The sequence below is a fragment of the Mobula birostris genome, chromosome 26 (assembly GCF_030028105.1).
Source record: "Mobula birostris isolate sMobBir1 chromosome 26, sMobBir1.hap1, whole genome shotgun sequence".
Lineage (NCBI taxonomy): Eukaryota > Metazoa > Chordata > Chondrichthyes > Myliobatiformes > Myliobatidae > Mobula > Mobula birostris.
The window spans coordinates 8,785,442-9,030,720 of NC_092395.1; the positions used below are offsets into that span (position 1 = coordinate 8,785,442).

The window sequence follows — 245,279 nt, forward strand, 5'->3', positions numbered from 1 at the left end:
CTTTAGGTTGTTCTGCACAAGGACTCCCAACTCCCTTTTCCATCTTCGATTTTTGGATTTTCTCCCCGTTTAGAAAATAGTCCGCACATTTATTTCTATGACCAAAGTGCATGACCGTGCATTTTCCAACACTGTATTTCATTTGCCACTTTCTTGCCCATTCTCCTAATCAGTCTAAGTCCTCCTGCAACCTACCCTTTTCCTCAACACTACCTGCCCCTCCACCCATCCTCGTATCATCTGCAAACTTGGCAACAGAGCCATCTATTCCATCATCTAAATCATTTATATACAGCATAAAAAGAAGTGGTCCCAACACCGACCCCTGCAGAACACCACTAGTCACTGGCAGACAACCAGAAAAGGATCCTTTTATTCTCACTCGCTGCCTCCTACCAATGCTCTAGCCATGTTAGTAACTTTCCTGTAATACCATGGGCTCTTAAATTGGTAAGCAGCCTCATATGTGGCACCTTGTCAAAGGCCTTCTGAAAGTCCAAATATATAACATCCACTACATCCCCTTTATCTATCCTATTTGTATTCTCCTCAAAGAATTCCAACAAATTCGTTAGGCAAGGATTTCCCTTAAAGAAACCATGCTGACTTTGTGCTGTCTTGTCCTGTGTCACCAAGTACTCCATAACCTCATCCTTAACAGTTGACTCCAACATCTTCCCAACCACTAAGGTCAGGCTAACTGATCTATAATTTCCTTTCTGCTGCCTTCCTCCTTTCTTAAAGATTGGAGTGACATTTATAATTTTCCTGTCCTCTGGCACCATGTCAGAGTCCAATGATTTTTGAAAGATCATTATTAATGCCTCCACAATCTCTACCACTACCACTATCAGAACCCTAGGGTGCTGTTCATGTAGTCCAGGTGACTTATGTGCTCTTAGGTCTTTGACCTTTTTGAGCACCTATCCCTCGTAATAGTAACTGGACTCTCTTCTCTTCCATCACACCCTTCAACATCTGGCATGCTGCTCGTGTCTTCCACAGACTGATGCAAAATACTCATTTAGATCATCTGCCATCACTCTGTCCCAGTTATTATTTCTCCTGCCTCATTTCCTAGCCATCCTATATCCTCTCTCATCTCTCTTTTATTTTTTACATACTTGAAAAAAAGCTTTCACTATCCACTTTAATATTGTTTGCTAGCTTGCTTTCATATGTCATCTTTTCCCTCTAATGATTCTTTTATTTGCCCTCTGTAGGTTTTTAAAAGCTTCCCAATCCTCTGTCTTCCTGCTAATTTTTGTTTTGTTGTATGCTCTCTCTTTTGCTTTTACATTCGCTTTGATTTCCCTTGTCAGTCATGGTTGTACTATTTTGTCATTTGAGTATTTCTTCATTTTTGGAATACGTCTATCCTGCACCTTCCTCATTTTCCCCAGAAACTCACGCCATTGCAGCTCTGCTGTCATCCCTGCCAGCACCTCCTTCCAATTTACTTTGGTCAACTCCTCTCTCATACCCCTGTAATTTCTTTTACTCCACTGAAATACTGCTACCTCAGACTTTACTTTCACTCTATCAAATTTCAAGTTGAGCTCAATCATATTGTGATCACTGCCTCCTCAAGGTTCTGTTACCTTAAGCTCCCTAATTACCCCTGACTCACCCAATCCAGTATATCCGATCCCCTAGTAGGCTCAATGACAAACTGCTCTAAAGAGCTATCTTGTAGGCATTAAACAAACTCACTCTCTTAAGATCCATTACCAACCTAATTTTTCCAATCAACCTGTATGTTGAACTCTCCCATGACTATCATAACATTGTCAAGTCAAGTCAAATCAAGTCACTTTTTATTGTCATTTCAACCATAACTGCTGGTACAGTACACAGTAAAAACGAGACAAGGTTTTTTTCAGGACCATGGTGCTACATGAAACAATACAAAAACTACATTGCTCTTTTGACATGCCTTTTCTATTTTCTGCTGTAATCTGTGGTCCACATCTGAGCTACTGTTAGGAGGCTTGTATATAACTGCCATCAGGGTCCTTTTACCCTTGCAGTTTCTTAACTCAACCCAGAAGGATTCAACATCTTCCAATCCTATGTCAAATCTTTCTGCTGATCTGATGCCATTCTTTACCAGCAGAGCCATGCCATCCCCTCTGCCTACTTTCCTATCCCTCCAATACAATATATAACCTTGGATATTCAGCTCCCAACTACAACCATCCTTCAGCCACGATTCAGTGACGGCCACAACATCATACTCAACAATCTGTAAAGGTGCAACAAGATCATCCACCTTATTTTTTATACTCCGTGCATTGAGATATAAAACTTTGAGTACTTTATTTGCTACCAAACAGATTGATGGACAGATGGGAGGGATCATTGACAATGCTAAGGACACTGCATACGCAGTGCTCCTGATAAATATCTCGATGGTTGGAAGAAAGACCCTGATATCTTTCTCAGCTATCTTCATAATCTTCTGTAGGGTCTTGCAGTCAGGCGCCTTACAATTCCTGTACCAAACAGTGATGCAGCTGGTCAGGACACTTCTGGTGGTGCTCCTGTAAAAATTGGTTAGAGTAGTTGGGAGGGGGGAGCTTCACTAGCCTCAAACACCTCAGGAAGCGAAGACACTACCGTGCTTTCTTGACCAAAGAGGTGGTGTCAAGGGACCAGGTGAGATTGTCCATTGTGTGCATTCCCAGAAACTGGGTGCTCCTTACTCTCTCCACAGAGGAGCTGTTTATGTGTAGTGAGGATTGGTCAGCCTGCACCTTCCTGAAGTCCACAGTCACCTCTTTTTATCCTGTGCACATGGAGACTGAAGTTGTTGTGCACCATGCTAACTCCTCTCTGTATGCCATCTCTTCGTCATTGTTGATGAAGCTACCCACTGTTGGTTCATCAGAGAACTTGATTCAGTTTGAACAGAAGCTAACACTAGTCATCAGCAGCTGTAGTATATGGAGCTATTTCTTTTAGACCAATACACCTCCCACCCTTTCTGCAGACACGCTGTTGTCTCTCTCTCTCTCTCTCTCACTGCAATGTGAATACAATAGTTAAAGCTATCTCCCACGTGCGTACTTTTATTTATTATATATGTAATTGTGCACAGACACAGCAATTTGGCGGCGAGGATGGAGTCCTGACTGTCAGAAAATATCACAAGCTGCACCCGCCGGCAGTTACGGGACGGAACAGGGAGAGTCAAACAGCACAGACGCTAACAAGGCAACCCATGAGTAACAGTGAAAGGTGCCCTGAATTTAAAATAAAAATAACATGGCGGTGGCTTCAGTCAGGAAAGTTGACGAATTTGGTAGCGTTAATGAAGGCTGAGAGTCGTATATCGAGAGGATTAGACTGTATTGTAACGCAAACAATGTGGAGGAGCAAAAGAGAGCCCCTGCACATATTGGCTTAATGGGTGATTGCATGTATAGTCTCTTATGCAATTTAGTAATCCTGCAAAGCCAGCAAGCAAGATCACTTGGGCCCTAAACTGCTGATAATAGCTGAGAGATTTAGATTTTACAAAATAAACCAGTCAAAAGATGAAAGCCTTTCTGAGTACATTGCAGGACTGTGCAAACTTTCCCAGTACTGTGACTTTAGAGATGGACGTTCTGATGCATTAAGAGATAGAATTGTACGTGACATGCATAGTCATGGCACTCAAACGAGGCCACTGGCAGAAAGAGATCTAACCTTAGAACAGGCATTGACCATTGCAATATCATTAGAGACTGCAGCATAGGATGCAGCAGAACTACAGAAAATGAGGTTAGAATGTGAAATGCACAAAATGTCCCTGAATGGTGCAAAAAGTCAAAAATGTTATCGATGTGGCAAATCCTCCCATGATGCAAATGACTGTTGGTTCAGAGGAAAAGTCTGCAGAAAGTGTCACAGACAAGGTCACATAGAGAAAATGTGCAAGGCAGACAAAAGGCACAACCAAGTGAAAAGTTTCAAACACAAAAGAAGCAAATGCATAAAGCTACCGAATGTAAAACAGAATCAGACAACATAGAGTCTGACAAAGGTGAGCTGTCATGTCTAGAACTGCATAGTATAATTGCAGCTGATCACAAAATCATCTGGATCACAATAGATATGTTCAGTTCAAAACTGAAAATGGAGTTGGATGCAGGGTTAGTTTTGACCATAATTCCAAAGGCTGACTACAATAGTTTGTTTTCTAGTATACCATTAGAGAAGACCTCAGTGGTGCTAAAGACTTATACAGGTGAAAAAGTGACTCCCAAATGCAAACTGAAAGTAAATATGACATATGGAGGCCAAACACAGCAGTTAGAGATTTATGCAAAGTGGAGGACCAACTCTTTTTGGATGTGAATGAATGAGAAAAATCCAACTAGACTGGCACTCAGTCAAAGCCCTCAGTGTGGCATCAACAGGCAACAGCTGCCCAAGTGGCAGCACTAACCAGAGGCTGTCACAGCTGCTTAATGCTAATCAAAAAGTATTTGAGAAGGAAACAGATAATCAGATCGATGACTCAGCCGAAAGCTGTTCAGAATACCAAAAGGTTCAAAATGTAACCCTACAGGCACCATTACACCCAGAGGATTGGCCGTCTTCACCATGGCAAAGGGTACAGTTTGACTTTGCTGGGCCATTCATGGACTCCATGTTTCTGACTGCTGTGGATGCTCATTTGAAGTGGCTGGAAGTCATACCAATGAAGTCAGCCATCTCAGCAAAGACTGTGTCTCCATTCTCAGAACTATCTTCACCATAAATAGCTTACCAGAACAGATTGTGAGTGATAACAGACCACAATACACGTCAGAAGAATTCCAACTGTTCATGAAGGAAAATGGCATCAGATATTTCAGGTCACCTCCTCACCACCCAGCAACAAATGGGTTAGCTGAAAAGTTTATCCAAACCTTCAAGAAGTCAAGTAAAACAATGGACAAGGAGGACATTTCTCTACAGCACAAGGTGGACAGCTTCCCTTTTGTGTATCGGAACTCTGTTCTTGCAATGACAAATCAAACACCTGTGATGCTATTCGTGAACAGGAATCTGAGATCTTGCATAGACCTCCTGAAACCAGATCTACAGAGAGAAGTGCAGAATAAACAGTTCAGCCAGTTGCCAAGTGAATCAGCAAGGGGCTTCGAGGTTGGACAGGAAATCCTAACGCATGATTTTACCAAGAAGACAAGTGGACACCCGGTAGGATAGCGACAAGAACTGAACCACTGACGTACCACAGTGGATGTTGGAGATCAGACATGGAGACGACATGTGGGCCAGATACTGGATGCTCAACCAAAGAACACACCTGGGTTGACTGCATTAAACAAGACAGGCACAGTACAGTCACCGGACTTAACTCTCAGTGATGATATCACTAACAGTAAAGTGACACCGGAAACCAAGAAACTTATTTTAGACAAGACACCTGCCAAACCTGATGCCTTCCCACAGGTCCAGAGGCGCTATACTGAAAGAAACAGAGCGCCACCCAGAAGACTGAATCCTTAGAACAGTGGTTAGTTATGGACTGTTATTGTGAAAGCATGTTTATTCAGAATATGGGTTTATGAAAGGGAAATTGAATGTTTTGTAAATACACAGTTTTATGTTGTCTTAATCTAAAAGGGGAGGAAGTGTGATGTATGGATCTATTTCTTTTAGAGCAATGACTCCCCTCCTTAGCACTACATATCGATCTTCTGTTTGCACATGTTCTCTCTCTCTCTCTGCCTCTCACCTCTCTCCCCTCCCCCTCCCCCTCCTCCCTCCTCACTCTTCACCCCCTCCCCCCACGTGCATGCTTTTATTTAATATATATGTAGTTGTACACAGACACAACAGCAGCAGGTTCCTGCTTAAATCTCTGCTCCTGTTAATTACAGTTCAATACATGTACGTTTGGGTAGTGTGTAGTGGGTAGTGGCTACATATGTCACTACTACAGGACGTGATGACCCTGCCTCACACGAGTCCCGGGCTCAGCTGACTCCGGCGGACAGTACCCGGTATGGGTCCCTATCCAGGGTTACGGATCCCACTGCCTTGTGGGTATCTTCGGGAGAAGAGAAGGCTAAGGAGTAAACCCTACACAAATCCGGAGTGGAGCCCCTAAGGTGGTTGGATGACATATCACGTCACCTCCCGGCAGCTCCTGCAGCCAAGCTGATGCCAAATGTACTGCTTCGCATTCCTTTGGGCCACATCCGTGAGGCCGAGAGGGGGATCTTGATGTCTGGGCAGCCCAGGATCTCCATGTTCATCGCCCAGGTCTGCGCTGCAGATGCTGGGCACATCCATTGTCTACTTAGACAGATGGAGCCATTAAGTAACGTGTATGTGCAGCTGAGAAATGAAATTGGTTTATTACGGTCACATGCACTGAGATAATGTCCTTTACACCAGAATCTGTACAGATGAAGTTCAAAGTAAGTTTATTATCAAAGTACATGTATGTCATCATATATACAACCCTGAGATTTGTTTGCTTGTACAAATATTCAGCAAATCTATAGAATGGTAATTACAACAGGATCAATGAAAGGTCAACAGAGTGCAGAAGACAACAAACTGTGCAGATAACGAGAACATGAGATAAACAGACTTCGGTTGCTGGAACATTTCAATGATGGGGCAAGTGAGTGTAATTATCCCCTTTTATTCAAGAGCCTGATGATTGAGGGGTAGTAACTGTTCTTGATCCCGGTGGTGCGAGTTCTGAGGATCCTGTACCTTCTACCTGATGGCAGCAGTGAGAAGAGAGCCTGGTCTGGGTGAGGGGGATCTCCAATGATGGATGCTGCTTTCCTGCAACAGAGTTTCAGGTAGATGAGATCAAAGGTTGGGAGGGCTTTACCAGTGATGGACTGGGCCGTATCCACTACCTATTGTAGGATTTTCTGTTCAAAGGCACTGGTGTTCCCATACCAGGGTGTGAGGCAGCCCGCCCATATACTCACCACTGAACGCCTATAGAAGTTTGTCAAAGTTTTGGATGTCATGCAGAATCCCCACAGACTCTGAAGGAAGTAGACTCTGAAATTGCACTTATTTTATTTTGATTTAATTGAGATACAGCGTGGAATATGTCCCCCTTGCCCTTTGAGCCACGCTGCACAGCAAACCCTGCTTTAATCCTCGCCAAATCACGGGGCAATTTACAATAACCAATTAACCTACTCACTGATACGTCCTTGGACTGTGAGAGGCAACTGGAGCACCCAGAGGAAACCTATGTGGTCACAGGGAGAACGTACAAACTCCTTACAGACAGCAGCAGGAAATAAATTTAAAATTAATAGATTTTTTTTTGTTTGCAATTGTACCCAGAATCAAATCTCTAATCGCCTGAGACTTTAGGAACATTGTAAAATTACCTCTTCCTGATATAGTTGTTTTTGCAAAGAAATGATAAAACATTTGAGGGGAATTTACAATTCTGTGCTAGGTTCTAGATGTGATCACTAAGAATATTGTACACATTCTGTAGCCAATTGCATCAAAAACAAAAATCCCCAGTTTTTCAATCTTAAATATATGCAAAGATTCTTGGAAGCTGTCAGGCGTTTGGCCAAATTATCTGTTATGAATCAGTCTCCCAAACATTTAATCCAGAAAATAAAGGCTCTTAAAGGAGTAAGCACATGGATACAAGGAAGGTACAGGGATTTGGACATGGTGTAGGTAGGAGGGGATTAGTGTTTAGGTGGTTCAGCACAACTATGTGGGCCGATTGGCCTGTTCCTATGCTGTACTATGTTAAACCCCAATGTCAGAGAAAAAAAAAAACAAATTGTATAAACAATAAAAGGAAGCAAATAGCGTAAAGGAAGGTTAGCTCTTAAACAGGGAAGCAAGAAAATGACAAATGGCATAAGCTATATAGACATTGTCTGTTTCTGGATCTCGATAGGAAAAAATATAACACACAATACCTGTAAGTTGTCAGAAATTAGGAAATGTTGGTGTATGGTGGAACCTCAATGTGTTCGTCCAGAGAAAGGTAGAAAATATAAATAGGCATTTTTCCTCTTTGGCTTTGCTCAATATGAGCATGAGGTGATCACCCATGAAAAAATTCCCACTTACTCCCTAAGTCTTTTGATCCCTTCAGCTTAAGAAATCAGAATCAGTCCTCATAGAGAGATCAGAAGTGAAAGAGTGAGTAATTTCAAGTTCCCGAGCATCAATATCTCTGAAGATCTATATATCGAAGCAGCTACAGAGAAGTAATGAAGCAGCGATATTTCATTAGGAACTTGAGGCGATTTGCTTTGTCACCAAAGACACACGCAAATTTTTCCAGATGTTCTGTGGAGGGCATTCTAACTGGCTGCATTGCTGTCTGGTATTGAGGTTGGTGGGGGCTACTGCACAGGAGCAAAACAAGCTGCAGGGAGTTGTAAACTCAGTCATTTCCATCATGGGCACTAACCTCTGAAGTATCCAGGACATCTTCAAGAAGCGATGCCTCAAAAAGGTGGTGTCCATCGTTAAGGACCCCGATCACCCAGGATGCTTTGTTCTCATTCCTGTCATCAGGGAGGAGGCACAGAAGCCCGAAGACACACACTCAACCATTCAGGAACAGCTTCTTCCCATCTGCCATCAGGTTTCTGAATGGACAATGAACCCATGAACACTACTTCACTATAACACGAGGAAAATCTGCAGATGCTGGAATTTCAAGCAACACACACAAAAAATGCTGGTGAATGCAACAGGCCAGGCAGCATCTATAGGAAGAGGTACAGTCGACGTTTCGGGCTGAGACCCTTTGTCAGGACTATCTGAAAGAAGAGCTAGTAAGAGATTTGAAAGTGGGAGGGGAAGGGGGAGATCTGAAATGATAGGAGAAGACAGGAGGGGGAGGGATGGAGCTCACTATATTTTTATTTCTAATTTTCCACTACTTATGAGAACATGAGATAATGGTTGGGGAACCAGGACTATCTGGCAAGAAATTGGCTCCTGGAACAAATCGTAAATGGACGAGACTGGAGAACTTGGAATTAATGGAATGCTACTTTAACAGCAACCCATGTGAAAGAGGATGCATTAAGATGCTATCACATCTTGAATTGGAAGTCATACAATCACGATGCACCACAGCAACATCACCGCAGAACCAAGCCAATTGGGAAATACAAGTTCAAACCCCGCCTCCACATCTCACAGATGGTGCAAAGATTATAGCATCACCTTGTACACGTTCGAACCTCACCTTCAGGCATATCAACGCTGGCTGCTAGAGTCAGAGAGAAGATCATGGCTAAACTGGTGACTGTCAATCAACGAACTAGGCTCTCCAGACTTGGTGATAAAATTCCATCAGACAGCAAGCTAGAAGCAGCCAGTGAAGCACTACTCCCAATTGCAATCTCTAACATAACGGAAGACCTATAACCTGATATACGCATCAGCAGCGCAGTCCTAGAAATGCTGAGCTACAAAATGAAATATGGTGGAGAGTACTGTTATAACACCACGCCCCCCCCCCCCGAGATGACGACAGTCGGAAGCTAAGACGGAAACCACAAGAGCAGAGGTCAGCAGTGTGACTGAGTGGCAGAAAGGCGTGAGGACCAAAAACTCATCTCGGCTACTAAGGAAGTACAGATGTATGTCCATAGCCGAAGCCCTGGAAACTTCCAAGCAATATCTAACAGCTCTGGCTCCCAGACTACAGAGATGCACTAATGACGCAGAGGCCAAGGGAACTCTTCTCTAAAGAACCAGGGAAAGTACTTGCACAGCTCCAGACTAACAACATACCAGTACATGAACCAACCAAAACAGCAACTGAGGAGTACTGGAAGAATATATGGGAGAAAGCAGCATCACATAACACCAATGTCCAATGGCTGAAAGACCTACAAGCAAGCCTCTGTAATCTTCCAGAGGAAGAACCTGTCACCATCACAGTGGTAGATGTCCAGCAAGTATGAACTGGACATCACCAGGGTCTGACATGATCCACAGCTATGGCTGAAGAAACTAACAGCATTACCTACACGGCTGGCAGCTCAAATGAACCAGCTGCTTGAAGCAGCCTCCCACCCTGACAGGCTAACTCAAGGAAAGAAAATACTCATACTGAAAGATCCTCACAAAGAAGTGACACCATCAAACTACGGCCTATAACGTGCCTGTCAACAATATGGAAGCTTCTATCAGGCATCATAACCACCAAGCTGAAGGAACATGTGTGTAAATTCTTGAGCCCTGCTCAGTAATGGAACCAGGGGCTCCAAGCACCAACTATGGGTAGACAAATCAGTCATGCGAGACTGCAAGACCAGGCAACCAACCTAAGCAGAACCTGGATCGACTGTCAGAAAGCACACGACTCAATGCCCTACACATGGATCCTGGAATGCTTGTCTCTGTACAAGGTTAACAAGACACTAAGGACCTTTATCAAGAACTCAATGGGCCATTGAAGAACAATGCTAGAAGTTAACTCAAAGCCAATAGCACAAGTGACCATCAGATGTGGAACATACCAGGAAGATGCACTATCCCCACAGATGTTCTGAATAGGTTTGAACCCCCTCAGCCAGATCATCTCGAAGAGTGGATATGGGTACAGGTTCAAGAACGGAGTGACCATCAGCCACCTCCTGTACATGGATGACATCAAGCTGTTTGCCGGAAATGAAAGAGACATTGACTCACTAATCCACCTGACAAGGGTGTACAGCAGAGACATCAGGGTGTCATTTGGACCGGAAAAAGTACAGGTGGGTGGTAGTGAAAAGAGGCAAACTCATCAAGACTGAAGGAGTCAAGCTACCTGAAGGCCACATACCAGATGTACAGGACAGCTACAAATACCTGGGGATCCTGCAGGTGCAGGGAAGCCACGATGAGGACACAAGGAAGGCTGCAACATCCAAGTACCTGCAAAGAGCGAGACAGGGTCTAAAAAGCCAGCTGAATGAGAAGAACAAGATCAGAGCCATCAACATGTTCGCGCTTCCAGTCATCAGGTACCCAGCCACAATATTGTGCTGGCCAAGGAGCGAACTGGAAGCCACTGACATCAAGAACCAGAAACTATTAACAATGCATGCAGGATTCCATCCAAGGTCTAACGTCGAGCGACCGTACACCTGCCGGAATAAAGGAGAACGGGGATTTGGAAATGTCAGGGCCACAGTCCTAGAAGATATGTAAAATATCCATGAGTATGTCAGGAAGACAGCCCCTAAAGATGACCTGCCAGAAGAATACCTCAGACAGCAGGCAGGGGACATGGAAATGGCAGTGAGTGAAGCAGAGCCAGAGGACCAGAAGCCATGGCAGAACAGGCCTCTGCACGGGACGTCCCATCACCAGATATCAGAGATGGCTGACATAAGGAAGTCCTACCAATGGCTGGAAATGGCAGGGCTGAGGGACAGCACAGAGACGCTGTTCATGGCTGCTCAAGAACAGGTGCTGAGCACAACAGCAATAGAAGCTGAATCCACTGAAGCTATCCAGCACATAGTAACAGGGTGCAAGGTGCAGGCAGGGACTGCATACACTGAATGGCAGAACCACGTTGCAGGAATTGCGCACAAGAACATCTGCCCTGAGTATGGATTGGACTCCCCCAGGACCAAATGGGAAACACCCGAGAAGATAGATGAGAATGACAGAGCTAAGATCCTGTGGGACTTCCAGATACAGGTTGATAAGCAGCTACTCGCCAGCGAGCCACTCATCATAGTACTGGACAATGAACCAAAGCAAGCCATAGTAATAGATGTGGCAATCCCGAATGACAGTAACATCAGGAAGAAAGTATATGAGAAGCTGGAGAAATTCCAGGGCTTGAAAGAGCAGATAGAAAGAATGTGATCGTTAAAGCCAGAGTAATCCCAGTGGTGATAGAAGCACTTGGGGCTGTGATACCTGGACTGGGAGAGTGGCTCCAACCAATCCTGGGAACAACATCTGGGATCTCGGTCCAGAAGAGTGCATTACTAGGAACAGCAAGGATACTGCACCGAACCATCAACCTCCCAGGCCTTTGGTAGAGGACCTGAGACTGAGGGTAAATACACATATATGCTACCCATAAGGGGTAAGAAGTTTTAAAAAATAATATATATATTTACTGTAATGCGTGTTTTTTTTCTATTATGTATTGCATTGTACTGCTGCCATAAGGACAACAAATTTCACGACATACGCTAGTGATATCAAACCTGACTTTGATTCAGAGGTTTAATATAACTGGCATATGTCATTAAATTTGTCTTGCGGCAGCAGCACATTGTAACACATAATAATAAAAAGTACACAATTTCAATAAGAAGTGTATATAAAAAATTAAATTAATTACGTAGTGCAAAAAGAGTGGGAAAATTGGTGAGGTCATGTTCATGGGTTCTGATAATGCAGGGGAAGAAACTGTTCCTGAAATGTTGAGTGTGTGTCTTCAGGCTCCTGTACCTCCTTGATGGTACCAATGAGAAGAGGTGACAGTGCTCCTTAATGATGGATGCCGCCTTTCTGAGTTATCGTCTTTTGAAGGTGAGCTGGATGTTGGCAGAGTTTACAACTTTCTGCAGCTTTTTCTGATCCTGTGCAGTGCTTCCCCCCTGCAAAACCAGAGGGTGATGCAACCAGTTAGAATGCTGTCCATGGTACAGCTGTGGAAACTTGCGTGTGTGTTTGGTGACATACCAAGTCCCTTCAAACTCCTAATGAAGTATAGCCGCTGTTGTGTCTTCTTTGTAATTGCATTAATATATTGTGCCCAGGATTGATCCTCAGAGAGGTTGACACCCAGGAACTTGAAACTGCTCACTCTTTCCACTTTTGGTACATTGACTTCCATCTTGACTATAATGATGTGCTTTCCAGTGCCTTCAAGACCTTCAAATCTTGGGCGTCCATACCTTCCTCTACAACTGGATCCTTGACTTCCTTATTGGGAGACCACAGTCAGTGAAGGTTGGAAATAACATTACACTGTGACGACAAACCAAGTTATCAGAAGATTGATGATGATGAGAGAGATAAGGGAGACAAATGGAGAAACGTTCAAAATGTTAATGAGAGAGGAGAGAGAGATAACGAAAAGAGACACCAGTCCTAGTATTGACAGACCGGTTGCTTTGAACCTGAACTGTTTGAAGTTTGATGGACAGGCGACACCCCAGCAGGGGGATAAAAAGAACAGGTTCGCTAAGGCAAGACACACACCACGAGATCACGAGATAATGAGACCCTGGAAGAGCGGTGTGCCCCCACAAGTTGGTGGTAGTTTGGAGGTCTGGTCGCGAGACCGACCATAGACGCACAGGGTGAAAAGGTACGATCGGCGGGAACCTGTTGTGTGTGTCCGCCCTTGCCTGGGTGCCGGGTTAACCGTGGATGAACGGTCGTATCCGGAACGGAGGGGTCACAGTCGGTGACCACGGAAGACATAAAAGGCTTCGCCCGAAAGCTAACTGCGAAGAACAAAGGTCTGTCTGAATCAGATTTGCATATTATCTCTCTCTCTCTCTCCAACGGCACAACAGCGATTACTGCGAACTGTACTAAGCTGAACTGAACCCTGCGTCACTTGAGACTGATCATTTTACCCCTAGACTGCAATAGAGCTTGATTGATTCCTATTACCCTAGTTCTGTGTACGTGTGTTTTATCATTGCTAACCTGTTGCATTTATATCCGTACGATTAGAGTACTGTGTTACTTATTTCTTTAATAAAACCTTATTAGTTTCTGTTAACCAGTCTCCAACTAAGTGGTCCATTTCTGCTGGTTTGGCAACCCAGTTACGGGGTACATAACAACACCCTCACTAACAATCAACACTGGTTCACCTCAAGGATACGTGCTCAGCTCGCTGTTCTACTCTCTCTACATCCATGACTGTGCAGCTAGGTAGGTACAGCTCAAATGCTATCTATAAATTTGCATTTGATACAACTGTTGGTGACATGGTGGCATAAAGGCATACAGATCAGCTGTTTGAGTGGTGTAGCAGCAGGTAACCTTGCACTCAACATCAGTAAGAGTAAGTTCTGTTTCAATATTTTTATTAATTTCCACATAGAAGAATACAGAGTACATGAGGATATATATTATGAATCAAAAAAAAAGATAGAATAGTACTGAATACATTATATTTAAGTCACACTTACAATCGCAGTACCCCATATTCATAATCAAACACATAAATTAAATTAAATTGTAATATTGAAATGTGATAGTGCTATTATAGAGAAATCTAACCCCCTACCAAGTTCGAAGCTGTTTGGTAAAGAAAGACAGAAAAAAAATCCTTATCACGTAGTGATTTTTGTTATTAGCCAACATCTGTACTTTCAACACCAATCAAAGATTTTGAAAATAGTTCAGAAATGGTCCCCACAATGTTCAAAAATCTTGATTAAAATCAGAAATCGAACAACGGATCTTCTCTAAATTTAAGCATGACATAACGTCGCGTAACCATTGAGCGTGAGTAGGCAGAGCGACATCCTTCCATTTAAGCAACACTGCCCTCCTAGCTATAAGAGAAATAAAAGTTCAAAGTAAATTTATTATCAAAGTACATATACCATATAAAATCCTGAGATTCATATCTTGCAGGCATACTTAATTATCCCAATAACCGTAATAGAATCAATGAAATACTACACCAACAAGGTGGACAACCTGTATGCAATAGACAACAAAGTGTGCAAATTCAAAAAGAAAGAAAAAATAATAAATAAAGAAGTAGTAAATATCGCAAACGTGAGATGAAAAGTCGAAGAGTCCTTGAAAGTGACCAAAGACTATAGGTAATTTCTACCATGGAGAGCGTTCTAACTGGTTACATCACTGTCTGGTACGGAGGATCTGAAAGGGACTTGGTATGTCGCCAAACGCACACTTGTAAATTTCTACAGATGTACCATGGAGAGCATTCTAACTGGTTGCATCACCGTCTGATATGGGGAGGGGGGCACTGCGCAAGGATCTGAAAAAGCTGCAGAAGGTTGCAAACTCAGCCACCTCCATCTTGGGCACAAGCCTGCCCAACATTGAAGACACCTTCAAAAGCCGATTCCTCAAACATATGGCATCCATCATTAAGGGCCCCCATCATTGCCCTCTTTTTGCACGACTTACTTAATTTAATTTTTTATATATATTCCTTAATGTAATGTATAGTTTTTTAATGTATTGCAATGTACTGCTGCTGCAAAACAACAAATTTCATGACTTATGCTGGTGATATTAAACCTGATTCTGATTCTTCAGAGTCTAATGCAGGGTAGATTCACAGGATTAATTCTTGGGATCGGAGGGCTGTCCTCTGAAAGGAGATTGGCTGATACTCACTCGATTAAAATGAAAAGGGATCCGATTAAAACACACAAGGTTTTAAGAGAGTTTAGTGGAATGGATGCCAAGGAGCTGTTTTTCTGTAGCAGGGGGACTCTATAATTGGGGAATATGCTGTAGTTTAAATGTATAAACTCAGTCATCCATCACCGGGACAATAAAAGTAGAAAGCTTTGTTGAGATAATACAGACCTTTTATAAGACCATTCTTGTACAATAAAATGGGTTGTAGACCTGACAACCTGTTACAAAACTCTGAACAGATCTCTTGTATGAATTCTTGATCTCGCAATCCACCTTTCTGTGGCACCTGTCTGTATGAATGGCATGCAAAGTACCATTTGCATCTGTGTAGCTTTGGCTTTCATATCTAATTGCCTTTGAGTCAGGCCGTTGTAAATCACTAGATTGATTTCTGGAAGGAGGAGTTGTTCATGGGAAAAGAAGTGAGTAAGCTAGATATATATTTGGAAGGATGAACAGTGATCTCATTAAGATGTATATGATTATGGGAAACATCTGCCAGATTTTGTTAAGTAGCTGTTTTCTCACATTGCAGAATTTGGAATCAGCAAGCATAGAGCCAGTATGAGAACCTGGCAATTTCAAGTTGAGTGAAGATTGTTTAATGTCATTTCCAGTACATATGTGCAAAGGAGAATAAAATAATTATTACTCCAGATCTGATGCAGCACAAAAAAACACAAGATAAAGAACACCATATTAAAAAGCAAACACAATAAATATAAATATATGATAGCTTGTATACATTGATTGTATGTCTGTAAATGTGTGGCTAAGCACAGCTCCAATGCCATTTTCAAGTTTGCTGATGACACCAGTGCTGTGGGCTGAATCAAAGGTGGTGATGAATCAGCACTTAGGATGGAGATTGAAAATCCGTCTGAGTGGTGCCATAGCAACAATCTCTTACTCAAGTGCAAGACCAAGGAGCTGACTGTTAACTTCAAGAGAAAGAAACTAAAGGTCTATGAGCCAATCCTCATCGGAAGATCAGAAATGGAGAGGGACAGTAATTTAAAATTCCTCGGTGTTATAATTTCAGAGGACCTGTCCTGGGCTGTGCTTGTAAATGCAACTACAAAGAAAGCGTGGCGCCACCTCTACTTCCTTAGGAATTTGTGAAGACTCATCATGACATTTAAAACTCTGACAAACTTCTATAGGTGAATAGTGGAGAGTATATTGACTGAGTATATTGCCCATGCGCGGACAATCCTACAAAACTTAATGGATACAGCCCAGTCCAACACAGATAAAGCCCTCCCCACCATTGAGCACATTGTCAAATGAAAGCAGCATCCAACATCAAGGACCCCAACCACCCAGGACATGCTTTCCTCTTGCTGTTGCCATCAGGAAGGAGGTACAGGAGCCTTAGGACTCACAATTATTGCCGGTCATCCATCAGGCTCCTGAACCAAAGGGCATAACTTCATTCCACTTCACCTGCCCCATCATTAAAATGTTCCCACACCCTATGGATCTCACTTTCAAGGACTCTTCGTCTATTGTTCTCAATAATTATTTTATTTTATTTTATTTATTTGTTTGTTTGTTTGTTTATTTATTTGTTTGTGTTTGGACAGTTTGTTGTATCTTGCACACTGGTTAAACGCCCAAACTGATGCGGTCTTTCATCGATTCTGTTATGGTTGTTACTCTATTATGGATTTATTGAGTATGCCCACAAGAAATTGAATCTCAGGGTTGTATATGGAGACCTATATGTACTTTGATAATAAATTTACTTTGAACTTTGATAAAGTGACGCTAGGCACAGGAGTGTCTGTACATAAGGTGACTCTGATAGGAAATGATCAAGTAATGGTGGTTGGGGATGTGGAGGGGTGGATTAGTGGGTGGAGGTGTTGATCAGCATCACTGGTTGGGGAATGTAGCTGTTTTTGAGTCTGGTGGCCCTGGCGTGGATGCTATGTAGCCTCCTCCCTGAAGGAAGGGTGGGTTTCCCCCAGGTGCTCCAATATCCTCCCACATTCCAAAGACATAAGAGTTAGGGTTAGTAAGTGATGGGCATGCTATGTTGGCACTGGAAGCATGGCGACACTTGCAGGCTGCTCCCAGCGCCTCCTCGGACTGTGTTGATCGCCAACGCAAAATGATGCCCTCCTCTGTACATTTCAATGTACATGCGACAAATGCAGCGAATCTCTTTATAGCCAGTCACAGAAACAGCTTTGACAGGAGAGCAAGCTGGCGCGGGAGGGGCGATCACTAGCTGGCCTCACTGACTCGGCCACTGGCCGGGTTACCCCGCACAGCATTGCCAGCCCTGCTCGGCTCGATCCAGCCCCCCAGATGACGTGGCTCTGGGGCGGAGAGGGTGAAAAGGCACTCAGGAATTCTCCGTTCCCACCCAGCATGAGATGCCTGCAACCCTGTAGCAAGCAGTAAATCCATTCCACCTATCTCCCTAAAGCTCATTCATCAGCCAGGCATTTGTGACCTGGGAAGGGCCTGTGGTGAATACTGATAACAGTAAGTGATCAGAAAGTTTAAGGCAGCAGTTAACATTACTATATTTGGCTTGAATTAGACTGAAGTGAAACAGATGGCAGAAAAACTACTATTGCAGCTTTAGCTGGAAATCATATCCATAGGGTAACAGGAAGGAAGCAGTTTTGTCCAACAGTGTTTCATCCGACTTCAAAGAACAGGGCTGCATAAATTCCAAGAATAACATTGTCAGAACAATCAGTTAATTAGCTGATTAGATGGGTGGATGACAAGAAACAAGATTGAAAATAAAGCCTTGCCCTCTATTAATGCTGCGAGGTGTTTTTAACTGTTCTCGCATTTCTGTAACACTCCAAGTGTCTCAGCTGCGTTAAAATCAAATTGCCAACCTCTTGGTTAAAGGAAACCGAAATCAAACTAAAGGTGCTAGAAATCTGAAACAAAAAAAATATCGTGGGGACGCTCAGCAGGTCAGCTAACATCTGCGGAAGGAGCTAGCATTTACAGTTTGTGGTTCATATGACCTTGTATACGTCCTGTGTTTACAATGTTGAGGTAAATGGGGTTATTATGACACATTAATCTGTGATCATTAAAACCTGATATTTACTTTTCATTGATACCCACCCTCCTATATTTATCAGGTCTCATGCTATCCATTCGAAGTAGGCTGCCGTGGGTTTATTGCGTTCACTCTCCTGAAGTAGCTGCGTGACCTTGGCTTCACTAGAAGAGAGATCAAGTCAACCAGCAGGGCTGTAGCTGAGGCAGCAGAGAAAGAATCAGCATGGGTGTGGACCAAGTATGTCCAGAGGGGCAGGTAGTCAGACGGTGTATACATCTTTTGCAAACCCTTCAGTAGTTGCATAGACACCTGAAGAGCAAACTATCTGTTGGATGGAAGTGACCAACAACTCTGATAGAGGCAGATGCCAAGTTTTTAAGTTCACCAGTGGGAGATGGTGCTTTAGCACTGCTGGCCCACCACCTCGAGGGAGTCTTGATCATAAGCGGGCTGAAACTCCTGAAGACAGGTGGCAGATCAGCTGATGATCCGACTGGTGATAGTACAGGACGGTTAACATCTTGGTCCACGTGTATTCTGTGACTCTAGGCCAAATGCAGAAGGCTAAATGTCCAGTCCTGGGAGTCAGTAATAAAGCTTCAATGACAATTGGACATCTTGTTTATAAATGTCTCTAATATTCAATGACATTTTAAAAAACTGTTATATTTGCAGTAACCACTTGAAAAAGTGAAAACTAATTTCCAATTAACAATTTAACACTAAAACTGTAACATAATTATAAAAATTGAAATAGTGTAATATGAGAGAAAATTAAATAGCATAACAGCCTAGGTTCTCTTTTACATTCCTTCCTTGTTTTCTAAGCTAAGGTGCATCTTAGGACTTTGACCTTGGACAATTTACCATCCTTTTTCTTAAGCTGATGGAGTTTTATTATAGAATCTGCAGATTCTATTTGCCAATGTAAGTTTTATTTGCAGGTGTGATCTGGGGCTCTTTTCAACAAATTTATTTTGTTCTCTTCCTGAACTATAACATCAAGTGTAAATTCTAGTGGCACTTGTTAGTCTATTTAAGTTTTAGATAATACTTGCAGTTGCAGAAGTATCTTGATGCAAAGTACACCACACCCAAAATAGAATAGCAAAAGTACATCAACATGCAATTGCAAAATGCTTTAGCTAATAATTATGCAGAGCATATAACAGCTGCCTCAGTGGACTATAACGTGATTCAGTTCTCAGCTTAAAAATAGTGAAGATGGGTTTCACGGATCTGCCAAAGTTGTTTAAGAAGTTGAGACAGGTATCAGTATTGTTCAGGAGTTCACAACCTGGGGTCCAAGGACCACTTGCTTAATGGTATTGGTCCATTGCATAAGAAAGGTTGGGAACCCCTGGTATATTTCAAGCTGAATGTAAAGCATTTTGCTTTAGACTTAACAACCTAAAACCCTTTAAAACACATTGATGTTCCTAATGGACAATGTCCAGACTCTGTTGTCAGCTTGTAATTGTCCCTACATTTCTCTTCAAGCAAAAGTCGGACCTCTGGCCCCTTGAGCCAGTTCTGTCATTCAATCAAGAATCAAGTATCACATACTGAATTCTGGAGGAACTCAGCAGGTCAGGCAGCGTCTGTGGAGGGGAATAAACAGTGAACGTTTCAGGCTGAGACCCTTCATCAGGACCTGAGTCCCAGGGTGATTCACCTTGGTATGAAGAATAGAAAAATCCAGTAACACTTTGGAACATGGAAAGCAAATGGAGTACAAGAGTTGAAATATCCTGATAGACAAATCATTAAAAACAATATTATATGTATGGAATACTTAAAAAATTCAAATGAGGCACTGGAAACTGCGTATTTCTAGAGGTCTAGAACTTAAAAGCAGTAATACGCAGAGCTCTGATTTCCATATTGTAAAATAATTACTGAACATTGATACTTAGGAGAAAATATAACCAAGACTTTTAGGGACGGTCACTATGGGAATATAGCTCTTGTGAAAGGTCGGACTGGTAACTTATTTTTGTAAAGTAAAGAGGGATCCAAAGTGTCTGATCAAATCTTGAACATCTGTGACAAGATCTTGACTCCTATAATATAGTACCCAGCCATTATTTTAAAGCTCACTGCCAAGTAGATGGGCAGGTAGATTTATGAAAAAAAAATGGTGCTTGATAAATCAACTAGATTTTATTGAGGAAGCAAGCAGTAGAGGAGACTGGGGAGAAATATTGTATTTGGACTTCCAGGCGGCTTTTGAAAAGGTCCCACACGAGAATAGCATGCACATTAAAGCGTGTGGATTTAGCAATAATGAAGTGATGTGGACAGAGAAACAAAGAATAAGAATATTTAATTTATTTTTCCTCTAGAGATGCAGTGTGGAATGGGCCCTTCCGGCCAAACAAGCCAGGCCCCCTAGCAATCCAGCTATTTAACATTAATCTAATCACAGATATTGGATGGAGACATTGGATGGCCCACAGGTATTGGATGGAGACATGAAAGTAAAGTTGTTTAAATAAAAGAAAAACAAATCCTTGTTGTTTGGGTGTTAGCAGAGGATGGTTTCCAATTATAGGATCCCACTAGCATTTGATGAAAGAAAGCCTTTCGAAAGCTGGAAAATGAAGCTGGAACTGGAGAAGAAGAGGCAAGACCTTGGCTGTTGCTTTGTTGCTTTTGGGAAGAAGGAGAGAGACTGCGATGGGAATTTCGGTGGAAGGCTTGAACAAAGATGACTGTATGAAAACACTAATGAATACACTTGACCCTGTTCTTTTGAAGGAAGGAAAGGAACGGATATATGAGGCATATTCAGACTTTGACAAAATTTGCAGAAGCAATTCTAAAAACACTGCTGATTATATTATTGATTTTAAATAAAAGTACATTCACATCTGTAAATACAAAATGGAACTTCCTGACACTATGTTAGTTTTGAAATTGTTGTATACTGTGTGTCTAGGCATAAAGGGCAGACAGCCGGAGTTAACTGAATGCATCAAACTTACGTTTGCATCTATGAAATCAGCACTGAAGAAGGTTATTGGGGGAGAAGGCCACTAGTACACAGTCAGAATTAATTTGAGTCAGGAATCTGCATATTTCACAGAGCAGAAACAAGAGTGTAGCAAGAATAAATCCCAGAGGGACCAGACAAGGGTACCATTACCTAGCACAAATCCAATATACAAGTATGGTAGGAGATCGAAATGTGCGGCATATCAAAGTATCTACCACTGGGCAAGAAACTGCTGGCACAGAACCAAACAAGTTAGGCTAACTGAAGGAAATAACAAATCTGAAGGTGTAGAAGAGTGCCATATCACCTTATTTGTGAAGGAATCACTTACCACTGCAGAGACATCTGAGGCAGAGATTTTGATCACAGAATCTCTAGGATCTGCTGTTATTGACACAGCAAGCACACGCACGGTTTGTGGAGAAAAATGGCTTGAAAGCTATGTAAGTGAACTAAACCGGAATGAAAGGCAGAAATTGGTGACCGCAGATACACATAGTAACAAAGCCTCCAAATTTGGAGATGGAAAATTATACATTCCACCAAAAGAGTGAAAATTCCCACAAAAATAGGGCAAACAAAACGTTACACTGAAAGGAGGTGGTACCGGTGAACAGTCCATTACTCGTGAGTAAGACTTCCCTAAAGAAAGCAGGAGCAGCACTGGATGTGGAGAATGACTAAGCAATGACGTTTCAACAGCCTGTGTCTCTTGAGCTCACCAACTCTAGATATTACTGTGTGAACATTCTAGGTAAAGATATTACTGAGAACCAATGTGGGAATGAAGTACTAACTGTCACACAAAACGTGACCATAGATGAGAAATGTGAAGTTTGCGCAAACCTCACAAGCAGTTTGGACACACTTCAATTGATAGACTTCAGAAACTGCTCAGGAGTTCAGGAAACAAAGATGCAGATTATTTTTCCATCCTAAAGCAGATAACCGACAGCTATGAAGTGTGACAAAAGTTTGGAAAGTCCAAGCCCAAGCCTGTGTTTGGTCTGCCACTAGCATCTGAATACAATGGAACAGTAGCCGTAGACCTACACGAACCAGAGCAAGGAGTGGGGTATCTCCACATCATTGATGATTCCACACGTTTCAATGCTGGTAGCATTGTGAATACAAAGAGACCCTCAGAGATAGTAAAAAAACTTAATTCATTCCTGGATAAGTGTGCATGGTCCATCTCGGAAAATATTCAGTGATAATGGTGGTGATGTTAATAATGATGAATTCAGAGGTACGGCAGAGAAATTTAACATTGAAACAAAGACAACAGCAGCATACAGTATTGGACTTCTGGAGTGAAGCAAACAAACATTTACGGAAATAATGCTGAAGGTATAGAAAAGCAGTGACTGTGATTGCAACAGCCCTGAACTGGACCCTTATGGCGATGAATACCATAGAACATAGAACATAGAATAGTACAGCACAGTACAGGCCCTTTGGCCCACATTGTTGTGCTAACCCTCAAACCCTACCTCCCATATAACACCCCACCTTAAATTCCTCCATATAGCTGTCTAGTAGTCTCTTAAATTTCACTAGTGTATCTGCCTCCACCACTGACTCAGGCAGTGTATTCCATGCACCAACCACTCTCTGAGTAAAAAAACCTTCCTCTAATATCCCCCTTGAATTTCCCACCCCTTACCTTAAAGTCATGTCCCCTTGTATTGAGCAGTGGTGCCCTGGGGAAGAGGCGCCGGCTATCCACTCTATCTATTCCTCTTAATATCTTGTACACCTCTATCATGTCTCCTCTCATCCTCCTTCTCTCCAAAGAGTAAAGCCCTAGCTCCCTTAATCTCGGTAAATCTCCTCTGTACCCTTTCCAATGCTTCCACATCCTTCCTACAGTGAGGTGACCAGAACTGGACACAGTACTCCAAATGTGGTCTAACCAGAGTTTCATAGAGCTGCATCATTACATCGCGACTCTTAAACTCTATCCCTCAACTTATGAAAGCTAACACCCCATAAGCTTTCTTAACTACCCTGTCTACCTGTGAGGCAACTTTCAGGGATCTGTGGACTTGTACCCCCAGATCCCTCTGCTCCTCCACACTACCAAGTATCCTGCCATTTACTTTGTACTCTGCCTTGGAATTTGTCCTTCCAAAGTATACCACCTCACACTTCTCCGGGTTGAACTCCATCTGCCACTTCTCAGCCCACTTCTGCAAGCTATCAATGTCTCTCTGCAATCTTTGACAATCCTCTACACAATCTACAACACCACTAACCTTTGTGTCATCTGCAAACTTGCCAACCCTCCCTTCTACCCCCACATCCAGGTCATTAATAAAAATCACGAGAAATAGAGGTCCCAGAACAGATCCTTGTGGGACACCACTAGTCACAATCCTCCAATCTGAATGTACTCCCTCCACCACCACCCTCTGCCTTCTGCAGGCAAGCCAATTCTGAATCCACCTGGCCAAACTTCCCTGAATAAGCCTACCCTGTGGAACCTTGTCAAATGCCTTACTAAAATCCATATAGATCACATCCACTACACTACCCTCATCTATATGCCTGGTCACCTCCTCAAAGAACTCTATCAGGCTTGTTAGACACGATCTGCCCTTCACAAAGCCATGCTGACTGTCCCTGATCAGACCATGATTCTCTAAATGCCCATAGATCCTATCTCTAAGAATCTTTTCCAACAGCTTTCCCACCACAGACATAAGGCTCACTGGTCTATAATTACCCGGACTATCCCTACTACCTTTTTTGAACAAGGGAACAACATTCGCCTCCCTCCAATCCTCCGGTGCCATTCCCGTAGACAACAAGGACATAAAGATTCTAGCCACAGGCTCAGTAATCTCTTCCCTCGCCTCATGGAGCAGCCTGGGGAATATTCCGTCAGGCCCCGGGGACTTATCCATCCTAAAGTATTTTAACAACAACAACACCTCCTCTCCCTTAATATCAACATACTCCAGAACATCAACCTCACTCATATTGTCCTCACCATCATCAAGTTCCCTCTCATTGGTGAATACCGAAGAGAAGTATTCTTTGAGGACCTCACTCACTTCCACAGCCTCCAGGCACATCTTCCCACCTTTATCTCTAATCAGTCCTACCTTCACTCCTGTCATCCTTTTGTTCTTCACATAATTGAAGAATGCCTTGGGGTTTTCCTTTAACCTACTCGCCAAGGCCTTCTCATGCCCCCTTCTTGCTCTTCTCAGCCCCTTCTTAAACTCCTTTCTTGCTACCCTATAGTATTCCTCAATAGACGCATCTGATCCTTGCTTCCTAAACCTCATGTATGCTGCCTTCTTCCACTTGACAAGATTTTCCACCTCACTTGTCACCCATGGTTCCTTCACCCTACCATTCTTTATCTTCCTCACCGGGACAAATTTATCCCTTACATCCCGCAAGAGATCTCTAAACATCGACCACATGTCCATAGTACATTTCCCTGCAAAAACATCATCCCAATTCACACCCGCAAGTTCTAGCCTTATAGCCTCATAATTTGCCCTTCCCCAATTAAAAATTTTCCTGTCCTCTCTGATTCTATCATTTTCCATGATAATGCTGAAGGCCAAGGAGCGGTGGTCACTGTCCCCCAGATGCTCACCCACTGAGAGATCTGTGACCTGACCTGGTTCGTTACCTAATACTAGACCTAGTATGGCATTTCCCCTGGTCGGCCTGTCAACATACTGTGACAGGAATCCGTCCCGGACACACTTAACAAACTCTGCCCCATCCAAACCCTTGGAACTAATCAGGTGCCAATCAATATTAGGAAAGTTAAAGTCACCCATGATAACAACCCTGTTATTTTCGCACCTTTCCAAAATCTGCCTCCCAATCTGCTCCTCGGTATCTCTGCTGCTACCAGAGAGTCTATAGAATACTCCCAATAGAGTGACTGCTCCCTTCCTGTTCGTGACTTCCACCCATACTGACTCAAAAGAGGATCCTGCTACATTACCCACCCTTTCTGTAGCTGTAATACTATCCCTGACCAGTAATGCCACCCCTCCTCCCCTTTTCCCCCCTCTCTATCCTTTTTAAAGCACTGAAATCCAGGAGTATTGAGAATCCATTCCTGCCCTGATGCCAGCCAAGTCTCTGTAATGGCCACTACATCATAATTCCATGTATGTATCCAAGCTCTCAGTTCATCACCTTTGTTCCTGATGCTTCTTGCATTGAGGTACACACATTTCAGCCCTTCTACCTTACTGTCTTTACACCGTTTAATCTGCTTCTCTTTCCTCAAAGCCTCTCTATATGTTAGATCTGGCTTTACTCCAGGCACTTCTTTCACTGCTCTATCGCTCTGGGCCCCATCCCCCTTGCAAATTAGTTTAAACCCTCCCAAACCATGCTAGCAAACCTACCTGCAAGGATATTGCTTCCCCTCGAGTTCAGGTGCAACCCATCCAATCTGTACAGGTCTCACCTTCCCCAGAAGAGATCCCAATGATCTAAAAATCTAAAACCCTGCTCCCTGCACCAACTCCTCAGCCACTCATTCAACTGCCATCTCCTCCAATTCTTACCATCACTGTCACGTAGCACTGGCAGCAATCCTGAGAATGCCACCCTTGAGGTCCTGTTCTTCAGCCTTCTGCCTAGTTCCTGAAACTCACACTTCAGGACCTCATCCCTCTTCCTGCCTATGTCGTTGGTCCCTACATGTATCACGACTTCTGGTTGCTTTCCCTCTCATACCAGGATGTCGTACACCCGGTCAGAGACATCCCGGACCCTGGCACCCGGGAGGCAACAAACCATGCGGGTGTCCTTCTCACGTCCACAAAATCTGCTGTCTGCTCCCCTGACTATAGAGTTTCCAATGACGGCACCTCTCCTCTTCTCCGTCCCACCCTTCTTCACCACAGGGTCAGACTCAGTGCCGGAGGCCCTGCCACCGTGGCTCACACCTGGTCAGTTGTTCCCACCAACTGTAGTCATAGTCTTAGTCATAGTCATAGTCATAGTCATACTTTATTGATCCCGGGGGAAATTGGTTTTCGTTACAGTTGAACCATGAATAATAAATAGTAATAAAACCATAAATAGTTAAATAGTAATATGTAAATTATGCCACGAAATTATGAAATAAGTCCAGGACCAGTCTATTGGCTCAGGGTGTCTGACCCTCCAAGGGAGGAGTTGTAAAGTTTGATGGCCACAGGCAGGAATGACTTCCTATGACGCTCTGTGTTGCATCTTGGTGGAATGAGTCTCTGGCTGAATGTACTCCTGTGCCCAACCAGTACATTATGTAGTGGATGGGAGACATTGGCCAAGATGGCACGCAACTTGGACAGCATCCTCTTTTCAGACACCACCGTCAGAGAATCCAGTTCTATCCCCACAACATCACTGGCCTTAGGAATGAGTTTGTTGATTCTGTTGGTGTCTGCTATGCTCATCCTGCTGCCCCAGCACACAACAGCGAACATTATAGCACTGGCCACCACAGACTCATAGAACATCCTCAGCATCGTCCGGCAGATGTTAAAGGACCTCAGTCTCCTCAGGAAATAGAGATGGCTCTGACCCTTCTTGTAGACAGCCTAGTGTTCTTTGACCAGTCCAGTTTATTGTCAATTCGTATACCCAGGTGTTTGTAATCCTCCACCATGTCCACACTGACCCCCTGGATGGAAACAGGGGTCACCGATACCTTAGCTCTCCTCAGGTCTACCACCAGCTCCTTAGTCTTTTTCACATTAAGCTGCAGATAATTCTGCTCACACCATGTGACAAAGTTTCCTACCGTAGCCCTGTATTCAGCCTCATCTCCCTTGCTGATGCATCCAACTATGGCAGAGTCATCCAAAAACTTCTGAAGATGACAAGACTCTGTGCAGTAGTGGAAGTCTGAGGTGTAAATGGTGAAGAGAAAGGGAGACAAGAGAGTCCCCTGTGGAGCCCCAGTGCTGCTGATCACTCTGTCGGACACACAGTGTTGCAAGCACACGTACTGTGGTCTGCCAGTCAGGTAATCAAGAATCCATGATACCAGGGAAGCATCCACCTGCATCGCTGTCAGCTTCTCCCCCAGCAGAGCAGGGCGGATGGTGTTGAACGCACTGGAGAAGTCAAAAAACATGACCCTCACAGTGCTCGCTGGCTTGTCCAGGTGGGCGTAGACATGGTTCAGCAGGTAGACGATGGCATCCTCAACTCCTAGTTGGGGCTGGTAGGCGAACTGAACGTGATCTAAGTGTGGCCTGACCATAGGCCGGAGCAGCTCCAGAACAAGTCTCTCCAGGGTCTTCATGATGTGGGAGGCCAATGCCACCGGTCTGTAGTCATGGAGGCCGCTGGGGCGCGGCCTCTTTGGCACAGGGACGAGGCAGGACGTCTTCCACAGTACAGGAACCCTCCGGAGCCTCAGGCTCAGGTTGAATACATGGCGAAGTACTCCACATAGCTGAGGGGCACAGGCTTTGAGCAGCCTGGTACTGACACCATCCGGTCCTGCAGCCTTGCTTGGGTTGAGACGTTTCAGCTGTCTTCTCACCTGTTCAGCTGTGAAGCCCACCGTGGTGGTTTCGTTTGGGGAAGGGGTATAGTCGTGAGAGCAGGGTGGGGGACTGTGAGGAGGGGTAGGAGGGGAGAGTGGAATATGTGTTAGTTGGGGGCCGACAACAGATGGCTCATGTGGGTGGGGGGGGGATGGGCAGGGGCCACAATGTCAAATCTGTTAAAGAACAGGGTAAGTTCGTTGGCCCTGTCCACACTGCCTTCAGCTCCTCTGTTGCTAGTTTGCCGGAACCCAGTGATGGTCCTCATCCCCCTCCAGACCTCTCTCATGTTTGCACTCAAGCTTCCTCCTGTACCTGACTTTAGCCTCCCTGATCCTGGCTTTCAGGTCCCTCTGTATTGCCCTCAGCTCCTCCCTATTTCCATCTCTAAACGCCCTCTTTTTAGCTATGGAAAAAATCCAGGACGGTAAACTTATTATTCAGGGGAATGGCTACAGGGGTGCTCTGCATTACCTGTCTACTCTCCTTCGCTTTCCCCCCTCTGACTGTCACCCAACGACCTACTTCTGGCAGCCTCGGTGTGACTACCTCCCTGTTGCTCTCATCTATGACTGCCTCATTCTCCCTTATGAGTCGAAGATCATCCAGCTGCTGCTCCAGATTCCCTACATGGTCTTCCAGATCGCTCAGCCGCATGCACTTCTGGCAGATGTGACTCAGCAGGAGACGGGCGTTCCCCCAAGACTGCCACATCTCACATGAGAGGCACATCACCGTCTCGGGAAGCATTGTAAAAACTAACTGGGAACAAGCTTGTCCTCCGCCTCTTCTCGTCGAAGCCTCTCAAGTCAAAGCCTCAAAGCTCCACTCCTTCCCTGGCCCACTCACTCACTACACAATGTACATGGCTGTAGCTCGTTTCAATTGGTGTTCAGCCAGAATCCAAAGCTTCCCTCTGTGCTGGTTGACAGGCCACCTGCTCTAGAGGGTACGACAAGGAGTGACTGGGTCAGGAAACATATTTCAGCACTGCATGCATCAAGGAAGTCTTTCACTGAAGCAGAATGTTCAGAGAGAATTCGAAGAGCACGGAGGGCACAGGTCCATCCTACAAATGAGAAATTTGGTGCAGGGGACAAAGTGTATTACAAAAGAGTGGACTGTTCAGAATGGAAAGATCCTGGTGTTGTCATTGGTCAGGATGGAGTTGTGGTATTCATGAGACATGGAGGTACACGTGTGAGAGTGCATCATTCAGACTACGTAAAGCACAAACTTAAGACCATCAGATCTCCATGGAGAATGACACAAAAATGAAAAGTACTTATCTGGTACACTGTAACATAGCACAGACAGGGATGAGGAGATTGCAGCTAAGGACCCAACAGACTTGCTTAACAGTGGCACAGACAGTGCGGAAGAAAGTGAAGCTGAGTACTCAACAGACTTGCCTGAACAGAAATTATCACAAGAGCAAGGACAACATGGAAGTTTCAGTCCTTAAACAGGACGAACTGTGAGATTTGTAGACCAAAATGCTGGTATCTCATAAAAAGCTGAAGTCTTAGAATGAGCAGTCAAAGCCACTGAGAGAAACAAAAGTTGGTACAACTTGAATTACCTAAAACCAGTCATGGTTGCTCCTACTGTAGGGTTAATCAATATGTCGTATTGAACCAAGTATAGATCAGGCTGGATCATCTGAGAAATATCAAGATAAAGATGTCCTAGTAACTAATGAGGTGTCATTTGAATCTGCAAACCAGGTTGAAATAATTGAGTGTTTGAGGAAGCCAGAGACACTGGCTCCCAAAAGACAGTGTCTACAAGATGGGTGTGCACCCTGAAAAAAATCCCAACAGGAATTATACCAAAAGCACATCTGGTGGATAAAGGTTTTGAGGAACTGAACATAGGAGAGTTTGGAAAAGACTCGCCAACATGTACATCAGAGTCTCTCTGACTACTTCTCTCAGTGATATGTCAAAAGCATGGACATAAAATCAACATTCATACAGGGAATGGAGCTGTCACGTGACATTTACATTACACCCCCACCTGTAGCCAGAAGCGAAGAAACACTGTGGAAACTCAAAAAGTGTGTGCGTGGTCCAGCAGGTGCATCGCTCTGCTGGTACAAAAAGGTAAAGGAAATAATGTTGAAAACAGGTGAAGAGATGTCATATGTGAATCCAGCTGTTTTTTTACTGGCAAGATTCAGGATATCATGTAACTGGAGTACTTGCCTGTCAGGTAGATGACTTCCAATGGGGAAGCTCACAAAACTTTGCCACAACAGTTATCCCTCAGCTAAAGTCAGCCTTTCAGATTGGGTGCAAGGAACATGACAGATTCTGCTACGTAGGGATAGACATCCCTGCTGTTGATGGAACAGCAACAAAGCTACATCAGGAATCTTCAGACTATCTGCATGGAATCCTCACGTACCTTCAAGTACGACACTACTTTAACCAGAGTTGTAGATTTACAGACTTAACAACAGCAGAATTAGAATTTTTCAAGATTCTGAAATCGGCTTACAGCTCAATACTAAGTAAATCAATCTCTTGATTATATAATGCCCTCTCTCATGCCAAAAATGAAAACACATTGTATATCAAAGAGAAGTGGGAAAAAGAAGCGGGGTTGGTACTTTCAGAGGAGGCTTGGGGGAAAATGTATAGATTTCAGTGGTCTTCAATTAACTCTTTGGTTTGGAGAGAACGTTGCTGGAAAAATATTATAAGATACTTCAAGACCCCATACCAGGAAAAATATAAAGACACAAACGTGGCGTGTTGGAGAAGGTGTGGCTTCAAGGAGGCAAATCATTCCATATTTTTTGGCATTCCCCTAAATTAAGTTTATATTGGAAAGGTATTCACAGAACATTAGTTAAGGTATTTAAGACTCAGATACCTATGAACTTGGAGACTCTCTATTTGGGGCATGTATTGTTTTTGGAACAGAAGAAAGATATAAAGCTGCTGCAGGCCCTTTTAGCGGCAAGTAAGAAATCAATCACCAGAAAGTGGCTAAATCCAACATCACCTACATTAGAAGACTGGCATGAAATTATTTTGGAAATATTTAAAATGGAAAAGATGACTTACTCTCTGAGAATTCAAAAAGAAAAATTTTATCAAATTTGGAATAAATGGATTGAATTTATAACCCCAATGAGAGCAGACTTTAGATGACTCTCCTAAAGGTTCATACTGCTTTCCTCATCAACATAGTAATAGTGTTAACATAAGCTCCCTTGGTTCAAATGTTCACTGTTTTATTTCTGGAAAATGTGGAATTAATACAAGTAAAGAATAAGATTTGGGAAAACATGATAAAATGATGTAAGTAAGTACACAGGGATTGGATAAGTATATCTGTGGGTAGGAGCAAACATGAACGTGTACTTGTGAAAGTATAAATATATATAGATTTATACATATATAAAAAATGGAAAAGGTTTTATATGTAAAAAAGTTTGTGTAATACTTGCGAATACCTTATCCAATTAGAAATAAAACTAAAAAAAAGAAAACTAAGACGCTTCTAGAACAGGGTGTTAACCCTGCTTCATACATACACGGAATTCTGTAGATGCTGGAAATCTTGAAGTACACACACAAAGTTGGGTGTGTACCAAATTGTTCTAGCTTCTTCCCCTTTGCTTTCCAATCCTGATGAAACATCTCGGTTCAAAATGTTAACTGTTTATTCTTCTCTATAGAACACTGCCTCATTATTCTTTTCTTGCACTATTTATTTATTTTGTCATTTAAAGTAACTTTGTCTTTGCACGGTACTGCTGGTGCATAAATATATTTCGGACTCTATAGAGTTTCACAGTCTGAGTCAGAGCGCCCTCAGGTGGATGAACACTTGAAGGACCATTACTTAGTCTTTCCAGTAGGTAGGCTGGGGAGAGGAAGAGCAACTAGGGCTCGGATATTGGTTGCTGGTACAGAAGGAGTAAGAAATTATCGGGAATCTTTGAATACGTATACACTTTTCCCCAGGAGGAAAGGGGAAAAAAGCAGAAGTATTTACTAACTGATACTGTGGAGGATGTTAGCGTCTGCCCATTGAAGCTTGAGAATATTTTGGGAAGAATAAATATTATGTGGGAAATGTAAACTAATATTTGCAACAGGAAAGCAAATTATCTCATGAGAGATTTCTGAAGTTCTTCACAAATTGATGATCAATATATTCTTGTGAATATATAGTACTTGAACAGATGGGACAGCTTAGTTTCTTGAGACTGTTCCAACATTTATGATTGTGAACAGCACAATTTACTTGCCTTTACTCTTGATCCCTTCATACTTTTGGTTAACAATAATCTATCAGACTCCTATCAGTAATAATTAGCATGTCATTAACAGAAGAGTTCCACACTGCTCTGGCCTTCTCCTTGCAGAAGTGTTTCCTGATTTCACCTCTGAAAGACCCGGCTGTTATTTTTAGACATGAGAAAATCAACAGATGCTGGAAATCCAAAGCAACACACACAAAATGTTGGAGGAACTCAACAGGTCAGGCAGCATCGATGGAAATGAATAAACTGTCAGCGTTTTGGGCCAAGACCCTTCTTCAGAACTGGAAAGGAAGGGGGAAAAATGCCAGAATAGGGAGGGGATGGAGGCTAGCTAAAAGGTGGTAGGTGAAGCCAGCTGGGTAGGAAAGGTAAAGGGCTGGAGAAGAAATCTGACAGAGGAGAGAGAACCATCAGAGAACAGGGAGGAGGAGGGGATCCAGAGGGAGGTGATAGGCAGGTAAGGAGAGACAAAAAGCCAGAGTGGGGAATAGAAGATCATCGGACTGGAAGGGAAAAAGAAACTATTGAAAGGAGACATCGATACTTATGCCATCAGGTTGCAGGCTACCCTGAGGGAATATAATTTAAGAATGGATGGATGATCTTTGGAATGTAAGACAGGTCAGAAACACAAATTAGAGAACAGCTAATGCCGGAGTGATAGTGCCATTGGTTGTTCCTAATTAAAAATAATTTGTAAAGAGCATTATTTAAATTAAATCACTTTAAAGTTGTTTTGATATGTTAGTGAATATTCAACATTCTAAAGTGAAGTGTTTTATTTTTGCTTATTTATTCGGTTTTCTATCCCTGAGCATCATTGACAAGGCCACCATTTCGTTGCTCGTGCCTAAATGTCAGTGAAGGTGCTGACAAACCATCTTTTAGAACTACAGCAGATTGTGTGATGAATACGTGTGCAGTGCCATTAGGTAGGGTGCTTCAGCATTTTAAAATAAAGTTAATACAAGATTTTGAATATATTCCCAAAGCGGGATAGTAATTAATGTTCTCGATATTTATTGCTTATTCATTTTTCTTTTTGTATTTGCAGAGTTCATTGATCTTTGCATGTATGTTTGATCACCAGGTTGGTGTGGTCTTTGCTTTCTTCCATTATGGTATTATTCTATTAAGTCAAGTTTATTGTCATTTTGACCATAAACTGCTGGTACAGTACACAGTAAAAACGAAACAATGTTCCTCCAGGACCCTGGTGCTACAGGAAACAACTCAAAACTACACTAGACCATGTGAGACAGCACAAGGCTACACTAGACTACGTAAAACAAACATAAAAACTACACTAGACTACAGACCTGCACAGGACTATATAAAGTGCACCAAACAGTGCAGGGCAGTATAATAATTAATAAACAAGACAATAGGCACAGCAGAGGACAAATTACAATATAATAATAAATGATGTAGATGTCAGTCTAGACTCTGGGTATTGAGGAGTCTGATGGCTTGGGGGAAGAAACTGTTACACAGTCTGGTCGTGAGAGCCCGAATGCTTTGGTACCTTTTGCCAGATGGCAGGAGGGAGAAGAGTTTGTCTGAGGGGTGCGTGGGGTCCTTCATAATGCTGTTAGATTTGCGGATGCAGCGTGTGGTGTAAATGTCTGTAATGGCGGAAGGAGAGACCCCAATGATCTTCTCAGCTGACCTCACTATCCGCTGCAGGGTCTTGCAGTCCGAGATGGTGCAATTCCCGAACCAGGCAGTGATGCAGCTGCTCAGGATGCTCTCGATACATCCTCTGTAGAATGTGGTGAGGATGGGGGGTGGGAAATGGACTTTTCTCAGCCTTCACAGAAAATAGAGACGCTGCTGGGCTTTCTTTGCTATGGAGCTGGTGTTGAGGGATCAGGTGAGATTCTCCGCCAGGTGAACACCAAAAAATTTGGTGCTCTTAACGATCACTATGTTGGAGCCATCGATGTTCAGCAGAGAGCGGTCGTTCCGTGTCCTCCTGAAGTCAACAACCATCTCTTTTGTTTTGTTCACATTCAGAGACAGGTTGTTGGCTCTACACCAGTCCGTTAGCTGCTGCACCTCCTCTCTGTATGCTGACTCGTTGTTCTTGCTGATGAGTCCCACTACGGAATTATGGATTATGGATTTACTGAGTACACCTGCAAGAAAATGAATCTCGGGGTTGAATATCGTGACATCAACGTACTTTGGTGATAAATTTACTTTGAACTTTGATCTTCTTAATCTCATCACTGCTACTGGGGCAGTGGTAACCAGCAGCATCTCCGCAGTGTCGTCTCCCTGGGCCTGTCTTTCTAGTCCAGCTGTAGCCCATCTATACATCTTCGAGGTGAAGATCCTTCCACCCCAGGGTGAGGTCCTATCACCATCGAGCTAGCCTTCTTCCCCTCCCTTCCCTCCCCCCTCACTTTTTATTCTGGCCTCCTAACCCTTCCTTTCCAGTCCTCCGCGATGGTCATCTCCATGGCGCTGAGGCTGAAGACTGCGCTGGCTGCTGTGCTCCATGTCCACTAATGTGATGAACTGCTAAGCGAGGCTTTGGGCCCACTCTGGGGTTCAGATCTGAGGATTCAATTTTGGTTCAGGGTGCCGTTGTCGTTCACTTCAATAGTTTGCATGTTTTGTACTTTTTTTTCCAAATTGGGTCCTTTCAGGTTTCTTGCAGATCTCAAGGTTGTATAATTTACATATTCTGTGATAATAAGTGAATCTTGAATAAAAGGCTAAAGAGATGCTGGATACTATTTGATGACCCGCCACTCCACGTATCCCAATGACCTCTTCATACAGCAACCTCTCCACCACATTTTCCTGTTATTTCCACATTTATCTGTAAACAAGCCATCCTCCTCCCTGATAAATGTCTGAGCCAAACCACCAAATTGGCATTAGGGCTTTTCCTCATCATCTGAAATTGAAATCAATCTTGCTAATTAAAAAAAAATCCAGAAAGAAATAGTGCACAATTGTATTTATTGTTGATAATTTACACAAGAAAATACCATTTCACAGAAATGGAACATAAATTAGTGCAGGTTCAACAGAATTGCTGCATCCTTTATAAACTTATAATATAAACTCTTAAATCAAACAGAGCCCCATTATGAATGATTGCATTAACATTTGAAAATACTGTAAAATTGGAATAAAACACAAATATAACAGAAGCAATGTTCATGCTGTTTACTGTTTTCCAAAGGCATTGTTAACTGTCAAGATTCTGAAGTAGGTGCTTTCCCAGGTTCTTTTTGGTGGCTACTGCGAAGCGGGTTTCTTCCCCTGCTCTCCTCACCCACAAGCAAACTTGCAACCCTTAGCTGACCCAGCACTCCAGACTAGCCAAAGGCAGATAACCCACAGCACATCACTGGAGTATTACAAACTGTTAGAATTTTGTAGAATACTAGGTTTAGATATCATTGTGCTAAAGCATAATCAAATTAATTAAGTTTATTCTATTTAAGTTCCATTTTAAAATGCGAGAGATTCTGTAGATGCTAGAAATCTTGAGCATCACACACAAAATGCTGCGGAACTCGGCAAGTCAGGCAGCATTTGTGAAAGGGACCACGAGTCTTAGCTCAAAACATGAACTTTTTAAAAAATGTTTCTTGCCCCTCTGGGCATCTAGGACCAGATATAGAATTGGAATGACTGGATAAAATGGGCTTATGTTTGGATTAAGAGTGTTAGGGCAATGATTTTAGTTAGTGAAATAAATACAAGTTCATTCTTCATGTACCTATACCTTCATTTTCAAAAAAAAGTGCATGCCCTACAGAACTATCTTGATGCTGGAAGTGGGATATCATGCTCATTATTTCTGAATGTAGAATTTATTTGTATTATGTTTTTAGTCTTGACCTCCAATCTTTCCTTTCTAATCACGGGTTAAAATCAGGATTTATTATTGGACTGAGGAAAAAATTATGAATAAAGTACTGTGACAATATTAGGTTGTTAGACCCAGTGAGATTAAGTATTGTGATCAGGTTTTTTTTAAAAAAGGGAAATTTCTGTTAATATATAACTTTTAACAGAGTTTATATTTATAAACTTGACTAGATCACAAGTTAGCTTGTGTTGTATTTTCCCCCCAACACAATGAAGTTTATGCTGAGACCCACTGAAAAATCATCTTCAGTATTATCTATTGTTCCTGCTTCATTTGTCCTTGCGAGGACCTAAAATGAGCACGTCAACATTTCATACCTTCTAGATGTGTGAATTTACTTCTCACTTCATTCCAATCACTCTTAATTACCAAATACCACAAAGCGTGGCTCCATTTTGTGCTAACAGTGAAACTTGAAATGCAGTCAATTTGTAATAGGTAATCTGTATGGCAGATGACAAATTATGAAAGTTGTTAGTGGAGTGCAAGTCATCATAAAGGTGCCAGGAGACCTTTCTCTTTGAATTAAACCCGTTGCATAGTTCCATATATTTCATACATTTCTAAATTTCAGAAGCTGCAGTAAGCTGTAAAGTTCCAAGTGAGAATGTTATGTAAATAGTAATATAATGTAATATAGATCATAGGGCATAATAGAATACACTCAAAGCAGCAAGATGAGCTGGAATTTCTTCACTAATTGATAAATATTTAGAGGCCTCTAACCCTGATAACCAAAACTGAGTATAAAGGTTTAGTTTAATAGATTTTTAAAAACTTAAGGATTTCATGGTTGCAGTGTTTGAGTAGGAGAGAAATTTGGATATCAACTGTAAATTTATTAAAGGACAGAACAGGTTGAGGATTTTAAAAACAATTTTAAAAAGTTTAAAACCCAAATTTGTTTCTTTCTGAAATCTGATGTATTGAACAAATTTGTACAATGTATATAAACTTGACGTGCAGCGAATGTTGAGGAAAGTTTAGTTTCTCGTTTGTAATTTGGTCGCATATATTTGCTTCTATTGTTCACAGCATTTTTAAAAAATATTTCTTTCATTCTAGTTTCAGGTTGAGTATTGCATATATGACAGTCAGAATTCAATCACTTCAGAATTGAATTAAACTACACTTGCAATTCCCACTGCAGCAAGCAGTTAACCAGGACTATTCTGCAGTCATTTATTTTCATCTTCACAATAAACTTGGGTAAACATATCTAAATTCAAATATACAGCTTAACTTCTATCTTCTACAGCACGGAGACCAAATCCCCAACAGCATTAACTTTGCATAGTTAATGTTTCCTTGTCCATGTAAACATTTCTCACGGTGGGAAACTTTCAAGATCTCCCTCCTCAAAAGTTCAAGGATTCCCCATGACGTCGTTTGCTGGTGCGCATCAGAAATTGGTCACGTAGCCTCAGACGTAGTTTCAGATCACCTCAAGCAGATGTGAAACTCACTTATTTTCCTTGAACCATCGAGTGCCACTTGCCTTAAAATAGTAGACTATTCTTACAAATGGCTCTATGTAATAAGTACAGCACCATTTAAAAAAAAAGTTATAATGTCCACTGGTCATGCAATTGAAGGGCAAGGGTGCAAATCCACATCTTTAGGAGGCTTGGTCCAACTTTATGTTCTTTTGTACCTGCACAAAGCAGAGGTAAATAATAATGATTAGTTAGAGGGTATTCACTAATAGAACTCAAATTTTGACAGAAGTATAATCAGTAAGTTTGCAAAATATACAAAATCAGGAAGTATTGACAATGAAGCTTATTGTAGATTACAAAACCTTGTTACCCCTTTGCTTCTCCTCACCTGCCTGTCATCTCAATCTGGTGCCCCTCTTCCTTCCCTTTCTCCTTTGATCCGCTGTCCTTCTATCAGATTCCTTCTTCAATCTTTTACCTTTTCTACCAATCACCTTCCAGCTTCTTGCTTCTTACCACCTCCCCCTCCCCCCATCTACCTTCCCCCTCGCCCATCACCTTCCAGCTTGTACTCCTTCCACGCCCCTCACCTCTTTACTCTAGCTTCCTCCCCCACCCTTTCCAGTCCTGAAGAAAGGGTCTTGGCCCAAAACGTTGGCTCTTTATTCTTCTCCATAGATGCTAACTGACCTGCCAAGTTCCTCCAGCATTTTGTGTGTGATACAAGATGATCTTGATCAGTTAGGGAAGTGGATGAAGGAGTGGTAAATAGACTTCAGTACAGCTAAGCACCAGGCAGCGCATTTTGGGAAGTCAAGCCAGCATAGAACTTGCACTACGAATGCAGGCCACTAGGGAGCACAATGGTGTGGAAGGACTTATGGGTGCAAATGTACAGTTCATTGGAAGTGACACCACAGGTAAGGACTCAGCACACGGGCTTTCATCTGTCAGGGCATTGAGTATAGGAGTTGGCACGTTTTGTCGCGGTTATACAAGCCACTGGTGAAGCCCCACTTGGAGTACTGTGTTTAGTTTTGCTTGCCCTGTTATAGGAAGGATGTAGTTAGACTGGAAAGAGTGCAGAAAAGATTTGAGGATGTTACCAGGACCAGAGAACCTGTTTTATAGGGAAAGGTAGCCCATGTCAGGTCTTTATTTCTTAGAACGTAGGAGAATGAGGGGCGATCTTGCAGAAATATTTAAGGTTATGAGACACTTAGATGATGTGGGTGATAAGCCTTTTCTCTAGGGGAAATTAGTGGGCCTAGATTTAGGGCACGGGTACCAACCTTTTTTAAAATGCCATTGACCAATACCATTAAGCAAGGGGTCTGTGGACTCCCAATTGGGAACCCCTGATTTAGGGCAAGAGGGATATATTTTAAAGGGATCTGAGGGACAACGAACAGCCAGAAGTGGTTGAAATAAGTACAGTATCATTTAAACAGCACTTGACTCACAGATACATGGGCAGAACATGAAAAATGGTACTAACTGGATAGGCACCATGGTCAGCACGGACCGGTTAGATTTAAAGTTCTGTATCATGCTATATTTCTCATAACTCAATGAAAATTGCATTTGATTCTGTAAGATATCTACCATTTAACACCTGTTAAAGAAACATAATTTAATATGTTCAAAATTAATACATTAAGTAGAACTTTTCATAAGCTACTCCATTAGGGAGTGCATGGATGCTTATCAATATCTTTAACTTTTTATTCCCATTTATCATATCTACTTGGTTTCTTCTTTTATTAGCTCTCTCATCCTTAACCTTAAGATAGAATGAAGTTCAGACAGAATACGGATCTGCACACTGATTTTGTGTCCATTGTTGTAATGTTTATCTACAGCTAAGTTTCATTCTTGGGTCAAAAGTTGTAACTACCTCCGAGTCAGAATTATGGAGCAGACAACTTTTTCACAAAGCATGGATATTTGCTGAAATCTTAAAATGATTAAAAAGATAAATGGTGCAAAATAAAGATGATAATGAGTTACATCTACACAATTGTTCAAAGCAGAATCATTAGCTGAAATTAAGAAAAGTAATGCAGATATGAAAAGGCTAAACTTTAAATTAAAACAACTGGGAATGCTTGTTATCTAAATAATTAATAACAAAAACACAAGAGATTCTGTAGATGCTGGAGGAACTCAGCAGGTCAGGCAGCATCTATGGAAAAGAGTAAACAGTCGATGTTTCAGGCCTAGGCATTCTCCAGTTCACCAGTTACTCTTTTCCATAGACGCTACCTGACCTGCTGAGTTGCTCCAGCATTTTGTGTGTGTATCTAAATGATTGTTTTGAGGCTGTAAATTGCTCAGGCAGAAGATGAAATGGTCTTCCTCAGTTTTCCTTTGAGCTTCATTGCAATGGTTCCCAACCTGGGGTCCATGGATCCCTTGCTTTATGGTATTGGTCCAGGTATAAAAAAAAGTTGGGAACCCCTGGTGTAAGAGGAGGATAAAAAACTTTGGAATATGATCAAAAGAAAAGTCACAGTCAAAGCTTGCAAACAGAATGGAGGTATTCCTCAGAACATTTACCCAACCCGTGTTTGGTCCCTAAAGCAGACAAGACAATATCATGAACAAACACTGGCAGCGTTGTAGAGACAGCAAGGAAGATTACACCAGGATATAGATTAGCTGAGCAGAGCATTGGTAGATGGAACTTAATTCTAACAAGTGCAAGGTCATGCATTTTGGGAAGTCATATAGGAATAGGTCATGTACAGTAAAAGGAATGTTGATGAACAGAGAGGAGCCTTCTGCTCCAATTCTATTTTCCCTGAAAGTGGCAACAGGTCAAGAGTGTTGAAGGTTTATGGCATGCTAGATTGCAGGCTTTATGAGGCATTGATCAGACTACACTTGGAGTATTGAGAGTGGTTTTGGGCCAATTAACTAAGAAAACCTATGCTGGCATTGGAGAGGGTCCAGAGGAGGTTCACAAGAATTATTCCAGGAATGAAAGTGTTAATGCACGAGAAGTGTTTGATGGCTCTGGGCCAGTACTTGATGGAGTTTAGAAGATCAGGGGGAATCTCACTGTAACCTATTGAATATTGAAAGGCCAAGATAGAGTGAATGTGGAGAAGACGTTTCCTATAGTGGGTGAGTCTAGGACTAGAGGGCACAGCCTCAGAATAGAGGAACGTCCATTCAGAACAGAGATGAGGAGGAATGTCTTTAACCAGAGGGTGGAAAATGTGTGGAATTCATTGCCAAGGATTGGTGAGGAGGTCAAGTCATTGTGTATATTTAAAGTGGAGGTTGATAGGTTCTTGATTACCCGGGGTGTCAAAGGTCACAGGGAGAAGAGAGGAAAATGGGGTTGAGAAGGATAATAATTCAGCCATGATGGAACAGCAGAGGAGTCTCAATGGACTGAATGGCCTAATTCTGTTCTTCAGTCTAGCTTTCATAGGTAAAGGTACAAACTGTAAGAGTTAAGGTGTGGTGTTGAAACTTTACAAAACTATGGTTAAGTGGTACTTGGAGTATTAAGTACTATTCCAGGATATGATTGTGCTGGGAAGAGTGCAGAGAACCTTTTCCAGAATATTGCCTGGATTGGAAGACATTGGTTGGGGGGGGGGGGGGGGGAGTTGAGAGGTGATCTGTTAGAAATAAGATTGAGAATAATAGATAGTAAACATCTTTTCCTCATGTAGAGGCATCAAAAACATGAGGGCATAGATTTAAGGTGAGGGGGGAGAAAGAGCTTTCAAGGGAAGCAGAGGGGTTTGTTTTGCCCAGACATTGGTTGATACGTAGTCAACAAAATGGTGTTCAGAATACTGAAGTCCGTCCACTAATTGGCTTCCTGAATACTCTTTGAAGTGATTAGTCAAATTCATTTGCTCTTTTTTTCCTAAATAAGACAAACCGTCCACAGAGCTGACAGCAAAAATATTTCCTTGTCTATAGACAACTTCTATGCACAAGTATTTTCACTTAATTCAGCTTTAAGCAGTTGTACCTTTGCACCAAAAAATTTTAATTCAATAGAAGCAATAGAAATCCTTCAAAATCCAATGCTAATATTGCATCTATTCAGTAATAATGCCTTGGACAGTTTCAGCTTCTCAAGTATCTAACCTTAACATAGCTAACCTTAACCAATAGGTACATTCAGACACATTTTATGTTGCCGCACAAGCTGTGTGCTACATTCTACTATAAAATTCATTACTATATCACCAATGAACTGGTGGGAAGATGGCGGCGCGACGCAGCTCACAGCGGCCACTCCGATGGTGATGTCTGTTATTTGTCAAGTAGGGTGCCGTGCACAATCCTGATTTGATGGAGATGGACGTGAGAGCACAGAGGAACATCTGGTGAAACTTCTGAAATGCCTTCTTCACTGCTGCTGCTACTGTGTGGTCCAGAATCTCCGGAGAAGGCCCCAAGTCCTCGGCTTTGCTTGTTGTTCAGCGGCCGGGGCGGGGTCGAAGTGCTCGGCAGAGGATGGTGCTCGGAGAGGCTGTGTCGGAGGGGCTGGTCGGAGGCTCGAAGTTTTCCGACGGACTTAGAGTCCGCTGCGGTCGGGTGCTTCCAATGGTGCTGCATCGGCAAGTTGGCGGTGCTTGGAGGTTCATGGCGGGTAGAGTTTCTCCCTTCTGCCGATTGCGTGAGATGATGAGGCTATCGGGACTTAGAGACTTTTTTTAAACCGTGCCCATGGTCTGCTCTTTATCAAATTGCTGAATTGCTTTGCAGTGTTGTAACTATATGTTATAATTATGTGGTTTTGTCAGTTTAGTCTTGGTTTGTCCTGTGTTTTCTTGTGATATCATTCTGGAGGAACGTTGCATCATTTTTTAATGTATGCATTTCTAAATGACAATAAACGAAAACTGAACTGAAACTGAACTGAACTGAGTTTCCACGTTACACGTCTAGCTTCATTCAGTAATAGAGGAAGAACTTCTAACCTTGTCATCTTCTGCATTTACTTGCTTTGTGTATGAATTTCTGGCCAGGCTCCCATGGACATCAGTTGCTCCTCAAGGGCTACAATTCTTAGGCCGATGTACCCTGAAGAAATCAGCAACAGTAGCACCCTGAAAAAGGAAGCAAAGGATTGACATTAAAACTCAGATTCCTGCAAACATTCGAATCATTTATTGAACTTTATATAACTAAATCACTTTTACAGGTGTTATTCTCCATGCAAACACAGAACAGCATATTCTATAATGATGGTCATAATGATTACCTCCATGTAATGTTAGAAAACATTTGAGACATTTTTGGTTGAGACAGATACACTAACAATTTCAATATTTGTCAGAAGAACATGGATAGGGTTTTAGTGTGCTTATGTACTAATCACTGGTAAATGGGGCGAGCTTGAACAGTACCATGAACTGGCGTGCGCGAGTTGGGCCAAAAGGCTAGTTTCCATGCTGAACCATGTACAAATGCATCGTTCACTGAAAGTGACACCATAGGTCGAGACTCAGCACACTGGCTTTCATCTGTCAGGGCACTGAGTATTAGAGATGGCACATTATTTTGCAGTTATACAAGCTGTTGGTGAAGTCGCACTTAGAGTGCTGTGTTCAGTTTTGTTTGCCCTGTTATGGTAAGGATGTGGTTAAACTGGAAAGAGTACAGAAAAGATTTGAGGACATTACCAGAACCAGAGAGCCTGAGTTATAGGGAAAGGTTGCCCAAGTCAGGTCTTTATTGCTTAGAACATAGGAGAATGAAGGGAGATCTTGCAGAAATATTTAAGGTTATGAGACGCTTAGATGAGGTGGTTGGCAAGTCTTTTCTCTAGGGGGAACTAGTGGGCATAGACATTGGGCGAGAGGGATAGAGAGAGGTATAGATTTAAAAGGAAGCTGAGGGACAATGAGCTGACAGAAGTAGTAGTTCAGGCAAGTACAATATCATTTAAACAGCACTTGGGTAGGTACATGGAAGGCAATAAATAAACACAAGGGTAATTGTCCCACTGCTCGCATACTGATGCTCTAACCATTGTTACTACACTGTCAGTGGTCAAGGACCATAAAACAGGTCCCTCAGAGTAGTACACCAGATTAGCAGGCAAGGAAGAAAATGCCTTTCCACCCTCCATTTGGTCTTTCTTTTGGGATAGAAATTGCAATTCTGTTTAGAAGCCCAAATCAGGACTTGGGCTGACTGGACACTTTATTAGCTACAAGAGTGGAGCCTGGTGTAGTCTCCTGCTGCTCTCACCCATCCAGTTCAAGGTTCGACCTGTTGTGCGTTCAGAGATGATCTCCTGCACACCACTGTTGTAATGCATGGTTATTTGAGTTACTGTCGCCTTCCTGTCAGGTTGACCCAATCTGGACATTCTCCTCTGACCTCTCTCATTAACAAGGCTTTTTTGCCCATAAAGCTACCACTCACTGGATTTTTTTTTTTTGTTTTTCCACCATTCTGTAAACTCTAGAGACTGTTAAGCATGAAAATCCCGGGAGATCAGCAGCTTCTGAAATACTTAAACCACCCCACCTGGCACCAACAAACATTCTACAGTCAAAGTCACTTAGATCATATTTCTTCCCTATTGTGATATTTGGTCTGAACAACATCTGAACCTCTTGACCATGTCTGCATGCTTTTATCCATTGAGTTGCTGCCACATGATTAATTGATTATATATTTGTATTAACAAGCAAGAGTACAGGTCTACTTAATACAATGGCTACCGAGTGTATAGTCAATAGGATTTGTATCTCGAAGGTCCCACAACCATAAGTAGGTAGTATGTTGGCTTCCTGGCAAAAAGCTGCTGTGAATCTGGGCATTGGCTAGTTTTGGGTAGTTAGCCCGCAGTTTGTGGTAGGAGGGATACATTCTACTGAAATACCGTATTTTGGTAATATTCTGAGAGTTTTTTTTTTAAATCAAAAATGTTGTAGGATCTCTTAACCAAAGCTAAAGTACAGCTAGGGATTTGTGTGAAATACATACAGAAGGATGTAGATGATGATGAGTGTATTAAAAGCAGTCGATTCATGAAAAGCAGCAAAGGATTTCATTTTCTTTGTCACTCTGGTAAACCAGGAGTTGCCTGTAAGAGGGCAGATGAAAGCACCATTAAATTTTCTTAGAGAAGCAATTTTTTTTTTGCAAAACAAGTTTTCATTGGAAACAGGGTTTTAATTTGAAGTAAACTCGCATGAATTGTCCAGTTTTCCCATACATCCAAAGCTTAAAAGTCAATTTATTATCAATATATGTCACCATACGCTACTGAGATTTCTTGCAGGCACTCACAGTAGAACCAAGAAATACAGAATTATAGAATTAATGAAAAACTACACACAAAGACTGACAAACAACCAATGTGCAAAAGAAGAAACTGTGTAAATACAACTGAGTTAGTAATAATAAACAAACAATATTGAGGACATGATTTCTAGAGTCCTTGAACGTGAGTCCATAGGCTCTGAAATCAGCTTGGCATTGAAGTGAATCAAATTATCCACGCAGGTTCAGGAATCTGATGAATGAAGGGTAATAACTGTTCCTGAACCTGGTAATGTGGGACCCAAGGCTTCTGTACCTCCTTCCTGATGGCAGCAGTGAGAAGAGAGGATGGCCTGCATGGTGGGGGGGGGGGGGGGGGGGTCGGGCGGGGTCCTCTCAATGATGGATGCTGCGTTCTCGAGGCAGCGTTCCTTGTGGACGTGCTCAATGGCAGGGAGCAGTGCATTGTCCATCCTTGAGAAGGCAACGGACAGCCAATCGCAATACTGCCTAATATCTCATGGCAGAGAGCCACTATTTCAACTTATGCTAAACCAAATCCCAGACTATAAATGTAGATTTGTATTCCGGATTGGTAAAAGTGCAACTCAATTAAAACAAGAAAAGAAAATTCTAGAAGTACTCAGGAAAACAGAGCGAGTTTTGGACATCGACACAATAAACTTTCACCTGACCTTTCACTAGTTCTCATAAAAGTCATAAACCTGGAACATGGGTCCCTGCACTTGGTTGGAGACAAAGGAAAAGATGTTTAAGACAACTTACACGGGAAGGAAAGAACCAGAGGTGTTTCAGGAATGCTCCAAAATAGAACGAGCAGTTCTGCAGCTTAATAATTAGAATCAGGTTGGCCTGGTGACCGAACATTTTAGATTCCCATTTCCATTCTGATTTTTTTTATTTCAAAATATACTTTATTCAAAAATAAATATATACAATAAACCATTCAATAACTTTTCATCCCTTACATACGTTTCCATTATAGTCAGTCCATATCCGTATTTATAGCCACCCACGTGGCACTCCAGTAGTTCAGCTTACCACATCATTGTTGAGGGGTATACTCCCCGCCCACCGACCCCTCCCACTCCCACGGGTGGAGAAACCTATACTGTGGTCCTTCCCCACCGGGCCCTTGCGGTGTCTGCACCAAGTTTCAGTGCGTCCCTCAGCACGTACTCCTGCAGCCGAGAGTGTGCCAGTCGGCAGCATTCTCCCACGGACATCTCCATGTGCTGGTAGATCATCAAGTTTCAGGCCGACCAAAGAGCGTCTTTCACCGAGTTGATGATCTGCCAGCAGCACCGGATGTTGGTCTCCGTGCGCGTCCCCGGGAACAGCCCGTAGATCAGAGAGTCCTCTGTTACGCAGCTGATGGGGATGAAACGTGACACTAGCCCGTCCATCCTTCCCCACACCCTCTTTGCGAACTGACAGTGTGCAAAGAGGTGGGTCACAGACTCCTCCTCACTGCAGTCCTCCCGTGGTCAGTGGGGTGCGGAGACGACGTTCCGGGCGTACAGGAGGGCTCTGACTGGGAGGGCCCCTCTCACCGCCAGCCAGGCGAGGTCTTGGTGCCTGTTGGTGAGATCTGGCGATGAGGCATTTTGCCAGATGAACTGGACAGTCTGCTCAGGAAACCACCCCACTGTGTCCATCACGTCCTTCTCCTGCAGTGCCTGCAGGACACTACGTGCCGACCACTGCCTGATGGCCCTGTGGTCAAAGGCGTTCTCCTGGAAGAACCTTGCTACGTAGGACAGGTATGCCGGCAACAACCAGCTGACTGGGGCGTTGCGCGGGAGTGGGGCCAGACCCATCCTTCGTAGCCAGGGCGACAGGTAGAACCTGGGTACATAGTGGTACTTGGTGCCCACATACCTGGGCTCTACACACAACCTGATGCAGCCACATACGAAGCTGGCCATCAGGGTGAGGGCAACATTGGGGACATTCTTGCGCCCATTGTCCAGGGACTTGTGCGACGGTCCGTCTCACCCGCTCCACCTTGGATCCCCAGACGAATCTGAAGACAGCCCGGGTGATTTCCGAGCTGCAGGAGCAGGGGACGGGCCACACCTGCGCCAAGTACAGCAGCCCTGAGAGCACCTCACACCTGATGACCAGGTTCTTGCCCGTTATCGACAGGGAGCGCTCTCCCCACAGTCCCAGTTTCTGTTTCACCTTGGCAGTCCGCTCCTGCCAGTTCTTGTTGCACGCCTCAGCCCCTCCGAACCAGATCCCCAACACCTTCACATGGTCAGACCTGATGGTGAAGGGGACGCTGGATCGGTCGGGCCAGTTGCCGAAGAGCATGGCTTCGCTCTTCGTGCGGTTGACCCTGGCCCCCGACGCTAGCTTGAACTGTTCGCAGGTGCCAATCAACCTGCGAACTGACCTCGGATCAGAGCAGAAGACAGTGACGTCATCCATGTACAGGGAGGTTTTCACTTGGGTCCCTCCACTGCCTGGCAGCGTCACCCCTCTTATGCCCTCATCCCTCCTGATGGCTTCCGCAAAGGGTTCTATGCAGCAGACAAGCAAGACAGGGGGAGAGGGGACAGCCCTGCCTGACTCCAGACCTGATGGGGAAGCTGTCTGTTTTCCACCCGTTGACCTGGACTGCACTACGGATGTCTGTGTAGAGCAGTCTAATCCAATTCCGGATTCCCTCCCCAAATCCCATTTTGGACAGCACGTCCGCCATGTACGTGTGCGATATCCTGTCGAAGGCTTTCTCCTGGTCCAAGCTGACCAGGCAGGCGTCCACCCCACTGTCCTGCACGTAGGCGATGGTGTCCCTCAGCAGCGCGAGGCTGTCTGAGATCTTCCTGCCCGGTACAGCACAGGTTTGGTCCGGGTGGATCACCTGTCCCAGAGCAGACTTGACCCTGTTGGCGATAGCCTTGGACAGGATCTTGTAGTCCACATTCAGGAGAGAGATGGGTCTCCAATTTCTAATGTCCTCCCTTTCCCCCTTCTGCTTGTAGATGAGGGTTATGATGCCCTTCCTCATGGACTCAGACATGCTGCCGGCCAGAAGCATAGCGTTGTACACTTCCAGCAAGTCTGGGCCCATCCAGTTCCACAGAGCCGAGTACAACTCAGCTGGTAAGCCGTCGCTTCCGGGAGTCTTACATCAGTCCATGACCTCCTCTTGTACCAAGACAGCCCACCTCAGGGCGGAGAAGCAACGCCTTATATTCTCTCTAGGTACCCTCCAACCTGATGACATGAATATTGATTTCTTCTTCTAATGAACAAATTCCCCTTCCCCACCTCCATTCCTCATCTGACCTTTTACTACTTGTCACCTGCCTATGATTTACCACTGGGTCCCCTCCTCCTTCCCTTTCTTCTATTGTCCTCTCTTATCAGATCCTTTCTCCTCCACCCACCAGGCTTTGCCAATCACCTTCCAGCTAGCCTCTTCCCCTCCCCCCCTTTATTCAGGTATCTCCCCCCTTCCTTCTGTCCTGAAGAAGGGTGTCGGCATAAAACATCAACTGTTCACTCTTTTCCATAGACACTGCCTGACCTGCTGAGTTCCCCCAGCATTTTGTGTGTGCGTTGCTCAGAATCAGTTTTTTTTTAAAAATCACTGACAACCGTCATGAAATTTCTTGTTTTGCAGTAGTACACTGAAACATCAAATTCACAGAATTTGAAGGGCACTACTGTACTGTTAGCATGACACCATCGCAGCTCAAGGCTGTCGGAGTTCGGAGTCCAGTTCTGGCACCGTCTGTAAGGAGTTTATATGCTCTCTCTGTGATCACGTGGGTTTCCTCCAGGTGCCCCAGTTTCCTCCCACAGTCCCAAGACGCATGGGTTAGTAGGCTAGTTGGTCGTTGTAAACTGTCCTGGGGTTAAGTGGGTGGGCTGTTGGGGAGCGCAGCTCATTAGGCCGGAAAGGCCTGCTCCACGCTGTGCCCCTACCAATAAATACATTGCAGGGCCTGAGCGCCAGCCGGGTCTGACAGTGAATGTCCAAACCAATTGTTTTCCATACCCATCCGCTATTATTTAGTGAAACATTTGCACTAAATGACGGAGCGGACAAAGGGAATAAGAATAATGATTTTCATTGGCACTAGGGCACAGAGAGGTGGAAGCTAGGCTATAATTGAGCATCTTTCTGTATGATTAACAAGTGAGCATCCCACTTTGCTGCCGTTATGTCAGGTGATGCAGTAAATAACCTTTACCATTGCTGTGCAAAGTTTCTTCAATGGGTCGATCTCTCTGTCCTTGGTTCTCATTACAAAGAGCCTTATTTCTGGATACACCAGCAGAATCTGCACAAAGCCACAGGAAGAAAGACTATGTCGTCAGGGAATAATGTGCAAAAGACCCAGATTATTCTAAATGGAGCTAGTGATTACACAGCAAGTTTGGCAGCATCCATAAAGGAAGTACAAAACTTTCAAGACCAGGAACTTACGAAGGAACAGAAGGCAAAGAGAAATACAAACACATCAGAAGGACTCAATATTCAAAGGTGAACGGGATGGCTTAGAAGGCCGTTGTTCATTAAGGCTGTCATAGAGGAGGGGCAGGGAGGTAGTGGGGATATGCTCCCACCACCTACAAAATGTTCCCAATAGCATGCGTCTCAAATAGCCTCTGACAACCAAGTCTAGCTACTGGCCCTCACGTGTGGCTTAGCAACTAAGCCCAGTGGGATAGTTTCTACTGACAGGAGAAGATGCAAAGGCAGGTTACTGGTGCCGTAGAACTCTGATCTCAATTCTCCGCTGTCTTGTGGCCATCGCCGCTCGCGGGGAAGGCTTCACAAGTAAACCAAGGAACAGTCCAGAGCTGGAGTCCCTCAGGCAGTCCAAAGTTGAGTTCTATGCTGGCTGGCAACCGCTGCGACGCTGCTGGTGTCAAACAAACAGTCTCCGCTGTTCCTGTGGGTTCATCGGCCGACAGGCGGGAGGGAGCCGGCTTCGAGGGCAACAGGTTGCTCCCTATATCATACTGGCTTGCACGTAGGTAGACAGCTATGATACACAATCCACGATCAACCCCAACCAACGGACCCCTCAAGGGTTGCCATGGGTTTGTTAAACAAATGGTCCAGTGGTGACACACACACACACAGAGTTTTAATAAGTTTTGTCTTCAAAATCATACTGATGAAGTGGCAGCCAAACATCCTGAGTGCAATTAAACTATACACTCAAAGGCCGCTTTATTAGGTACTTCCTGTATTTAATAAAGTGGCTGCTGAGTATGTTCATGGTCTTCTGCTGCTGTAGCCCGTCCACTTCAGGGTGCGACGTGTTGTGCGTTCAGAGGTGCTCTTCTGCACACCGCTGTTGTAACACGTGGTTATGGTGCTACTGTCGCCTTCCTGACAGCTTGAACCAGTCTGGCCATTCTCCCCTGACCTCTCTCATCTACAAGTCATTTTCTACCACAGAACTACCACTCACTAGATGTAAACAAAAGTGATTCTGCAGATGCTGGAAATGCAGAGTAATACACCCAAAATGCTAGAAAAACTCAGCAGGTCAGGCAGCATCTACAGAAAGGAATAAACAGATGACATTTCAGGCAGAGGCCCTTCACCAGGAGCTCATGCACAACAGCCTCTAGAGCAGGAGTCCCCAACCTGGGCTCCACGCACCCCTTGGTTAATAGTAGGTGTCTACGGCATAAAAAAGGGGGTTGGGAATCACTGCTCAGGTTTACTATAAAACAAAATCTTCCAGAGACCAGCAGTTCTGTGGACAAAAACACCCTGTGCCAGACCAGTTCAAACTGACAGGAAGACACCAGTAACATGCTTTACAACAGTGATGTGCAGAAGAGCATCTCTGAATGCACAACATATCGAACCTTGAAGTGGACGGGCTACAGCAGCAGAAGACCACAGATATACCCTCAGTGGCCACTTTACTGGGTTAGAAGTACCGACTAAAGAGGTCACTGTGTGGAGCTGCACTGGGAGCAAATACCACGGACATTAATACAACTTCCGAGCCAGAACAGGCATTCTGTGACAATAGCATCAAATGTTTGGTCCCTACATTATAAATAGATTTTAGTGCTGCTTACTCGCAGTGGGCATTGGCTGTACTGAATCTTGAATGTAGTCAACAGTGTCCAGTTCTTGGCTATCGTCTTCGAGGCTAGATTGATTCAGTTCCTTTTGGGTGGAAAGACAAAAACAAACATTTCTTATTGTTAACTGGAATCCATTATTCAAATGTAGATAAAACCTCAGTTTACAGATAATCTTGAATAACAGTTGCAAGACTGCAAAGGATTAAGACACAGCAACATCATGCCGCAATATCACTGAAAAATTACTTGGGTATAAACTCACTGAGTATATTTAAAGCAGTGATCGATAAGTTTTTGATTCATAGGGGCACTAAAAAGTTAAGGGGGGGAGGGGGAGGATGGCAGTGAGAGGGATAATTAATTAGCCACAATGGAATGGCAGAAAAGACTCAATAGGCCAAATGGCTTAATTCTGATCATATGTATTAGCTAACATCTTTTTGTCTTTTATTTTCATGTTTTTTTAATTTCAAAATTCAAAGTAAATTTATTAAAGTATGTATGCATCACTACACAAAACTCTGAGATTCATTTTTTGTGAGGATACTCAATAAATCCATAGAATAATAATCAATGAAAGACCGCATCTACTTGGCCATTCAACCAGGGTGTAAAAGACCACTAACTCTGCAAATACAAAAATAACTAAGGAACAAACAAACAATGAATATTGAGAGCCTGGGATGAAGAGTCCTTGAAAGTCAGTGGGAACATTTCAATGACAGGGCAAGCGAAGTTGAGTGAAGTTATCTCCTTTGGTTCAGGAGCTTGATGGTTGAGGGGTGATAACTGTTCCTGAACCTAGTGGTGCGGGTCCGGAGGCTCCTGTACCTCCTTCCTGATGGCAGCAGCGAGGAGAAAGCACGGCCTGTGTGGTGGAGGTCCCTGATGATGGATGCTGCTTTCCTGCGACAGCATTTCGTGCAGATGTGCTCAGTTGTGGGGAGGGCTTTATCTGGGCTATATCCATTACTTTTGTAGGATTTTCTGTTCGAGGGTATTGGTGTTCCCATACCAGGCTGTGATGCAAGCTGTCAATATACTCTCCACCACACATCTATAGAAGTTTGTCAGAATTTTAGATGTTGTGCCGAATCTTTGCAAACTCCTGAAGAATGCAGTCGCTGCCGTGTTTTTTTCGTAATGGCGCTTACTGGTCCCCTGAAATTATAACACCAAGGAATTTAAAGCTACTGCCCCTCTGATGCAGACTGGCTGATGGACCTCCGGTTTCCTTCTCCTGATATCAATACTCAGCTCCTTGTTTGCACTTTACTCCATTGTAGAGCACTTTGAATTACATCACCCATTTGAAAAATGCTCCATAAATAAGTTATTATTCTTATTTATTACAGTCTCACATTACACTAAATTGTTGTAGATATTCTCACCTGTAATATTTTAGTTTCCGCCTCATAACTGTTTTCAGGTGTAAAAGCCTGAGGGCTCGTTGAGGAACTTGCATTCTGAAAAGATAGTAGCACAAATGTATAAATACAAGATCAGTTTTAGTTTGCATTATGGTACATGATGCAAACACGGATTTGGATCAGTTTGTTGTCATGTACACCAGGATGCCATGGAATTCCTTACTCGTGTGAAGCTCAGTAACAGTGAACTTGGTAATAACAAACAGTGACAAGTGCAAAAGAACAGAATGTGCAAATCTTCTTGTGTGTTGGAAACCATTTTTTAAGTGATACATTTTATAACATTTGTACATTTTAACAACGTGCATTTTTCACAGTACATCCCCACTCACTGGCAGAAAGCGGTAGAGCAGCTAAGTTTATCATTGGCTAAGTATTAGCACATTCACCCACGTGATGTAATTGCTTTAATTATGTACCCTACTAATTCATTCCTATCTGAGGAATTTTCTTTATCGTATTCATAAAAGTGATGGGTTTTTCAAAAGCCCCACCTTTTATTCCATTGTCTTACACCCCTAAGCATTTATTCCCCTCTTATTATAAATTCTCAGCTCTTCATTTAGTTTACTGACAAATTGTATAAATTGAAATTTTGGAATTAAGACTGTTCACCATTCTTGACTCCCAGAAGAACCCTGAGGATCAGAAATTGAACAGAGATCCAACATGTGCAATCTAACATGCTGGAAACAGAAGTAACAGAATAACCGAGGGGGCTAGAATTAGGAGTCAGAGAACAGAACTCTTGTATGATGGCATTCTCTCCGGGTGCTCCTGTTTCCTCCCACATTCCAAAGACAATTAATAGGTTAACTGGACAAATGGGTGTAATTTGGCAATTCGGATTCACTGGGTCAGAAGGGACTAAATAAATCTCTGACAGCACCTCCTGGAAGGGGGATGAGGAAGAGGTAATTATGCCACTTTTCTCCAATAGCAAAACATTTTTAAAATAAATACCAAATGGAAATTTACCTCCAGATTCAGGCAAACTGACTTCAGAACTTTAAAAGTCAAATCCCTCGATCTCAGTGCTCCAAATAAATGCTAAGGGAAAGAAAAATCAAAATACAGTTAGATCTCTGTAAACCATTGTTGCAATCCCAAATCATAAATGATTAAATAAAACCAAACTATGATACAATTAATAATCACAGATTTATATAAAGCCTTATGCAAATGCCTTGTATCATCAAAACCTCACAAAAGTAGTTGATGGGAGATATCTTCTATGCCACCACATGACACATACCCATGTTTCCAGTGTTGACACTGCTCGTAGCCAACAACAGCCTCATCCTCTGGCTACCACTGACTATAGACCACAGAGTACCCAACGGGTTAGCAAGGGTGTTGCTTATTGTGTGTGACTGTCGGCAATGTGTCTTTAAGCCTTGACCCTGCAGTAATGTTGTCTCGTTTGACTGCATTCATGAGTATTCACATCTGGTCAAATGACAATTAAACTTGAATTGAACTGAAGTGTTTCTGCAAGCTCCCAACTCAAAATGAATATGAAGTCAAACATTTGTTTAAAAATGTCCAGTGTCAGTGAACGTTTCACAAGAATGACCCAGCAATGAAAGGCTTAAAGTATGAAGGGTTTTCGATGGCTTTGGGCTTGTATTCAATGGACTAAAGGAAAATGAGAGGGGGGAAATCTCATTAAAACTGACTGAAAAGTCTGCTTAGACTGGACATGGACTGGATCTGGGACACAGCCTCCGAATAAAGGGATGTCCCTTTAACACTGAGATGAGGAGGAATTTCTTTAGCTAGAAGAAATTCATTGCCACAGAGGCTGCAAAAGCTAACGTATTAGGCATATTTAAGGCAGGAATTAATAGGTTCTTAATCTGTAAGGAGATTAAGGATTATGGGGAAAATGGGATTGAAAAATATATATTTTTAAATCATCTATGATTAAATCACGAACAGACTTGATAGGCCAAAATGGTCTCATTATGCTCTAATATCTTATGAAGATCTGTAAACAAGTGGGACAGGTAGCAGAGCTGCTGCCTCACAGTGCCAGAGACCCAGGTGTAATCCCATCCTCTGGTGTTGTCTACGAGGAGTTTGATACCTGCGTCTCTTCTCACATCCCACGGACAAGCAGGTTAGTCGGTTAAATAACCACTGCAAATTGCCCCTCGTGTGTAGGTGAGTGGTAGAATCTGGAGGAGTCGATAAGAATGTGACAAGAGTAAAAAGTATGGGTTTAATATAAGCTTAGTGTTAGAGGATGATTAATGGTCAGTGTAAATTTAGTAACATATACAAAATGCTGGAGGAACTCAGCAGGTCAGGTAGCATCTATAGAAAAGAGTAAGCAGTCAATGTTTCTTCATCAGGACTGGATGAATGGTCTCAGCCCAAAATGTCGACTGTTTACTCTTTTCCAGAGATGCTGCCTGACCTGCTGAGCTCCCCCAGCATTACATAGGTGTGCGTGTTGCACTGGACTAGCTTCCACGCCGTTTCATTCTATGACTAACACCAACAGCTTCAGCAAGTGGTGAGCCTATGGACAGTGTCTCATCAGTCAGTACACCATCTACTCTGGAGGGTCCCATTCTGCATTCAGGACCCAAGCACCCAGCAGAAGACCATTTCAGTGGGGCCCCAGGAACACGTGCGGGAAGATTACAATTAACAAAAGGTTTAGGCTATTGTGACAATGGCCTTAACAGGATATAAGCTTTATAAAGAGATGCTTCCAGTATACAAGACTGGCTTTTGTTGTACCAAAGCACAATTAAACTCAAAAACCACTTTGGTCAAAACCGATACAGTGCCATGTTAGCATAGCAGTTATCAGCTTGGAGTGTTCTGGAGTTCCGAGTTCAATTCCTTCGTCCTCTGCATGAGGTTTGTACGTTAATCCCGGGATCACATGGGTTTGCTCCAGGTGCTCCGATATCCTTCCAGAGTCCAAAGGCACACTGGTTAACATAGACATAGACATCTACAGCACATTACAGGCCCTTCGGCCCACAATGTTGTGCCGACCATGTAAGATTGGTAGGTTAATTGTCCTGTGATTAGTCTGGAGTCACTGGGTGACCCGGCTCATTGGGCTGGAAGGGCTTGTTCCGCGCTGTCTCTCTAAGTAAAATGACTAAACTCAAAAAACCATTTCACTCAAAACATATTCTAGGGAAAACTTGCCTTCTCTCCTTCTGACGTTTTGATACAAAGGGCACTGGGAACAAGGAAGGCTATGTTCTGCTTCTTCAACACAACCACATCAGTGACTGGAACAACAAGCTGGACAGAAAGACAAATTAAAAGTTAGATGATGCCTCCTCTGCTCCTTAACCCATTCACATCATGCCCAGTCAATTCTTCTTTTACATCCCATCTGAAACCACATACAAAATCCAGGGTGTCTAAGGTTTTTCCAGAGTACTGTATATGTACTGTGTTTCGTACCTTGGCCCCAGGGGAACTCTGTTTTGTTCAGGTGTATACACGAGTATGGCTGAACAACAGTTACACTTCAACTTGATATTTCAGATATCCAGCATTTGCAGACTTTTACTATCTTTTATACTAATTACATAAATACAATTGCAGTAATAACTTTCACTTTTCTCAAATAAATTAGGTGCTATTGAAACCCCAAGACACCTCTCAAAACCCATGAAGAGTATTTTGAATAATCACCCTTTGTTACAAGATATTTGCCATTATTTTGGATACTTTACTTGAAGCCACTGCCTCTCAAAGGCCAACCCTACGTCCCAGCCGTGAGAGGTGGAAATCAGTAAGGCCAGCTAACAAAGGCTCTGGTGAAGCTGTAGTGGTCAATCCCCTGTACTGTGGGTGCAATGGACTGCAGAAGCATTGATGAACTCCAACCAGGCCATGGATTTCAGAGGACATTGGAGATGGGAGATTATCAATGGCTTATGCTTCACTGGGAGCTATGTATTTGAAGCCACAATAGAATGAAATAAGGCTTCTAAAAAACAAACATACCTTGATTTCCTTTAAAATGCTGCTGTAGAAACAAATATAATTGTCTGTCACATACATCTTGCCATGGTATGGAACTTCCTTATGCAAGGCACATTTGAACCCTATTAGGAAACACAAAACCTAATTACTTAACTGATTAAAAAGACCTTCAAAATCTATGATACAAAATTCATAAGCTCTAATTTCAGATCTTAGAATGCTATTAAAATTCAGGTGAAATTAGAATCCATTCTATTACAAATAGTTGTGCAGTTATTTTTTCCCCTCCAGCACAAGTGATCTTTACTGAAAACAGCTACACCCAGTGGCCACTTTATTAGGTACACTTGTTGGTCAATGCAAGTATCTAATCAGCCAATCGTGTGGCAGCAACTCAATGCATTAAAGCATGCAGACATGGTCACGAGGCTCAGTTGGTGTTCAGACCAAACATCAGAATGGGGAAGAAAGGTGATCCAGGTGACTTTGACCATGGAATGATTGCTGGTGCCTGACGGGGTAGTTTGAGTATCTCAGAAACTGCTGACCTCTTGAGATTTTCATGCACAAAGGTTTCCAGAGTTTACAAAGAACAGTGTGAAAAACAAAACAAGTATCCAGTGAGCGGCAGTTCTGTGGGCAAAAATGCCCTGTGAATGAGAGAGGTCGGAGTAGAATGGCCAAATTGGCTCAAGCTGACAGGAAAGCAACAATAACTCAAGTAACCATGTGTTACAACAGTGGTGCGCAGAAGAGCATCTTTGAACGCACAACATGTCAGAACTTGAAGTGATGGGCTGCAGCAGCCGAAGACCATACTGGGTTCCACTCTTATATATAATAAAGTAGCCGCTGAATATCTGACACAACAGCGACACATTGCCACGTAAGACTAGAAAACTCCAGCCTTTATATACAAAAACTTACTGTCAATCACATTCTCAGATTCAGGAAGGTCTTTAAACAGTTTGTGGAATGTGGCATTGGACTTGCTAATCTGCGGGAGAAAGAAGAGTCAAAGTTTGTGAATGGAAACATTTTTTACATGGATCAAAAGAGAGAAAAGTTCAACACTTTTGGAAGTTTGCCATCCTTATGCACAGTACTTCTAAACGACAAATAAAAAATCCACGTTGAAACATTCAGGAAAGGTCAAGTGAGCTAGAGCTTGTCTTTGGAATGAAGGAAGATGAAGACCTCACAGAAGTGTGTAAGAGGCAAACACACATTATGTATATGGGGACTGGTGAGTCCTGGGCTGGACGTCCTGCTCACTTAAGGAAGGTGGAGTGTCTCTCTCATAGCCTCTCCTTTCCAGATGCAGTGATCACCACAGGACCACTGCTTGGCCATGTAGGAGATCACTTGCCTATGGCCTCTCCTATGCTACTGTGCCCATAGCACGGGGTCCCTATTCTCACAGAGTCTGCTACATCATGGTGCGGCCAAGTGTCCAACAGTATAATTGGGTGGGCAGGCTGGGTGGCAGCCAGCCTAGGAGAAGGACAACTCCGATCCCAAACCCAGGTAGATGGGATCCATTAGCCATGCCAGGCAGTCTGTCTAGGAGAAGGAAAACCCCAATACTTAACCTACAGCCTTGCGGTCACTCAGTTGTCACAGGTCACGGTGCCATTGTGGAACATCCCCTAGCCTAAAGGATGGGGATCAGTCTGCGCACACCAATCCTCACTATAAACCTACACAGTGCAGGCGGGAAGAAATAAACTGTACAACCACTCAGAACCCTTCAGCTCACTGCAGTTTCAGCATTCGGACTTGGAGATGCCAGAAACATCCAGGAATGGACACGAAATGATTTCACTACTTCAACTGGTTGGGAACTACAACGGATTTGAAGGTATCCAAGTGGGGATTGGCAATACATTTCCAAGGGGGAGAACCATCTTCAGAATGACTGTAGTAGTTTAAGGTGGCTTATCTCCCCAGAAGCAAGTAGGGATGTTGTCCTTGACAGTAATACAACCAGAAAACTCTGCCATTTGCCACTAAGATCCTGACTTATTTAGTTTCATTGTTCAAACAAGGTGATTTAGACTGGAAAACTCATTTAGCAATTTTTGTCTATAAATAATGAAAGGCACCTTTTATTATTCTGGGTATTTGACAACACTAATGTAATTGTAACTTGGGTAGTACTTCATTGATAATTTGTTTAATAAATTGCAGTTTGTAAAGTGGTTTAATATGAATTAATTCCTTACAGAAGTAGAGGAGGTTACCTTTCGTCCAAGGTTTGACTCCTCTTCATTTTTTACATCAGAAATGTCAATGGTCGATACCCTGAATAAGGCAACAAGTACACTGTATTAGCAACCAGTCTTGTATGGCTTGGTTAAACTCCAAATAAGGATAATGCATGGCATTCGCGCACATTCATCTAAAATCTTTGGATGTGCCCAGCCAACCTCGGGAGGAGCACTGTACAGAGGGATCTAGTTATTCTGTATTATGGAACATACACAAAATGCTGAATGAACACAGCAGGTCAGGCAGCATCTACAGAAAGGAATAACCAGTCAATATTTCAGGTCAAGACCTTTCTTCAGGACCGGAAAGGAAGGGGGAAGACACCAGAATAAAGAAGGTGAAGAGGGAAGGAGGAGAGCTAGAAGGTGATAGGTGAAGCCAGGTGGGTAGAAAAGATAAAGGGCTGGAGAAGAAGGATTTTGATAGAGAGGAGAGTGGACTATAGGAGAAAGGGAAGGAGGAGATGACCCAGGGGAAATGATAGGCAGGTGAGAAGAGGTAAAAGGCCAGAGTGGGCAATAGAATAAGAGGGGAGGGGTTAAGAAAATATTTTTAACGCAAGGAGAAATTGACATTTATGCAATCAGGTTGGAGGCTACCCCAACAGAATAGAAGGTGTTGTTCCTTCACCAATGGTGGCCTCAACATGACACAAGAGGAGGCCACAGACTGTCATGTCAGAACGGAAATGGGAATTGAAATTAAAGTCGCAAACACGAGGAAATCTGCAGATGCTGGAATTTCAAGCAACACACAAAAAAGTTGCTGGTGAATGCAGCAGGCCAGGCAGCATCTCTAGGAAGAGGTACAGTCGATGTTTCAGGCCGAGACCCTTTGTCTATCTCTTCTTTCAGTTAGTCCAGCAACTTTTGTGTGTTGATTGGAATTAAAATGTTGGGCCACCAGGAAGTTCCCCTTTTGGCGGATGGAGTGCAGGTACTCGACAAAGCTGTCCACCAACTTATGACGGGTGTTACCAATGTAGAGGAGGCTGTATTGGGTGCACCGGACACGATAAATGGCCCCAGCAGATTCACAGGTGAAAACAAAAGGTGGCAGACTTATGCAGCAAGTGGCCAGGATGGTATGGTGGCCTTTATTGTAAGACAGTTAAGAGTTTAGAAATGCAGAAGTTGGGAGTGTTGGCATTTATTGTAAGAGAGACTTTAGAAATGGAGAAGTTTTCGTATTATTGTACATAACACAAGAAAGGGCCATATCAAGAGCGCTGTGCACAATTTTGGTCCTTTTTTTTCCAGAGAAATTATCCTGGCACTAGAGGCTGTCCAAAAAAAAAAACAAACACATTTGCTAGGCCAAATCCTGCGGAGAGTTGTCCTAGACGTAGTCTTTGATTTGTAAGAAGTGAAGGGTGATCTGGATGAAACATGTAATAAATACAGGAAGTGTGGCAGGGTTGGACTGCTCCCACTCATGAAACATAGTTATAAGATTAGAGAGGGTGATCATTTTAAACCAAAATGTTTTGGAATTTCTCACAGAGGGTGGCTAATCTCTGGAATTCCCTATCCTAGGGGGTCAGAAAGACTAAATCTTTGAGGGCATTTAGAGAGAAAAAAATGGTAACTTTTTGAAAGATCAGAAAACTTGGGAAACTGGCTGTTAAGAAGAGATGAGGCATAGAGTGCAATTGATCACATCAAATTGAGGGGCAGGCTTATGTGGCTGAGTGGCCAAACCATACTTTTATAATTTCTTATAAAATTGATTTTGTCTTTAAGCAAGAATTGACAAGATTAAGAACCAAATCTTTGCATCTCAACATTAACATTATTGTACAGAATTTGTTATGCTTTGTCACCAAACAAATTTTGTAATCAAATTATGTTGTGGAAATAACATTTTGTTCAGATGTATTTGGACTGAGGCAAGTTTCTAAAGCGTTCTTTTCTAACCCTTTCATGCATATCGAACCATGGAATCAGAGCATTCTAACAGATACTTGGGCCAAATCTGCAATAGACACTGTCTGACCTGACAGTGTAGATTGGGAGAAAATATCAATATAACAGGTCAGAACGTGGGCAACTATGCTATTCACGGTTGTTTATTGTCATTTCCTGTACAAAAGTGATAAGCAGAACAAAATAATTGAAAGGGCAACAGGTGTCTGATCTCTTATGTTGGAGAATGCAACACATAGATAATCTGATGAAAGTCCATTGTCCTGAAACAGTAACTGCTTTTCTCACAGACACTGCCTGACTTGATGAGTATTTCCGGCATTTACTGTTTCAATTCAGTCCTTTATTAGCCAGTTATGCTCTTATCAGTCGACCACTATTTTTTTTAAAAAGCAGATACAAACTTACTCCCTTCCAGCCTGTTCCACCATTATAAAGCTCATGGCTGATTTGACTCCACTCCCATCTTTCTGGTTAACTTTTGAGCTCCTCGCTTATCAAGAAGCAATCAACCCCACCTTAAAGAAATTGGTCACGCACATCGAACCATACAGTGATATGTATTGCTTGTGTCAACAGCCAACGCAGCCCAAAGAGGTGCTGAGAACAGTCCATATGCATCACTACGCTTCTGGCGCCAACACAGCATGCCTACAACTTACTAACCGTAACCCATATGTCTTTTGGAGTGTGACGCCCCGGAGTAAACCCACATGGACACAGGGAGAACGTACAAATTCCTCACAAACAGTGATGAGAACTGAACCCCAAACTTCCAATTACTGGTGCCACAAAGTCTCACACTAACTGCTGTGGTACCGTGTTACCCGTAACATTCAAAGTGTCACACTAACTGCTGTGGTACCGTGTTACCCGTAACATTCAAAGTGTCACACTAACTGCTGTGGTACCGTGTTACCCGTAACATTCAAAGTGTCACACTAACTGCTGTGGTACCGTGTTACCCGTAACATTCAAAGTGTCACACTAACTGCTGTGGTACCGTGTTACCCGTAACATTCAAAGTGTCACACTAACTGCTGTGGTACCGTGTTACCCGTAACATTCAAAGTGTCACACTAACTGCTGTGGTACCGTGTTACCCGTAACATTCAAAGTGTCACACTAACTGCTGTGGTACCGTGTTACCCGTAACATTCAAAGACTTTGCTTCCACTACCCTTCGAGGAAGGGCATTCTAAACACTTGAGAAAGATTGCATCCCACCTTGTTCTCAGAATCAGGTTTACTATCACTGAGATATGCTGTGAAATATGTTGTTTTACAGCAGCAGTACAATGCAATACATAATTAAAAATCTATAAACTACAATAAATATATTAACTTTTTATATTAGATAAGTAGTGGAAAAAGAGAGCAAAGAAAACAGTGAGGTAGTCATGGGTTCAATGCCTGTTCAGAAACCTGATGACAGAGGGGAAGAAGCTGTTCCTAAAACGTTGAGTTTATGTCTTCAGGCTCCTGCACCTCCTCGTTGATGGTAGCAGTGAAAAGAAGGAATGTCCTGGGTGATGAGCGTCCCTCATGATGGATGTCCCATTTAGAGGCATCGCCTTTTGAAGATGTCCTCGATAGGAAGACCAGTGTACATGGAGCTAGGTGAGCTTGCAACTTTCTGCACCTTTTCCAATCCTGTGCACCGGCCCCTTCATACCAGACAGTGATGAAACCAATTAGAACACTCCCCATGTTACACCTGTAGAAACTTGTGACGTACCAAATCTCAGGCTCGCGATGAACTATAGCCACTGTTGTGCCTCCTTTATAACTGCATCAATATGTTGGGCCCAGAAAAGATCTTCAGAGATGTTGACACTCGGGAACTTGAAACTGCTCACCCTTTCCACTGTCAATCCCTGAGAGAGAAAACTGGTGTGTGTTCCCTCGACTCCCAGAGGGTGAATCTGTTTCCCACATCAGCCCCATTAACACCCTTTAGGATCTTATGACTCAATCAAATCTCCTTGCTCTCTTCTAAGCTCTAATGGAAGGAAGACTGGGATATCCAACTTTTCCTTACAAGACTAATACCTGGAACGAACGAGTTGTTTTATGTTACCAAAGACTCAAAGCAAGTTTCTACAGATGTACTGCGCAGAGCACCGTGACTGGTTGCACCACCACATGGTATGGAGACACCAGTGCACAGGATCAGAAGAAGCTGCAGAAGATCGCAAACTCAGCCAGTTCCATCATGGACACCGAGGATATCTTCAATAGTCAATGCCTCAGTAAGGCACCATCCATCACTAAGGATTATCCAGGACATTGGGGTGTATGGGGTGTCAGGGAGGGGTAGCACCTCTGGTGGGGGAACATGTCACGTCCTTTTCAAGGCAGTTAGTCCACCTTTGGTCCCCACCTGGCACTCAGCTCTCACCTGTGGCTCCCTGTAGCTGTTTGCATGTGACAGCGGCCACACTCTGGGCAACGGCTTCCACAAGCCGGCTAAATCAGGTGAGGGTAGCCGACGGGTCTCAAACCCTCGGTGAGATAGCGAGTTGTCTATCCCAGTATGTGAAGACAGACTCCGGCGGATTGAGCAGATGAGACCAACGGAAGGTCCAACGGTCAAGAAGGCGGTCTCTGCAAGCGTCGTGGAACATGTAGAGCAGGACAAGACACAGAAGACGTCCTGGTCATCCACTGCACCTAGTCCCATCTCCAGCCGTCTAGACTCTATCTTGCCACTGGATCCAGATGGGAATTGGGAAGAGAGAGTGAGGCTGACGCTGCGCAACTCTCTCTCACTTAAATCCAAATCACACGCTAGTCTCGACACCATCATAATGGTGTCAAGGTCCTCATCGACGTCGATGACGGACGACCAAAATCCAGGACATGCCCTCCTCTCATTACTATCATCAGGGAGGATATACAGGACACTCACTCAATATTTAGGAACAGCTTCTTCCCCTTCACCATCAGCTTTCTGAATGGACAATGAACCCATGAACACTACCTCACATTTTGCACTAACTTTTGTAAAATATAATTTTCTATTGCAACTTATAGTATTTTTTTTTAAATGTATTGTACAGTACTGCTACTGCAAAACAACAAACTTCATGACTTACATCAGTGATAATGAACTTTATTCTGTTGCTGGTCAATCACTCTGATACTCTTTCCCCACATCCCTGTAAAGATTTCCTTTTCAAATAGATTTCCCTAGTTTTGTTTTGAAAGAAACTAAACCACAGCTCATTTAGTCAGTATATTCAAAATCATGAATTGTTCAACTGTGTTAGCTCCATTGATCATTACTGTAATATATTTGTAGTATTACTTTTACAACTAGCTGGTAGAATTTATTGGGATGCACAAGCCAGTTCATGAATCAATTTCTACTCCATTTTTATTGCAGAAGGATTCAAGATTGTTTAATGTTACTGGCATGCAAACAAAGTCACTGGAGAGACGCAGCAGGTAGATATGAAGTAGTCTCTTTATTTGACAAGATGATACACAGCAGGCATCATATTGAGACCCTTTTGGAAGAAGAGCCCTGCTTGACCCAACACTACATATTTTATGTGCTCAAGATCAAAATGACAATTCCATATTTACAATACATCCACAAGGCTTCCTTTGAACTACACAGAACCTTCACATTTCCCTCCGCACCCACACTACAAACACACAAATTAATTTTAAATCAGCATTGTCTGGTCTTTCAGTTAATGGTAATTCATGGCTCTTAGGAACCCACTGTTCAGAGCTGCATTTTAAATTTAATCTACGGTCCATATTCAGATCAGAAGACTGGTGGCTGAAGTTAGTTGCTGAACTTATTTGCTGTATGTGCTAACCCCCAAAACACCCAAACAATATTATTTCCTGTACCCTCAAGTGTAAAGGAGAACAAAATAATTGTTACTCTAGATCCAATGCAGCACAAAAAAAACACAATAAGATAAACAGCACAATATCGGGTGGTATGGTAGCATAGTTGTGAGCACAATGCTTTACAGTACCAGTGACCCGGGTTCAATTCCCACCCGCTGCCTGTAAGGAGTTCGTATGGTCTCCCTGTGGCCGCGTGGGTTTCCTCTGGGTGCTCCAGTTTTCTACCACTGGTTTGGAGGTTAACAGGTCATTGAAAATAGTCCTGTAGTTAGACTAGGGTTAAATAGGGTGCTGCTGGGTGGCTCAAAAGGCTGAAAGGTCCTATTCCGTGCTGTATCTCAATAAAATAAAAATAAAATAATAACAATAAACAATGAAACACAATAAAGATAAATACATAAGACGGCTTATACACATAGATTGATTGTCTGTCCATAAAGTGAATAGAAATAATGAAGTTCGTCCAAAAAGGTCCTCAAATCAGAACATTACAATCTTAAATACAAATTATTAGTTCTACTTTTCTTATAGAAGTTCATAAAACATACCTCAGTTGGTGTAATTTATCTTTTTGTTGGGCCTCAAGCGTCATGGGGTCATTTTCCAAGCTGGAGGCAGGTGTCAGCGTTTGTGACTTCTTTCTGTTCTTTTTAGGTTTTTCAGCCATCAGCCCAATCTCACTGGGACAGCTAGCCCAAAATAAGAATAAAGACCTTCAGAATAGATCAACAAATGTAGGCCGACACCACAAAATTACTAACCTTATGCTTTTCTTATAGAAGTTCATAAAACATACCTCAGTTGGTGTAATTTATCTTTTTGTTGGGCCTCAAGCATCGTGGAGTCATTTTCCAAGCTGGAGGCAGGTGTCAGCGTTTGCGACTTCTTTCTGTTCTTTTTAGGTTTTTCAGCCATCAACCCAATCTCACTGGGACAGCTAGCCCAAAATAAGAATAAAGACCTTCAGAATAGATCAATAAATGTAGGCCGATACTACAGAATTACTAACCTTACTGCAATTTGTGGCTGGTTTCAAAAAGCAGGTTCCGAGTGGAAACGAGAAAACTAATGGTGCTTCATTAACTGAAGAATAATATTTACTAATTTGGAATAATTTAATTTTAAGTCTGGCTCTGCCCCGACAAGCTGCCTTTCTGATTTATTGCTTAAAGTAAATCAAGAGGCAAAAGCCACTGAGAATAAATGCTGGCTGCTTAAGTTTAAAATTCGTTCATGGAAGGTAAGCATTCCAGGCCGAGCCAGCATTTAGTTGCCCAATCCTAGATGACCTTAAATTGTGAACTTCCGTCTTGAACTATTCAGTCCTTGAGACTTGAATACACCCACCAAGCTGTTAGATATTCCTCTAATACTGAAGGAAACTGCACCATTATTCAAGCACAAATAGTATATATAATTTTAAATGGTTCATGGTGAATGAATCGACCTTTGTTGTAATACATTCCGGACACAATAACGAAACAACTTTTTCCCAGCAATACGAATGTCGTAAAAGTTTATAACAGGCTGTAAAATCACAGTTGTCCAAAACTCTGAAAGAGACTGTTTAAGTGCACATTTTCTGCACTTTATAACGGATGGAAGGTAAGATTAGAGACAGTGCTGGAAGAAATCAGCAAGTCAGGTAGTAACTGTGGATTGATGTTTCATAAAATAAAGAATACAGGCCCTTCGGCCCACATTGTTGTCCTGGCCTTTTAGCTCACTGCAAGATCAACCTCACCCTTCCTCTGACATAGCCCAAACTCTCCATTTTTCTTCCATCCACATGCCTAGCTAAGATTCTCTTAAATGCCTCTAATGCAGCTACATCTATCACCACTTCTGGCCTTGTGCTCCAGGCCCTTACCACTCTCAAAATTACCTACCTGGCATCTGTCCTAAAGTCACCTTTCTTTTCAAGTCTTTTTATTGTTATATTATACAGAAAAAATAACATGAGTACATTGAAGTAACAACACTTACAATGTCTCAAAAAAGACATTATCTTAAAGACTGCAAAAAAAATTTTGTGATAACAAAAGAAACTACTAAGCAGGAAAGTGAGAAAAAAACCCCATTAGGTGTACAACCCCAGAGTCATGCATCATACAAAAAGCTTCTAAAAATAAACATCAAACTGCCAGCAAGAAAAGAAAATCTACTAAAAAATTTACAATTAGATTGTGGAAAAATTATATCAATTAGCTCAAATGATAATAACGAGCAAATGAGCCCCATCTTTTCTCAAAATCAAATAAAGGTTCAAAGGTTCGACTTCTAATTTTCTCCAAACTAAGACATAGCATCACTTGAGAGAACCATTGTGACAAAGTGGGAGCCGATGTATCCTTCCACTTCAACAAAATGGCCCTCCTAGCTATCAATGTAACAAATGCAATAACATGTTGGTCACTAAAGTCACCTTACACTTCCTCCATTCTCCTTAAAAGAAAAGTATCCTCTGGTATTACCCACTGCTACCCTGGGAAAAAGGCACTGGCTGTCCAATCTATTTTTGCCTGTCATAATCGTACACACTCTATCAGGTCACCTCTCATCTACCTTCACTGCAAAGAGAAAAGCCCGAGCTCACATAACAGCCAGCACGGGACCCACCAATAGACAATCCCTTAGGAGAGTATCATACTCAACTCGGGTGATTACACTACTGCCAATACTCAGAGGCTATAGTCATACCTGACCTACAACAGCTGGTCGATTTATTTAAAAACGCACACCCATCGCACCCAATTGAATCACCCCCCAGGGCATAAGTGACCTCCTGCAGCAGAGTTGGAGGAGCTCAGTGGGTTGGGCAGTAGCAATGGAAAGAGCCCAGATGAAGGGCTCCCTAGTTACTAGCTGACCCACTGAGTTCCTCCATTGCTTTGTGTCTTACTCCAGACTCCAGCACCCGTAGCCTGCTGGGTCTCTACCTGCTGAGCACCTTACACGCACGCCTCCTTCTCATACCAACAGCACCGCCTCTGCTCACTCACCCATTTATGCTGTATTCCAAGAGGAACACCGTCCCTGGGGATAGCGTGAACGCAACGAAGTTATCAGAAAGTTCGTAGGCTCCTGTCACCCTACTCCAACTTGGAAGAACAACAACAAAGATACCATCTACCAGCAACCAACCCGTGAAGTATTTTGGCAGAGAGCTCCCTCCTCCTACCAAACTAGTATTCAGTGGATCACTGCAATCTGAACCACATTCCAGCCGAGTCCCACGGGGCTAATCCCAGCACACAAGCATTATCCGAGTCCCACGGGGCTAATCCCAGCACACCACAATCATTATCCGAGTCCCACGGGGCTAATCCCAGCACACCACAAGCATTATCCGAGTCCCACGGGGCTAATCCCAGCACACTACAAGCACTATCCGAGTCCCATGGGGGCTAATCCCAGCACACCACAAGCACTATCCGAGTCCCACAGGGCTAATCCCAGCACACCACAAGCATTATCCGAGTCCCACGGGGCTAATCCCAGCACACCACAAGCATTATCCGAGTCCCACGGGGCTAATCCCAGCACACCACAAGCATTATCCGAGAAGGTCCCACGGGGCTAATCCCAGCACACCACAAGCATTATCTGAGAAGGTCCCATGGTCTGCTCTGCTCAGCCAGGTCTCACTTTACATGTGTTAAGAGAGCCACAGAGCCTCGTCACCAAAGTTCAGAACGTGTTACGCAGCAGCCACTCTAACTTTACCATAATTGTTTTATTACTGCTAGCACATTAGAGTGCAGAAACCTTCATTTTTTATTTAGAGATACAGTGTGGAATACGCCATTCCTGCCAACAAGTTCCGATTTAACTCTAGCCTAATCACAGAATAATTTACTATGACCAAGTGACCTACTAACCAGTGCATCTTTGGACTGTGGGAGGAAACTGGGGCACCTGGAGGAAACCCACACATTCCACTGGGTGAACGTACAGACTCCATACAGAATACGCCTGGATTGAAACTGAAGGTGGTATTACCCGCAGGATACTGAGTGTTGAGTAAACGGATTCTGTTCCGCGATGCCGCATGGCAGACACGCAACACCTTAAAAGGTGAGTCTGTGGTCAGCAGCAGTATGAAACAGCTTACAACTGTGGTGAATTCATTCGGTTGCATTACTCAAAATAACGCACTTCGAAACAGGCACGTGCATTAAATCAACATACAAAATAATCCGGCAAACAGACATTCTTCAATGCATGTGGAATAATGTGCTCAAACAGCGTAATTCTGAGCTGAAAATGTGCATATACGAGGTACACTTCAGTGCTCCAAAGGGACTTGCACTGCCTAAGTGACATGGTGAAACGAGACCCTCTATTGGTCAGGGTCAACCATGGATGCTGCACTGTCTAGATACACAAGCTGGGGCAGTACGATATGGAGAGCAAGCTGTCGCCCGTACAGCAGGCTCCCCGTCTCCATGCAGCTGATAAACAACAGTGACCGATAAAGTTTCACACCAGCAGCCTCGCAGAATTTGCCAGTCAGCATTGAACTCAACGTAGGACTGCCTTTGGGACTCCAGCTCCAGATTTTTACCCTCAGGGTTTACTCCCAAAGCCTTCCCCAAGTGTGAGTATAGCTGCAAGTCAGAAGCAGTTTGAGAGCAGAGTTTTCCTTCTCCTCAATAAGCTGCCAGCCATGCCCGAGAAGCCCATCCGCCTGAAGTGACCGGTTTTAAGGCACCAGTAATCCACCTTTGCCCCTTCGCTGGTTCTGCCGGGTTTAGTAGCTAAGCCACACATGAAGGACAGGAGCCGGACTTGGTTGTCAGAGGCTATTTGAGATGCATGCCACTGGGAGCATTTAATAGGTAGTGGGAGCTTGTCCTCACTACCTCCCCTGGCTATGAGAACCTACGGGCCCCTGTGGTTTAACCCATGGAACAAACCCACTGGCAGTGCATACTAAACTTAGTTACAATCATCCACGTAGCACAGAGAACGTCTGCATCACTGTCCTTTTCTTCAGTGCAAGATGGTTTATTTATTTAGAGATGTCATAGTCATATTCATAGTCATACTTTATTGATCCCAAGAGAAATTGGTTGCACTATAAATAATTAGTAATAGAAACAAAAATAGTTAAATAGTAATATGTAAATTATGCCAGTAATGTGGCCCAGTAAGAGGCCCTTCCAGCACAGTGACCCCGCATGACCCAATTACACCCACGTGACCAAATAACCCACTAACCCGCACGTCTTTGGAACGTGGGAGGAAGCTGGAGCACCCGGAGGAAACCCACATAGTCATGAGGTGAGTACACAGCCTTCTCACCAACAGTGACGGGAATCGAACCCCTGGTCACTGGCACTGTGATAGCATTACACTCACCACCACACCTTGCTCATCTTGTCGTGCTACAGATAACAAAAGCTTGGTGATTTTTTTTTTAAAATAAAAGGCTGGTGCTGAAGTAAGACAGTGCAGTATTACTCTCCAATTACTTATCTTTATTCCTAATTAACTTTATTTACAAGAATACACTGCAATGCCTTTTCATTCTTTACATTCATAGTCAATGCTTTCCGTACTGTTCTATTGCACACTGTGGTGAACCATATATATGTATTATGTACATGTTGTAACTGGGTTACCTGTCTGGACACGCCCCTCTGCTGACTGCCCCTGTGGCTCCTCCCACAGATCTCTGAATAAAGATGATTGCGCCATTGCTCCTCCTCCTCAGTCCAGGGGCAGGTACTCAGCATGGTGGAGATCACGTTTTACTGTGAATAAAAGCCTTTCAGTATTTACTCTACTTCCAGTCTTTTGGAGTTATTGATGGTGCATCAGACTCCTCAGTAGCTCTGCTGCCACTTATGTGTACTGGGGTGGTGTACTGTTACAGTAATAATCGAGGGGCTCCCTCCCTGGTAGAGGGACCCTTTGTAGGGAAGGAACTCATTGTGACCCTTCCCCAATGAGCCCTTGCGGTGACTGCAGCAAGCTCCAATACGCCTGTCAGCACGCAGCGCTCCTCTCCAGTCTGCAACGTTCCTCCCCGACAGGCAGACCAAGGTCTGCCTTTTCGCCGAGTTGATGGTCTGCCAGCAACCATGGATGCCCGCCTCCGTGTCGGTCTCTGGGAACAGCCTGCGGATCAAAGAGTCCCCTGTCACGTGGCTCCTCAGATACTTCCCATCACACAGTAGGAAGCGACCGAGCCCTTCAGATCCACAGTAGCTTAAACACATCAAATCCAGTTCCATTCCCTCCAACTTCTCACACACACAATTTCTGATCCTTTGTCACTTATTTGTACTATTTACAGTATCTCAAAACATTCAAATACAGGAGCTGATATTCAGAATGATGTGATCACCGTCTTTGAGTTGGCTACAGCTTCAGACAGCTCCCCACTTCCAGCAAAGGGAATGCAAATTGGAAAAACTTAAAAGGTCTTGTTACTGTTCCATCACGTTAGAAACAGCTGCAATTAAGTCCAGCAAATCAGTGTTGTGTTGCATTGGTCAGTAAATCACGAGACAATGACACCATCCTCCACTACTGATAACAAATCACTTGAGAGTTTACGCTTGCAGAGAACACTAGCTCAATCCCAACTACCTTAGTTCACCTTATCACTTCCTCCTTCCCTTTCTTCCATGATCACCTCTCCTCTCCTATCAGATTCCTTCTCCTCCAGCCCTTTACCTTTTCCATTCATCTCCTCCCAGCTTCTTACTTCATCCATCCTTCCCGACTCACCTGGTTTCACCTATCACTTGTCAGCTTGCCCTCCTTCCTCCCCCCGCCCCACCTTATTCAGGCATATTCTCCCTTCCTTTCTAATCATGATGAAGGGTCTCAGCCCAAAATGCCAACTGTTTATTCCTTTCAGTAGAACCTGCCTGGGTTCCTTATGGTTGTTATAGCCGGCGGGGGGGGGGAAGGGGGGTTTGGTACGGGGATAAGCTCCAACTACCTACTAAATGGTAGTGGGGGCAGTGATGTGCATCTCAAACAGCCTCTGACAACCAGGTCCAGCTCCTGGCATTCACGTGTGGCTTAGCTACTAAACCCGACAGAACTGTTTCTACTGAAGAGATAAGGGGCAGAGGCTGGGGTCTTAAAAGCAGATGTTTTGGGTATTTGGGGTTTGTCAGCCATGGCTGGCAGCTCATCTAGGAGAAGGAAAATTCTGATCACAAGCCTCAGCTGCCTTGTGGCTATACCCACTCACGGGGAAGGCTTCAGGAGTAAACCCAGCAGAAAAAATCTGGAGCTGGGTTCAACACTGACTGGCAACTCCTGCGACACCGCTGGTGCCAAACTGTACCGGTCTCTGCTGCTCCTTAGGATTCAGCAGCTGTGTGGAGAGGAGGTGCCTGCTGCACGGGCAACAGCTTGCTCTCCGTATCGTACCACCCTGGCTTGTGTATCACACAGACAGCTGGGCCGCAGCATCCGCGGTCGACCCTGACCAACGGAGCGCCTCAGATGCTGCCTGATCCGCTGAGTTCTTCCAGCATTTTGTGCATGTTGCTGAGAGTTTTTAGAATTTTTTTTTTTTTTTTTTTATGTTCAGCGCAGAAGAGTCCTTCACAGCCCAACGAACCGCGCTGCCCAGCAACCAACCTGTTTAATCCTAGCGTTATCACGGCAATTTGCAACTAACCCATGAACCGGTAAGTTTTTGGAATGTGGGAGGAAACTGAAGCACCCAGAGGAAATCCATGCGCCCATGGGAAGCACGTACAAACTTCTTACAGACGGTCAGAATTGAACTGCAAACTCCAACGCCCCGAGCTAGAATATGCTAACCACTACGCTACCGTAGCTTTAAGAAATCAACAATCTGCTGAAAGAAAGGAATTGTCGATGCTTTAAATCACACTTGTATTTACTAATTGTTTCATTAAATTGCCACTATTTCCCCTTCCCCTTGCAGATGAACTGCAGCAGCTTACTTGCTGAAGGCTTGCTTTTGGCTTCAGGCGGTTAACAGCTATCTACAGAGGTGTAAATTTAACATCGCCACTCAATGCAAAAATCAAACAACAAAAATGCTGGGGGGGGGGGACCTCAGCAGGTCAAATCTCATCTGTGGAGGGAAATGGTCAGCCAACATTTCAGGTCAAGACCCTTCGTCTAAACTGAAAAACAGAGGGAAGTCAGTCAGCATAAAGGGGTGAGGGAAAGAGGTGGCAAGCAACGTGGGAGGTGGGTGGCGGGGCTCGAAGGGAAAATGAGGTGATAGGCGGATGGAGGAGGAAGAGTTAAGGTAGTGACAGAGGCTGGGATAAACTGCAGAACAGGTTTATCAGAAATATGTCTGGTTTCGAATCTATGGGTTACAAACAATGGTTGGACAAACTTCAATTGTTTTCTCTTGAGTGAGAGAGGCTGAGTGATGCCCTGGTAGAAGTATATAAAATTATGAGACACAGCAAGGGTATATTGTTATTTTTCTTGTCACTCAATTTGCCTATGCCTGTTTGTATTCTTATACAATCACCTAATTGTTCAGTGAATTTTCCAGTACTGTAATTATAGTACTATTGCTTCAGTATGGCTATTCTATAAGTTCATTGTTATCACTGGAATGTTCTTTTTATACAAGTTGGAGCTAGTTATTTTTAGTCAAGGTGACCATGATTACTTTGATCTCTGCTTTCCAGTGTTTCGTGACCCTGCTCATTGACTGTTTGTCCCACTCCCAAAGAGGAGGTGATGTAGCAGCATCCACGCCAAGACCACCAGACACAAAAAAACAGTTACTTTCCCCAAGTAGTAAGGCTGATCAACACCTCCACCCCTCCACACCCCAACCACCACTACCTTATCATTCAGTCAGCCACTCCTGTACTGAGCATCACTCTATGGACACGCAATCGAGCTATCTTATGTATTTATATTTATTGTTTTATATTATTATCATTATTGTGTTCTTATCTTACTGAGTTTTTTTTTGTGCTACATCAGATCTGGAGTAACATTTAGTTCATTCTCAACACTGTACTGGAAATGACATTTTATACTCTTCAATCATCAGGAGACAACAGTCAGTGTAGGTTGGAAATAACATCTTCTCCTCACTGACAATCAACACCAGCGTACCTCAGGGATAAGTACTTACCCTGCTGCTCTACTCTCTCTACACCCATGACTGTGTGGCTAGGCACAACTCAAATACCACTTAATGACACAACCGTTGTTGGCAGAATCTCAGATGGAGAGGTGAACAGGGTTGAGACAGATCAGACAGTTGAGTAACAACCTTGCACTCAGCGTCAGTAAGACCAAGGAATTTATTGCCGACATCAGGAAGGGGAAAATAAATTCGAGGGAACACATACCAGTCCTCATCAAGGCATCAGCAATGGAAAGGGTGAGTAGTTTCAGGTTCCTGGGCATCAACACCTCTGGAGATCTATCCTGGGCCCAACATATTGATGCATTGATGAAGGAGACACGCCAGCAGGCTGTAATTCATTTGGAGTTTGAGGTTTGGTACATCAACAAAGGCTCCAGCAAATTTCTACAGATGAGAGTATTCTAACTGGTTGCATCACCATCTGGTATGGAGGCACGAATGCACAGAAATGGAAAAAGCTACGAAGGGTTGTAAAATCAGCCAGCTCCATCATGGGTACTCGCCTCCCAACCATCAAGAGCATCTTCGAAAGGTGATGCTTCAAAAAGGACCCCCATCACTCAGGACATGCTCCCTTCTTATTATTACCATCAGGGAAGAGATACAGGAGCCTGAAGACACACACTCAACGTTTTAATAACTGCTTCTTCCCCTCTACCATGAATTGACAATGAACCAGCCCATGAACACCATCTCACTATTTTTGCTCTAATGTTTAACATATATTTCTTATTGTAATTCATAGTAGTTATTATGTACTAACGGCCACACGACTGACGTTTGTTAAAAACTGTTCGTCAAAGCTTCCTGTCCCAATTAAGCAGCATAATATCCCAAATAAACAAAGAAATCCCGGTCATTTTCTCAATTAGTTTTCATTCTTTAAGAATTGTCCCAAATAAGAAGCTGCCCCAATTAGCCAACCGCCCAATTAACCAGAATCCACTGTATTGCCACAATCCTTTGGCTAATTGGGACAGTTGCTTCACTGGACCAAAATGTACTGATCTCAAAATGCCCCAATTGACCGGAATCCACTGTATGGCCTTTTAGACTTTGTCACTCACCTTACAACTCAATGAAACACTGAGAATAGTCAGTGTTTGCAATGAGGGAACGCCACAGCCAACTCAAGCACAGGGCAAAGTGCAAGGTGAAAACAATATAAAGTATTGACTAAGACTTAAGTATTGGCTGGAACACCAAGTTTGAATTAGTTTATTTTGAAGAGTAACACCAATAAGAAAAAAGAATGCAAATTAGGGAAGTAGAAACCAGACTGCAAACAGTCATCTTGCATTCCACGGTATTAGACCCTGACCCCGATCTGCCAAGGACTGTTCATTAGCCTCCGCACATTAAACAAAGTCACGCACAGGCATTCTCCACTAAGGGAGTCTACCCAGCACCTGGATTAGGCCTTGTGGAGATCAGTAAGTGGTGAAGGGGGCAGGAAGCCCCTCAGAATATGTAGACCCCAGTCCCACCAATAGACAACCCCTTAGGAGAACATCATTCTCAACTTGAGTGATCACACAACTACTAGCCAAACTGCAATCACTACACATTTCCCTGTCATTTGCAGAGCACTATGCAAATCTGCAGATACACGCTTGTGACTTTGGATCAGTGATCACCTACAATAATCTCTGATGTTCTCCCCCCACCCCACCCATCATTTACCTGGGGGGCAAGGCCAACTGTGCAACCAGAATTGTGGGAGAAGAACCAACAATGAACTTCTGACTACACCCAAATTCCTGATCTAAAGGTCAAGGTTGTTTGGAAGGCCCCAATAAATACTTCAGATTTCTAAAATTATTTGCCAATCAACAGATTTCCAATCACCAAGCATAACTTTTTAAAACTTTCAATATGTAACACAGTTTATTATACTTTAATACAGACCATTCCCAGGTAACAAATAGATTCAATTTTTTAAATCAATATTTCCAAGTTTGCCCATACTCAGAAAATAAAAGTTTGAAGATATTACGAAATGGTAGCCATACACCTTCTGGGCATGGGGCTAGCAACCCCATCCTGTAAAAATCCAGTGCCAATGGAAGCTCCAAAGACCTCATCCCTGGCAGCGAAGAGATCTTAGAAGATGTGCTCCACCTGGGGACAACTTGAAAGACTGGCGCAGGGCAGAGGACTCTGGCGAGCTGAAGAGTGGTGGTCTTAAGAGGAAGAAGAACCATACCTTCACAATATTGTAATGAAAGGCAACAAGCCTTTCTTCCTTGTTACAATACAAAATCCTTCCTTGGATCACAGGATAAGGGGGTTACAATTCTATTAGATCTATCTTTGACAGGAAGCATCCAGAACACAACATTTTTTTTTAATGAAAAACATCTCAAAATTCAGGTAAACAAGTTTTACCTTAGAAGCTCCAGCAGTTGAACTCTCTTCCCAAGTGACTTCATAAGCATTCTTGCTGAAGGAAGACTATCCTTTACAATAGGTACCAAGTCAGTTAGAATGATTCTGAATCGGCGCAGAGTGAGTTGTGTTCTACCAATCCACCAGGGAAGAGTATTTAAGCAAGTTCCTGTCCCAAGTCAAGCAACATCAATCAGCTTTTAGTCAGCCCAATCAGGTTTGAGCTGAACTATACTCTTCTTCCTGTCTGAAAACTGGCCTGACAGGATTCTGTTTGAAATAAATACTCAGCAAATAACTCCTTGCTGAAATTATGAGAGGCAATACACAAGAACTTCTGAAGCTAGTACATGGAATTAATTTTGTGTTCCATTCCAGCCATTTTCTTATTTACTTCAACAAAAAGAAATGTCACTTACAATAAATAACCCTCAAGGGAAAAATACATTAGTACAAAATAACACACACAAAAAATGCTGAAGGAACTCAGCAGGGGCTCCTTAAGGTTGTTACAACTACATGTGGTAATGGAGGTAAACTTCCACTACATATTAAATGCTCCCAATGGCATGCACCTCTGACAACCAAGTCCAGCTCCTGGCCTTCACATGTGGTTTAGCTACTAAGCCTGGTGGAACAGTTCCTTCTGAAAGAAGATGGGCAAAGACAGGTTACTGGCACCTTAAAACAGTCACATCAGGCAAACAGGACTCGTCAGCTGTGGTTAACAACCCTGTTGTTAACCCTCCGCTGCTTTGCAGCTATATCCACTCGTGGGGAAGGCTTTGGGAGTAAACCCAAAGGAAAAATCTGAAGCTGGTGTTCCTCAGGCAGTCCTACATTGAATTCAACGCTGACTGGCAACTCCTGCATCACCACTGGTGCCAGACAGTACCAGTCTCTGCCGTTCCTTTGTTGTCATCAAGCTGCATGAAGAGGGGAAGCCTGCTACATGGGCAACAGCTTGCTCTCCATATCATACCACGCTGGTTTGCATATCACATATTCAGCTAGGACACAATATCCACCGTCAGCCATTACCAACAGAGGGCCTCGTAACTCAGAAGTTCAAGGTTTCAGGATGAGACCCTTCATCAGGACTTCGACTGCCTACTAAATAAATTACATTTCAGGCTCTTTTTAGTCAGGTTCTGCCAAAAAAAAAAAAGACTACAAGGCATAGGACCAGAATTAGGCCATTTGGCTCATCGTGTCTGCTCTGCTTAATTCTGTGGAAAGGCACCTCCCAATAAGTAAATGAAATTGGAGAAGTACAGCCATTCCTAAATTTATGAAAGGGGTGGCATTTTGTTTATTGAAACTTCATAATTCAAAAAGGTGGGGCAGAATGGATTTAAAACCCTGTGCAGGGTGCAGTGAGGGGCACTCATTATAGTTGGAAAAAAAATCTACGAGGCAAGCAGTGAAGGGCTTTGTGTGTTAATCAAAGGAGATCCTGTTCTGAGAGGTCTCAGCCTGAGAAGTGACGGTTTGTTCCTTTCCACAGATGCTCCCTGACCTGCTGAGTTCTTCCAACATTTTGCGTGTGTTGCTTTAGATTTCCAGCATCTGTAGATTTTCTCATCCTATAACAATTGTTCTTTACAAGATTAGTAAGGGATCTCCTCCATTACACTTGTCTGGTAGGTCACTGGTTTCTAGCAGAACTATCTGGAAAAATTCAAATTAAACAACTGGAACATTAAAACACCATCTTTTCCCATCCATTGAATTACAGTATTGGCTATTGACTTTATGTACAACAAATGGGATCAATCACCACTCGAATGAAATTTGCCTAGTATTGCAGAGAGGCTACTAAAAGAAACCAAAGTCAGACCAAATCAACACACACACACACACAATGCTGGAGGAACTCAGCAGGTCAGGTAGCATCTGTGGAAATGAATAAACAATCAAAGCTTCAGGCCAAGACCCTTCATCAGGACTAGAAAGGAAGGGGAAAAAGATGCCAGAATAAAAATGTCTATGGGGGAGGTGGGAAAGGAGGATAGTTAGAAGGTGATAGGTGAAGCCAGATGGGTGAAAAAGGCAAAGGACTAGAGATGAAGAAATCCAATACAAGAGGAGAGTGGACCATATGAGAAAGGGAAGGAGGAGTGGACCCGGGGGAGGTAAATAGGCAGGTGAGAAGAGGTAAGAGGCCACAGTGGGGAATAGAGGAGGAGAGGGGAGAGGGATCTTTTTTAAAAACCGGAAGGAGAAATCAATATTCATGCCATCAGGTTGGAGGCTACCTTAATATGTTGCTCCTCCGCTCTGAGGGTGGCCTCTGCATGGCACAAGAGGCGGCCATGGACCAACATGGCGGAACATGTCAGAACAGGATCAAATGACACTTTCCCACCGGTTATTAGATTGTGGCTAATCCACAGCTCAACTCCATTCCTCCTCCTTTCATCAACTTGGGGCACATTTAAAACAGGCAATCTCCCTCCAAAATCTTGCTACTGCCCAATTGGTTTCATCTCAAAGTGATGGAAGCAGTAATCTGGTGAGCTGCCAAATGGTATTTTCCCCAGCACTAATCTACCAGCTGATGCTCAGTTTGGGTTTTCTCAATTGGCTCCAGACTTCACCACAGCCTTGGTTCAGACATGGGACCAATCAGCCAAACTCCAAGAGAAAGGGGAGAACATTCTAATTCAGGGATTCCCAACCTGGGGTCCACGTACCCCTCAGTTAATGGTAGGGGTCCAGGGCATATAAAACGTTGGGAACCCATTCTAACTGGTTGCATCACCGTCCGGTACAGAGGGGCCACTGCACAGGTTTGCAAACTCAGTGACAAGCACCAACCTCTCCAACCTAGAGGCCATCTTCAAAAGGCAATGCCTCAAAAAAGTGGCATCCATCATTAAAGATCCCCACCACCCTGGACATGTCCTCTTCTCGTTGCTACCATCAAGGTGGAAGTACAGGAGCCTGAAGAAACACACTCAATGTTTTGGGAACAGCTTCTTCTGCTTCACCATCAGATTTTTAAAAATGGACAATGAACCTACCTCACTAATTTTTTTGCTCTCTTTTTGCAATTAATTTAATACTTTTATATACATTTCTTATTGTAGTTTATAGTATATTTTATGTATTGCATTGTAACGCTGCTGCTAGACAACAAAACTTCACGATATGTGCCAGTGACATTAAAGATAATTCTGGTTCCGAGTGAATGATCTTGATGCCCAGGCAGTATTGATCCACAAAAAGCACTGAGGAACATTGGTAATTGAAAAGGGAACACACTTCACTGACTGCCTCAACCTGTTTCACAACTCCGATCACAATAGCTACTTACATCCTATTTCTTATTTTCAAAATCTCCCTTCACACCCTTGTCTAACAACTGAACATTTTGTAATCACTAACTCACGCGCCACCTTAGATCATTATTGAGGGGAGAATTCTGGAAGCACACACTTGGGTACATGTAAAGGAGTTCTCCCTCATAGAACATAGCACAGTGGCCCTTCATCCCACAATGTTGTGCCGACCTTTTTAACCTATCCTAATGCTTCCCTCCCATGTAGCTCTCTATTTTTCTTTCATTCATGTGCCCAAGAGTCTCTCAATTGTTCAGAATCAGATTTAATATCAGTGGCATCTGTCGTGAAACTTGCTAACCATGCAGCAGCAGCACAATGCAATACATGATAATATAGAGAAATAAAGTACATCAATTAAAGTCCTGACGAAGGGTCTCGGCCCGAAACGTCGACTGTACCTCTTCCTAGAGATGCTGCCTGGCCTGCTGCGTTCACCAGCAACTTTGATGTGTGTTGCATCAATTAAAGTATATAGATCGATACTTTATTGATCCCAAAAGAAATTACAGTGTCAGTAGCATTACAAGTGCACAGATATAAATATTAGAAGAGAAGGAAGAATAAAAAATAAGTTGCCACAAGCAGTCTAACAGGAGGGGTCACCACATCCCTGGCTATAGGTTGACTCACTGTAGAGCCTAATGGCCGAGGGTAAGAATGACCTCATATGGCGCTCTTTGGAGCAGCACAGTTGTCTTAATCTATTATTAAAAATGCTCCTCTGTTCAGCCAAGGTGGCAAGCAGAGGGTGAGAAACATTGTCCAGAATTGCCAGGATTTTCCATAAGGGTCCTTTGTTCCACCACAGCCCCCAGTGTGTCCAGTTTGACTCTTATAACAGAGCCAGCCTCTCTAATCAGTTTATTGAGCCTGTTGGCATCACCCAGGTTGATGCCATTGGCCCAACACACCACCGCATAGAAGATTGTATTGTTGACACAGACTGGTAGAACATGTGAAGGAGAGGCCTGCATACTCCAGAGGACCTCAGTCTCCTCAGTAAGTAGAGGCGACTCTGGCCCTTCTTGTACACAGCCTCTGGCTTTTAATATACATACACATATATTAAATAGTTAAATTAAAAATAGTGCAAAAACATAAATAATAAAAGCAAGGAAGAGTTCATGGGTTCAATGTCCATTTTGGAATCGGATAGCAGAGGGGAAGAAGCTGTTCCTGAATCGCAGAGAATCCGCCTTTAGGCTTCTGTGCCTCCTTCCTGATGGTAACAATGGGAAGAGGGCATGTCCAGGATGATGGGGGGTTCTTAATAATGTATGCCACCTTTCTGAGGCACCGCTCCTTGAAGATGTCTTGGACATTAGAGTCTAGAACCCAGGGAGGAGCTGACCAATTTTACAACTTTCTGTAGCTTTTTTCAAGATTGTTCCTAAAGTATCCACCTCAAACATTACCCCTGGCAGTGCATCCTATGTACTTACCACTCCCTGTGTAAAAAAAAACCTACCTCTGACATAACCCCAGCCCCCACCCCCATACTTAGCTCTGATCACCTTAAAATTTTGCCTTCTCATTTTAGCTATTTCCGCCTTAGGAAAAAGGCAGTTCTGTCCACATGATCTAAGCCTCTTGTATAGCTTTGTCAAGTCACCTCTCATGCTCTTTCGCACCAAAGAGAAAGGCTCTAGCTCACTCAACCTATCTTCATAAAGCATGCTCTCTAATCCAGGCAGCATCCTGGTAAACCTCTTTCTAAATCTTCTACATCCTTCCTAAAACAAGGCTACAATGTTGCTATTGGTTGTTATTACTGGGGGTTGATAATGGGGATGAACTCCCATTACCTATTAAATGCCTCCAAATGACATGCACATCAAACAGCCTCTGACTACAAGTCCGGCTAACACACACAGAATGCTGGAGGACTCAGCAGGCCAGGCAGAAGTCCGGCTCCTGGCCTTCAAGTGTGACTTAGCTACTAAGCCCAGATGAACCATTTCTATTGAGAGGAGAAGGGGCAAAGGCGGGCAAATTGGCACCTTAAAACGAGTCACTTCTGGCAGTTGGGGCTTAGCTGAGCACCTCATCTGGAAGTAAAACTCTGATCTCAAACATCTGCTGCCTTGTGCCTATACCCACTCATGGGGGAATGATTTGGGAGTAAACCCCAAGGGAGAAATCCAGAGCTGGAGTCCCTATGGTGGTCCTACGATGAGCTTGATGCTGGTTGGCACCGTCTGCACCACTACTGGTGCCAAGCCTCTGCCATTTCTTTGGGTTCATCAACTGCATGGAGAGGAGGGGTTTGCTACATGGCACCAGCTCGGTCTCCACACTGTACTGTCCAGGCTTGCGTATCTAGACAGCTAGGACACTACAGCCATGGGCAACCCTGACCAACAGAGACCTCAGAATGCTGCTCTTAAACAGCCTTGCTCCAGAATTCTACAAATCCCTTTAGTTAACTTTCTCAATAAAGTCAATTTAATTCAATCCTATCAAATCCTTTAATGCTCCTTTGCGTCTCTAGTAGAAAATTCATTTCATCTTTTTTTTAAATTTTATTTTTATTTGGATAAGAATTTCACAAATATCATGTACTTTTTTCACACATACAACCTTTTCCATTTTTTTATATGTATAAAACTACAATTATTTATACATTCTTAAGTACACATTGAGATGATATAAAAGGAAAATAAACATTTAAATAGATAATTATGTACTGTGGTAAATCTAACCTATTAGGCTAAGTAATGGAATTAGTTGTTACGAAAAATGGTGATAATAGTTTCCATAAAACCCTTCTGGACCATTTCCACTGGTCCAATGTGTTGTATATAAGCCTATGTATCAACCATTGTAGGTGTTTATATCCTAATTTGTTCATGCTTGCTCCTGCCCACAGACATAATTATCCAATCCCTATGTACTTATTTACTTAATTTTTTCATTTTTTTTTATCCCTTTCCCAAATCTTTCCCTTTACTTGTGTTAATTCTCTATTTTCCAAAAGAAAACAAAAAAAACAAACATTTAGACTAGGGGTGCTTACGTTAGCAATATTACTGTGTTGATGAGAAGAGCAGTATAAATCATTAGGAGAGTCATCTAAAGTCTGCTCGCATTGGGGTTATATATTCAATCCATTTATTCCAGATTTGATAAAATTTTTCTTTGAGTTCTCAGGGAGTAAGTCAACTTTTCCATTTTAAATATTTCCAAGATAATTTCGTACCAATCTTCTAATGTAGGTGGTATTGGATTTAGCCATTTCCTAGTGATTGATTTCTTACTTGCCGCTAAGAGGGCCTGCAGCAACTTTATATCTTCCTTCTGTTCAAGAAACAATACATGCCCCAAATAGAGCGTCTCAAAGTTCAGAGGTATCTGGGACCTAAGTACCTTAACTAATGTTCTATGAATACCTTCCCAATATAGACTTAATTTAGGGCAATCCCAAAAAATATGAAAATGATTTGCCTCCTTAGAGCCACACCTTCTCCAACACATCACATTTGTATCTTTATATTTTTCCTGATATGGGGTCTTGAAGTACCTTATAACGTTTTTCCAACAATGTTCTCTCCAAGTCAAAGAATTAGTCGAGGACCATTGAAAGCTGCAGATTTTCCCCCAAGCCTCCTCTGAAAGTACCAACCCCGCTTCTTTCTCCCACTTCTCTTTAATATACAGTGTATTTACATTTTTAGCATGGGAGAGTGCATTATATAATCGAGAAACTGATTTACTAGGTATTGAACTGCAAGCCGAATTCAGAATCTTGAAAAATTCTAATTCTACTGTTGATAGGTCTGTATATCTACAACTCTGGTTAACATAGTTTCATACTTGAAGGTACCTAAAAAAGTCATTATGTTCTAGTCCATGTTTGTCCTGCAGGATTTGGAAACTTTGTAATACTCTTTTATCTATAAATGAGAGGTAGATTGTAAGACCTATCTTTATCCATAGCTCAAATCTTTTATCTCCTCTGTTGGGAAGGAATTCGGTATCATATGCACACCATCTAAAGAGTTTTAACATGTTATTAATTTCACATGACTTAACCACCTTCTGCCATACTTTTAACATAAGATTTATCCAAGCGATTTTAAATTTTTCCAACTGGGCCATCAATCCTTTGTCAGCTATTGAGGCCTGAAGAGGAAAACTGTCAACTAATCCAAATTCTATTTCCTTCCATCTAGCCTTATATTCCCTATTACACCAATATAACAGAGGGGTTATCTGTGAGGCATAAAAATAATTTCTCAGGCAAGGAAGAACCATACCTCCTCCTTCCTTCCCTAACTGTAAGGTGTTATATCGAATTCTAGGTTTCTTTCCTTGCCAAATGAAGCGGGAAATCCATTTGTCCCATTCCCTGAATTGATTATCATCCACCTCCACCGGTAAAGTACGGAAAAGATACAATAACTGAGGAAGAATATTCATTTTTATAGTATTTATCCTTGAATTTAAACTTAAAAAGGGGATAAGATTCCATCTATGCATATCTGCTTTTATCTCTGAGATTAATGGCCCATAATTTACCTGTGACAGTGTTGAAAGATCCTTCGGCAGGGTTATTCCTAAATATTTTAATGATTTAGCTTCCCACTTAAGATCATATGTATCCTGCAATTTTTTGGATGGTGTATAATTTAGGGACATAACCTGCGTTTTCTTTACATTTATTTTATAACCTGATATTTTCCCAAAGTCATCCAACAGTGTAAACAATCCTATAAATGATTTTTCTGGTTCTCTCAGATAGACCAAAACATCATCTGCGAATAACGCCACTTTCTGTTCAATCCCTGTCACCTTGATACCTTTTATGATTTCGCTCTGTCTTATTAGTTAGGCAAGCGGTTCAATATATAGCGCAAAAAGGAGAGGAGAAATTGGGCATCTCTGTCTAGTGCCTCTCTCTAAGATGAAGGAGTCAGAGAGGTCCCCATTTATCTTAATTCGGGCTGTAGGGCTGTCATATAGAGTCTGAATTACTTTAATAAGCTTTTCTTGAAAGCCAAATCTTCCTAACACTCTGTATAGGAATGCCCAACTAACTGAATCAAAAGCTTTCTCAGCGTCCAATCCTACTACCATTGTCTCTGTCTCGTTCTTATTAACCTGTTCTAATATGTGCAGAGTTCTCCTTATGTTGTCCTGTGTTTGTCTTTGTTGAATAAATCCAGTCTGGTCTAAGTGGATTAGGCCAGGTAAAAGCTTTTCCAATCTGCGCGCTAATATAGATGTAAGTAGTTTGTAATCTAAATTAAGAACACTAATTGGCCGATAATTGCCACATTCTAGTTTATCTTTACCCTCTTTAGGAATAACTGAAATAATCGCTTCTCTCCAGGAAGGTGGAGTTTCTCCTCTCTGCAAGATCCAATTAAAGGTGTTATGTAGTAATGGGGCTAACTGTGTCTTCAGGTACTTGTACCACTCTGAGGTAAACCCATCAGAACCCGGGGACTTTCCAGCCTTTAACCTAGAGATGGCCACGTTCAGTTCTTTGACAGTTACTGGTTCTAATAAACTTTCATTTTGTAAATCTGTAAATTTAGGTAGATCTAAAAAATTCAATACACTGTCTATATAGGGCTCATTGGGGGCCCGGGGTTGGGAGTACAGCTCTCGATAATATGTTTCAAAACTCTCTTGAATTTTCCCTATTGTACTCTCCACAAGCCTTGTCTTTGGATTCTTTATTTTATGAATTGTATTGTCCGCTTGTTGTTTTCGTAATTTATATGCTAATAATCTAGCTGATTTACCTCCTACTTCATAATTCTTTTGTCTCAGGTAAAGAAAATTTCTTTGAGTTTCCAACGTATAAATATCGTCAATTTCACTTTGCAATTTCCTAATTTCCTGTTTTCGATTTGAATTACTTTTGTTGCTATCTACAACTTGAAGTTGTTTTAATTTTCCTTGAAGGTCTGCTAATTTTTGTGCATTGATTTTTTTCATGTGAGTGGTAATGGAAATAGTTTTCCCTCTCAGTACAGCTTTCAATGTATCCCATAAGATCACTGGTGATGTTTCTCCCGTGTCATTAAGGTCTAGATATTCTTTGATTTCTCCCCTTAATCTCTCCATTACTTTCGGGTTATTGAGTATATGTGAGTTTAGCCTCCATAGTGTTTTCCTCATTTTCCTTTCCAGGATTAGAGACATAGAGACTGGGCTATGATCCGGCAGATCAATTGTTGCAATATTACAGTTTTTTATCCTGAGTCTATCTGTATTAAAGATAAAGAAATAGTCTATCCTTGAATAGGCTGAATGAGGGAAAGAGTAATATGTATAATCTTTACTAGTAGGGTGTAATTCCCTCCAGACATCTATAATTCCCAACTCCTCCATCAATGAATTCACTTTCCGAGTCAGAGGTTTATTCTGAGTAACTATTCTTGAAGAATCTAATATAGGATTTTATCTAATATTAAAATCCCCTCCACAAATTACTACCCCTTGAGAACTGACCATTAGGTCAAAAATGTGTCTATAAAATGACCATTCACAACCTGGAGGAGCATAAACATTCAGCAATGTTATTTCTGTACCTTATATTCTTCCTGTGATTTTTACGAATCGTCCTTCTTTGTCTCTAGTCTCTGAAATATGTTCATAATTAAGAGTACTTGATATTAAAGTAGCTACCCCTCTTTTGTGACTCAATTTATATGATGAATAAAATACATGCTTAAAGCCCATTCTTTTTAATTTTCCATGTTCAGATTGGCTCATATGTGTTTCCTGGAGGAAAGCTATTTGTGCCCTCTCTTTTTTCAATTTAGACATAATCTTATTTCTTTTAATTGGATTCAAAACCCCATTAACATTATAGGAAATTATTTTTACCAATTCAGTTTGCATTTTTCTCTAGTAGAAAAAAACACTCTCCTTTTCTAACCAAACAGTAAGCAATCCCTTCTCAACAGTAAACCAAGACATATAACCACACCCTAGACATTTTTGAACGTGTAACATTTGAAAATTTTTCCCGACTTCCCACAGTGAGGCCTGAGCACCGACCCGCCTCAGTTCAGAGGGATAACCTCTATCTTCACCCTGTGTTAGAGGGCCCTCAGCAGTTTGAATAATCATAGAGAATTTTCTCCTATTTATGTCTCGACCATATTGCTATCATTCAAGTTATTCCGCCTAGTTCATTTTCAGTTACCAGTTTTCATTTTACCTTTAAGTCCGATTTACTCTTTTCAGTCATTTCTCTTAATTAATCTGTGTTCTCTGTACATTCACGTCTGAATATTTGCAGCTTTTCCTTGTAGTTTGACACTCTGGTTCGAGTGGAGCGTCCTCGCCCCATTAACTGCCACGACTTCTGCCGAATTCTCTCCAGTAGCGACTCCGGTTGGGTGATAACTTTAATAGGTAGTCCCCGGTCCGCCAGGTCCAATGTTGCCTCCTCCACCATAGCGTAAGTTTTTGTCCCTTCGTCGTAAAAGACTCTCAGCCGAGCTGGATACAGGGTCTGGAATCTGATGTTGTTTTCCTTCAGGACTCTCCATGTTTCCGTATATTCCTTCCGTCTGGCAAGAATCCCTGGTGCGTAGTCGTGGTCTAAACTGATTTTACAGTTGTTCCACATGAAACCTTTCTTTTGCCATGCCCTTTTAAGCACCTCTTCCTTCGTTCTGTAACTGAGAAATCTGACCAGAATCGATCTGGGCTGGGTGCCTGCTGGAGGCTGTGGTGCCAACGCGCAGTGAGCTCTTTCTATCTGTAGATCTTTTGTGGCCGGTATATCAAGATTCTCTCTAAGTAGCTTCTCCACGAAGGGAATCATCAATCCGGGTTTACATTCAGTTCCTTCGGGAACTCCGTAAATCCTCACATTTTCCCTTCTCGAGCGGCCTTCTTGATCTATTAGTTTCCACTGGAGCTGGTCTTGCAGCTTCAGCATTTCTGCTATCACCTCCTCTGCGTTTTGTAGCTTCTCTTCAATTCCAACAATCCTCGCTTCGGCTTCATCTATCCGCGAGTTAGTTTTTACTATTTCTCCTTTAATATCTTCCAGCTGTTTGCTGTTATCTTGTCGGAACTCGCGAATCTCTCCGAGAATCAAGGACAGAGTCACCGATTCCCCCTCATTATCTCCGTCCTGGCTTGCCGTGGGGGAGCTAGGCCCGTCGCCTTGCTGCGTCTCTTTATGCTTATCAGCCTTCGGAGCGGACTTTTTAATCTTGTTCTTAGACATCATCCTTGCCCCTTTTATTAATATAGTTATGCAATATTAAGTATTTGTCTAAATTCGATTATGGGGCAGTTTACCTTCTTTTTTGTCGAGAGACCTTTTCCTTATGCCGCCATTCCCTTGATGACCCGGAAGTCCGAAAATTCATTTCATCTTTAACAATAAAAGGGGGTAAAAGTTCTGGACCGGACTATCTTGAATACTCAGATACCACATTCTTCCTTTGTGGCCAACCAGTTTTCAAACAAGAGAGGGTGGTAACACTTCTGATTCGACCCCCACGATCCCTCAAAATCTATTTAACTTCTGGTTTGCCATTGACAGCAAGGCCAAAGTATGATGAACCTGCTCTTCTACAATGCATTTCACAGCACAGGGTGGTATTGATAAGCAATTTCCACTGGCCAGTATTGTTGTGCGTGAAGTGAGAAAGCCAAATGTCAAGTTCTCTCCTTCCTGCACACTGATCTAATCCGTAAGACCGTAAGACATAGGAGCAGAATTAGGCCATTCAGCCCATTGAGTCTGTTCACCTTTCAATCACGGCTGATTTATTATCCCTCTCAACCCCATTCTCCTGCTTCACCCCGCAACCTCTGACATCCTAATTAATCAATAATCTTATCAATCCCTGCTTTAAATATACCCAATGACCTGCCTCCACAGCAATCGGAGGCAATGAATTCCACAGATTCAACACACTCTGGTTAAAATAAAACTCATCTCTGTTCTAAAGGGACGTCCTTCTATTCTGGCGACAAGGAGGTGTACAGAAGTGAGATAGATCAGGTGGTTGAGTGGCGTCACGGCAACTACTTTGCACTCAACGTCATTAAGACCAAGGAATTGATTGTGGAGATCAGGAAGAGGAAGATGGGAGAGCACACTCCAGTCTGCATCGAGGGATCAGCAGTGGGAAGGGGCGAACAGGTTCACGTTCCTGGGGCCAACTCCTGAACAGCTATCCTGGGCCCAACATACTGATGCAATTACAAAGAAGGCACAAGAGCTGCTATATTTCATTAGGAGTTTGGAGTTAATTTGGTATGTTACCAAACACTCCTAGCAAATTTCTACAGATGTGTGTGGAGAATACTCGAACTGGTGGCATCACCAGCTGGTATGGAGAGGGGGAGTCACTGCGCAAGATCGGAAAAAGCTGCAGAAAGTTGTAAACTCAGTCAGCTCCATCACGGGCACCAGCGTCCCAGCATCAAGGACATCTTCAAAAGGCGATGCCTCAAAAAAAGCCGGTATTCACCATGACAGGTGCTTTTATCTTTGCTGCCATCAAGGAGGAGCTTGAAGACCCAACTCTACGTTTTAGGGACAGCTTCTTTCTCTCCACCATCAATGAACCCATATATACTCACTCACTATTTTTGCACAACATTTTTTATATACACACACCCATATTGCATATATATTATATATACAGACACACATATATACACAATCTCTCATAACTATAGTTAGATTCTAAATTATATTTTTAGAAAATGTACTACACTGCACTGCTGTCACAAAACAACAAATTTCACAACATGTCAGTGATATCACACCCAATTCTGATTCTGCAGCTGTGCCCTCTGGTCCTAGACTCCCCCTACTACAGGGAACATCCTTTCCACATAGAGTCTACCCAGGCCTTTCAATGTTCGAAACCTCTCAATTCTTCTAAACTCCAGCGAGTACAGGTCCGGAGCCTTTAACCCTTTCATTCCCAGGATGATTCCATTAACTTTCTCTGGATCCTCTCCAACACCAGCACATCTTTTCTTAAGGGGCCTAAAACTGCTCAATAAATCTGAACACTAAATATACAACAGCACCAAATCCCACTCAACACCAACCAAGAAAGGGGCAATAAACTGGCAATGGGCCCACAGCACCAGCTTTAGGAGCCGTTATTACCCTTCAAACATCAGGTCCCTGAACCAGCGTGGATAACTTCACTCACCTCAACTCTGAACTGATGTGCGACAACACAACCTATGGACTCACTTTCAAGGTCTCTACCACTCGTGTTCTCAGTATTATTTATTTAATTTTTAATCATTTTGTTTTCTATTTGCATAGCTTGTCTTCTTTTCTAAATTGCTTGTCTGTCAATCTTCGCAGTTTTTCATTGATTCTATTGTATTCTTTGTTCTACTGTGAATCCCTACAAGAAAATGCATCTCGGGGCAGAATATGGCGACATAAACGTACTTGAATAACAGATTTATTTTGAACTTTGATACACAGTGGAACAGAGAGCAGATTTAACAGCATGAACATACAGGCAACGTATTCAAATCACAAACAAGAGAAAATCTGCAGATGCTGGAAGTCCAAGCAACTCACACAAAATGCTGGAGGAACTCAGCAGGCCAGGCAGCATCTATAGAAAAAAGTACAGTCGCACGTTTCGGGCCGAAACCCTTCCGCAGGACTAGCAAGCTATCTTTGTATATTTATATTTGTTACTTTTATTACTGTGGTTTTTTTGTTTGCCTTGCATCAGATCAGGAGTAACAATTATTTCGTTCTCCTTTACACTTTTGTACTGGAGAAACTGTTCCCATTCAACTGCGTGGGTGCGCGACTGCGCAGCAACAGAAATGCTCCTGCGCACACAGCCCTTGCTGCTGCACTGCTGGAGATTTCCTTTATATGATGTTTTATTGAAGTGCCTCACAGTTTCCAGGACGTGTAAACATTTCCCGCTCAGAGCAACGGTAGGTGTGTGCAGCTGTAAAAAAAGAGGGAACATTGCCTGGAAATGCCACTAAACCGTCGTGAATCTTGGACGAAGCTATAAAAGACATTGTGGTACTTTGACTTTTTAGTAGGGGCCACAATCACTGAACAAAGGAAACACTTTCTAAATTAGACAGCATTACAAAGTTTGCCAAAGTTGTGGATCCCATGCACACCTGCACATGTGGGCTGGCAGTTTGTTAATTAGTGACAGTAGCATTTTATAGCTGTGCTTACTCAATCAGCAAGACTTAATAGCTGTTGCCTGGAAGTAGTGTGGGGGAAGAGGAGCAAGGGTCTGTTTACATATGCTGTAGATTTCTTGACAAAGACAGCAATGGTTATGGGAGTATGTCATTAAGAGGATCAAACATGATCCACTGCAGAGCAGGCTGTAAATAGGCTGAATAGCCAAATCCTACTGCAAGTTGAGTACTCCTTATCCAAAATGCTCGGGGCCGGAAGAGTTTCAGATTTCCAAAGGTTCAAAGCTTCATTTATTATCAAAGCATATATCCATATACAACTCTGAAATTTGTCTTCTCCAGATAGCCACGAAACAAAGAAAGAATGTGAAAGTCACTCAGAGAAACACCAAACCCACTCCCCCCATACAAAAAAAAGACAGCATCCCAATCATTAAACCCCCGCCACAAAACCCCTCTCCCCCAACACACAAAACAGAAGAACATCGACACCCCCAAAAAAAACCCCACCCCTGCACAAAGAAAACTAACAGAACATCAACCCTCAAATATCCTCCGCTCACACAACAAAACAGAAAAGGAACAGGCAAAAAAAAACACAATATATAATGAGATAGCTTGGGATCCCCATCATTCCAAACTCTGAATTTATGTGCTACTGGTAACCACTCTGTCTTACACTTGTTCATCAGACATATGTACTTAAAGAGTAAAAAAAATTACTTGTTAATATAATGAAAATATAATAAGTGCAGGGCAAAAGCAACATTGGGAGAATACCTGAATCAACTATTGAACAATAAACAACTGTAGGCTTTCAGTCTCCACCTGCTACGCCAACTCTTGATGAAAAGATTACAGTACATTATTTTTATTAACTTTTTTTTAAAGGTTTTATGTAAGGTATAAAAACAGACTTGTTGTGGTGTTGGATTTTTAAGATCAGGCGACGATCTTGGCAATCTCATCAATAAATTTCTCTGCTGCTTTGTGATCAGCAGATACTTTATCACCACAAATCTTTAAAAAAAAGTTAATGTCGTGCCTTTTCTTAAATTTCTGTAACCAGTCTGCTGAATATTCACAATTACCTTCAATTTTCAGTCTGTTGTGATATATCTTTGCTTGTTTCATGATCAGCATACCGTTAAGGGGCACATGCTCACTCCGATACTGACGGATCCACTCTTTCAATACACGATCGAGATCGTCATCTTTCCACTTTGTGCAGTGGTTTTCTGTTTTTCATTAACTTCTGTTCGTTACACATGTGAGGTCACTTCTCAGAACTGTCTTTTCAACCCCATGTGGAATTTTCCATTTGTGACATCACGTCAGCACTCCAAAAAAAAATTTGGATTTCGGAGGTTTGCCAATTTTGGATTTTTTGGATAAGGGGTACTATATCAATGGGACTAGGCTGCTTAAATGGTTTGGCATAGACTGGATGGGCCAAAGGGCTTGTTTCTGTGCTACTGTTTTCCATGACTATGTACCCAACCTGAATTACTTTTTAAATAATCAGCTAATGTGATCTCTACTTTCTTAGAGTACTAAAATTCTCCCCTATCCTATCCTCTGTTTTGGATTAGTTTACTGTCATACACACCAGGATACAATGAAATTCCTTGCTGGCATAAAGCTCACATTGTCAGCCGGTGGTGTAGTGGCATCTGCACCGGACTTCGAGGCAAGTGGTCCTGGGTTCGAATCTTTGCACGTTTTCCAACCATTGAGTGTTAAGCTAGCAACTCAGCCTCGTTAAGAACCAAGAAATGCTAAAGAAACGACAAGGTTGCCTCCTGATGCACCACACCGCACGGAGAAGAACAACAAAAATAAAGTTCACAGAGTTAGATTAACTTTATTTAAAGCATAGAGTGAAATGCTTCAAATCAGCGAGGACTGTGCTGGGTAGCTCACAAGTGTTAATAGAACATAGAATGGTACAGCACAGTCCAGGCCTTTCGGCCCACACTGTTGTGCTGACCCTCAAACCCTGCCTCCCATATAACCCCAAACCCGCCACACTTCCGGCACCAACACCGCATGCCCACAATTTACTAGCCCTAACCCCAATGCCTTTGGATTGTGGAGGACACTGGAGCACCCAAGGCAACCCACATGGTCAAGGGACAAAAATACAAACTCCTTACCGACAATGGCAGTAACTGAACAGATTGGTGAGTGCTATAAAGCAAATACACGAACTGTTACATAGCTGTGCTGTCTGTAAAGGGTATACGTGGTAAAAATGCAAACTGGATTAAAAATAAACAACAATAGAGCGACAAACTCTAAAATAATGGATTGGAATCTCAAGGTAGCATACATCTACATACTTTTATAAGAAATTTACTTTAAACTTTGGTGCAAAGCACGGTTGTACATACTGAGGTAAAATGAAGTATTACCGTGACAACAGCAGAAGAGGTAGAAGTTCTGGAACATTGTAGCACCATCGGTATGGGGGTATGAAAGAGGGGACTAGCTCAGAAGTCAGACAGCAGTGGGGAAGAAGCTTGAGTTTTTCCATGTATTGGAAAGCTCTGATCTCAAGCCTCCGCTGACTTGCGGCTGCTCCCACTCATGGAGGAGGCTTTGGGAGTAAACCCGGGGGGAAAATCCGGAGATGGAGTCTCTAAGACAGTCCTACATGGAGTTCAACGCTGACTGACAACTCCTGCAACACCACTGGCACCAAACTGTATCAGTTTATGCCATTCCTTTGGATTCATCAGCGTGTCAAGAGGGGGGAGTCTGCTGCATGGGCAACAGCTTGGTCTCCATATTGTACTATCTGGGTTTGCGCATCACATAGAAAGCTGGAATGCAGCATCCATAGTTGACAGTGACCGACGGGGGGTGGGGGGCCCCTCAGCCAAACTGTCTTCAGCATCAGCCATTTCAAGACTGATGCCCAGCTGTGGCAATTTTCATTACTGAAGGGTACAGGGGCTATTCACCTCCCTCCTTATCCCAGCCACTTGCTACTACAAGACTCCTGTCACCATTCCAACAATGAATGGTTTGGATAACAAGCGGTAACTGCGAGCAGCCATTATAATCTAACCAGGCCAATTAGGTATGAGTACTGTCTGTCATCAGGAAGATAAAATTAGGACAGCGTCTAAAGACAGCATCTAAAGAGGCAGCTAACCCAATCACGCTGTGCGAGTTTCATTATTAATCCTTTCCAGATTTGAATACAGGGACTCCCTGATTTACAACAATCCGACTTTACACAAATTCTCCCAAACTCTGCTGTCAGCTGTAGTGCTCTAGCAAATTTCTGCAGGTGTACCGCTGAGTGCATTATGACTGGTCGCATCACCGTCTGGTATGGAGATGCCTACGCACTGGATTGGGAAAAAAACACTGCAGAGAGTTGCAAACCCAGCCAGACCCCACCATGGGCACTGGCTTCTCCACGATTGAGGACATCCTCAAAGAGTGATGTTCCAACAGAGCATCCATCATCTCACCACCCAGGACATGCCTCTTCTCATTGCTCACGATAAGGAGACCGACAGCAGCCTGAAGACACACACTCAACATTTAGGAACAGAGTCTTACTTTATACTTTATTGTCGCCAAACAATTGATACTAGAACGTACAGTCATCACAGCAATATTTGATTCTGCGCTTCCCGCTCCCTGGAGTACAAATCGATAGTAAATATTAAAAATTTTAATTATAAATCATAAATAGAAAATGGAAAGTAAGATAGTACAAAAAAACCGAGAGGCAGGTCCGGATATTTGGAGGGTACGGCCCAGATCCAGGTCAGGATCCGTTCAGCAGTCTTATCACAGTTGGAAAGAAGCTGTTCCCAAATCTGGCCGTACGAGTCTTCAAGCTCCTGAGCCTTCTCCCGGAGGGAAGAGGGACGAAAAGTGTGTTGGCTGGGTGGGTCGTGTCCTTGATTATCCTGGCAGCACTGCTCCGACAGCATGCGGTGTAAAGTGAGTCCAAGGCCGGAAGGTTGGTCTGTGTGATGTGCTGCGCCGTGTTCATGATCTTCTGCAGCTTCTTCCAGTCTTGGACAGGACAACTTCCATACCAGGTTGTGATGCACCCTAGAGTCTTCCCCTCTGCTGTTAGGTTTTTAACTGGTCCATGAACACTACCACACTATTTTGCTTTCTTTTAAACACTGTTTATATTTTTTATATATATATTTCTTATTTAACTTTTTTTTTTAAAAACCTTGCTGCTACCTCAAAAGAACAAATTTAACGACATATGTCAGTGATAATAAACGAGATCTGAATCAGAAGCTCTTCTCCAGAACTGCTGCTCTGGAAAGAAACGCTGCTGTTCTGCTTTCAGCCTGTTTGGGTTATTGTTGAAGATAAGGGACGATGTGGAGTGTGTGCCAACCAATTAGCAGGAGGGACAGTAAGGTTGAGCTTGAGGTTTTCCTTTGTTCGAGAGAAGACGCTGGGGAGAACCAGTCGTAGCATGCAATCCCGTGGGAGACCCGTTCGTTCCAGATGGATTGCGAGCGACGTCCAGAAGGTGGTGTGTGCTTTCACGTTAACCAGGGACCCAATGCGCAAGTGACCGAGAAGTTCAAGATGAGCTCCAACTTGTGCACATTTGATTGTTTAATTAGAATGGGCCCTTTTCTTTTTGTTATTCTTTACTAACCCTTTAGTTAAAATTCACAAATATAATTCTTTTAATCCTATGAGATGTGCTGTCTGTTATTTCGTGGCATTAATTTGTAACAGGGTAGCAAATGACACAGCAGCCACACAAACCGAGGTCTGGGGTGGGTCGAGCACACCTCAATCTCACGAGTTTGGCAGGGCCGGAGATCGTCTTCCCTAGATTTATGCAGCCAAGGAAACCGGGGTGGTTTCATATATATTTCTTATTTAACTCTTTTTTAAAAAAAACCTTGCTGCTACCACAAAAGAACAAATTTCATGACATAAGTCAGTGAAAAAAACGCGATCTGAATCAGAAGCTCTTCTCCAGAACACAATGCAGAGATCACCCATAGAACAAGAGTGCTTTCCCCAATCCCCCCTTGCAGTAAGATCAAATATTGCAAACCCCAAACCACCTCTCATTCGCACACAACTGTTACTGAACCGCCATACATTTTCTAGCCAGTCTGCTCCTGTCAGACAAACATTTGTCACCGTTCACTCGCTGGTACAACCCCATCAGCTACACTGACCATTCCCAGGCTAGTCTTTGCAAAAACAGCCACTAAGGACCGTCATGGTCAAAGGTTTCACATTACCATTCACAATTTGTCTTGTGTGTAGTTTTACAATTCTGCGGGAAAACTGCTCATGTCCAAGTTCGAAAAGAAACCATGTGCAGGAAGGAGAACAAAATTAGAATCAAATTTATGATCACTGACTTAGATTAATTTAAATTTGTTGTGTTAGTAATACAGTGCAAAAGCAAAATTACTATAAACAAATAGGGTCTCAGCCCAAAAGGACAACTGTTTATTCCCTTCCAAATGTGTTGCCTGACCTGCCGAGTTTCTCCAGCATTTCGTGTGTGTGTTGCTCTGGCTGTCCAGCACCTGCAGAACCTTTTGTTTGTATAAATTATGAATATAGTTCAAAGCAACAGAGATAGTGAGGCAGTGTTCGGGGGTCTGTGAGCCCTCCACACATCTGATGGTGAAGGGGAAGCAGCTCTTCATGCGTCGTTCAGTAGGTTCAGACTCCCGTACCTCCTCCCTAGCCTGGATGCTGAGGGTCCTTAATAAAGGATACCGAGGGACTGGGAGTGGTGGGGTGGGGGTGAGGGGGATGAGGGTAAGAGGGGAACCACAAGTAGAAACTATATCGGTCTTACACTGGCATTGTCAAGATCCTAACATGGGAGACATGTTGATGGCTTTTCCACTATTGATGCAACACGGGTCTGGTTTCTCTGTGGGGTGAAGGAGAACCATCTGGAGACATTAACTGCTTTTCTTCCCCCACACATGCTGCCTGACCTCAAGACGTTACTGATTTTAGATTTCCAATATCTTCAGTGATTAACATTTTGGAGATGCATTCATGTTTTGAGCAGGACTGCAGTGTCGGACAGTGTTAAATGATTGAAGCAAAGAAATTGAAAAGGTTTTAAATTTTTTTTAAAAATTGAGCAGTAATTAGCTGGAATACATATGAAAAAGACTCAGTTACCCTCTGGAATAATTCACGTTGAAAATACAAGGGTTTCAATTCAGCTGGACTGACATAGAGGTGGAAATGAAAATTGAAACTTCAGGAAAGAAGATGGTGGTACCTCCTGTATCTAATAAAGTGGCCACTGAGTGTGTTTGTGGGGTTCTGCTGCCTGCAGCCCATCCATCTCAGATCCCGACATGTGCATTTAAGGATGCTCTTTTGCACACCACTGTTGTTACACGTGGTTGAGTGACTGTTGCCTTCCTGTCAGCTTGAACTAGTCTGGCCATTCTCCTCTAACCACTCTCATTAACAAGGCGCTTTCACCCGGAGAACTGCCACTCATTGGATTTTTTTGGTTTTATGCACGATTCTCTGTAAACTCTAGAGGCTGTTGTACGTAAAAAAAATCTCAAAGAGATCAGCAATTTCTGAGATACTCAGCCACCCCATCTGGCACCAAACAATAGACCTCATGCAGGAAAATGGGATTACAGGCCATCAACAGAAAAAATGAACAGGTTCTTTTTATTCATGTCTGGAAGCCAACTTTGTCTACTAGTTGAAAGTATAAAGAACATGTAATATGACCTTTCACAGTACAGTCGGCCCTCCTTATCCGCGAAGGATTGGTTCCGGGACCCCTCACAGATACCAAAAAAATGCGGATGCTCAAGTCCCTTATTCAACCTGTCTAAATGCGGTGGACCTTCGGACCCTGCAGAACCCCGGATCTTATTTAACCGGTCTCAGTGTGGAGGACATTAGGACCCAGCGGCGGAGCTCTGAATCCGCAGTGTTTCTGTTCACAAAAATAATCACGATCATGATTTAAGATAAAGTGGAAATAATAGTGATCAGAAGGAGGTGAAATGCCATCGGTCATTGGAAAAGCGTTAGGCTACAGTCGGTCAACGATCGGAACAATTTTAAAGGATAAAGTGAGAAAAGCCCTGCCCCAATTAAAGCTACGATTATTACTAAGCAACGCAGTGGTTTAATTATTGGGTTTTGGGTTTTTGATCCTCCACATCAACCCGGCACAGATGGACAGCGTGCTCGGGAGCAGTCTGTCACTGAATCGAACTCAGGAATCTCCGTTCCCAAGCCCGGCGTAAAAACATACGTTTCTTAAGTGTTTTATTTGCATAGAAAAGGTAAAATATATACTAAGACAAACGTTTGACCAACTGACGCTAAATAATACCGGATGTACTTGTTCCGACTTGCTTAGTAAGAGAACTTCCAGTTTCTTTTTGATCCTGATTCACGATAACCTATGCACATCCTCCCATATACTTTAAATCATCTTTAGATTAATTATAATACCTAATACAATATAAATGCTATGTAAAATAGTTGTTATACTGTGTTGTTTAGGGAATAACGACAAGAAAAGTAAGTCTGTACATGTTCGAACAAGAAGTGCTGGAAGAGCACTTCCGGGTTTTCTCGATTCGCGTTGGTGAATTCGCGCATGCGGAACTTGCGGATAAGGAGGGCCAACTGTACTGTAATGAACAGTGTCTAAAGCACACAAGACTGACAAGAAACAATAATTACTAAAAGTGGGGTTAACACTAGTTCTGCTACTCATTAGGAAAATTGTGTTTAAGTTCATTTTAATAATAGTACGGAAGGTTTGAGGCATCCATTAGATGGAAAGTACCGAAGTACGTATGCAGTCAGTTTGTCCTAGTAATATACTGGCATCCATCCAACTTTGGGTTGAGGAGTCCCAGGTTCAAATCCAGCCAGCTCCTTGTACGAGCTCCACCTGTGCTGGGTTGAGCATCAAACTAGCAACTCAGCTTTGTAAAACAGACGAACACTGAAAGAAACAGCAAAGTTGCTGCCTGATGCACAGGAGGATTTAAAATTAAGTGTATGCGGTATACAACTCTGAGATTTATCTTCCCACAGATAGCCACGAAACACCATGGAACCCGTTCAAAGAAAATATCAAACACCCAACCCGCGATAAAGAGAACCAATCGCAGAAACAGCAAAAAAAGCAAGCGAATCGCATACAGAATATGAAACATCAAACCACAGATTCCTCGAAACAGTCTAGGAATGCTCAGTTTAGTTCAGTTCAATTCAGTGCTGTGTCGTTTGTTGACTGCAGGGCACAAAGCCAGTCAGCCCTGATCAACATCGCAATAAGAAAAGGAGTAATCAGAAACCCATAACATGAAATGCAAAGTCCTCTTAAAAACAATCAATCAACAAGCCACACCAATCAGATCTTGCCTAAGATTCAAGACTCCGGCACCAATGAGTGAGAGGGAGGGAGAGACCGGTCACAAGCAGGCAGAGGGCATTGACCCTTATTGATTTCAATCTTGTTTGACACCTTAATCAGCGAGAAAGGGAATTGATCATGAGCTTGTGCCCCATCTTCAGGCCACACACTCAGTTCCAAACCTCACCGAACACCATTGGATACAGCAAAGTGCCAGATTGCTCAAAAAAAAAGACACACACACCATCAAAACTTAAATCACACGTTCTAGTCGCACACAGCTTCGTAGTAGAATCACTTTGAAAGTAGTAAAAGTAGTAGTTTCATGAACTGTCTGAAGGACGTCGCCACGAATACCCTCTCTTCTCACGGAAACTTAAACTTCAAAATTATTATCAAAGTACGTATATCATCATATACAACCCTGAGATTCATTTTCTTGTAGGCACTTACAGTAGAATAAAATACAATAGAATCAATGAAAAATGACACAAACACAGACTATCAATGTGCAACAGTAGACAAATCATGCAAGTACAAATAAGTTAATTAATAAATCTGAGAACACAAGTTGTAGAGTCCTCGAAAGTGAGTCCGTAGGTTGTGGAATCAGTTCAGTGTTAAGGTGAGTGAAGTTATCCATGCTGGTTGAAGGGTAATATCTGTTGCTGAACCTGGTGGTGTGGGACCTGAGGTTCCTGTACCTCCTGCCTGATGGCAGTAATGAGAAGTGAGCATGGCCTGGGTGGCAGGGTCCTTGGTGATTGATGCTGACACATTTCCTCTCTCTACTGGTTCTAATGAAGGAAATTTGACACAAAATGTAAACACTGTTTCTCCCTCCACATATGCTACCAGACGCATGCAAAAGGCTTATGTATTTATGAAGTTATAGAATCATGGAGCACTACAGGACAGGAGCAGACCCCTCGACCCATCTAGTCCATGCCTAGCCCCATTGAGTCACACCTGGAACATAGCCGGCCATATCCTTCCCATTTCCATTTTGTTTCTTTTCTCCATTTCAGATTTCCAGCAAATGCAGTTTCTTCCCCCCCGCCCAAGGATTTTCCAAACAAACACAATTGCAAGCCTCAGATTTCCTGTGTTTTGGGTCATCTCAATTGAATCCCCCCCACTTCTAAGCAGGCAAGCAAGGAAAATTTGGGATAAGGTTGAGTAACAAAAACTTTGTTCTAGCTTCAAGTTCTTGTAGATTTCGGGTAATCACATAATAAAATCACAACAAAATGACCAGGCGTCACACACTTACACACATCTTGCACCGATGCTGCAAAAGGATTGGAAGAGAGGATTTAAAATGTAAAAAGGCAAGTTTCCTGAAAAAGAGAATTGCTAATCTAAAATGCTTTAGATTCCATTCATCCACACCCACCATCTGTAATCTTTTCCATCCTGGTCTTTGAAATTAAATCAGGCATAGCCTTTGCTCCCTGAAACAGAAACAACAGAAAAAATACAAGCAGTTCAGCTACCATGCAACCTATCATTTGGCAAAAAGAAGCAAAAGGCTTATGTTTTTATGGAGTTATAGAACCACAGCGCAGAAACAGGCCTTTCAGCCCATCTAGTCTGTGCCTAGTCTCGTTGATCTAGAACTGGACCAGAGCCATCCATTCCCTTCCCATCTATGTACTTATCGAAGCTTCTTTTAAATGCTGCAATCCAACCCTCATCCACCACATCTGCTGGCGGCTTGTTCCACACTCTCGCCACCCACTGTGTGAAGAAGTTTCCCTTCAGGTTCTCCTTAAATATCACACCTTTCACCCTTCACCTATGACCAACCTCGATTTTCTGTATCCCAAAACTTTCTATTCCCTCCAAAAGGCAAAGAGCAACTCATTTCCACAAGTAAAGACATTCTTGGTACACTTTTGTCAAGCTTTGCTGGTGAGCACACATAGAAAGTAGTCCTTGACATGTTTATGCATTCCTTTCTTATTTTTGTGACATCTGGCACCAGTTGAGGATAATCTTCCCGTTATAATTTGGACTGTAGCTCAAGTAACCTTAAACTCAGTGTCCATTACAGAAACCTCAATATCTATTCATTGAGATAGAGTGCAGAATAAGCCCTTCGAGCCACGCCACCCAGCGATCCCTGGATTTAACCCTAGCCTAATCACTGGACAATTTACAATGACCAATTAACCTACCAACTGGCAAGTCTTTGGACTGTGGGAGGAAACCAGAGTACCCGGAGGAAACCCACACAGTCATGGGGAGAACATACAAACTCCTTGCAGACAGAGGTGGGAATGAACCCAGGCCACTAGTACTGCAAGGCTTTGTGCTAACCACCACACTACAGTACCACCCTTCAGATATCAGAGGACATTCGATCCTTTCCAAGCAACAAACCGGGCCACATAAACTTTAAGGTGAGATTACCAGGACAGATAATTCAGACCAAAAGGTTGGTCATTATAGGAGGCAAATGGAAGCTTTGGAGAGGAAGTAGAGGAGATTTACCAGGATGCTGTCTGGTCTAGAGGGCACATCTTATAAAGATTAGATTAGATTATGAGAACACTCAGTCCTCGTTTATTGTCATATAGAAATGCATACATGCATTAAGAAATGATACAACGTTCCTCCAGAGTGATATCACAGAAAACAGGACAAACCAAAGACTGACACTGACAGAACCACATAATTATAACATATAGTTACAGTAGTGCAAAACAATACCATAATTTGATAAAGAACAGACTATGGGCATGGTAAAAAAAAGTCTCAAAGTCCCGAGTTCCTGATAGCAGGCGGCAAAAGGGAGAAACTCCCTGCCATAAACCTCCAAGGCACCGACAATTGCCAATGCATTGGAAGCACCCAACCACAGCCGACACTGAGTCCGTCTATCCGAAAACTTCGAGCCTCCGACCAGCCCCTCCGATACAGCCTCCCGAGCGCCATCCTCTGCTGAGCGCCTTCGACCTCGCCCAGCCGCCAAAACAAGCAAAGCCGAGGATTTGGGGCCTTCTCGTCCAGAGATTCAGGACCACACAGTAACAGCAGCAGCGAAGCGGGCATCTCAGAAGATTCTCCAAATGTTCCTCCATACTCTTGCGTCTGTCTCCATCAAATCAGAATTGTGCACGGTCCCCTACTTGACAAATAACAGACATCACCACCGAAGTGGCCGCGTGCGCTGCGTCGCGCCGCCATCTTCTCCTCCTCCTCAGTCATACAAGATAGGTTGAGCGAGCTAGGACATTTCTCTTTGGAGACGAGGATAGGAGATGACTTGATAGAGGTGTACTATACAAGAGGCACAGATCAAGTGGATAGCCAGAGACTTTCCCCTCCCACTAGGATGGAAATGGCTAATACAAGGGGGCATGATTTTAAGGTGACTGGAGGAAAGTATGGGGGAGTTCGTCACAGGCAAGTTCTTCACACAGGGAGTGGTGGGTGTGTGGAACACACTGCCATGGGTGATGGTAGAGGCAAAAAACATTAGGGGCATTTAAGAAACTCTTAGCTAGGTATACAGATGATAGAAAAATGGAAGGCTATGTAGGAAGGGAGGGTTAGATTGATGTTAGAGTAGATTAAAGGGTTGATTTCAGAGAAGGAATGTACAATGTCCTAACAGGCTAATTTCATTTAACAAACACAGACATGTTGTAAAATTTGGTGGGATTTAAACTTGGGAATAAAAGGCAAGAGGAGTATGATTACCCAGAACTCTTGTGTTTACTATTCTGAATAACTGTTTAACATAATTAGGTGCCATGGTAGCAAAGTGGATGGCATGGTGCTATTACGGGTCGGGACATTGGATTCCAGAGTTCAGTCCCGGCGTCCTCTGTGAGAAGTTTGTGCTGTGGGCACGTGGATTTCCTCCGGGTGCTCCAGTTTCCAAAGACGTACCAGTTAGTAGGTTAATTGGTCATAGTAAATTATCCTGTGAATAGGCTAGGGTTAAATAGGTGGGTCGCTAGGCGGTGCCACTCGTTCGGTTGGAGGGGCCTGTTCCGTGCTGTCTCTCTAAATAAATAGACAAAAAGTACATTTTTTTGGGTGGGGTGACTGGCGCACATGAGAAGATGTAGATCAGCCATGAATGATGGGAGCAGGTTTGAGGAGGCGGCTCCTAACTTCCTGTTCTCGTGATGCTCTGAGTAATGGTGTTGCAATCATGCCTCAAATTTCCACTCTTGTAGGCTCATGCCTAGAGACACACCCCATCCACAACGTGGCTGTGGAACAAAAGAACCTCTGCCAAAAGGATAAAAATAAGAGTCATACGGGAAGGTAAAAAAAATGTACTCCAGATTATAAAAAGTTATATTTCATAACTTTGTACCCGCTAGATATGACTCACAAGAAGTGGCAACTCTTTTCTTAAAACTTGATTTCATTCTTTTAAAATTTTCCATATAGATTACATTTCCACTAATCTGTGTGGAAAATATTCCAGATGACTTTTGCAATATCTGTGTTAACAAATATAACATTTCCCCATTACAAGCTCCCTAAATTCATTAGACAAATAGGAGCGGCACATCATACCAATAACAAACGATTCACTGAAAGCAAAATTAGCAATTGACAAGTGACATCAGGGACAAATCTTCCTATGCTTCAAAAATTGCATTTCTGTATTGACAGTGTCCATAGAACACAAGACACAGGAGCAAAGTCAAGTATAAAAGAACACAAATAGTGCAAATAAAACACAAATAATACTGAGAACAAGCTGTAGAGTCCTGGGATAACTTCACCCATCTCAAACCTAAGCTGACTTCAGATTCACACTGAAGCATTTGACACCTCATGTTCTCGGTATTTATTATCACTGTATTTGCATGATTTGTCTTTTTTGCACATTGGTTAGTTGTCAGTGTTTGTTATTTATAGTTTTTCATGAAGTCTATTGTACTTCATTTTCCTGTAAACGCTTGCAAGAAAATGAATCTCAGAGTAGTTTATGGCGACATGTACATTGCCTTGAAAAAGTATTCCACCTCCACAACTATTTTCCCATTTTACTGTTCTCATTTCTAAATTTAAAATATGTTGAGGATTTAACGAGCTAATCTACAAAACATTGTGCAACATGTCAAATCAAAAGGAAAATTCCAAATCCTGTCAAGAATTTACTAAAAACTTAAAACGAAAATTGTGAGGGGCTGAAAAAGTATTCATCCCTGATGTTAATTACTATGCTATTTGTCCCTCAGGTACAACACAGTATGTTATTTTACCAACTCACCCAATTTGTTGAAGTAGAAAATTGGTGGATCACCTGTTTTCAATTAATAAGAATAAATGACCCCTCTCTCTGCAAGGTCCAGCAGTTCAATAAATTTTCAACAGACCAAACCAAAATGAAGATGAAAAAGCATTCAGGACAAGTCAGGGAAATGATAATAGAGAAGGGGACGGATACAGGGTCATCTCAAAGACAATGAACATACTTTGGAGCTCAGTGTAGTCCATTCTGACCAAGTGAAAAAACTATGAAACCACAGCCACCCCTCTAAACTTAGTCTCTGGAGAAGAACGGCACTTCTAAGAGAGGCTACTGTGATGGCAACTGTGAGTGAGCTGCAGAAGTTATTGGCTGCAACTGGAGATGAAGTTCTTGGCTCCCTAATCTCCAAGACCTTGCACAAAAAGGTATTTGTGGAAGAGCAGCAAGGAAGAAGCACCAGCTAAAGAAAAAAAAAGCATATCCTCGCCTGGAAACGTTTCGCAAAGCACCACTTTAGAAGGTACTGTAAAGATGGGGAAGAAGGTCTTGTGGTCGGATGAGACTAAAGTGGAATTTTTTGGCCTCAACACTAAGGGGCATGTGTGGCGTAAATCGAATACTGTGCAACAGTCAGGTAACACCATCCCGACTGTAAAGTATGATGGAGGTATCATGCTATGGAGATGCTTTTCAAATTTGGTCAGGAATGATGAGAAGATGAATGCTGCTAAATTCAGAGAGATCCTGGCTAAAAACCAGGAGGAAGTTAGTCTTTCAGCAGCACAACGACCAAAAGCACACTCCCAGAACAACCTGTACTTGCTTCAAATGTAAAAAAAAAGTGCCCTTGAGTGGCCCGGAGTCCTGACCTTAACCCAATCGAACATCGCTAGCAAGACCTCAAGACTGCTAATCCACCGCTGCTCTCCACCTAAACGGGCACAGCTTGAACAATCCTGTAAGAAGGAATGGGTAAATCTTGCTCCATCACCTTGTTCAAAGCTAATAGAGACTTATCCAAAAAGACCGCTGGCTGTAAGAGCTGGGAGAGGTGGTTCAACGAAGTACTGAGCAAAGGGGGATGAATACTTATGACCTGCTGACATCTCAATTTTTGTATTTTTAGTTTTTCATGCTTTACAAGTTTCCCTGTTTTTGGGGCTGTACTGTGGGGGGGAAAAAGGTGAATGTGATTCACAAATAAAAATTCAGTTAAATTAATCTAAATCCCTTGTCATAATACTCATTTATGTGAACAGAGGGGCTGAATACTTTATCAAGGCACTTTGATAACTTACTTTGACTGTGACATTGAGCGGAGGTGGAATCATAAGCTTATTTCTCCAGTGAGCTCACTATATATTGTCTCTGGTTGGAGAGCATTCACAGACGTTCCTTCACAAGAGCCGGCCTGCTGACCACCGTTTGTGTGTGCATTTTCTGTTAACGTTAGATGATTAAAACGAACTGCGTAAGCAGTTACATGTACCCTCGGTGGCCACTTTATTAGGAACACCTGCTCATTAATGCAAATATCTAATCAGCCAATCCTATGGCAGCAACGCAATGCTTAAAACCGAACGACATTGTCAAGGGGTTCAGTTGTTGTTCAGCCTGAATATCAGAATGGGGAAGAACTGCGATCCAGGCAGCTTTGACCGTGGAATGATCGTTGGTGTCAGATGGGGTGGTTTGAGTATCTCAGAAACTGCTGATCTCTAGAGTTTACAGAGAATGGTGTGAAAAACAAAAAAAAACAAATTCAGCGAACAGCAGTTCTGTGGGTGAAAATGCCTTGTTAATTGAAAAGGTCTGAAGAGAATGGCCAGACTGGTTCAAGCTGACAGGAAGGTGACAGTAACTCAATTAGCCACAAATTACAGTAGTGTGCAGAACAACACCTCTGAATGTGCAATACATCAAACCTTGAAGTGGACGGGCTACAGAAGACCACGGACATATACAAATATTAGGGTACCTAATAAAGTGGTCAGAGTGCACATACATCTCCTCCACATAATTGTGAGAGAGAACTAAGGCAAGTGACTATAGATGTTAGAATTGAAATTCCTGCAAGAAAATGAATCTCAGATGACACATAAGTACTTTGACAATAAATTTACTTTGAGTTTTGAAAGTGAGTGTGGAATCAGTTCAGAATTGTGATGAACTAGGTCACGTTTCATTACAGAAAAAGAAAAGCTAAGCAGTTGTAAATGCAGTCCCCTCTCTCTGTCTCCTCGCTACTACTATCGGGCAGGAGGTGCAAGGGTCTTGGGTCCCACGCCACAAGGTTCGGGAGCAGCTGATCACCCTGCAGCCATCGGGCTCCTGGACCAGCTTCACTTGCCTCAGCGCTGAAGTGACTCAGCAGTCTGTAGACTCACCTTCAGGGAATCTGCATCTCGTCTTCTCTGTACTATTTGTTTATTTTTTTAAAAATTATTTGCACAGTTTGTCCTCTTTCGCACATTGGATGTTGATCGGTCTTTGTTGTGCGTGGTTTCCCGCGGATTCATCACCCAGGACATGCCGTGTTCCCGTTGCCCCCGTCAGGAACAAGGTACAGAAGCCTGAAGGCACACACTCAGCGATTCAGAAACAGCTCCTTCCCGTCCGCTATCAGATTTCTGGGTGGATCTCACTACTTTGCTTTTGTTTCTGATTTTGCACTACTTCATTTGGCCATTTGATGTGAAAATGCTTACTGTAATTCACATTATTTTTTGATCGTTGTGTGTTGCATGTACTGCTGCCAAATAGACGGCAAAGTACACAACATATGCCAGTGGTATTAAACCCGATTCCAATCTCTTTATTTTCCTGTAGGTCTCTACAAGGAAATGAATCCCAAGGATGTATATGGTGCACATACTTCAATAATAAGTTTAGTTTGCACCTTTGAATTAAAACAGCACAATTATTAAACCATATTCAAGACACTACATTTGGCATAAGATGCAAACTTGCATCATTAGTACAGGTCTTTGAATTATTGACACAACAGCACAATCATCAACCTCATTCTGGAAGACTGTTTTGATCTTAATGATGTGCACTAAAGCATAACCCGTGGTCTGGCATTGAAATGTCTGTGAGATGAATAGTTTAAATGCATTCAACAACTAAATAGCATTTTCAGTTTCATTTCCAAGAGTAAGGATTAGGAAAATGCTATGAACACACACCCTCTTTCTCTTTGAATGCAACCTGTTGATCAAGAACCAATTTCTCTGATCTGTTACTTTGAAAGGTCCAGAGTGGACATGAAGAGGATGTTTCCTGTAGAGGGGGAGTCTAGTATTCTGAGGCTGTGCTCTCCAGTCCAAGGATGTCCCTTTAGAACAGAGATCAGGAGGCATTTCTTTAGCCAGAGGTGGCGACTCTATGGAATTCATTGCCACAGACAGTTACTGGAGGCCAAATCACTGGGTATATTTAAAGCAGAGGTTGATAGATTCTTGATTAGTCAGGGCATCAAAGGTTACGGGGAGAAGGCAGGAGAATGGGGTTGAGAGGGATAATAAATCAGTCACAATAGGATGGTGGAACAGACTCAATGGGCCGAATGGTCTGGTTCTTCTATATGGATGAAGGCAAGGCAGTGGCTGTTGTCTGCATGGACTTTAGCAAGACATTTGACAAGGTCCCGCTTGGAAGGCTGGTCAAGGAAGTTCAGTCGCCCGGTATTCAGGATGAGTAGTATGTTGGATTAGGCATTGGCTTTGTGGAAGAAGCCAGAGAGTGATAGTAGACGGTGGTCTCTCTGACTGGAGGCCTGTAACCAATGGTGTGCCGCAGGGATAAGAACTGGGGGTGTAGTGGACAGCAAGGAAGGCTATCATGGCTTGCAGAAGGATCTGCATCAGCTGGGAAAAAAGGCAGAAAAATGCACTTTGATAGAATGAACCAAGGTAGGTCTTACACAGTGAACGGTAGGGCACTGAGGAGTGTGGTAGAACAAAGAGATCTGGGAATACAGGTTCATAATTCGTTGAAAGTGGTGTCACAGGTCGTTAGGGTTGTAAAGAAAGTTTTTGGCACACTGGCCTTCATAAATCAAAGTATTGAGTTCATGAGTTGTGATGTTAAGTTGAAATTGTACAAGACGTTGGTGAGGCCTAATTTGGAGTATCGTGTGCAGTTCCAGTCATCTACTTACAGGAGAGATGTAAATAAGACTGAAAGAGTACAGAGAAAATTTACAAGGATGTTGCCAGGTCTGGAGGACCTGAGTTATAAGGAAAATTTAAATAGGTTAGGACTGCATTCTTTAGAAGGTAGAAGATTGAGAGGAGAGTTGATAGAGGTATACAAAATTATGAGGGGTATAGATAGGGTAAATGCAAGCAGGCTTTTTCCACTAAGGTTGGGTGGGACTAGGACTGGAGGTCATGGATTAAGGGTGAAAGGTGAAAAGTTTAAGGGGAACATGAGCGGAATCTTCTTCACTCAGAGGGTCGTGAGAATGCGGAACGAGCTGCCAGCACAAGTGTTGCATGCAAGCTCAATTTCAACCTTTAAGAAAAGTTTGGATAGGTACATGGATAGTAGGGGTATGGAGGGCTATGGTCCCAGTGCAGGTCAATGGGAGTGGGCAATTTAAATACTTTCAACATGGACTTGATGAGCTGAAGGGCCTGTTTCTGTTCTGTATTTCTCTCTGACTCTATGTCTTATGGTTAACTGAGATGCTTGGTTTATCCCAGATATTGCTGAGATTGTTTATCTTCGGGTACAATGTGACGTGCTGGGAATCAGATTGAACTGAGCCTTCATTGATGCAACCTTACCCAATGCATGAGTAATATCAAGTTTGTTTCGTAAGACTGACTAATTGCTCACAACTTAAAATACGTGTGACGAAATGCATTAGTCCATTATTATATTTCACAGGTCCAATTACTAGTAGTGTGCTAAATCTGTTTTGAAACCACATGAGTCTATGATTCTGCAATTGAGTTTTATACACAGCTGAAACATACAACAGTAGTTCAAAGTAAAAAGTTATGATCAAAGTACATGTATGTCACTATAGACAACCCTAAGCTTCATTTTCTTGTTGGAATACTCAATAAATCCAGAAACAGAATTAATGAACAACCACACCATCTTGGGAATTTAACCAGAGTGCGAAAGACAACAAACAGAAAATATTAAAAAAATAAAATAGTCCCATCATTTTTGTAAACACCAGTAATAACATGGGAGGGAGAGCACAGTATAACCATATCGTGGGCAGGAATTGACACATTTTGGTCTACCATCTACGTACATCCAGACTCCGTTCATCTAGGCCAGGTATCAGATGTAGATTTCAAACAGCAGCCAATGCGATGACTTCAACTTCACACGTCACCCAAGATGAGAATAGAATTTCCAAATTATCTTGCTGGCTTAGAAATCACGAAAGAGTGGGACATTATCTTGCCAGTTCATATGACGACTGAACTCTACACCAAGTTGTTCTCAATGCATTTTACCCCAGCACGAGTGTGGACTTGCTCTCCACCACACCTGCCACAATGTTTGGGAAGATAAATGTATTCCGTGTTCTCCTAGACTCTTCTGCTGCTAAGAGAATCAAAGCCCAAGGTATTGTAGTAACACCTCCTACGTTATCCAATATCCCCTAAGAGAACCAGACTTATTATTACTGACATATGTTTTGAAATCTGTGGCAACAGTACAGTGCATCTTCATGTTCTGAGTCATATGATGGAAGCAATCATGACCTCATGACCATGATTGCTCTTGGTAAATTTTTCCTACAGGAGTGACTTGCCATTGCCTTCTTCTGGGCAGTGTCTTTCCAAGGCGGGTGACCCCAGCCATTATCAATACTCTTCAGAGAGTGTCTGCCTGGCGTCAGTGGTCACACAACCAGGACTTGTGATATGCACCAGCTGCTCATACGACCATCCATCACCTGCTCCCACCCAGGGCTTCACGTGACCCTGATCAGGGGGGGGCTAAGTGGATGCTACACCTTGCTCGAGGGTGACTTGCAGGCTAGTGGAGGGAAGGAGTGCCTTAGGCCTCCTTTAGTAGAGACACATCTCCACCCTGTCACCCAAAGTACAGTGCGATACATTAAAAATTACCATTAAAATAATAAGAGGAATAGTGAAGTAGCATTCATGATTCATTGACCAATCAGAAAATCTGATGGTGGAGCAGAAGACGCTGGTTCTAAAATGTCCAGTGTGCATCTTCAGACTCCTGTACCTCCTCTCTGACGGTAGCAACAAGAAGAGAGAATGCCCTAGATGCCAAAGGTCCTTGATGACCGATGCTGCCTTCTTGAGGAATCATCTTTTGAAGATGTCCTCTGTGGTGGGAAAGTCCTGTTCCCTACAGAATATGACTAAAGTTGGATATCCTGTGTGCTATTCTCACTAAATACACTTCCTTCATATCCAATCAAAACCTTTCCATTTCAAACATCCCTTTGAAAATCAAAATCTTTACGAATGATAATCAGTAAAAGAGGGATAGTGGCTCTTAAGCTGATCAGAAGCAGGTTAGAAATTAATAACAACATTGGAGAGTGGACTAAAAATTGATAGGTCAACTCCACACAAGGCAGAATGATTTTAAAAATATATACCAAAAACTGATCTGGATTCTGTGGAAGATGCAAAGATTTATAGAATATTAATGGGAAGTGCACAGTCAATAGGTGTTTTTAAAAAAAAAAAGTGTGAAGCAATTCTAGCTTTTAAAAGACGTAAAAAAAAACAATAAACTAGTAATGATGAACTAATGCCCTACACTAAAGGAATTGCAGTTGGGATAAATGGGAAGGTTTTAAAGGCAGTACAGATTTATGAGGTTGCTACCATAGAAGAAATGCAAGTTTGTCTATAGGTATATTCACTTAAGAGTAATATCCAAGTGGATAGGATTCAACTATTTAATGTTGTGAAAGAATTAGATGGGACTAATTAGAGTTTATTCAATATCATTAAAGAAGATTAAATACACAGTTCACAGAGTTGTACAGCCCACAAACAGGCCCTTCTGCTCAATTTACCTATACTGACCAAGTTGTCTTAAGCTGATCAAAAAGAAGCTAAAAATTAATAACACTAGAGAAAGGACTAAACACTGATAGGTCAACTCCACACAAGGCAAAATGTTCTTAAAATATACCAAGGACATTGCTTGGCCCTTAACTTTTCCCATCCACGTACTTGTCCAGAGGAAGGGATTAGAATGTGGGAGGCAACGGGGTAAACGTGCAAACTCTACAGCGAGTGCCCCAGGTTGGGTTCCAACGCTGGTCTCTGGAGCTGTGAGGCTGCTGCTTACAGAAGCAGTGAAGAACGCACAGGCTCTGATGTTACAAAAATTACTCTCAATGTTGGCAGTTAAGGCAGAAACACTCTCAATGGATGGAAGTGTTAGAAAAAGGAATAACGGAGGTATTCATAGAGAACTGAAGTCATTGTGATCAGACAGTGCCAAATGTTTCTCTACCAACATCTCTATGTACTTAAAGATTTAGGTAATACTGGTTTATGTTAGAGGCACAAGATATCTGGTGGCGGGGGGGGGGGAGAGAGAGGTGGTGTGGGGGGGAGAGAGGTGGGGGGGAGAGAGGTGGCGGGGGAGAGAGGTGGCGGGGGAGAGGTGGCGGGGGAGAGAGAGACACAAAATGCTGGAGGAACTCAGCTCAGGCAGTTTGTAGGAAAAGAATTCAGAGTCGCCACTTCCGGCTGAGACCCTTCATCAAGACTGGAAAGGAAGGGAACAGAAGACAGTTTAAGGTTGGGGGAGTGGAGGAGTATCAGCTGGTGGGGTGGGGGGGGGAGATGAAGTAAGAAGCTGGGAGATAACAAGTAGAAGAGGAAAGGGCTCTAGAAAAAGGAAGCAGTTTAGAAACACTTCAAATGGATGAAGGTATTAAGGAGAAAGTAATAATAGGGAACTATTCATAGAAAGTGGTAAGTGTTTCTATATTAACATGTCCACGTTATTTCTAGCTTGTCCTCCTTCCCCTCCTATCTTCTCATTCTAGCATCTTTTCCTTTCCTTTCCAGTCCCAAAGAAGGGTCTTGGCCTGAAACATTAACTGTTTATTTCTCTCCATAGATGCTGCCCGATCTGCTGAGTTCCTCCAACATTTTGTGTGTGTTGTGCTCACACACTTAAAAGTTGCTTACATGTACACCTGTGCCTTATTAGGCTGGAAAAAAAAATCCATTTAATAGAAACTCTGTCCTGTTACCAAGTTTCAAAAAGTTCAAAGTAAATTTATTATCAAAGTACACATATGTCACCATGCACAAGCCTGGGATTCATTTTCACACGCAGACAAGAGTTTGCCTAATCCAGAAAGCATCAGCCAAATATGGAATTCACAAGTGACTGTTCAGTCTGAAGGTTCATTTGCTGAGTGAGACACGCATAGAGTCAGCAGATGTGACACCCAAAGATTAAAAAGATGGTAGGATATATTGAGAAAGTTGTTTAGACAGAGCCAGACAGAACATAAAAACAAGGACCATGAAGAAACGCAATTTTAGTTTTTGCTGATGTTGATGGCTTCCTCAGTTCACAGCTCTACCTTTTAAAGGGGACACAAAAGTGATTTACTACAAATGAGGAGTTTTTGGTTGTCAGAGACTGATATAGCTCAAAACAAAGCATTTGGAGCTGCTCATATTAAACAGGAGATTCTGCAGATACTGGAGATCCAGAGCAACACATGGAAAATGCTGGAAGAACTCAGCAGGTCAGGCAGCATCCATGGAGGGGAATAAACAGTTGATGTTTCAAGTCTCGGGGATTAAACAGTCAACATTTCAGGCGAACATCAGGACTGATAAGGGAAAGATGCCAAGATAAAGTGCAGGGAGTGGAAGGGTTACAGGCTAGAAGGTGATAGGTGTTGTGTATTTAATATTTCAGAAATATTTGAGTCATCTTGTAAATATGGTGCAGATTAAGCATTGTTTAAATAATTCACTACAGGTTTTTGTGTTTAAATACACGAAATGCATAAGTCATCATGCTAGCACGTGATACGTGCACGCCCCACTTAGAATAAAAAACAAACAGACTCAGGATAGAAGGACGCCCTTTCAAAACAGATGTGGAGAAATTTCTTTAGCCAAAAGGGTGGTGAATTCGTGGAATTTGTTGACACATGCCGCTGTGGAGGCCAGGTCGTTGGGTGTATTTAGGGCAGAGGTTAATAGGTTCTTGATTGGACATAGCAGCAAAGATGACAGGGAGAAGACCAGGAACTGGGATTGAGGAGGAGATACAAAAAAAAAAAAGGATCAGCCATGATTTTTATGGCAGAGCAGACTTGATGGGCCAGGTGGCCCAATTCTGCTCCTGTGTCTCATGGTCTCACACCTCTCGACTCTCGGTTCCCTTTGAATTAGTTCAATGTTTAGGAGTTACAAAACAAAGCAATGGTGAAGCCATGGGAGGGGAAGGTAGGTGGGTGGAGGAAGAGAGGATGATAGGTAGAAGAGGCAACGAGCTAAAGGAGGAATCTAATAGACAGCAGACCATGGAGAAAGAGAAGGAGGAGACGGGTAAATAAGGAGAAGAGAAGAGGTGAGATGGGAGCTGGATTGGGGAATGGAAGATGAGAATTTAACAGGTCTGTTGGGGGTGTTTGAGATGATAAGTATTCCCTGTGGCAAAAAGGTCACTCATCACTGGACATGACAACTTAACTCATTTGAAATGTTTAAAATAGCCTCTTGCTTAAAATAGTAAATGTGATCTGAAATACACTGAACCTGTAGTGAAGGCTTTCCTGAATAACAACACTCAAAGGAGAACTGGAGGACTGAGGGAAAGGGAGCAAGACACCGACCTATTGACAGCGCTGGGATGTGTGGCAGCACTTTACGGGTTGCCTCAGCACATCCTTGTCTGTTAACACAAACAACGCGTTTCGCTGTGCAAGTGATAAACACATTAATGAATCTGAATCCATCAAAGTCCCAAAACAAGCGCAATAGCCAAAGTATCCTCCACGTTTGGAGTCTGTGAAATTTAAGCAGCCACAAGTTTATTAGTTTTAGAATACTTTTCAGAGGGTCATCACCTTGGCATGGTGGAGAGGCTGGCGAGTTCCTGAGATCCAGGAACGACACCACTTGAAGCTGAGCTTCTGGCCAGGTCAGCGAGGACAGATTGGAGGTTTCAGACAAAAGACCCTGATTTTGATCCAACCAAGAGCTCAATGATGGAGCTGGCAGATGATGACGGACACATCACAATGGCAGTGAAGGGTTCCCGGTCACCTTGCAGTCCACGTCACTGGACCCTGACCCGATCTGTCAAGGACCATGCGGTGGCTGCTCGTGCATCAGGCTCCTTGCACTAAACGAAGTCACACACAGGCATTCTCCCTTAAGGGGATAACCCCTCAGGACACCATATCGACGAGCGACTGCACTACCTCCAGTTTAAAATAAATACTTAAATGAAAATGACAGCCGATTATCGAGGGCTTCGTTGAGTGCTTTACCAGCGGGCTGCTCGAGGTTTGTTGGGGAAATGCACATGTAGATGATGCACTTTGTCACAGAGCTAGTTCATGCAAGGCAGTTTCAACTAGAGCACCTAATGACATTGTAATTCGTTAATATTTCAATTTGTCAGCACTGTCTGCTCAAAATTTATTGAGATACAGTGTGGAATGGGCCCTTCTGGTCCTTTGAGCTACGACACCCAGCAATCCCCCAATTTAACCCTGGCCTAATCACGGGACAGTTTAAATGACCAATTAACCTACCGTCCAGTACATCGTTGGACTGTGGGAGCACCCAGAGTAAACCCACACAGTCACAGGTGAACGAACAAACCTCTTACAGGCAGTGGCAGGAATTGAACTCAGGTCACTGGTACCGTAAAGTGTTATGCCACGGTGAACTGTAACTATTAGTGTTCAGAGAAAGTTTTAAAATCAGGTTACTATAATTACAACAGCAATAATGATACACTGTGGTTTACCTACACAAAACAGCTGTACCAGATCATGCTAGATGATTATTACAGATAAGAGGAAAATGAAAATTATTTTTTCCCAACAAGAAAAAAAATCAGGTTCAGCAACATGCAAGTGGTGCAAAATACCAAATATGCTCACCGCATACCATGGTGGCCCAACCTTGATAAAATATGCATTAATTGCCGTGTTTTCATAAATGAAGTTTACCTGGAAGATGTGAGTTAATGAATACAGTAAAACGAATGTTATATTAACAAAAGTAACGCACGCAACATGCTGGAGGAACTCAGCAGGTCAGGCCGCGTCCACGGAGGGAAAAAAACAGTCAACGTGTCAGGCTGAGGCCCTTCATCGGGCCTGGAAAGAAAGGAGGAAGAAGCCAGAACAAGAAGGTTTGCAGGGAGATGGGGGGGGGGGGGTGAGGGAAAGGAGCACAAGGTAATGGGTGAAGTCAGGTGAGGGGGAAGGTAGGTGGGTGGGTGATAAAGTAAAGAAACTGGGAGATAATAGGTGGAAAAGGTAAAGGGCTGAAGGTGGAGAGATCCAATAGGTGAGGAGTGAGGACCATGGGAAAAAAGGGAAGGAGGGGATGGGGGCTGGGGGAGATAGGCAGGTGAGAAGGGGTAAGAGGGGATCCAGAATTGGGACTGGAAAAAAGAGAGGGAGAAAGGGAAGAAGTTACCGGAAGTTAGAGAAATCAATGTTCTGCCCATGACTGAAAGAAACTGCAGAGAATTGTGGACATATCATGGACACCAGCCTCCCAAACATACATTGTTTATACAAACAACACACAGAGTTGCTGGTGAACGCAGCAGGCCAGGCAGCATCTTTAGGAAGAGGTACAGTCGACGTTTCGGGCCGAGACCCTTCGTCAGGATTAACTGAAAGAAGAGATAGTAAGAGATTTGAAAGTGGGAGGGGGAGGGGGAGATCCAAAATGATAGGAGATGACAGGAGGGGGAGGGATGGAGCCGAGAGCTGGACAGGTGATTGGCAAAGGGGATATGAGAGGATCATGGGACAGGAGGCCCAGGGAGAAGGGAAAGGGGGAGGGGGGGAAACCCAAAGGATGGGCAAGGGGTATAGTCAGAGGGACAGAGGGAAAAAAAGGAGAGGGGGGAGGGGGAGGGGGAGGGGGAGGGGGAGGGGGAGGGGGAGGGGGAGGGGGAGGGGGAGGGGGAGGGGGAGGGGGAGGGGGAGGGGGAGGGGGAGGGGGAATGTGTGTATATAAATAAATAACGGATGGGGTACGAGGGGGAGGTGGGGCATTAGCGGAAGTTAGAGAAGTCAATGCTCATGCCATCAGGCTGGAGGCTACCCAGTCGGAATATAAGGTGTTGTTTCTCCAACCTGAGTGTGGCTTCATCTTTACAGTAGAGGAGGCCGTGGATAGACATATCAGAATGGGAATGGGGCAGCCATACATTGTCTATAGTTCTCACTGTCTCAGTAAAGCAGCCAACATAATCAAAGACCCCAGCCACCCCAGATATTCTCTTCTCCACGCAATCAGGCAGAAGACACAAAGGTCTGAAAACATGTACCACTAGGCTCAATGACAGCTTCTTTCCCGTTGCACCAAGACTATTGAACAGCTCCCTAGTACAACAAGATGAACTGAGTCTCGATTTACCTCGTTGTGATCTTGCACCTTACTTCTCTGCATCCATCACACTTTAATCTGCCTTCTGTTATTGTTTTACTATCTGAATGTACTGTGTAATGATCCCATCTGTATGAGCAGTATAGAAGAGAAGCGTTTCACTGTGCATTGGTAGGTGACAATAGTAAACCAATTCCAATCTGCTTCTTGAAGGCTTTTATCAAGGTAGAGTACCCAACAATCAGAATCAGGTTTAATATCACTGACATACGTCATGAAATTTGTTGTTTTTCTGTAGTAGCACAGTGCAATAGATAACACTTAAAAAAACTAAATTACAATCAGAAATATATTTTAAAAAGCTAAATGTGTAGTGCAAAAAGAAAGCAGAACAAAATATTGAGGTAATGTTCATGGGTTCACTGTCCATTCGGAAATCTGACAGTGGAGGGGAACATGCTGTTCCTAAGTCGTTGAGTGCACGCCTTCAGGCTCCTGTACCTCGTCCCTGATGGTAGCAATAAGAACAAGGCATGACCTGGGTGAGGTGTGGCCTTACTGAGGCATCGCCTTTTGAAGGTGGGAATGGAGGTACAAATTCTGCTACCTGTGAAGTACTGAAGATAAAACACATTCTGTGACGTGTAGACAGTCCAAGTTGAGTTACCTTCAAAGTAAAACCATGCCTGTCTTACCTAGGGACAATACTTGTGAATCACATGGTGGGACTTTATTAGATCCACTTTACTAGGTACACCTGAACACCTGCTTGTTAATGCAAATATCTAATCAGCCAATCATGTGACAGTAACTCAATGCATAAAAGCATGCAGACATGGTCAAGAGGTTCAGTTGTTCAGACCAAATATCAGAAAGGGGACGAAATTGATCTGAGTGACTTTGATCATGGAATGATTATTGGTGCCAGACAGGGTGGTTTGAGTATCTCAGAGACTGCTGATCTCCTGGGACTTTCAAGCCCAATCTCTAAAGTTTACAGAGGATGTTGCAAAAAAAATAGACAAAACATCTAGTGAGCATCAGTTTTGTAGGTGAAAATGCCTTGTTAATGAGAGAGGTCAGAGGAGAATGGCCTGACTGGTTTAAACTGACAGGAAAGCGACAGTAACTCAAATAGCCACATGTTACAACAGTGAGGTGGAGAAAACCATCTCTGAACACACAACACATCGAAACTTGAAGTGGATGGGCTACAGCAGCAGAAGACCATGAACATGCCCTCAGTGGCCACTTTATTAGGTACAGGAGGTAGCTATAAAGTGGCCAAAGTGTATATTTAAGGGATCAATCCACTAACTTTTCCTCTTATACCAAGGATAACAATTTGTATTGCAAAATGTTTGAAAATAGACTGCTGAAGTTGTTTCAGAATTACGAAATCCACAGGATGCAACAGTTAAATTAGAGGCATCAGGCAGTACGCTGAAATAAATGTGAACTTTGAACCAGTTACCTTCAAAGGATTACAAGCATCTAATTTTAAAGCAATGACTTACTAAACTGTAAACAACTTGGAACAGAGGGCAAGTGTGGGAGAAATTCTAAAGCACGACTACAGTTGAAGATGAACAAGATACTGCAAGTTCAAAACTGGACAACTGGCTTCTGTAGACTGTGGTGGAGAGTATATTGCCTGGTTGCATCACAGTCTGGTATGGAAACAACAATGCCCCTGAATGGAAAAACCAATAAAAACTAGTGTACATGTCCAGTCCATCACCAGTAAAGCCCTCCCCACCACTGACTACATCTACATGGAGTCCTGTCGCAGGAAAGAAGCATCCCTCATCAAGAACCCCATCAATCCAGGCCATGCTCTCTTCTCACTGCTGCCAACAGGAAGGTAGTACAGGAGTCTTGGGACCTATGTCACCAGGTTCAGGAACAGTAATTACCCCTCAAATATCAGGCTCTTAAACCAGAGGGGATAACTTCACTCACCCCATCACTGAACTGATCCCACACTGATGGACTCACTTTCAAGGACTCTTCATCTCACGCTCTCTATACTTATTGCTTATTTATTGTCATTTAGTTTCTTTTCCCCCTTCTTATATTTGTACAGTTTGTCTTTTGAACATTGGTACGCCTTTGTTGTGTGTGTTTTTTTTCCCCATTAACTTGATTGTGTTCCTTTCATTTGCTGTGAATGCCGGCAAGAAAATGAATCTCATGATCGTACATGGTCATTGAACTTTGAAATAATGTAATCAAAGGCAATGGATAATCAAATCTTTGTTGTATATCACTTTTCTTAGTATATTAGAGTCCAAATTACCAGCACCAATGAAACATTGCAACAATTCTGCCAAGAAATGCATTCTATAGAAGATCTGAGGGGTGGGAAGAGGGGGCATTTAAAGAGTGTAAGAGATCACGTCTGTCTGGTCAAATTACCTCACTTACTAGTGTGTACGTGCACACACACACACACACACAGCACTGAAGGAACTCAGCAGGTCAGGCAGCATTTATGGAACTGAATAAAGAGTTGACATTTCAGGCTGAGACTCGTCTTCAGGATTGGAAAGGAAGGGGGAAGATACCAGGAAAAAAAGTTTTGGGAGGGAGGAGGGGAAGGGGGATAGCTAGAAGGTGATAGGTGAAGTCAGGTGGGTGGGAAAGTTAAAGGGCTGGAGAGGAAGGAATGTGACAGGGGCCTCCCCAATGCCTCTGATCTTTCACCTCTGATCTTGAGCCCCTGCCCTCTTGTTTTTAGCACCGCTTCCCTGGGAAAAAGATTGCGCTCACACCCCTCGTGATCTTGTCAGCATCATCAGATCACCCCCTCGATCTCCAGGGAATACAGTCCTATTCTGAGCAACATTTCCTTGTAACTCAGGCCCCTCAAGTTCAAATTTTAAAGTACAAGTACACATATGTCACCAAATACAACCCTGAGATTCGTCTTACTACGAGCATACTCAGTAAATCCAAGAAACCCACACAGCCACAGGAAATGTCCAAACTCCTTACAGACAGCAGTGGAGAATGACACCCAATCCCCAATCAGCGGCACTGTAAAGCGTTGCGCTAACCACTGCGCTGTCGCACTGCCCATCTGTTACAGGAAATGTCCATAGCATGTTATAGGGAAAATATCATCCGTTCCTCTAACAGGGAGTGCGCAAAATGGTAAGTGCAGCCTCACCGATGTCTTACAGTTCCTTCTTAACCTTATATTCAGTGCTCTGACTGACGAGGACTCGTTGCTTTCAAACTAGCCCCTTACAACTTGTATATACACAAGTCTAACCAACCAATCTTACCTTTCTGCCATGTATTCTTCTCCAAGGAACCAAGATCAGGGACTTGCTTAGGAGTGTACAGCACACCAAATGAGCGCTGACTGTGTGTTTGGGAGGCGCAGAACAGTTTTACTGTTATCAAATTGCACAGAAGCTCAAAAGTCGAATCTTATCTCAGCAATTGAAAACAGTCCAATGATCAGTAAAAGCAATCCGCCAAGAGGCTCACTCCAAGGTCAAATACTCAGTGATCATTACATCATGGATCTCACAACTTCTTACTAACGCTAGACTGTCTCTGTACTACATCACAAAGAGACCACCACAGAACAGCACAGGCCTTTCAGCCCACAATGCTGTGCCAACCCTTTAAACTACTCAAACCATCCCCTCCCACACAGCCCTCCATTTGTTTTTCATCCGCGTGCTTCTCTAAGAGTCTCTGAAATGCCCCTGATGGAACTACATCTACCACCCACCCCCACCCACCGGCAGGGCAGTCCACTTACCTACCACTCACTGTATAAACAAAAAAAATCTACCTTCAACATCCCCTCCTATCCTTTCCTCCAAATATCTTTAAAATCATGGCCCATTGTATTAGCTATTTCCACCTGGAAAATGTCTGTCTGTCCACTCAAAGTAATTTTATTATCAAAGTACATATATGTCACCATGTACTACTGAGATTTGTTTTATTGCAGGCATACACAGTAAATACAAACACAACAGAATCAATGAAAGATGGCACCCAACAGGGCAGACAACAACCAATTGGAAAAAACTTCAAAAAAATATTAATAATGAATAAATATCAAAAATATGAGCTGTAGAGTCCTTAAAAGTGAGTCCGTAAGTTGTGGGAACAGCTCAGTGATGTGGTGAGTTAAGTTATCCCCTCCGGTTCAAGAGCCTGATGGCTGAGAGGTAATAACTGTTCCCAAACCTCGTGGTGTGAGACCTGAGGCTTTTGTACCTGGTAGAAGTGAGAAGAGAGTATGGCCTGTGTGTTGGGGGTCCCTGATGATGGATGCTCCTTTCTTGTGACATCATTCCATCTAGATGTGCTCAAAGGTGGGGAGGGCTTTAACTGGTCACATCCATTACTTTCTGAGGGATTTTCCAGTCAAGGGCATTGATGCAACCGGCCTCCACCACACATCTATAGAAGTTCGTCGAAGTTTCAGATGTCATGCTGTCTACGTCATTGTACTTACGTGCTGGGATCAGGACAGATCCCGTGAAATGATAACACCGAGGAATTTAAAGTTGCTGACTCTCTCCACCTCTGATCCCCCAATGAGGTCTGGCTCATAGACCTCCAATTTCCTCCTCCTTAAGTCAATAATTAACTTCTTGGTCTTTCTGACATTGAGAGGTGGTTGTCCAATGCCTCGTATCATCTTGTACCCCTCTATCAAGTCACCTTGCATCCGCCTTCACTCCAAAGAGAAAAACACTAGCTCACTCAACCCATCCTCATAAGGCATGCTCTACACCCTTCCTGCAAACCTTCTCAACACCCTCTCTAAACTTTCCACGTCCTTCCTGTAATGAGGACCCAATTTATCAATAGAAACTGAACCGTAATGAATAAGACATCAGAATTGTGGCATAGATCGAGTGGGAAGCCAGAGTCTTTACCCCCAGGGCAGAAATGGCCAATATGGAAGGGGCATAACTTTAAGGCGTTTGGAAGAACGAATCAGGGAACATCAGAGGCAAGTTTTGTTTTTACATAGGCAGAGAGTGATAGGTGCCTGGAACACGATGCCAGGATGGCAGTACAGGCACATCACTGGCAGATACACTAGGGGCATTTAAAAGAACTTAAAAACTTAAATAGCCACATGGATGAAAGAAAAGTTGAGGGGTATGTGGGGAAGAAGGGTTAGATTGTCTTATGGACAGTTTAACCTCCGAGGTCAAAGGAGCACAATTGGGCCCTGTAGCTCATCAAATCTGCTCTGCTATTTGATACTGGCTGATTTATTTTCCCTCCCAACCCCATCCTCCTGCCCTCTCCCCGTAACGTTTGACACTCCTACTAATCAAGAACCTATCAACCTCCACTTTAAATAACCAAATTCCACACATTCACCACCTTCTGGCTAAAGAAATTCCTCCTCATCTCTGTTCAGAAGGGACATCGTCGTACAGTATTCTGGGCCAGCACAATATCATGAGTAAAAGGATCCTCCTTTAGTAAAGACACTGAAATTAAGGACAGAAAATACTTTTTTCATTTGAATATACAGCCAATGGAACAGTAAATATAATTACAGTTTTTTTTAAAGTTTTAATTATGTACTTTCTCATATTCAACATTTAAACTGACTGTTGATATCAGACAGTTACAAATATGAAGGGATACGTGGCAGCATGAATCAATTCTGTGCTGTGGGACAGAGATAAGCATGTGATATTTTAGACTTTACATTTCCAAATGCTAATAAAAGGTGTTCAGGAACAGTTATTATCTTGCAACCAACAGGCCCTTGAACCAGATAACTTCACTCACCCTATCACTGAACTGTTCCCACAATCTATGGACTGATTTTCAAGGAATCTTTAATATTGATTTCTTTATTATTTTATTTTCTGTATTTGCACAGTTTTTTGTCTTTCACACATTGGTTGTTTGTCCTGTTGAGTGCGGTCTTCCATTGATTTTATTGCGTCTCATGGACTTACTGTGCATGCCTGCAAGAAAATTAATCCCAGGGTTGTACATAATGTGTACTTTGATAATAAATTTGCGTTGAACTTTGTTAAAATGAGGGAAGTGTTGAGCAGGACAAGGAAACAATCCATCATCTCTCTCCTAGAACTAGCACATTGATGCTCTCATGAAGAAGGCATGCCAGCGGCCAACCAAGTTAGGAGTTGGAGAAGGTAGACGCAGAGAATTTTGTTGAGATCCATACATCTATAGAAACCATGAAGGTGGTGTGCTGGAGTTTTCCCAGCGAGGAAGACCACTGGCATTCCTTCATGATTTATATCGATTTACAGTGCAGAGCATTCTGACTGGTTACATCACTCCCCAGCATGGAGACTCCAGTGCTCAGAATTGTCAGAGGGTCATAGACTAAGCCAGTCCCACCACAGGCACAACCCTTTCCACCATCAAGGGCATCTTCAAGAAGGCCGCACCCATCACCAAGAACGCCTCACCTTCCAGCACATGCCCTCTTCTTGCTACCACCATGGAGAACGATGTACAACAGCCAAAGAATCACATTCAAATATTCAGGAACAACTTCCCTTTCGCCATTGGATTCCTTAATACCCCGTGAACACCACCTCATTATTCCTGAGGAGGTGCAGCAGAAGTCCCTTCCTCAGCCCCTGCAGGGAGCGGCAAGGCTGCTGCCAGGGGGTGGGGGGAGGGGTGGAAAAAGAAGCGGAGCCTCGGCTACCCTCCTCACCAGCATTCCCAGCCACTTTGTCAGGCACCTCTGCTCCAGCCGCCACAAACGGAACTTCCCAGTGGCCAAACATTTTAATACCAATTCCCATTCCGACAAATCAGCTTGTGGCTTCCTCTTGTGCCAAGATGAGGCCTCCTTTTAGGGTGGAGGAGCAATACCCATTTTTCCTTCCGGTAAAAATATTTCTCTCCCCCTTCCCCTCAATTACCCACTCTGGACTTTTACCTCTTCTCACCTGCCTATCACCTCCCCGGGTCGTCTCCTCCTTCCAGTCTCCTCTCCTATCTGATTCCTTCCTCTCCAGTCCTTTACCTTTCCCTTCCTGACCTGGCTTCACCTATCACCTAGTTACCCTCATTCCCCTCCCCTCACCCTTTTATTCTGGTGTCTTCCCCCTTCCTTTCCAGTCCTAAAGAAGGGTTTCAGTTCAAAATGTCAACTGTTTATTCACTTCCATAGATGCTGCCTGACCTGCGTTATTCCTTTTTGCACTGCACGATCTAGTTTTATGATTTATGGTAATTTTATGCCTTTGCAGTGCTATCGCAAAACTACATATTTCGTACAAGTCCGTGATGACAAATCTGATTCTGGCATGTTATGAGATAATGATGGAACAACCTGAAGCACAGATTTCCCAGCTCATTCAACTTAAGTTAAGAAAATGGATGCTAGAAAACTAAAAAAAACAAAAATTTCCTCTCAAAATTTTAAGTGTTTGACATCAAGGCCACTAATCTGCAGTGCAGATCGCCTGGTAGGAAGATAATGACATTATTTCACAAATGATGCTTATTGCTAACCAACTGGTTCATCGCTGAAAACAATTAACTGCCCTTATCCAGACTGAATCAGAATCAGGTTTATTATCACCGGCATGTGACTGGGCTAAACATAATTATGATTCCACACCAACACAGGTCCCATCTGACCTCGGCTGACTAAAAGCCACTGGGTCGCATCAAACCACTACACAGACAATCATCTTCCATTCACAAGGAAACACACCACCATCTTCTCTGAGAACAGGCAAAAGCATAGCATACCCACATCCCATGATCTGGTTACTTATAAAAGAGAGGAATCATATTTACTGATGGCTTTTCCTATAATAATCAGTTGTAAATATTCCTCAAATCGAAAAAAAAATTGAAAGGGGTGAATGCTTTCACTATTCAGCTAAAGGATATCAACCTGAAACATTAACCATTTCTCCTATACGTGCTTCCTGACCTAAATAGATCGATTTGGTTTATTTGTCAGATGCACATCAACATATATGTGACATGTAGGATGTGTCAATGGCTGACACAGTTTGAGGACGTCCCAAATGCTGCCATGTTTCTGGCGACAACATAGCATGCCCACAGCTAGCCCTTCTTTGGACTTTGGGAGGAAACCAGAGCACTCGGTGGAAACACATGCGGTCACAGGCAAAACATATAAAATCCAACCTCCTTACAGACAGTGGCAGGAATTGAACCCTGATCTTCCAATTCCTGGGGGTGCAAGGCATTATGTTAATTGCTATGCTACTGTTCCCCCCCCCCACCACTCTTTTAATTGCATTGTTTTCTCTTTCTGAAGTCTTGCTGTTTTCTTAGTAAAACATCTCAGTTAAAATAAAATGATTTTTAATAAAACTGGTTCAGACCGCATCTAGAGTATTCTGAGCAGTTTTGGGCCCTGATCAAAAAGACGTGCTGGCTTTGGAGAGGGTCCAGAGGTGGTTCACAAGAATGATTTCAGGAAGGGAAATTAATTCACAAGGAGCATTTGATAGCTCCAAGCTTGCACTTGCTGGAGTTCAGAGGAATAAGGCGCAGAGATCTCATTGAAACCTATTGAATATTGAAAGGCCTGGACAGAGTGGATGTGAAGAGGTTGTTTCCTATAGTGGGGGAGTCTAGGACCAGAAGGAACCACCTCAGAATAGAGGGGTGAACCTATAGAATAGAGATGAGGAGGGATTTCTTCATTCAGAGGGTAGTGAATCTGTGGAACTCAATGCCACATATCAAAAGCGGAGGTTAGCAGGTCTTGCTTAGTCAGGGTGTAAAAGGTTAAGGGAAGAAGCCAAGAGAAAGAGGTTCAGAGGAAAAACAAATCAGCCACGATGGAATGGCGCAACAGACTCGACAGGCCAAATGGCCTAATTCTGCTCCTGTGAGAAAGCAGCCCAGGTTCTGCATTTATATTCCTCTGAACAGGCTATCTTCCCCAGTCTGTCAAACGTTGTCACTGTGTTAACAATCCCGTCTGTATCTGGCTATACAAAACTGCAGACGTTCTCAGTGCTGCTCAGTAGGCCTCACTCACCACAAACCATCTTTCTTAGCAAAGCAACTTCAGATTTTTTTCCAAAACTAAATATAGCGTCATTAGCGTATGCCTTATGCTTCTTCCTCACTCAATACCGTGACAATTGCACTTTTAATTTTTTATTCCTCGTTTCCCAAAGGCTGGGAATTTTTAGTTTAAACTGAGGTCCAAAGGCCTTGCTCCAGAACAGTCAAACTGGACTTAAATCATATATCACTAACAAAAGCTATGTCTCATTATTTTGTGGTGGTCAGAGTCCAACTCCAAGAATAGAACACTGTTCAAATAGAACAGCTGTTATTAGATGACTTAATACTAAAAAAAATCAATCCTTATTCATAACAATCTACACTCAGTGCTCATGTAACTATGTACACCTGTATACCTGCTCATTAATGCAAATATCTAATCAGCCAATAATGGGGCAGCAACTCAATGCACAAAAGCATGCAGACATGGTCAAGACCAAATATCAGAATGGGGAAGAAATGTGATCCCTGTAACTGATCTTCAGGGATTTTCATGCACAATGGTCCCTAAAGTTGAGAGTGAATGGTGTGAAAAACAAACCAAAAAAAATCAAGTGGCAATTCGGTTGGCGAAAATGCCTTGTTAATGAGAAGTTCGGGAGAATGACCAGATTGGTTCAAGCTGACAGGAAGGCAACAGCGACTCGCGTAACCACATGTTACAACAGAGGTGTGCAGAAGAGCATCTCTGAATGCACAACACGTCGAACCTTGAAGAGGATGGGCTACAGCAGCAGAAGACCACAGACGTACACTCAGTGGCCACTTTATTAGGTGCAGAGGTATTTAGTAAAGTGGTCACTGAGCGTAAAGACAAAAAGTTGAGGAGTATACCAGATGGCTCTCAAGCCTGATCTGTCATTGGCTAATCCGATCTGACCTTTGGCCTCATCACCTTCCTTTCCGTTCCCTAAACCCTCAACCGTCTTATAGACCAAACGTGTGCACGCTGTACTTCCACTGACTAGCTTTGCTAGATATTTGGAAACACACAGCATTCATATTTATTTTTATTATAAAAGCACCACTGGGTCATAGCCTTAGGTCCCACACCACCAAGTTCAGGAAAAGTACAACCATCAGGCTCCTGAACCGGAGTGGATAACTTCACTCACCTCAACAGCGAACTGATTCCACAACCTACCGAAGGATCTCGGACCGAAGCGTCGACTGTACTTTTTTCCATAGATACTGCCTGGCCTGCTGTGTTCCTCCAGCATTTTTTGTGTGTTCCACAACCTGTAGACTCATTTTCAAGGACGCTACAACTCATGTTCTCAGTGTTATTTATTATTAAGTGTATTTGTACAGTCTGTCTTTTGCACATTGGATGTTTGTCTTTGTGTGTAATCTTTAATTGATCCTATAGTTTTTTTGTTCTGTGAATGCCTGCAAGAAAATGAATCTCAGGGTTGTATATGGTGACATTTACGTACTTTGATAATAAAATTTACATTGAACTTTGAATTGAACGAATGCAATGTGTAAAATCATCTGAAACAGAAATTTTGTGTAACCACAAAGGTTTTATATGCCTTCTGGATTTAGAGATGGTGTTACATGCATTTGTTCAGCCCACTGCGCTTTCCCCGACTCTTTGAACATACCCACCAATCCAAATTGCTCGGAACCTATTTTGGTCCGCAAGCACTTCAATTCTCCGAATCCACTGATATCTACCTACTTTTGGGGCAATTAGTACCGACGTCATTAGAACACAGCAGAAAACCAGGTCAGCGAAAGGAAAGCCAAACCACCTCAGGGAGAGTGTGCAAATATACCACAGACAACAATTGTGGTCAGAACCAAACTGGGTCACTCGAGCTGTACAGCAGCGCCAAGAAACTGCTGCCATCTATTTTGTCCAAGAAGCATCTTAAACAGCTCAAATAATAAACAGTTCAATTCGTCATTTTGTACTGCCACATTGCTGGTCTACAAGGCAACACGTGAAATTCTCGAACTTTTTACTAAATGGCAAATGTCTCATGTGGAGAGTGAACATATACCCGATAGCCACTTTACTTGGTACACCTGCACATCTACTCGTTAATGTAAATATCTAATCAGCCAATCAGGTGGCAGCAACTCAATGCACACAAGCATGGCGACATGGTCAAGAGGTTCAGTTGTTGTTCACACCAAATATCAGAATGGGGAAGAAATGAGATCTAAGTGACTTTGACTGTGGAATGATTGTAGGAAACTGAAATCCTGGAATTTGACATGATGTTGGCTGAGTCTCAGATGGTGAGGGGGTGTAAAGAGATACAGTCAATGGCCACTTTATTATGTACACTTATACACCTGCTCGCTAATGCAAATATCTAACCAGCCAATCCTGTGGCAGAAATTCAATGCATAAAAGCTTGCAGACATGGTCAAGACCAAATATCAGAATGGGGAAGAAATGTGACCCAAGTGATTGTTGATGCCAGACGGGGGAGGCGGTTAGTTTCTCATCGTCTCAAATGACACTTGATAACAGCTTCTTCTTTCAGTCAAAACCAAGCTTAATAGTCATCTAAAGGTTTCAGACGAGTCCAACGCCGCTTAGGAAAAAAAAACACTAAAACAAGTGGAGGAATTTCCGGTCAACAGCATCTTGGCCGCATTCTGCACTTGCAGTTGTACAGTTCAGACAAGGGAAATTCGATAGATTAAGCCATGACTAATCACAGGGTAAAGGCTTTTCTTGCACAAATCCCGTTACAGCAAAGTCAGAACAAGCCCATCAACAGAAACCAATGCAGGTGCCTGACAGCTGGTCAAATCCCTCTCCCAGCTTAGCCAGCTGTCAAAGCAAAAATCCAGGCAATTAGGAGAAGTCAATTTGGTATCATGAAAAGGTAATTATATTTGCAAAATGTAATAGTGTTTGAAGTAGAAACACTATGGATAACAAGAAACTGAAAGATTATAGCATGCCTAGAGAAGACATGAATGGTCCCAAGCCAGGCTGCAAAAGGAGGTGAGTTGGACACAGGGCTAGCGACCCCAACCCATAAAAAGCCAGAAACACCAATGGAGGCTCTAAAGACCTCCGTCCTGAGAGAGGAAGGATCGTTGCATGGATGTATTAAGTTGCGTGGTGAATGTAGAAGCCACAGGGACGATCAACCTACGACCCAGGACAGAGGATTCTGGCGAGCTGCGGTTGGTGGTCTATGCCCCAGTAGCGGTGATGGAACCAAGAAGATAGAAGATGCCACATAGTGGTAGTGAAAAGTAACAGTGTGGAATGTAGTACGTTTACATGGATAAAAATGGGACATTTTACGTTGGCAACTGAAATTCAAAAGTTCAAAGTAAAATTATCACAATACATATATGTCACCTTATAATCACCCTGAGATTCTTTTTCTTCAAAACATTTTTATTATGAAAGTACATATATCACCATATACAATCCATTTTCTTGCAGGCAATTCACAACAAATACAAACAGAAGCAATAAAAAAAAACACATACAAGATGGACAAACAACCAATGTGCAAAAGACAACAAACTGTGCAAATATAAAAAAAAGTAATAATAAAAAAGCAATAAATATCGAGAACATGAGATAGAGTCCTTGACAGTGAGTCAACAGGTTGCGGGAACAGTTCAGTGTTGTTGCGAGTGAAGTTGAGTGAAGTTATCCCCTTTGGTTCAAGAGCCTGATGGCTGAAGATTAATAACGGTTCCTGAACCCTGTAACAAGTGGTACGCCATAGGGATCAGGGCTGGGGTCTCACTCTTCTATAATTTAAGTAAGCGTCTTGGCATCATTGCTATATTTGCTAATGACACAGAGTAGGTAGGAAAGCAAGCTACAAGTAGGATGGAAGGTGCTTGCAGACGGGTTACATGAGTGGGCACGTATCTACCAGTGGCACATAATGTGACAAACTGTGTAATTCACAGAAATCCCAAAGGGAAGTAGAGATAGAAAAGGAAGCAAGGTCTCTAGTGGAGGATTAACTAGAAAGGTTAACTCTCCAGATGTTCTGGCAGAAGTGATCATATTAAATGAGGAGATGACAAACACACTCTATTCAGAATGCAATTTCCCAATAGGAATTGCCAAATACGAGATGATAAACTTGATGAAAAGGAAATATTTAATATTAAAGCATTATAAACAGAAGATTGTTCAATCCCTCCTCTTTAAAAAAAAACAAACCAGGTTTCAGCCACTTAACTCTTCTACCAATCCCCTCACAGGTTCTGACATCATCCCTCGTGCCCCCTCCCACCCACCTTCCCCTTTCACCTGGTCACACCCACCACCTATCAACCTGTACTCCTTCCCTACTTCCATTTTCTGAATTCTTCCTCCTTCCTTTCCAGTCCTGATAAAAGGTTTGGAAAAACATCTGTCCTTGAAATTTAAGTCCAATGATGACAGTCAATCATTTTAACAGGGCCATAGAAAAATAAAGCACAAAAACAGGTCCTTTGACCCGTCCAGTCTGTACTGAACCAGTTAAAACTGTTTACTCCCATCGACCTGCGCCTATCCAAATTGTAGTGTCTACGGTCAATGTTTCATTTAGTTGTAGACGTGTATGGTTGAACGACAACTGAACATTGAACTTGTGTCTCCACTGCCATTACGTTAGCTGCCTGCCTTGCAAGTGGACGGAAGCAATGTGTGTATGCTTCAATTACACAGGCTGCTCGTGTTAAGTGTTAAGTGCATCGCAACTTATCAAACTATGTACATGTCACCACACGCTACCTGTCACAAGCATTTACAGAAAAATAAAATAGAATTTATGAAAAACTATGCAGTAAACAAAGACTAACAAACAACCAATGGGCAAAAGATAACAAATTGTGCAACTCAACATTTAAATAATATTGAGAAGACGAGTTGTAGAGTCTTTGAAAGTGAGTGGATAGGGGTTGTGAAATCAGATCAAGTGTCAAAGTGAGTGAATTTATCCACGCTGGCTCAGGAGCCTAACGTGGTGAACTGGTGGGGGGTGGGGAGGGGCCCAAGGCTCCCTGTACCCAAGAGCAATCCCATCAGTCTTGCTTTCCCACTTATTTCCTTGCAATTCCCCTCTCTCTCAGATGCCCATCGAGATTCTCCTGCTGCCTCCGTACACTGGAAGCAAGTGCACAGTGATCCTACCAACAGCATGTCTGTGCAATGTGGGACGGAACCACAGGAGCCGAGGGAAGCCTATGCATTCAGGAGAATGTACAAAATTCCACAAGTCGCTAGAGGGAACCGAGCCAAGTATGCACAGGATTGGACAGGAGTCACCAGAGCTACAAGGCAGAACTGCCTGTTACATCACTCTGACACCCACTAAGGGAAAGTGATCCATCAGGAAGTTTTCATGTGTGGCACCTGCTTACGTATGACTTAACCTACACACTGAACTAAGACATGATTACACAAATGTTCCTGATACAGTTTTGTTAAGGCAATGGAAGGGAAACAATCTGTAGTCTTAGGAAGGAGAAAATGTTGCTTAAACAGACAATACCAACAGCAACATTAAAGATTTATAAACACAAGAGATTCCAGATTTCCTACATTTGCAGAGCAACACACAATAAAATGCTGGAGGAATTCAGCAGGACATACACCATCTATGGAAAGGAATAAACAGTCGATGTTTTGCGCCAAGACCCTTCATCAGGACTATGATGAATTTACTGATCTCAGCCCCAAATGTCGACTTCTCCATCCCTTTCCATAGATGCTGCCTGACCTGCTGAGTTCCTCCAGCATCTCATGTGAGTTCCTCATAATCTTAGTAAGGGTGGCATTTTCCCAAGGGAAATTTTTTGACCAGTTTAGCAGTGAAAAGCCATGGTTAGTCCTAATGGGACTAACCCATTATATTCTGATCAGCAAGATACCACTTATGAACACAACATCAAAAAACACAACTTCTTGTTGAATGCAAATGTAAAAATCACAAAATAGAATAGGATTTACACTTTCATTCATATTACACAAGGGGTAGAGAGAATGCATGTCATTCAAACAAAAAAAATCTCACATTAAAGACATGATGGAGCTGGCTGAATTTACAACCTTCGCAGCTTTTTCCGAGGGGCCACTGCACAGCAATGGAAAAGGCTGCAGAAAGTTGTAAACTCAGCCAGCTCCAACGTGGCCACTAGCCTCACCAGCACTGAGAGCATCTCTAAATGGCAAAGCCTCAAAAAAAGGCAGTACCCATTGTTAAGTACCTCCACCACCCAGGACGTACTCTCTTCTCATTGCTCCCACCAAGAGATAGGGGAGCCTGAGTACACAGGAACAGCATCTTCCCCTCTGCCATCAGATTCCCGAATGGACAATGAATTATTGAACACTACCTCACTAATTTTCCCCTTTCTTTGTGCATTTTTATATAGGCATCCGTTAGTCTTATGAGACCATGGATTTGCGCTTTGGAAGGTTTCCAGGGCATAGGCCTGGGCAAGGTTGTATGGAAGACCAGCAGTTGCCCATGCTGCAAGTCTCCCCTCTCCACGTCACTGATGTTGTCCAAGGGAAGGGCATTAGGACCCATACAGCTTGGCACCAGTGTCGTCGCAGAGCAACGTGTGATTAAGTGCCTTGCTCAAGGACACAACACGCTACCTCAGCCAAGGCTCGAACTAGCGACCTTCAAATCACTAGATGAATGCCTTAACCACTTGGCCACTCGCCAACACTTGTGCACTACTTGTTTAAAAAAAAAAAAATATATATATATATATATACACACACGTACATACACATATACATACACACAACCAGATTGTAATTGTGTTTTTTTATTATGCATTACAATGTAATTCTGCTCTGAAAGAACAAATTTCACAATATATACCAGTGATATTAAATCAGATTCTGATTCTGTTTAAAACTAACTCAAAAAGCACTAGGACAGGTAAGTGGGTAGAAAAAGTTTATGGGCCAAACATAGGAGGCAAATGGGACTCATTAACAGGATCAGTGGACCAGATGAGCCGCAGAACCTGCTTCTGTGATGAATCCTAGATCCATTTCAAATTCAGATATAAAAATTCTAGGGAAAAAAAAATCAACATTACAAACAAATGCTGAACAAGTTAACTGGCTTCAGGCTCCTGTACCTCATCTCTGGTGGTGGTAGTGAGAAGATGGCATGTCCCAGATGATGAGGGTCCTCGGGCAGCGCATACACTTGTTTGGAGCTCTATGCCTTACAGTTTGGCCCTCTTCTCATCACTACCATCTGGTAGGAGGTACAGCAGCCTGAAGACACACACTCAATATTTTAGGAACAGCCTCTTCCCCTCTGCCACCGGATTTCTGAATGAACAATGAACACTGCTTCACTATTTTGTTCTCTTTTTATATTCCTTGTTGTAACTTATAGTAATCGTTATGTTTTGCAACACAAACTAATAAATTTCATGACCTACATCAGTGATAATAAACTCAAACCTGATTGGTCCAAACTGTTAACCAGCATGAGCATGCCATTTTGGCAGTCGGCATAGCAACCCACTGAACAACATACATAGCTCGGTGTTTGAAGAGTCAAAACTTCCCACCTTGTTATGTTGGTGTGAAAGGAAAATTCAGAGCGATGTCGGATACATAAAACAGTTTTAACCATTAAGCGATCTTGGCTACCGTGAGGGATGGACTGTGATTTGTGTGAAATCAATAATTCATGGAAAGGATTCAGAAAGCACATGAGTCAGCTGCTCTCACAAGTCTGTCATTATAATACATTACGTGCGTTTAGGCTGATGCACCATCAAAACAAACTCTGCCATGGATGGCCCCAAGCCAGGCTGCAAACGGAGCACATTTGGGCATGTGGCTAACAACCCCATCCTGTAAAAGCCCAGAGCTATGGATACACCAACAGAAACTCCAAATATCTCATCCATGAAGACGTATGAAGTCATGCGGTAAAAGTGGAAGCCACAGGACTGAAGACTGTTGGCAGCCTATGCCCCAGTAGGATTGTTGGGCTTAAGACGACGACCATCAAAACAGGTACAGAAACTTTGCTGGGAAAAAAAATTCAGGGCAATTTCGGATGTAAATCTCAAGTCTCTTCAAAGAATCCACCATCTACGTCATGCCCTCTTCTCACTGCTGCCATCAGAACGGAGCTACAGGAGCCACAAGACCCACACCACCAGGTTCAGGAACAGTTATTACCCTTCAACCATCAGGTTCGTGAACCAGAGTGGATAACTTTGCTCAGCACAACACTAAACTGATTCCACAACCTATGAACCCACTTTCAAGGACTCTACAACTCCTGTTCTCGATATTATTTATTACTTATTTATCAATTATTACTTTGTTTTTCCTTCTAGTATTTGAACAATTTGTCTTTTGCACATTGGTTGCTTGTCTGCCTGCGTGTGTAGGTTTTCACTGATTCCGCCATGTTTCTTTGTATTTTTTTTGCGAACACCCACAAGTAAACAAATCTCAGGGTTGTATATGGAGACATATACTGTATGTACTTTGATAATAAATTTACTATAAACTTTGTTCTATTAACAGAAGATAACTGGAACATTTTGATCAATACGCACGTCAGCAGACATTATACTCAATGCAAGTCAAGTAGTATTAATAAATTCAATATCTGGGTGAGCCTGTGTGCCCTCAGGTAGTTAACAGCAACTCACTTAGTTGGTTTAGTTGTTGCAGCTCAATGAAAATAAAAATTTTTTTTGTGACTTCTGCTGGTTTTGCCAAATCCTTCAACGTTCCCCTTAGCGGGTTCATTTTCCCCGAAGCTTGGTGCATTTTTCTTGCTAATTAATGTCAACCAGCTAAAGAGGTTATGAGTCACAAATGATATGAAGTCACTTATTGAAGGCTTAGAAAGATTATTCTTTATACAAAGTAACACACACACACACACACACACACACACACACACACACACACAGGACCTGAGCAGGGCAGGCAGCACCTATGGAGAGGAATAAAGAGTCGACATTTCGGGCTGAGAACCTTCATCAGAAAAGCATTTTGTGCACGTCATTCTGGATTTCCAGCATCTGCAGAATCTTGTGTGTTTAATACCTCTACATGCTTGGGATAACAGCACATTTGGAAAGCGGTGATAACAGCACATTTGGAAAGCGGTGAAATGATCGGACAAAGTCAGCATGGATTTGTGAAAGGAAAATCCTGTCTGACGAATCTCATAGAATTTTTTGAGGATGTAACTAGTAGAGTGGATAGGGGAGAACCAGTGGATGTGGTATATTTGGATTTTCAGAAGGCTTTTGACAAGGTCCCACACAGGAGATTAGTGTGCAAACTTAAAGCACACGGTATTGGGGGTAAGGTACTGGTGTGGGTGGAGAGTTGGTTAGCAGACAGGAAGCAAAGAGTGGGAATAAACGGGACCCTTTCAGAATGGCAGGCGGTGACTAGTGGGGTACCGCAAGGCTCAGTGCTGGGACCCCAGTTGTTTACAATATATATTAATGACTTGGATGAGGGAATTAAATGCAGCATCTCCAAGTTTGCGAATGACACAAAGCTGGGTGGCAGTGTTAGCTGTGAGGAGGATGCTAAGAGGATGCAGGCTGACTTGGATAGGTTGGGTGAGTGGGCAAATTCATGGCAGATGCAATTTAATGTGAATAAATGTGAAGTTATCCACTTTGGTGGCAAAAATAGGAAAACAGATTATTATCTGAATGGTGGCCAATTAGGAAAAGGGGAGGTGCAACGAGACCTGGGTATCATTATACACCAGTCATTGAAAGTGGGCATGCAGGTACAGCAGGCGGTGAAAAAGGCGAATGGTATGCTGGCATTTATAGTGAGAGGATTCAAGTACAGGAGCAGGGAGGTACTACTGCAGTTGTACAAGGCCTTGGTGAGACCACACCTGGAGTATTGCGTGCAGTTTTGGTCCCCTAATCTGAGGAAAGACATCCTTGCCATAGAGGGAGTACAAAGAAGGTTCACCAGATTGATTCCTGGGATGGCAGGACTTTCATATGAAGAAAGACTGGATGAACTGGGCTTGTACTCGTTGGAATTTAGAAGATTGAGGGGGGGATCTGATTGAAACGTATAAGATCCTAAAGGGATTGGACAGGCTAGATGCAGGAAGATTGTTCCCGATGTTGGGGAAGTCCAGAACGAGGGGTCACAGTTTGAGGATAAAGGGGAAGCCTTTTAGGACTGAGATTAGGAAAAACTTCTTCACACAGAGAGTGGTGAATCTGTGGAATTCTCTGCCACAGGAAACAGTTGAGGCCAGTTCATTGGCTATATTTAAGAGGGAGTTAGATATGGCCCTTGTGGCTACGGGGGTCGGGGGGTATGGAGGGAAGGCTGGGGCGGGGTTCTGAGTTGGATGATCAGCCATGATCATAATAAATGGCGGTGCAGGCTCGAAGGACCGAATGGCCTACTCCTGCACCTATTTTCTATGTTTCTATAACACACAGAAATCAACTAATGGGTTCAATACCGCTCAAGGCCAAAGCACATGCCTAAGGCAACGAACAATAAAAATATAACCTTTACACATTACACCAAAACAAGTTTCAAAAGAACCTCTCAATTATTCTATCATTAAGGACCCCATTACCCAGGACATGCCCTCTTCTCATTCCTACCTTCAGGAAGGAGGTACAGGAGCCTGAAGACACACACTCAACATTTTAGCAACAGCTTCTTCCCCTCTGCCATCTGATTTCAAATTGGACATTGAACCCATGTACGATACTTCAAAATGCTGGTGGAACACAGCAGACCAGACAGCATCCATAGGAAGAAGCACAGTAGACGTTTTGGGCCAAGACCCTTCGTCAAGTCTAACTGTAAGAAGAGATAGTAAGAGATTTGAAAGTGGGAGGGGGAGGGGGAGATCCAAAATAATAGGAGAAGACAGGAGGGGGAAGGATAGAGCTAAGGGCTAGAAAGTACCTATATACCTCCATCCCCCACCAGGAAGGTCTCAAAGCTCTCCGCTTCTTTTTGGATTTCAGACCTAACCAGTTCTTCTCTACCACCACTCTCCTCTGTCTAGCGGAATTAGTCCTTACTCTTAATAATTTCTCCTTTGGCTCCTCCCACTTCCTCCAAACCAAAGGTGTAGCCATGGGCACCCATATGGGTTCCAGCTATGCCTGCCTTTATGTTGGCTTTGTGGAACAGTCCATGTTCTAAGCCTATACTGGTATCCGTTCCCCCACTTTTCCTTCACTACATCGACGACTGCATTGGCGCTGCTTTCCACATGCATGCTGAGCTCGTTGACTTCATTAACTTTGCCTCCAACTTTCACCCTTCCCTCAAATTTACCTGGTCCATTTCCGACACCTCCCTCGTCTTTCTTGATCTTTCTGTCTCTACCTCTGGAGACAGCTTATCTACTGATGTCTACTATAAGCCTACAGACTCTCACAGCTACCTGGATTATTCCTCTTCCGACCCTGTCTCTTGCAAAAATGCTACCTCCTTCTCACAATTCCTCTGCCTCCACCACATCTGCTCTCAGGATGAGGCCTTTCATTCCCGGACGAAGGAGATGTCCTCATTTTTAAAGAAAGGGGCTTCCCTTCCTCCACCATCAACTCTGCCCTCAAAAGCATCTCTCCCATTTCACGCGCATCTGCTCTCACCCCATCCTCCTGCCACCCCACTAGGAATAGGATTCCCCTTGTCCTCACCTACCACCCCACCAGCCTCCGGATCCAACATATAATTCTCCATATCTTCCGCCACCTCCAATGGGATCCCACCACCAAGCACGTCTTTCCCTTCCGCCCTCTCTCTGCTTTCCACAGGGATCGCTCCCTACGCGACTCCCTTGTCCATTCGTTCCCCCCCAATCCCTTCCCACCGATCTCCCTCCTGGCACTTATCCTTGTAAGCGGAACAAGTGCCTCACATGCCTTTACACTTCCTCCCTCACTACCATTCAGGGCCCCAGACTGTCCTTCCAGGTGAGGTGACACTTCCACCTGTGAGTCGGCTGGGGTGATATACTGCGTCCGGTGCTCCCAGTGTGGCCTTCTATATATTGGTGAGACCTGACGCAGACTGGGAGACCGTTTCGCTGAACACCTACGCTCTGTCCGCCAGAGAAAACAGGATCTCCCAGTGGCCACACATTTTAATTCCACATCCCATTCCCATTCTGATATGTCTATCCACGGCCTCCTCTACTGTAAAGATGAAGCCACATTCAGGTTGGAGAAACAACACCTTATATTCAGTCTGGGTAGCCTCCAACCTGATGGCATGAACATTGACTTCTCTAATTTCCGCTAATACCCAACCTCCCCCTCTTACCCCATCTGTTATTTATTTATTTATATACACACATTCTTTCTCTCTCTCTCCTTTTTCTCCCTCTGTCCCTCTGACTATACCCCTTGCCCATCCTCTGGGTTTTTTCCCCCCCCATCCCCCTTTTCTTTCGCCCTGGGCCTCCTGTGCCATGATCCTCTCGTATCCCTTTTGCCAATCACCTGTCCAGCTCTCGGCTCCATCCCTCCCCCTCCTGTCTTCTCCTATCATTTTGGATCTCCCCCTCCCCCTCTCAAATCTCTTACTAGCTCTTCCTTCAGTTAGTCCTGACGAAGGGTCTCAGCCCGAAACGTCGACTGTACCTCTTCCTAGAGATGCTGACTGGCCTGCTGCGTTCACCAGCAAATTTGATGTGTGTTGCTTTTATTTGGGGAGTTTGGTCCCCTGGCGTGGATGCTACATAGCCTGATGCGAGTGTGACAAACAGTCCATGAATAGGGTGGGGGCGGGACCCTCAGTGATGTTAGTTGCCTTTTTCTGACACCTTTCCAGATACAAGCCCTCGATGGCAGGCGAGCTGAGCTGGTGATGAGTACCCTTTCTCTGCACCACAGAGCAAGCTTCCATCCCAAGCGGTGAACAGCTTGATAGGGTGCTCTCGAATGCACATCCATCAAATGACGCACGTCTGGACGTGCATAGCCCAGCTGTCCTCAGAAAACAGAAGTGTTGGTGAGCTTTCTCGGTTGTGTGGAACGTGACGTTATTCGACTTCTTATAGCATTTTATTATGTATTACAAGGCAATGCTGCAAGCAACAAATTTCACAACATATGCCAGTAAATTTGATTCTGATTAAAATTTATTGGACTGATCCCAACTACCAAAGAAAAAACACCCTGGCTCTAATCTAATATTTTTGGCACGCAACATCTTGTCTTATCAAAGGGTGTGTCATTAGCAATTTACGATGTACCCTAAAAGCTGTACACATCCACTCTCACAAGACACGTTGATAGGAGACTTTCAGCCTTGATAGTCTGGAAGTGAACAAGGTCAAGGTTAGCAGCCAATTGCCAAAATCTCCGCCTTGAGATGAGTGATAAATTAATGATTGTCACACAGCAGAGGCTCACTGCTGCCTACTAATCCACACTAATCCTGTCTGCCTGCATTGTCCATAACCTTCTCCCTTCTGCTCCCCTCTTATCCCTTCACTTCACCTCACCTGCCCATCACCTCCCCCCCCTCAATGCCTGTCCTCCCTTCCTCTGTCCCACAGTCCACTGTCCTCTCCTATCAGATTGCTTCGAGGCCTTTACCACTTCCCCCTATCACCTCCCAGCTTCTCACTTCAACCCCCTCCCTTCCCCCCCCTCATCCGGCTTCACATAACACCTTCCAGCTCGTAGTCCTTCTCCTCCACCCCCCCCCCCCCCAATCCTAATTCTGGCTTCTCCCACCTTCACTATGAGGGGTCTCGGCCCGAAATGTCGAATCTTTCCTTTGTACAGAAGCTGCTTGACCTGCCGGGCTCCTTCAGCATTTTATGTGGGTGTTACACAACCTCCTAACCTTGTCAGTTCTAGTCCAGAATCTTCTGAAATGCAGTGAGACCTTCTGCCTCCAACTCCTCAGACAGTGTATTGGAGACTCCAATCACCCTCTTCAAGGAAAAAAAACTCTTCATTCAAAACCAAGCCCTAACGTATCTAGTATTAATAGAAAGATATGCTTGCCACAACCCTTGCCCACCTTTCAGAATCCAGTGTATTCTGGGTATTTGGGCCATTGGCTAATTGGGGCAGCCATTTATTTGAGACAACTCTGAAAAAACTGAGACAAAATAGGTGTCAATCTCAACATTTATTTGGGATTCTCGTAATTTATTTGGGATGCTACGCCACTTAATTTGGGTGGTGGGGTGGAGATACGCCTCTACCACAGGAGGTTAAAGGCACTCCTTCCCTCCGCTAGCCTCAGACAAGGTGTAACACCTGTTAAGGCCCCCCCCCATCTGATCAGGGCCATGTGACGCCATGGGAGGTGATGGATGGCCGTATGAGCAGCTGGTGCATACCACAAGTCCTGGTTATGCGACCACTGACGCCAGGCAGACAGCTGCTGAAGAATATTGACAATGGCTGGGGTCACTCGTCTTGTAAAGACACTGTTCAGAAGGCGGCAATGGCAAAGCACTTCTGTAGAAAAAATTTGTCAAGAACAATCATGTTCATGGAAAGACCATGATCACCCACGTCATACGACACATCACATAACAAATAGAACCATAGAACATTACAGCACAGAAACAGGCCTTTTGACCCTTCTTGGCTGTGCCGAACCATTTTTCTGCCTAGTCCCACTGACTTGTACCTGGACCATATCCCTCCATACACCTCCCATCCATGTACCTGTCCAAGTTTTTCTTAAATGTTAAAAGTGAGCCCGCATTTACCACTTCATCTGGCAGCTCATTCCACACTCCCACCACTCTCTGTGTGAAGAAGCCCCACCCAATGTTCCCTTTAAACTTTTCCCCCTTCACCCTTAACCCATGTCCTCTGGCTTTTTTTCTCCCCTAGCCTCAGTGGAAAAAGCCTGCTTGCATTCACTCTATCTATACCCATCATAATTTTATATACCTCTATCAAATCTCCCCTCATTCTTCTACGCTCCAGGGAATAAAGTCCTAACCTATTCAACCTTTCTCTGTAACTGAGTTTCTCAAGTCCCAGCAACATCCTTGTAAACCTTCTCTGCACTCTTTCAACCTTATTAATATCCTTCCTGTAATTTGGTGACCAAAACTGAACACAATACTCCAAATTCGGCCTCACCAATGCCTTATACAACCTCATCATAACATTCCAGCTCTTACACTCAATACTTTGATTTATAAAGGCCAATGCACCAAAAGCTCTCTTTACGACCCTATCTATCTGTGACGCCACTTTCAGGGAATTTTGTATCTGTATTCCCAGATCCCTCCGTTCTACTGCACTCCTCAGTGTCTTACCATTTACCTTTTATGTTCTACCTTGGTTTGTCCTTCCAAAGTGCAATACCTCACACTTGTCTGTATTAAACTCCATCTGCCATTTTTTCAGACCATTTTTCCAGCTGGTCCGAGTCCCCCTGCAAGCTTTGAAAACCTTCCTCACTGTCCACTACACCTCCAATCTTTGTATCATCAGCAAATTTGCTGATCCAATTTACCACATTATCATCCAGATCATTGATATAGATGACAAATAACAATGGACCCAGCACTGATCCCTGTGGCACACCACTAGTCACAGGCCTCCATTCAGAGAAGCAATCCTCCACTACCACTCTCTGGCTTCTTCCATTGAGCCAATGTCTAATCCAATGTACTACCTCTCTATGTATACCTAGCAACTGAATCTCCCTAACTAACCTCCCATGCGGGACCTTGTCAAAGGCCTTACTGAAGTCCATGTAGACAACATCCACTGCCTTTCCTTCATCCACTTTCCTGGTAACCTCCTCGAAAAACTCTAATAGATTAGTTAAACATGATCTATCACGCACAAAGCCATGTTGACTCTCCCTAGTAAGTCCCTGTTTATCCAAATACTTGTAGATCCTATCTCTCAGTATTCCTTCCAATAATTTACCTACTACCGACGTCAAACTTACTGGCCTATAATTTCCCAGATTACTTTTAGATCCTTTTTTTAAACAATGGAACAACATAAGCTATCCTCCAATCCTCTGGCACCTCACCCGTAGATATCTGCCAGGGCCCCTGCAATTTCAACACTAGTCTCCTTCAAGGTCCGAGGGAATACTGTCAGGTCCTGGGGATTTATCTACTCTGATTTGCCTCAAGATAGCAAGCACCTCCTCCTCCTCAATCTGTATAGGTTCCATGATTCTACTTGTTTACCTTATTTCCATTGATACCATGCCAGTTTCCTTAGTAAATACAGATGCAAAAAACCCATTTAAGATCTCCCCCATTTCATTTGGTTCCATACATAGCCGACTACTCTGATCTTCGAGAGGACCAATTTTATCCCTTACTATCCTTTTGCTCTTAATATACCTGTAGAAGCTCTTTGGATTATCCTTCACCTTGACTGCGAGAGCAACCTCATGTCTTCTTTTAGCCCTCCTGATTTCTTTCTCAAGTTTTTTTTTTGCACTTTTTATACTCCTTAAGCACCTTATTTGCTCCCTGTTTCCTATACATGTCATACATCTCTCTCTTCTTCTTTATCAGAGTTGCAATATCCCTTGAGAACCAAGGTTCCTTATTCTTATTCACTTTGCCTTTAATCCTGACAGGAACATACAAACTCTGCACTCTCAAAATTTCTCCTTTGAAGGCCTCCCACTTACCAATCACATCTTTGCCAGAGAACAACCTGTCCCAATCCACGCTTTTTAGATCCTTTCTCACTTCTTCAAATTTGGCCTTTTTCCAGTTTAGAACCTCAACCCGAGGACCAGATCTAACTTTATCCATGATCAAGTTGAAACTAATGGTGTTATGATCACTGGAACCAAAGTGTTCCTCTACACACACTTCCATCACCTGTCCTAACTCAGTTCCTAATAGGAGATCCAATATTACATCCTCTCTAGTTGGTACCTCTATATATTGATTTAGAAAACTTTCCTGAACACATTTTACAAACTCTAACCCATCTAGACCTTTAACAGTATGGGAATCTCAATCAATAAGTGGAAAATTAAAACCCCCTACTATCACAACTTCATGTTTCCTGCGTAAACACGAGGAATTCTGCAGATGCTGGAAATTCAAGCAACACACATCAAAGTTGCCGGTGAACGCAGCAGGCCAGGCAGCATCTCTAGGAAGAGGTACAGTTGACGTTTCGGGCCGAGACCCTTCGTCAGGACTAACTGAAGGAAGAGCTAGTAAGAGATTTGAAAGTGGGAGGGGGAGGGGGAGATCCAAAATGATAGGAGAAGACAGGAGGGGGAGGGATGGAGCCAAGAGCTGGGCAGGTGATTGGCAAAGGGGATATGAGAGGATCATGGGACAGGAGGCCCAGGGAGAAGGAAAGGGGGGGGGGGGAACCCAGAGGATGGGCAAGGGGTATAGTCAGAGGGAAAAAGAGAGAGAGAGAGAGAGACAGAGAGACAGAGAATGTGTGTATATAAATAAATAACGGATGGGGTACGGGGGGAGGTGGGGCATTAGCGGAAGTTAGAGAAGTCAATGTTCATGCCATCAGGTTGGAGGCTACCCAGACGGAATATAAGGTGTTGTTCCTCCAACCTGAGTGTGGGTTCATCTTTACATTAGAGGAGGCTGTGGTTATGTTTCCTGCAGTTGTCTGCTATCTCTCTGCAGATTTGCTCCTCCAATTCTCGCTGACTATTGGGTGGTCTACAATACAACCCCATTAATGTGGTCATACTTCTCTTGTTTCTCAGTTCCACCCCTATGGCCTCAGTAGACAAGTCCTCTAATCTGTCCTGCCTGAGCACTGCTGTAATATTTTCCCTGACTAGCAATGCAACCCGCACCCGCCCCCCACCCTTCATTCCTCTGTCTCTACCACGTATGAAACATCGGAACCCTGGAATATTAAGCTGCCAGTCCTGCCCCTCCCGCAACCAAGAATGAATGAACAATCCTGCTTAACTGGAACAGGAGATCGTTGCCAGTTTCTAACTAGCGTCAGCTGCGTGCACTCGTGTGGCCATTATTATTTATGCAAAAGACATACAAAGGTTGGGGGTGAGTGAGTTCAAATTAAAACACAATTTTCAGTCATCTATAATATACACAATTCCCTAAGGGGGCCCACCGTTCCCAGAAATCCCTCACTGACCCATAATTATTGCATGCTCCCTCTCCAAAGACACCCAGGCACGAATGCAGCCCCAGAAGAGGGGCAGCAAGTTGACTCGGGCAGAGCCCTTGATTGCTCACTGCCTGGAACCTGCGGATGGCCCAAGAGCAGGCGTACCAGGAAATTTCCCGCCCCTCCCCCCCCCCCCCACCCCCGTCCTCCACCCTTTACTAGGTGCCCATAAACCAGGAGCGTGAAGCTGACGCATAGCCAAAACTTGAGGAGCAGCCCCTTCAGATATTCAAAGAGGGGCTTCAAAGTCTTGTACTCCATGGAGACATGGTACACTGTCTACCCCCATCCACAGAAAGAGCACGCAGACAGGTTATCCGTGGACCTGCTCAGGTATTGCCCCGTGCAACACCCTCCACCCCAGGAGGGAGAACCCCTTGTGTAGTTATTAGACACTACACCATGCTTAGAGTGAACAGTTTTTAAATAGCGTCAGTTACATATGCTCGTGTTAGGTTATTCATTTGGGCCAACGGACACCAAATTAGAAAGCAGCGATTTTTGGCACTACTTCATGCAGAAAGGCAATGAAGGCAGTCCATCATCTACACCAGATGTCTGCAGTGATAATGTTCATTTACAGTCAGTCAGAAGAACACAGCAGAGTACACCGGATGAATTCATCTGCCAATAACTATTGGGAACCAATACTCAGTGGCAGTGTTCTAATTTGTTCTGCATTTTATTTAAATACATATATCATTACCCAATTAAACAGCAGTTTGTCTTATTTAAACCCATTTAACCATTTCCATGAAACTTTGGATAATTGGGATAGCCATTTAATTGGGCAAACTGTACTGGTTCCAATGTGTCCCAGTTAACCAGAATCCACTGCAATGAGATACAACCATCCTTCCACTGGAACATTGACATAAGACAGTATAACACATTTCAGCCCAACATGTCAGTACCATCTACAATGTTAATCTAAACTAATCCCATCTGTGTGCACACAATCCATATCCCTCCACGAGCACACCATAAGATATAGCAGCAGAACTAGGCCACTGGTCCATCTAGTCTACGCCACCATTTCATCACGGCTGTTCCATTTCCCCTCTCAACCCCAATCTCCCGCTTTCTTCCCATTTCCCTCATGCAAGAATATATCAACCTCTGCCTTTGATATATTTTATACTTTATTGTCGCCAAACAATTGATACTAGAACGTACAATCATCACAGCGATATTTGACTCTGCGCTTCCCGCTCCCTGGAGTACAAATCGATTGTAAATATTAAAAAATTAAATTATAAATCATAAATAGAAAATAGAAAATGGAAAGTAAGGTAGTGCAAAAAAACCGAGAGGCAGGTCCGGATGTTTGGAGGGTACGGCCCAGATCCGGGTCAGGATCCGTTCAGCAGTCTTATCACAGTTGGAAAGAAGCTGTTCCCAAATCTGGCCGTACGAGTCTTCAAGCTCCTGAGCCTTCTCCCAGAGGGAAGAGGGACGAAAAGTGTGTTGGCTGGGTGGGTCGTGTCCTTGATTATCCTGGCAGCACTGCTCCGACAGCGTGCGGTGTGAGTCCAAGGACAAAAGATTGGTTTGTGTGATGTGCTGCGCCGTGTTCACAATCTTCTGCAGTTTCTTCCGGTCTTGGACAGGACAACTTCCATACCCAATGGCTTGGCCTCCACAGACGCCTGTGGCAACAAATTCCACAGATTCACCACTCACAGGCTAACAAAATTCCTCCTCGTCTCCATTCTAAAAGGAAGCACCTCTATTCTGAGGCTGTGTCTTCTGGTCTTAGATTCTCCCATCCTCTCCGCATACACTCTATCGAGGCTCTTCAACATTCAAAGAATTCCCTCTTCATTCTTCTGAATTCCAGTGAGCAGAGGCCCAGAATCATCATGTGACATACTGTGCATGTGTCTTAACCATCACTATCATATCTCCCCTGGCAGTATGTTTGAGGCTCATACCACTGTGTCATTTGCATCAAGTCAAATCAGCAAGGACTGCTCTAGGCAGGTTGATCATGTCACCACACTTCTGGCACCATCACTGCATGCCCACAACTCACTAACAACTAACTGTGCGTCTTTGGACTGTGGGAGGAAACCCACTTGGTCATTGGGGGGACAGTGACCACCGCTCCCTGGCCTTTATAATTATCATGGAAAAGGATAGAATCAAAGAGGACAGGAAAAATTTTAATTGGGGAAAGGCAAATTATGAGGCTATAAGGCTAGAACTTGCGGGTGTGAATTGGGATGATGTTTTTGCAAGGAATTGTACTATGGACATGTGGTTGATCTTTAGAGATCTCTTGTAAGGGATAAATTTGTCCCGGTGAGGAAGATAAAGAATGGTAGGGTGAAGGAACCATGGGTGACAAGTGAGGTGGAAAATCTAGTCAGGAGGAAGAAGGCAGCATACATGAGGTTTAGGAAGCAAGGATTAGCTGGGTCTATTGAGGAATATAGGGAAGCAAGAAAGGAGCTTAAGAAGGGGCTGAGAAGAGCAAGAAGAGGGCATGAGAAGGCCTTGGTGAGTAGGGTAAAGGAAAACCCCAAGGCATTCTTCAATTATGTGAAGAAAAAAAGGATGACAGGAGTGAAGGTAGGACCGATTAGAGATAAAGGTGGGAAGATGTGCCTGGAGGCTGTGGAAGTGAGCAAGGTCCTCAATGAATACTTCTCTTCGGTATTCACCAATGAGAGGGAACTTGATGATGGTGAGGACAATATGAGTGAGGTTGATGTTCTGGAGCATGCTGATGTTAAGGGAGAGGAGGTGTTGGAGTTGTTAAAATACATTAGGACAGGTAAGTCCCCGGGGCCTGACGGAATATTCCCCAGGCTGCTCCACGAGGCAAGAGAAGAGATTGCTGAGCCTCTGGCTAGGATCTCTATGTCCTTGTTGTCCACTGGAATGGTACCGGAGGATTGGAGGGAGGCGAATGTTGTTCCCTTGTTCAAAAAAGGTAGTAGGGATAGTTCGGTTAATTATAGACCAGTGAGCCTTACGTCTGTGGTGGGAAAGCTGTTGGAAAAGATTCTTAGAGATAGGATCTATAGGTATTTAGAGAATCATGGTCTGATCAGGGACAGTCAGCATGGCTTTGTGAAGGGCAGATCGTGTCTAACAAGCCTGATAGAGTTCTTTGAGGAGGTGACCAGGCATATAGATGAGGGTAGTGCAGTGGATGTGATCTATATGGATTTGAGTAAGGCATTTGACAAGGTTCCACACGGTAGGCTTATTCAGAAAGTTAGAAGGCATGGAATCCAGGGAAGTTTGGCCAGGTGGATTCAGAATTGGCTTGCCTGCAGAAGGCAGAGGGTGGTGGTGGAGGGAGTACATTCAGATTGGAGGATTGTGACTAGTGGTGTCCCACAAGGATCTGTTCTGGGACTTCTACTTTTCGTGATTTTTATTAACGACCTGGATGTGGGGGTAGAAGGGTGGGTTGGCAAGTTTGCAGACGACACAAAGGTTGGTGGTGTTGTAGATAGTGTAGAGGACTGTCAAAGATTGCAGAGAGACATTGATAGGATGCAGAAGTGGGCTGAGAAGTGGCAGAAGGAGTTCAACCCAGAGAAGTGTGAGGTGGTACACTTTGGAAGGACAAACTCCAAGGCAGAGTACAAAGTAAATGGCAGGATTCTTGGTAGTGTGGAGGAGCAGAGGGATCTCGGGGTACATGTCCACAGATCCCTGAAAGTTGCCTCACAGGTGGATAGGGTAGTTAAGAAAGCTTATGGGGTGTTAGCTTTCATAAGTTGAGGGATAGAGTTTAAGAGTCGCGATGTAATGATGCAGCTCTATAAAACTCTGGTTAGGCCACACTTGGAGTACTGTGTCCAGTTCTGGTCACTTCACTATAGGAAGGATGTGGAAGCATTGGAAAGGATACAGAGGAGATTTACCAGGATGCTGCCTGGTTTAGAAAGTATGCATTATGATCAGAGATTAAGGGAGCTAGGGCTTTACTCTTTGGAGAGGAGGAGGATGAGAGGAGACATGATAGAGGTGTACAAGATAATAAGAGGAATAGATAGAGTGGATCGCCAGCGGCTCTTCCCCAGGGCACCGCTGCTCAATACAAGAGGACATGGCTTTAAGGTAAGGGGTGGGAAGTTCAAGGGGGATATTAGAGGAAGGTTTTTTACTCAGAGAGTGGTTGGTGCGTGGAATGCACTGCCTGAGTCAGTGGTGGAGGCAGATACACTCGTGAAGTTTAAGAGACTACTAGACAGGTATATGGAGGAATCTAAGGTGGGGGCTTATATGGGAGGCAGGGTTTGAGGGTCGGCACAACATTGTGGGCCGAAGGGCCTGTACTGTGCTGTACTATTCTATGTTCTTCTATGTTCTATCGGAAGAATATACAAACTCCTTAAGGACAGCAGTGAGATTCGAACTCCAAACAATTTTACAGCTGGCACTGTAATGCATGTCACTAAACGCTATATCATACTAGACATTAAAAGAACAGTTTATCACCAGAGCAAAAAAAAATAAACAGCTGAAAAGAAAATCACTGCTGACTCCCCCCAGCCTAGCAATCACCCATTCACCAAATTGCTGTCAGGGAGACGCTACAAGTCCATCACCATCAGGACTACACGTCATCTGCAAAGCTTCTTTCCTGTAGCTATCCAGCTTCTCAACAAAACTCACTCACGTGTAGTATCCTACCTGTCCCTGCACAACATTCGTTAAAATGGTCTTTCTTGCTCTCCTTGTTCTGTTGATAATTAATCTGTTCACAATTCATATTTAAATTTGATTATTGGCATTGGTGCACATGACCTTTCTGCTAATTGTTGACTGCCTGTGGCCACAGGCACTATTGTCTTGTAAACTGCTGGGTGCTATTATGTTCCCTGTTCCGGTATTGTCCTGCATTTTATGCAAGGTACCAAACCGCAATCAATTCTGGTACATTTCACATACTGGCAATAAAGTGATTCTGAAATAAAATATCAAACACCCACGTGTATGCACTTTGTTCCAAGCTGCTATGAAAGCTGTTTTTTTTTAAAATGGTAAATTAAATAGACCAGGCAACTTTCCCCAATTTGTCTTTTTTTTCCATATTGGTGCTTCAGTCTTTATTTATGTATGGTTTTTCCATAAATTTTATTGTATTTGTTATTTTCCTCTAAGGAGTTTGTACATTCCTCTCCATGAACGTTCGGGTTTTCTCCGGATGCTTTGGTTTCCTCCCACATTCCAAAGACGTACCAGCTAGCGGGTTGATTGGTCATTGTAAATTGTTCTGTGATTAGGCTAAGGTTAAATAAGTAGATTGCTGGCTGGTGTTGTTCTTTGGCTTGGAAAGGCCTGTCCTATGCAGCATCTCTAAATAAATAAATAGAAGGAATCTCGAGGTAGTATATGGTAACATGTACATACTTCGGTAATCTTCTCCCAGGATCGTCACCTTGTCGTGGCAGAGAGTTTTGAGAGTTCCTGAGAGGATGCTGTCTGGAGCTTAGCTCCTGGTGGGGTCACCCATGGCGGTAAGGTCAAGGGGGAGGGTCAAGGCAAAGAGCGATCCAACCGAGAACTCAATGCTGGAGCTGGCTGAAGATGATGATGACATCACAACGGCAGTGAAGGGTCCCCAGTCGTCTTGCATTCCATGCGACTGGACCCTGACCCCGATCTGTCAAGGACTGTGTGGTGGCTGCCCGTCCATCAGACTCCCCACATTAAGCAAAGTCACGCCTACACATTCTCAGTAAGGGAATCCACCCTTCCAGAATACGTGAATGCCAGATCGGCCTCTACAGCTATCTAAAGTCCCACCAATAGGAGAACTCAAGTGACTGCTCTACTACTACTTTGATAATAAATTTACTTTGACTCTGTGTCGTCCTGAAGCTCCTCGTCATGGTCAACTGAAATTGGTGTTGCCACCAATGAGAACATAAGGAATTAGTAGCTTGGTCAAATGTTCCCCCAGGCTTGATCTGCCCATTCAATTAGATCACGGTGGATCAGCTCACTGGCTTCAACTCCTGACCAATCATCAATGATGAAATAATGGTTGTGGATTGCTTTAGGTAAAAGGGCAATGTTCTCATTTCATTCCGATTTAGCAATGACATCACATGAAATGCAAGTATTTAGGAAGGGTGTGCCCACTGGTACAAAACAACTCAATGAAATTTCGTAAGAGCTACATTGAATAACACACACATACAGAAGTGGGAAGAGGGGAAAATAGAGCACATGCTGGAAGCTGATAGGTGAGGCCAGGTGAGAGGGAAGGTAGGTGGGTGGGTGGGGAGGGGAGGGGAGATGAACTGAGAAACTGGGAGGTGATAAGTGGGAGAGGTGAAGGGTTGAAGAAGGAACCTGATTGGCGAGGAGAGTGGACCACTGGAGAAAGAGGAGGAGTATGCCCACCAGGGGGAGGTGATAGGCAGAAGTAACTCAGGACAGACAGAGCACAATACCACCATTGTACAAGTCAACATTTCAGATCCTACCTAAGAGGGCATTTGATAACAAGACCATATAACCACAGGAGGACAATTAGACAATTCAGCCTATTGGGTCTGCTCCACCATTTCATCACGAGATTTATTATTCCTCTTAACCCCATTCTCCTGCCTTAATCCCATAACATTTGACACCCTTACTAATCAAAAACCCATCAGCCTCCGCGTCAAATACACCCAACAATCAGGCTTCCACAGAAGTCCGCAGCAACAAACTCAACAGATCCACCACCCTCCAGCCAAAAGAATCCCTCTACATCCTTGCCCCAAAGAGATGCCCCTCTACTCCGAGGCTGTGCCCTCCAGTCCCAGACACCCCACCACAGGAAACATCCTCTCCTGCTACAACAGAGCTATGTTGGACCTAGCTATAGATTTATTCTCAAAGAATTAGCATAAAGAAAAAAATATTACACACTTACTCTACTTGTATCTTGTCTCATTATGATATTCTAGAGTCAGGGGTTCCTAACCTTGGGTCCACGGACCCCTCTATTAATGGTAGAGGTCCAGAGCATAAAGAGGGTTGGGAACTCCTACTCTAGATATTATTGGTAAAATCCTTGCCCATTTCCAGGATGACACCCACAGGACTCCTCTACCCTCTACAATCACAACTGTGTGGCTAGGCACTGTTCAATCACCAAGTAGAAATTCACCAGCGACACCGTAGTCATTGGCAGGACCTCACATGGCAATGGGGCGGAGTACAGGAGTGAGACTGATAACTTGACTGAGTGGTATCGCAACAACCACCTCAAACTCAACATCAGCAAAACAAAGGAGTTGACTGTGGACTTCAGGAAGGGGAAGGAGGAAGAAGGAAGAACACACACCAGTCCCTACTGAGGGGTTAGAGTGCAAAGGGTGAGCAACTTTAAGCTCATGAACGTCGATACCTCAGAGAATCTATCCTGGTCCAAACACATCAAGACAATCACGAAGAAGCTACGCCAGCAGCCCTACCTCATTAGGAGTTCGATGAGGTTGGTAAGTTACTAAAGACTCCCGGAAAATACTGCGGAGATCACTCTGACAAGTTACATTACCACTTAGTACGGAGGCTCCAGTGTGCAGGATTATGCAGGGTTCCGGACTGCTTTAAAGTTCCATTTCCCAAGTAAGACAAGATCACAGGACCTAATGATTATAGGACAGTCACTCTGACTTCAGCAGTTATGAAAACCTTTGAATGTCTGAGGTTTATCCTATCTTAAGTCCATTCCTGATCCTATTCTTGATCTGCGATTTTGCTTATTGAGCAAATCACTCAGTGGAAGATGCAGTTAATTTGTGCCTTCATTACATTCAACATTTGGACTCCCCCAGCACCTACAGTATGTGAGGATCTTATTTGTCGATTTTAGCTCCGGGACAATGGTGTTGAAAGCAGACTTGTCCAAAGCAAGCTCACCCAGCTACCCTACAGTATTCCTCAGTGGATTATGAACTTCCTGACCATAAGGAAGCAGTATGTAATACTGGGCTCCTACTTATCTAATCCAATGTCTGTAAGCACAGGCTCTTCCCAGGGCTGTGTTCTTTCACCCCCTCATGTTCTCACTTTATACAAATGTGTGTACCTCCACAGGCAAATCCATTAAAATCCTGAAGTTCGCAGGTGACACGACTCTAGTTGGTCTCATCTCTAATAACGATGTGACCTGCTATCAAAGAAGAGGTACAGGAGCCGGAAGGTACACACACAACATTTTAGGAACAGTTTCTTCCCCTCCACAGTCAGATTTGTGAATGAGCCATGAACACTTCCTCTTCTGCACAACACATTTATTTTTGTAGATTATAGTAATTCCAGTCTTGCATTGTACTGCTGCCACAGAAGAAAAAAAAAATCAGGACATACTAGGATAATTAACAGAATCCTGATGAAATGGGGATTCCTCCATTTAAAATTTAGGTTTTAAAAAGTAACTTCGGTTACTTCAAAGCTGAGAGCAAAACACAACTGGATGAGAATTCAAAAGATACCTAGATGTCATGAAGCACAAGATAACAGATAATTAGATGCTACAAGTCAATGAAAAAAGTTCATAAGTATTGGGAAATGTCAAGTTAAAAGAGGAATGCTGCAAGAGAGGTTGGAGGATCTAGGAGCCATGAGGGGAGATCTCCCGGGGGGATTTATTTATTTATTCGCATACAGTGTAACAGGCCCCTCGAGCCACACCGCTCAGTAACCCCGATTTAATCCTAGCCTAACCATAGGACAATTTACAATGCCCAATTAACCTACCAACCAGTAAGTCTTTGGATTGTGGGAGAGAACAGAACCCCAGAGGAAACCCATGCAGTTACGGGGAGAATGTACAAACTCCTTACAGGCACCAGGAGGGAACTGAACCCTTTCACTGGAACTGTGAAGCATTGTGCTAACCACTGGGCCACCGTGACATGAATTAGTCAAAGGAATGGCGAAACTGAGTTTCGAGCAGATTCTTTTGGGCAGGTACCGAATGTAGCAAGCTGGGAGTAGGATCACAGGGCACTGTTCTGATTCACTTTTATTCCCTTCGGGCAACACAGAAGGTATTTAGGAGATGCAGAATAAATGATCACATAAGTAATTAAACAAAAAGGGAAAAGTTCTAAAGAAACTTGGGCAGTAGTTTAGACTCAATAGAGTTCAATCACAGAGGTCCAGAGAAAGTTCACAAGAATGTTCTCTGGGATGAAAGGATTAATTACGAGGAGAACTCTCTAGGGTTTAGAAGAATGAGGGGAGATCTCTTTGAATATTCCAAGGCCTAGATTGACTGGATGTGGAGAGGATATTTCCAATCATGAGGGAACCTAGGACCAGAGGGAACAGCCCCAGAATACAAGTGCATCCCTTCTGAACAGAGATGGGGAGGAATTTCTTTAGCCAGGGGGTGGTGAATCTGTGGAATTCATTGCCACAGACCGCTGAGGAAGTGGAGATTAATAAATTCCTGACTGGTAAAGCTGTCAAAGGTTACAGCGGAAAGGCAGGAGAAGGAGGTTGAGGGGGGTAATAAATTGCCCATGATGGAATGCAGGCAAGACTTGATGGGCCGAATGGCTTAACTCTGCTCCCATCTCTTATGGGCTAAAGAAATTTCCACAGATGCTGGAAATATAAAACAGACATGCTGGTATATAGTCAGCAGGTCAGGCAGCGGTAGGTGGGGGGGGGTGGAGAAAGGGAACCTTAATGTGCTCAGTCTGTTTCTCTCCTGTCCATACTGTCTGACATGCCAATCCTAGAGACCAATCTCAGCCCAAAACGTCGCCTATCCATTCATTTCCACGGATGCTGCCCGACCTTCACCCTCCCGTATTTGTGTGTACTGCTCCGATTTCCAGCATCTGCAAACTTTCTCGTGTATATTCTGTTTTAAGGACTAGCAGTTTCACATGGGAGACTTAGAGCGGAGTTTTCCCTCAACATTTTCCATTCTTGTTGAAGGAAAAATATTTACAAAGCGCAATTTCTCCCTAGCGTTCTGTTGCGGTCTTGAACAAATTCACAATACAGGGAGAACAAAGCATACAACTCACACACTTTGGGTGAACTATTCAACCCCGTTAGCTGCTGACGGATTCTCCAAGTCCTTTGCCTGGTGACATTAGAAACTAAATTACAGTTTCTGAGCCCGCAGAGCATCACGGTGTCACTGGCAAATCTTACTCTTAAAAAAAAGAAACGTGCTTACAGAGTTTCCATGAAAGAGCAAAGAAACCAAACTTTTTTCTCTCTCAATCTTACCTCCGGTACATGAAGTAACGTTTCATGTTAACTTTTCTGTTCCTCTCGGCAACCAGCCGTGACTGTCCTCCAGTTCCTCGGTCTCCTCACTTTCCAACAGCTGCTCGCCACTCGCGGACGCCCGGGAGCTTTTATGTGGAAGGGAAGTTTCGCTAAGTTTGACCAATGAGTGAGGAGGAAATAACTCACTTCAAACCCAGGTCGCCGCTCTCCGGTTGCGCCCCTTTACGGGATTTAGGATAACTTTATAACGGCACCCGCGCTAAAACTCCAGTCCATTGAGTCGTTCGGGCGCGATTTCATGTTCTCTGCCAAGTATGCGTCTGCAGGAAATTTTAATTAAAGCAGAAAATACTGTAAATATTCTAGTGAGCGTCTGTGACAAAACACTGAAGCTGGGGTGACATTTCAAATACCCAGTAGGTCGGGCAGCATCTAAAGGGGGGGGGGGGGAATCAATCACTGAGGTGCAAACATCAAGTTTTGCTGATTCCAAACACTTGGCTTTCTATTTCAGATTTCAGCCATCGGCAATATTTCTCTTTTTTTAAAGTTACAAGTTAAGGGCCTGCCTTTAATGTTTGTAGTTTTTTTTCCCCCGGGATTTGGGGCTCCACTTGCTGACTTTAATGCAGGTTTTTCCATTCGGAGGTCGATGGCAAACTTCGGCCTAGAGTGGGATGGATCCCACGTGGTATCTACTTCTCCCTCTCCTTCCCCCCAAAAAATATCTTCTCCCTGCCACCATCAGGAAGGAGATACGGGAGCATAAGGTCCTCCCTGTTGTTTTTTTGACTAAGTGTTTTGATTGGATTGATTCTATTATTTTATTTTTTATTTGGTATAATAAAAGACCAAGGATTAGTAAATGTCACTTACAAAAGCTGAAAAAGTAAGGAGGTCTTGCTTTGCCTAATTTAAGAATAGATTATTGGGCTGACAATGTGCGATACATGTCCCTTTGGTTATATTGGGTTGATAAAAATGATCAGCCAATGGAACTGAAAGCTGTGAAACAGTTTTATTTAACCTCATTATTGGGAGTTGCTTTACCTATACAATTAGTTAAAGTTGCTAATTTAAACCTATACCCTGTGATTAAGCATTCTTTACAAATTTAGCACCAGTTCTGCAATTTTTTTAATCTTAAAAATTTTAAACTTTGTAGTTTAATTTATCAAAATTATTTTTTTAAGCCTTCTTTGAGTGATCCAATTTTTTTACTTCGGAAAAATAAAGATATTAATTCTTTTTTGGATGTATTTAAAGAAGATAGATTGATGTCTTTTGAACAATTAGTTGATAAATACTCTCTTTCATACTCACACTGTTTTACAATACCTTCAAGTTAGACATTTCTTACAAAAATATTTAAGTAATTTTCCTTACATATTGGAGGCTGACCTGTTAGATACTATTATGAGTATGAACCCTTCGACGAAGGGTTCCACTAGAAGAATTTATAATTTATTATTACAATAGGATAAGCGTGCCTTATTTAAGGTTAAACAGGATTGGGAAAAGGAACTCAATTTGACTTTTATGACAGAGGATTGGACGCGGATTCTGAAGCTGGTTAATTCTTCTTCGATCTGTGCTAGTCATTCACTGATTCAATTTAAAATTGTACATCATTACCATTTGACAAAGGAGAGACTCTCTAAAATATTTCCTAATGTTGATAGTTATTGTGATAGATGTAAAACTGAGACAGCTACACTGACACCTATGTTTTGGTCTTGTTCTATATACTGGAACAGTTCTGGAAGTCAGTTTTTTCAACAATTTCTAAAGCACTTAAAATTAATCTACATCCTAACAAATTAACTGTGCTTTTAGGAGTAATTCCTCAAAATATCCGTGGTATTTCTGTGTCTGACCAACATGTTATTGCATTTGTTACATTGATAGCTAGGAGGGCCATTTTGTTGAAGTGGAAGGATGCATCAGCTCCCACTTTGTCACAATGGTTCTCTCAAGTAATGCTATGTCTTAGTTTGGAGAAAATTAGAAGTCAAACCTTTGAACCTTTATTTGATTTTGAGAAAAGATGGGGCTCATTTGCTCGTTATTATCATTTGAGCTAATTGATAAAATTTCTCCACGATCTAATTGTAAATTTTTTGGTACATTTTTCTTTCTTGCTGGCAGTTTGATGTTTATTTTTAGAAGCTTTTTGTATGACGCATGGCTCCGGGGTTGTACACCTAATGGGGTTTTTTATTATCACAAAATTTTTCAATCTTTAAGATAATGTTTTTTTCCTTGAGACATTGTAAGTGTTGTTACTTCGATGTACTCATGTTTTTTTTTGGAATAATAATAAAAAGATTTGAAAAGAAAGAAAGAAAGGTCCCACAGCACCAGATTCAGGAACAGCTATTACCCCTCAGCCATCAGGATCCTGAACCAGTGTGGATAACTTCACTCACCTCAACTCTGAACTGATTCCACAACCTACAGACTCACTTTCAAGGACTCTACAACAACTCATGTTCTCGATTTCAATTAATTAATTTCATTTGTTTTTCATTTTGTATTTGCACAATCTGTCTGTCTTTTGCACATTTGTTTGTCTGTCTGAGTGCGTTTTTTCATTGATTCCATAGTGTTCCTTTGTATCTACTGTGAACGCTCACAGGGTTTTATATGGTGATATGTATATACTTTGATAATAAATTTAGATTGAATTTTTGAACTTTACCTTGTCAATTACTTGTGACCAGGGCTTAAGTGTTGACATAGACAGAAATCACTACACGCTCACTAATTCACTCTCATTAATTCTGAATCATTGACTCCACCAAATCATCGTCTGTCTCTTGTTTCTCTGTGATTCCATGCTAAATACTTGGAAAGGACAAATGTGATTTTTATCTCCCTCATCTTGGTAGGAAGCTACTGACCAAATGGAATTAGTATAGACTGTACGATGAGCACGAGGGGCCACGGACTCTGTTTCTGTTCAGCACCTTCTTATGGTCAGAGTGTTAACAGACCTTTTGACCTGTCTAGTCCATGCCAAGCCAATCTTCTGCCTAGTCCCATTTACCTGAACATGGGCCGTATCCCCCCAAATCCGTCCCATCAATGTATCTATCCAAACTTCTCCTAATTGTTACAATTGAACCCAGGACTAATACTTCTGCCGGCAGCTCTCTCTGTTCTTGCGCCACCCTCTGAGTGGAAGAGGTCCCCCCTCAGATACCCCTCAAATATCTTACCTTTCACTTCTAGTTCTAGTTCTAGTGAAGGGGGAAATCTGAATGCATTCACCCAATCTACACCCCTTATCATTTTGTATACCCCTAGAAGGTCTCCCCCCATTTTCCTACACTCCTAACCTTTTTAACCTTTCCCTACAATACAGGTACTCAAGTCTCAACAACTTCCCTTTTGCCAATCAACTGTCCAGCTCTTGGCTCCATCCCTCCCCCTCCTGTCTTCTCCTGTCATTTCGGATCTCCTCCTCCCCCTCCCACTTTCAAATCTCTTACTAGCTCTTCTTTCAGTTAGTCCTGACGAAGGGTCTCGGCCTGAAACATTGACTGTACCTCTTCCTAGAGATGCTGCCTGGCCTGCTGCATTCACCAGCAACTTTTATGTGTGTAACTTCCTTAAAAATTTTGTTTGCACTCTTTCAGGCTTATTGACGTCATTCCTGTAGGTAGGTGACCAGGACTGCACACAATGCTCCAAATTTGGCCTCAACAACATCTTATACAACTTCGGCATAACATCCCCAACACTAGTGCTTTAATGCCCTGGATTCCTGAAGTTGATTGGGGCATTTATAGAACTTACAACAGTGCAGCACCTGAACCAAACACAGTGCCAGTCTAAACTAATCCCATCTACCTGCCTTTAGTCTGTATCCCTCCATTCCCTGCCTGCTTAGACCGTAAGGATGTAATGTTGAGGCTTTATAAAGCAATAGTGAGAACTCACTTGGAGTATTGCGAGCAGTTTAGATTAGATTATGAGGACACGCAGTCCTCTTTTATTGTCATTTAGTAATGCATGCATTAAGAAATGATACAATGTTTTTCCAGAATGATATCACGGAAACACATGACAAACTGACTTAAAAACTAACAAAAACCACATAATTATAACATATAGTTACAACAGTGCAAAACAATACCATAATTTGATAAGGACAGACCATGGCACGGTAAAAATCTCAAAAGTCTGTCGAAAGTCCCATCATCTCACGCAGACGGTGAACCTCCAGCGCCGCCAACTTGCTGATGCAGCATCCTGGAAGCGTCCGACTCCGAGTCTGTCCGAAAACTCCGAGCCTCCGACCACCTCTTCGACACCGAGCACCATCTCTGCTGAGCGTTTCGACCCCGGCCCCGGCCCTGGCCCCGGCAACAGGCAATAGGCAAAGCCGAGGATTTGGGACCTTCGTCTCCGGAGATTCTCGATCGCGCAGTAGCAGCGGCAGCGAAGCAGACATTTCAGAAGTTACTCCAGGTGTTCCTCCGTGCCTCTCACGGCTGTCCCCATCAAATCCAGATTGTGCACGGCCCCCAGTTACACATAATCAATATCATTCGGAACGGCTGCGTGGGTTTGGGCCCCTTATCTAAGAAAGGACGTGCTGACATTGGAGAGAGTTCAAAGGAGGTTCACTAAAATGATTCCAGGATTGAAAGGCTTGTCACTGGAATTCAGAAGAATGAGGGATGACCTCACTGAAACCTACTATATGTTGAACTAGGTAATGATCGGAATCTAGGAGAAATCCATAGAAAGGGTGCAGAGGAGATTTGCGAGGCTGTTGCCTGGATTGGGGAGCATGCCTTATGAGAATAGGTTGAGTGAACTCGGCTTTTTCTCCTTGGAGCGACGGAGGATGAGAGGTGACCTGACAGAGGTGTATAAGATAATGAGAGGCATTGATCGTGTGGATAGTCAGAGGCTTTTCCCCAGGGCTGAAGTGGCTGGCACGCAAGGGCATAGTTTTAAGATGCTTGGAAGCAGACACAGAGAAGATGTCAGGGGTAAGTTTTTTACACAGAGAGTGGTGAGTGTGTGGAATGGGCTGCCGGTGACAGTGGTGGAGGCGGAAATGATAGGTTCTTTTAAGAGACTTTTGGATGGCCACGTGGAGCTTAGAAAAATAGAGGGCTATGGGTAAAGCCTTGGTAGTTCTAAGGTAGGACATGTTCGGCACAGCTTTGTGGGCCGAAGGGCCTGTATTGTGCTGTAGGTTTATCTATGTTTCTGTGAAAGGCCTCGATAGAGTGGATGTGGATTTGTTTCCTATGGTGGGGGAGTCTAGGACTAGAGGGCACAGCCTCAGAATAGAGGAGCATCCTTTGAGAACTGAGATGAGGAGGAATTTCTTTAGCCAGAGAGTGGTGAATCTGTGGAATTTGTTGCCACAGGCAGCTAGTAAGGCCAAGTCATTGGGTATATTTCAGGCAGAGGTTGATAGGTTCTTGATTAGTCAGGGTGTGAAGGGATACAGGGAGAAGGCAGGAGATTGGGGCTGAGAGGGAAAATGAGCCAGGCCATGGTGAAATAGCAGAGCAGACTTGCTGGGCCACATGGTTTAATTCTGCTCACATATCTTATGGTCTTAAACATTATTATCGTATCTGCTTATAACACTTCCTCTGCCCCGTGTGTTCCAGGCACCTCTGTGTAAAAAGAACTTGCCTCATACATTTCCTTTAAATTTTCTGCCCTCACCTTAAACCTCTTCTTTCCAAGAAAAAAACTCCATCTGTCCTGTTTACACCTCCCACCGCAGCACACAATAAAACACAGCAATGACTTTGCCTAGCAACTGTTCTTTAGAGAGAGTGCAGGGGAGATTAACCAGGATGTTGCCTTAATTGCAATGCACGTCTTCTAAGGAAAGGTTGAGTGAGCTAGGGCTTCTCTTTCTGGAATGAAGGAGGATGAGGGGTAACTTGATGGGGATGTCACCATCATCATTATGTGCCGTGTCGTATAACGTGGATCATCATGGTCTCATGACCATGATTGCTCTGGACAAATTTTTCTTCAGAAGTAGTTTGCCATTCCCTGCTTCTGGGCAGTGACTTTACAAGACGGGTGACCCCAGCCATTATCAATACTCTTCAGAGGTCGTCTGCCTGGCGTCAGTGGTCACATCACCAGGGCTTGTGATATCCACCACCTGCTCCCATGGCTTCACATGACCCTGATCAGGTTGGTGGGACCCAGCAGATGTCACAGTTTACCCAAGGGTGACCTGCAGTCTATCGGAGGGAAAGAGTGCCATATACCCCCCTTGGCAGAGACATATCTCCACCCCAGCACCCAGGAGGTGTACAAGAGGATAAGAGGCATTTATTAAGTAGACAACCAGTGCCTTTTACCTGGAGCAGAACTGGTTAATACAAGCAGGCATAATTCTGGAGGAAAGTACAGGGGGGATGTCAGAGAGACGTTTTTTTACAGAGTGGTGGGTGCTTTGAATGCCCTGCCTGGGACGACAGTAGAGGCAGATACATTAGGAACGTTTAAGAAACTCTTAGAATGTATGAAAGAAAAATGGAGGCTAAGTAAAAGGGTAGCTCTAGACTAATATTGGAGTTGGTGAAAAGTCAGCAAAACACTGTGGGCTGAAGGGCCTGTACTGTGCCGTACCATTCTATGATCTCCTTCTTTAATTAACAACTCAAAACTTCACTATGTCGTTTCAAAGACTTGTTAACTCTTTAGTTTCACAGCTCTTTTAGTTGGACAACTCCAGATTATTTTCACAAACTTCCAAAACCTACTAGCTGTATTCAGCTGTTCTTCTCCTGATGAACCTGGACAGGCTTGATCTTGGCAAGTTCTCCTCTCTGCCCCTGTCCAAGGTCTTCTTCAGTTGGCTGATCTTTGGAGTTATTGCTTCTGATGATCTCATAAAACAACATTTTATACATTTCCTTGCATACCTTCCAAGCATTTACTTTTACTCTTTATTGCAATTTAGAGTGGTGTAATCACAATCCTCATCTGAGTCGATGTTTCCTTGACTTCTGCAGATTCTGAGTGTGAAGTCCTGTGAGTACTTCAGCTATGTGCTTCTTTCATTATCAGAATGAATGTTCGTGGGTTGTTTTCGTAATATATCGAATTGTCCTTTAGATTTAGGACAAGAGATGAGGACAAATTGCTTTTCCCAGAGAACAGAGAACCTGTGGAATTCTCTGCCCAGGGGCTTCCTTATTAGATATATTTTAAGACACAGTTAGATAGATCTTTGCATCGCAGGGGAATTAAGGGTTAGGGGGAAGAGGCAGGGTAGGTGAAGCTGAGTCAAAGTTCAAAGTAAATTTATTACTTAAATATGTATATGTCACCATAAGCTAATTTGGCATTCATTTCCCTGCAGATTATTTACAGGAAAATAAAGAAATACAATAGAACCTATAAAAAAATGACTATATACAAAGACAGACAAGCAAGCAATCTGCAAAAGGTAAATAGTACAAATAATAGAAAAGTCAATAAATAAATAAAACTGAGAACATGAGTTGTAGAGTCCTTGAAGGTGCCAAGTTCACAGACAAATCTTATTGAATGGTGGAGCAAGCTTGACGGGCCAGGTGGCCTGTGCTTATGTTATGTTCTTTCCGTGATGTGTCAAGTTCCCAAACATTTGCCAGTCTTGTCCCGCTCATAGTGGGATGTTTACAATGGGATAGTTCACAGGGCTGTCTCAGCTATAGTCTCAATTCATACTGACTAGATATACACAGAAAAGTGCCGGAAAAGAGCCAGTAACATAATCCACCCAGCTCATGGATTGTTCGTCCCACTCCCATCAGAGAGGAAGCTACGTAGCATCCGCATCAGGACCATTAGACTCAAAAACAGTTACCTTCCCAAAGCAGTAAGGCTAATCAACTCCTCCACCCACTAACCCACCCCATCATACCCCCCAACTCCAGGGAATACAGCCCAAGAGTTGCCAGAGGCTCTTCATACGGTAACCCTTTCATTCCTGGAATCATTCTCGTGAATCTTCTCTGAACCCTCTCCAATGTCAGTGTATTCGTTCTACAATATGGAGCCCAAAACTGCACACAATACTCCAAGTGTGGTCTCACGAGTGCCTTATAGAGCCTCAATATCACATCCCTGCTCTCATATTCTACACCTCTAGAAATGAATGCCAACATTGTATTCGCCTTCTTCACAACCGACTCAACCTGGAGGGTAACCTTCAGCATATCCTGCACAAGGACTCCCAAGTCCCTTTGCATCTCTGCATTTTGAATTCTCTCCCCATCTAAATAATAGTCTGCTGATTTATTTCTTCCACCAAAGTGCATGACCATACACTTTCCAACATTGTATTTAATTTGCCACTTCTTTGCCCAGTCCCCTAAACTATCTAAGTCTCTCTACAGGCTGTCTGATTCCTCAACACTACCCGCTCCTCCACCTATCTTTGTATCATCGGCAAATTTAGCCACAAATCCATTAATACCATAGTCAAGTCATTGACATACATCGTAAAAACCAGCAGTCCCAACACCGATCCACTGGTAACCAGCAGCCAGCCAGAATAGGATCCCTTTATTCCCACTCTCTGTTTTCTGCCGACCAGCCAATGCTCCACCCATGCTAGTAACTTTCCTGTAATTCCATGGGCTCTTATCTTGCTAAGCAGCTTAATGAGCGGCACCTTGTCAAAGTCCTTCTGAAAATCCAGGTACACCATGTCTACTGCATCTCCTTTGTCCACCCTGCTTGTAATTTCCTCAAAGAGTTGCAGTAGGTTAGTCAGGCAGGATTTTCCTTTCAGGAAACCATGCTTAACGTATGTCGTGGTTTGATGGTTCTGGGCCTGTACTCACTGGAGTTTAGAGAAATGAGGGGGGGATTTCATTGAAACCTATCAAATATTGAAAGGTCTAGATAGAGTGGACATGGAGAGGCTGTTTCCTATGGTAGGGGAGTCTAGGACCAGAGGGCACAGCATCAGAATAGAGCGACATCAGTTTATAACAGAGATGAGGAGGTATTTCTTCAGCTAGAGAATGGTGAATCTATGGAATTCATTGCCTTAGACTGCTATGGAGGCCAAATCTTTAGATAAGTTTAAAGTAGAGGCTGATAGTTAGGGCATCAAATGTTACAGGGAGAATGGCCCAAATGGGCTAATTCTGCTCCTATGTCTTATTGTCTTAACAACTGATTATTACAAGCATACACCATCTGCCAGGTAAGAGAGACGTGAAATGGTAAAACGTCAAACCATTGCTTATGATGTGTTACAGCATGTCTGATCAAAAGTTTAATGGAATTTTGCTGACACCCCTGTGCTGAAGGTGAGCAAGATCAGGAAATCGCTAAGCTTGCCCGGTCACGTATAACCTTTATACAGCCTTTTTCATCACCAAGTCAAGTCAAATCAAGTGAAGTTTATTGTCATTTAACTACATACATGTATATAATGTATATAGAAAAGAGACAAAGGTTTCTTTGAACCAGGGCATAAAGCACAAAACACACATAACACATGATAATTTTTTAAAATAAGGATAAAATCTACAGATGAATCACACATAAATAACAAATTAAATTGCTGAAGTATCTTTTCTTGACTGCATGCACGCAAGCTGAGTCAGGAGTTAGTGTGCTTATATTCCGCCGACTTCAAGTTCAAAATTAGTTTTGTGGGTAGACATACCCTGGGTGTAAATGCTTTAGCACTTAGCTTCATGTAGCCGCAGCACAGTACAAACTAATTACATAAACTTAAATTAACAAATTATACACAACACAATAAAGAAAAAAATAACAGAAAGACTTTAGTGCAAGATGCAGGAAATATAGTCCGAGGAAGAGTTAGGATTTTTCATAGTGGTTCAAAAACTCGATGAAACCTATTCAATTTTGAAAGGCCTAGGTAGACTGGATGTTTACTTTGGTGGAGGAGTCTAGGATCAGAGGGCACAGCCTCAGAACAGAGGGACATCCATTTAGAATGAAGATGAGGAGGATTTTTCTTTTAGCTGGAGGGTGCTGAATCTTGGATCTTATTGTCACAGGTGGCTGTGGAGACCAAATCTATATTTAAGGCAGAGTTTGATAGGTTCTTGATTAGTCAGGGCGTGAAGAGTTATGGGGAGGAGGCAAGAGAACGGGATTGAGAGGGAAATGGATCAGCCATGATGAAATGGTGGAGCAGACTCAATGGGAGAAATGGCCTAATTCTGCTCTTATGCCTAATGGTCTTATATGGGGGAAGCAGCTGTTGTTGAACCTTGAGGTGTGGGTCTTCAGGCTCCTGTCCTCTCTTGTCAGATGGCAGCAAAGAGAAGAGGGCTTCCTGAGACATTGCCTCTTGCAGATGTCCTTGATGGTATCCATGAAAGAACTGTTGGGTCCACCACTCTCAGTCGCCTCTTGCATTCCTGTAAATTGAACTTTCCATATTGGATTGTGATGCAATCAGTTAGAATGCTGTATAATTGTACAACTGTAGAAATTGGTTAGATACTGTGACAACATGAAAGAATCTTCTTCAACCTCAAAGGCAGTAGAGACACAGGCAGATCTTCATGGTTGCATCTAAACATTGAGCCTAGAATGGATCATCAGAAACGTTACCACTCCTTTTCCACCACAGACCTTTCAATGAGGACTGGACCAACACCTACACAGTTCCCCACGCTCTGCCCAATTTCACCCAACACCACCTTCACAATGAAAATTAACCAATTTAGCCTCTTTCTTTCAAAAGATCCAAATATTGAAGCAAAGGCTTTACAAAGTTTCAGCTATCATTCAGAAAACATCCACAAATCATAAAACAGTATTTCACCTTTCTTTTTAAAGGATGTTGTGACCTTTTTTCCAAGAACAAAATTGAAAAATCAGGGAACTGCAATGTGACGCTGTACACAAACATTCTTCAAGAGTTAGTGGAATCACCTGCATTTGGGAGGAGGCACAGAAACATAGTGATCAGAGCATCACATAACAGTGCCAGCTATACAATCATAAGACATAGGAGCAGAATTAGGCCATCTAGCCCATCGAGTCTCTCTTCCATCACACACTACAACATCAGGCATACTGCTAGTGTCTTCCACAGCGAAGACTGATGGAAAATACTCATTTAGTTCATCAGCCATCTCCTTGTCCCCCATTATTATTTCTCCTGCCTCATTTTCTAGCGGTCCTATGTCCACTCTCACTTCTCTTTTATTTTTAACATACTTGAAAAAACTTTTACTATCCACTTTGATATTATTTGCTAGCTTGCTTTCATATTTCATCTTTTCTCTTCTAATGATTTTTTAAGTTGCTCTCTGTAGGTTTTTAAAAACATCCTAATCCTCTATCTTCCTGCAACACACATCAAAGTTGCTGGTGAACACAGCAGGCCAGGCTGCATCTCTAGGAAGAGGTACAGTCGACGTTTCGGGCCAAGACCCTTCGTCAGGATTAACTGAAGGAAGAGCTAGTAAGAGATTTGAAAGTGGGAGGGGGAGGGGGAGATCCAAAATGATAGGAGAAGACAGGAGGGGGAGGGATGGAGCCAAGAGCTGGACAGGTGATTGGCAAAAGGGATATGACAGGATCATGGGACAGGAGGTCCAGGGAGAAGGAAAAGGGGGAGGGGGGGAAAAACCCAGAGGATGGGCAAAGGGTATAGTGAGAGGGACAGAGGGAGAAAAAGGAGAGTGAGAGAAAAAAATCTGTGTATATAAATAAATAACGGATGGGGTACGAGGGGGAGGTGGGGCATTAGCGGAAGTTAGAGAAGTCGATGTTCATGCCATCAGGTTGGAGGCTACCAGACGGAATATAAAGTGTTGTTCCTCCAACCTGAGTGTGGCTTCATCTTTACAGTAGAGGAGGCTGTGGATAGACATATCAGAATGGGAATGGGATGTGGAATTAAAATGTGTGGCCACTGGGAGATCCTGCTTTCTCTGGCAGACAGAGTGTAGGTGTTCAGCAAAATGATCTCCCAGTCTGTGTCGGGTCGCGCTAATATATAGAAGGCCACATCGGGAGCACCGGATGCAGTATATCACCCCAGCCGACTCACAGGTGAAGTGTCGCCTCACCTGGAAGGACTGTCTGGGGCCCTGAATGGTGGTAAGGGAGGAAGTGTAAGGGCATGTGTAGCACTTGTTCCGCTTACAAGGATAAGTGCCAGGAGGGAGATCGGTGGGAAGGGATTGGGGGGGAACAAATGGACAAGGGAGTCGTGTAGGGAGCGATCCCTGCGAAAAGCAGAGAGAGGGGGGAGGGAAAGATGTGCTTAGTGGTGGGATCCCATTGGAGGTGGCGGAAGTTACGGGGAATAATATGTTGGACCCGGAGGCTGGTGGGGTGGTAGGTGAGGACCAGAGGAACCCTATTCCTAGTGGGGTGAGGGGAGGCTGGAGTGAGAGCAGATGTGCGTGAAATGGGAGAGATGCGTTTGAGAACAGAGTTGATGGTGGAGGAAGGGAAGCCTCTTTCTTTAAAAAAGGAGGACACCTCCCTCGTCCTGGAATGAAAAGCCTCATCCTGAGAGCAGATGCGGCAGAGACAGAGGAATTGCGAGAAGGGGATGGCATTTTGGCAAGAGACAGGGTGAGAAGAGGAATAGTCCAGATAGCTGTGAGAGTCAGTAGGCTTATAGTAGACATCAGTAGATAAGCTGTCTCCAGAGACATCAGTAGATATCTTCCTATCTTCCCACTAATTTTTGCTTTGTTGTATGCCTTTTCTTTTGTTTTAACAATAGCTTTGACTTCCCTCGTCAGCCACAGTTGTTATTTTACCATTTGAGTATTTCTTCATTTTTGGAATAGACATGTCCTGCACCTTCCTCATTTTTCCCAGAAACACACGCCATTGCTGCTCTGCTGACATCCCTGCCAGCAGCTCTTTCCAATTTACTTTGGCCAACTTCTCTCCCATACCTCTGTAATTTCCCTTGCTCCACTGAAATACTGCTACATCATTCATGACTTTCTCCCTATCAAATTTCAAGTTGAACTCAATCATACTGTGATCACTGGTTCCTAAGGGTTCTTTTACCTAAGATCGGGGTTCGGTTCCCACTGGTGTCTGTAAGGACACTGCACACTCTCCTCTGGCACGTCTGACACAATGAGGGAATGTCAATGGAATAAACTAAACTGCTGATTGGAAGATGTGTTCCAGGCAGAGCACTGATAAACAGTGGGTCTATTGTCTTGTTTAATTCTGAAGAAAGTAGAGTTTGGGTTCAAGAGCAGCAAGGTAATGTAGACCTATAAAACCCCGGTTAGACCACACTTGGAATATGGTGTCTAGTTCTGGTCACCTCATTATAGGAAGGATATGGAAGCTTTGTAGAGGACACAGAGGAGATTTACCAGGATGCTTCCTGCACCCATGCAGAGCTCGTCAATTTCATCGACTTTACTTCAAACTTCTACCCAGCCCTCAAATTCACTTGGTCTATCTTGGACACTTCTCTCCCCTTTCTCGATGTCTAGGTCTCCATCTCTGGAGACAGACTGTCCACTGACATCTTCTACAAGCCCACGGACTCTCATAACTACCTCGACTATACCTCTTCCCACCCCGCCACATGCAAAAATGCCATTCCCTATTCCCAGTTCCTCTGTCTCCACTGCATCTGCTCCCAGGATGAGGCTTTCCGTTCCAGGACATCTCAAATGTCCGCTTTCTTTAAGGATCGTGGTTTCCCTTCTGCCGTCATCAATGATGCCCTCACCCACATCTCCTCCATTTCCCGCACTTTGGCCCTCACCCCATCCTCCCACGACCACAACAGGGACAGAGTTCCCCTTGTCCTCACCTACCACCCCACCAGCCTGCGGATCCAGCACATCATCCTCCGCAACTTCCACCACCTTCAACCGGACCCCACCACTAAGCACATCTTTCCCTCTCCATCCCTCTCCGCTTTCCGCAGGGATCGGTCCCTCCGCGACTCCCTTATCCGCACGTCCATCCCCACGGATCTCCCACCTGGCACTTATCCCTGTAAGCGTAAGTGCTACACCTGTCCCTACACCTCCTCTCTTGCCACCATTCAGGGCCCCAAACAGTCCTTCCAGGTGAGGCGACACTTCACTTGTGAGTCTGTTGGGGTCATCTATTGCATCCGGTGCTCCCGGTGCGGCCTCCTCTACATCGGTGAAACCCAACGCAGATTGGGGGACCACTTCATCGAGCACCTCCGCTCTGTCCGCCATAGCAGACAGGATCTCCCGGTTGCCACCCACTTCAACTCTGCTTCCCATTCCCATTCAGATATGTCCATACATGGCCTCCTCTACTGCCATGATGAGGCTAAACTCAGGTTGGAGGAGCAACACCTCATATACCGTCTGGGTAGTCTCCAGCCCCTTGGTATGAACATAGAATTCTCCAACTTCCGGTAATGCCCTACCCCTCCCTTCCCCCATCCCAGTTTCACTCTGCCCCCTCCCCCAGCTGCCTATCACCTCCCTCATGACTCCGCCTCCTACTACCCATTGTGTTTTCCCCTATTCCTTCTTCACCTTTCCTGCCCATCACCTCCCTGCTTCCCCTCCCCACCCCTTTATCTTTCCCCTTACTGGTTTTTCACCTGATACCTACCAGCCTTCTCCTTCCCACCCTCCCCCCACCTTCTTTATAGGGCCTCTGCCCCTTTCCTCTTCAGTCCTGACGAAGGGTTCCGGCTGGAAACATTGACTGATCGTTTCCACGGATTCTGCCCGACCTGCTGAGTTTCTCCAGTGTGTTGTGAGTGTTGCTTTGACCCCAGCATCTGCAGAGTATTTTGTGCTTATGATAAGAGGCATAGATTGAGTGGACAACTAAACACTGCTTCCCAAGGTGAAAATGGCTAATATAAGGGGCAAAGCTTTAAGACGATTGGAGGAAAGCATAGGGAGCAGTATGTCAGAGGCAGGCCTTTACACAGAGAGTGGCAGTTGCATGCAACATCCTTGCTAGAGGAGGTGGTAGAGGCAGAATCATTGGAGACATTTCAGAGACTCTTAGATAGACATGTGGATGATAGAGAAATGGAGGGGTTATGTAAGATGGAAGGGTCCGATTGATCGTAGAATAGGCTAAAAGGTCAGAACAACATTGTGGGCCCAAGGGCCCATACTGTGCTGTAATGTTCTACACTCGGCGTAAACAGAAGCAACCATTCAGACAGCAAATCTGTAGAGAAAGGATCTGGTCAATGCTTTGGGTCAGGAACCCTTTCCGAGAACAGGGTCAACTTGTTTCCCAGTCCTCGGAACTGCGCTGAGAGCAGAGTTCCTCAAGCATTTTCTCTTCTTTTGTTTCAGATGCCGACATCAGCAGCATTTTGTTTTCTAAGAATGAAGAAATACTGGTTTATAAAGGGTCACACAGGATACAGTCGGGTGACAGAAACACATGTTTGTAGTTACCTTAGCACCACCTCTCTCTTCCACAACATTGAGGTAAATTCAATCCTCCATTTCAAGCTGTGTATACCAAGCTTTAGGTCAATGATTGTCGATTAGGAGATGATCGTCGATTTCAGACGGTCTCAGCCTGAGCACACACCCTTCAGCATCAGCGGCTCCACAGTGGAGAGTGGAAAACATCAAGTTCCTTGGGGTGCAGATCTCAGACAATCTCACCTGGTCCAGGAACACCACTGGGATTGTGAAACGGGCCCAGCAGAGATTGCACTTTCTGAGGAAGCTTAAACAAGCATCACTCCCCACTAACATCTTAACTACATTCTACAGAGGCGTGGTTGAGAGTGTGCTGACCTTTTGCATCACAACCTGGTACCCCAGCTGCAGTGCTGTCAACAAAAAAGCCTTGCAGAGGGTGGTTAGGGGAGCAGAGAAGGTCATTGGGGTCTCCCTGCCTTCTGTCCAAGACCTCTTTCAGAGTCGATGCCTCCAGAAGACACGGTACATCATTAAAGACCCCTCACACCCTCTCCATGAACTGTTTGTTCTTCTGCCATCAGGCAAACGTTACAGGAGCATCAAAACTAAAACCACAAGGCTACTAAACAGCTTCCTCCCACAGGCAGTCAGACTGCTAAATAGCTGCTCCACCTGACTCTGCTTTGGACACTTTTAACTTGCACTGGACACTTATAACTTGATTTTAACTGACATGTGGCTGTTGTGTTTTAATATTTATTGTTATGTTTATTATTTAGTGTTGCGTTTGTTATGTTACGATTGCACTACCCCTGAGAAACGCTGTCTCATTCTGCCCTGCAGAGCTGATGTATGGTTAGAATGACAATAAAGTTTTTTGAATCTTTGAAGCTTGAATCTTGAATTTTCCTGTATCTACGTTTCAGGGTCGCCACTCAGCTAAAACGTTGTGTACTCTCTCTGACCCCTCCAAGATATTCGCGCACACACTGAGCAGAAGATACAGGGAATTTATTACACTGTTCCAATAGTATCGTAATTGCTGGGTGGCTGTTGGTGTGACCCTGGCGAAGTCAACAACTACCGAAAGACTTAAAATATTATGCAAAGCAAAGTAAGATTTAAACTTTGTATACTTGAAGGCCCTCCATTGGTCAAGGTCAACCATGGATGTTGTGTCCCAGCTGTCTACGCTGTTGGTGCAGCGCCGTCCGTCGATACGCAGGCCGGGGCAGTACGGTACGGAGAGCAAGCTGCTGCCCATGCGGCAGACTCCCTCCTCTCCACACAGCTGATGAATCCAAAGGAACGGCAGGGACTGATACAGTTTAACACCAGCCACCTTGCAGGAGTTGCCAGTCAGTTGTGGAACTGCCTTAGGGACTCCAGCTCCAAAAACTTTGTATAAACTAACATAATAACACAAGGTAGTGCAGCCTCCCAGAGCTTCAGGTTCAATCCTGACCATAAGACATCAGAGCACAAGACCATAAGACGCAGAAGCAGAATTAGGAGGGATCAACCACTTCAAGCCCCACAGATTTCTTCACGAGAACAGAGCTTTCAATACTAGTTGTAGACAGCTGTCAATTAAAGTTTGAAATTACAGATGTGTAGTGAATCAATATCTTTATAATCCATTCCGCCAGGTATCTGAGCCCGGTACAAACTTCATAAGACCACAGACACAGGAGCAGAATTAGGACATTTGGCCCATCAAATCTGCTCCCACACTCCTTCCTGGCTGATTTATTATACCTCTCACCAACCCCATTCTCTTGACTTCTCCCTGTAACCCTTGACACCCCGACTAATTAAGAAACGATCAACCTCTACTTTAAATATACCAATGACTTGGCCTTCTCAGCCGTCTCTGGCAATGAATTCCACAGACTCACCGCCGTCTGGCTGAAGAAATTTCTCCTCATCTTTGTTCCACAGCCTGTGGCCAGCAGCCTGGAGATAGTTTGTGCTCCGTGACCACGTGGGTTTCTTCTCAAATCAATCCCAAACACATACTTGAGGATTGTCTGGTTACTGCTATAGCTTGCTGACAGGGAATTTCAAATTGAGCTAATTGTCTTGTTCAGAAATACGGTGAGGCTTGGGAACAAGAAGAACCTGCATTCAGCAGTGCCACGGACAATCAGCAAAGTTCAAAACAAGTTTGTTATCAAAGTCCATGTAGGTCACCATATTCGACACTGAGATTCATTTTCTCGCTGGCAGACTCAATAAATCCAATAACCCTGACAGAATCAATGAAAGATCGCACCAGCAGGCCAGACAACCAGAGTGCACAAGACAACGAACTCTGCAAATGCAAAAAAAGTAAGAAAAAAAATAATAATCTTAAAGGGAAATTACACATTGGAGTGAGGGTAATTCAGAAGAGGTATATTGAGAAGTTTTGTACGTAACCCACAGAATGTTGCTGTGATTCACCGGTACCACCTTGCCCTAAGCAAGTGGGAGACAATAGATTACATAGAACATTACAGCACCAACTGGCCCTTCAACCCACAATATTGTCCAAACCTTTTAACCTGCACTAAGATCAATCGAACCCTTCCCTCCCACATAGCCCTCCATTTTGCTTTCAACTATGTACCTATATAGTCTCTTAAATGTCCTTGGTGTTTAGGGCAGCAATGAAGCTCCTCCATCTCTGGCAGTGTTCAGGGCTTCCTTCATTGTGTCAGTTAGCTTCCTCTCAGTTTTCACTACTGTCTGTCATGCAAGTCCCGGGTGGAGACTCAGGAACACAGTCACACTCAGATGTAGAAGGATTCTTCATTGCTGTTTCCATAACAGTCTTGTTTTACCAGCCAGGGTGGTTAGCTCTCAGCTAAACCCCAAACCTGGAGGACAGATGGACCATTCTTAGTCTGGCCTCTACCGTTTGACCGGTTTGGCATGGTGGATTCTACCAAGAGCCAAAGCATAAAGCTCTGACTACGGCCAACAAAGCTCTCTGGGTCGGTCACTGAGGCATGCAAGCCTCCAAACCATGACAAGGTTGTGGTCCTCTTACAGCAATCCAGACAGCATCATGGGACATCTCTTCTGCACCCTCTCTAAACCTTCCAGACTTTCTCTCTAATGAGGTGACCAGAGCTGAGCACAATACTCCCAGTGTGATCTAACCTGGGTTTAAATGAGTTATCTCTTGCCCTCCTTTACTCCAAAGGGAAAAGCCTTGTTCCTGTACTGTCCTGTTTTGCCTCCTATTGCAGAAGCTTGAAGATTGCTCTTTCAATATGGAACAAGCAAACAGTGCCATCAACAGCAACACCCAGAGAGATGGCAAAACCATTTCTTTTACTACTTCTTTCAAATATGATTCTACTACTAAGCTGCCTGTGATTGGAACCTGTGATATACGTCTTGAAGGTGTGTTTTTGGGCCGATTGGCGATCTAGCGCTTTGCTGTCTCCAAGGGTGTTCGGTGAGGTTTGGTGCAGAGTGTGCGGCCTGGAAATGGGGCACGAGCCCATGATCAACTCTGGTTATCTCTGGTCTTGCCAATTAAGGTGTCGAGCAAGATCGAAATCAGCGAGGACGACAGTAGAAGGCGAGCGTGCGTCCAGCAGTGTCTGCCTGCATTTGAGAGGTCCCTCTCCCTCTGTCTCACTCACTGCTGCTGGAAGGCGGCGCAGGTGTCTCCGGTCTTGTGCAAAGTTTGATCGGCACAGCTTCTGCTTTGGACTCAACAGCTTATGTTCTATGTTTCTGGTTATTCCTGTTTTTAAATTGCTATTTTCTGTGACTTTGATCAGGGTGGACTGGCTCTGCAGTCAACAGTTAACAAATGACACAGCACTAGACTGAACTGAACTGAACGGTCCTAGACTGTTTCAAGGACTCTGTGGTTAGATGTTTTGTATTCTGTGTGTTTTTCACTCATTTTTTCGCATTTGTGCGATGCTCTTTTTTTTTGCACGTTGTGTGTTTGATGTTTTCTTTGAAGGGGTTCTATGGCGTTACTTTGTTTCGTGGCTGTCAGTGGGAAGTTGAATCTCAGGGTTATATACTGTGTATAGACTTTCATAATGAATGTACTTTGAATCTTTGATTTCGAAAAGATGTTCCGAATAAAGAGTACACACAAAGCAACATTGCATTTGGATCCAATTGACAATGGAAGATTAGTGATTTTTTAATGAAGAAAAGCAAAACAAATAAATGGAATGACTTGCAAAGAACCTGTGGGGGAAAAAACACAGATAAAATAATCAAGATATATGGCATGTGAATGATAGAAAAATGGAGGGCTATGTGGGAGGGAAGGATTAGATTGATGTTAGAGTAGGTTGAGGTTAGCACAATACAGCCAATAGGCCTGTACTGTTCAGTAATGTTTTACATTTTCTGGCCACTCTATTGGGTACCCCATCCTAATAAAAATGGCCACTGGGCGTATGCATATGATCTTCTGCTGCTGTAGCCCATCCACTCCAAGATTCAACATGTTGTGCGTTCAGACATGCTCTTCTGCACACCACTGTTGTAACGTGTGGTTATTTGAGTTACTGTTGCATTCCTGTCAGCTTGAACCAATCTGCCCATTCTCCTCTGACCTCTCTCCTTAACAAGGCATTTTCACCCACAGAACTGCCGCTCACTGGATGTTTTTTTTTGTTTTGCACCATTCTCTGTAAGCTCGAAAGACAGTTGTGCGTGAAAATCCCAGGAGATCAGCAGCTTCTGAGATACTCAAACCACCCCACCTGGCACCAACAATCATTCCACAGTCAAAGTCACTTAGATTCACATTTCTTCCCCATTCTGATGTTTGGTCTGAACAACAGCTGGCCCTCTTGGCCATGTCTGCATGCTTTTACACATTGAGTTGCTGCCAACTGATTGGCTGATTAGATATTTGTACTAACAAGCAGGTGCGCAGGTCTACCCAAGAAAGTGGCCAACGAGTGCATGTTCTAGAAATAGGCTATTCAACCCATCGTATTCATGCTGAGCTATTTGGGTTACTTTCACTTGTCAGTTTCCAATCAGCAGCCTTGTAAGTGATAATCCTTTGACCGCTAATTTAGGGTGTGGATTTCCAACTGTGCATCTTTTCAGTCCCCAGCAGAAGGCAGGCATAGGACTGAGGATGTGAATGGCTAGGTGCCCACCAAAATAAAGGAGAATGAAAGAAATTCCACTGAAAACTGAAAGCAACAGGCGAAATACTGATAACCCTGTTGACTTTTTCTGATACGGAGAACCCAACCCAGTCATCCAGTCATTCGGGGAAAAGCTGCACCCATCCTGTATTACCTGCTTCCACTGTGAGGATTGTTCCAAGACTGTTTTCTTATCCCTGCCCTTCCAGAATTGGCAGATTATCAAACCATGGTCAATTGGGCTTCACTGATCACATCTAATAACTTGCCAAATCATTTGACAGAGGTGGATTGATGTTGACATTTCACAACTATTTACACTACTTTAAAGGTCAACACTTGTAAAAAGAACACAAGAAGAAGTGCCTGTTAACTGCAGCATTTCACAGACACGTACAGCTGGCAAGACGCCAACTGCATCGTGGAATTCATCCTCCTTTACACGTATTTCAAATTAATGAGATAAGTAGTAACTGTCCTGCAACATGCAGTGCTGAGGCCGTATAAGGCATTGGTGGACTGCACCAGGCATCATGAGCAGCTGTGGGCCCCTCATCTAAGAAAGAGTGTGCTGGTATTGGAGAGAGTCCAGATGCCAGGAATGAAATGGATATGTATGAGGAGGACTTGAGCCTATACTCCCTGGAGTTTAGCAGAACGAGTGGGGGATCTCATTGAAACCTATCAAATATGGAAAAGCCCAGGTACAGTGGACGTGGAGCGGATGCTTCTTATAGTGGGGGAGTCTAGGACCAGAATAGAGGGACATCCCTTTAGAAAAAGAGAAGGCAGAATTTCTTTAGCCAGGGGGTGGTGAATCTATGGAATTCACTGCCTTAGATGGCTGTGGAGGCCAATTCATTGGGTACATTTAAAAGAGGTTGGTAAGTTCTTGATTAATGAAGATGTCAAAGGATACAGGGAGAAGACAAAAGGGATAGTAATTCTGCCATGATGGAATGGTGGAGCAGACTCAATGGGCCAAATGGCCTAATTCTGCTCCCATGTACAGTATTATGATCCAAGGACAGGACATGTACTAAATAGGACCACTTGGCAAAAATATTTTGGACTACTCGGACTATAGACTCCTTTCTCAATCTTATAGTTTTTATATTCTGTGTTTTTTCGTCCGCTCTTCTCGTTTCTCTTGTGCGGGGAGAGATTTTGGGGGGGGGGGGGGAGGGTCCAATGTGCCTGCTCCGTTTTGTCTGTGTTTTTGTGTGGGAGGAGGGATTTTGAGGGGGGTGTCCATGTGCCTTCCTGGAATTCCCTTCCTGGGAAGCAGGCATAAACATTTGTGTCTAACAAGATATCAACTGAGCAAAATCTTCAAAACTTAAAGTTCAAAGTAAAATTTATCAGAGTACTTAGATGTCAACACATACAATCCTGAAATTCCTTTTCTGCAGGCATACATAACAGATCTATAGAACAGTAACTGTAAACTGTGCAAATACAGATATAAATAAATTGCAGTAAATAATAAGCATGAAATAACAATATAACAGTCCTTAAATGAGTGTAGCTATCCCCTTTTGTTCAGGGGCCTGATGGTTAAAGGATAGTAACAGTTCTTGTGTTTCTCTCTCCGCTCCCCATTTTAAATTTCCCCTATTCCTTCTTCACCTTTCCTGCCTATCCCCTCCCTGCTCCCCCTCCCCTTTATCTTTCCCCTTACTGGCTTTTCACCTGGAACCTACCAGTCTTCTCCTTCCCACCCTCCCCCCACCTTCTTTATAGGGCCTCTGCCCCTTCCCTCTACAGTCCTGATGAAGGGTTCCAGCCCGAAACGTCGACTGATCGTTTCCACGGATGCTGCCCGACCTGCTGAGTTCCTCCAGCGTGTTGTGAGTGTTGCTTTGATCCCAGCATCTGCAGGGTATTTTGTGTTTACATTTTAAATCTACTCCTCATCTTCTTTTCTCCAGTCCTGCCAAGGGTCTCGGCCCGAAACATCGACTGCCCTTTTCTCCCCCCATCCCCCCCATAGATGCTGCCTGGCCTGCTGAGTTCCTCCAGTATTTTGTGTGAACTCTTCTTGAATTCGGTGGTGCGAGTCCTGAGGCATCTGTACCTTCCACCCGATGGCAGCAGCCAGAAAAGAGAGGTGAGGATCTTTGATGACGGATGCTGCTTTTCCACGGCAACGTTTCATGTCGACATACTCAATAGTTGAGAGGGTGTCCACTCTGAATTTCATCTGATCTATATTTACTGCTCCCACCACGCTTGTAATCCACTGTGCTTTTAATGCAATCCAAATGCTCATTCAGATGCTTTTTAATGTCTGTTATGTCCTTAATATTTCAGTAATCTTGAATATATATTGTTCAATTAAACATTCTTGTTTATTTAAATAATTCACTATGGGTTATATGTATAAATACATGAATTCCATATGTTATCACACTATCACGATACGTGCACACCTCACTTAAAGTAAACACGAAGTTAGACTCACATCTCTTACCTCCTTGTTTTTCTTCTAATTAGTTCAATGATTAAAGTTACTAAACATAACATTTGCTACATGAATATACATGGGATATAGATCTAGTGAAAAGAATATGCACTCGGTGGCCACTTTATTAGGTACAGGAGTGGAAACTGCTGTGGTCTTCTGCTGCTGTAGCCCGTCCACTTCAAGGTTCAATGTGTTGTGTGTTCAGAGATGCTCTTCTGCGCACCACTGTTGTAATGCCTGGTTATTTGAGTTACTGTCGCCTTCCTGTCAGCTTGACCCGGTCTGGCCATTCTCCTCTGACCTCTCTCATTAACAAGGCGTTTTCACCCACAGAACTGCCACTCACTGGATGTTTTTCATAGTGTTCTCCAGCAACTGCTGTGCATGAAAATCCCAGGATTTCAGCAGTTTCCAACAATCATTCCATGGTCAAAGTCACTTAACTCACATTTCTTCCCCATTCTGATGTTTGGTTTGAACAAAAACTGATCCTCTTCTCTCTCTGTATCTTGTTTTACGGCGGCTGGCATCCAGTTTAATGGTGCATTACCGCCCTGATCCTCTTCATTATGTCTGCATGCTTTTATGCATTGAGTTGCTGCCACAAGATTAGCTGATTAGATATTTGCATTAATGAGCAGGTGTTCCTAATAAAGTGGCCACTGAGTGTATCAAATTGCTTTTGTAATTTATGGGATATTTTATGGATTGCACTCTATTGCTGCTGCAAAACAGCAAATTTACGACATCAGTGATGATTTCTGCACCACAAATTGTCCTTTCAAAATTCATCCTCAATGATTTCAACCTGACCATATTGTACAGCCTCTAAAACATCTGTACCTCTTCCTAGAGATGCTGCCTGGCCTGCTGCGTTCACCAGCAACTTTGATGTGTGTTGTTTGAATTTCCAGCATCTGCAGAATTCCTGTTGTTTGTGTCTCTAAAACATCTTGTCATGTACAATATCAGATGCAGGACGAGATTCTACCAATCCTATCCTTTCCTTGGACGATATCAATAAGCAAAGCTCCTTTCGACTGACAGTGACAGTAAAGTCTTGCTATGTGCCAATTCACATTTTAGACCGATTTATATAGTTCAGGCAATAAACCGTGCGCGTAGTGTAGAATGGAAGCTGGAAAGAGCATTTGATGTTGATTCATTTAAGACAGGGATTCCCAATATTTTTTTATGCTATGGACCCTACCATTAGCCGAGTGGTCCATGGACCCCAGGTTGAGAACTCCTGTTTTAAATGGTGATGCCATGTTTTACAGAGGGATATTATCTGTTTAGTGTGGAACAAATTTGGATTTCATCTGAGCACCGTTTAAACTTCACAGGGGGTGTACTGGTGTACCAAGCAGCACTGAGTGTAACGTACTTAGACCAATTTGGGCTCATTTTACTTGCTCAGTGCTGTCAGTTTTAAATGTGGTTTGTTAACTTTGGATCAGTTAAAAGTGTTCTTTAAATCAACTACATAATCATCCCGGAACCTTGAGCAATTTGATTCCAGGTTGCTGCTTTAAGACAAGGGTGGGGAGGACGAGTTGGATGCAAAGGACATCAGTGTGAACGGAGGGGGTGGTTAATGCGGAGAATCGAATAGCATCAGGGTCCTGCCAAGCTGGTCAGTGTTTGAGGACAGGTGGTGTCTTGGGGGAAGGAATGGATTAGTCCCCCTGCTGAAGATTCATACCTTTTACATTTTCCACTCTGGTTAAAAGAAAATCAGCGTGAATAGATCACAATAGATCAGGAGGGAGGAGGAGATGGCGGCGCGACGCAGCGTGCGCGGCCGTTCCGAATTGATATCGATATGTGTAGCTAGGGGTTGCCGTGCACAATCCGGATTTGATGGGGACAGCTGTGAAGCGCAGAGGAACATCTGGAGAAACTTCTGAAATGCCCGCTTCGCTGCCGCTGGTACTGCGCGATCGAGAATCTCCAGAGACGAAGGCCCCAAATCCTCGGCTTTGCGTATCGCCTGTTGCCGGGGTCGGGGTCGAAACGCTCGGCAGAGATGGTGCTCGGTGCTCGGTGTCAGGAAGTGGTCGGAGGCTCGGGGTTTTCGGACGGACTCGGAGTCGGACTGTGGTCGGATGCTTCCAGGATGCTGCATCGGCAAGTTGGCGGCGCTGGAGGTTCACTGTCTGCGTGAGATGATGGGACTTTCGAGAGACTCTGAGACTTTTACTGTGCCATGGTCTGTTCTTATCAAATTACGGTATTGCTTTGCACTGTTGTAACTATATGTTATAACTATGTGGTTTTTGTTAGTTTTTAAGTCGGTTTGTCATGTGTTTTTCATGATATCATTCTGAAAAAACATTTTTATCATTTCTTAATGCATGCATTATTAAATGACAATAAAAGGGGACTGCGTGTCCTCATAATCATATTTGACAGACCACTCACTCAAAAATTAAATGTGTTCTGCAAAAGGACGACCAGCAGCATCTTCACGACGACGCAAAGGTACAGTAGATACAAGTGGATGTGGAGAGGATGTTTCCTATTATGTGGGAAACTAGAACCAGAGGGTGTAACTGCAGAATACAAGGCCGTCCACTTTGTGGGAAGAAAACATAGCGCCCGGAGAAAATCCAAGCGTTGCCGGGGAGGATGCAGAGGACACTGGGATTGAACTCCACACCCTGAACCGTGATAGCGTCGTGGTAACCGCTACACTACCACAGGCTCGTCTGTGGCTGTAGACCACACGCTTCATGGTTCGACGTGTTGTGCGTTCAGAGACGCTCTTCTGCACACCACTCTTGTAACGTGTGGTTATTTGAGTTACCGTTGCCTTCCTGTCAGCTTGAACCAGTCTGGCCATTCTCCTCTAACCTCTCCCATTTACAGTTTTCAACCACAGAACTGCCATTCACTCGATATGTTTCATTTATCGCACCATTCTATAAAATCTAGAGACTGTTGTGGGTGAAAATCCCAGGAGATCAGCATCTTCAGAGATACTCAAATTACTCTGATAACCAGCAATCATTCCATGGTCAAAGTCACTTCAATCACACTTGGTCTGAACAAGAACTAAATCTCATCGTTTTATGCACTGAATTGTTGTCACACGACTGGCTGATTAGATATCTGCATTAACAAAGTGCACTTAATAAAGTGACAATTCCTATTAATTTTTATTTAATTTTGGAGAATTCTACCCCATGTGATTGTTTAGTGAATGTTCCATTCTGTAGTTAATGCAAATCTGTCCATTTATTAGAGTTCAGCAATCTAAATATATTTTAAAGTCAACGCATATCCATGTTAATCACATTACCAGTATAAGACAATTTACAAAATGTGTTCTTGGTCCGGGAATATAGCAGACATGTACTCACCCCGAAGAAAGACCCACATAAAGGAGCATTAAAAACCAAAATCCATTATACAACAGAAGCCAAGAATTTTATCATAAAGTTTGATCACATTTGACAGAGCTCCTGCTTAAACTGTTTTACAATGTGCAGCTTTTAAAGGACTTCTCCCCCCCCACCACATAAACACTTTACACCATTTCAGCGCACATTATCTAAACAAAATAAGTTTACTGTTCTTCCTCCCGCCCCCCCCCCCCCAGGTGACTGACCTGTTTAGTAACCAAAGAGTGAACCTATGGTCCACCTCAGAAATATTTAAAGTGTTGTAAAGAGACAGCAGCTCCAGACCACATTTCAACAGAAGTTGTGCAAAGTAAATTGTAGTTACCCTGCTGACTACAGGTCTGAAATTAGCATGTGCATCTGCTCGTGCACCTGCTCCATTCTAAAGACACACTAGGTGTTTTACAGGAAAGGGTTAATCTAAGCAAATTCCAAACCAATGTGAACTATTTGCCTCAACTTGTGGGTCAGAAAGTGCAAAGGGCATTAAAATATCCCCAAATGGTCATTTCAATCATCATTATCACTCCAAATTGTGCAGTTATATCAAGAAAGTGTGATCATATATAAAAACAACAGTTCAAGTATTCAGATTGTCTGCATTCAAAGCAATCACCAGCACACTTGGACTATGGGTCATTAAAGAATTTCACAGGCGACCCATGGGAGGTAGATGCTGATCAGCTCTAGAGCTAAAATATTACTGGCCCAAAGCCATGAACTTCAGAAATATTGAGATGCACCTTGCATCCGTTCCCTTTCTCATTCCCAGATCAGGCCATCAGTTTATTGTTCTATAGTCAACAGAGTCCACTTCCCTCTTATTGGTGGGAGATTCGATCAATCCAGCATCACAACCTACGTTTTCAGACAAAAAAGGGCACAGGTTAACAAATAAATCAAGACCGTGACACTTACATTTCCAATTTTAAACTTAGAAGTAGACCGTGGTATTTTGTACTTCAGGCACTTGAGTTTGATAAAGTACAAGAAATAAGTGATCTATAAATTACTTATCAGCAGAATCTTTGTGATGCCTAGAACAGGAGTGAGATCAATCAGCTGGTCGGGCTGTTCCACAACAACAACCACCATGGAACTCAGCATCAGTAAGACCGAGGAAATGATTGTGGGCTGCAAGAAAGGGAAGTCAGGAAAAGACACACCAGTCCTCACCTGGGGCTGTTGATACTGGAATTTGATGAGGAAAGAAGGTGAAGAGTTGAACCAAATAAGGGAGTTGACGAGGGCAGGGGTGTGAAGTGGAATAAGCAGGTGTGGGCCATGCAGATATGGAGTAGATTGGCAATGGGAAAGGAACAGGGGCAATTTGAAAAGAAGCGGGTGTACAAGAAGACTTGAGTAGATATGAGGACAGATTAACCAAAATTGGAGAACTCAAAGTTAATGCTGTTGGGACGTCGACTCCCCAGGCAGAATACTCAACATTTGGTAGGATTACCACAAGCTTGTCGAAAACGCTGAACGCACAAATCCTGGAAATACTCGCATCTCAGGACTTTCTGTTTCTAGTTTTGATTTCCTGCCTCTGTAGCACTGTGTCAGTTTAGCATCCGATACTTAACCATACAATTTGCAAAGGCGCTTCCAGGAACTTGGAAAGTAATTGTGTTCTTGTAAGCAAGGTGATTGAATTTCATGCCAAAGTGTCCATGTAAACTGCTGCAATAAGCCATCGATAAAATAAGACTTTTCAGAATACCCTGTAAGTTAGATTTAACATTGTGCTCAATTTACAATGATGGAATAAATTATGCAGATTTTAATATACTGTTAAAACACAGTTTATGTGCATTTATTTGAGTACTTTCTGTATAAATCTTGCCATGATGAAATTACATTAAATAGTACATAAAAGTTTTTAAAGACTGACATTTATAAACTTTGTTCTTTGAATATTTTACAAGTATAGCATATTAATGAATACTTAGTAATTATTTAAAATTTGTGTATTGTTACATAATACACAATATTTCCCACATTAAAATATACAATATTGTAGATTTGAGAAAAATATACTGCTTGAGATTAAGTTTATTCACACAGGAATTAATAATAGATTTTTACTTTACTTGTGCATAGTTCAATCACTGAGATTTAGCTTTCCTTCACAAAAAATATTTAGCAGCATTTTATATATATTCATTTAACTTTAATTTTTTACAAGACTACAACCATTTAGCTTAATAACTCAGCTTTGGGCAATTTGCAATGGAACTGAAATGACAACTGTACACTTATGCCGAAAACAAAATGGTCGTGCTTAAATAATAAAACAGAAAAGCTGAGGGCATGCAATGATTTGAGTAAAAGTGACAAAGTTAATGAAACCCAAAGGCAGCCATTTTGATGTTAAGGGTGAATGTGGAGAGGATATTTCCCTCCTTGAGGAGAAAATAGGACTAGGAGCCATAGTTTTAAAGGCATTGCCCATTTAAGACAAACGAAGCAAAAATTTATAGTCATAGAAAAGTACAGCACTGAAACAGGCCCTTCAGCCCATCTCAGCCATGCTATTTAAACTGCTTACTCTCATCGACCTACACACCCGTACCATAGCCCTTCATAACCTTACCATCCACGTACCTATCCAAACTTTGCTTAAATGTCAAAATTGAGCTTGCATGCACCACTTGCACTGGCAGCTCGTTCCACACTCTTGCACCCTCTGAGTGAAGAAGCTCCCCCTCGTGCTTAAACTTTTCACCTTTCATCCTTGACCTATGGCCTCTAGTTGTAGTCCCACCCACCCTCAGTGGAAAACTACTTCTCCTCTCCTATCAGGTTTCCACTCTCCTCTCCGATCTGATTGCTCCTTCTACAGCCCCTTACCTCTTCCAACAAATCCCCTCCCAGCTTCTCACTTCATCCCCTTCCCCAAGCACCTACCTTCCTGCTCACCTGGTCTCACCTATCCCCCTGCCAGCTTGTGCTCCCTTCCTTCCCCCACCTACTTATTCTGGCTTCTGTACCCTTCCTTTCCAGTCCTGATGGAGGGGCTTGGCCTGAAACACCGAATGTCTAGCCCTCTCCATAGATGCTGCCCGGCTTGCTGAGTTTGTGTGCGTTGCTCAGGATTTCCAGCACCTGCAGAATCTCGTGTTTATGAGGTATAATTTTCTTTTCTCAGAAAGGGTTAAGAATCTTTACAACTCTTCATCAAAGGGCGGTGGAAACAGGATCTTTGAATGATTTTTTAAAACGCCAGAGGTAGATTTGGGGTGGGGAATGGAAGGAATGGCTGCTGGTGGTGGACAGGAATGTGGAGTTGAAGTTAGAAATCAGATCGATCAATCACATGTGAAGCACGAATCTTACTGAATAGCAGAACTGGCTTATTCTTGCTCATTGCATCCCACACAAAAAAAAATTATTGCTTAACAAGACAGCTCATTATTAAAATGGCCACCTTTGGAAATTTTTAGAAGCATCTAAAGGATAACTTAAAAGAAACATAAAAAAATGCATATTAACAAGTATTAGTGTCGCATGTCATTCCCATTACAAACAGCACATCAGATTAATCAAGGTACAAATACAGATTGTTTTTGTTTTTACAGTTTATGTTAGCTTATAGAAAATCATTTATACAGTTATATTTACCTCAGATTAAGTGAATTGCAAAGGCAAATTCAGGGATCATGTTGTATTCTGAACAACTTGACTAAGGATGAGGAGGAGAGGATTTGTATTTACTTATAGAATAATTCATGACCTTGGGCATCTCAAAATGTTTCACAGACCATCATGGTTTTGTTGCTATGAAACAGAACTTCAGCAGCCATCTTGGATACAACCAGTTTAGATCCCACAAATTCTGAAACTAAATGGGTAAATAATCAGTTTCCCTTCCCACCAGACTTTTTTTTTTGAATCATTAACATTCCACAGGAGAAATCCTGCTCTTGGAGCAAGATGTTGGGTAACTACTGTTCAATTCAGATAGCAGAATACTTCAGTTGTCCAGAAGAAAATTCAGGTAAAAGACCAGCAAGTTATGGAGATCTATTTCCCTGGATGTTCAATCCAGCTTGAGTAACTACTGTGGATTAGACTGTGCAGTTCACGTTATGATGTGGCTCCCTTTTTTGTTGTGACTGTGCGACGGCGACCTGGAGATAACGAATGACACAGTGCTAGACTGAACTGAGCTGAATGTGCCTAGAGTCTTCTGATGTGTTTGTGGATTAGTGTTTTATATTCTGTGTTTTTCCACTCGTTTTATTTTTGCTGATTGTGTAATTTGGGCTTTTTTTTTGCATGTTGGAGAGGGGTTGATATTCATCTTTGAATGTGTTCCATGGCTGTCTGTGGGAAGACGAATCTGAGGGTTGTATACCGCATGCACATTTTGAAACTATTGGTGTTCTGCTGATCTCTCAGATACAAATCTTCTCAAGCTGCTGGTTTTAGTCTGCTACATTCAAGGTCACATCAGCGTTTTAGTCCACAAGAATGATAAGAGGTACGGGAAAAGAGCCAGGGAGGTAAAGCGGGGTCCAAGCCCCCGTGGTCTGACTGCACCACAGTGCAGGCTCAAAGGCCTATCCCTGCTTCTGTTTTACCAATGTCCTCCCTCAACATCTGTCCACTGAACTTCGCTATGGACGGTTCCAAACCCGGGTGCTAGAGGAGGACGGTGGGGCACAGGACTAGCAGCCCGATCCCATAAAAAACCCAGAGCTACAGGTACGCCAACAGAGGCTCCAAAGACCTCATCTCTGGGAGAGGAAGAATCTTTGTTTAGGAGACGAATGAAGTCGTGTGGTGAAGGTGGAAGCCACAGGGCCGATCAACCTTCTTTCAGCCCAGGACAGAGGACTGTCGGCAGTCTAGGCCCCAGTAGGGACGATGGACCCAAGAATAATCTGTTGACTTTCTCCTTGCTCTCTGCACACTCATGATGCCCTTTGGCTGTGAAGCATTTTGAGAAACCCAAGCAGATAGAAAACCAATTCTATTTTAAATTTGACCCATGAGCTGATACTGACACCAAGGTTAGGTCCCTGTTACAATTTAATATTTTTATCTTTAAGTTTAAAAATGCATTTAGTTTAGCAAGTTAAAGACATTAAAGTAGATGTGCCTTTTAGGTTCATCTGTTGCACTTGTACTTCTCTGTTTAGTGAATTCATGTTATATAGAGGATTGAAATCTACTACAAATCTACGAGCTGTCAATCCGATTCTGGCTTTGAACACAATTATCTTCTTGCCCTGAAATACAGATAATGGGAAGAGTTTTGGTATCTAGCGACAGTTCAGTAGAAACTGTTCCAATTACAAACGCAGTTAAATGGAGACCCACTCCATCTGCCCGTACCCCAGACACTCCTCCCACAGGCTGACCTCCCAACCCCCCCCAACTTGATTCTGCGCTCCGCCTTCCTTTCCCAAATTCCACCTTGGAGGCGTCCACCCAACACCTCCCAGCTACGGATGCCGTTTCTGCTCTCCCTTCCTGCATCTGCACCACGGCTTGTGCGATACTGTTACCGCTCAGGGCGTTCCGGAGTCTGGAGTTCAATTCCGGCGCGGTCTGTACGGGGTTTGCATGTTCTCCTTGTGACCGTGTGGGTTTCCTCCGGGTGCTCCGGTTTCCTCCCACGGTCCAAAGACGTACCGGTTAGCAGGTTAATTGGTCCTGTGACTCGGCGGGGGTTAAAACGGGTCGCTGGACAGCGCGGCTCGAGGGACCGGGAGGGCCGATTCCGCGCTGTATCTCAATAAATAAATAAATTGTTTTATACTGGCGATCGATTTCCCCTCTTTCAGTCCAGATCAAGGGTCTCGACCAGAAACGTTAACTATCCAGGAGATGCTAACCCACTGCGTTTGTCCAGTGTTGCGTCCGTTGCTTTAGAGCAGGGTTCCCAAACTTGGGCCCACGGCTCATTAAACCCTTAATAGCTACTGTTAAGGGTTCATGACATTAAAAAAAGGTTAAGAAACCCCTGCCGTAGAGAGCCAAGTGTCATTCAGTGACAAACAGGGCAATAAAAGTAACTCAGCCAGTGACTTGATCCAAAACCAACAGCTTTGCAGAGGAGAAAGCTACTTTCGTGGTGGAAAAGAAACATTCCCCGTTGGACAACCAAGGATTGAAAGCTGGTCATCAGGACAGAACAGCAGCAATGGGGTTCTGTTACACTGCACATGCAAGACCATAAAATAGGAGCAGAATTAGGCCACTCGGCCTGCCGAGTCTGTTCTGCCGTTCCATCATGACTGATTTATTTTCCGTCTCAATACCATCCTCCTGCCTTCTCCCCATACCTCTGGTACCCTCACTAAACAAGAACCTATCAACCTCTGCTTTAAATACGTCCAAAGACTTGGCCTCCACAGCCACCTGTAGCAATTTCTGGCTAAAGACATTTCTCCTCATCTCTGTTCTAAATGGACCTCTCTCTATTCTGAGGTTGTGCCCTCTTGTGCTAGACTCTCCCACCATAGAAAACATCCTCTCCACATCCACTCTACCTAGGCCTTTCAATACTCAATAAGTTTTAATGAGATTCCCCCCACCCCCCATCATTCTTCTAAACTCCAGTGAGTACAGTCCCTAAGCCATCACACACTCCTCAGAATCATCCCTTACATTGCAGGGATCAATCTCGTGAACCTCCCTTGGACCCTCTCCAATGCCAGCACATCCTTTCTCAGAGAAGAGGCCGGAAACTGCTTACCATACTCCGAATGTGGTCCGACCAATATCTTATGAAGAAGTCACGGGGAGAACGTACAAACTCTTTACAGACAGCGACAGGAATTTAACCCTGGTCGTTGGTGTTGTAAACTAATGTGCTAACCACTACACTACCCTGCCACCCAAAGAATGGGATTCTCATCTCTGCAAGCAAACCTAGTCTTTCAAATTGCATGCCATCAATTTACCAACTAAAGGGATGTCCTTCTATTCTGAGGCTGTGCTCTCTTGTTTTAGACTCTCACACTATTGGAAACATCTTCTCCACATCCAATCTATCGAGGGCTTCAAATGTCCGGTAAGTATCAATGAGATCCCCCCCCACCCCCACCCATTCTTCTAAATCTAGTGAGTGCAGGCCCAGAGACATTAAACACTCCTCAAAAATTAACCTGTTCATTCCTGGGATCATGCTCTTAAACCTTCTCTGGATTCTCTCCAACACAAGGACAACCATTCTTAGATAAGAGACCCAAACTGCCCACAATATTCCGAGTGTGGTCTGACTGATGCCTTACAAAGTCTCAGCATTACATCTAGTCCTCTCGAAATGAATGCTATGGATTTGCCTACCTTATCACCAACTCAACCTGTAAGGTAACCTCTATGTAATCCTGCACTAGGACTCCCAAGACCCTCTGCACCTCTGATTTCTAATTCACCATTTAGAAAACAGTCTACACACAAAGTAAATACTATTTGTGGTAACACCCTTGTGAAGATTTATATTATCAAGATCCTGTAATAAAACAGATGAGGTCATCAGGTTGCTACTCACAGTTCCTGATCTTAATTGGCCAGATTCGAGTGGCTCCCAATAAAATGAGCGCCACACAGCTGATGAAGCCGGTCACTAACACCATGACTAAGTGATAGAATGGGCCACACTGTTCACAGCAGCTCTGTGTCCTAGAAGGGCAAAAAAAAAATAAAATCCTCAAATATTGATCAAATGCAAATCACAAAGGTGTCAGATAAAGATTAAGATTAGCTTTATTTGTCACACGTACATGGAAACATGCAGTAAGATGTGGTGTTTGTGTCAATGGCCATTAAAGACGAATGCGAGCTGGGGCAGCCAGCAAGAGTCGGCGCAGTTCTGACACTAACAGAGCCTGTTCAGAAATTAATAATGACAAGATGCACATCCTACGCACAAGTGATTGTGTGGGCACTGGCCTCTGTCGGTCAGGGCTGACCACGATGTTGCACCCTAGCTGCCTAGATACAGAAGCCAGGGCAGTACGATATGGAGAGAAAGCTGCTGCCCATGTCTCAGGCTCCCCCTCTCCACAAATCTGATGAATCCAAAGGAACGGCAGAGACTGATACAGTTTGGCACCAGCAGTGTTAAATTCAATGGAGAACTGCTTTAGGGACTCCAGCTCCAGATTTTTCCCTCAGGAGCTTACTCCCGAAGCCTTCCTTGTGAGTGGGTATAGCCGCAAGGTTTGACATCAAAGATTTCTTTCTCCTAGATGAGCTGCAAACCATGGCTGAATCAAGCCCCACCTGACCAAAGCGACTGGTTTTAAGGTGCCAGTAACCTGCCTTGGCCCCTTCTCCTGTCAGTAGAAACAGCTCCTTGAGGTTTTTAAAGCCAAGGGTGCTAGTGGGGATAAGCCCCACGGTCTATTAAACACTCCCAATGGCATGCACCTTAAATAGTCTCTGACAACCAAGTCCAGCTCCTGGCCTTCACATGTGGCTTAGCTGCAGGTGCTGGAATTCTTAAGCAACATGCGCAGAAAATGCCAGAGGAACTCCGCCAAGTCAGAAAGTATCTAACCGGTACGTCTTTGGACTGTGGGAGGAAACTGGAGCACCCGGAGGAAACCCACGCGGTCACGGGGAGAACTTACAAACTCCTTACAGAGAGCAATGCAGTAAAGCGTTACGCTAACCATGGCACTTTCACGCCACATTATCTGCCTCTGGATCCCAGCTCGCTGCCCAGGGGCATGGTTCCACTACTAAAGACACAGCCTCAGAGTCCAGTATCACTGACTCCATCCTGTCTCTTAGTCTGCACATTCTCTCTGACCTCTTGGCTTCCTTCCCCCTCTGCATTCCACAAATGTACTGCTTGGTAGGTTAAATACCCGTTTTAAATTGCCCATCCAGGGTGTAAGGGAATAGAGGAAGCTGGCGGAGAGTGATGCACATATGGGCTGTAGGATTGGTGGCAATGGGTGATTGATGACCAGCATTAATTTAGTGGGCTGAAGGGCCTGATTCTGTGTTAAATATCACTGACTGAGAACCTGGGCTTCAGGTGGAGACAGAAAAGTATGATTGTTCTGTTACCTTTCACTTTCCCAACGCCCAACAGAATTCTGACAAATTTCCATTTCCAAATAAAATTGATCCCACAATTGCTCCTTCCCTCCAGGAGAGAATTCCCAAACATACTCCGTTCTGGAGTGTACACTGGCCCGGGATGACTGTGAGCCTTGCCATGTGCTATGGTACAGGTGTTCATGGAACGTGCTCTCCTATACAGTACCATGGTGGTGGGGCGCCATCTACTGGACATGCAGAACAACCAACGGCAACATCAAAGTACACACAACCCTGAGATTCATTTTCTTGTAGCATTCACGGTAAATACAAAGACAATAGAGCCAATGAAAGACCTCACAGAAGACAAACGACAATGTACACAAGACAACAAACTGTGCAAATAAAAAGAAAAAAAAATTTAAAAAGTCAATAATCATGAATAAACAAGCAATAAATATCAAGAACTTGAGATGACGAGTCGTTGAAAGTGAGTCCACAGGTTGTTGGAACAGTTCAGTGAAGGGGTGAGTGAAGTTATCCCCACTGGTTCAGGGGCCTGATGTTTGAGGGGTACTAACTGTTTCTGAACCCGATGCTGAGAGTCCTGAGGCTCCTGTACCTTCTTCCTGATGGCAGCAGCGAGAAGAGAGCCTGGCCTGGGTGGTGGGGGTCCCTGATGATGGATGCTGCTTTCCTGCAACAGTGTTCCTTGTAGATGTGCTCAGTGGCAGGGAGGGCTTTGACCATGATGTACTAGAGCAACACACAGACACACACACGCACACACGCGCACACACGCACACACACGCACGCACGCATGCAGGAGGAACTCAGCAGGTCAGATGCACCAGGAATGTTTACCCACATTCTTCATTCATGCTCACTTTCCTCTACATTCCAAGAATGCAGCTGAAGACTGTGAGATCCACTTTAACATCAGAGAGTCAGCAATACAGCACAGAAACAAGCCCTCAGCCCAACTCATCCTGCTGAAAGGTTCCTATCGAGCAGTCCCATCGCCTTTGTCCGAACTGCTCCTATCCATGAACCTGTTTAAATATCTCCTAAATGTTGTAATCGGACCCACCTCTTCTTCTGGCAGCTCGCTCCACATACCCAGCACCTTATGTAGAAAAACTTGCCTCTCACTCCACTTTAAACCTTTTTTCCCCACTTTACAATGCCAGCAACCTGGGTTCGATTCCCACCACCGTTGGTAAGAAGACAGTACATTCTCCCCACAACTGTGTAGGTTTCCTCCGGGTGCTAGGGTTTCCCCCCGCAGTCCACAGACATATGGGCTAGGGTTAGTGAATTCTGGGCTACGCTGGTGCCGGAAGCATGGTGGCACTTGCGGGCTGCCTCCCAGCACAACTCTCGGACTGTTTTGGTCGTTGACGCATTTCCCTGTAAGTACCGCCAACAAATAAAGAGCTAATCTTTAATTCCCGAAACGCAAGTGCAAACTTACTTGCAAGGATGAAGGCTCTGAATAATGAGCACACCAAGTCCATTGGCTACTTTATCGGTGAAACTCATGGATCCATAGACAAAGGCCCCACTTTGCTGCAAGAGGAAACACAGAGACGAGTCACTGCTGAGGTCCCCGCCAGAGAACATCAAGAGCTGCACGGATGTGTGAAGCCATTACGCCCATCACCTCAGGGAGAGGGAAGTCCCCCTAGTGGTCATCAGGCTGTATTACTGGAGAGACAAGATGGAAACAAACTTGGAACCACAGGAGGTCATCAGTGCCAAACCTCGTTCTGCGTGTCCCTTCAGGGGGAATTTCCTCAGCCACAGCGTGGCAAATCTGTGGAATCCCTTGCCACGGATGGCTGCGGAGGCCAAGTTATTGAGTATACTTAAAGCAGAGGTTGATAAGTTCTTGATTAGTCAGGGTGTCACAGGTTACGGGGAAAAGGCAGGAGAATGAGGTTGAGAGGGATAATAAATCAGCCATGATGGAATGCCTGAGCAGACTCAATAGACTGAATGGCCTAACTCTGTTCTTATATTGGATGATCTATGCTCCACCACCATTACACCACTATCACGGGAGAACATACAAACTCCTTGCAGACAGAGGCAGAATTGAACTCAGGTCACTGACACAGTAATAGCTCTCCACTGAGGTATCTACCTTGCCACCTCAAGTTCTTTCTTGGCATACCTGTGGAAGGAGACAGATTCCCCACTCATTATGCGTCAAGTTTGTGTTACCAGATACGGGAAAATCGAGGCCTGTTTGACATTGGTGGTACCAGCAGTATTGTGGAGATACTTGGAGGAAGAGAGGAGGAAGGTGTGGTGGGGAGGGTGGAAATGGAACTTGGCTCTGCAAGGCATATTACAGTATCTTGGATCTCCGCTCTTTCGACAAACTGTTGGCCAAGTACAACAAACCAACAGCCAAGGATGTAGTGAAGATGCTGGTCTCCAAGTTCAAGTTTTCAAATGTTCAAAGTACATTTATTAAAAGTAAAGGCATCCATTAATCTTGCAAGACCATGGACCTGCGCCTGGAAAGTCTTTACTCTCCAGGGCGCAGGTCTGGGCAAGGTTGTATGGAAGGCCAGCAGTTGCCCATGCTGCAAGTCTCCCCTCTCCACGACACCGATGTTGTCCAAGGGAAGGGCATTAGGACCCATACAGCTTGACACCAGTGTCGTCGCAGAGCAATGCGTGATTAAGTGCCTTGCTCAAGGACACAGCACGTTCTCTCAGCTGGGACTCGAACTCACGACCTTCAGGTCGCTAGTCCAATGCCTTAACCACTTGGCCATGTGCCCACACATTTATTATCGAAGTATGTATGCACCCTGACATTAGTCTTCCCCACAGACAGCCACAAAACAAAGAAAACCATGGAACCCGTTCAAAGAAAATTATCAACAACCCCTCCCCCCACCATGCACAAAAGACAACAGAAAGGAGTCCAGGCATATTCATTTCAGCTCAGTGCTCGTCATCTGCAGACCACCCTGATTGAAAAATTGCCCAAAATAGTGAGTAGTGAAAACTCAATCCTCATTCTGGTGGCTGTGTTTGAAGCTTATTTCGTTTGCAGTGGGTTACAGCTGCTGGTTTCTACAGGGCAGAGCTTTCAGGGGAGAAGATGATCCACACTACAGATAACTTTACTCCCATGCCCCCTGCCACGGCATTTCTTCTCCCCCACCCCCCCCCACAGGTCATCACTCTCCACACAGATTTCACCAGGCATCCCAATTCCTTACAGTGTGTTCTCCTATCAGATCAGCCGTCATGGAGAGGGAAGTCACCAAAATGGTGGCAGAGCCACAGCCAAGGAGGACGGCGGCCCCGAATACACTACTCTTGATCCGGAAAAACCAGACCCAATAAGCGAACGCCAAGATCATCACCAGCCCCACAAAGTAGGTCATCTAGAAGAGAGAGATACAGGTAAATGATAAATTGAGAGAGGAGATGTCAACAAAATTAACGTATTGTTCTTTCTACAATTAAATTGCATTTGTTTTCCTGATAAGTATCTGCATGAAAATGAATGTCAAGGTAGCATATATTGCCATATATCTACTTTAACAGTAAGTTTACCTTGAAATTCAACAAGCGAGCGTGGGGGGGGGAGGGGGAAGAAGGGGGAAGGGAGGGGAAGAGGGTGGGTGGGGAGACAAATTAACTCTCTGTTCCAGCATCTGCTCTCCGCATTGTTGAGATAATTAACTGCTTTTCTGAACAATTGTGAGGCAGCAGTTTTGTTTTAAGCTCACAGGCACACTGGAAATTTCTACTGCGCAGCGCAACACACTAGCTGTGAAAGTAGAAGCCGCAGCCACATTGGTCTTGCTAACACTGAATGTAATTTTCTCTTCAACCTCAAACGTCAGGGAAAGTCGCTTGTGGCTAATAGTCAGCGTCAGTATAAAGGTCAAGAGACTCCCCTAAGCACCAATACCCCATTGTATTTGTTTTAAGATCAAATCTGTGAGTCTTAAAATTAAATTTCCATTTCACTTCACTTGCCCCCATTACCTCATTTTAGAATTATAATAAAAATATTGTTCTGTCTGTAAAGCAATTCCTGTCTGTCTGTCTGTCTGCCTAGGTACCATATCCGATGCAGACTTTGGTGACCATGGTTTTCCATATAGATCTATCCCTTGTTCTTTGGATGACTTCCATTTCCTCGATGTGTAGACACCCGGCTATGCTTTTGATGTACATAAGCCGACGTCTTCCTCTAGGTTTGCTCCCCTCAATCTTTCCAGAGAGTATGAGTTTTTCTAACGCAAACAACAGGAATTCTGCAGGTGCTGGAAATTCAAGCAACACACATCAAAGTTGCTGGTGAACGCAGCAGGCCAGGCAGCATCTGTAGGAAGAGGTACAGTCGACATTTCAGGCCGAGACCCTTCGTCAGGACTAACTGAAGGAAAAGTTAGTAAGAGATTTGAAAGTGAGGATTCTAGAAGAGAGAAAGGCCCACTTTCAAATCTCTTACTAACTTTTCCTTCAGTTAGTCCTGACGAAGGGTCTCGGCCTGAAACGCCGACTGTACCTCTTCCTAGAGATGCTGCCTGGCCTGCTGCGTTCACCAGCAACTTTGACGTGTGTTGCATAAGTTTTTCTAATTCATCTTTCTGCATGACGTGTCCTAGAAAACTGAGTTGTCTTTCTCTTATTATTGGTATGAGTAATCTAAGTGCTTGGGCTCTTCTGAAAACTTCCCCCGTACCTTTCTGAATAGGCCACAACACATTCATTGGCATGGACAAGATTCACTCATGAACACTTCCAACAAGTCTTACACCAAGTAATTTTTTTTAAAAACATTGACAATGCCAACAGCACTCACGTTTCTGCCAATAAGTTTATTCACAGGCTTCATGAGGAGCGAGGACAGAAATCCACTGACGTACATCACCAGGGGGATCACGGCAATGTATTTCTGCAAGAAAACAATTCAAATTAACTGCATGTTCAAGATTCAAGATGGTTTAATCAAACTTCCAGTACACAAGTGTAAAGGAGGACAAAATAATTACTCCGATCCAATGCAGCAGAAAAAAACCCACTAAGATAAAGAATGCAATAATAAAGAAAACACAAACACAATAAATATAAATACACAAGATGGCTTACATACATCGATTGATTTTACATCCATAGAGTTTCACTAATTAACTTCTTATTTACATACTTCAAACAATGTTTTATGGGCATAAGTTGGAATATTGTGTTCAGTTCTGGTCCTCTCATTATATGAAGGCTGTGGAAACTTTAGAGGTTACCAGGATGATGCTGAGATTTAAAAAATGTTTTATGAGGAGAGGTTCTGTGAGCTGGAGTTTTTCTCTTTGGAACAAAGCAGGATGAGAGCTGACTTCATAGAGGTGTACAAGATGACAAGAGGCATTGAGCGAGTGGACGGACAAGAGACAAGGGCAGAAATGGCGAATACAAGAGAGCATAATCTTAATGTGATTGGGGGAAACTATGGGGTGGGGGTGTCAGAGACAAGTTTTTTCTACACACACAGAGAGTGGTGGGTGCGTGGAATGCCCTGCCAGGGGTGGTGGGTAGATGCAGATTTATTGGGAGTGTTTAAGAAACTCTTAGTTAGACAAATGGATGAAGGAAAAATGGAGGACTATGTAGTAGGAGGGAAGGGTAAGATTGATCTTAGAGTAGGTTAAAAGGTCGGAACATCTTGACCCAGAGAGCTGTGATGGTCTTTGTTCTAAATACCCAGCACATTAAACTGCACACCCAAAGCTTCCTTATCCATTCCTCACGTGGACGAGCCCAAAGTGACACCAGACAAAACGAAGGTAATGTTTTGTGTGATCTTTTGCTATTGGATACCTGTCCTTCTCAAGTGTCATTAGATCCAATTTGACCACATGTACGTCAAAACATACAGTGAGATGTGTCGTTTGCATTAACTATCAACACACCCAAGGGCGTGCCAGGGTCAGCCCCTAAGTGTCGCCACACATCACGGCATCAACGCAGTGCGCCCACCACGTTCAACATGGTGAAGAAGCAACGTTTATGGAGTCTGGTTGAAAGGAAGAAGGAACCATACACTAATTTACATAAACTGGTTAGTCATCATTCTAATACTTTAATAAAACAAACTAGATGTTGGCCCAGACGTTGCTGATCTCGGCAAATCAGTTACCCTGGAACGCTAGGCAAATAATCAAGCATTTGTTCACTAGCACTTACCTTCGGTAGATTTAGAGTATAGGTTAGGTACATTGCAATGTAGACTTGAGAGAGGTTGACGATAAGTCGAGTGCACATATACAGAAAGGCCACCTGTTAAAAGAAGAGAAACCTGTTGAAGACCAACTTTGTCTGCCTATAATCACAGAAAGCCTGTAACTGCTCAGAGCGGATGGAGCATTGGGAACAGGATTGAAAAACTCGAGACTGTACAGTACTCTAGTAATTTTATATAGTGCACCGTACTGCTGCCACAAAAATAAGACATTCTGTAGAGAGCAGAAATTCTAAATTTACAGATGATACAAAACTTGAAAGCATGGTGAACTCCCATGGGTGGTGACAAAGGGACGAGGACAGGTGACTGGAAAGGGTGACAGAAGGCAAGTGAAATGTGAGGCCAAGAAACATGAAGTGTTATATTTAGAAAGAATAAGAGGAATATAAACTCAGGGCACTTTTCCAAATGGGATGCAAGAACAGAATTGGGGGTACAAATGCATCATTGGTTAAATCTGCCACGGGGAAATTGGCAAAAAAAAAATATTTTAGAACAAATTGGATCGAGGGATTTATAAGTACCACAAAGCACAAGCAGAACAAGTTTTGAAGCACTACCATTCTCAGGGGCAGCTTCTATACCAATGATACAACCCTCTCGAATGGACTTCTTGTCAACGAAGTAAACACCTGTCCACACATCAAAGTTGCTGGTGAACGCAGCAGGCCAGGCAGCATCTCTAGGAAGAGGTACAGCCAACATTTCGGGCCGAGACCCTTCGTCAGGATTAACTGAAGGAAGAGTTAGTAAGAGATTTGAAAGTGGGAGGGGGAGGGGGAGGGATGGAGCCAAGAGCTGGACAGGTGATTGGCAAAAGGGATATGAGAGGATCATGGGACAGGAGGCCCAGGGAGAAAGACGGGGGTGGGGGGAACCCAGAGGATGGGCAAGGGGTATAGTGAGAGGGACAGAGGGAGAAAAAGGAGAGAGAGAAAAAGAATATGTGTATATAAATAAATAACAGATGGGGTACGAGGGGGAGGTGGGGTATTAGCGGAAGATAGAGAAGTCAATGTTCATGCCATCAGGTTGGAGGCTACCCAGACGGAATATAAGGTGTTGTTCCTCCAACCTGAGTGTGGCTTCATCTTTTCAGTAGAGGAGGCTGTGGATAGACATGCCAGAGTGGGAATGGGATGTGGAATTAAAATGTGTGGCCACTGGGAGATGCTGCTTTCTCTGGCCTCTAATGCCCCACCTCCTCCTCGTACCCCATCCGTTATTTATTTTTATACACACATTCTTTCTCTCACTCTCCTTTTTCTCCCTCTGTCCCTCTCACTATACCCCTTGCCCATCCTCTGGGTTCCCCCCCCCCTTGTCTTTCATCCCGGACCTCCTGTCCCATGATCCTCTCATATCCCCTTTGCCAATCACCTGTCCAGCTCTTGGCTCCATTCCTCCCCCTCCTGTCTTCTCCTATCATTTTGGATCTCCCCCTCCCCTTCCCACTTTCAAATCTCTTACTAACTCTTCCTTCAGTTAGTCCTGACGAAGGGTCTCGGCCCGAAACGTCGACTGTACCTCTTCCTAGAGATGCTGCCTGGCCTGCTGCGTTCACCAGCAACTTTGATATGTGTTGCCTGTAGTTAGCCAGAGTACTTTTACATAGTACTGTAGTAATTTTATGAATTGCACTGTACTGCTGCCACAAAAAAAATTACATGACATATGTGAGTGATGATAAACCTGGTTTAAATATGGGTCTCTGTTCTGGACTGAGAGTGGGAAGGAGCAGGGAGAGGGGAATCATGGTTGGGAAAAGGGGAAGGGAGAGGGTAGGGAGTGGGAAGCACCGGAGAGACATTCTGTAATGAGCAATAAGCCAACTGTTATATATACAATGCAATACATAATAAAGAAAACAAAACTGTAAATTACATATATGTAATATAAATAATGTAAAATGTTATAAATCAATATAAATTATTTGTATATTATATAATAATAGTATTAAACCTGATTCTGTTTCTGTTGTCAGTGAAACAGGATGTCATCCACTACTCCAAAGGATCACTTACATGATAGAAAGACAACTCCTTCAGCCAATGTTTCCACTGGAGCAGTGGCTGGCTCGGGGATTTCCGCGAACCATTGATGAGTGGTGTATGTTCAGCAGCAACCTCCTCGTCTTCATTCTTCATCTTCTCCCGTGTTCCAACGTGGAAAAGCACTGAAGACACGAAGCCAATTCCAACAACAACCAGTGCCAGGGTCTGCAAACAAATTGAAACAGGATTTATGTAGCTATAAAGTTTACTGTGCCATTACCTTAAACCCTAACTACTATTATAAATTCGCACAGAAGACATTCCAGAGAAATGGAAGGGAGGAAGGGATCATACAACACGGCACATAACGAGGGTGACAGAAATTGCCCTGCGATTAGGCTCGGGTTAGATCGGTGAGTTGCTGAGTGCTGCAGCTCATTAGGTCAGACTATACTTTCCCCCTATCAATCTTGCACCAGCATTACTGTTTGTTGTTGTTTATTTTGCACAAATTATGTACAATTTATGTTAGTTTAACTTGTTGCAATATACTATGCTGCAAAAAAGCTCATTTTCACGGTGTCTGTATTCTGCACATGTCCACGACAATAATAAACTTGAATATGAAATACACAAGTCACAGAAAACTTACATTAAATAAAATTTCAGGGCAACCCATGCTGACAACTTAATCTTACTTAGATGACAAAAATTACTTCACTCTGGAGAGATTTATAAACATTAGAGATATCACCTCCACTGAATTCCTACCTGGGTCTAACTGCTAGATCAAAGTCCCTGTTTGCTAGTTGGGTTAATTGAACCTGGCAACCTCATTGCAGTTCTCAGTTAGCTGGGCCACTGTGTAAGGCTGGAGTTAATTTGCACCGATTGATATTTATCAGCAAATTCCACAGGGCAGCTGGTGTCAGAAACACAGCACCACACAGGGAGCACTTCCTCTGCAGGTTTGGTTAAAGCACTCTGTGGGCATCAAGACAGACAGAATACTTGTGTTGACTTCTGGTGCTTTTTAATCCAAGGCTCTTTCAGAAGTCAGGAAAAAAGCACAAAACTCATTTCACAATCGTTATTTAGAGTGTGATAAAACAAAGGAAAATTGAGAACAGGCAGTGATAGAGGTCTACCAAGTGAAGGGCGAGATAAAAAGTTAAGATACTAAGATGATGCTGACCACGTGGTTTAGTGCTTTTATACCTATAGATAAAAGTTCCATTCAAATTTGTAGATAAGAGTTAACCAAGGAGAAAACTCCCATTCAAATAATGCAGTACCAAGAGAAGATTCCAGAATTATCCTTTGTACATCCAGTAGGAAAACATTGAACTGCACATACACACCGTCACCACTATAGGCATATTAAACCGTTACATGCATGTGAGAAACAAGAGAAATTCTGCAGATGCTGGAAATCTGAACAATTCATGCAAAATGCTGGAGGAACTCAGCAGACCAGGCAGCGTCTATGGAAATGAGTACAGTCAACATTTTGGGCCGAGACCCTTCAACAGGACTGGAAAGGAAAGGGGAAGGCACCAGAGTGAAAAGGTGGGGGTGAGGGGAAGGAGGATAGTCAGAAGGTGATAGATGAAGCCAAGTAGGTGGGAAAGATAAAGGAATCTGATAGGATACAAGGGTGGACCATAGGAGAAAGGGAAGGACAAGGAGACCCAAGGGAAGATGATAGACAGGTGAGAAGAGGCAAGAGGCAAGAGTGGGGAGTAGAAGAAGCGGGGCGGGGAATTTTTTTACTGGAAGGAGAAATTAACATTCATGCCATCAGGTTGGAGGCTACCCAGATGAAGCACAAGATGTTGCTCCTCCACCCTGAGGGTGGCCTCGTCGGGCACAAGAGGAGGCCATGGACCAACATGTCAGAATGGGAATAGCAATCAGAATTAAAATGGTTGGCCACTGAGAAGTCCCGCTTTTGGCAGAAGGAGCGGAGGTGCTCGATGAAGCAGGCTCTCAATTTACGATAGGTCTCACCAATGGAGAGGCGGCCAAATTGTGAGCACCGTTACAACAGTGGTGTGCAGAAGAGCATCTCCGAATGCACAGTTTGAACCCTGAAGTGGATGGGCTACAGCAGAAGACCACATCAGGTTTCCCTCCTGTACCTAACAAAGGAGCCACTGAGTAGTATTACATTTAGAAAGGTAGTGCAGGTGGACAAAGTGAAAGCACCACAAGGTAGATCTTTAGTATGAAGAGGTCTGTTCAAGAGTTGGGCGGGAGGAGAAGATGGCAGTGCGACGCAGTGCGCACAGCTCTCCGATGAAATGATATCATATTTGTAAGTAGGATGCCGTGCACAATTCTGATTTGATGGAGACAGACATGAGAAGCACACAGGAACATCTGGAGAAACTTCTGAAATGCCTGGTTCGCTGCTGCTGCTACTGTGCAATCGAGAATCTCCGGAGGGAAGGCCCCAAAATCCCCGGCTTTGCCTGCTGCTGGCGGCCGGGGCTGGGGTCGAAGCGTTCAGTAGAGATGCTGCTCAGTACTCGGTGTCGGAGGGCTGATCGGAGGCTTGAAGCTTTTGGACGGCTCAGAGTCGGACTGTGGTCGGGCATGGCAGGGAGAGTTTTCTTCCTTCTCCCGTCTGCGTGAGATGTGGGACTTTCAAGAGACTTTGAACTTTTTTACTGTGCCATGGCCTGTTCTTCATCAAGTTATGGTATTGTTACACTGTTGTAACTATGTGTTATAATTATGTGGTTTTTGTCAGTTTTCCAGTCTGTCCTGTGTTTCTGTGATATCACACCGGAGGAAATATTGTATCATTTCTTAATGCATGCATTACTAAATGACAACAAAAGAGCACTGCGTGTCCTCATAATCTAATCTAATAACAGCTGGACAGAAGCTTTCCTGGTGGTACACATTCTTAAGCTTTTGTGTCTTCTGCCTGATGGAAAGGAGCAGGGGTTGGGTCACAGGAGAGAGGAGAGGATGATCAAGGTGGGAGTGGGTGCTTTCCTGCACGAGAGGAGCCCGGTTTGCATGACGGACTGAGCTGCATCCACAAATCTACAATTTGGCAGAGCAGTTCCAATACAAAGCTGTGATGCATCTGGGGAGGATACTCTCTACGGTGTATCTGTAAACCTTGATGAGATTCATCTGGGACACGCCTAAATTCCTTTGTAACACCCACACACAAAATGCTGCCGGAACTCAGAAGGTCAGGCAGCGTTATATGGAAATGAGTAAACAGTCAACATTTTGGGCTGAGGCCCTTCACCAGGACCGGAAAGGAAGGAGGAAGAGGCTAGAATGAGGAAGCGGAGGGAGGGGAAGGAGTACAAGCTGGCAGATGATAGGTGAAGCCAGGTGGATAGGAGGGGAAAAAAGCAAGAAGCAAGGTGGTGATAGGTGGAGAAGGACTGAATGAGGAGGAATCTGATAGGCGAAGAGAGTGAACCATGGGAGAAAAGGGGCACCTGGGGGATGCGATAGGCAGGTGAGGAGAAGATGAGCAAGAGCATTTTGTGTGCGTTGTTCTGGATTTCCAACATTTGCAGAATCTCGTGTCCTCATTCCTTAGCCTTCTGAGACAGTAGAGGCACTGTCAGTTAATGCAAACCAGTTTCCTTTGATGGAGATTAATGGGAGCATCACCATCTTCGGCTTCAGGTTTTTATTTTAGCCAAAGAGAAGCTGACACTTCAAAACTGCCCAAATGAAGAACTTGCCAGAAGAGAGTTGTTTTGAGGAATTCTTGCATTTATTTCCTCAATAGTGATGTTCACAATCTCTCAAAAATCCACATCCAGAGATCGGGAGCATCTCAGACTTCCTTCTCCATCTTTGGCGTCCGTGTGCTCATCCCACCCCTCCCTCCTCAGGCCTTCTTCGTTGACCTGGTTTTAGCTCACCCAGTCCCAACTCTGCAGCTGACGACAAATTTGCCCAACAAGTTTCAGGGTGTTGACACCTCTGAAGATCTATCCTGGGCCCAACAATTACAAAGGCGGCGTGACAGCAGCTATACTTCATTAGGAGTTAGAGGAGATTTGGTTCTACAGATGTACTGTGGAGAGCCTTCTAACTGGTTGCATCACTGTCTGGTATGGCGAGGCCATTCTTCATTCTTCAGCCCATTACCTCATCCACCTATCACCTTCAACTCTCACTACATCTCCCCCCTAACCCACCCACCTCCCTACCTTCCTCCTCACCTGGTCACACCTATCATCTTCCCCTCCCCATGAACTTCTTATTCTGGCTTCTTCTCCAGTCCTGACGAAGAGTCTTGGCCCAAAACTTCAACTCCAGATGGTGCCTGACCTGCAGTGTTCTCCCAGTATTTTCTGTGATTTCCAACTTCTGCAGAATCTCATGTTTACTTGTTTGCTCACCCTGAACAGCGGAATGTCCTCCTTGCCAAGACTGTCCTCAACACCTCTAGCTTGAAAGTGGAACAGCAACCATGCAATCCCATATACAGCGATGTTGGCCACAACTGTGAAAGCATATCTAGGAGAGAAACCATGGTGACATCTCAGAGTCATTGGAGGATCAAGAATTTCTACACATACAACTGATGGGCAATTAGAAAGAACAAATTGCAAGGTTACGGGGGTAAAAACGGAAAGGAAATTACCACAATCTACAGTGCTGTGTAAAAATCTTAGGCATATATATATATATATCTAGCTAGCTATGGTGCCCAAGACTTTTGTAGAGTACTGTAATAATTTTATGTACTGCACTGTACTGCTGCCACAATAAAAAACACAAATTTCATGACATATGGGAGCGATGATAAACCTGATTCTGATCTGGGTCTCTATTGTGGACTGAGAGTGGGAAGGGGGCAGGGAGAGGGGAGTCATGGTTGGGAAAAGGGGAAGAAAGAGAGGAGGGAGCAGGAAGCACCAGAGAGACATTCTGTAATGATCAATAAACCAATTGTTCAGAATCAAGTTACCTTGCCTGGTGTCTCATGGCTGGATGTGTCTGTACCCACACCACCTCCCGCCCCAGCACGCCTTCTCTGCTAACTGTCCCACACCCCTCTCACGGCACTCCACCCTCGCCATTAACAACATTCTTTGCTCCTGTCAGATTTACAAACTCGCTCTCCAATCCACATTGACAAATACAGAAATGTGCAAAAGTCACAGACACCCTGGAGATAGATACACACACACGCACGCGCACGCACATGCACACGCACGCACACATACACGCGCACACACACACACACACACACACACACACGCGCGCGCACACACACACACACAGCCTGAAGACTCCAGCACAGGAACAGCCAGATTTAAGAACACGTTTACTCTATATCACCCAATACAATGACTATGGAGTTGTCAAATAATCACAGCAATCAATTTTGATAATTAAGAACTAAAATATTCAGAAAGCTCTAGGGCTGGAGCAGCAGAGATGAAAGAAAGTAGTGGGGTCTTGCGCAAGAACGGACAAGTCTGGTTAAATAGATCAAAATTAGAATGGGGTTTAACATCACAGGCATAAGTTATGAAATTTGTTGTCATGTGGCATCAGTATATTGTAATACATAATTTAAAAAACTGAATTATGGTAAATATATAGATATATTTAAGTTAAATTAAATAATTAGTACAAAAAGAGTTTCCCAACTGTTAAAGATAAACACAAGCAAAACTTCACATTTTACTACCAACCTTCCAGATCTTCCTCAGCACTTGGCACAGTTAAGGAATAGACCACCTTTAGTGTGCAGCCAGCAATGCTGGATTGGGCTGGTGCCTTGTTTGGGTGGGAATTTTGCAGGATAGGAGGAACAAGCAGGGAGGAACTTACCTGGAAGCAGTGAGTTCCACCCGCTCGTGTTTGTTGGTGACAAGCTCCGGTATCAAGGACAGATGAGAGATCTGCACCGAAGCCCATCCAAACTGGAAGATAATGATGAATGGCGTGAAGTAAATGAGCTCAACCCACTGGGGGATGTCTTCACTACTGCCCACAGGGGGGTTGAAAATGAATGGAAAGCACAGAATGACACAGACACTACCTGTTAAAAGTAGAGAGAAAGGCACGACTGAAATAATCTGAACAATGGAAGAACACAAGAATACAGTTTAATTAAAGAAAGGAAACAAATATTTGACCTGCACGTTACCTGGACTAGAAATACTATTCATCAAGTTAAGTCATTCAGCAAAGAAACAGGCCATTCTGTCCAAATGACCCGTGCTGTCCAAAATGTCCATCCAAACTAGTCCCACTTGCCAGTGTTTAGCCCACATCCCTCCATACCAGGGGTGCCCAAACTTCTTTATGCCATGGACCAATACTATTGAGCAACTGGGGCCCACGGACCCCAGTTTGGGAACCCCTGCTCTAAATCTTCCCTATCCAGTCCAAATGTCCTTTAAAAGTTGTTAATGTACCTCAAAAGTTCATTTATTTCCTAAATACATATATGTCACCATATATAACGCAGAGATTAATTTTCTTGCCAGTATACTCAATTAATCCATAATAGAATAATAACCATAACAGAATGAATGAACGACCACACCAATTTGAGCATTCAGTGTTCAAATGACAAGAAACTGAGCAAATACAAAAATAAATAATAATAATTATAAATAAGCAATAAATATCATGATTGACCTATGTCAACCACTCCCTCTAGCCCATAGATATCCCGATGTAAAAACATTGTCACACAGATTCTTATTAAATCTTCCCCCTTTCACCAAAAACTTAAGCCTTTTAGTTCCTGATTCCCCAATACTGGGAGCAAAGAGTGAACACATTCATCCTGTCTATGGTCCTTGATGACTTTATTCACGTCTCTGATGAGGCGCGCTCTAATTACAGAGTCCTACCCTGACCAGCCTCTCCCTATAACTCAAGTCACCTGAATCCTGGCTACGTCCTTATCAATCTCCCTGGCACCGCTTCCAGTTAAAACAACATGTATCCGATAGCAGGGTGGGCAAAACGGAACACAATATTTCAAACAAAAAATGCTGTAGGTCATGTAGCACGTAGAGAAATAAACAGTTGATGTTTTCGGTGGAGACTCTTCTTCAGAACAGCGTTCCGATGAAGAATATCAGCCCTAAACATCAACTGTTTATTCCTCTGCGCCGATGCGGCCTAACCCACTGAGTTTCTCCTGCATTGTGTGTGTGTTCATCAGGGTTTCCAGCATCTGCAGAAACCCTTGTCTTTACAATGCTAACATCCTTGGATATTCTGTAGTTAGTTTAGTTCCGATACTGTGCGTGCTTAATTACCAATCAGAAAACGAATTTCCGTTGTTAATCATATCATTATGTGCCGTGTCATATGACATGAGCCATCATGGTCTTTCCATGACCGTGATTGTTCTTGGCAAATTTTTCTGCAGAAGTGGTTTGCCATTGCCTTCTGAGCAGTGTCTATACAAGACGGGAGACCCCAGCTATCACCAATACTCTTCAGAGATTGTCTGCCAGGCGTCAGAGGTCGCATAACCAGGACTTGTGATATGCATACTGCTCAGACGACCATCCACCACCTGCTCCCATGGCTTCACGTGACCCTGATCTGGGGGTGGGGGAGGGGATAAGCAGGTGCTACACTTTGCCCAAGGGTGACCTGCAGGCTAGCGGAGGGACGGAGCACCTTGCACCTCCTTTGGTAGCGACGCATCTCCACCTTGCCATCCACAGTGTTAATAACCAATTAACTCTACATGCTAAAGGTCAATAAACTCGAGAATTAGTAAAACAACTGTACGATATCAAGCCAAGCATTACCCTAGTCTGCATCGTTATCTTGTCTTGGTGACCTTGGCTGAACAGAAAGGCTGTACAAATGAGATTGAAGCTTTCAAGGCCACGTTCAGCCTGGGTGACTCATTATGTCTCCACAGTCTCTGTCAATTTATCATCTTGACTCTTGAGTTACTGAACTTCCACGCTCAGAAGAGGCTGTCCAAAAGAACATCCAGCTGCTGGAGGTTTTATTCAGCTGGGGGCTGCACAAGAGTCTGCTTTCTCGTCTGTCAGCAGCTCACACCCAAACTTTCAAGCTTCTTCTCCTCTGCCATCACAATTCTGAATGGACGATGCACTCATGTACACTACCTCACTATCTTTTTTACTAATTTAATTCAATTATCTTAATTTTTTAAAACTTGCAATAAAAAATATACATTGTTTTTAATGTACTGCTGCCTGTAGACAACATACCACAACATACGCCAATGACATTAAACTGGATTCTGATTCTAAGAACATTTTCACCTTTGCCCTGCTGCAACTTTCACGATGGGGAGAGGGGGGCTACAGATCATAACTGGCCATGCAAGTCAGTTCAAATCCAGAAAGGGGTCCAAAGTATCTCAGAGACAAAGGATAAATCCGAGAGATTCTGGATTCTGGAAATCCAGAGCGACAGACACAAAATGCTGGAGAAACTCAACTGGTCAGGCAGCATCTATTGAGCAGAATGAACAGCTGATGCTTTGCGCCAAGAAGACAAAGGACCTATTTTTTTTCTGGTGAGGACAAAGAATACAGTACTGTGCAAAAGTCTGAGGCACCCTAGATTTCTTATATGGCCTCTACAGCGCCCTGATCTCAACATCGTCAAGGCTGTCTGGGATTACCTGGACAGACAAAAGCAAGCGAGACAGACAAGTCTGCAAAAGAACTATTCACCAAGATACTTGGAACAACTTACCAGCCGACTTTCTTAATAAACTGCACACCAATGCACCCAAGAGAATTGCTGCAGTTTTCAAAGCAAAGGGTGCTCACACCAAATATTGATTTGATTTAGTTTTTACTGTTTATTGCTCTTTATAGTAATTTTTTTGATATTTGTAAATTTCATTATTTTTGAAAGCATCTTCACTTTATAGATTTTTTTTACATATGCCCAAGACTTCTTCACAGTACTGCACATACAATGCAAGACTAAAATCAATTTTCCTTCAAAAATTTTTCTTTGATACAGTCACAAAGCCAAAAACCCAATCTAGCATGTCATCAAAACAATTTTACGCTTGGCAATGTGATCCTTGTAGTCAATTGCCGTGTACTCACAGTGGAACTCACGAGACATGTTACAAAAGCATTCACAATTTAGAAAGTCAAACAGACTGGTCTTGTGCAGGGCTTTATCCATGCTGGGGAAATAGCAGAAATTATTTACGGATTGATTAAACTACACGGTTAATCAGGTATTGATACACTTCACAGAATTATTAGTGGTAGAATTTAAGATCGTTTAACATCATTTCCAGTATACAAGCGTAAAGGAGAATGAAATAATTTTTACTCCGGATCCGATACAGCACAGAAAAAACACACATAAAAGATAACGAACGTAATAATAATAATTAAAAACACAATAAATATAAATACACAAGATTGCTTGTATACATAGATTGACTACATGTTTATAAAGTGAGGCTAGGCTATACATAAGGTGACTCTGACAGGAAATGATGAAGTACTGGAGGTTGAGGGTGTGGCGGGGTGGGTTAGTGGGTGGAGGTGTTGATCAGCCTCACCGCTTGGGGAAGGTAACTGTTTTTGAATCTGGAGGTCCTGGAGTGGATGCTGTGTTGCCTCCTCCCTGATGGGAGTGGACAAACAAAAAGTCCGTGGGCAGGGTGGGTGGGACCCTTCATATTACTAGCCCTTTTTACATACACACGTGTCCTTGATGGCAGGCATACTGTTGCTGGTGATGTGTTGGGTGGTTCTGACTGCCCATGGTCGAGCCTGCCTGTATGCTGCAGTGACATTTCCGTATCCTGCAGTAATGCGGCTTGCCAGGATGATCGCTACTGCGCACCTGTAGAATGACACGAGTACTGATGGGTATAGTCCAGCTCTCTTCAGCCTCTTCAGAAAGTAGTGGCTTTGGTGAGCTTTCCCAATTGTGTAGAAAGTGTTCGTGGACTATAATTTTGCTAGAATTATGAAGGAAAAACCAACAAAGACTTTGCTTGACAAAAAAAGTTCTCAATTACGCAGCTTCACCCTTTCCACTACTGAGCCCTTGATGAGAACTGCCATGCGTTCTCCCCATTTCCCTTTCTAAAGAAGCGATGTAGCGTGGATGCTGGAAAGAGCACAGAATTCTTTAACTACTCAGCAAGACAGGCAGCATCTATCAAGGAGACATAGGTGATAAATTTACTCTGTACATTTTATTCCTTTCAACCCTCAGGCTCCCAAACCAGTGTGGATAACTTCACTCACAACACTAAACTGATCACTGAACATGACCTACTGACTCAATTTCAAGGACTCTACAACTCAAGTTCTCAGCATTATTAATTTATTCATTTATTTGTATTTGCACATCGATTGTTAGTACTTGGGTGTAGTTTTTCATTAATACAAGTCTCAGGATTGTATATGGTGACATAGATGTACTTAGAGAATAAATTTACTTTGAATCTTTTGGCTTTCGAGCCTGTGCTGCCATTCGATCATGGTTGATTTATTTTCTCTCTCAACCCCATTGTCCTTTGTTCTCCCAGTACGACTTGATATTAAGTCCACTTTTGTATTTATCTTGTGAACAGTCCTAGCTCTAATTAAGATGGAAAGAAGGGCAAATCAAAAAAAAGGGCCAAGACTTCAATGAAACTTTAATTTGCCTTAATCTCTCTAATAAAGAGCACACACCAAGACATGTAAAGTACAGCTTTATGCCAAGAAAATTCCCAGCAAGTGTATCACACCATCAGATCCTCGCGATGGTGTAGGAGACTCCAACAAAAAGGGTTCCACCTGAAACAGAGACAACTCCTTTCCTTCCGCAGATGCTGCTCGACTAGCTGAGATCTTCCAGCAGATTGTGTGTTACTTCAGATTCCAGCATTTGCAATCTGCTGTGTCTCCAGATCCTCCTAAATGTGATTATACTCATGTGACAGAGAACAGTCAGTAAACATGCTGCTTACACACAAACACACACACACACTTGCCATTCGGCTGAGTGTACGGACTTCAATGTCTTCCCCGGTTATTCTCATAGTGGGTCCTAAACTAGGCTGATATGCTCGGGATAGCTTCATGGTGCCTTTCCTGTCATAGACAGTGGACCATTCAGTTGTTTGTATACTGTATTTAAGGTAGATACTTCTGTTAACCACATTGTGGGGTGCATTATACTCTAAATCATGTTTAGTCTTACATTACCTTCGTGGGTAAATAAAGATGGTGTGTTCTAGTGCCGAGTAAACAGAAACATTCTCGGTGTGAGAGAGACAAGGGCTGTGAGGAGTTCACACCGGACAAAACCAAAGAGCTATTATTGTGTTTACTTGTAGATATCATTTTATAAATATTGGCAGTCTGCTTTTCTTTATTTTCACTAATTTGTTGGTAAGTTGATTTCTGATGCACCTAATAAACCCCTGTGCACTAAAGTGCTAAGCAACTCCAGCCAATTTTTTTTCCCCTTTGGTCATAAACCCATGTATCTAACAACTAGGACTGGAGGAATCCAATATTCAGCTTGATACTCGTTGAAGATTTGAGACATAAAGTAATAGCTGCATTACACACACACTCCAACACCTGGACAGCTATTTATTCATTTAGAGTTAGGGCCTGATCACAGGCCCTTCCAACACAACGAGCCCTGCCACACTATTCCACCCATGCGGCCAATTAACCTACTAACCCGTATGTCTTTCGAATGTGGGAGGAAACTGGAGTGCCCGGAGGCAACTTACACGGGCACAGGGTGAACATACAAGCACCTTACAGTGGCAGAACTGAACCTGGGTCTCTGGCACTGTAACAGTGTTACCCCAACCGCTGTGGGATATTGCAATGGTAACGTTGCTGGGTGTAGGTGAGAAATTCTGTCCATCCATGTATCCATGAACAGCAAACCTTGTCTCCAGAGAATTTTTCATCACCTGCAGAGACCCCAGGGAATTTTGGACATGGGAACATTGAGACACGAAATACTGGAAATCTTGAGTAACACCTACAAAATACTCAGCAAGTCAGGCAGCATCTATGGAGGGACGTTTTAGGCTGAAACAGCATCGAAGATGCCTCCCCAGCATCAAGGACACCTTCAAAAGGCAATGCCTCCAAAAGGCTGCATCTATCATGAAGGACCTCTATCACCCAGGACATGACCTCTTATCATTGCTACCATCAGGAAGGAGGTACAGGAGCCTGAAGGTACACACTCAACGATTCAGGAACAGCTACTTCCCCTCCGCCATCAGATTTCTGAATGGACCCATAAGCACTACCTCACTACACCCAGCGCCTGGGTGTCAACATCTCTGAAGATGTATCCTGGGCCCAACAAGTTGATACAATTATACCAAGGAGACACACCAGTGGCTATATGTTATTAGGAGTTTTCAGAAGAGTTTCAAAATCATGAAAGACTCCAGCAAATTGCTACAGATGTTCCGAGGAGAGTATTCTGACTGGCTGCATCACCGTCTGGTATTTAGGCGCCAGTGCGCAGGACTGGGAAAATCTGCAGAGGGTTGCAAACTCAGCCAGCTGCGTCGTGAGCACTTCGCTACCCGCTACCCAAGGGCATCTTCAACACGTGGTGCCTCAGGACGACGGCATCCGCCATGAATGGCCCGCAGCATCCAGCACGTGCCCTCTTCTCATTACTACCATCAATGAGTGGAACAGGAGCCCGAAGACACACTTCCAGCACCGTCAGATTTCTGTACAGTCCATGATAGTAATTTTTATGTATTGCACCCTCATGCTGTAGCAGAGCAAGTTTCACAACATATGTCAGTGCTAATGAACCTGAATCCAATAGCCAATTTGCCTGCATTGCAGTAGGTTGTATCGCAATAGATATTTCTGTGAAAACCCCATGTTTGGCACTGCGTGATTGTAGTGGCCAAACCCATCACTCTGTTGGCAAATGCAAAGCATACGAAGGAGCTCTGCTGTGCTGACAAGGAGAATCAGTTTCAGTCGAGAATTGGTGCCAAGTTCTACAATTTACATAAAATACAATAAAATACTATCAAGATTCAAGATTGCTTAATGTCATTTCCAGTACACAAGTGTAAAGGAAAACGAAATAATTGTTACTCCAGATCTGATGCAGCACAAAAACCGCCAAGATAAAGAATAAAGAATAAAGAATACAATAAATATAAATACATAGGATAGCTTATAGACATAGATTGTATATCCATAGCAGGAGAGTCTGCACAGAAAGGTGTCTGTACAGGAAATGATAAAGTAGTGCTGGTTGGGGGTGTGGAGGGGTGGGTTAGTGGGTGGAGGTGTTGATCAGCTTTACTGCTTGTTGAGAGTAACTGAGTCAAGTGGTCCTGGTGTGGATGCTACATAGTCTCCTCCCCAATGGCAGTGGGACGAACAGTCCACGAGCAGGGTGGGTGGGATCCTTCATGATGTTACTGGCCCTTTTCCAGCACCTTGGTGGCAGGTAGGCTAGAGCTGGTGATATGTTGGGCAGTTTTGACGACCCGTTGTAGAGTCCTCGTCAGAGCCTTTGAATAGCCATTATCGTTGTACAAATAGCAATAGGTACAAACAGCAATATGACATCTTCTGTACAGAATACAGCAAGTAGATTTTGTAAGAACATAACTGACATGATAATGTTGAGAAACTAACAACAGGAAGAGATGTGATCCTGCAAAATGGGATTAGAAATGTCCACATAAATAGAGATGGGATTGAAGGAATAGGAAAAGTTTGCACTGTGATGGAGATGGCAGAAGTATGGCGAGACACAAGCCTCTGGTGAGATCAGCACCACCAAGTTAGAGTTTTGTTCTACCAAAGGAGAACAGCAGGAAATGTGAGGAGTGAACACTGAAAAGCGTATTACCTGCCTGATGCAATATTTGACATGTGGTTAGGAAATTTAAGAAAATGGGGAACGCATCATTCTTCAAGGCCCTCCAAAAGAGGAAGCTTCTACAGCAACCAACACTACTACGTCTGTGACTCAATCAACTTTAAACAGTTTGGAGAACAGCTTTTCTTTTCCAAAATACACTAATATAATACACTTCTGCTGTCAAAGGCTAAAGCAGGTGAAAACAAGAGAAACTTTTAAGATGCTTCCGTTTTAGCAAATGGGATAGTTGGTTGGAGACACTTCAGTACCAAAGGAGGCGTAAGACACTCCTTCCCTCCGCTAGCCTGCAGGTCGCCCTTCGGAAAGGTGAGATACCTGCTTAGCCCCCCGATCGTGCTCACATGAAGCCATCGGAGCAGGTGGTGGATGGTCGTACGAGCAGCCGGTGCAGACAGAATCTGAATAGTACTAGTAACGGCCGGGGTCACCCAATACATAAAGACACTGCCCAGAAGGCAATGGCAAACCACCTCTGCAGAAAAATCTTCCAAGAGCAATCACGGTTATGGAAAGACGGTGATCGACCACCTACATCATACCGTGTGGCACATAAACATTACACTTGAGAAGGTGTGTTTTTACAATACTATTGGCAGATAACACTAAATACCCATTCTTAATTTTTAAGAGAAACAGCTGGTCCACAATAAAACACAGAACACCATAGCACAGTACAGACCCTTCAGCTCATGATGCTGTGTCGATCTTTTAAGCCACTCCAAGACCAACCTAACTCTTTCTTACTACATAGTTCTCCATTTTCTACCATCCATCTGCCTAAGAATCTCTTAAAATGTCCCTAATGTATCTGCCCCTACCATCACCCTGGCACTGCAGGTACCCAGCACTGTGTAAATAAATCTATCTCTGACATCAATGATTTCAGCAATCATAGTCAACACTATAAACATCAAAGTTGCTGGTGAATGCAGCAGACCAGGCAGCATCTTTAGGAAGAGGTACAGTCGACGTTTCGGGCCGAGACCCTTCGTCAGGACTAACTGAAGGAAGAGCTAGTAAGAGATTTGGAAGTAGGAGGGGGAGGGGGAGATCCAAAATGATAGGAGAAGACAGGAGGGGGAGGGATGGAGCCAAGAGCTGGACAGGTGGTTGGCAAAAGGGATACGTGAGGATCATGGGACAGGAGGCCCAGGGAGAAGGAAAAGGGGGAGGGGGAAAAAACCCAAAGGATGGGCAAGGGGTATAGTCAGAGAGACAGAGGGAGAAAAAGGAGAGAGAGAGAGAGAAAGAATGTGTGTATATAAATAAATAACAGATGGGGTACGAGGGGGAGGTGCGGCCTTAGCGGAAGTTAGAGAAGTCAATGTTCGTGCCATCAGGTTGGAGGCTACCCAGATGGAATATAAGGTGTTGTTCCTCCAACCTGAGTGTGGCTTCATCTTTACAGTAGAGGAGGCCGTGGATAGACATATCAGAATGGGAATGGGATGTGGAATTAAAATGTGTGGCCACTGGGAGATCCTGCTTTCTCTGGTGGACAACGCTATAAACTAGCAGGTTTCAGAGAGCGAGGGTGTTGGAGAGGGTCACCTCACCTTTGGTTTGTTGAGAGGAATCAGGATCAGGTTTTACGTCGGAGGCATATGTCCTGAAATTTGTCTTAATCGCCGTTGTACATTGCAACATATAATTATAGAGAAAAATGATGAATTAAAGTATATCAGTTAAATAGTTTAATAAGTAATGCAAAAATAGAAATAAAAAAGTAGAGAGGTAGTGTTCATGGGTTGATTGTCTGTTCAGAAACGGAGGGGAAGAAGCTGTTCCAGAATTGTGGCGTGTGTACCATCAGGCTCCTGTACTGCTTCCCTGAGGGTAGCGGTGAGAAGCGGCAAGGTCCTGGGTGGTGGGGTCCTTGATGATGGATGCCACCTTTTTGATGCATCATTTTTGAGGTTTAGTTCTTCTCTACGGACAAGGTCAGAGGGGAATTTCCTACTGCAGCAGAGGGTACGAGTCACAGTGTAAAGGCTCAGGTAGCGAACGCTGAGATTAGACAGAGGGTTGATATGTGTCCTTGTCCTGGCAGCGAATTAATAATTTCTAAAATTATTAATTAGTGATAGGGTGCAGAGTAGGCCCTTCAAGCCACGTTGCCGTAGCAACCCCACAACTCCGATTTTACCCTAACATAACCAATGACCGATTGAGCTACCCGGTACCCCTTTGGGCTGTGGGAGGAAATCAGAGCACCTAGAGAAAACCCACACATTCCCTGGGAAGGACATACAGGGACTCCTTACAGAGGCCACTGTAACCGAACTCCGAAACCCAGAATGCCCCAAGCTGTAACAGAATGATCCTAACCACTACACTGCTGAGCCCCCACGTCCCCGTGGACTGTTGAACCAGGAAGTGACCCCTAATGATGCCAAGGCCACAAGATATCTCGTGCTCCGTCAAATGACGTTGGCAATCATGGTCCCATGACAATGACTGTTCTTGGAAAAATTTTTTCTACAGAAGTGGTTTGCCATTGCCTTCTTATGGTAAGTCTGCCTAACAGACAGCAAGCAGCAGGAAAATGCATTACAGCAAGGTTCCTGTTTAACACATTAACAATAGTCCTGCAATAAGCTGTAAGACCAAGACAGACTGATAATCAGATTGATTATTACTGGCAAATGCCATGAAATTTGTTAATTTTATGGCAGCAGTTCGATAAAATACATGATAAATAAATAGAGAAAAAAACTGAGTTACATCAAGTATATATATGTCTATTAAATAGTTATGATAAAATGAATAGTGCAAGATAACAAATAAGTGGTGAGGTAGTGTTCACGGGTTCAATGTCCATTTAGAAATCGGATGGCAAAGGGGAAAAATCATGAGTTGCTGAGTGCATATCTTCAGGCTTCTGTACCTCCTCCCCAGCAGTGACTTCGTGAAGACAGCACGTCCTGCATGGTGGGGAGCCTTAATGATGGACGCCACCTTCCTAAGGAATCACTCCTTGAAGATGTCTTGGATACTTATGGAGACTGCTACCCATGATTGAGCTGACTCATTTTACAAGTTTCTGCAACTTATTTCAATCTTGTGCAGATAGAGGGTGCCTGGAGAGGACCTTTCTAACAGGGGGAGAGTCTAGGATCAGAGGGCAGAGCCTGAGAAAAGGACATCCCTTTAGAACAGAGAGGAAGAGGAATTTCTTTAGCCAGAGGGTAGTGAATCTGTGGAATTCAGTTCTACAGGCAGCTGTGGAGACCAGGTGTAATTAAGGCAGAGGTTTATAAGTCCTTGATTAGAAGGTTACTGAAAGAAGAAGAGAAAGGGGTTGGGAGGGCAAATAGCTATGATCTAATTGTATATCAGACTTGATGGGCTGAATTGTCTAACTCTGCCCCTATGCCTTATGGTTCATGGGGTGTCAGGGAGCGGTAGCACCTCTGGTGGGGGAACATGTCGCGTCCTTTTCAGGGCGGTTAGTCCACCTTTGGTCCCCACCTGGCACTCAGCTCTCACCTGTGGCTCCCCGTAGCTGTTTGCATGCGACAGCAGCCACACCCCAGGCAACGGCTTCGACAAGCCGGCTAAACCAGGTGAGGGTAGCCAACAGGTCTCAAACCCTCAGTGAGATAGGGAGTTGCCTATCCCAACATGTGAAGACAGACTCCGGCGGATTGAGTGGACAAGACCAATGGAAGGTCCAACGGTCAAGAAGGCGGTCTCTGCAAGCGTCGTAGAACGTGTAGAGCAGGACAAGACACAGAAGACGTCCTGGTCATCCACTGCGCCTAGTCCCATCTCCAGCCGTCTAGACTCTACTGGACCCAGATGGGAATTGGGAAGTGAGAGTGAGGCTGACGCTGCGCAACTCTCCCTCACTTAAATCCAAATCACGCGCTAGTCTCGACACCATCATAATGGTGTCAAGGTGCTCATCGACGTCGATGATGGACAAACAACGAATGGTTCAATATGGGGACATAAACTTAAGGTGATTGGAGGACAGTACAGGGGGTAATATCAGAGGTATCTCTTTTTTTTTTAAAAAAAAGAGTGGTGGGTGCGTAGAACAAGCTGCCAGAGATGAAGGCCAAGGCCGACATATGAGGAGATTTAAGAGACTCTTAGACAGGCATATGGTTGGAAGGAAAACGGAGGGCTATGTAGGTTAAAGGTCAGTAGAATATTGGCCTGTAGTCTGCTGTAGTGTTCTATATTCAAAACTGCCTTAAAAATTTGTGAAGGCAAGAGAGTCTGCAGATGCTGGAAACTCAGAGTGACACACACACACACACACACACACACACACACACGAAATGCTGGAGGAACTCAGCAGGTCGGGCAGCATCTATGAAATGGAGTAAACAGTCAACGTTTTAGGCCGAGGCCCTTCATCAAGATAAAAGTTTGTGACATTCACATTTTCGCAAGAGGACCCATTTCAAGTGATGTTTGTACAATGCCACTTAGGTCTTAATTTTGGACTGGTTGTAATAGGGAACAATAATTTATCAGCCAGACTAGGAGAAAACCTTCCACAACAATCCACAAACATCAACTGGATGTAAAGCACCGTGGCCAGCTCTCCCCAGTCTCTACCCACGAAGTTCCAGAGGCACACAAATTCGACTGGGTATCAGTGAAAGTCAAGCCACTAGCAAACACGTGGCATGCAAGAGAATTCCTAGTAGCATGGTTTTCCACGAACAAGCACATAAGATCCTATTTATCAGCAGACTCGAACAAAATTCCAGACCATGACGCACAAAGTTCACCACGCAGCCAATCAGCAATGAGATTTCCTCCCCACGTCACAACTGAGTGTCTGAAATAACGTCCAGTCAGGTAACTGAAAAGCATCTGGAGGCCAAGTATTTGGACACACTGCAATCAACAGAGCACTGACAATGGCTCCTCGCATGGTGACAAAACATTTGAAACTAAATTGCCAAGATCGGAGAAAAACTCAACCCAAGCAGAAAACAATTTCTGTTTCATGTAAAGGATCCAAGTTATGAAGTTGAGACAAAAGGACAATATGGTTTGGTGTAGGGAAATGATGACATCTCTGATGACAAAGTAAACGGTTCATGGAGCTGATTAACACTCCATTAGAACTGATAACAAAGCTCTCACTGAAATTTTCTGCCAAGGGTCATCGTTCTTGGTGTAAGGGAAAGAACAATGAGAGCTAATGATTAATAACACACATAGGAATTGCTGGTGAACGCAGCAGGCCGAGCAGCATCTATAGGAAGAGGTACAGACGATGTTTCGGGCCGAGACCCTTCATCAGGACAAACTGAAAGAAGAGCTAGTAAGAGATTTGAAAGTGGGAGGGGGAAAGGGAGGGATGGAGCTTAGAGCTAGAAAGTTGATTGGCAAAAGGGATATGAAAGGATCATTGGACGGGAGGCCTAGGAAGAAAGAAAGGGGGAGGGGGGAATCCCAGAGGATGGGCAAGGAGTATAGTGAGAGGGACACAGGGAGAAAATGATTAGTAAATAGGGATGTGGATTGTGCTAATGCGGTGACAGCAAACTGCAATGCCTACGAGTAGAGACGCGGAACACAGCAGCGATGACACCCAACTTTAAGGAACTTGATTAATTGTGTGTACCCATTGTAACAGAAAACTAGGTTTGCTGTTAGACCTGGAGATAATCATTTCATTCTGTTGTCAGGACGTGGACTGCTACTTAAATTAAATCTTCCTGTAGCCAACATTCTGTTATCAAAATGTAGCTTTACTTATAACCTCATCAACTGAAAATGAAGCAGCTATACCAAATTCACGCCCAGGTAGATCAGCTTTGATTGGTCTCCCAGTGCGCACCATTTTTCAATAAAGCTTCCGGGAGACCAATCAAAGATGATCTACTTCAAACAGCAATTCCATGTGGCTTTCAGTTTGCTCGCCCAGCTCATGAACATGAGATTCTGCGGGTGCTCGAGATTCAGAGGAACACACACACAATGTTGGGGGGGGTAGGGAGGACGAATGCTGGAGCATTGATGGAAGAGAATAAAGAGTCAACGTCTCGGGCCAAGACTCTTTATCAGGACTCATGAGGGGTCCTTCATTAGCACTCATGATAGTCTGATGAAGGGTCTCAGCCTGAAACATCGACCCTTTCTTCCTTTCCACAGACTCTGCCTGACCTGCTAAGTTCCTCCAGCATTCTGTGTGTGCTGCTCTCTTGCCAATGGATGCCCCCAAGCGAGGGAAGAGTGAGATCACATCCAAACTCCTCTAGAACCACTCAAGATACGATTCAAAGCTTTGTCTCCACTTGCTTCCTTGTAATGGACAATTACTTGAGATGTGGAAAAACTTGGTTGCATATGTCAGAGAACTATAATCGAAAAAAAAAACCTGCACTTGTTATACCAAGCAGAATTAGGCTATTCAGCCCATTAAGCTGGATCTGTCATTCCATCATGGCTGATTTATTATCCCTCTCAATAACATTCCTCTGCCTTCTCCCTGTGCCTTTTGAGATCCTGATTAATCAAGAACCCATCAACCTCTGCCTTAAATATACCCATTGACTGGACCTCCATAGTCATCTGAGGTAATGAATTCCACAGATTCACCACCCTCTGGCTTAAGAAATTCCACATCTCTGATCTAAATGGATGTCCCTCAATTCTGAGATGTGTCCTCTGATCCTATACTCCCCCACCACATGAAACATCCACTCTATCCAGACCTTTCAATATTCGATAGTTTCAATGAGATTCCACCCCACCCCACCCAATTCTTCTAAACTCCAGCAAGCACAGGCCCAGAGCCATCAAATACTCCTCACAGGTTAACCCTTCAGTCCTTGTTAGTACTGCCAGGATACTGCATTGATCACAGTGTACTACACAAGGGTGAGGCTGAACAAACACGGACTATTTTCTCTGCAGCACTGGACCTTATACAAGAATATAAAAACAGAGGGGCAGAGGAAGGGTAGATAAAAGCCCTCCTCCCACCTCCCAAAGTGGAAATGTCAAGCAGTACAAAGGTAAAACTTTAAGGAGAGAGAGGGAAAGCTTCAAGAAGATTTAGCTGGCAATTTTTAAGCTAATATATACAGGGAGTGTATAGGTGTTAGGAACGTACAGTCACCGGAAGAAATGGAGGTGATAGCAACATTTAAGAGAGCTAAGACAGGAACAATAGAAGGCAGTGATTTGAGGGCAGCCAGAGGTGCAGTTTATACTGGCGCCGTGTCAGCACAAATATTGTGGACTGAAAGGCGTATTCCTGTACGTATGTACGTACGCGCACACACACACAATACTGAAGGAAAACTTCAGGCAGAGATCCTTCATCGGGAAGGAAAGATTGACTGTTTATTCGTTTCCATAGATGCTGCCTGACCTGCTGAGTGTGCGTGTGCGTGTGCGTGTCTGCCTGTCTCCGGATTTCCAACATCTGCAGAATCTCATGTGTTTTTGTTTCTGTGTGGTCCTGTTCCATGTTCTATGTGTTTATATACTGGAGATCTCAAGCTTCTGCCCTTAATATTAAAGTCAACAAAAGAAACAAAAAAAAATCAAAAAAAGTTACAAGTGCTGGAAATCCAATGTATAAATAGAAGTTGTTAGAAGCACTCAACAAATCAGATAGAAAGTGAAACAGAGCTAACACTAACCCTTCCACTTTCCATTGATGCTGTCTGACTTCCTAAACATTTCATGTAATTTGCTTCAAACACAAGGTACTTTTAAACTCCTAATTGACCAGTGCAAACCCCATGACAGTGAGATTCTGCGGGATTCCAATCAATATTGTCAAAGTATTGAACAAAAGCAAGTCTTGATATAGGTGACTGCCTAATTATATTATCTAGTAATCTGCCACATTCCTCTCAAGATTATTGCTTTTCCTGTTAGGAAAGATTTTACAATGCCAGACCTTTGTGAAATTTCAATTTCGTTTTACACAGAAATCTTGGCAAGAGCATCAGCACTCCTGCCCTCTAGAGAGGATTGAATTGTCAAAGAGTGGGAGCAGGAGCTCTGGCTGTTTTTCTTTCACTTGTCTCAAGCCAAGTCCAATCGACATACTCCCATCATATTGTGAGCAATCAATCGCCTTTCAACTCAAGGCCAACACCAAGTACTGCCACCAACAGCCAGACTCTCCTAATGACTAATATCCCAAGCAAGCAACAGGACCAACCAACAAAGCACAGCAGAATCTGCTGCCTTAGCAGCAACAAAGTTTCACAACTCTTCATAATAAAAAAAAGAGAAGCCGCAAATGCCGGCAGGATCCTCTTTCAACTGAACATCTGCCCCATCTTCACTTTCTACAAGACACACAGATGTTTCTAGAAGTTTTTAATACCAAGAAAACCAAAACAAAAAACCCCCACAGGAGATAGATTATATTTCCAGATCATCTATGCCATAAGCTTCTTGTCAGAAATCTGTATGTGTGTGAACTGAAACCAGTTTATTAACCATAGTGACAACAGGTTTTGGCCCGAAATGTCATATGTTATTCCCCTCCATGGAGTGAGTAAGTGTGTATGTCTCTCTCTCTCTCTCGCTCTCAACAGACTCTGATCTGCAGTCCATCCTAATTGAATTTCAGTCAATATTTTTCAGCTCCTTGATTGGTATTGGGTCATATTCTGGAGTTGCAGTTCATGGCAAATACTAACTTCAACAGCAGCCAGTCTTCAGACCCGAATATGGATGGTAGATCAAATTTAAAATGCAACTCTGAACAATGGTCATCCTGAAGCTGCATTTTGGGGCTGATTACAAAGAAACACTTCATTTAAACCACAGATGCTTGCATACGCATGAATGTGACCCAAAGTCAGGGGATTGACATTCATTGTGGGTGTCTGGAGTGTGGGTGTGAAGATGGAGGTATTTGAAAACTACATGTAACTCAAAGGAAGCACTGTAGATACATTGTAACTATAGAGTTACTGCTATAATCCCTGCTTTGATCTTTAGCATATAAAAATGTTACGTAGTATTAGGTCAAGCAGGCCGCTTCTTCCAAGAACGTCTCGAATATGATGCCTGTTGCTCGCTTTGCCGAATAAAGACTTTGATACCCACCAGCTTCAGCGTCTCTCTGGTGACTTCGCTCAGTCACAATAGTTACTATTCTTCCATCTCGAAAGACAGCCAGTAGCACACCAAGAAAAGCCAGCTCGTGGTGGTGCACTTCCTCGAGAGACTGAGGAGTCCCACTCTGGAGTGACAATCTCCTCCACACTGGCTACAGGCTGGAGCGGCCCTCTCCCTCCATCGAACTCCCTCAGCAGCCAGCTCGTTGATGCAGGCTCTTTCTGCTGACTGCACGCCCTTTCGATCTGCCAGACTCCAGGCGGCCCAGTCATTTGCCATGTCTACACAGTCATTCAGGTCGTCATTGGCCGGCTTCAGATCATCCCAACGGGTGTTAAAAGAGCGAGCGAGGTAAATTACCGCTCAGCTTAATTGCTCCGCCCCAGTCACCCCCATCTTGGTCTCAATGCCTCATTCCTGAGGACTGTTAAACATTGAGGCCTTTTGCTCAGAGCTGACTACACCTTGAACTGGAGCACAGTGATTTCCCCACAGGAGATAGATTATATATTATATCATCTATGCCATAAGCTTCTTCTCAGAAACCTGTATGTGCATGAACTGAAACCAGTTTATTAACCATAGCGACGACAGGTTTTGGTTACACTCCTCTTTTCGTCTTTTGAGGGAAAAAGTAGAGAAGCGGCCACCACGTCCACCGTGATCCGCATGCTGGGACCTAGGCCGTGCGATTACTGTACAGAAACAGACCTTTTGCCACAACACATTCAACCGGCTCTTCAGACACCACCCAAAACCTCCTGTCAACCTCCACCAGCATCGTCTTCCATTCAATGTTCTGTCCTTGTATCTTCCTTTGCCTCTACAACTATTGCTTATTGCTAAATCGAGGAGGCACAATTTTAAGATGTGTGGAGGAAAATACAAGTGAGGGGGGCGTGAGAGGGAAGTTTGTTTCTAATACACTCAGCGAGTGGTGGATGCATGGAACGTGCTACCAGGGATGGTGACAGAAGCAGATACATTAAGGACTTCTAAGAGACTGAGAAAGGCATATGGCTGAAAGAAATGTGGAGGGCTAAGTAGAGGGGAAAGGTTAGTTTTATTTTAGAGAAGGTTAAAAGGTTGGCACAACATTATGAGCCAAAGGATCAGCACTGTTCTATGTTGATAGGTTGAACAAACCGGGGTTTTTCTCTTTGAAGCAAAGGAGGATCAGAGGTGACGATAAAGGTGTACAAGATGAAAAAAGGCGTAGATCGAGTGTCCAGTCTGAGACTTGCCCCCCACCACCGCCCCCCTGGGTGGAAATGTCTAATATGAGGGCGCATAATGTGATTGGAGGAAAATATGGGGGAGAATGTCAGAGGTAAGTTTTTTTTTTAAAACTCTATATTCTTACAGGGTGGTAGTTGTCCATCGTGTCCGACAATGACGGTAAACCTCTGTGAGAAAGTTTTTGAACTGGAAAAGCCACTACACTGGGGCATTTCCACTCCCCCAACCCCAGAAGTCCGGGTCCAGTGGTTGCAGTGGATGACCATGACGTCTTCTGTGCCTGGCCTTGCCCTTCGCTCTCCACGGAGCGTTGCAGCAGCGTCCTACTGCCCAGTCCGCCAGAGTTGACTTCACATGCTGGAACAGACATGTCCCCATCTCACCAGTTATGAGGCCCACCGGCTACTCTCATCTGGTTTGACCTGCTTGTTGAAGTGGTGTACCAGGGTGTGGCCGCTGTCACATGCAAACAGCTAAGTTCATAAAAATAAAATTTATCTCACAGTAACTCCCAGTGGACATCCAACAAAGCAGCCCCATTTATAGAAAGCAGAACTGAGAGTACATGTTGCCTTTCCACAAATCAATATCTGAAAAAAAATGTTACAGAGATCTGCTGCTTCACATCCAGCCACCAGACAACTGATCTTCTTCAGTATTTTCTCTGTCCATAATTGTTCCGCAAGTAGCCACAGAAAACCTAGAAATACTCAGAAGGCCAAGCAGCGCTTGTGGAACAAGAAACTGGTTCAGCTCACTGTTTCTTTTCTACTTGACTCTAATGTTCCCATGTTTGTTTCAGATTTCCAGCAGCAAAGTAAATAATGGGCAGGGGTCAAGTCTGGCACACAATTCTCCAAAACTTTCGCCACCTCCAACGGGATCCCACCACCAAGCACATCTTTCTCTCCTCCCCACTTTCCGCTATCTGCAGGGATCACTCCCTACGCGACTCCCTTGTCCATTCATCCCTCCCCACTGATCTCCCTTCCAGCACTTATCCTTGCAAGTGGAGCAAGTGCTACACCACTCCCTCATCACCATTCAGGGCCCCAACCAGTCCTTCATCTGTGAGTCTACTGGGGCCATTTACAATGTTTGGTGCTCCCAGTGTGGCTTCCTGTATATTGGTGAGACCCAGCATAGATTGGGAGACCACTTCACCGAGCATCTACACTCCATCGGTCAGAACATGCAGGATCTCCCAGTGGCCACCTATTTTAATTCCACTTCCCATTACCATTCCAATATGTCCATCCATGGCCTCCTCCACTGTTGTGATGAGGCCACACTAAGGTTGGAGGAACAACACCTCATTTTCCATTTGGGTAGCCTCCAACCTGATGGCATGAACATTGATTTCTCAAACTTCCAGTAATTTCCACCCCCCACACACCATTTTCCATCCCCCTTTCCCTCCCTAGAACCACAGAACACTACAGCACAGAAAACAGGCCATTCGGCCCTTCTAGTCTGTGTCAAAACATTATTCCACTAGTCCCATTGATCTGCACCCAGTCCATAACCCTCCAGACCTCTCCCATCCATATATCTATCCAATTTATTCTTAAGACTTAAGAATGAGCCTGCATTTACCAGGTCAGATGGCAGCTCATTCCACACTCCCACCATTCTCTGAGTGAAGAAGTTCCCCCTAATGTTCCCCCTAAAACTTTCCCTTTTCACCCTAAAGCCATGTCCTCTCGTATTTATCTCTCCTAATCTAAATGGAAAGAGCCTACTCGCATTTACTCTGTCTATACCCGTCATAATTTTGTAAACCTCTATCAAATCTCCCCTCATTCTTCTATGCTCCAAGGAATAAGGTCCTAACCTGTTCAATCTTTCCCTGTAACTCAACTCCTGAAGACCCGGCAACATCCTAGTAAATCTTCTCTGCACTCTTTCAATCTTACTGATATCCTTCCTATAGTTAGGTGACCAGAACTGCACACAATATCCCTCACCTTATTTCCTTGCCTGCCCATTGCCTCCCTCTGGTGCTCCTTGCCCCCTTTTTCCTTTCTTCCATGGCCTTCTGTCTCTTTCATCCGAGCTCTTTACTTCATCCCTGCCCCTCCCATTTTCACCCATCACCTAGTGTTTCTCTCTCCCCTCCCCCACTTTTAAATCTACCCCTTAGCTTTTTTTCTCCAGTCCTGCTGAAGGGTTTCAGCCTGAAACGTCCACTGTACCGTCCCTCCCCCCCCAACAGATGCTTCCTGGCCTGCTGAGTTCCTCCAGGTGGGTGGGTGGGTGGGGGTGTGTGTGTGTCTGTTACAGCGGTCAAAGAAGAGGTTTAGTCAGAATGAACTATGCCAATTGAATCCGCCCAGCAGAGAAACACGAGATTCACACTCCAGTCATTAAAGAGTTTGTGCTGGTGTCAGTGGTGCATGCTGATGCCTAAATAACAATATCACTAAAAACACGGATTTCAATGACCTCAGAGATCCTGCAGATACTGGAAATCCAGACCAACACTAACACAAAATGCTGAAGGAATATAGGAGGCCAGGTAACACCTACTGAAAGAATCGAGGCTTACGGTTAAAGCTCTTCATTGGGACTCCTTAATTCAATAATCAAGGTTAACCAAGTGATGAAGCTTACCACTTGATGGAAAATAAATTACCAGTGGAAAATAAACAAGAGTAGGTTGCAAAAGTATCAAAACCAGAAACAGACAAACATCCCTGATGAAGATGGCGGAGTTTGTCATCGAAACATCGGTTATAATCGATACTTGTACCCAGCTGGAAGCCCAGAAAGAGTTTATTAGACAAATATATAACCCAGCCTCCGAGAGGACCACAACTTTGTTGTGGTTTGGAGGCTTTCATGCCTAAATGACCTGGAGAGCTGTGTTGGCTGGAGTCCAGGACTTTATGCTTTGGCTCTTTGTACAGTTAGCCATGCCAAACAGGTCAAAGGGTAGAGGACAGACTAAGAGTGATCCACCGGTCCTCCGGGTTCAGCTCAGAGCTAACAACCCTGACTGGTAGAACAAAACTGTTATGGAAACAGCGATGAAGAATCCTTCTACGTCTGAGTGTGACTGTAATCCTGAGACTCCACCTAGAGCTTGCATGGCTGACAGTAGCGAAAACCAAAAGGAAGCCACTGAAACGATGAAGGAAGCCCTGAACACTGCCAGAAATGGAGGAGCTTCATCAGGACATCAGGATGGAGGGTCAGTATTGGGACCGCTACTTTTCACTTTGTTCGTCAATGATTTGGATAATGAAATTGATAGCTTTGTGGCAAAGTTTGCGGATGATACGAAGATAGGTGGAGGGGTAGGTTACGCTAAAGAAGCAGTGCGATTGCAGCAGGACTTAAGACAAATTGGAAGAATGGGCAAAAATGTGGGAAATGGAATGCAGTGTAGAGAAATGTATGATATTGGTAAAAGGAACAATAGTGCAGACCATTATCTAAATGGAGAGAAGGTTCAAACATTAGAGCTGCAAAGGGACTTGGAAGTCCTCGTACAAGAGTCCCAGAAGGTTAATTTACACTGTGACTTTATGGTAAAGGCGGCAAATTGAATGTTGGCATTTATTTCTAGGGGAATAGAATATAAAAGATCGCTGGGCAATAAAATGGACGAGTTGACAGCGCCAGCCAGGAGTCAGAGCACATTTCGGGAGAGCAGTGTTATATGTGTTTTACTGAAACGTGGCTGCACGTGGACATATCTGACCAAAGCGTTTCCATGGAGGGCTTCCAGACCATTCGGGCTGACCGGAAGTGTACTGAGAGCGGTAAGCGTAAAGGAGGGGGGCTTGCTATTCTGGTTAGATGGTGCAATCCTGCTCATATCACGATCAAGGAACGTGTTTGTAGCCCAGATATTGAACTTTCTGCTGTTGGACTCTGGCCATATTCCACCGAGATACAACACTGGGCGTCATGGGAGGACGTTCCTGCCTGTGGCCATCGAACTTTGCAGCTCCTCCTGTGGAGGGTCAGACACCCTGAGCCAATAGGCTGGTCCTGGACTTATTTCCATCTGGCATAGTTTGCATATTGTTGTTTGATTGTTTGTGGTTCTGTATTGCTATATTTATGCTCTATTCTTGGTTGGTGCAGCTGTAACAAAACCCAGTTTCCCTCGGGATCAATAAAGTATGTCTAAAAGCAAGGAGATAATGCTGAGGCTTTATAAGACACTAGCTAGGTTGCACTTAGAGTATTCTCAACTGTTTTGGGCCCCATTTCTCAGAAGGGATGTGCTGTCTTTGGAGAAAGTCCAGGGGAGGCTCACGGGGATGATGCCGGGAATGAAGGGGTTAACATATGAGGCGCGCTTGGCAGCTTTAGGCCTGTACTCACTGGAATTTTAGAAGAATGCGTGGGGGGAATCTCATTGAAATCTACCGAATGTTGAAAGGACTAGATAGGATGGACGTGGAAAGGATATTTCTTAAGGTGGAGGTATCCAGAACTAGCAGGCACAGCCTCAAGATTGACAGAGGTAGGGAGCAATTTTTTTTAAAACCAGAGTGGTGAATCTGTGGAACGCTCGTGGGTATATTTAAGGCAGAAGTTGACAGCTTCATGATTGGTCAGGGCATAAAAGCGTATGGCGTGAAGGCAGGTGCATGAGGTTGAGTGGGATCTGGGATCAGCCATGATGGAATGGTGGAGCAGACTCGATGGGCTGAATGGCCCGATTCTGCTCTCACGGACCTTCTTTGCTGCCCTAAACACCAGTGGCATAATGGGCAGTGAACTAATATAGCCAGAGTTTCAGATACCAGTGTGAAAACTACCAGAAGCAGTTTGTAGAAAGCGAGCTGTATCGCAATTTTCCATTAACTAAAACGCCATATGCATGTGCAGCAACAAAATGACACTGGGGAAATAACATTGTGGGTTGATTTATTTACTTTATTCTTCCACATCCACTTCAAAGTTTAGTCCTGATGAAGGGCCTGGGCCCGAAACGGTGACTCTTTATTCTTCTCCACAGATGCTGCCTGACCTACTCAGCTCCCCCAGCATTTTGCGCGTGTTACTCAAAATTCTGGGTGGTGATATGAATTTGGTAAGGGCGAATTTCCTTAACCTGAACAGCTGTAACACAGGGATATCATTTAAAATGGGAATGAAGACTGTTACTCAAAAAAAAAATTAAGGTATATGAAATTATACAAGTTGCAATGTCACTTCCAGTTCCAGGTGAACTGCCCACATTGCAGCCTGGGAACTGAAGTTCTTTATTATGTACACACATAATAACAGTGACCACTGTCCAAGCCCAGCTTTGCTGTTTTCCAAAAACGCTTGGGCAACACGCTAACTTAGTGATTTAGTCTCTGAGATACAGCTCGGAACAGGCCCTTCAAGCCACACTGCCCAAAGCCACCTATTTAACCCTGGCCTAACGACAGTCCATCTCCCCAACCACTGAGCACATCTACATGGAGCACCGTCGCAGGAAAGCAGCATCCAAAGACCCCATCATCCAGACCACGCTCTCTTCTCGTTGCAGGCATCAGGGAGGAGGTACAGGAGCCTCAGGACCCGCATCCATCAGGTTCAGGAACAGTTACTACTCCCCGACCATCAGGCTCTCGAATCAGATGAGATAACTGCATTCAGTGTCACTCAACCCAACAGTGAACTGATTCCACAACCGATGGACTCCCTTTCAAGGACTCTACAATTCATGTTCTCAATATTTATTGCTTATTTATTCATTATTATTACTATTTTTGTCTTTTTCTATTTGCACAGTTCGTTGCCTCTTGCACACTGGTTGTCTGTCTGTCTTCACGTGCAGCTTTCCTTTGATTCTATTGTGAATCTACTGCAAATTCCCTCAAGAAAGTAAATCTCAGAGCACATATGTTATATGTACGCTGGTTATAAATACATTAACTTTGAATGCTTTGAACTTTGAAAGTGAGTACAGAAGTGAGTGCGCGACAGCAGCGCGCGCGGCCTCTCCAGTGATGATGTCTGTTATCTGTCAAGTAGGGGACTGTGCACAATCCTGATTTGATGGAGACAGACGTGAGAGTACGGAGGAACATCTGGAGAAGCTTCTGAAATGCCCGCTTCGCTGCCGCTGCTACTGTGTGGTAACCGGAATCTCCGGAGCAGAAGGCCCAGAATCCTCGGCTTTGTGTGTTTCAGCGGCCAGGGAGAGGTCGAAGGCGCTCGGCAGAGGATGGCGCTCGGGAGGCTGTATCGGAGGGGCTGGTCGGAGGCTCGAAGTTTTCGGACGGATGGACTCAGTGTCGGCTGTGGTCGGCTGCTTCCGAGGTATCAGCAAGTTGACGGTGCCTGGAGGTTTATGGCAGGGAGCTTCTCCCTTTTGCCGCCTGCTATCGGGGACTTGGGAGTCGATCGGGATTTGAGACTTTTTTTTTTTACTGTGCCCATGGTCTGTTCTTTATCAAATTATGGTCTTGCTTTGCACTGCTGTAACTATATGTTATAATTATGTGGTTTTGTCAGTGTTAGCCTTTGGTCTGTACTGTTTTCTGTGATATCACTCCGGAGAAACATTGTATCATTTCTTAATGCGTGTATGCATTTCTAAATGACAATAAAAGAGGACTGAGTGTTCTCATAATCTAAAAAAAAGTTGTGTTCAGTGATGTGATGAGTTATGTTATCCCCGCTGATTGGGGGTTACTAACTGTTCCTGAACCTGCTGGTGTGGGACCCGAGACTCCTGTATCTCCTTCCTGATGGCACAGGGAGCATGGCCTAGATGTTTTCTTGTGGTAGGGCTCTCCCTAGATGTGCCCAACGGTGGGGAGGGCTTTTCCTGTGATGGACCGGGCCATACCCACTACTTTTTGTCGGCTTTTCCGCTCTCGGGCATTGGCACAAGGCTGTGATGCAACCAGCCAGGATACTCTCCACTGTAGCACCCATAGAAGTTTGTCAAAGCTTTAGATGACATGCCAAATCCGGGCAAACTTCTAAAAAAGCAGAGGCACTGCCGTGCTTTCTTTGAAATGGCATTAATGCACTGGACCCAGCGTGCTGCTGCCAACACCCCACCAAGCACCTACCAATCTAAAATAAAGCGTGCCTTGCACATCTCCTTTCAACTTTAAAGCCGGGGTTCCCAAACTGGGGTCCACAGGCGCCTTGCCCAGTGGGATCGGTCCATCGTGTTTCCGCCTGCGGCGTCGTAGGAGATGGAGCGGCAGGATCTCGCAGCAGCGGATATAGGGATGGAGGTCCCTGTAGTCGAGCAATCGCGCTCTCTCAGTGGTGGAGAGTGTTTGCTGCCTCAATTCTCGAGTTGCGGATTCTCCCAATAAAAAGCGACACGGCAGACCGTATCACCGCACCAGCGACTGCCCTTTCGCTGTGAAACCGGTGACATCGCTATCTTTTGTTAGTGAGAGAGAGAGAGAGAGAGCCTGTGACATATCAAACTGTCAGGTAAACAACAGTCTTTGTTGACTGCAGATCATGGTCTCTCGTTGGGTGATTTGCTGTTGCTTGCTGGGTGGTGGGCACTGATGCTTTTGGCTGAAATGAGTGGGGGGGATGGTCTGCTGCTGCTTGCATGATGGAGGAGGGCTTTATGGTTCTAACTTTTTTCTGTCATTCATTCTTTTGGGATTCTTCTGTTTTTTGTGGACGCCTGAGAAGACAAGAACTTCAGGTTGCCTACTGTATACATGCCGATAATACAAACGTTTGTAAATGGAACCATTTGAAAAAAGGTTGGGAACCTCTGCCTAAAAGCTAAACCTCTAGCATTTGCACATTTACACCGGGAAAAAGGCTACCTATCCTATCGCCATCTTTAATAATTTAATATTTTTCTGTCAGATCTCCTCATCAACTTACAGTTACAACAATCCAAGTTAATCCACTCTCTCCTTATAAGTAATGCTCTCAAATCCAGGCAAAACCCTGTCAAATAAGATTGGCTAACTCTTAAATGACTCTTCACCTAATACCTCAACTTAACACCATACAAGCAACACGTTTTACAAAGTGAACAACTTCACCCACTAGTTCAGGGGACCCCAACCCTTTTTTTATGGCATGGACCAATACATTTAAGCAAGGGGTCTGTGGAACCCCTGCTATTTGAAAGACTCACTGAGACACTTTATCAACTCAGTCATTCCCTGTACATGCTGAGGACTTTGGGCCTTAAAAGGGAAGGATGTCATGTGAGTTTGTTTTGTTCCCAGTTCAAGCACTGGTCAGTAAGTAACACAGCTCAGAAGCAGGCCATTCAGCCCATCTCATCTGTGCCCACCTCATTAGGCCCATTTGCCTATGTTTGTCCCATATGCTTCCAAACAATTTCCATCATCTCTTCTAACACATGTATTTAAGGTGAGAGGGGGTCATTTCAAAGAAGATGGGAAGGGCAAGTTTTTTTTATATATATATATACACACACACACAAAATGATGGGTGTCTGGAATGTGCTGCCTGGTGGTGGTGGTAGAGGCAGATACACTAGAGACTTCAAACAGACAATTAGATAGGTACATGAATGAAAGGAAAATGGAAGGATGTAGATATTGTGCAGGTAGAAGGAATTAGTTTAATTGGCCATTTGATTACTAATTTAATTGGGCAGCATGGCAGTGTAGTCGTTAGCACAACGCTTTACAGTACAAGCGACCTGGGTTCAATTCCCACCGCTGCCTTTAAAGAGTTAGTACGCTCTCCTCGTGACTGCGTGGGTTTCCTCCAGGTGCTCCAGTTTCCTCCCACAGTCCAAAGATTAATTGGTTATTGGTTATTGTAAATTGCCCCGTGATTAGGCTAGGATTAAATCAGGGGATTGCTGGGCGGTGTGACTCAAAGGGCTAGAAGAGGTTATTCTGCGCTGTATCTCAATAATAAATAAATTGCGGGCTTGTTCCTGTGCAGTACCATCCTACGTTCTCTATGCACTCATCCTGATGTCTTTAAATATCGTTACTGTACCCGCCTCATCTACTTTCTCTGCCTTCCGGTTCCGTAGGGATACCAGCCCTGCATGAAAAAGTTCATGCAGAGGGCGGTGGTCGATGGAACCAGAAGACAGCACCGTAGCATAGTGTAAAGCACAGTACTGGCAACCAGGTCCAACTCCCCCGCTGTCTGTAAGGAGTTTGTACGCTCTCCCTGTGAACAGGTGGGTTTCCTCCCACAGTCCAAAGACCTACCAGTTGGTAATCGGTCATTGCAAATTGGCCAGTGATTAGGTTAGGGTTGCCGGGTGCCACCATTTGAAGTGCCTATTCAGCCTGTATCTCATTTCAGGAAGAATTTTTCAATAAATAAAATTGCCCCACAGGCCTTTTTGTAATAAATCGTTACCCTCTTCTCACTTTCAACCATTGCCCTCTACTTCCTGACTCAAGGATCAAGTTTATTCGACATACATCATAAATATTGGGAATGTGCTATGGTGTGCTGGCACAACATACACATCAACACAAGAGATTCTGCAAATATCAATGTAGTTACAAAGAAGGCAAGACAGCAGCTATACTTCATTAGGAGTTTGAAGAGATTTGGCATGTCAACAAATACACTCAAAAACTTCTACAGATGCACCATGGACAGCATTCTGATGGGCTGCATCACTGTCTGATATGGGGGGGGGGGGGCTACTGCACAGGACCAAAAGAAGCTGCAGAAGGTTGTAAATTTAGTCAGCTCCATCTTGGGCACTAGCCTACAAAGTACCCAGGACATCTTCAGGGAGCGGTCTCTCAGAAAGGCAGTGTCCATTATTAAGGACCTCCAGCACCCAGGGCAAGCCCTTTTCTCACTGTTACCATCAGGCAGGAGGTACAGAAGCCTGAAGGCACACACTCAGTGATTCAGGAACAGCTTCTTCCCCTCTGCCATCCGATTCCTAAATGGACTTTGAACCCTTGGACACTACCTCACTTCTTTTAAATACACAGTATTTCTGGGTTTTTTTGCACGTTTTTATATCTATTCAATATACGTATACTGTAATTGATTTATTTATTATTATTTTTTCTCTGCTAGATTATGTGTTGCATTGGACTGCTGCTGCTGCTAAATCAACAAATTTCACGTCACATGCCGGTGATAATTCTGATTCTGATTCCACAGTAACACACAGAAAATACTGGAGGAACTCATCAGATCGGGTATCATCCATGGGGAGGAATAAAGAGCCAACAATTCGGATTTCTATATTTCTATGAGTTTACACATCTCCAGAAGGTCATCCCACACGGTCCAACGAATAAGTCCTACTATGCCCAACCTCTCCGTTAACCTCTCGAGTCCCGGTATCCGGGTTAATCATTGACCCCCCCCTTTTCCAACTTACTCACCCACAAGATGCCACGTCTTCCTCTTGCCGTAGTGCCCGCAGCCCCGAGTGCGGTCGGACTCGTAGCCGATGAGCGGGGTACAGAAGCCGTCCGCTATCTGCCCGATCAGCAGGAGGATGCCCGCGTTGTAGTTGTTGATGGCCAGCACCGAGTGGTAGAACACCAACAGGTAGGTGAACCACATGGACGCGCACAGGTCATTGAGAAAGTGCCCGACCGCGTAGGACAGGCGGGCGCAGAGGGGTAACGATTCGGCCATGGTACTACCGTACAGCGCTCCGGCAAATACAGTCAGCCCCGCAGCGCCGAAGCCGGGGATCCGCCGCCCTTCACTGCCCCACCGACCGACTCACAAAGAGTCCCGAAGCCGACCAGCCCCGGACCTGTCACACGCCGCCGCGCCGAGACATTCCCCGTGGCCAGCCGCACGCCCCGTGGCATCAACCCGCAATGGGCCGTGCCTCTCCTTTCCTCTTCGCACGGACCGGCCGGCCGGATCATGTGAGTCGGTGAGGCACTGGAGAGGAACACGGGGGTGGGTTCCTCCTTTCCCGCAGCCCAATGGGTGAGGAACCGGGGCGGAGCCTCCGCCGGCTTCCCGGTTTTCGGGCCGACGGAGGCAGGAGCTGCTGCAGTCTGCCTTACCCGGACCGTAGGGGGGAGAGAGAGAGGGAGGGCCCGCTACTGATGAATGAAATTGTCCATCTCACACGTTCACTCTTTATTCCCCTCCATAGGTGCTGCCCGACTTGCTGAGTTCCCGCAGCATATTGTTCTGGATTTCCGGCGTCTGCAGATTCCCTTGTGTAGGAGAGGGTGCGGGGTGGTTGAAACCTGGTTGCCCGTCACACCGTTCCACCTCAGGAGAGATCCAGGAAGTAGATTCATAGTATTTTCACTTGCATTTTACATTTTGACACAATTTTGCAAAACGCTGTCATACAGGCTGTTCCCGGGTAACGCCTCTGACCAGAAAAAAACCACAAGAAAATTCACGTCATGTGGTAAAAGTAGAATCCGTGTCCACTACTGACGACCCGCATCTCCCCCCATTTCCTAGACATCCACCCTCACTCCATTTTCCCACTCTCTTAATTCCTCTTGTCCTTCTATTGACTGCCTGTGGTAGCCACGCTTCCACAGTGTTGCAATTATTGGCATCAAGGCTGATAAAGTAATTGTAATATCAATATGTTAACGGGCCACACGCAGCTGAGAAGCTGGCGACCAAGGGTGGATTTATGTGGGACACATGATTCCAGAAATGGTGCAAGGGCAAGCAGGTAGCCTTCTATAAGTATCTCTGGCAGAGACCCTCATCCTTGACCATACCTTCAGGAGGTGGTGCAAAGGAAGGCGGCATCCATCGCCAAGGACTCTCACCATCCGAGACAAACCTACCTCGTTTCTACCATCAGGGAGGAGGTACAGAAGCCTGAAGTCCCAAACTCAATGATTTGGACCAGCTTCTTCCCCTCTGCCATCAAATTTCTGAATACTATCTCATTACTCCATTTTTACACTATTTTAGAAACATAGAAAATAGGTGCAGGAGTAGGCCATTCGGCCCTTCGAGCCTGCACCACCATTCAGTATGATCATGGCTGATCATCCAACTCAGAACCCTGTACCAGCCTTCCCTCCATACCCCCTGATCCCTTTAGCCACAAGGGCCATATCTAACTCCCTCTTAAATATAGCCAATTAACTGGCCTCAACTGTTTCCTGTGGCAGAGAATTCCACAGATTCACCACTCTCTGTGTGAAGAAGTTTTTCCTAATCTCGGTCCTAAAAGGCTTCCCTTTTATCCTCAAACTGTGACCCCTCGTTCTGGACTTCCCCAACATCGGGAACAATCTTCCTGCGTCTAGCCTGTCCAATCCCTTTAGGATTTTATACATTTCAATAATATACCCCTCAATCTTTTAAATTCCGAGTATAAGCCTAGTCGATCCAGTCTTTAATCATATGAAAGTCCTGCCATCCCAGGAATCAATCTGGTGAACCTTCTTTGTACTCCCTCTATGGCAAGAATGTCTTTCCTCAGATTAGGGGACCAAAACTGCACACAATTTTGTAATTTATAGTAATTTTATGTCTTTATGCGGCAATGCCACAAATTTCATGTCATATAAATCAGTAATAAACCTATTTCTGGGGATGCTCCAGAATAAATTGCGTGGAATGATACATCACAATTGTAATGTAGACTCACAATTTGCTTACAATGAACCCCTACGAACACTGCTGTCAAAACAATCAATTAATCAGCAATCTTAATTAGTGCTGAATATTGGCCAGGAGTTTATTGATTAGCCCTATCGGTCACATGTACATTGAAATGCGCTTTATGCGTTAATGACTAACACAGTCGGCAAATGGGTTGGGCACCCACAAGCCAAGTCTTTGGGTATCTTTAAAGCGGAGGTTGATATGTTCTTGATTAGTATGGACATCAAAGGTTACGAGGAGAAGGCAGGAGAATGGGGTTGAGAGGGATAATAAATCAGCCATGATGGAATGGCGGAGGAGACTTGACAGGGCAAATGGCCTAATTTTGTTCCTATGTCTTATGGTCTATGTGTTGCCACTCTTCCAGCGCCAACAATACATGCCCACTACTAACTGTAACTTGTACATCTTTGGAATGTGGGAGGACACCGGAGTACCAGGAGGAAACCCATACAGTCAAGAGGTGAATGTACAAACTCCTTACAGACTGGGGGCATTGTGGGGGGAGTTTAATCCCAATCACCGGCACTCTACCAATATCTTCAACCTTTCGCTCTGGCAGTGCGGTACCCACCTGCTTCAAGCAGGCTTCACTCGTACCAGAGCCCAAGAAGAGCATGGTAACCTGCCCCAATGACTATCGCCCGGTGGCACTTCCACCCACAGTGATGAAGTGTTTTGAGAGGCTGGTGTTGAAGCATATCAGCTCCTGTCTGAATGGCGACTTGGATCCAGTCCAGTTTGCCAACCGAAGCAACAGGTTCACAGCGGACGCCATCTCATTGGCTCTTCACACAACCCTGGATTACAGCTCAGCTTTTAATACAATCATCCTCTCAAAACTGATCAGTAAACTCCAGGACCTGGGCCTCAATACCCTCCTATGCAATTGGATCCTGGATTTCCATACTTGCAGACCCCAGTCAGTCTGGATTGGCAAAAACATCTCCTCCACGATCTCCATCAGCTCAGGAGCACCACAGGGATGTGCTTAGCCCCTGCTCTACCCACTTTACACCTATGACTGTGTGGTTAAGTGCAGCACCAACATCATATACAAGTTTGCTGATAACACCATTGTTGTGGGTGTGATGAATCAGCATACAGGAGGGAGATTGAAAATTGGTCTGTGTGGTGTAATAACAACAGCTTCTCACTCAATGACAATAAAAACAAGGAACTGATTGTAGACTTCAGGAGAAGGAAACTAGAGATCCATGAGCCAGTAATCATCAGAGGGTCTGAGGTGTTGAGGATCAGTAACTTTAAATCCTTGGAGGGTCACTATCTCAGAGGACCTGTCTTTGACCTATCATATAAATATAATTCTGAAGAAACCACGACAGTACCTCTACTTCCTCAGGAGTGTGTGGAGGTTCGGCATGTCATCACAAACCCCGGCAAAGTTCTATAGATGTGTGGTGGAAAGTCTGCTGACTGGCTGCATTTTGGCCTGGAATGGGAACACCAATACCTTTTAGCAGAAAATCCTACAAAAAGTAGTGGACAAATCACAAACAAGAGAAAATCTGCAGGTGCCGGAAATCCGAGCAACACACACAAAAAGCTGGAGGAACTCAGCAGGCCAGGCAGCATCTATGGAAAAAGGTGCAGTTGGCATTTTGGGCTGAAACCCCTCAGCAGGACTGGAGAAAAAATGCTGAGGAGTAGATTTGAAAGATGGGGGGAGGGCAGAGAGAAACACCAGGTGATAGGTGAAACTTGGAGGGGGAGGGACGAAATAAAGAGCTGGGAAGATGATTGATGAAAGTGACATAAGGGCATGGAGGAAAGTAAAAAAGAGGGGAGGGGAGGAGCACACCAGTGGGAGGTGATGGGCAGGCATGAAAACTACCAGGCCCTCTGCTCACTTCATCTGTCCTGACCATCAAGTACCCACATGTTCTAATCCCATGGGCCAAAACCAGCTCAGTCTCTTCCTATTCCTGGGTTGAAGAGCTTCTCCAGATACTTTCTAAATGCTAGTTCACTGCAAGGGTCACTGATCAGAAACATTAACTGGTTTCCCTCTCCACGGATACCGGTTGATTGATTGTGTCAGATTCCAGCATCTGCAATTCTATTACTAGATATTGTTGGCTTTGTGGCAAAGACGCTGCCTGGGTAAATTGTCCTTTGAGCATGGTGTGATTTTATGTTGGTCACCCAGTCACCACACACCTACATAACTTTTATCAGCAGTTCCTTTGCAAGCTGCTAACCATATCAGGATGGTGCACAATCAGCCCCGAATCCAACCAAGAAATGCTTATACCGAGGATGAGTTTTGCTTAAGCGTTTAAGCATTTAGCTTTATGTACATGTGATAAATAAACTTGAAGCTTGTCAACCTTCTCTCCCCCCACCCCTGCACTGGCCTTCTTATTCTAGCATCTTCTTGCTTTCCTTTCCAGTCCTGGTGAAGGGTCATGGACCGAAATGTTGTTGTTTATTTCCCTAGATGCTGTCTGATCTGCTCAGTCCCTCCAGCATTTTGTGTGCTTCTCTTAAAGTCACAGAATCACAGAAAAGTACAGCACAGAAACAGGCCATTCGGACCATCTAGTGCATGGTAACCATTCAAACTGCACAGGGACCATAGCTGTCCATACCCCCACCATCCATGTACCTATCCAAACTTCTCTTCAACGTTGAAATTGAGTTCACATGCACCACTTGTGCTGGCAGCTCGTTCCACACCCTCACGATCCTCAGAGTGAAGATGTTCCCCCACCCCCATGTTCCCCTTGAACTTTTCACCTTTCACCCTTGACCCATGATCTCTGGTTGTAGTCCCACACAACCTCAGTGGAAAAAGCCTATTTGCATTTACCCTATCTATACCCCTCATAATTTTGTATACCTCATTCAAATCTCTCAATCTTCTACGTTCTAAAGAATACAGTCCTAACCAATTCAATCTTTCCTTATAACTCAGGTCCTCCAGACCCGGCAACATCCTTGTAAATTTTCTCTGCACTCTTTCAACCTTATTTACGTCTTTCATGTAGGTAGGTGACCAAAACTGCACAGAATACTCCAAATTAGGCCTCACCAACGTCTTATACAACTTCAACATACCATCCCATCTCCGGTACTCAATACATTGATTTATGAAATGGAATGCTTGAAATCGGAAATGAACGCACGTCAGATGAGAAGAAAATTTAAAAAGTTATGTAAGCAACTTAATTGAAAAAGGCTTCACGTGAATTTTCTTTGAACTGCATATTAATGGGTCAAGGGGTTCTGCTGTTGGAATTGTTACACAAGTAAATTCCATAATGGCAAAGTTACGTTGTCCAGGTTTCTTATTTTTAAAATAAGCACGCAACAACAATAAAATGCTTGAGAATCTCAGCAGGTCAGGCTACAGCTGTTTAGATGTTCACACTGAGTTAAGTTTGATTATTAACATTCGTGCATGTGACCTTTCCGCTAATTGTTGATTGCTTATGCTGTTGGCATTATTACACTCTAAATGATTACTTCAATCTAACTTTCCTTCGAAGATATTGCATGACACTGGCTCCATCAGCTTGAGGGGTCTGTTATCAGTATCAGCCACTTTACTCCACTATCAAAGTTGAATCTCTATCCCAAAAGATCTCTAGATTTCCTCTGGAAAACTCAAGAGATGCTGGAAATCCAGAACAAAGCACACAAAATGCTGGAGGAACTCAGCATATCAGGCAGCATCTATGAAGAGGAATAAACAGTCAACATTTTGGGCCAAGAAACTTCATCAGGACCAGAAAGGAAGGGGGAGGGGAAGGAGGACAAGCTAGAAGGTGATAGGTGAAGCCAGGTGGGTGGGGGGAGTAGGGGACAAAGTAAGAAGCTGGGAGGTGATAGGTGGGAAAGGTGAAGGGCTGGAAAAGAAGGACTCAGATAGGAGAGGAGAGTGGACCATGGGAGAAAGGGAAGGAGGATGGGCACCGGGGAGGTGATACACATGTGAGGAGAAGAGGTAGGAGACCAGAGTGGGGAATAGAAGAAGAGGGAAGGGAAAGGGGAAAAATTACCGGAAGGAGACGGATGTTCATGGCCTCAGGTTGAAGGCTACCTAAACAGAAAGTGAGGTCTAACTCCTCCAGCCTGAGAGTGGCTTCATCATGGTAGAAGAATCTGCATTACCCTCTATGAAGGAAAACGATCTGGGGCATTTAATTGTGGTATAAGTTGACAGAAATCCACAACAAACTAGTTAGAACTGACAAGTATATTGTTCAAGGAGGGAGTTTAATGCCAAAGAGGACAGCCACCATGTGCAGTATTTATCACCACTGGCTCAGAGCTCTGAAGAAATGGATTCAGTCCTGACCTCTAATGCTGTCTGTGTGGGGTTTGCATGTTCTCTTTCTGACTGTGCGGATTTCCCCCGTGTGATCTCTTCCACATACCGAAGACATGCTGTTTGGTTCGTTTCTATATCAGGTCACGATCTGACCAAGGTTCAAAGGAAATTTATTATCAAAGCACATGTATGTCACCATATACATCCCTGAGATTCATTTTATTGTGGACATACTCAATAAATCTGTAGAATAATAACCATAACAGAATCAGTGAAAGACCGCCCCAACTTGGGCATTCAATCAGTGTACAAAAAACAACAAATTGTGCAATACCAAAAGAAAGAAATAATAGTAGTAAATAAATACGCAATAAATACTGAGAATATGAGATGAAGAGTCCTTGAGAGTGAGTCCACAGGTTATGGGAACATTTCAATGAGGGGGTAAGTGAAGTTATTCCCTCTGGTTCAGGAGCCTGATGGTTGAGGGGTAATAACTGTTCCTGAACCGGGTGGTGTGGGTCCTGAGGCTCCTGTACCACCTTCCTGATGGCAGCAGTGAGAAGATAGCATGTCCTGGGTAGTGGGGGGTCCTTGATGATGGATGCTGTTTTCCTGTGACAATTCTCCATGTAGATGTGCTCAATGGTGGGGAGGCCCTTACCTGTGATGGACTGGGTCGTATCCACTACTTTTTGTAGGCTTTTCTGTACAAGGACCTTTGTGTTTCCATACCAGGTTGTGATGCAACAGGTCAATATACTCTCCACCACATATCTACAGAAGCTTGTTAAAGTTTTAGATGTCATGTCGAATCTTCACAAATTTCTAAGGAAGTAGAGGTGCTGCCATGCTTTCTTATGTGCTGGGCCCAGGGCAGATCCTCTGAAATGAATACATCGAGGAATTTAAATTTGCTGACCCTCTCCACCTCTGATCCCCCAGTGAGGACTGGCTCATGGACTTCCGGTTTCCTTCTCCTGAAGTCAATAATCATCTTGGTCTTGCTGATATTGAGTGAGAGGTTGTTGTTGTGGCACCACTCAGCCAGATTTTCAATCTCTCTCCTGTATATTGATTCATCACCACTTTTAATTTGGCAAACAGCAATGGTGTCATCGGCCAATGTAAACATGGTATTGGAGCCTTGCTTAGCCTCACAGTCATCAGTATAAAGTGGTATACTTGACACCAGGACCTGCTGATCATGGGTTCGACCTTTGGCCCTAATTCCCAGGACCTGCTGATCATGGGTTCGACCTTTGGGCCTAATTCCCAAGACCTGCTGATCATGGGCTCGACCTTTGGGCCTAATTCCCAGGACCTGCTGATCCTTGGTTTGATCTTTGGACCTTGTTCCCAGGACTCGCCAGTGATTCCCGGTGCCAATTTCATCAATAACCACAGGCACAGTCTAAAACCAGCAGCACGGTTTCTGAGTTCTGTCACAGGATGTGGTGCTCAGCTCTGCAGTTCCCTTCCGCAGTATACCCTGCCCCACAGCTCATGAGGTGACCGCAGCTTTCACTGCTAGTTAATCCTAGGAAGCCACAGAAGCCTCTTGACAAATGAATTTACTTAGGTAGTGCACCAGAGCAGGTTATTACGATATAGAACACAGAATGATACAGCACAGGAGTAGGCCCATTGACCCACAACGTTGTGCTGAATTTATCACATGAGTAATCAAGTGCTCAACTAATTATAAACACAAAAGAATTCTGCAGATGCTTGAAATCCAGAGCAACACACAAAATGTTGGAGCAACTCAACTGGTCCGGCAGCATCTATGGGGAGGAATTAAGTTGACATTATTCAAAAAGTATTTTAAAAACTTCTAAAGTAAAGTTATTATCATAGTACATATATGTCACCATATGCAACCCTGAGATTCATTTCCTTGTGGGCATACTCAATAAGTCTTCCATGGTCTTCTGTCCTCTCCTATCAGCTACCCCCTTCTCCAGTACTTTACCTCCTTCACGAACTACCCAGCTCCTTACTTCACCTCCTGCACCCAGTGTCACCCATCAGGTGCCACCTTCTACCTCTTCCTGCCCTCCCCACCCTCTTCCCTTCCTCCCCAGTCCGGATGAAGGGTCTGAAACATCGACCGTTCACTTTCCGCAGATGCTACCTGGCCTGCTCAGTTCCACCAGCATTTTGTGAATGTTGACTCCCCTCTCCCTTCCCCTTTTCCCCAGATGACTCCCCCTCCCTGCCCCCTTCCCACTCTCAGTCCACAATAGAGACCCAGATCAGAATCAGGTTTATCATCACTCACATATGTCATGAAATTTGTTTTTTTGCAGCATGAGTGCCATGTAATACATAAAATTACTACAGTAACTATGCAAAAGTCTTAAGCACCCGTGCTATCTATCTATATGTGTAGATCATGAAATTTCTTTTTGAGTGGCAGCAGTACAGTGCAAGGCATCAAAAATACCAAATTACAATAAAAAAAAGCAAATAGATAATGCAAAAGAGAAATAGCGAGATAGTGGTCATGGGTTCATAGATCTTTCAGAAATGTGGTAGCAGAGGAGAAGATGCTGTTCCTAACCTCCTCCCTAATGGCAGCAATGAGAACAGGGCATCTCCTGGATGGTGAGGGTCCTTAATAATGGATACCACCTTTTTGAGCCAAGCCTTTTCAAGTCGTCCTCAATGGTGGTGAGGCTTGTGCCTTGATGGAGCTGACTGAGCCTGCAGTGACTACAGACTCTTTACAATGCAGCCAGTCAGAATGCCCTCCATGGTGCATCTGTAGAAACTTGCCAGAGTCTCCTCAAACTCCTGATGAAGTTCAGCCACTGGAGTGCCTTCTTCGTGATTGCAAAGGATCATAAGATATAGGAGCAGAATTAGGCCATTTGGCCCATTGAGTCTGCTCCACCATTTCATCATGGATGATCCAATTTTCCTTTCAGCCCCAATGTCCTGGCTTCTCCCCGTATCCCTTCATGCCCTGACCAGTCAAGAACCTCTGTCAACCTCTGCCTTACATGTACATAAAGACTTGGCCTCTGCAGCTGCCTGTGGCAAAGAATTCCACAGATTCACCACTCTCTACCCAAGGGAATTCTAACTCATCTCCATTCTAAGAGGATGTCCCTCTATTCTGAGACTCTGTCCTCCGGTCTTAAGCTCTCCCACAACAGGAAACATCCTCTCCACATCCACTCTATCAAAACCTTTCATCATTCAATAAATTTGAATGAGGTCACCCCTCATTCTGAATTCTAGTGAATACAGGCCCAGAGCCATCAAATGCTTTTCATACAACAAACCATTCATTTTTGTGAACCTCATTTGAACCCTCTCCAATGTCAACACATCCTTTCTAAGGGGCCCAAAACTGCTCACAATAGTCCAAGTGAAGCCTCACCAGTACTTTATAAAGTCTCAACATTATATCCTTGCTTTTATATTCTAGTCATCTTGAAATGAATGCTAATATAGCATTTACCTTCCTCACCACAGACTCAACCGGCAAATTAACCTTTAGGGAATCCTGCACAAGGATACCCAAGTCCCTTTATGCCTCAGTTTTTTTTTGTATTTTCTCTCCATTTAGAAAGCAGTCAACCTTTTCATTTATTCTACCAAAGTGCATGACCATACACTTCCTGACACTGTATTCCATCTGCTATTTCTTTGTCCATTCTCCGAATCTAAGCCCTTCTGTGGCCTCTATACTTCCTCAAAACTACCTGCCCCTCCACCTATCCTCATATCATCTGCAAACTTTGCAACAAAGCCATCAATTCCATCATTGAAATCATTGACATATACAGACCCCCGTGGAACATCACTAGTCACTGGCAGCCAACCAGAAAAGGCTCCCTTTATTCCCACTCTTTACCTCCTGCCAATCAGCTACTGTTTTATCCATGCTAGAATCTTTTCTGTAATACCATGGGCTTGTAGTTTGTTAAATAGCCTCATGCGTGTCATCTTGTCAAAGGCCTTCTGCAAATTCAAGTACACAACATCAACCAATTCTCCCTTGTCTATCCCGCTTGTTATTTCTTCTAAGAATTCCAACAGAAATGTTAGGCAAGATTTTCTTTGAGGAAATCATGCTGACTATGGCCTATTTTATCATGTGCCTCCAATTACCCTGAGACCTCCTCCTTAATAATTGACTCCAACATCTTGCCATCCATTGAGATCTGACTACCTGGCCTACAGTTTCCTTTCTTCTGCTCTCTCCCTTCTTGTAATTTTCCACACTTCCAGAACCATTCCAGAATCTAGTGATTCTTGAAAGATCACTACTAATGCTTCCACAGTCTCTTCAACCACCTCTTTCAGAATCTTGGGGTGTGCACCATCTTGTCCAGGTGACTTATTCTGCTTCAGACCTTTCAGTTTCCCAAGAACCTTCTCTCTACTTATGGTAACTTCACACACTTCATGACCCCGACACTTGAAACTTCTACCATACTGCTAATGTCTTCCACGGTGATGACTGATGCAAAATACTTACTCGGTTCATCTACCATTTCATTATCCCCCATTACTACCCCTCCAGCATTGTTTTTCAGTGGTCCAATATCCACTCTCGCCTCTCTTTTACACCTTTTGTATCTGAAGAAACTTTTGATATCTTTTTTAATATTATTGGCTAACTTACTTTCATATTCCATCTTTATCTTCTTAGTGACTTTTTCAGTTGCCTTCTGTTGGCTTTTAGAGGTTTCCCAATCCTCTAACTTCCCATTAATTACTGCTCTATTATATGCCCTCTCTTTGACTTTTATGTTGGCTTTGACTTATCTTGTTAGCCACGGTTGTGTCATCTTTCCTTTAGAATGCTTCTTCCTCTTTGGGATGTATATATCCTGTGCCTTCTGAATTGCTTCCAGAAATTCCAGTCATTGCTGTTGTGCCGTCATCCCTGCCAGTGGTCACTTCCAATCAATTCTGGCCAACTCCTCTGTCATGCCCCTGTAATACCCTTTACTCCACTATAATACTGATACATCTGACTTTAGCTTCTCCTTCTCAAATTTCAGTGTGAATTTAATCACGTTATGATCACTTTCCTTGCTCTAGGGGTTTAGACCTTGAGCTTTTCTTTCCTTTGCTTTCTCTGAGTCAAACCTCTCTTTGCAGAAGCCTCGAAGAGCTAAAGGCTTGAGATCACCATCCTGACTCTGTCCACTCAGACGACGGCTGCTACGACAATTACCTCTGCCTTCCTTTAATTTGCTCTTACTAATCAATCCCAAACGCCGAGTGTTTGCTGGTTAAAGTTCCTTTTCACTTGTTACGATTTCATAACGTACCGGCAGCAAGAGATGACAAATTGAGTCGGGTTTTCTTTCTTTTTCTTTTTCCAGTATTTTTTTCATTGATTTCTATATCATTATGAAGACACATAGTCCTCTCTTATTGTCATTTAGTAATGCATGCATTAAGAAATGATACAATATTTCCTCCGGTGTGATATCACAAAACACAGGACAAACCAAGACTGAAAAAAACTGACAAAACCACATAATTATAACATATAGTTACAACAGTGCAACAATACCATAACTTGTGAAGAAGTCCGTGAGCACAGTAAAGTTCAAAGTTTCTCAAATGTCCCACATCTCACGCAGACGGGAGAAGGAAGAAAAACTCTCCCTGCCATGCTGACCACAATCCGACTCTGAGTCATCTGAAAACTTCGAGCTCTGATCAGCTCTCTGACACCGAGTATTGAGCGCCATCTCTGTCCGAATGATTCGACCTCCTTCTCGGTTGCCAAAAGCAGGCAAGGCAGGGGATTTTGAGGCCTACCCTTCGAAAGATTCACGACCACACAGTAACGACAGCAGCGAACGAGCGTTTCAGAAATTTCTCCAGATGTTCCTCTGTGCTTTCACGTCCATTCTCCATCAAATCAGAATTATATAGAAGAATACAGAGTTCAAGAGAATACATATTATAAAACAAAAGGAAAAAATAACAATACCAGATATAGTTCATTGAATCACATTAACAAACTCCTTACTCTATATTCATATGGATTAGATTAATTCTTATATTAGAATATAAATAATTTTTTTAAAAAAAGGATCTACACCCACTACCAAAGTCTAAGCTGTTTGGGGAGAAAAAAGAAAAAAAAACTTAACAGATAATAAAATATACTATTAACCAACTTCTGTACTTTAACAAGAAGTCAAAGATTATGAAAATAATTTTAAAACAGCCTCCACAAATTTTGAAAATCTTGGTTAGGTTCAGAAATTGAACAACGAATCTTTTCTAAATTTAGGCATGCCAGAACATCCCGTAACCACTGAGCATTATTAGGCGGAACAGCATCCTTCCATTTAAACAAAAGCGTCCTTCTAGCCATAAGAGAGATAAAAGCCAGGATGTGCAGATCAAATGTCTTCAAAATGATATCTTTCCTTCCAACAATACCAGATAGGGCAGTCAAAGGATTAGGCTTAACATTTACTTTAAAGGGTACAGAAAAAGTTTGGAATACTTCCTTCCAATATTTTCCAAGACTTGGGCACGTCCAAAACACATGAATAAGTATAAATAAATATCCGGACCTGCCTCTTGGTTTTTTTGCACTGCCTTACTTTCCCTTTTCTATTGTCTATTTATGATTTATAATTTAA

The 245,279-nt window shown here is 43.7% G+C and overlaps 2 protein-coding genes across 5 annotated transcripts; both read right to left on the minus strand.

Annotated features, from left to right (window-relative positions):
* Positions 1-35,172: 35,172 nt before the first annotated feature.
* On the minus strand, positions 35,173-154,119 carry LOC140188034 (GRAM domain-containing protein 2A-like). Of its 2 annotated transcripts, none has more exons than XM_072243935.1 (13): positions 153,959-154,119; positions 65,150-65,290; positions 64,902-65,042; positions 58,531-58,591; positions 57,215-57,284; positions 56,309-56,409; positions 55,496-55,594; positions 53,300-53,371; positions 52,283-52,357; positions 50,883-50,973; positions 44,517-44,616; positions 42,497-42,625; positions 35,173-37,756 (listed from the first exon to the last, which is right to left on the minus strand). In XM_072243935.1, exons 1-12 carry the CDS (start codon positions 153,982-153,984, stop codon positions 42,514-42,516), a joined length of 1,089 nt encoding a protein of 362 aa, XP_072100036.1. In that variant the 5' UTR covers positions 153,985-154,119; the 3' UTR covers positions 35,173-37,756; positions 42,497-42,513. The 2 variants fall into 2 exon arrangements, with proteins under 2 accessions (XP_072100036.1, XP_072100037.1); XM_072243936.1 differs by lacking the exon at positions 153,959-154,119 and adding an exon at positions 119,869-119,953.
* A 26,408-nt stretch (positions 154,120-180,527) lies between these two features.
* mfsd12a (major facilitator superfamily domain containing 12a) lies at positions 180,528-232,959 on the minus strand. Of its 3 annotated transcripts, XM_072244333.1 has the most exons (11): positions 232,115-232,957; positions 203,448-203,658; positions 202,004-202,121; positions 197,646-197,840; positions 195,564-195,656; positions 194,188-194,280; positions 192,587-192,754; positions 190,819-190,913; positions 187,843-187,973; positions 181,720-185,572; positions 181,111-181,193 (listed from the first exon to the last, which is right to left on the minus strand). In XM_072244333.1, exons 1-10 carry the CDS (start codon positions 232,371-232,373, stop codon positions 185,523-185,525), a joined length of 1,413 nt encoding a protein of 470 aa, XP_072100434.1. In that variant the 5' UTR covers positions 232,374-232,957; the 3' UTR covers positions 181,111-181,193; positions 181,720-185,522. The 3 variants fall into 3 exon arrangements, with proteins under 3 accessions (XP_072100433.1, XP_072100434.1, XP_072100435.1); XM_072244332.1 differs by lacking the exon at positions 181,720-185,572 and having other exon boundaries at positions 180,528-181,193; XM_072244334.1 differs by lacking the exons at positions 181,111-181,193; positions 181,720-185,572; positions 190,819-190,913 and having other exon boundaries at positions 187,870-187,973; positions 232,115-232,959.
* Between the last annotated feature and the right edge of the window lie 12,320 nt (positions 232,960-245,279).

What these genes read in the sequence shown, in the direction of transcription:
- LOC140188034 (XM_072243935.1), bottom strand. Translation starts at nt 153,984, where the DNA reads ATGAAACGTTACTTCATGTACCGGAG. An exon ending in ATCTGAGAATGTGATTGACA is followed by an intron (nt 56,410 to 57,214) that starts GTAAGTTTTTGT and finishes GTTTCCTAATAG; the next exon opens with GGTTCAAATGTGCCTTGCAT. An exon ending in ACAGCCAATGCCCACTGCGA is followed by an intron (nt 44,617 to 50,882) that starts GTAAGCAGCACT and finishes GCCCTCTTACAG; the next exon opens with GCAACTCCTGGTTTACCAGA.
- mfsd12a (XM_072244332.1), bottom strand. Translation starts at nt 232,373, where the DNA reads ATGGCCGAATCGTTACCCCTCTGCGCCCGCCTGTCCTACGCGGTCGGG. An exon ending in AGGAGTTGTCTTTCTATCAT is followed by an intron (nt 195,657 to 197,645) that starts GTAAGTGATCCT and finishes TTCTTTTAACAG; the next exon opens with GTGGCCTTTCTGTATATGTG. An exon ending in GCCAATTAAGATCAGGAACT is followed by an intron (nt 181,194 to 187,842) that starts GTGAGTAGCAAC and finishes CTGAAAACGTAG; the next exon opens with GTTGTGATGCTGGATTGATC.